A 288,358-nucleotide genomic window follows, 5' to 3' on the forward strand; every position below is an offset into this window, starting at 1 on the left:
TCTCCGTAGCTTTTGGTTCCTGTCCTGAAACTAGCTCTTGTAGACCAGGCTGGCCTCGAACTCACAGAGATCCATCCGCCTGCCTCTGCCTCCCGAGTGCTGGGATTAAAGGTGTGCGCCACCACCGCCTGGCTAGGACAAGATTTTATCCTTGTGTTATCCTAGGGTGACCCCAGCCAAAGCCTAACTAGAGATCAACTCAGAAGAAAATCTCCTTAGTTTGATGCAAAGTCTTTGTAAAACTACTTCTAGAGATTTCCAGCAGCTTCTTCAGGCTCCTGGCTGCTTGCCATGCCCTCTGACTGGCATTTTTCCATACCCTGAAGCCAACTGAGCCAAGACATGAGATTCTACAAAGGGTGCTAGGTCAGCCTGGGGGTCTCTTGTCCCAGTAGCTGCAGGGCCTTATCACAACATGTCCAGGCCTTTCAGAGTCCTCAAGCTTCTGATGGCACACAGCCAACCCCACGGGATTTGCCAGGCATTGACCCAGAATGCTAGGGCCAGTACTGGTATTCTCTGCAAACCACCGCACTCTTTGTGGGTCTGGCGCCTGGTATAGCTTTGGGCACTGCCTGCAGCTGGCTTGAAAACCACACAAAGGTGGGAACAATGGTCTCTGTAGTCAAGTTCTGGCTTAGGAGCTTAGAGAGAAGGGGATGACAGTCACAAGACGATCACAGAAAAGGGTTTAGAACTTGATAAGGTTTGGGGTCCTTAACTGACCATCTCAAAGAACTGTTGACATGGGGTGAGGGTGATCCAGGTCTCCTTCCAGAAATTCTGTAGCTAAATGACCAGGAGTTGACTGCCCAAGGGTTGATCATGTGAAGATTCTGTTTTGTGTCTTCTCGCATGGTCAGGGCCTGGGAGGGCAGCCAGTGAGGACCAGCATTCTCGATCGGTTATCTTCTTGTGCCCCATACTGCTGAAGGTGAGGGTGCCGAAAAGGCTAGAAGACAGAACCTAGGTGCCATAGTCAGTCCTCCAGCAGGAAGTTCTCAGGGAACTGCCAGGCTTCGGCTTCGGGGCTTGCTGCCTCCTTTGCCATCACTGAGCAGGTCAAGTCTCAGCAGCACCTGAGGAGGGAGTTCACTATGCTAGGTACTGGGGCAGGGCGGAAGGAGGTTCCCAGTATAACTTGCTTATTCTTTGATGACACGCATGGACCCTTGCTAATTCTTCTTTTCATCTAACACAAAATATATAAAACCAAATATACACAAAATCGAGTAAAGTCAAAACACAGACTGTTGCATCTTAAATTATGAAATTCCTAATTGGAAACCATGTCTCAATAAAACTAAAAAATATAATTCAAAGGGGGGAAAATAATAATAAGGTAAAATACACAAACCAGTGGAATACACGCATGTCTTGGTCAGTCGAGTGTATATTTTAAAGGTGTTTGTTGTTCGCAAAACCGTTATTACGGAAGATAGCCCCAGGGCAGACAATTGGTACGGTTGGTGTTCGAGATCTGAAATTCAGAAAATATGCATTATGAGGTTTCCTATGCTCCTGCCACCTTGCTCTAGCAGTGTGCTGCTGTTGGTTGCCTCGGGGCTGACAAAGAAGCCTTGGACAGAAAGCATTTACTGCAGAGTAAAACAAGGGGTGGACCCCAAGACAACTAATGCTGAAGCTGAGCACCCAGAAGGCAGGCAAAATATAGTCTCCTTCTCTCTCTGCTTCACAGAGACCATTCATAGTACCCTGCTAAGAACTGTGTGTGTGTGTGTGTGTGTGTGTGTGTGTGTGTGTGTGTGTGTGTGTGTGTTAGGGGTTCATGTGCATGTGGAGGCATTTGTAAAGGCACACAACAAAATTCTATCAAAATGTTAACGAGGGGTCTTCTTCCATCACTTTTCTACCTTACTCTTAGAGACAAGAATCTCTCACTGAACCTTGAGCTCGCTGGTTGTGCTAGACTGGATGGCCAGGAAGATTTAGGGGTCTTTCTCTGTCTCTCCATCCACAGCGCTGGTACTCATCACTGTGGCCAGCTTCTTATGTGGGTGCTGAGAATATGCACTTGGGTCCTCCTGCTTACATAGCCAATTCTTCACTGACAGACACAACAGAAATCAGGAGCTGAGATCAGACTGGGCACCAAAGCATTCCCTCTCTTACAGAAACTTTTTTTTTATTGGGCAATATCTATTTCCCCATTTATACTGATAAGTTGCCAAAGTCAGAGGAGGCAGACTCTGTAAATTACTTTTCTCTTGGCTATAACAAGATAAATGAGAACAGCTACGGAGGGAAGAAGAGTTTGTGTTAGTTCATGGTTTCAATAAGGGAAAGAAAAGGGAAGGCGTGGTGGAGGGGATGTGAGTGGACTAGACATTGAATCTCCAGTCAGGAACTAGAGAGTAGAGAGTGCTAAATTTCTCTCTCCCTTTTAAAGAACTCTGTGCGTGTGTGTGTGTGTCTGTGTGTGTGTGTGTGTCTGTGTGTGTGTGTCTGTGTGTGTGTGTCTGTGTGTGTGTCTGTGTGTGCGTGTGTCTGTGTCTGTGTGTGTGTCTGTGTGTGTGTGTCTGTGTGTGTGTCTGTGTGTGTGTCTGTGTGTGTGTGTGTCTGTGTGTGTGTGTCTGTGTGTGTGTCTGTGTGTGTGTGTGTCTGTGTGTGTGTGTGTCTGTGTGTGTGTGTCTGTGTGTGTGTCTGTGTGTGTGTCTGTGTGTGTGTCTGTGTGTGTGTCTGTGTGCGTGTGTGTGTGTGTCTGTGTGTGTGTGTCTGTGTGTGTCTGTGTGTGTCTGTGTGTGTCTGTTGTGTGTCTGTGTGTGTGTCTGTGTGTGTGTCTGTGTGTGTGTCTGTGTGTGTGTCTGTGTGCGTGTGTGTGTGTGTGTCTGTGTGTGTGTGTCTGTGTGTGTCTGTGTGTGTGTCTGTGTGTGTGTGTCTGTGTGTGTCTGTGTGTGTGTCTGTGTGTGTTGGGGTGTGGTGTATGTATGTGTGTGTAAAGGTACACCTCTAAGTTCTATACCAAGTGTCTTCCTCCATCACTCTCAGCTTTAATTTTAGAGACAGAGCTCAACTATTGAGCTAGACGAACTGGCCAGAAATTTGTAGGGGTCTTTCTGTGTCTCTACTTCCACAGTGCTGGGATAGGGCACTCATCACTGTGGCCAACTTTTTACATGAGTGCTTTGTATCCTGTGGTCCCAATCCACAGGACAGAATCCCCCACATTCAAGGACGGTGTTCCCTGCTCAGCTAAACATCTTCAGAAGTGCATTCACACATACACGGAGGAGGAGGTGTACTTCCTGGGTGACTCTAAAGTCAGTCAAGTTGTTGAGAAACTCAAAACATAGAGCAAAATTTTATTTCTTTCCCACTACTATAAATTGTTATTATTTGTTGCAAAAGAATTCATGAAACTATCACACTTCTGTGTAAGAAAAATTAAAACACAATGCCAGCAAACATATGTGTTAAAATAATGTTTTTCGTGTACATAGATAGAATATAACTAAAGAGTTATATTTCACACAACTTTGGTGCTCAAACTGACCTTTAGAAATCAATTTGTTTCTCCAACACAACATTGGGAACAACATATACTATTACAGCTAGAACTTAACTTTCTATTTTCATGAGCGTTAAAATATTACACAGAAAGAAGAGGAGGGAAAGGGAAGAAAGGCAGGGCGGGTGGAAAGAAGAAAGAGGGAAAGCCAATTTTTGAACCACATAAAACTCCAAGAGGGGAGAAGGGGAGAGAGTAGAAAAAGACAAGGTAGGAAATAGAAAGTTCTAGACGTGATCAGTCTCCCCCACTAAGAACTCTCACTATTAAAGAATTTCATATGACAACAAATATGTAAATGTCTAGAATGAGCAATAAATGAAAACCTCTCAGATTATCCAAACACCCAGACTCCTCTTACCACTCTAAGTGCACACCAGCAGAAGCTCTGTAATACAGAAAGGATGCTCCCCTTGCTAGTTACATTAGCTTGTTCTGTTTCTGAAGACCCAGGCTACAGAATTGTCATTAAGAGGCTTATCAGGTACAAGGATGGTCTTGTTATTGTGCCTAGACCCGACACAAAGTACGATACTGAAATGATACCCTAAAATAGGTAAGATTTTCCCAGCATGGCAGGACTACAGCCTGCAGAATCTCTCACGCTGGGTGTATCCATGAGGCATGATCACTACTCTTCAGTTTGTGCACAAGGTGTTTGGAGAAACTGGGAGACAGAGCAGGACTATGGGGTGTGCTTTGAAAACCCACCACTGCATCACATCTACCCACACATGCTGAAGCCTAAGCCTACGCATTGTGCATATCTTCCTAAGTGCCTAATTCACTGTTGAGGACCATCTTGGCATCTAGAAGTAATTTGCTCTGATCAACAGAGGACAATCCTCACAGCCAAGATACTATATCATTTGAGGCTAGACTTCACAATCTCAGAGTCATTTCTTGACAATTTATCATTTTTCTGGAACTTGATAGAAGATAAGCATAAAAACAAATGATTTTTTTCCATCCAACATTCTAAATACTTCATTTGGATACAGAAAGATATTTTAATATCCCTGCACTGGCATAGATAGTCTTGTCTTAAATCACTTTTTAGTCTCTATGCCTCATCATCTGATTGGCACAGTGTCCAAATTGTCACATCTTATCATAAATACATCAGTTACAGGCAAGCTTCTGCGCATACACATGAATTATATATATTTAGTATTCACTCTATTCTAACTTATTTAAAGCTTGAATTTTTTTTAAGTTTGGAGATCTCTCATTCAGAAAGGAAAAAATGTATGACTTTTAGTGAATACTGTTGCATTTTTTGCCAGGATGTATATGGAAAATGTCAAGTGAATTTTCCAAAGGTACAAAACTGTTTGATTTATAAATAAATTCAGCAGAATTTCACAAGATCAACTGAAGTTCAGAGAGCCAATGTTTATGTTATTGCTATTCAGCAAAGACATTAAAACTTTTCATTATATATTAGAGCCCTCATATTTATGAGACAACAAATGTTAGAAATTGCTAAATTTTAGAGAACAATATCCAAGAAATTATTTGGCATCCAGAATTGAAATAAAATATATATTACTTATAACAGCTACCTGTAAACTTGCCAAGCTATACAAAAATCACAAAATGTGATTAATTATCTGGGAAAAAAAACATGCTTAAATTTTAGAAGCAAAATGGAGGTAGATATCTTTTCAACAAAGACAAAGATGGCATTGAAGTGTTTGTCCTATGTATTATATTGTTATATGAAAAAATTAATGGCCTTTATCCTTCAGACAGACCAACAGATACATACATACACACACACACACACACACACACACACACACTATATTTTAAAGGAATCCAAAGATCTATAAGTTTTCTCTCTGTTAAAATAGACAATCTGTCTTCTTTCCCTCTACTTTCATTTACATGAATAAACCCAGTGTTTTCATTGATCACACTTTCAGCATAACAAAAAAGTTGGTTTATTGAGCACTTTGTGTAATGGAGCCATCGTTAACTGTACCTGGAGAGGATAAATAGATTACCAGTCCCTGTTGTTGTCTAGATTTGAGAAAACTGTGCTTTTCAAAACCATCATTATTCACGGCAAATTTAATCATTAAAAATATTGGTGTGGCATAGTATTCTTGTGTTAGGAAGAAAGAAAAGGCATGCTCTTTCTTCAAAGCGATGCTACCCTGACCGAGATAATGTCTGAGTTTCTAGGGAAGGAAGTTTAGCTTTGTTCTTGATAATTGTTCCTAGCATACAATAATAGTTCTATCCAAGAGCTGCTGTTAGATGCAATAAAATGGCCAACTCTCGTTCACTCCAGAGGACAAATCATTAATTCTCAAACTCCAAATGACTTAAAAGGCTTTCAAGTAATTTTCTATGCTTTGTAAGTGAAGATAGTCTTAGGCAAAGGCCTATATCCTCAGTAGAGACTTGGTTCTACCGGGTCATGTTTGTGTGTCCATTGTTGTACGAGGGGTAGGAGGAGAAAAGTCTCATCTCTAAGTCAGTCACATGCAACAGAAAACAGACAATTCAATAGGCAAAATATTAATGAATTGCTCATGGTTTGGACATTTTTTACAAGTACATTAATAAATATGGAACTACAATCAAATATGTGTTTGCGGTAGGATAACTGATAAGGGAGAAATTGCCACGCACCGCGCCCCTGTGTCTGCGCTCTGTGCGCTGGCACCCAGTTCAAGAGCTTCGGACAAGGGGGCTGGAGGTTAAAATACACACAGACAGAGAGACAGCGACACGGGTCATCCTTGAATTCCCCAAGAATGCCCCCTTTATTGTGTTCAGGGGCAGATTATATAGAGATAGCAACACCCCAGCCAAACCCACCAGAAACCACTCTCCTGCCATCAGGAACTCCTGAAGGTTTCCTGCTCAGAGCAGCTGTAGGCACTCAGATCAGGGGATTACAGGAAATTCAGGATCTGGGGTCTCACTGCTCCCAACAGAAATTGAAAACTAAGAGAGTGATTTTGATGCAGGGTTGAGACCCGGACCACTCAGCATGATCAAGGGCAAACTGAGAGACGGCTTGGAGAGAACAGTCCTTTCAGAGCAGCCACAAAAGCAAAAGCGTTCTATAGGAACTTTTCATGGGAAAGAACACAGAAAAACTACATCCTAGTTAGTAGTTGCAGGGAGGAGTAGTAAATCAAGTAAGCAACTTAACCGAAGCCAAAACCACACAGATAGCTGGGGCACTTGGATTCTGAATTCTTAGAACAAGGTTAGGTAATTTCACACAAGACTTAAGCGGGGATAGGTATCGGTTTTCAAGTTAAACCAAAATGGCTTCAGCTGAGACAAAATAGAGGAACCTTTGCCCGGTCACAGTTTCAACCAAACAAACAGCCAATTTATTTAGAGTTCTACACAATTCATGAGTCTGGCTATAGCATAGCTATTGCCTAAAGAATTTGTCCTAAAGAGCACAGGTGATGAAAAATATGAATGTCACTTATTGTTGTGGCATATATATGTGTGTGTGTGTGTGTGTGTATGTGTATGTGTGTGTGTGTGTGCATATATATATATATATATATATATATATATACACACACATACATATACATACACCCTTTAGACCCTTTAGACTTTCTCCTACAACAGTAACTGGTCAAGGGATCAATTCATTGATGCTATCATAATGTGACAATATTATTAAACATTAAAAACAGGAGGTTGTTCTTAATTGTTGGACTTAGGTCACTGGGGTTGTGTTTATGTGTAAATCTTGTGCCTATCCTCTCTGTATGTTGTTCTGAGACCTAACTACCACGAAGTGGGTTTCCTTTGCCCACACCTCTTTACTATGATCTTTCTGCATTACTATATGCTTTTGTTAGCGCCCTTTGGAGGTTATTGTTGGGTTCGTTTATACAGTAGAGTCTGGATATCTCTGTGGATTTCCATCAACAGAAAGGCCCAAATTAGGTAGCTGTTCAGTCTATAAGGCTGGCCACACAAGAAGCCTGGATGATTCCTGGGAAGTTGTTGCTTTTTACCCAGTGTTGGAAGCCCTAAGAAACTGTTTACTAGACTGGCAAAAGGATGCTGCAGTGGCAACCACAGGGTAGATGAAACTGCCAATAAGAATAAAGGCAAGCAAGGAAAAGCAGGCTGCCACTGAAAGGCGGCACACACATCTTGGGTGGGTATTTCCATATTAAATATTCTTAATAGGAATATTCTAAACAGGCATGCCCACTTTCCTGACTTCGAGATCCAGTAACATTCATGGAAAATCATCATAGAATAGGAGTCAGCCATGAGCCAAAATAAATCTTTCTTCCCTCTCGTAGACATTGATCTTAGAAATTGTATTACAGAGACAACAGACTAACAAACAAATATTGCCTTTTTTTCCAAAGTCCAAGTTATTCGGAAAACTATATTTGAAGATTGCGTAGACAATGGCCAACTGAGAAGCAGCATCTACTTTGCCGTGAATGTCACTCCCTGATGATTGTAAGAAATAAAAGCATTTGATTGGATGCTTTCATATCCTTGTGACCAAAAATGCCTGATGAAAACAGCTTGCTGAAACAGGGAATTATTTTGGCTCACCATCTCTAAGACATGTCATGATACCAAGATAAAGCATGGTGGAATGGCTCCATTTTTGAGAATATGAGCCATTTGCTTCATTGAAGACCAGGAACCAGAGAGCCAGACCCAGGGCCAAATCTTCAACAGTCGGTTCTGATGACCTGTTTTCACCAGACTGTTCCTGCTATCTAATGGCTTCACAGCCTCTCAAAACATAGCCGCCCACTGGTGAATGCGCATTCAAAACATGTGCCTATAGACAACATTGCAAACCCAAGCCATAACCAGGCATTCATATAGAAAGAGACAAAATGGAACAAAGATGAATGCTTGCTGGCTTCCTCAGCAGCCAGCTCCCTGAAGTCTGAAGCCTATGAGACTCACTTACTTAATAAAGTAAACTCAATCAATCTTGTACTGAAAATCAGCCAACCAGATTTGCAATCCATCTATCAGACTAGAAGGGCAAGAATCATACTTCATCCCTTGAGAAACCGTTCAGTGTTGGGAAAGTCAACTCTTTTTTTTTTTAACCTTGTACATAAACTATTCTGCTCAAAAAGTTTGACATGTTCCCACCACAGCCCTCCCACATACCTTCTCCACACAAATAACAGGGAAGTCAGGGAGATCCAATCACTTGAGGATGATTTCCAATAAAGAAATTCCATGGGAACTACAGTTGCAATCCATTATTTTAAAAACAAAGTTCTACTAAAGAAAAGCAATTCCAACATTATTTCTTATTGCTTCCTATTGGACTACATATTCTCAAAGAGAAGATCCATTCTTACTGATAGCTGTATGTCTACTAACAAACACTTGATGAATAAATCAAGCAGTCAGAGTTGATAAACAATTAATTTTCTCAGCAAGGACCATGACAGGGATAGGCGTTTGAAGAAAGTTTCACTACTAAACTTGTTAAGTATAATAATTTTTCATCCTGATTTCTAAACTGAAATATAATGGCATGATATATTTGCATATTTTACTAATTATACATACATGGCTGTTATTCAGCTCAATATCACAAAGTAATATGAAAAAATGCAAAAGAGGAGCATCCATCAAGTAGAATGCCAAGGGATTCTGGATATTAATACGATTTTTTCACTGTTCAAGCCAAAGGATGTATCCAAATAATTAAGCGAATAATTTTAAGAGAAGCCATCATGACAGCCACATTAAACACAGATGGTACAGATATTTATTATGTTCTTCAATGAAATGTAGAATACAATGTTCTAGGCATTGCCCCAGACATAAAGCATTTCATAATAAATAAAACATGACTCTTATTTTTATATAGATCCCATTTTAACCAGGTATATAAGCATAAGAAGGAACAGCACACAAAGACATGATAAAAAATAAGTTTTGATTGTTCTTGTGCATTTTGATGGAGAAGGATTTTGTAAATGTTGAAGAGGATTTCTTCAATGGGAACTCTATGTAGGAATGTAGACATGGTAGGAAAAATGGTGCTATCATATTAATGTTGATATTCATTCAGTATTCATGCATCATATTAAATGTAGGATATTTGAGAAGCAGCAGAGTCATGAATGCTTCATTTGTGAGTGTCAAAAGAAGGAAGAGTTTAGTTGCTAAGGAGTGAATTGTGAATAGTTCTCTATGTTGATTGACATATTAAATCACATAATAATTTTCTACTGGGCATAAACTCTCCCACAGTGCACCTGATGTTAATAGGCTTAGTGGAAGAGAGAGGCAATGTGGTTTTGCCTGTACATTACCCCTCCTCACAGGAGCCACCCTTTCTTCAGGAATTCTCTGAAATTTTGTTCTCTAGTAAACCTGAACTCCACTTCCTTTCATGAAATACATTCTGGACCCATCAGAGATCTTTTCCCTGAACATTGTCATATTAGGATAGTTACAGAATTTAAGCATGGATAATTATTTTCCTTGGAGGATTTTGTTTGAAAGATGAGGAAAGTTGCAGTTTTGTCTAATTATGTATAGTCTTATATCTTAAATTGTTTTTACAAAGAAAAAGATAATGACATATTTACAGGTACAGTCTGGAGAATCTTTGCAAAAACCACATTTTACTGTGATACTCATCACAAGGCATTTGAACAGATCTATCAGATCATTAGCACACATAAGAAAACTAATGGACTGAGGTTGTATCTCAGTGGTAGAATCCTTCCCTAGCATAGGGTGCAGGATACCCTAGGTTCAATTCCTAGGATTGAGCTTCAAAAGGAAATAAACAATGGAAGAAAGAATAGATAAAAGGAAGGAAGGAGGAAGGGAGGGAAGGAAGTATTTAAATAAAATACTAGTATACTCATATACTATTCTTATCATCTGTTTAAAGATGAAAAATTTACCCCAATTTTTTGGGGGTAGCCTTTTGTCATCACTGTAACAGTTAAAGATATGGATAAGAACTACTGTGTTGGTGAGTTTAGGGCAATAGCCATCATTATACATACCATCTTTTGTGATGTGATTAATACATGAGTAAAGAACTTAAAGGAAAAATACACGAGGCTAAAATAAACTGTATTTTGGAGCAATATTGAATTACTTGAACTTACATTGTCTGTAGAGGCTTTATGTGAAGGTAAGGCAATGTCACAAGATAGCCAAAATACAAAGAAAGAAAGTAGTTCCAGAGAAAGGACCAACAGAGAGAGCTAGAACGAAAAGACAACAATCATCTAATAGGTTATAGTGAGGAGCTACAGTTTGACCCATTTGTTGGATATAAAAGGCAAAATTACTGAAAGATCTGATCAGGGACCAAATGTAACATGATCTTCTTAAAGCTAATAGAAGAACTTTATTAGCTTAAAAAAATAAAAATTTGTGCAGGAATCATAAAACTTTTGCCATTTGATGGTGATGGTTAAGTAGGATATTAAGATTGCAGTAAAGATGAAAAGTGTACCCATATTAGATTATGTCTTAGCTATAGAATCAACAACTCTTAATTATAATCACCACATAAGGCCATAAGGTTAAGATATTAAGCAAAGATTGCTTCTACATATTAGTCTTAAGAAACTAGATGAACAGAAAGAGCAATAGATGAATGGGGGATAAAGGAACAATAAGAGTTTTCTTTTTGAACAAATAAATTTTAAGGTATCTACGGGAAAGATAAGTGACATTTGCCAGGTAGGTAGGCAGCCAAGTGGATCTGCCGAGAGTTAAGATGTAGGTGTGCATTATAAGTAGAGCTTTTCTGTGTCTTGGCAGCCACTCCCAAATAGTCATCTAGAGGCATTATTATTTATAAATACTTGGCCAATAGCTTAGGCTTGTTATTACCTAGTTCTTACATTTTAAATTAATCCATTTTTATTTCTTTACTTACTATCACATGGCTCATGACTTTTTGCCTCATTTTATAAACATCCTGCTTCCTTTGCTTCTCACTCATAACTCAGAGACTTCTCCCCCTTCTTAGTCTGGATTCTCTTAGTCTGTTCTCCTTCCTAACTTTATCCTGCCTAGCTATAGGTCAGTCAAATTCTTTAGTAAACCAATCAAAGTAATATATATTCACAGATTATTCCACAGCAGTAGTATCTAGAGTACTTAAGCAATAGGCACTGTTTAAATTTCAGCAAAGGGTCAAGCGTGGTCGCACATGCCTTTAACCCCAGCACTCTAGGGGCAGAGGCAAAGGAATCTCTGTGCATTTTAGGCCAGTCTGATCTACCTAGTGAGTTCCAGGACACCCAACATTATGAAGAGAGGCCCTGTCTCAACACCCTCACCGAAAAGAGGAGAAAATCTCAGCAGAATATGTGTTACTCCACAGAGTTTGGGTATTGAGAGTCCCGGGACTTGGACTTATTCTTGAGAGCTAAATATCAAGGCACACAAAAATAGTAGTCAACCATTTAGACTTGTAAAGATGCAGGGATACATGAAGGAAACGAAAAGCATGAAACTGGCCTAATGCAAAAGAGAACTTTTTGAAGGGAGTTAATGCCAAACACGTTTGGCAACAGACAAGATGATGAAGTGACCAATACAAAATTCTTCAGGATCTTTGATGCATTTCGTGACACATACAGTTTCAGGGTTATAGTCGACATGGAAGTCAAAGAAAAGGATTTTATAAATGAAAGAAAACCTCTAGTAATTGGTCATGGTGAATGGGGTAGAAACCATAAGAAGTTATGTTCAATATGTTCATGGTATGTATCTCCTAATCCATGAATTACCAGAGTGAGCTAGTGAGAATCATTTAGAAGACAAGGGCAAGTGGGAGCATGAAAAAGAAGCATCGGTTGTTTAGTAAAAGTCTTAAGGAGAGGAGAAGGGATTGCTTTTAATCAGGGGTCTTCAGCTACTATCACAGAAGGAAGGGGAAGCATGAGGGGACAGAAGTATTTAGGCAGATACTTAAACCATCTGAAATGCTTGAGATGAAAAGGCATAAAGACAATTCAAAAAGCAACAAATACTTTATAGATAAAGGTGTTACAGTTGTAGATGCTCAGACTGAGTTCTGGTGAGTTTCAAGCAGCATTCAGGCAAACAGCATTCTGTTATTCTCCATACTCTTTCATCCTTACATACCCAAGTTTCGACAATTGTGTGTCTTTCATATAAAATCAATATTGAGGGGTTAGAGAGATGGTACAGGGGTTACAAGTCTATACTGTACTTTCAGAGGATGCAAGTTCAGTTCATAGCACCAACATTGGGAAGTTCACAGCTACCTGTAACTCTAGTTCTAGGGGTTTCAATGCCCTCTTTAGGCCTCTGTAGGAACCAGCATTAATGTATATATCCCTACTATGCTCATACATGAAGACATAATTTAAAATAAAAGAATAAAGCCAGGCAGAGGTGGCACACACCTTTAATACCAGCACTTGGGAAGCAGAAGGAGGTGGATCTCTGTGTGTTTGTGGCCAGCCTGTCTACAAGCACTAGTTCCAGGACAGGCTCCAAAGCTACAGAGAAACCTGTCTTAAAAAAACAAGAACAAAAAAATAGTAATTAAAATTTTATTGTAAAGCAGTTGCAATAAAAAACATTCTGCAGTGATATTTGACAGACCCAAAAATCTACTCCCCCCAGTAAACATCTGTGTATTTATAATAGCCAGTGGGAAGCTGCAGAATTTACACTTTTTGAATCAATTATATTAAGAATATTGACTACCAATAGCAAAGGAGTTCAGAATTTCTTATATAAGACTTTGTGTGTCAATGCTCTGGCTTCTTTGCATGAAAACATACCTCTGTTGAAATGGAATCTACAACTCTCTTATACTCATTAATTTCTTACAGGCCCAGAGCCTTGTTCAGAGATGATCAGCAAATGATGCCTAAAAAGTACTATCAAGATCAGGAGCAAGAGAAATGCTAAGAACTTTAGAGTTGTATATATCATTCTCTCTCTCTCTCTCTCTCTCTCTCTCTCTCTCTCTCTCTCTCTCCCTCTCTCATTCTCTCTCTCTCTCTCTCTCTATATATATATATATATATATATATATATATATATATATATATATATCCTTATGATACTTCTGTGAAATCTATCCTTTAAGGAATTTTATTTTTGAAGCCTGAGATAAACTCACTTGGATATAATGCAATGGACCACAATTACAATCCAACCCATAGCAATACTGGTACAAACATACTACCAGTTATTCAAATGCCTATTGTGAGCTTTGGAAGCACATCTTTGAGAATGATTTCTCTGACTGTCATTGCTCTCTACGTGAATCACTGCGGTTTAGCTGGACTATACACAATAATATGTGCACATGTGAAGAGAATTGGACAAATTTTCCAAAGCATATAATTTAATCAAAATAGGAGTTATTTGTGAGGAATAACAGCTGTTTCATAAACTTCAACTCAGGCTTCAGTTTGACTGCTTATCACATTCATTGGGTGTAAATTCTGTGATTTACTTTGCTTTCTAAAGGGAGAACTAATTTGTGTATGAATGACATTTTTCCCAGTGGCCTATGATTTGGGATTCCCCTCTATATGCTGTGAATACCATTGGTTAATAAAGAAACTGGCTTGGCCTGATAGAGTAGAACAGATCTAGGCAGGAAAAACTAAACTGAATTCTGGGAGAAGGGAAGTGGAGTCAGAGCGAAGCTATGGAGCTGCCACCATAGACAGACATGCCAGAACCTTGCTGGTAGGTCATGAGCCTCATGGTAAAATATAAAATAGTGGAAATGGATTAAATTAAGATGTAAAAGTTAGCCAACAAAAATTTAGAACTAATAGGCAAGCAGTGATTTAATTAATTCAGTATCTGTGTGGTTACTTAAGGAGTCTGGGCAGCTATGGAAATGAAAATGTGGCCTTCTACTATAAATTGGCACTCCAACATGGTCAGCTATATCCACTTAAAACCTGAGAGGGCTTGGAAAGGAATTCTAGACACTAAAAAAAAAGTTTAGCTGTATTGTTTTCTGAATGGGCTTTGCTTACTGGCAGCATATTGTGACTTCTTTAAGAGAGGTCTTACTGATCCAGTGATATGAGAAAAAAAGCCATGCCACTTAAAATGGTGGCATCCTGGGTCATGCTTTCAAGACAAAATCTAACGAGGTCTGGCTATGGAGCATTTAAACAGACTTTGTGAGCAGAGTGCTGCAACTTGCTTAATGTCAACACAGACCCTCTGTGTGCCTGAAAACAGGGAAATGTGCATGGTTCTCAGAGGTAGCAAACATGTCTCTACCATGTTGGACTGCATGGAGCAAGCAGGCAGGACTGTGGAGTTGGTCTTCGCCATGCCCATTTAGCATTAAAAAAGTGCTCCTCATCAAAAGATAATTAAAGATACACAATAAAGATAAATTCAGACATAAAAGACATCTAAATGGGTCACAGTGTCTTTTAAAAATGTATGTTAGCTTGAGAGAGAGAAGATAAAGAGTATAGAGAGTAATAAAAGGAAGTAAGAAGTAAAGATAATAAAATCAATACTAAAAAGTAATAGAGTAAAAACATAATAAGCCACATAAAAATGGAAAAGGCACAGAGTCTGGATTATGAATATTATTGTGTTTTCTTTGAATTTTTTGGCTGTGACTGAGCTAAGTACAGAGAGACATTTTATTATATGGGCTGCTATGCTAAACCAGTATAGATATTTTAAAGGTTTCTTGACTTCAAAATATGGGTCTAAATATATTGCATTGGAAAAGAGGTTCTTCTTTTGTTTCTACAGAGATGAGAACCTGTGGAATCCTTCCAGACTAAAGTAGTTTGATGGATCAAGACCTCCTGAAAGTTTACCTTGAACACCCCCAAAAAGAAAATACTTCACCCAACAAAAAGTAGGAAGCAGTTTGAAGAGAACTATGCCCACATTCTCAAACATTGTCTATAAATGTTTGTTTACATTTAAAGGGGGATATGCTATAGAGATTTGCATTGGTATGGATCTTGGTTTATTGATACAAACTTAAGGTCAACTTTGTTGTATTTCTGCTCTTAATTAAGGTATTGTGTTTGTGCAGCTCATTTAAAAATGTATAATTGAGAAATATAGATTAATAGATCTATTATAGTCAAGCTTATAGTCATGTTAGTTAGATTTTCTAGATATACAGAGATATATTTCAGATGGATAGGCATTCTTCAAACTTTTCAAAGACTACAGAATATGATATTTAAAATGTTTAAGAATTTAGGACTTTTATGACAGTGAGACACATCTGCTCCTGGCAGCACCAATCTACTTTAAGAGGATCAAAGAGGCTCCTTATGGAGTTTGCTAGCCATTTAGGCAAGAAACTGCTGTTGCCTGGACAACATGAAGTGGACGTGCAGGACCCACAGGGAAATGACTGCTGAACTTGACGAAAGGTGAGTCAATTCTTTAGGGCTCCGGCTTCATGAAAGAGTTTGACAGATATTCTGCAGGACACAAAATAAAGTGACTGACAAATATATAGGTGGAACTGTCTCTGAAATTTCCTGCTTTAATGCAGGTACGGCAGCCAGGCTCAAAAGCCATAGGCCACACGTGAAGTGGTCACGTAATCTTCCAGATAGGCTGTCGCTAACCTAGCAAAAGATCAGGATGTTGTTTGGCTCCTTTCTTTGTAATTTGGAAGATATCTGAGTAGAGGTGCTAATTCAAGCCTACATGACTGAGCTAGAATACTGACCAGGAAGATGTGAGAGTAAGCACAGGTAAGATGTGGTAGTGACTAAAAGTCATTCAGCTGGTTACCTAGGAAACCGAATGCTAATGTATTTCCCCCTCAGTTTATGTTTTGGTATAAAGACAGTTTGGAGGATAAACAGAGGAATTTTCTTCAGGATGTGAGCTCAGGATTTCAAGAGGGATCACTGAGAATCTCCCTCCCAATGAAGCCATGTGAGTTGTTTCTTTATTCCCACAACTCAGTGCTAGTCCAGAGAGAGATAGTTTATGTTACAGTCTGGTCCAGAGAAATAATTTATGGTCTGAGCTAGCACCGGACCCCAACACTTTATGGAAAAGTCTGCCAGATATAAGGACCAATAGACTGAAGCTGAATGTCCCAATGTTACAGAAAAACTTTGGGTGACTGTTCAGGCAGTGAGATATCACTGTCAATTCTAAAGTTCTAGAAGTAGCTTACAATGCACTTCCTGTTTTCTTAGGTAATATTATATCCTTCTGTAGTCTTTGATGGAGTTGAAAATTTATAGTTATAGTTTTCTTTAGTTATGATAAGAGATAAAGTAGATAAAAATATTGTAACTGTAGTTCTTGCTAGATACATGTTTTGTTATATGAAATTTTACTATGTTAAATTTAAAACCTTCCTTTTTATTTAAACAGAAAAGGGGAGGTGATGTGGGATTCTCCTCTGTATATTGTTAATAAAGAAACTGGGTTAGCCTGATAGGGCAGAACAGAGCTAGGCAGGAAAAACTAAACTGAATGCTGGGAGAAGGGAGGTAGAGTCAGAGAGAAGTCAGGGAGCTGCTGCCAGAGACAGACACACTGGAACATTGCCAGTAGGTCACAAGCCTCATGGTAAAATATAAAATCATGGAAATGGATTAAATTATGATATAAAAATGTAAAATTTAGCCAATAAGAAGTTAGAGCTAATAATTAATACAGTATCTGTATGGATATTTTGGGAGTCTGGGCAGCCGGGAAACAAACAAGTAGCCTCCGACTACAGGTCTGTAAGAAAACCAGAGATCTAGAATTAGGAGCCTGTCTTTAATGTCCAAATCTATATGATTTATTTAATGCACATATTTTAAGTTTTGTTTTTTTTCTAAATTATCATTTTCTCATTGATTAAAACATTCTGACTCAATTTGGAATAGGCTATAAAACATATTGAACTTTAGAAAGAAAACAATTGTTATTAGTGAATGACTAACACTTAAGAAGATTTTCAGTCATTATCGTTATTTTACACGTTTGATACTGTCAAAAACTTTCTTATATATTGACTCCTTGAAGGAAGATGGAGGGTTTTTGCTTTATTAATACCCTACTTTTGTACCAACTTGGTAAACGTAAACAAGAGTCACATTGAATGACAACTCTGCCCCTTCTTTATTGTGCAATTATTATTTTTTCAGTATTTAGCTTCTCTATTACAGTCCCTTTATTTGGAATGTGAGATACTATTGGTAGTATCCCAAAGTACTACTGTAAACAAACTCATATCTACTAGGGCCCCAAACCCACATGGCTATGGTAAACATTTAACAAGTACAGGCCAACTGAATCATGATTATTAAGTCCTTCTGTATCCTCATGCCGAGTTCATCACACTCCTGGCACAGAGGCAGGGTCCTGGAAGGATGTGAAAATGTCTTCCTGGAGATCTAAATCGTAAGGTGGGAGTGGAGTTTGCTCAGTGTAGACGTGAGGCACGGCTGACTTTCAATCATACTTGGAAGCCACAGAGGATAAATTCAGCTGGAAGACACCTTTCCCTTCAGTACATTGCAGTTATCTGTCTGTATGTTTGAACAGACTGTTTCTAATGGCTTTTCAGTTCTAAGGTTTATTATTCTTTTGTAACTGTAAATCTCCAAGTAATAAAAAAATTAAGAGAATGACTAAAAAGGTAATTTCCTTCTCAATTTTCAGTAAAGTCTTACTTAAAGTCTACTGTCATGAGATAGCTTCATTTTAATCCTCTTTTATATGATTAACATTTCCAAAAAAATTCAGTAGAATTAGATGATGCCATCCCCGGTTTGAGGGATAAAGGGAAAGATAGTCAATGATTTATTCAGTTTTTCTATAAACGATGCAAGGAAGACCGGAAATTAAATAAGATCACATATTCTAGGTTTTATGTCAGGACAAGGTTATGATATTACCTATTTTATGTGTAATATATATAAAATGTGTGTGTGTGTGTGTGTGTGTGTGTGTGTGTGTGTGTGTGTGTGTGTTTGTGTGTGTGTGTATGTATCCCTAAAGATACCAAGATACCAAGAACACTTTCTGGATTACAAACTCCTAACGCAATTTTTGTCATATGAACTGCAAAATACATTCAAATCAGCTAGTAGTGAGAGAAAATTGATTTCACACTAGACTCTATGAGGGCTCAAAGGATAACGATAACCATGACCACTGCAGGAGTCACTTACATATGGTGGCTCCAGCCTCTGCTACTGTAATTCATCATCGTGTAGATAACCATTGAAAAGGCTGAGAACACTTGTCTTCAGATAAGAATGCAGATCTGTTTCTTTACTTTCTCCTTTTAAGCTCAATTGGCATTGAAGGAACAGATGTTTAGAAACAGCTGATCAGCGCACAGGTTTTAATAAATCTTTTATATAATCTCAGTATTTATGAAATAGATGCATGCTGTATTTTGACCATCTATACTACATTTTTACAACTGAAGGAGAACCTTAGCCTTCAATCATTTATTTTCGGTCATTAAAGAAGGAACAAGAAAAAGAGATAAACTCTTATATATGAGATAAGAGCATCCTGGAAACTATACTTCATAATAATATGCTTCCCATTTAAAATTTGCTGAGACTAGATCTTCAGTAGCCTACTCACACACAAAAATAACTTGACTGTGGGTGGTAGTGAAGATATTCATTAGCTTAAATGGGGTAATCACAATGTATGCTTATCAAAATATAACACTGTACACCTTAAATACATATTTTTCAATCATACCTCAATAAAAATAGAAAGGATTATATAGCAGAGACTCTTTTAAACAATCAAGAAGAGTTATATATAAATATGTGTCTTTTGAATTGACCTTATTTTTAATTTATGAGGACTACAGTGAAGAGGTGGATACCATCAATAACTAGTCTTCATGAGCACTGCTGTCATGTATGGAAATGAGGGTATTGATCATAGTGAAGTTTATCATTACCATTTTCTAGTTTGGGGCTTGGTGACTGTCTTTTTACTACCAGGAGAAAAAGCTTGATCCTCCACCTGCATGTGTCCCTCCTGTGACAGGGGTCATAAATCACAGGTAACTTACAGAGCATGGTACTTGGCTTGATGACCACTCAGTCCCAGTGGGCTGATTATTTCTCTTTTGGAAAACCACATCAAACAAAAGAAACAAAGTTAAATCATGCTTTCTCATTCTTCAACCAGAATGTATCAAAAGGACACTTTTTTTTTCAGAAGATAAAAGTCATCAATAGGCATATGTATTCTGCAGTGCATGAATCACAAGACAATGGAGTCCAACAGTTTTCTACCACCTCCCAATGCTCTGCAAGGGATATTTGTCACTGTCACAGTTGTAAGGCTCCTTTTAAAAAGCCACATCATGGGATCCTCTAAGAAAAAGACTTCAGTTGCTCTCTGGGCAATTTATGCATCCAGCACAGTGAGCCATCAGCTCACTGGAAGGTGCCAATGGAAGGAGGCTTACTGGATGCTTTTACACCCTAACATTTGGCTCTCAGTTTGTCTTACCCACCAATGGATAATCTTGACATCTTCTTCCTGTTTCCATTTCACTCTATTCCTCTGTTCTTGACTTAAATCTTGGGGGTTCCTCTTTCCTCTATATTTATTTTCTACCTTTCACCTCACTTCAAAAGACAAGAGAATATAATTTAGAATTAATGAGTGTAACTGGCTTGGTGGTGGCACATGCCTTTGACTCCATCACTCAGGAGGCAGAGGCAGGCAGATGTCTGAGTTTGACGCCAGCCTGGTCTACAGAGTGGGTTCCTGGAGAGCCAGGGCTACATATAGAAACCCTGTTTGAAAACAAAAAGAAAGAGGGGGAAGGAGGAAGGCAGAGAGAAAGTTTGTGTGTGTGTGTGTAATTAGCAGCATTCGTCCATGGTTCTGTCCTAAGCTCGGGCCACAAGTTCCTGCCTCACTCCCTCAATGGTGGACTGCAGCAAGAAAGATGGGATACCCTCTTTCATCCCTAAAGCTGTTTTGTCATGGTGTCCTCACAGCAACAGAAAGCAAACTAGAACACCCACCTCCCTCGCAACATGTATCCCATCCATATTCATATGTTCTTGAAAAAATAACCAACGACATCCAATTAGTGCTACTCAGCTGCACACGGCTGCAGGGCATCCACTGGAGTTTACCAGTGGTAACAAACACTCCCCCCAAACTTTATTCTGCCTCCCTCAGAAGCCACCAACTACCAATAGCTTCTCAGTGCTTCAATCCACGCTGGTATTTTGGCTGGCTTGATCTTCTGCAGATAGCCACATTGCTGTGAGTTATGAGTGTGAAAGCCAATCTTACCTTCTTAGAAATCTATGTTATTAAAAGTTTATAGGTTTTCAACATCCCTCTTTTACAAAGCATAATTCCTGGCTCCAAAATCATTTCTGCAGTAAATACTATGGCTCTTGACAGACCAAACAAAATGTTCTAACTTAACAACTGCCACATCAAAGGCCAATATTAAGAGAGAAAAAAATTATATAATCTATACCCACTAAAGCAAACGAAGATGGTAGACAATGAATATAAATATTAATTCATCCTTGCTACTTACAAGTTATAAGCACCTCAATAGGTTTCTTAATTATGTCCTAGTATATTTTTCTTATTTAAATAACTTATGTAATTATAATCAACTCACTACAATTCCTGTGTGTTTAAAACCCAGGAATATATTCCACAACGAGTAAAGTGATGTTGGTGTTATCATCTTTATTATCAGTTCGCCAGTGCAGATATTTAACCGAAATGGCCAGTCGTTATCTCAATTGATAGGATACACTATGCAGACAACTTTACACTTAAAGTTTTTCTTTTTTACTGAAAATGATCATTGATATTGATATAAAGGAAAGCATCTGACTTCAAAGAATCTGCAAACACCACTCTCCAGAGGAAAAGGCGTGCAACCTCAGCACCTTAATCTTTCTAGCCAAAGCAGACATAAGAACACTACTGGGCATCCTGAGGACTTCAGAACCAAAACTAAATCTGAATCTCCCTGCCTACTTCATCCAGGAGTCAGAGAAAGTCACCTTAAGAAGTTTGCTTTCTCCTTGCAAGGACCATCCCCTTATGTCCTTTCTAGAAAATTCAGGGGACAACACCAGAGTTGGTGCCCAGAAGGGCTCTCGGCAGATTCATTAGCTGTTTAATATTGATTCCTTTTTTTTTTACATTTTTCCAATATAAACATGTGTGAATCATCTTGCAAGCTCATAAATACCACACTTCACAAGTGAGATAAAAATACACAGTGAAAATAACCTATTATGTCTAGGAATAGGTCTACTTAGCAAGAGATTCTTTGATAATTAGGGAGGAAATTAAAATTCCATATTTAGCAAACATGCATTAATGGAAAATAAAGTATTGAGCCACCCCTAGCAAGTGTTGTCTTCTTTGATTTCCTACTCAAATTAATTACTACGGACAGCAGAGCTTTGTTGTTATTCTATGTTAGTGATAAGGAGCCCTACTGAAATGATTAAATCGCCCAGATCAGTTTCTGAGAAAGTACCATTTCAAAATAACATATAACACCACTGAGATGTAGAGGGCAAAGGAGCCATTCTACTCTACAGCTGCGCTGGATTTTCTTTATCTGGGGTAATCCTTCACAAAATGATGTGTGTTTGTCCTTACATGCGAGGCAATAGCAGAATGGCCGGCACCTTGGTATGAGACCTGTGTCCTCACCTTACACTATCAAGTAAGCTAAGGAAGTTGGATGGTAACTCAAAATCACATTTGGACTACAGTTTTTAAATTTGCTCTTATATTTTGGTGACTTCTTAAAAAAATCAGAGTACCATAATTATCGTTGCATAAGATTATGTTAGGTCACCAAGCAAAGAAGCAACCAGGACTTTATTAGCATAGCCACATACACTGTATTTTCTTTCTCCCTTTGTTGGGAGGGGAGGGTTTGATCTAAGTTCTCACAGGAGTCCCAGCTGGCCTAGAACTCACTTTGGAGCCAGGCTGGTCTCCAACTCATAGTAATCCTGATGCTTGGGTTTTCTAAGCACTAGGATTACTGGGTTGTGCCACAAACACACCTTTGTATTTCTAGGCAATGATGGTCATGGTGGCTGAGTCCATGCCTGACAGTCAGCTGAGTCTATTAAAGTGACTGCAGGATGTCATCAGCGCTCCTCATATTGTTTGATTTTACGTGAAAAGACATCGTTATCCTAACAGGTCAAAAATGCTTAAATAAAGAAGTCACAACTAGAAGCTGGATTTACACAAAACAAACATTATTGTAGAATCCTGAACTCTCTAATGCCCGTAACAGGATTATACTGAGAAAATATTATCCATGTCTGTTCTAACATTCTCAAAGGAAGCTTCAGATTCCATCTTATATCTCACAGTCCAAGCTGATATGAAAAGATCGACAAATGTTTCTCCCATAATCCCCACACTTTCATGGTCCCTTTGGCTAGAGAGGGAGAAAGGCAGTGTAGAAAATGAGGCTTTGATGGGAGGTGGTGATGCACACCTCTAATCCCAGCACTCGGGAGGCAGTGGAAGGTGAATCTCTGTAAGTTCGAGGCTAGGCTGGTCTACAGAGTGAGTTCCAGGACAGGCCCCAAAGCTACACAGAGAAACCCTGCCTTGAATCACACCCCCTCCAAAAAAAGTAGCTTTACTTTGCTGGTCAGATAAACAGGGAGTTTGTTCTGGATATGTCAGGAGAGCATAGAGCAAAAATGCTCAAAAGAAAGATATGGCCAGAAAAAAAAATTATAGAAACAAATCAAGCAAGTTTAAAAATGAGAAAAGCTGTTCACAATTTTTTTTATTAATTTTAATGTATTTAGGGTGTGTGTGTGTGTGTGTGTGTGTGTGTGTGTGTGTGTGTGTGTGTGTGTATGTGTGTGTGTGGTGTGGTGTGTTGGTATGCTGGAGTCAGGGCATGTATCTGGAAGTCAACAGACAATTTGGCAGAGTAGAATTTGGAGATCAAACTCAGGCCAGACTCGGCATGAGGTGTCTCAACCCTGAGTCATCCCACCAGCCGCACAAAATCACTTTTAAATAAAAAAAAAATATTTTGTAGTTATTAGTAGGTTATGGGATGAGGATCCCTGTTTTAAAGTTATTTGGGTTTGAAGAAAGGAAATCTGTTGTGAAGGAGCTCAGTTGTCCCTTGGTATCTGCAAAGAGTTATTTCTGAGACCTATTTAGGTACAAAACTGCATGAATGTATGCCTTATATGAAGTGGAAATATATCTGAATACATCCTATACACATGGCTCTATACCTGTGCTCTGCTTAGGCCATTTTTATTATAATAACTAGTTCAATGTAAATGCCATGTAAACATTTGTCATACTGTGTTGTTTAGAGAATAGTGACAACAAGAAGGCTTGCCCATGTTTGTTACAGATGTAAGATGTCTCTCGGTATTTATGATCCATGGGTAGTTGAATTCAAAGCTGTGGAATCTTGCCAATGATTAAAGGGCATATGCTATTCATTTTTGAATACATCGTACAATTGTTTCTCAGTGAGACGCTGCAAGAAGAACCCTTCCCAAGAAGCAAAATGACAGAGACTCCATAGCTTTGAAACTTGGCTACACAAACAAGTTCAACATTCTTGTCCTTCCTCCACTTTATAAAACTACTTCCAATATGACACTTTTTTCCAGACCCACAGACAAATGTAAAATTTAAATATTGTGCTGAATTTTAGGGGGAAAAAAGTCCCTGGGATTTGATATTACTTGCTGCCTTATTTTGTTTTTGTTTTATGATGCTTTATTCAGAATGGAACAAAAATACCAGATTATTGCATTTGGTTAGTGTAATTATTCAGCCACAGATGAGGCTGCACTTCCGAGTTCTAAAAGCTGGCATGTGCAGACGGGCCCTTGGGCACAATGGGCCCGCATAACCCATGTGTGCGCATGTGTTGTTACATCCATGTATGACTCAGCTAAAACCCTTGCGTGCAAGCATGAGCTGCCCATCTGTGTCATCAGTGTATAACATAGTCACGCCAACCCGCTGTGCGCATGTGCTAGACAGGTTTTTAAAGGTGGACATGCTCTCTCTCTCTCTCTCTCTCTCTTTCTCTCTCTCTCTCTCCCTCTCTCTCTCCTTCTCTCCTCCCTCCCTCCCTCCCTCTCTCCTTCTCTCTCTCCCTCTGTACACCGATCCCCAGGCCTGTAAGCACCGCCTCTAATAAACTCCTAAGCAGATTTGTTTGTGTTCCCTTTTTCCTTCTCACTTGTACCAGGTAATTTCAGTTAGGACCCTGGAGGCTGAGCTCTCCTATTCTCAAGAAGACTATACCTAGGATATATTCACCCTTACATACACCTTTACTTTCTCAATTTTACTCTCAGGTCAATCTTGTCTATCAGAATAGTGGATGTTTTCACTGTTTTTGTAGCCTCATAAAAAAATACAAGTAAAACTTTACCTTCCTGTATTGAGTGGACTCCTATGCACCACTATTTATTCTTGGGATTGCATGGCAACTCTAGTCCATCACTTTAACAAGGTTAATTAGAAAACACATCTCCGCGTGCCAAAAGGAAGAAGAGCTAGGATTCTCCTACCTGAGATGCAAATTACTGCCACCTTTCAGCACAGTGTCTTCAAAGTGGTGGTGTCTGCTTTTGCTCCATGTTGAGTCAGTAACAGGATTTGGACTTCCTTCTAGCAACTGTGATATCAAGCATGCAGTGCCAATATAAACTTGATGTTCTATCAGTAGATGTTTGATGTTAATTTCATGCCTGACTATGTTAATTATCTTCTGCATCACAAATTACTCAAACATTAAGGCTTTAAAGCAACAAGCATTTATTGTCTCACACTTTCTCTTTGGTTTCCATCTTGCTGGCTACATCTAGACAGAGTACTCTCAAGGTCCCCGTCACATGGTGAATGTTTGTATGCTAATGTGAAGGATGAACAAAGAGAAAATCCTCTTCCCAGCTCACGCCTGTTGTAGTTGAATGGCCTTGCTATCTCAAAGGATGCTGGACTGAAGTCTCCTGTCTCTAACTGTTGGTCAGCCTTTCCCAGTCCTCTGCCAGACAGACCTTTTCCTAGGGTAAACCATTATCAGGCATACTGAGGACGCAAATGGGAAAGCAAGAGAGTGAGCAGGAAGTCTTTTTTATAACTTGACTTGCAATGTCATTGTAGCACTTTTGGTATGTTCTATACATTGACAGTAAGCCCCTGGACCTTGCTTATCTGAAATGGGAGTTCATTACTAAGGCATGTGTACCATGATTATTAAAACCTACATTAGAGGCTATCTTAACTTCCTTACGTGTTTTTCCTCTTTATCAGAGTCTTCTATTAGTTTTCTTCTTTGCCTTATACAAATGTGGAATGTAAAAATACTTAGCATGTGCGTGTAAGTCCTATAACAGACACTGTGTATCCAATCAAGATCTGTGTTAGTTTACTGATCTTTGTCTTCATCAACTCTGTTCATTCATAGACTGTGAAATAGTGCTTCTTTGAGTACTAGAGATTTTTACAAGGAAGGGAGGGAGGGATGGGAGTGGAGGGGAGGGAGGAGGGGAAAGAAAGGAAAGGAGGAAGGAAGGAAGGAAGGAAGGAAGGAAGGAAGGAAGGAAGGAAGGAAGGAAGGAAGGAAGGGAAGAGTGGAGAGAGGGAGGGAGGGGGAAAGGAAGGAAGGAGGAAAGAAGGAGTGAAGGAAGGTAAGAGGGAGGGAGAGAGGCAGGAGAGGAGAATGTTCCATTCTCCATAGTGGGTAAGGGAAGCTAACAGAGGTTGTTGGTACTGAGGGGCACCCATTATCCTTCAGAATTCATTTATTCCATGTGTATATAGCTTGTTAGAAACTCTCACAGCCATAGGTATTTTGAGGCTGAGACATAGTCTCAGGAGATTGGCATTCAGATTCCAGGTGAAGTCAAAGATGAACGAAATTTTTTATTGGACACAGGCAAAGATGGTATTTTTAAATGAATAAGTCGAAGGTGTGTTATGCTATTATTCAGTTAGTAGGAATGTCAACACATACTACTACCCCTTATAAAAATCAGCATCTAAATTGCAGTGGCTCCCTACTGAGACAGGCTCTGGCCAAAGTGCTGTACTCTCCAGGGCTATGCCTTTCTGCTTCTGGTGGCCTCAGGATGATGATGTGGGGCAGGGGTTCCATTGTTGGCATTGAATTTTGTTAGAAAATTGATGCTAAGCCTTTATCAAAATCATAAAAGACTTTTTATTTGGTAAATTTATTAAACTACGCCAAACACAAAACCAACTATAAATCACAAATAAAGCAATGTGTTTCTTTCACTTAGAGCAGCAGAGTGAGCTCAACCTGTGTGTCATGACCCCTTTGAGACCACATGTCAGGTATTTACATGATGATTCATAACAGTAACAAAATTACAGTTATGAGGTAGCAACAAGAGGATTTTATGATTGAGGTCATCGCAACATGAGGAATTGTATTAAATGGTTACAGCATGAGGAAGGTGAAGAACCACTGGCTTAGAGCAAATCAAATCTGAAAGAGATTATATTAGAAACTCTGCATTGTTGCAAAAGAATGCAGAGAGGAGAAGTTTTATTTACTTTATGAGTTCAATGGGTCTCATCTATCGTGTGTGGCGGGAAAGGCGTGGCAATAGGAGAGTGCGGTGGAGGCACACACAGTACCAGACTAGGAAGCAGAAAGGATGAACAGTCAGTAGCTGAGCTATATCCTTCCAAGTCCCCACTAGCAATCAATTCCTCCTTTACACAGCTTACACAGTCTCCCTAATTAGCCTCCCCAGCTGATGAACACTCAAATGTGAAGCTATCGGGGCTATTTTAGATTCAAACAAAAAAAGAATTAATGATGATATGATCCAACTTTATTTAATTAGAAAGTTATGATAGATTTATGTCTAAAGGTCATTTGTGTTATTAACAGCAGCATAAGAGCAAGATACACACCCCATGACACCTGCCTTAGAGCCACATCCAACACATCATGTCATATTGTTCCAAAGGAGTGTTCAATGTGTGGATTGTATCTTGAGAGACTATTAGACATGCCATTGCTTTTATTTAGGAGTATTTAATATCAAGTTTGTTTAAGTTAAACAAATTAACATTCTCTCTCTCTCTCTGTGTGTGTGTGTGTGTGTGTGTGTGTGTGTGTGTGTGTGTGTTTCTCTGTATAACAGTCCTAGCTTACTTGGAACTAGCTTTGTAGAGCAAGCTGGCCTCAAACTCACAAAGATCTGTCTGTCTCTGCCTCCCAAGTGCTGGGGTTAGAGGTGTGCACCACCATTCCTAGCACAAAATAACATTTTTATTCACTTTTAAACTTTGTATAAAAACAATGTGATTCACTATAACATTTTATACATGTCATTTTTCTCATATTCATATCCGTCCCTCTTCAGCCCCCACACCCTTCCTGCTGCTTAATTTCCCCAAATGGTCCTGTTATATTTTAATGTATTTCTGTATATCAACATTTCTCTGTGTGTTTATTTAGATAATACTCACTGTTGTTTTACTTTCCATTCAAAAAAGTAATTACTATAAATTACATTTGATTTTTGATGTTAAGTCACCTTGGGTGCCTGGAATGAGCTCAGTTGAGTCTTGGTGGATGTTGAATTGGACTTGATAAGTTTTCTTTTGCCTTTCTTTCTTTCTTTCTTTCTTTCTTTCTTTCATTTTTTAAAATATTTGCATGGGTAGAAATGACTTCTGATTTTCTCTTTTGTAACTGTTTCTGCCTTTTTATGCTATAACCACGCTTCCTTTCAGAATGAGCTGAATATTCCTTTTCTAATGGACAAAAGCTTGTGACAAAGCAAATGGGACTTGGCATTCTGAACATTTAGCTCCCTATAAAATGGTCTGACTCCACCACTTCATTTGAAGAGAGATTTGAGCTACTAATTGAATTTCTTACAGGGTTACAAGGCATTTGGAGGTTTTTGTTCCTCTTTAAACGGTCCCTGCCAGTTGTATTTTGTCAGAAACAGTTGCTATGGTGTTGTTATTATCCTTTTTTGATCTTTATGTATGACACAGTCCTTTTTACCTATAAGACTACATGTTTGCATCTCTTCTCCAAATCAAGATGGTCAGAGATTCACCTATTTTCTGCAATATTTACTTTTATGTATTTTTATTGGGGGGGGGTGATTCTGGAGTCTTGAAATTAACTTTTGCCTCTCAACCAGACATTATCATTTTTTTTTTATTTCAGGGACATTCCTTCTTCTAGATTGTGAGGTCTGGTAACCTGCATGTTCCTCAGCCCCTTATTCTCTCTGGACTTTGATCTCCTTCGTTTTCTTAGATGAACCACTTCCCACTATTATAGTATTGTACCCTACATATAACACCAATCTCCTCTTTCATATAAAAGAATCTGCATAGTATATGTTTAAACAGAGCAAAATCTATAGTTTATCCCATTCTTCTCTTAAGTCAACCTTGTCTCAGTTAAAACAACCTAGATGCCCTTCAACGGAAGAATGGATGAAGAAAGTATGGAATATATACATATTAGAGTATTATTCAGCAGTAAAAAACAAGGACTTCTTGAATTTTGCATACAAATGGATGGAAATAGAAAACACTATCCTGAGTGAGGTAAGCCAGACCCAAAAAGAGGATGGGATGTACTCACTCATATTTGGTTTCTAGCCATAAATAAAGGCCAATGAGCTTATAATGCATGTTCCTAGAGAAGCTAAGTAAGAAGGTGAACCCAAAGACAAACACATAGTCATCCTCATGAATATTAACCTTCATCAGGTGATGAAAGGAGACAGAGACAGAGGAGCACGGGACAGAAATCTCAAGGTCCAAATCAGGAGCAGAAGGAGACGGAGCACGAGCAAGGACCTCAGGACCGCGAGGGGTGCACCCATACACTGAGACAATGGGGATGTTCTATCGGGAACTCACCAAGGCCAGCTGGCCTGGGTCTGAAAAAGCATGGGATAAATCCGGACTAGCTGAACATAGAGGACAATGAGGAATACTGAGAACTCAGGAACAATCGCAGTGGGTTTTTTTTTTTTTTTTTTTTTTTTTTTTTTTTTTTTTATTATTTATTTTTATTTATTTATTAAGGATTTCTGCCTCCTCCCCGCAACCGCCTCCCATTTCCCTCCCCCTCCCCCGATCAAGTCACCCTCCCTAATCTGCTCGAAGAGCAATCAGTGGGTTTTTGATCCTACTGCACGTACTGGCTTTGGGGGAGCCCAGGCAGTTTGGATGCTCACCTTTGGAGACCTGGATAGAGGTGGGCGGTCCTTGGGCTTCCCACTGGTCAGGGAACCCTGATTGCTCTTTGAGCAGATGAGGGAGGGTGACTTGATCGGGGGAGGGAAATGGGAGGCGGATGAGGGGGGGAGGCAGAAATCCTTAATAAATAAATAAATAAATAAATAAATAAATAAATAAAAATTAAAAAAAAAAGAAAAAAAAATGTCCACACAGAATGGAAGAAATTATAGGTCACTCGTGGGAGCTAATTGCTTATCTCCTACTCAATTCCTAAGGATCTTAGTCCTTTCCATGCAGCAGGAGGTTCAAAGGCTGTGAGATGTCACCACTGGTACTTGATTACAATAGTTTTGTCTCAGTGTGCATCAATGTTCCATTTGGTGAAAAAAAAAATGGTCACTGCCCAATAGACCTATTGGGATATTGGAACCTTTAAGAAGTGGGACTTCCTTGTGAATCTCTTACTTATATGAATACACATCATTGCAAGGGATCTTAAGTCTCCAGGCTCTCAGGAACAATTTCCTCGCCATGGACTCCCGTTGTGATGTGCTACCTCAACACTGGCACAAAGTCCTCAAAAATCAACTGAGCAAGGACTGAAACCATCAAGTCTTGGAGCCACATTAAGCCTTTCTCCCTTTTATATTGATTATCACAGGTATTTTCTAATAGCGACACAGTTACTTAGCAAACTGTCTAACATTCAGAGCCTTCGGTCTTCTTCCATGTTCTTTATATACTCAACCAGTATACAATTACAGCCATGTCTGGTGGTGTCCTCCTAGAATATTATGCCCTCAGCTTCCTCTATTTTGCTTTCTCACATTTGAGACATCAAGAATTATAAGACACTGAGACAGAGAAACGACAGGTGAAAACAGAACAAGAAATAATCATTGCTGAGTGTAAATGGTAGGGAAGCATTCCAACTAAAAATAAAAGTCCCATGGTGAGAGTAAGCTGGAGGCAGCAAACTAAGCAGGAGCAGGACTGAGCCAGTAACCTAGGCCAGAGCAGGCCTGAGGCAGCAAACTCCATAGAAAAAGGACTGAGCCAGCAACCAGGGCTGGAGCAGGCATGGGAATGAACACCATGGTAGCAGGAGTGGATCCAGACCAGGGACATTTGTGGAGGTAGGACTGAGCCAGCAACCTGGGTCAGAGCAGATCTGAGACAGCTAACTCCACAGGAAGGTACAGGGGAACAACTGCTGAGTGAGTGAGCCAGAGCCAGAGACCTCTGTGGGTCTGGGCATGAATCTGGGACCTTTGAGGGAGTAGACCTGAGCCAGGACCCCTGCGGGTCCCAGCGTGAGTCTGGGACCTCTGAGGAACTAGGCCTGAGCCAGGACCTCTGCAGGTCTGGGCATGAGTCTAGGACCTCAAAGGGAGTAGGCAGGAACCAGAAACCTCTGAGGGTCAAGGCATGAGTCTGGGACCTCTGAGGGAGTAGGCCTGAGCCAAGTCTTCTGAGGGTCCGGGCATACCCAAGTCTGGCACCTCTGAGGGAGTAGATGGGAGCCAGAGACCTTTGCAGGACCAAACCCAAGTCAGGTACCTCGTTAGAAACAGGTCTGAGCTGGAAACCTAGGACAGAGCAGACCTGAAACAGTGAACGCTCAGTAGCAGAGCAAACCCCAGAAGTACTGAGCGACCTTCAGGAATACAGAGTGACCAATGGGGTAACTGGAACTGTGGCACTGGCTGCACCACAAGGAGCAACTGGATCCACTGGCACCTAGAAGTTTAATCACCAGAGTCATAGCCAGCCCCCAACTACACAAATTAGACAAGGTAAGAACACATGAAACACCACAAAGAGCAACACAACACCAGTAAAATCTAGTGACCTAACAACACCTAGACTTGAACAATCAAATATAGATGAAGCAAAAAAAAAAAAGACCTAAAAAATAACTTCAGGAGAATGTTTGAGACACTTAAAGAGAAAATAAGAAATTGCCTCAAAGAAATGGAGGAAAAGACAAACAAAAAAAATGGAAGGCATCAAAAAAATCCTTTAAAGAAAACCAAGAAAATACAATCAAATATATGAAAGAAACTATTCAAGACTTGAAAACTGAAATGAAGACAATAAAGAAAACACAAGCCCATATCTATCATCATGCACAAAACGCAAGTCCAAATAAATCAAATACCTCAACATAAAGCCAGCCACACTGAACCTCATAGAAGAGAAAGTGGGAAGTACACTTGAACGCACTGAGCACAGACACTGAGAGAAACAATTAATAAATGCGACCTCCTTAAACTGAAAAGCTTCTGTAATGCAAAGGACATGGTTAACAAGACTGCCTACAGAATGGGAAAGAATCTTTAACAACCCTACATCAGACAGAGGTCTGATCTTCAAAATATAGAAAGAACTCAAGAAATCAAAAGAACAAATAATCCAATTTAAAAAAATGGAGTACAGACTTAAACAGAGAATTCTCAACAGAGGAATCTAAAATGTCTGAAAGACACTTAAGGAAATGTTCAACATCCTTAATCATCAGAGAGACGCAAATCAAAACAATTCTGAGATTCCATCTTACACCTGTAAAAATGGCCTAGATCAAAAACACTGATGACATCTTATGTCAGAAAAGATGTGGGCAAAAGGAACACTCCTGCATTGCTGGTGGGAATGTAAGCTGGTACAGCCCCTTTGGATATCGGTGTGGCGATTTCTCAAAAAATTAGAAAACAACCTTCCTCAAGACCCAGTAATACCACTTTTGGGTATATATCCAAAGGTTGTTCAACTGTGCCACAAGGACATGTGCTCAACTATGTTCATAGCAGCATTGTTTGTCACAGCCAGAATCTGGAAACAACTTAAATGCCCCTCGACTGAAGAATGGATAAGGAAAATGTGGTACATTTATACAATGGAGAACTACACAGCAGAAAAAAATAATGACATCTTAACATTTACAGGCAAATGGATGGAACTAGAAAACATCATTTTGAGTGAGGTAACCCAGACCCAGAAAGACAATTATCATACATACTCACTCATAGGTGGTTTTTAAACATAAAGCAAAGAAAACCAGGCCACAAATTGATGTGGGAGTGTCATATATCAATCTGTTGATTTCATTGGTTAAGCAATAAAGAAACTGTTTGGCCCTGTGGGTGGAGTAAACAGAACAGAATGCCGGGAGGAAGAGGAAGTGAGGTCAGACTCCACAGCTCTGCTCTCTGGAGCAGACGCAGGAGAGACGCCATGCTACCTGCTCCAGGGAAGACGCACGCTATGAAGCTCCGACCCAGGATGGACTTAGGCTAGAATCTTCCCGGTAAGCGCACTTAGGGGTGCTACACAGACGACTAGAAATGGGCTAAATTAATATGTGAGAATTAGCCTAGAAGAGGCTAGATAGGAATGGGCCAAAGCAGTGTTTAAATGAATACAGTGTCTGTGTAATTATTTTGGGGCATAAGCTAGCCGGGCAGGCGGCTGGGGGCGTTGGGGGACGCAGCCCCGCCGCCGCGCCCCATATTACTACAACAAATCACAATCCCAGAGAACTTAGACAACAATGAGGACTTAAGAAAGACATACATGAATCTAATCTACATGGGAAGTAGAAAAAGACAAGATCTCCTGAGTACATTGGGAGCATGGGTAACAAGTGAGAGGGTTGAAGAGGAGGGGAGAGGCAGGGAGACAAGCAGAAAAAAATTAAGAATTCAATAAAAATCAATAAGTAAATAGATTAATAAAATAGGAAGTTTGACATTAAAAAGTCCCATGGAATGTCTTTGGGATTAATCGTACTTTACTCCTAGTGTCAATTGCTCTTTCAAAATATTAGCACCTATCTTATATATCTGATGACAAGTGTGAATAATCTGGATACAAAACTGGTGATCTGCTAAACAGTCATTTGAACGTTTCAAACTATGGAAGATGGTTTTCTTTTGGCCTCAGGTTTCCTCTCTAATCTGTTCCATGTCACTCCCTCTCCCTTTAAGAACGTGTGATACTTGAGCGCACATCTAGTGAGTGGATAATTGGTCCATGTTTCTGTTTGCCCTCGATTCCTCTACGATTTTCTAAGACCGACATTTCATCATGCTACGGCTTGGTACCTGTGTAACAGCAAGAATCAGCTTGTTTGTCCCCTGGCCCTTGGTGCTATTTTGTCAAATGTTTGTAGCAGACCTGAAAACAAAATAATAATTCGTTCTATAATTTTTCCTTTTTTTCTCCTTTCATTACTCAAGCAACATTCCCATCTGTCAAATTCTCAGAAAGATAATTCTCTAATTCTTTTAAGCTGGTTAGCGATGGCTCTGTCACTCTTAAAACTACACACAGAGATCAATGCCAAAAAGAAGAAACAGATAGGAAACAGATATCAAACAAATCACCAAACATCATCTTTGGTTTGGTATCAATCATTTGTCTAATTATCTTCATCTTCATTGCCCTTAGAAATTTTCTCACACAGTGCCACAATGTCAGAGAACAAAAACGTCTTCCTTTTTGCCCTAAATTAAAGGCCTTTATGCACCCCGTCCCTGCCTCTCTCTCCCTCATTTGTTACATCTAACAATCTGAAGGCAAATGTGCTTAATGGCTTTGTCTGTGAAGAGCTGCACTTCTGTCCTGTGAAGGAAGCAGTAGCCTTGAATTGTCTCTCCAAGCCCTCCACCTTTTCACAGCACTGTGCCCTTATTTATGAAAGACATTTAATTAATGCTCGTGGATAAACTGTTAACCTTTGATATGGTTTCCGGATGCATGGAGGCCCTTCTCTCACATGCCAGGAATTGATTTTGGAAATGCCCCTGCCTACTCATGACTATGATTCAGAGAGAATGAGGCCATGCAAAGTGGAGCATGCAGAAGGGGCTGTCAAGTGTGCTGATGAAGGGTTTGGATATGGGCCCTGGGGATAAAGATCATGGGTATTGTGTGGAACTGATTTAAAAACAATAAAGATATTAGAAAGGAGTTATGGTCCCATATTACTGAAAAAGAGCCATAGCACTGAAAACAGTAGGTCATTTCCAAATCAACTAAGGCTAGGCTCTTAGACTCTAGTCAGGAGATAGAGATAGATAGAAAACTGGCCTAGAGGTTGGATGCACAGGAAAGAGAATAGAGACCCTCGCCTAGTAATAACTTCATAGACGTCCCAGCATGGCTTCAAAAGCCTTTCACAAAGAAATGATGTCAACACGCTGCTCTTCACAGTGCTGGATCTTATTAATGCAGGCATTGTTCAAAGTAAAGTTGAGTACTCGACAGGTGTTCTTTAATTAAATACAATTTTAGAAAAGTGATTTTTCTCAAAGCAGCATATATGTTTCAGAGATTTTCTCAGGTTTGAATTTGCTTCTTCTAGTAATAACTGTTGGTAGAATTAAGTTATTGTGGCCCCTAATCATTTCCTACATTAGAGTGGTCAAGGGGACCCCCTATGACTTGTGTCCCTCAGAAGAAGATCATATTGGTGCGTTTGCACAGAATTTGGAGGAAATATCACCTGCCATGAAGAAAAGGCAAGAAAAGTTATATTCTCAGTTGTATCGTTAATACTTTGCTTGTTATGTATTTACTTAACATTTACTTGTCTTTTGTATTGGGGGTATGTATATATTACTTATTGAATTAAGAATAACCAGAGAATAAGGTCTGGGGAGCATAAAATTTTGGAGCATACTGGACTATACAAAATAGTTTCATTCTTCTCAATCAAAATTAGAGTGTTAAGCCGTCTGTTGCCTACTGAAAAGTATCATGGCATTTCCTGAAGCATCCTTTGGATATCTATCTGTGCTGTGGGCATGCCTGAGGCAATGTCATCTAACCTCGAGTTTTTAGCCATCAAGACACAGTTGTTTCAAAACTAATCAGGAACCACAACAGACACATCCTGGTGGACAGTTTTCCAAAGGAGAACTTCCACCCTCTAACCCAGCACACCCTTCTAGGTCAAGTCTATTCGAATGAGTGGACCCAAAATGAGTGTATAGCTTTGGCAGAGCAAAAGAAAGAGAAAAAGACAAGTCTACTAGTCATGGTATTCTATAAAATGAGAAGGATAGAGAATGGCACAGCTATTAGATGCTCTGTGCTGTTGGGCAGCAGAACGAACATAGTTTCCAGGGGCAACTTTTCAGCTTAAGGTTCTTTATGTATTTGATTACTGTTGTTCAGAATTAGAATGTCAATGTAATCCAATATCAAATAGCACTAAAAGAAATAGCACAGTCTCGTTAGGGTTCTGACTTTTGGGACCAGTGAGCTGGCCTGTGTAAACAAGTCCGGTGGTCTGTGTTTGGCCCCTGAGTCTACACAATAGAAGGAAAGAATTGACTCTCTCAGATTGTCCTCTGACCTTTTACATGTATGCTATGGTTCATATGTGTCCCTCAGCACATGCAGATATACCAAATAAAAAATAAAAAAATGAGAAAATGTTTAAAGAGTCTTCAAATTTCTGCTCTCCAGGTTTACAAAGGGAGATGTTACATCACTATATAACAAAACATAAAAATCATAATCGTAGTTTTATTCAACTGATGATAGAGGATAGGGATGGCAAGGTTTGCCTCTACTTATGCCAAGCACTCAAGAAAGACTCAGTAAGAATCCTTGCTACTTCCAGGAGGAGATGGGTAGGAAGAGAGACAACAGTATCCTCTCCATTGAAAAACTTACCATATGACTAGAATTAACTGCATGAGACTGAATTCAACACCTACTTTCATTCACTTTCCTAATTTTTTAGAAATAGATAAGCATCATGTTCTATCACTTCTAAGGTTGCATAATACTCTGATCTTCTAGAACTGTACCGAATAATCCAAGTCAGTCATAGCCATTGGAAGGCAAACAATAATTCCAGGCATCATAATCAAATAAATTTTTAAGAACTTGAATAAACAACTAATGCATATTATGATCCAGTCTCCATGTATTTTGGTTTGTTTCCATGTACTATACTACACAGATAGATAGATACATAGATGATAGATAGATAGATGATTGATAGATAGATAGATAGATAGATAGATAGATAGATAGATAGATAGATAGAAGACAGACAAATAGATGATAGATATAGCTGACAGATGATAGATAGATGATAGAGAGATAGATAGATATAATAGGTATGTACATATGTACCTAAACACATACACACACACACACATATATATACATACTTAGAAAGCTTAAAATTATGTTTTCAGACTTAACTGATAACACTCTAGGCAGTAGTTATGGAACTTTAGAAAGTATTAGACTGCTAATCTCTACCCCCAGAGTTTCTAGTTCAGTTGCCCCTCAAGGGTACTTTTTAAGGATTTGCATAACCTACAGTTTCTCAATTGGTGTTGATGCTATCAGTCACGAATTGGGGTTGGAGAGGTAACCATGTTAAAGAAACGTCACAAGTTATGGGAAAATATTAAAAATTGATTTTTAAAATGTGTTTTCTTAAATCAAACTGGTAGCTCTATCCAAAGCAAAATGACTACATATGGTTATAGTGACAAAAATATTTTATTTGTGTAATTCAAATACAGTATGATGAGAATAGATTTTGTATTTTCACATCTTAAAATACAGCATGCTTATGCATGATAAATAGACTAATAATAATATCTACTGTGTGGGATCAGTATATTAATTTATGTTCATCTAGCAAATCATCAATTTCATCCATCTTACACAAAATTGAACCAAAAATATCACAATATTTGTTTCACTTTCTCTCTGTCTTATTTTTTACCATCATCAACACATATATTTCCCTATTTTTTTAATTGTAGATTTTGTATGTTTTTATTATGTTCCAAAAAGCAGTTTATATTATTTATACTTATGGGAGGTATTGAAGTTTCCTTGTGCTCCATCGCATGGCAAAATTTTGTACTATTTTATATCTACTTAAAAGTCATATAATTTTATAAAATGTACATATGTCTTAGAAGTAATATGTTCATTGAACTGTGAAATTCCTTATGTAATTACAAATTTTATTTAATTCAAAATGATAATCTGTAATACATTGAGAACTATAGTAAACATTCCGTTACAACAAAATGACAAATGATAAGTAAACAAATTATGGTTATTGTTAAAAATTATTCTTCCACATTTCTCTGATGTCAAACTCATTTAAATGAAAATAATGAGATAGAAAATTTCTGAATACTTAAAAGCAGTGGGAAAAGAAAATAGCAGATGGGAAACTTGATAGCTTGGAAGACAGAACACAGATGAAGAATTAAGAAATAAATAAAGGAGACACATAATTACATCCTATTTACGTGGAATGTGAATAAAATGAACAGTGAGTTACAGTGACTCATGGAACTCCAAAATCCCCAGAATCTGTGTAGCCTATCCATGGCCAGAGGCAGCATTTAGGTACATGTCTTTATCAAAGGACTTTTTGGCTTGTCTGTGTTTACAGTGACCAACTCCTTTTACATCCACCAGTAATATCAGTAGCTTCCTCCAAAACATGCCTGCTTCTCCAGAGACTGCAGTCTTACCACTTAGAGAATAAAGAGCATGATAGAGACCTGTATGAGCAATGGCCAAAAAGTAGGAAATTAATTGGAATGTTCTCATGTCCTTTCTCTTGTCTTAGATCAGAATGTTATCTGTCAAGGAGGGACTTGTTGGTGCCTTCCTTGGCACCAAGGCAGAAGAGCAGGAGACATTTAGATATGGATATAGGGAGGTCTCCACAACAAAGGATACACTGAGCCCAATCATGCTCTAAAATTCTGCAAAACGACCTATGCCCTTGCCATAATGAAACTCTTAAACAGGATTCCATGCCTTTCTTTGATTTGGTATGCCCTTCTGTATATGTATTGCTCTTATTTTATGTGAAGCTGTTTTGGCCAATGGCTTAGCAGGGTAAAGCCAGGCAGGAAATCTGAATAGAGATAGAGAGAGTAGGCAGAGTCAATTAGATGCATGTAACCACTGAAGGAGAAAGATGTAAGAACATTACCTGTAAACCATAGCCTCGTGTCGATACATGGATTAATAGAAACGGGTTAATTTAAAATGTAAGAGCTAGTTAGAAATACACCTGAATCATTGGCCAAATGATGTTGTAATTAATATCATTTCTGTGTGATTATTGAGGTCTGAGCGGCTGAGACCTGGAAGTGTAGCCTCAGACTACGTTTCTCAAAGAAACTAAGTCTTGAGACAAGAAAAGAAGACATGGTATATGAAAGAGAAAAGAAAATGAAACACAAAAGCAAAAATACCATATATATGTATGTATATGTGTATATATGAATACACAGACACATATACAGAGAAGAAATGAACCTCACAGCCAATGGTTCAGTGCGTTTCGAGAAGATCCTGCTTCTAACAGTACAGAAGTACATTCCCTTGTGACATAATTGGAGTTCAAGGAATAATACATAAAAATGGGGACATAAAAATTGACATGAAGAAAAGCTTATGAGTAAAAGGTACATAGTATCTTTCCAATAATACACAAATAAGAATGCAAAGTAATTAAAAATATGAAGAAAAGCTGTAAAACTGAAAAAAAATAACCTAAAAAGAGTCATCTTTGAGACAAAAAAAAAAACAGAATATGCAGAGGAAAATTATACATTAGAAAATACAAGGATGTTTTCCTAAAACAAGCAATCAGTTTTGGTGATATCTCCAAAATTATGAAATAGCTACATTCATATTGCTTATAAAAGGATAAAAATGATGTCGCACATTAAAAGGCTAAGTAATGGAGTGGTGATCCTATTATATGGTAATAATGAAGTTTAGCACAAAGAGAGCCAGCTGAAGAATGTATTGTTTCTTTCTGTTCAAAAATCCAAGACAGGGGAAGGAGCACAGAGAGGCAGACATTTCTGGTTATGGGTAACTAGGGCTTATTATTGAAGTTTCTATGATATAAAAGGATTACTTGAATGGAAATTAATTTACAAAGGAAAATAGAGAGGCCCAGGAGACAGTGGGTAAAGTACTTAATATTAAAGTATGAGGATCAAAACTGGAGCTCTGGTCCCTAGACCCAAACAGAAATTCTGGTAAGTACTGGGGCAACCTATAATTCCAGCCTCAGGGGACTGATCAGAATCCTCAGAGAGTGCTGGCAAGCAGGTGAGGCAACTCAGAGAGCTCTGGTTTTGACTGAGAAACCCTGCATCAATGAATACGATGAAACAGTGATCAAGGGTGATACCTCACACCCACCTTGACTCCAGTATGCATGTATGTGGGTGTGTGCACACACGCATCCACACATTCATGTTCACTGGGGAAATATTTTAGAGTAAAGAGAAAAATAATAAAAATTAACTTACTTTTTAGGAAATATAAAAAAGAACAGCTGCCAACATTTAATAAGCTGTAATTAGAAAGTAATAACAGAACATTTTGACACCCGTATTTTTCCCACAGAACTGGTGGCTGATGGATGTGTCTCTACCTTCTTTCTACACTTAGTAAATTTTAGAGAATGCAGTGATCACGTGGATGATATCAAAAATCCAATCTATGAAACAATTTCAGCCCTAAATATAAATAGCTGTCTGAGAGGCATTTAGCAAATATTGAATCCTGTTACTTTCCTAATGAAGAAAGAATATTTTGGAGCTCATCACATCCAGGTTTGAATCATTGTTACCAAATGCCTGTGACTGAACCTCGGAAATGCTTTTTCTGTCATTCAGTTATCTGTGGTAACAAGACTCACATGACAGGGTTGTTGATAACCTTCCAGCAAAGAATACACATGAATATTGAGTTTAGTCCTTGACTCTATGTAGGAAATAGCAATGTTGAAATCGTGGCATTAACATCAATAACCACAGTTAATATTCATTATTATTAAAGAAAGAAGATGAGTTTTTTAAAAAAGGAAAAAAACAAGTAGGTTAGTAAGAATGAAGAACATGTATAAGTGAAATAGTACCCAAATCTAGCTCTTGCCTACTTAAAAATCTATGACTAATAATGAAAATTGATTTATTGTTAGTATCTTTATTTTGGGATATACATTCTCTCTTAGGTGGGAGATAAGAATAACAAAATGACCAGATTTCTTATCTTTTTAGGATTCCATACAATGTATTTTGATGACATTTCTGTTCCTCTGTTCTTTATATATCCTCTCCACATAGCTACCCAACAAAAATTATGTTTCTTTTGTCTCTTTCTTTAAAAGAAACAACCAAGAAAAGAAAAGAAAGCAAGAAACACATACACAGACAGACAAAGCAGATGTCCACAAAAACAAAAATCAAAATAAGCAAAGGATAAATAAGACCAAAACAAAACAAAACGAAAAACCTGTCGAACAAAGCAAAATGAGACAAAAAGCCAGCAAAAGTATCATTGAGATCATGAGCACGGGGCCTGCCCTAAGGTACGGTTAATGTACCCAGCGAGACTCCACTGGAGAAAACTGATTTTTCCTTTGCCAGTGGGTATCAACTGCAGATATTTTCTTGGATGGTAGATGTAATTAATCAGGAGTCCATGCGTATCACATTCTACACAGAGTAGCTAAGGAAAGCATGGTCTCCTGGCACACGTAATCCATGAAGACTAAGACTACAGTGAAAAAGAGAAAACAGTGTCTTCTCTGTTTTTGCTTGTTACATAGTCATGTTCTAGAAGGCTGACATTATGAATAAAATGTTTGACTCCCCGACAAAAAAAGATTTCATATTTATTTCTTAAACATCCCAAGTTAAATCTTCACTGGAAATTAAAGCATGGATGCTTTGATGGGTAAACTGAAACTAGGGATTTCATCAATCCAGGCTAAGGCAGCAAATCCAAGGCCTCCAGACCTGCAGGCGACAGTGTAAAGCAATGCAAAGCTGAACGGACAAGAAAGAGGGCTGTCCCACAGGCTCTCTGCCTGGGAAGGGAATTTTTCACTGTGCGTGTTCACTTCAGTATGAATGGGCTTCATTCTGTAGGAATTGAAAATAGATGACTTTACAAGGCGCTGGGGCTACAACTATTATTATTTTTTAACTGACAAGTGAGATGAAGCAATGAAACATGGAGCACACCACACAAGGCCCACGGTGAGGGATAGAAAGTTCACAAGTTCAGGACCTGAGGTCCCTGCCAGCATTCTCCCTCACATCCATAGTCCTGCTTCCTTGTCTGATCTCCACGACGCAGTTCGTTTTTCTCTTCCGAGAAGGTATTTCTACCAAGACAAAAGAATCTATGAGTCCTCAGAGGATATTCTCCTTCAAAAGTCATAATTTAATAATGAGGGAAGCTACCATCAAAGGTTAAAATCAAATAAAAGACAATTCATTAAGCATGTAAATCAACCAAAGAAATGAATGGCGATGTTTTAATGGTAATTGAGTGAAAGAAAAAAAGAAGCACAGAAAGGGAAGGTATGATTGGAGGAGAAGTTTTGTTATAGATAGAAAGGGAAGGTATGATTGGAGGAGAAGTTTTGTTATAGATAAAAAGGGAGAACATATCCAGAGGTGGGGACATCTGAAAGAGTCCAGAGTGGCCATGACCAGACTGAACTGTGCTGTGTGAGGAGAGGGAAGAAGGGAGAGGAGAGCCTGGATCAAGACGGGAAGCCTGGATCAAGAGACTGGCCAAGAGAGTAAACCAAAAGATCAGGTAACCAAAATGGCTGGGTTATATAGGTATGGACAGCCCAGCCCCTGGGCTGAAAAAGTTTAGGTTAAGGGATAGAATATAGCAGCCAGAAGAGCCCTGCAACAGGTCTGGACTGAGGGATGCTAGGAGAACCTGGTGGCCAGCATCCACTTTGGTTTGTGAAATAGGCACCTCAGCTGTGGGTCCTAAATTTGAGACCTAACAGTGATAACCATCCAAGCCAATTGGTGGATTTGTGAAATTTCTCCATTTCCCAGAATTACAAATGAACCAGCAAGAACAAACACGTGGGTGTATTTGGTCATGCAGTTCTAAATGTGGTGATTTTTTGATTGTACTATAACAAAGTTTGCTGAAGATCAGAGTGTGGAGCGAGCTGCTAGTTAGCCACAGAGGTCAGGCAGTGGTGGCACACACCTTTAATCTAAGCACTGGGGTGGCAGAGGCAGACAGATCTCTGAGAGTTCAAGGTCACCCTGGGCTACACTAAATTTTTCCAGTCTCAAAGAGTTACAGAGCCAGGCAGCCATGGCTCACACCTTTAATCCCAGTTCTTTGAAGCTACATGTCTTTAACCACAACACTAAGGAGGTAGAAACAGGATGGGATGTGGCTGGAAAGAGAGAGGAATATCAGGCAGCAGGAGACAGGAGCTCACCACATTCAGTCTGAGGATTCACTAGAGGTAAGGACTAATGGCTGGCTGTTCTGCCTTCTCATGTTTCAGCATTTACCCCAATATCTGACTCTGGGTTTTTATTATTAAGACTAATTAGAATTCATGGTATATCTAAATACATTAGTACATCTCTTAAAATTTTACCTAGCATCTTGTACTTTCAGGAGGTCAAAAATTATTTTAAAGAGCAACACAGATATGGAAATGAATATTTCTCTATGAAAAATCATGTTTGTGTATCCCAGAGATCGCTCCAGATAGACTCATTAAAACATTTTCAGATAAGTGTGTGTGTGTGTGTGTGTGTGTGTGTGTGTGTGTGTGTGTGTAATTAGTGGTGGAAAGGGATCTCTATGAAATTGTTCATTTTAAATATAAATAGTGTATTTTTCAGAGACAGGAATTCATTTGAAAGATAGTCTACTTTTTATACATTTCAATAAAATTCTACTAGCAGAATTTGCCTGGAATACTAAACTTGCCAACATATTAAGATCCACAGTTTAACTCTACAGTAAATTCTACATTTGTATCGTATGGTTCATTGACTGTATACTGTGCAGAGTGAGGGACTACAGGCAAACGGCTTAAAGAAAATATCTGATGCCAGATGAGAAGAGGTACTGAATTGATGACACACATTGGGTAAACCTGTTAGGAACTAATGTGGATTAAGATGTTGATTAACAAGCTATTAGGAAGGAGCTCATAAAGAAGCTTCAGAAAGGACTGACAAAGAGAAACAAGAGGCATCATGTTGTCTTCTGTCCCCAGGAGAATGAGAATATTGGCAGAGATCCATAGACAAGTTAGAGGTGACCCAGAAACCTCTGAACAGGGCTAGTGTCTCTCTCTCTCTCTCTCTCTCTCTCTCTCTCTCTCTCTCTCTCTCTCTCTCTCTCTCTCTCTCTCTCTGTCTCTCTCTCTCCCTCTCTTCCTCTCCCCCCTTCTCCCCCTCTCTCTCCACCTCTCTCCCTTTCCCTCCCTCCTTCCTTCTCTCTAACTCTCCCTCCTTCCCTGCTCCATTTCTTCTTATCTTTCCCTCCCTCTTTTGCTCTCAAACTATAGCGCATCCCCCAAAATATTGCTTTTCTACATAAGATAGTTTAACAATCACTTTTAAAAACCACAAAGCTCCCGTAAATGAATTTTAAAAATAACCTTTAAGTGCAGTTTCTGAAGAGACAAGAATTCCACTTCCTTGTGCCTGGGCTCTTACTTATTCTGTGAGTCTTCTGCCTCCTTACATACTGCTTCCTTCTCTGCACACACCCCCATCTACCATCTCTCTCCCAAAGACTCACAATTCCCTCTCTGATTCCCTGATGCTGTCTTATTTATGGGATGAAGGCAAAGTGGAAGGGAAGAAAAGACCTGACAGGATATGGCAAAACAACCATACCTAACCAAAGATGCTCACCTGTGTACACAACCGACCCTTTCTATGTGATGTGAGCTGGTGTTCAGTGTGGCTAAGAAAACATTATACTGTCCCCCAAAACCTGAGAGTAATAGAATTTCCAATTACTGTGAGTGCAACCGATCCACAGCCTCCTAAACTTACTTATGAAACTAATAATATGGATGATTTGTAGGGAGAGCCTTGATCTTTAAAGTGAAATCAAGTTCCATCAATATTTTCTATTCTTAAACCTCCTGGTCCCATAGCAAATAAGTTTCTATTTTCCTGAATTAAGCTTTGCATGTAGGAGTTTCCTTCTGTGCATAAATATCCGCTGTGGGGCAGAGAGGCAAACACTCTTCCTATAGAAGACATGCTTTATGTCTATGACCCTTGGGATTCTCACTGTAAGTGAGAATCAGAGGGAAGTGTGTATGAACACACACTTACATATCAGCCTTTACTAGTGCAGTGTCTCCCAAAATTGACTGCTGCACAACCGTTGAACTATAAAAGAAGGCTGGGAGGCAGGGTGGTTTGTTGGAAGCAAAGATTTATTGTTTTATTTATTTTAGCTCTGTATGTATCTTTAATGTGAAAATGGTATAATTTATGATTTCAAAAACTAACAAGTGGTAAATAATATATTAGAGGCATTTGAGAAATTAAAAATATTCAAGTAGATAATAATTCTTTAGGAGTTCAATTTAATGCCTCTAGAACGTTTATCGTTGGACTAAACAGACAGTTTTAATCGGTATTTTAAGATATGTTGTTTATTGCCACATATTTCTTGAGGATTAACGTCTATGCTTCACAGTCTGCACATACGACATCAGCACTTACAATCCTCCTGATGCCACACCGTTATTTTTATGCTCTGTCCTCCCTATACCTTAGTCTCGGGTCATAGTGCTTGTTCTGTGACTAATAAAAACTCAGCAGCAACTAGGAGCTAAGGGGAAATAGGTAACCACCTACCTGCACCTTCACTAAGGCTCTTACCAGTTTTACTGAGATAGCAAGTACACATACTGGGAAACGTAAAAGAGCGAATTGCAAACTTACATAGATCACTCCTCAGGATAGATGATTAGCCAATAGAAACAAGCACTATGCCTAGCCCTGGACCATAGTAAGAAAGCACGAATATTCTTGTTGAGCTTACACAAATTATAATCAATGGTTATTTATCAATATTCTTAGACATAAAAAGTTCAGTATATTGTAAGTATTGTTTAACCAAATTGAGTATTAATGATAAATAAATTATATTAACTTAAACATTGGTGAAATTATACCCATCAGAACTAAAATTTGAGGGACTGGCGAGCTATCTCTGTTGTTTAAGTGCTTGCCAAATAAATGTAAGTTCAGATACTCAGCATCTATATAAAATGCCAGGCAAAGAAAGAAGCACATGACAATATTCCCAGCACTAAGAATCAAAGACCAAAGGATTTCTGTTTGGGAGTATCAGGCCATCTAGTATTGCCAACCTGGTGAACTCCAGGTCTGGTGCAAAATAATGTCTCAAAAATTATAGGGAAATTGATATTAAAGGACATTGAACATGGTCCTCTGATCACCACACATATGTACCTGGATACATATGTGTAAATACATACAAATATGTAAATTCATATACACCAATCATATAAAAGTATTATGTATTGAGTATTAATTTCAAGTGATAGCCTAAATTACATGATTATAATCTTTGAAAAAAAACTTGAAAATAGAGACTTGGCTACGGTTGTAATATTAAGAGTAGAAGAGAAGGCATTTTTTTGAACTACTGTAATTTAAAATTGTATATGTGGATAAATTTATTATCATTAATATGTGCCATCCTGTCTACATCAGGCTGACTTGTTCGTGAAGTGCGTTTGGGTGTTGTGTGAGATTCTCTTTTCTGGATGCTATCAGCTGTAGCACTTTGCCACTGAGCAGTGCCTTGCCTTGATTTCCATCTCCATTTAGTTTCTATGGAACTCATGTCACCAGCCTGTTCCCACAATGGTTCTTTTGCCTAAAGGAAAACTTACTGAGCAAGATTCATTTGAAAATGAGTAGTTATCGCTGCCTCCAGTGTTCACCCGTCCATCGGCTTGCACTAAAAGCATGCATTTTCTCCCATAACAGAAAACTCTTCTACACAAGTCATTTAGCTTTCCCAAGCATGACGGTGGCACACATCCCTTGAGGCCCGTGCAAGCTTGCCAAGTCTTCCATGAAAGCATGTCAATAGCTCTGGATGAAGAGGGCATGACTCTTTAAAAAGAATCTGGCTCTTAGTGCCCTGGACACAATGATAGTTTCTTTAAAAAAAAAAAAAAGAAAAAGAAAAAGGAAAAGGAAACTACTTTGCAATCCTGCTCCAATATTTTTACTTGCTTTTGTTCTTGGTGGAAGTATTTTGGAAAGATAATCAAATATCACACCAACCACAGTTGTCTGAAAAATCTACAAGGAATCATATTATTAGCTATTATTTAAAACACCAATTTTTATTATTAACATGTGATTAGCTATTCTTTTGCATTGTTAATAAGGACTGAATAAGAGATTCACAAAGCATACAGACTATTGTTGTTGCTCTTGTTTCCCTCACACAGGAAAAGGGAAGTTTTTACTGCTGAAGACACTGTGCACTTTAGAAACAGGGCCAGAGACATCTGAGCAGGAAATGAGCTGAATTCTCCCTTCCCGAGTCATGGTGACCAGAAGTCACCATGGAAGCTTCCAAAGAGGAGAGGCAAACAGCTGTCTTGCCCATCTAAGAGGAACCACAATAATGACTAGGCACCATAACCTTATGGGTACTCCAGTGGCATATGTAATTTGGTGGTAACCAACAACTCTCTAATTGATCTTAAGACACACTCATCAAAAGCAATACCATACATGGTCCTTAAAACCTAGTTAACTACTCAGTGCTATTGGAGGAGAATCTAAAACCCCTAATTTACTAAACCAGCATAATCCCTAACAACAATTAATAAGCATTTGTGCTTGAATTCAGACACAAGTGTAACCCTTATCTCTCATCAAGGAAACTTTTATTTACAATAGATATCACTATAGAAAACCACAACCAAACAAAATACAGAGTAGAATTTTGGATCCCAATCCCAATGGATATATCTGCGAAACACCCCCACAAAAAGAACATTGTGGAACTGGAGCACAAAGGTCATAAGAACTAGAGGATTGGGAACTTTGCTGTGACATTGTGTGTCCTAGAAACATCAGAAGCTATACCCATAAAATTCCACAACCATGACCACCCAAATATGAGCCGAACAAGGATGACAACAGTAAATTCATCAACCTGGAAGGAGAAAAGCCCACATGACCTCAGCCCTAAACAAGGAACCACAGGCAGCTAAGGAAAGCTCGGAGTGAGAGAAGTGCTCCTCCCCAGCGAAAGGCACATCAATGGGTTGTCCAGTCTTTAACAATCAGCCCTGAGAACACACATACAGGTAACAACTCAACAGGTTGTATTTAACAATATATATGTATAGATAACTCAATATATGCATGCAATAACAACTGGTGTAAAAAGAGGCCATGGGTTTCGAGGAGAGCAGAGAAGGGTATGTGGGAAGGTTTGAGGGAGGAAAAAGAAAGGAGAAATGTAACTAAATTACAATTTCAGAAACAAACAAACAAAAAAGATTTTTTTTAAAGTCATTTTACCCATTCCCAAATAAAAAGATCATTTTATTGGTCTGTGCCAAGTTCTTTGATGTCTGTTATCAACTCTTTTTGGGTTATCAAAGCTAAAATATCTAGCTTTCTAAACAGTTATCTGTGCATGGAAGTACATCAGTAATGTAACCCCCATGCCAGTTCTGAGTCGTTCACAGTGCCTGGGAATATGAACAAAGATACAAGGAGGTTTCGTGTGACATTGTCCTTGTTAATCAGTGGTTCAGGCCAAGAGAGCAGGAGTAGCACTTGGCTTCACTTCCCATGCTAAACAAGACCTATGAGGGCAAATTCTATGTTTTGCTTTATTCCATAACCTAGACTCAAGAAATAGTTAAACAAATATGGGCAAGAGAAGTATGTATAAGTAAATGAGTCGCCACACACATAGATAATTGAATTATACTTATATATCATCTAACTAGTTAAAATATTGTTTATTTCTCAACATAGGATAATTTTTTTAAACTAACTTTTCAAAAGTCATATTTATAGGGATAATTTATAAAATGCGTAAGGCAATGCAATTCCTTGAGGGTTGTTTATTGGTTCCTGGGTTTTTTCCCTCTGGTTTTTTTGAGGCATGACCTCACTAACTAGCCCATGCTGTTTTCAGCCTCATGGTGATCCTGTTGCTTAAGCCTTCCAAGTGCTGGAATTAGAGTGAGCTGCCGTGCCCAGCTTCCCTGAAGTACTTCTACAATGCAAACTGGAAATCAAGTGCTGATTTCGACATTCCTTGCCAAGGACTTGCATAAACAAAGCTATTTCTAACCAGGTTGTTATACAAATACGACTTTAAACAAAGCAAATCTCAGTTTCTGTATATTTAAGAATATTAGTTAAATGCTTAGTAAAAGAAAAGGACAGATAGGGTTATGTATGTTAATAACTTTATGGCCCTGGGTCCATATTATTTGGTAGAAATTTATAATTGCTCGTCTTCCATTTTATGGCCTTAAATTAATAATGGGAAAGATGATCGTATTGAGTAATTGATGATTCAGACTTGAAGATAACATTGAGAATGTTATGTTCATGTAAATGAACATAGGGCTTCATTGTAAGGAACGTAGTAGTATGAAAGATGAGTTTTAATAAACGTAATAAAAGCATCCATTGATCATTGCTTCAGGAGAAGCAGCACAAGTCTTACATGGATAATATAAGGAAAGCTCAGAAAGTAGGTGCAGACAATAAACTTTTGGATAGAGAGAGTGTGTCCAAAGAAGGCAACAATCAACTTTTCAATGGTTTTCTAAGCATAGACAGATACCTTTTTTAAAAAAAACCAAGAAGCTAGTTAGCATAATAAGATCCTGGTAGCAACGGCTTGAGCTCAGGCAAAGTTATTTCATCCCTCTGAGGTTTTATTTTCAAATACATAATAAGAATTTTAACTTTCATAATTGCTAAAGAATTTTATGAAAGTAAATATTTTAAAGAAAAACGACTCATGAAGCCCCTTTGCAATACAATACATGTGCAGGAAAACGTGTGTGCTTGACTCTACTGAATTATGCATTCCTGTGTGTGGGCAAATGGAATGAAGTCTACCATCCACTAATGGCGAAATTCACCAATAACTGTAAACCTATGCATCATTTATAAGGCAAGGAGTTCAGGGGATTTGACTGACAGGACAAACGTGCCTATTACTGCCCTAGGAGCTCTTCTTTCAGGAGTTCTTAGTAGTATCATTTGTGTGGGAAAAAAAAAGACTCTATTTTAATAATGGGAGTTGTACAATAACACTGAACTTGGCAGACATATACACTCAGCGATGCTAATTTTTTTCTGCGTAGCAAACTTTGCCGCCATCGTATTCTTGACTACTAAGCAAGGAATGTAAAGATATAAGTACAGTGTCCATGATGATTTCAAGAAGGTGAATGTGACGATTGGGGGTGGTCCATGAAATGTTCATGGGAAATAATTTTAAAGGTAACCCCTAAAGCTAGGAGAAGAAACTCAGCTGTCAGTATGGATATTTCCTTAAACAAAGCTAATCAGATGAAATAGGCATTCTCTACTTGGCGTTTCACTACTTAGGTATACAGGGAACGGTATCGAACAGGATACAAATAGCAACACAGCGTCTACTCCAGCGTCTACTCCAGCGTCTAGGGTGCTCTGCTAATGATGTGCCAGACACTGGATACTGAATGAAAAGTAGACAGATACCTTGATTCTTAAATCTTGCAATCTATCGGAATCTGGGTCCCGATGCTAAGTCTAGCCGCCATGATTCTTTATCTAAAAAGTTAGCCTAACCAAATACCTGGATAGATCCTGTCTGGAAATACACCCTAGGGCTATCAGAAGATAGAACTTAATTGGCTTCTCTTCTCCCCCAAACCAGTATTCACACTCCTGTGGCGATTTAGAATGAGAGAAGAGCTCATCAAATTCCATCCTATTGACTGTTTTGTTCCTTTGTATTCCTGAGAGAACTCAATATTGATGCTGCTGGGGCTGGAGTCCCACTCTGAAATTTAGCCCATTTGGTTGTTCTCTAAACCCACAACATTCTCCAACTTTCCTCCTTCAGTAGACGGACACAGCCCATTAGCTCTCAGACGACCTTCTGGGGTCTGCCTGATAGAAGCCCCTTTACTTCCCTGAAATTGATATGACACCGTTCTCTAACAGCGTTTCCACTCCACTGCCTTTCTACTTCGACGTCCCAGTCAACAGCTTCCACCCTGTGATACCAGCCCTGCCAGAAAATGCATCAAGGTCTCTGGGGAGACCACTGCTCCCTGGTTATTCTTCAAAATGCTAGCATACACGTACTGGCTTTGTGGGAGCCTAGGCTGTTTAGATGTTCACCTTACTAGACCTGGAAGGAAGTGGGAAGTCCTTGGACTCCCCACAGGGCAGGGAACCCTGACTGCTCTTCCAGCTGATGAGAGAGGGGGAGTTGATTGGGGGAGGGGGAGGGAAATGGGAGGCGGTGGCAGGGAGGAGACAGAAATCTTTAATAAATAAATAAATAATAAAAAACGTGAAAAAAAATGCTAGCATACCCTGGTGGCATGGTTAGTGTTCATTTTAATTCCAGATTCATTGACAGAATCTAAAATCACCTGGTATACAGGCTTCTGCACACACCTGCAGTGGATGATCTTGATTGTTAATGGAGGTAAAACACACACACACACACACACACACATGCATGCATGCACTCACACACACACGCACTCACACACACATACTGTGCATGTGCCATTCTTTCAGTGACATCCTGGGCTGCAAGCAGCCAACAGTGCTTAGTCTTGGCTTCCTGGCTGAGATACAATGTGACCAGCTCCCTCCAGCACCTAAAGCCTTAACTCTCCAGCCATGCTGGGATTGTCAGTCAAGATAAGCTTTTGTTTCTTCACAGTGCATTTGTCAAGGTGTTCCATCAGAGCTACAGAAAAGACTCCAAGACACCCTGTGAAGAGCCATGGCTGCAGTGAATCCAATTCCTTCCACTCTACAGATCATTTCCTCCGCTTCTTTAGGGCCCTAACATGACTCACAAGCAAAAAAAAGAAAATAGATCATTTCTGCACATCAAATAATTGGAAAGGAAAGTAAGCATATAATAAATAATCAATAAAATATAATTAAAGGTTAATCCATATGCTAAAAGCTTGTATGCTTTCCAATAGGATACCAAGAGGAATACATTAAATATAAGTGAATAATTACATAACTCGTTACTAATCTGTTCAAGGTTTTTGGCTGAGATAGTGCACAATTATTTCTCCTTTTGACACATAAAATAATACTGCTTTAATCACAAAATTAGCTGCATTCCCATTTAAATAATTCAAATTCTACAAAGTATTTACATTTTAATTCCTCCTCTCAAAATACGAAATTCTTTCTATTAAGCCTCATGGTTAATATAGTAAATTTTATTTGAAGAAAATCCTAAAAGTGGCGTTATTTAGTTGTTTGTGAGACATACTTCTGTAAGGCTCATTTAATGTCTCTGCTGACTGATTGAGATGAATGGATACAGAGAACCAAGTGAGCGGACAGATTTGAGGCTATTATTCCACTGAGTACCATCTCCCAGAAGGCCAGATTAGCAGAGCACAGGCTGTTAGATTTTGCTTTGAAGGTTGAATCTTCACAGTGAAAAGAAACAAACACCAAAGGAATAAGAAGCAAGGCTGGTTCAGGTTAATACAGAAGCCTCAAGATTATGCTAGCTTTTTGCTAAAATCCTTACTTTCCCAGTGCATCGTCTGCCAACTAATACAACTTTTTATAAGGGTACTTTCCGTGGTCACAATTTTCTCAAAAAAAAAAAAAACACCTTTGTCTAACTAATCATCCTTTGTTTCTCATGAATTTGGGAAGAAAATATTTATATTCTCCTAAACCCCAAATGAAAGGACAACTTAGAGAAGCCTTGCCCAGAATCATCTATCTGACTTAATTTGTTAGCTACAGTGACAAAATGCTTAACACAGCCAGCTTGAAGAAGGAAGGTACTTTGGCTCAGTCTAAGAGTATCTAGCCATGGATTCCATCACCAACCCATCAAGACTGGAAAGGCAAGGGGCAGGAGCTTGAGATGGCTGGTCATGTGACATCCACAGTCGGGAAGCAAAGAGAGAGGAATGCTACCATTGAATTATTTTCTCCACTTCATCCAGTCTGGGATTCCAGTCCATAGAATGGGGCTACCCTCATTCCGAGTGAGTCTTCGTTCTTCTGTCAAACATTTCTGGAAACATCCAGAGGCATGTTTCTAAGGTGAACCTAAATGTCTGTCTCCAAGTTGATAATGAAGAGGGACAATGTCTCATCCTTCTTGCTGTTAGGGGATTCATCTTGTATTGTTTTATTTTTCAGAATGGGATGTCACTCTGCAGCCTAGGCTGATCTTGAACTGATGACCTCCCTGTCTTAGACCTTCTCAAATGCTGGGGCTACATGTGTGCACCACCATGGCCAGTTTATTCATTTTATTATAAAACATCATTCTAATGAATTGAGTTGTTTTTATTTCTTTTAATATATGTGTGTAATATATATTAAAATATATGTGTGTTTAAATATAAAAATATTTTAAAGTTCAATTTGCAGCAGAGATTGTATTGTTATGAAAGTCTTCAAATCAGTGGTTAGGCGTGACATCTATCACCAACTGCAGACACAGCGAAGGACAGATCAGAGGAGTTAATGATGTCGGCTACACATGTAAGCAGTTCAGCAAAGTTGCAATTTGACTTTTCACTCATAATTATACGCAAACATATTTGGGTTCTCTGAACACTTTATTTCGAGTAAAAATTGAAAAATTAGGTGGGAAAAAATAAGCATAATGTGCAAAGCAAGATTATGAAAGGATACACAGAGGCAGTCATATAGAAAGTTATCGTTTTCATTGCTCTTTGGCCATTTCACATGTGCAGATATGAGTTTGGGGCATTTTTCCATTCTCTTCCATTATCCTATCTCATGCCATCTTCACTCTCGATGCAATGATCCTTCCGAACAATTTTCCTCCTACTTTTCCGCATTTTCTTTCTCATTGATTTTAAAGTTTTCAGCATGCACGTGAGTAGGAGATATTAACTAGAATAACAGCTCATTAGTGGCTATGCCTCTAAGGAAAATGGTAGCTCGCCCCCATGCATCCTTTAACTGGTAAGGAGTGGCGAGCCATGAGCCCCTCCACCATCCCTGATGAAATCGTATCAGGTTCAATCTTGTGTAGGTAACCTATGCCCAGTGAGTTCATGCAATGACTATATCATATCCAGAAGACACTATTACATGCTTCCTCCATGATCTCCGATTCTTACATTCTTTCTACTTCTCTTCAACAAGCCTTGAGCAGGGAGAATCAAATGTTCTGTTTAGGGATAAGAACTCCATAATCTCTTGTTCTCAGCACTTTGAGCATCTGCCATTCTCTGTTACCAACTTACGCACATTGCAAGAGGAATAAAATATTTAATTTTTGTGCTTTATCTCTGTTGTTTTCCTTGTGACCAACCCTGTAAGGATAACCATTCAGTGCTTCAGAATAAGACCCTCCCTCTCCTCCTCCGGTTAGTGCTGGGAGAGGCTGAGGAACTGGGCTTGGTCATTTGGAGGTGTGTGACTTGGGTCACTTTGTAGAATTTTTAGCTTTTGTCCCACATAGAGATGTTATTTTGAGCCTCAAACATATAAAACTAGATAACGCTGCATTTCATTGAACCCATCTTTTATAATTATCTGCAATAAAATTGCTTTGTATCTTTCAGATAGTCTACTAACCCATAGCGCTTTTCAAATTGGAAAAGTTTCAAATCTTCAGAAAAAATTATAAAAATTGAAACAAAATACCCATATACAACTTTTATCAAACATACCCCCCCCTCTCTTTTTCTCTCTTTCAAACACACACACTTTCTGAATTATTTGGGAGTACAAGAACATGACCCCCCAACCTTCTGCATATCTCCTAACAACAAAAATATCCTAAATTGCCACAATGCCATGATTGCATTCAGTAAACTTTCCATTTACACAACGCTACCTTAACAGCGCTCTTTCTGGGAGCATTTTCCCTGATTCAGAATCTCATCCAAAGCTTTGCCTGATGCTTAGTTCTACCACAATAATGGGGTGACTTTGTTTAGCTGCATTTATTTTTAGTCACTCCTCCTGTATCAGGCTAGATTATAAATCTTTGATGACATATGTTGTCTTAACCAGCTATCTAGGTAATTAAAATCAGTGCTTTTGCTAAAAGCACTGTCTCGGCAGATCAAAGGGTCTCAGTAACTATTCCTTGAAAGACTAGTTGGAATTTATTGTGAGTTTCTTATAATTAACAAGTGCCAACCATGAATTTTGGCACAGTAATATTTATATTTTTCAAAAATGGACTCAGAAATACTGTTTTCTTTACATTTGTACTGGTTAGATGAAGCAAGCTTGTGCCTACGGTGTGAAGTAGACCAGGTACCCCACTCTGAGCTTCATGCTCTCTGATGACCCAACTGACTCTTCAAGCATCCTCACAACCTCCTTATCCATTCTACACAAGTAAAATATAGTTACCTTGCCGGCATCTTGATTTGGAGAACTTGAGCAATGAAAAGAACAACTAAGTTAAAATCTCGCCCTGCCCTTTCTTCGTTTGAGCCATTCACTTCTAGAAAACATCAGGGCACACAGGGTCAAACTTTCCAAGTTGAGGTGCTTTTGCAACGCCACACACAGCAAGTTATTTTCCTTCCTCATGTGGTCCATTGTGCAGTGTTTAACTGGACTGTCAGAACATGAATATCATAATCAATTTAACAATTAGCATTTTCCCAGACAATAGACACATTATTGGTGGGAACAGTGGTCAAGCCGTTAGACAGAGAACCATTGAGCCACTCCTGGGTGGCTCCCTTAGTACTTTCGTCTACGTAGGCTTAATAAACAAGGATGACCAGTATGGAAAAAAAATTAAGTATTTTATTCAAATATCATGAATTTCCATATCTTTTCGAAAACAACCCAGAATGAGAACTATATGGCTTTTAAAGATAAATTCCCCGCAGTAATGTTCACTGTATACTTATAAACTCTCTACAATTAATATAACTGTTATATTTTATACTATAAATATGATAGTTAATATAATTATGTTATATTAACTAATTATTTAAACTAATACATCTATTATTTTATTAACTTACAAAAGCAATTTATGCCTTTAAGAGCTCAATGTGTGTTGTATTTAATTATTTTGCATCAATATAATTGCCTATTTCATCCATAAATTGCTAAATAAGAATTTTCCCTGTAATGGGAAAAGGAGAACAGGGTTTCTTTGAGATTTAGTAATCAAAGCAACAGCTTTATTTTTAGTCACTAGGCAGATGAAGTGTTCAGGGAACTGCTCAGTTGAATACAGCATTTTCTTCCCCTGATAAAAATTTACAGCTATCAATGAAAAGGGGCATATGTCACCTGGTCTATAAAAGAATCAAATAAGGAGAAAGAATGAGTTGGGGCCAGGGAGTAACACTTGATTAAGAGGCTAATTTAATTGTCACCATCAGAGGGGCAGAGGTTGAATACTAAACTGAGGACAAACAATGTAGGGGAAGCTATTTTTTTGTTTTGTTGTCTGTGTTCTTTTCTGTTACTGTGAGTTGGATAATTTTTTGTTTCCCCAAAGACTGTGGACATAGGAAGTGCCTAAGAAATAGTTGTAACTCGGAAGGAGAATAGAGGGGAGGACAGACAGGAGAGAGAGGAAGGAGAGGCGAGGTAGGTACCTGCTAAACCAAGGAACCGCCTGAAGAAATACTGGAACCTGCCTTCTGCTGTTTCATAAGTTTCTTCAAAAAAATTTTGTTTGTATCATTTCTGTTTTTTTCACTCCTTTATCCCCTGCTTCACACCACATGGGATTCATTGTCAAGCACACACACCAGAAAGCTGTGAAAGGATTTCCTGCCCTTGCCTAACCATGAAATATATTATTTTGATTGGGAGCTGAAACTCTGGAATACTTGATATCAAACGAATCTTAAGGAAGTTTCTTCTGATTCTCTCAGTTTGAGGTGGAGAAATAGGATACACTGTGCTTTGTAATCTTGAAACGATTCGGCCATCCCATCTTAGTGGTGAGGGCCTGTGACCCAACACTTACAGTCCAGAAGCAGGAGGATTTGAGTTCAAATGAAATCTTATCTCAAGGAACAAACAAACAGAAATAGGCAGCTCATATCGCAAAACAAACAATAGCTTTTCACATCCCCGGTGTTGTCTTTCTTTCTTTTTTTGAAACAATTTCAAAATTTCAGAACCTGTTTTACTCTTCCACACTCCATTATCTGTTTACATATTTCAGATTGTATTTTCTACAGATCATCAATACAATAATTAAAAATACTAAATGTATTATTTGTATGTATATTTATATAACACACATGCATTTGCCTTCTAATACACACTTACCATTCCATGCAAGGTTCACTGTGAACAACAATTTGAGGCAAAAGACATAAATAAGTCACTTTGGCAGGGGTCATTCAAATTTATTTGGTGCTTTTGCACTTTTCCCCGTCAGCTCCTGATCAAGTCTGTGTCTATCAGCATCTGTTACTATAGTGTTCCTTGTGAAAACTATGGGCTGGCTCTTCTTTCTGTTTTCTTTTCATCTTTTCTTTTCTTCCCTGATCCTTCTCCTCCCTTTCTCTTCCTTTCCCCATGTTCCATTATTGAGTATCAACTTCAGGTCATCGAACAAGCTAGGCAAACTTTCCGGCAAACACAGAAAGGTGGTTTTCTTTCCTCTATTTTTTCCTTGACTGAATAATGATAATGATAATAGTCATAGTCACTATTATTATTATCCCTTCAAATAATTTTCCTAAGAAAATTCCATAGAAAAGACTTACTACCCTTTGTGTTGATGTTAAAATTGTCTGTTGGCCATGTCATGTTAAACCCTTTTAAATATTCCCATTTTTAATTGAACATTTTTGTTTACTTTTTCATCATAACATGCCTAATTTTTATTTAAGGATAACCCCATCCTTTCCCTGAAGTTAGAAGTTCTGCTGTCGCAGCATGGATTTTCGCTAAGGACTCCCGGTTCTTACCACGGTGTGGATTTTGTATGATTGTACCTGAATGTTGGTGGAATACTTGGTACTGGGTGTCATTGCTCTTGAGCACTCCCACCTGGTAGACCTGGTGACTGCCTGCTAGTCCACACAGGTTCACACAGGTATAGGTGCACAACAAATTGTTAGTACATACTAATCCATCTATAACATATTAAAACCTTGTGTTTAAACCAATACCTATATTTCTTATCAAACACCATAGAGCTCATTGACATTTTCTTCCTTACTTTCTCCTGTAGTGGTATTTCACTTGTATTTTAATATATAAAGCTTGCCTGAAGATCAAAGAGTAAAAGAGTCACAGTGGTCAGCCTTACAGATCAGGCAGCAATAGCACACACCTTTAACCTCAGTAGCCACACGAGTTTGCCACTGAAGCTGGATGGTGGTAGAGAACGTCTTTAATCCCAGCACTAGAGAGGAATATAAAATGGGAGGAGACAGGTCTCAGCGCAGTCTCTTTCGGAGGATTTGTGGAGGCAGGATCGCCATTTCTGTCTGAGGGAGAGGTAAGCAGTGGCTGGCTGCTTTGCTTTTCTGATCTTCAGGCTGAACCCAAAAATCTGTGATTTCGAGAGCCTGCTGCTCTTGTAGAGGACCAGAATTCAGTTCTCAGCAGAACCGCTAATAATTCAACGTCCAAAACCCTCATCTAGCTTCTGTGGGCACAGACACTCACACACTCACATGTGCCCTTGTAGACACACACACACACACCACAAACACACACCCTACAGATAAAAACCTTTTTAAAACTTTGCAGTAATATCTAGGACAGGCCACCTCCCTCCTCACTGGGTGGTAAATACTCCTTTCAAATGGGCACAAGCACACAGGGTATAATGATGGTTCTTCTGGGACAGTCGGCAAGTAGTAATTGGTGGAAAAACCTATGGAATTGCATTGCCACATACATAGCAACTCAGGTGCAATTGAATTGCACATATAATTTTAGGACAGCTATATATTCTTTATTGTGATTTATAACTAATGAATTGGGTACATATTAAGGGAGTAGGTGAATAAATTTAATCTAAGTATATTCTAGTAATTATTCACTCTACTTTTTTGTATTCTAGCCTTAAGCATGAAAGAAAATTCTTTCTCTTCATAATTTTTAATGAAAAATCCATACTGAATAATGTTTTCTTTTGAACTAAATCATTGCAATAGGCAAGAACGACACAACTGTGGCCGAAATCTGTGCCTTCAAATTGACAATAAAATGTCTATTTTTTTTTGTAAATGATTTGATTTGCAACAGCTATAATGTTCTATTATAACACTGGCCACTTAAAGTGGCTCTCTCCTTATGCCTTAGCGTTTGCAAAACTGAAAGAAAATCCATTTTTACAACAAGCTCCTATTGGAGGGATAAACATTTAAAAGAGCTAGTGTCAAAGAAGTCAGTAACAGCAGCACAGTTTTTACTTAATTTATAATTGAATATCCCCTAAAAAACCTTTGGAAGTTAACAGTGAAGTGTGTGGTATATTCTGTTGGCTTGATGGCTGTCTAAATATTATTAAAGTCCCATAAATAAGTGCATGGTATATACACATTGCAAACGACAGAGACAAATTTCCTGTTTTACCAGTAAGCCCTTCAGGTGATTGGAAATTTTACAAAGCAAGAAATGGCAGAAGCTGAACACTAACGGACAATCAATGGACAGTTTCCATCCAGATCAGGAGCTAAAAGTAATTCTGCCCTGAAACCAAGTCACTGAGCCCCGGGGAGGATATATATGATCATTTAAAGACATGGCTTGAACTGTATTGAATTTAATCAAGATTTCTCTCCATACATACTGATGTGCCTTTTTCTAAATATCTCAGAAAACACTTTCGTTGCGTCAGGAGAAAGAAACCCAGACAGACGTCTTCGGGTTTTTCTACTCTGTACACTGTGAGTTGGAAACTCCTGAACATCTGGGACCCCGCCGGCTAAAGCCCTGCTCAGCTAGAAGAAACACTAAAGTTAGATTTAGATCCCTGCGCTGTGGGTGGTCATGCAGTTTGAAATCCTCCCTCTTAGATGGCGTTTATCAATTTCGCCATGACCCGTAACTCTGAAGCAATTTATCACACATAATCCCACCCCCATTGCACCACCCCATGAACAATCTGGCAGTCCAGCGGCAGCTGCGGGTGTGAGTCCTGTCTGTGAATCCTCTGCTTTCAAACAGGTCCCTGTGGCTGCCTTGCCTTAGGCTGGTGATTCTGTGTTATCAAGAACCACCCCCCCAACAACGCATATTGTGATTCGAATCAGATTAGCATACTTTAATCGCTTTATTTCTGTGGCTTATTTCACTCTAATTAAAGCGAGTAAATTTTTCACTGGTAATTTAATTAACAAAGCAACCCTTCCTTGTTGGGCATCTCTTTCTTATTTTCAATCTAAACAAAACCTGGTGCCTGTGGGTCAGTCACATAATGCGTCCATCTGAAAACCCTTCACTTCCTCAGAAATGTCTTTAGATGACAGCAGCCGCAACAACCATCTCTAAAAGACTCGGTTCTCTTTCAGTCCCTGAATGATTTGGACTTCTGAAACTTACATTTGTCAAACCCAATTCTGTATCTGTGCCCCCAACATAATACACCAAAATAATAGTCACATCAATTAATAAACCCGTGAGATCTAGGGGGGGAAATAAAAAGCTGCATTGCACTGATTGAGTTAATCACTTAGTTTAGCTAGGATGTTTGCTATAGTTTTCACAGAAACCTAAATTCTAAAATAACTAAAAGGTCCGAATGGATTTATAAATCCAAAAGTTATTTCTTCCAATATATGTACCTGGAAGCGGGCTTTCCCCAGTTGTCTCAAAGAGCAAGTTTGACGGGTGTATATTGGTCCTAAACTTACTCCCTGAATTACTACATCTCAGAAGTAAGTCCATGCTTCTTCCAGGACTGAAGCAGAACACATCTGGGTCTTCATTTAATTCCAAGATTATCCCTTTTCTAAACTATTCATTTCGGGTTTTTTAATTTCTATTTTTTAGACAGGTTTTCATGTAGCCCAGGTTGGCCTCAAACTCTTATGATCAATATGACCTGGAGCTACTGATCATCCTGCCTCCATCTCCCAAGTGCTAAGAGTAGGAAGTTGCTCCATCACTCACTGTTACATTCGGCTGGGAATCAAACCCAGGGTGCCAGGTAAACGAGGCAAGTGTTCTACGAACTTAGTCCCAGTCCCTGCCTCTCTGAGTGTTTTCATAATGAAATTTTAAAAATGCTTGAGTAGTTAAATGATTCATATATGATGAGCGGTTCTTAATGTCGGGATGCCCTGGTAACCAGACTTAGTCATGTAAAAAGAATGTTAGTGTGGCTAATGTACAACTTCTGTGTTTGCTCTGGATGAGCAGAACCCCCAAGAATACCCCTTTAAAGGCTGACCATGTTCAGCTAGAAAGAGAATGAGTTAGGAGTACTTTATATTGTTTTTTAATTCCGAATGTACTTCAGTTCTTTTCATTTCTGAAGGATAATGATAGGCCATAGTTTTGGTTTTTTTTTTCCCATCACTTTAGTGACTAGGACATTCAGAGGATACATGGATGACTATAATTTACTCACCTCTCGCTTACCAATCACCTAAAACTGTTGCTTTGAAATAGCTAAATTGTGAAAGTTTGGTTTGACTTCAGCAGCCATGAAGATTATGAGACACTGTAGTAGACTCATCCCAGCAATGACTTCAATTAGCTCCTCTGTGTCCTTGCTTTCTCCCAAGCTGATGCTAATGTTGGCCTTGTCGTTTACAGTGAACAAGAGGACATCAACAAAGGAGATACCAGCAGAGACTGGAAAAGCTTTCCCTCTTGCTGATCTTACTACCCTCTTGTCATGGGAATGAGCTCAGGCTAGCTTGATAGATGATAAACACCTGGCTCGGTTCTCTCCATTGCCCCCGCCAACACCCAGTCAAGCCCTGAAAGCAGAGCTGCCAGGGAGACTGACAGCTGATTAGGGACACATGACTAAGACCAAGAGAACAATTGCTCAGCGAAGCACATTCCAAATCGCTGACACATACAGTTGTCAAAGAAGGAAGTGGCTGCTCTTTTACATTGCGAGTATTGTGTGGGCTGGGTCCCTAGAAAAGACTAGCCCGTGTGAGAGGCAATAAGAACTGCACATCCACAGAGGGATACAGGTAAAGATGAGCACCTCATTATAGAGTTCATAATTAAACTCTGTCTACAGAGGAAGAAACCATGAGATAATGATTGAGAGCCTCTTAAATGGGCACAAGAAGTAGGAGAACTCTCACAGCCCAACTTCAAAACTTGCTAGATGGCAAAAGTGGTGAAGGAACTAGGGCTGACACAAGACAGACCTACAGATCGCTGGAAATGAATACAGAGATCCAGAAGTCCACCTCTACACTCGTGTTAATTCGTTTTTAGCAGTCAGAAGAACTCAGTGGAGAGCAGGGTTTTTTTTTTTTGCTGTTGTTATTCAATAAATGGGACCATTACAATTACATACTTATATGGAATAACAAAAATGATTATGACCTAAGATCCTTATCCCATACCATCTCACATGAAAAAAAAATCAACTCAAGTGGGTCAGAGATCCAAATATGAGAGCTGAAGCAATAATTCTAGTGACAACACAAAATAAAATATTATTGACACTGATGTAGGCAAGGATTTCTTAAATAGGATCCTAAATTGGTAATTAATTAGAGAAAAATTGGAGACTCAGGATTTATCAAAATTAAAATTTTCTCCTTTCGAAAATACATTATTAATATTAAAAGACAGACTACAAATTGAAAGCACTTTAAAATATATATTTATATCAAATATATTAAGAACTTCATAATCCAATTAACAAAACATACCATCAAAAAATGAGAAATAAGTTATAAAAACCATTCTACATAGATGATAGGTAAGTAACCCATAAACGTGGGGTTGGGGGAAGGTCTGTGGCAGACTGGAGAGACAGTAAGGTGTTTGTGTTGCAAATGCAAGGACCCAAGTTCCATTCGCCCAAAACCCAAACTTGAAAAATAATAATTTAAAAAAGGTATGGTGGCAAACGTACTGGAAAGATGGTTCAGTGGTTAAGAGCCCTTGTAGAGAGTGCAATCCTGTTCCCAGCACTGATATTTGCCAGCTCATAATGGCCTGTGAGTCCAGTTCCCCGGGATTCAATGCCTTCCTCTGGCCTCTACAGGCACCATACACAGAACCATATATACCAAACAGAGAAATAGAAACAAATCATTTTTAAAAAGAAAAGAAAAGATCTGTGGCAAGATCAATACCCCTTCATGAACAGTATCGATATCCCTTGACCAGAGCAATAAGATAAAAGAGAAATGCAGAAAGACAAGTAAGAAAGGAAGACACTAAAGTATCCCTGTTTGCAGATGACCAGCTTTTTTACTTAAGAGACCTAAGTGACTTCAGCAGAAAACTTACAGAAGTGATAAACACTTTCAGCAAAAACAGCAGGATATAAAATTAACAAACAAAATCCAGCAGCTACTGAATAAACCAATAAGGAACTTGTCAAGAAAAAGAATTCTATTTATAATGGCTTCAACAAACAAAAATATATACAGGGATAAACTTAAGCCAAGGGACAAAGGTCCTCTTTAATAAGAAGTTTTAGATACTGAAGAAAGGAATTGTAGAAAACATTACAAGATGAAAATGCTTCCCTTGTTTCATGAGTTGGCAGAATAAGTAAAGACGGCTGAGAGCAATCTACAGATTCAATGCAATGCCCAGCAAAATATCAACGACATTCACAGAACCTGAAAGAAACCTTAGAATTAATGTAAAACACACAATACCATAGACAGTTAAAACACTAAGTAGAAAGCAATGAGGAACTATCAGAGTACCTGATATCAGACTATACTACAGAGTCATAGTAACAAAAACAACATGATATGGGCACAAAAACACATAGAGACCAGTGGGATAAAATAGAGGACCCAGAAATAGGCCTGCAATCCTATGGCACCAGATCTTTGATGAAAGAGTACAAAACATATGTTGGAAAAACAAAAACATCCAGTCAGTCAATGAATAAATGGGCTAATAAACTGAAAAGAGAATTCTGTTCTGAGACTACTAAATTAAAAATACAAATTAATGATATTTGAATAAAATTCTCAAAATCTTTAGCTATCACGTCAACTAGATTTCATCTTATCCTAGTCAAAATGCCTGCCATTAAAGGGGAAAAAATCAACAATGAATGCTGCCAAGAATATGGGGGCTGTGGGGGGCAGAGACATCTAGAAGAAGGAACAATAAAGAAACAAGAGAAGGCAATAAAAATATATAACAAGAAATTATAGTGCGGTAGATTATTTAGGGAAAAGAGGGGACCCATCATGAAGTGTAGAGGGGGATAGAGGATTGGCAGGTCAACACAGATAGTGTTGTATGTAGGAGATCAGTATCACAATTAAATCCATTCTTTGTATGTTAACCAAAACAAGAATAAAAATGATTGAAATGTTATATAGATAGTCATGTTGGACATGTTGGAAAGAGCAAAGACATGTGGATAAGAGCTGGAGACATAGCTCAGTTCATAAGTACTTGTCTCAAATGCACAAAACCCTGAGTTCAGTTCCAGCACCACATAAAACCTGGTGGGTTGCAATAGGTTTGCAATCCCAGCACTCTAGAGGTAGGGGAAGAAGGACTGAGGTTCAAGATCATTCTCAGCTATAAAGGAAGTTTCAGCCCAACCTGGGATGCAAAAGACCCTCTCTCAAAAACAAAAAAGAGAGGGATGAAAAAGTGGGAAGGAGGGAGGGAGGGAGGGAGGGAGGGAGGGAAGGAGGAAGGGAGGGAGGGAGAGGTAGTGAAAGGGAAAAGGGAAAAGAGAGGAGAGGAAAGAAGAGAAGAGGAGAGGAGAGATGAGAGAAAAGGAGAGAAGAGAGAAGAATCCTTAGATGACTGTGAATCAAACCCACCATGAATGATCCTTTCTAGGACACAAATAGTCCAAATTCATGAAATAATATTTGAAGGAATGGAGAAATTGGAACATACCAATCTTGTTGACGAAAACAAAATTATACAGTCCTTTCAGAAGATAATTTCTGTTTTACATATGCGTGGCTCCACATTAGTTTCTGTTCTCAAATGAAAATTTAAGCACAAGTTTAAGGTGGACCACAGTATGGACTAAAGAGAAATGGAAACCTATATTTACCAAAAACCGGCTAGTGAGAGCTCACAGCAGGGTGTACATAGTGCAAAAAAAAACTAGACATGAGCCAGATGGTAGCTAACGCAAAAGGACTGTTCTAAAGTGCATTGGAGCCATGCTATGAAACATTATTTGCTGACAATAAGGCACAAGTTACTGACCATACCACAACAGAGATGAACCTCAAAAATATCAAGCTAAGTAAAACACTCGTTTGAAAGAGTTCGTGTGATTTTGAGTAATGTAGGTTTATAGAGGAAAAGGGTGGTGTTTGCTGAGGACTGGGGATGGGGTAGAGATTGGCTGCCCACGGACATAGGAGACCTAGAGTGACCACAGTGATGGCAACACAATTTAGCAAAAAAAAAAAAAGCCTAAAACCATCAGTTGGCACAAAATGGATGGATTTTCAAACAAATAATGTCTCCATAAACCCTAACTACTAAAAATCAAACAAACTTTGGAGTCTTTCTTGGAGAAATGGGAATTTTTAAAAGCCCAAGTAACTATGGTTTTTAATCTGACTTTAGCTGAAAGTTGAGAGTACACACACACACAGACATACACACACATATACTCACATACATACATTAATACATACATACAAGGAAGGGTAAAAGCACAGAGCCCATGCCCACATCAGTGATGAATGGCCTTGGCTGTAGCACTTCTGTGTAAAATGAAAACGATGACAGAGAACAGACAAGAGGTAATCGTATAACATGGGCTGTAGTGGCCTGTGGTGTGAGGAGACCAATGGTGGGTGCCTGACAGCTGATACGGGTTACAGACATATGTGTAAAGTACCCCTTCCCCAGACCATCCCATCTGCCATCTGCCTTGGTGGCCAGCTCTAGGTTCACATCAGGAACACTGGGTGGTCCTGCGCAGGACGTGGTTCAGCTTTGCTGACTTGGTCCAGGTTTTTTTTTTTTTTAAGACCCTGTTAAAATAGAGTACTATTATCCCATTTCAATACCTTTCCTGGAAATTTGAGGAAGGGCCAATATCAGATGTGTTCTTGGTTAGATTTTATATTGAGGGTGAGAAAATTAAGTGTTTTATTGCTTTACAATGGACAAGAAGATTGCAACTGAGTTTTGGTTTGCTACATCCATAAAAACATTGTTGTGACAAATTAAATCTAGCAAGGAGAAGGAGAAATATTTCCATTTAAGTGATTGCGGGGCTTAAAGCCACATCAATGGGTTAGCGAAACCATCTATCTGCCCCAAACAGGCCATACTTGAGCTGCTCCCAGACAAGTGAACACGGATTCTGTTTTTACAATTTCCACAGAAGAGGATACAGGAGTTGTTGCCCCTTAAGACATGTACTGCGTCTGTGAAATCCATTTTATATAGTAATGTGATAGAAATAATGGGAACGTTATTGTCTTCTTTTTACCAGATCCAAGAAATTTTATTCTGAAATAGAAAAGACAAAGTGGAAGACAAAATTCATGCACTGCCAGGCATCCCTGACTAATGGACGGCGCCCTCTGTTTCATAAGGATAAGCAAGCCCAGCCTAGAAGCTCAGCTTCTGCATTTTAATTTGGGGAATTTTAACAATAACAAAGGTGCTAAAACATAAGGAAGCTAAAGCCAAGAACTCTTTCCCCTGGAATCCTCTATCCTTTCTCCCAGCTGCCACACTTAATGCACTGTGGCTTAGCTAGTGGGAGATAGCCTCCGAAAGGTAAGGTATTCACCGAGTATTTTTCATTATTATTCTGAGATAGAGGACATCGCTCAGCAAAATGAAAAGGCCAGCTTCACATGTGGTTTAAAATGAGAAAGACCAAGCTAATACATATTTACATATATGTGTACATATATATATATATACACAGAGAGACATACGTGTGTGTGTGTGTGTGTGTGTGTGTGTGTGTGAGAGAGAGAGAGAGAGAGAGAGAGAGAGAGAGAGAGAGAGAGAGAGAGAGAGAGAAATATAAATAAGCTTCTGGGTATATTATAATTTAAAAGAAATCAAAATTTCTCTAAAACAATTTTAATCGCTCAAATTTCCATCATCCTGAGAAACCAAATCTCATTGTTCTTTTTTCTAATTGAACATGATCATTAGCTTAAACTATCTTCCTCTCAGTGGGTAATGGGCACAAACTGACTTTACAAACAGAATTCACTTAATAAAAATGAATATTTCTCTCACACTTTAGATTGTAATTTTTAAAAAATCCTTTAATGTAAAATTGAGAGAGGGGGATAGAAATGGATCTGGCTTGAATTCTCTCAGGCAGTGGGAGATAAACATTAGTCTTTGAATATCTAAGGAGTTCAACTGAAGGCTCCCAAGCTGCCCAGCTTAGCCCCAACCCAGGCCTTGAGATTCCCTAAGAACGGCTCTCTTGGTTCTTGGTGCCACCCCCTCCTCCTTGCCTTCCCTCCCACCTTGGCCTGGAAACAAAGGAACTAAATTATGAAACAGGCAAAACCGAGATCAGAGCTAAATATTTAGGCTTCATTTTCTCCATATTTGCCACTCCACTCGAAAGATATTAGCATAAATATTGCTTATTTTACTTCTTTACTTTACATGATATGTACTGTACCTTTAAACCGGAGCATGCCGGGAATGGGATACACCAGCTTGTCTACAGTGCCAATGTATCTGGGACACCAAGGAGAACAGAACGAGCCTTTGAGGAGATGTCATTGTCTGTTGTTTCCTAGCACTCTAAAGCAGAAAGCAACCCAGACCTAACAACCCAGAGGAAATTTTCTCTGAAGGAAAAGTGGGGACAACTTGGGAATGTGGTCCTCAAGGGGAAAGAGGTCACTGACCGCAGTTAACCCATAACCAAGAGCAGAGAGAACAAATTGCTGCCCCCTCGTGTTCGGGCCTTTATCATCTGCAGGTGACCTGGGAAGAGGCTGTGCAAACATAACTAACTATCTTGAGGTTCTACATTATGTCTTGATGTAGAACTGTATCCCTCTGACCGTACCAGATCTGCTCTGGTATCTGAAACTAAGCAGAGCTGGGCTTCCCCTGGAGAGAAGAAGGAAAATGCTGTGAATAATCTTAGGGTGTTACAAAAAAAAAGCAGAGTTCTGAGAAAATTGCTGGAAAAAAAAAGCTAGCTTGGATATCCCTGGTCACCTTCCGTCTGCACAACAGGCAGGGTAGGGTCAGAGAGAGACAAGGGCTGGCTTTGGTACAGCTGGAATGCTGTGTTCTTCCAGAATTTCTATGTGGGGAGTTGAACTTGAAGGTAATAGAACTAAAAGGTAGGGCACCTGGGAGGTTAAGTAGGTCGAGAGATTATGATCTGCCCAGATGGGATTAATGTTTGCACAAAAGGCCTCAAAGGAAGGGAGTTGATATTTCTGCACTCTAGCACAGACAGCTTCCCACCTTACCACCTCATGGGGCCTTTTCTTAAAAGTAGATGGCAGCCTTCAGCAGATACCGAATCTGTTGGCACCTTAATCTGGGTCTTCCCTACCTGTCATTGCATTTCTGTTGTCTGCTATTTGTAATTTAGTGTGTGGCAATTTGTTACAGCCTGTGGTGGTTTGAATAGGAATGGCCCCCATAGACTCATGTGTTTGAGTGATTGGCCCCTAGGAAGTCTAGGAGGTCTAGCCTAGCTGGAGGAAGTATGTCACTGTAGGGGCGGTCTTTGAGGTCTCATATGCTCAAGCTACACCCAGTGTGGCACACAGTCTCCCTCTGCAGCCTGAGGATCTAGACGTACAACTATCAGCTTCTTCTTCAGCACCATATCAGCCTGCATAACACGATGCTTCTCGCTATGATAATGGACTAAACCCCTGAAACTCTAAGACAGCCCCCATGAAATGTTTTCCTTAAGAGTCATGTATCTCTTCACAGCAATAGAAAACTTAATTAAGACCCACCTATAAACTGAAGCTCCCTCATCCTTCACCACAAAACATTTCAATAGGTTTAACGTGACCCAGAGACTGAAATGGAAATGTCTTCGGCAGTTGGGGAATTCACTAGGGATGTCCTTCTTCATAACTCTAGTCTAGATAAAATGCCCAGTGAGTTAGAAGAGCACATGGATAGCAGTACATGACAAAGGGACAGAAACTATCGGGAAATTTGAGGTGCACTGAACAAAAAAGTTTTCTGTAGTAACAACTGTTTAAATTTAGCTACTTCGAGGTAGGAATTGTCGGATGTATCTCATAACCAAGATCATTTAACTAAGATTAATTTACGAAGTTATTCCTCACGAAGGAAGTCTTCAGCTGTTTGTCTCCTGCAAACGACGGCTTAGGACCTTCATATACCTTACGTGTACCCTCCTGCATGCTTTTCATGTTGTGTGTGGTAATATACAGAAGGCACAGCGCATGTGTAGAGGTCAGAGCACAACTTTGGGTAGTCAGTTCTCCTCTTCCTCTACATGAGTTTCAGGGATTGAATTCAGGTCATCAGCCTTGGTGATAAGTGTCCCCACCCTTCAAGCCATCTCACCAAGCACTTCTTACATACTGCACATAGTCTTTCACTTTCTCATAGACTTTGGTAGGGTCACTGAGGATGTGGGATATAGGGTACCTGTGTGTCCTGCATAAGTCTCTTGTACTCAGGTGCCACCACCCTCTGCGTTTTCCTTCCTAACTTAAATAATTTGGCCACGGTACTTAAAATAAAGCAGGACGTTCAAAAATGGTGCAAATTATTTCTAGAGTACTTACATTCTCTAGTGCAGCATTAATGTTATGCTAGCTGTTTGCCATGTTGTTTAGGGAGTTCACAGAAGAGTAATGCTTGTACATGTTCAATACAGACAAAATGGTTGGTTTGTGTATTGTTTTATTGAGATAGCATCTTGCCATGTTACCCACGCTCATCTCAAACTTACAATCATTCCTCCTCAGACTCTGGAGTGTTCAGGATTACAGGGCTACATTACCATAGCCTTCTTACAATTTTAAAAAGATATTTTTAACTAAAATAGCAACTGTAAGCTACTTGCAGGTGTAGAGGACTGGTTTTATACTCTTAATTTTAAAATCCTTTGCGTTCTTATGTCAGGCATTGTATTATACAATTCACATAAATTTTCTATTATAAACGTCATAAGAGTTATTAAACTCTTGTGGTTAAATAATAGCTGGACTCATTTAAGTCATAATTATAAAGTAAATGACTTAGTATCATTAACTTTATAATTTCAAAAGCAAGTTTAAAATCCTATTTCTTTAAAGATCTTTGGGTTTTGGGTTTTGGTTTCTGTTTTTCTTCTTGGATTCCTGAAATCTGGATTTCTACAAAGGTTTTCCAGACATCAGTGGAGGAAGTTCCCTGTGGTCATGACTAGATGATTTTGCCCTATAGAAAGCTTAAGCTACAGCTCATATCAGAGTCCTGTTTTTCAAAGCTTGAATACTCTGGACCCCCAACCAAGCAAATACAGCAGACATAATTGTCAAGGGTCTCAAAAGTACCACCTTCATTCCCTTTCTTCTTCCACTAAATCTATTTTGAAGTCCAGGTGTTCAAGAAGATTCACATTGCTACCAGCTTGCGGCGAGTTTCTCTGAGAAACAGATCTAAGAGAGATTTGCTCAAGGAATTATATTGGGAAGCTCATTTCTGAAGAACTGATGGACGATACTGGATGCCTGGAATATGTGGACTGTGACAAAGCCCCAGCATAGACTTAGTAACAACAATTTGCCTCTCAACGGTCCTTCTAGAAGCTATAAGAATAAGTGCCTCCTTCCTCAAGAGTAGCTAGTGCTACCTCACAGATTCCAGAACACTCTGCCTTCTTTGGATTTGCTTAAACCACCTTGACTCAGCCAAGTAGAGATGGGCTCACGGAGTGAGCTGGAGACTCTCTGGGTCGCCATCTTACACCAGCAGCCAATGGTAATCCTTACTTTCTTTGACTCTTCAAGAAGCAATGTCCCACCCATGAAATGGCATTGCTTAAAGATGCTGAGTTGGAAGCAAGAACTTCCAACTCCAAATGTAACTCCAAATGTCTGCACTGCATACATCAGGGACATGGTGGGCTTGATGCTCCATGCTCAAATAGGTACTCTGCAGGGTGAAGCATGATGTCTAGCCCTCTCTGGAATAATACGCTTACCACAGGGCCTCAAAAAACATCTATAAAGGAGAAGAGGGTCAGGGACAATTCTAGGTGATTCAACGCCTGGTTGTCCCAGGTCACCACACTCAGACAAGCACTGCTAGGGTTACTTGTTTTTATTGAAATGAAGTGGTAGTCTGAGTTCAATCCACATTGACATTTCATCTTAGCTCACTCAACACTACACTACTGAAGAATGCTGGTTACTACACATCACGGTTTCCCAAAAGATCCAGTGTTAAATCTTATTAAGCTACAAGTTTTTGTCTCCTAAGTGATTGTTGCAGCTGGGATATCTCTTACCCATTCATTCACGCACACATAATGAAATAACATTACTTAAAGATGTTGAGTTGGAAACAAGAACTACTTAAATATATGTGTGTGTATGTGTGTGTGTGTGTGTGTGTGTATTCAACATTATTCTAGTCATTGGGGACAGAAAATTTTTGCTGAAATAGTGTTTCCTGTTATCAAAAGTTATTTGTATTGAATACATATAAACAGCTAGTTATAGCCCAATCTGATGAGTTCTGCAATAGCGATATGTGGAAATTGCCATGAGAGCTCAAAGGAAGAAGTAATCAGAGGGACAAGCCAATAACAAGATTCAAAATAAAGGCAGGTGTGGAACTGAACACAGGGAGAAATTTGAACTCTGAAGACTCTATAGTCCAGCAGCGTTGTCTGCTTATTCATTTAAGCTAACATCAGCACTGTTTCTGCTGCCACGCTCACAGGGACTCACGCGGAACTCTGGGGTATTGGCAGGAGAAGAAACAGAGGGAAAGACATATTCCAGTAAAGCAGGTCTTCTGAAATGATTTATCCCCAAACCCAAACAGAACTTGACATTTTCCTTCAAAGAATGCAGATGAGAAACAGAACATGAGCACAATTAAAGCAGCCAGGCCTCACATCTTTTCCCCAGCCTCTCTGACGCACATAAATCTTGTCATCAAAGATCACTCACCTTGATTTCAAAAGCCACAATCGAAAGGTTTCCCAAGCTATCTCCTCAATATGCGCGACCCCAAAACCCGATTCCTTTTAAAACAGAATTGCTTCTTGTTTAGGCTTTCCTTCCTGTACCCGTGGACTCGTGTGTGTGTGTGTGTCTGTGTGTGTCTGTGTGTGTGTGTGTGTGTGTGTGTGTGTGTGTGTGTGTGTGTGTGTGTGTGTCAGGGGTGTTCTCATGGCTGCACATGTGAAGGTCACACTGACAGCCTCTAGTGTCTGCCCTCTGATGATTTTCAACAATTGTCACTAGCCCAGAATTGTGACAGATAGAGCAGGCTAGCTCACCCACGAACTTTCAGGAATTCATGTCTCTGCCTTCCACCTCATTGCACAGTGGGGTGATTGTAGGCATACACTAGGCCATCCGACGTAGTTATTCTAGGCAGCAACATCAACATGCAGGCAGACACTGCCCTACTTTCAGAAGTGAACCCTCTCTTTCTTGCTGACTGCTACTTAGAAAAAACCCATCCAAGAAGTGGGGTGATGGCCCAGTTAGTAAGTGTAAGGACTTGAGTTCAGGTCCTCTGAGCCCACATAGAAAGTCTAGTGTCTGTTGCTCACACCTCCCCAGCTCCGTCTCACTCTTTGGCAAAACATTCCTTTCCAGAGGAGACAAGTTGAAGAAGGAGTCTGATGTCTGAGGTTAGCTATAGTGAACCCCTTCCTCTCTTCCACGCAGACCTCCCTATCAGCAGCAGCTTAGAAGCAGGAGTGTGCCATCACCCATTTCCCCTGGGGAGAAGGACAAATCGGGGGGGGGGGCATTACATCAAAAAAATCTCTAGAGAAAGTGGCATCACAGAGAAAAAAGTAAATACGAATCTAATACTATGCATGGGGTTCAGCACCTAACAGCTGAAGACAAGATTCTACAAAAGCTCTAAATGAATTGCTAAGGTCAGAATCCAAAGAGTGACAATTATATAAGAAAACATTATTTTTATCCTGTGTTGTTGCATTATTTGATTCTTATAAAACAAGTTGTCGGAGAGTGAAAATCTGCCAAGAGAATGATTAATAGAAATATATGAAAATACCCTCATGTGGAGTAGCCTTCACGCAGAGGAACATCTGTCCTGAGCTGCCGATCCCACAGCAGTTCTGCCCTGTGTTTTCAATCAGTATTGGACAGCCCTCCTGCCATCCTGAAGCCACAGTGGTCTTGGCTACAGCATGAAGTCAAAAAATAGGGCAAACCATGAACAGAAATGGAATTGGAGGAAACAGAATTCCAGAGCTATCGAGCAGGGGCAGAAAAATGTCTCACTGTCCTGTCTGCCACAACATAGCACTAACCCTATCTATCTCCTGCTGACCAAACCACCCACAAGGCTGTCTTAATTATGGGCACGCATTGCAGTAGCTTGGCCCCAGTCCAAAAGCAAACAGTCCTTTTGATGCAAGTGGATAGGGCCAGAGAGAAAATAACTGTTGGTAAATATACTGAGTAGAATCCTGTAAAAAAAAATAATAATCGTAACATTCTTTTCATTGGCTGGGATTCTAAAACATGCAAAACACTATCTGGAAAATAGGAAACCCTCTCCTTAGAAAACTGGTTGGTGAGAAGTTGGATTAGGGATTTTATTTATTGCTCTAGCAAAACACCTGATGAAAGCAACTTAAGACAGAAGGGTTTGCCTTGCTTGATGATGTAATGGATATGGTCCATCATGGTAGGGGAAGGGGTGGCAGCAGGAACATGAGTCAGATAGTTATATTTCATTAGTAGTCAGAGAGCACAGAGAGAGAAATGCTGATAACTTGCTTTCCTCCTTGGTCCTTTTTCTCCAGTTTGAGATCTCAGTCCACAATACTTTGGCCATCATGTTCACGGTAGCTCTTTTCTCTTCCATGAAACCTCTGCAGAAGTGCCCTTGCTGGCTTTTATGTAGATTTCGGTCCTAAAGTTAATTCCAAATCCAGTAAAGTTGGCAATGAAGAACTGAACATCACAGAGGTTAAATGACGGCTTCATGCTTACATCACTACCACAATCTAGAAATTATGTGCCAGTCTGACGCATCTAAGTTTTCTCAAATTGCTGTGGATTCTGTAAACATTAATATTCTCAGGCATTATTTATTAAAGACATATATATATATATGTATATATATATATATCTTCATATTAGTTAATGCTGTTTCCACTTCACAAATTCCATGGGAAGTCAAAGTGTTTACTAGCGAATGTAAGGCCTTTGAGTACCTGTGTTTCAGCAGGCATGTTAGCTACTAATTATGTTCAGGACACACATGAGATTTTATGGTGTCTACATCTCAATAGTTCTACCAGGTCCTCCAGAAATTTTAACTAGCACTGGGTTCCTTATGCATTTTATATAGTGATACGACTAAAAATCACTATATTTTTCACCCATAGGAAATAAAACTACATTCACTCCATAAAGATTGAGAATTATTCAAATGTTGTTATCCAAGGCAGGGATGAAATCCATGCATGGCTATTAACTGTTTAACATCTACCCACTTCTCTGGATACCATGTCAGGTTTTCTAACCTGCCATTTGATAAGAATAATGTTCCTCTTTATAGAAACCTAATAAAATGATGTCCAGAAAACACTTAAAATACTGTCTTCTATCTAATCACTTGTCATTGTTATTTTCGTATGACAAGCAATGATTTTATAGCTTGTACCAATTGGGATTCTCTGTTGTGAAATCCCAGAGCAGCCATGATAGAACATTTGTAGTGTTTTTTATGGCTTCGACACAGAGATAAAGAGATAGCCATCACTTCAAATGGTTCAAATCGTCTTCAAAATGATTTCCCTTCTCAAATTCCCCACTAAGGTCATCTGTATCTCCAGCCAGCACCTTGGGCATCGAGGACCTAAGGGACAAGGAGATGTGCATCTCTTATTACTGAGCTAGCTTCTCTTAAGACACCTGTCCAAAAGGCTTGTGCCGTGGTCTGCTTCCATCTTATCAATCATGTCTTAGTTATGTTACCACAGAAGGCCAAGTGAGAAAACTGAAAAGCATGCTTTGTAGCTCTAGGAAAAACATATGTCCAGCTAAAAACATCAGGATTTATTTGTACGGAGGATTGAGGGGCGGATGGGTATTGGAAAGGGCAAGTAGTATTCCTGCCATGCCGAGTAAGAGTAATGTCTTCCTGACCACGGCTTGTCAGGGCTGACAGAGTACAAGTGATCGTTTATTCCCATCATTTCATTTTGAAGGGTATTAAATGGTCATCCAGGGAGGCAGTTGGATGCACGCACTGGGACGTGCTAGTCAACAGCAGTGCCTCAGCAGCCCTCAGACCACGTGACTTCCAAGTGTTCTGATGTACTTCTCATTGAATTCACTGTCTCGTTAACAAGTGATGTTAATAAATAAAAATAAACTCCCTTTTGCGATAAGAAGTAGGTGTTTCTTATAAGTCCTTTGTTTCTTGTTTTGCACACACTAGTTACCAGTCGAGCACTATCTAATAAAGAATGCATTTGCCATTCTATACACTAATAACCATGTTACCAAAGGCAGGCAAGCAATTCTGTCTGTGTTGTGCAGGAACTATTTCCCAGGCCTTTCATTACCTCAGAACCCCACCAAGTCCTTATGCTCTTTCAGCTTAAAATTCATCCTATAAAGAGGTATTTTCCCTTCCTGGGTCTAGACACAGACACATTACAGTCTTTAATATGTAAGCTTATGTGTTTCTTAAATCTAATTTATATGATTCTATCGCATTTAAATCCGACTATTCCAGATACTGGAATATAATTTACTGCCTATGTGCTTCTTGGGAGCGTTTAAAATAGGATTAGAAAGTGCCCTTCATTTTTAGAAATAGGAAAATCAATGTGGTGAAAGACTTTGGGATACACAGACAAAACAGTGAGGGGTTAGAATTGTAAGACGGTGAGTTTAAATGAAGTCAAAGAACTTTGTAGCTCCTAATTAAAGAGGTTTGATCTTAGCTGGTGAAGATAAAGTATAGACCATGTAAGATAAGAAAGAATTCATATGAATCAGATGGGATGAAGCTCTTTGGAGAAAGTCCATGCAGTTAGATTAATTCACCACACCTTCAAGCTACAGACTCAAATTGGAGACTGCTTTATTTCTCTTCTCTAGAAATCAGAATTTTAAATCACATATTGCTTTAAAACTTCAGATAATGAATGGGGAATCTATGAAGCCTGTTTTTCTCTTTTGTCCATATCAACTAAATGTATAATATTTTCTAAAACAGAAAAATAGAAATTTATACTTTCATTTTTAACCATGTCTGCATGATGAACTAGCTTTCAGAGAAACAAAATAGTCTAATTTCTAGCTGTAAGTTTTCATAAATGAACCAAATCCATCCAATGTTAATTTTATGTTGCATGTTTAGAAAATTTTATACTTGGAGAAGTTATGACTCCATTTATCAAAAAAAAATTGACCCTTCTAAGATAGAAGACCTTTTATATTTCTACTCTTAAAGATTTTCAAAGAAAAATCATTTTTCCTACGAATCAATTCCACATGTTCCATTATTTTTGATATAGCATACTGGGGAGTCAATGAAACACAAAAAAGCAAAATTTCGATATGCATGTGTTAGCATTTCAAATGAATTCATACTTTGTAATATTGGGGAAAGTAGTACAGATGCATGGCACAGCATCCTTTAAATCTACAAAGAGTGACAGTGCTCGTGATGTATCGATTAACCACTGTTGAGGATTCCAAAACCTCAAGGTTCTAAGATCCATGTGTTGGGTACATCTGGGGTGCTTGACATCATTCAGGCTACAACCTGACTTATCTGTACTTTAACTAATACAAAAGAACATTTCCCAGAAGCCAGTTGTGTCTTTATATCTTCATCCTCTTTCTCACATACTTTCTCTCACCTGACCATCCTCCTGTCAAGGAGCAGGAGACAGTGGCAAGAGATAAAATCTCAACTAGAGACAAAGAACAGGGGGGTGTCTTCAGCAGTACATATCAAAGAGAATGATAATCATGTGGTTCAAAGCCTTCCTCCAAGATAGTTCGTTGAAACTTACACTCCTGAGCTACTTTCATCACAGATTAAGCCTAGCATCCACAGCAGGCAAATCTTACTGAATTTTCACACAATTCTATGTCATACCATGCATGTAGAAGGAATCTACATTGCTCATGATTGTGCTGTCTGTGTTCATTTCTGGATCTCACACATTTCTTATCAAAGCTGATGAGTCAAAACCAGATCCCTGTGCAATTCTATATCCATTGTGCTACGAATCTTGGAAAATAATTCATCGTTGTAGGGTTTAAACAAACACTTGGCTTCTAGTAAGTGAAGGCCAGTGTGACGAGCAGTAAGCAATAATCCAGAAATAAAGGCCCTATACTTGAAACATAAACTTTGTGTTATAAAGACCAATTTATTGGGTCATAAGCCTCCACAGAAAAAGTCAGAGTCAATGGCTCTGCCACTGATACTATTGCACCTATTCATGACCATCCAGTTTTCCACTGAGCAGCTGGTTCGTGGTCAGCATTCTCCCATCAGTCTGGACTTTTGAAAAAAACAAAGGCTGCCACAAAATATAAATCAAGCATAGTTTTCTAAATTTCAAATGTTAGCCTTTCTGTTCTCTTTACTGTGTTGTCCAGCATGGTATGGACCTGGAAATTCAACGGGAGCAACCAGAGATTGAAGGAAGAACAAACACGCAGACAAGCCTACGGAAAAGCTGGGATCAAGTGGGCTCTGCTTGCTCTGATGGATGCTGCCAACTATACAACAACCTAGCTAAGGAGAGCTTAGCTGGTCTCAGCAGGAGGTCTACAGGGAGCTATATTAGGTTGCACTCATCTGGGAGAAAGAATAGGCAGTTGCTAATTTCTTTTTTCTCACAAACCAGAGAAAGGTTTTGCTAATTTTCTGAGCCTCCCTCAAGGCAGGCTTTGCCAATTCCCAGCAGTCCTTATCAATAATATGCATTCATTCAAGATTTTTTCTACTCTTTACAGATTTTTTTTCAAGGCTTCTTTTTCATCCCAAGCTTTACTTCTTTTCAAGAAAATGGATCTGAAGGACTCATTCTTAAATAATAATTTCATACAACCCTAGGAAAGTTCTGGGAGTTACCATCATGGACATCTAGATCCTGTAGACAAAATAATCTCAGGAATTTCTCCAATTTGTGGATATTTCATTCAAGAATATAGTTTGCATTCTTGGATTAACTATACACCTTCTTGTACCTACCCATTTATCAGAGAGTATGGGGAGTCCAGGTGTCACAAGCTCATGTGGGAAGTCATTCTGTATACATGTTGCTTTTATTAGTTAATAAGTAAAGAAACTGCCTTGGCCAGTGATAGGCAGAACTAGGCAGGGAAAACTAAACTAAATGCTGTGAGAAAGAAGGCTGAGTTAGGGAGAAGCAATGTAGCCACACCAGAGACAGATGACAGTCAGGAGCTTGCCAGTAAACCACAGCCATGTGGCAATACACAGATCAATAGAAATGAGTTAAATTAAGATGTAAGAGCTAGCCAATAAGAAGCTAGAACTAATAGACCAAGCAATTATTTAATTAATAGTTTTTGTGTGGTTATTTCTGGGCTGAGCAGCCGGGTACAAACAAGTGAGCTCCTATAACAACAAGCCAACCTAAGCAATCCTGCCAGGTGTGGGACATGGACCACTGTAGTCAAAGAGGGTTGACCTATCTGATTCTCACAGACACAATCCATTTCACGGCTTTCCAACTTCTAATGACCACATACACTCCAAGTATCACATAGCTCTGCCATCACATTGTCTCTGAATTCTATAGTCAGATATCTTCCTTCTGTTTCCTACAGATGCATGTAATTAGATTTAGGGACCACCTGAACAGTTCGGGTGCTGTGGTTTGGGTCCTAAATTTTCTTTGGGGCTCATATCCACAGATTCAGTGTTGAACATGTCATGTTATTAGAAGGTGTAAAATCTTTAGTGACAAAAGGAAGTAGGATGTTGGAGGGATGCAGTGAACGAGAACACTGGGGACCCTGACTCTTCCTCTCTCTATTTCACAACCACTACTGTGAATAGACAGTTCTCCCACATTGTGCTTCTGCTGTGATATACTCTCTTGCCACAGAGTCAAGGCAACAAGCTGACCAACTATGGAATAAAACCCCTTAAGCCACATACAAGATTAAACATTTCTCCTGTTTTAAGCTGAATTTTCACAAGTATTTTGTCACATTACCAAAAAGTAAAGTCACACAGCAGATGATATCGCCATTCAGAGATTCCTAACTTTAAAATTCCTATAAATCCCTTCTGCCATGTAAAGAAACATTCGCACATTCTTAGGATGATAATGCAGACATCTCTGGGGAGACCATTATTCAGCCCAGCACAACCATAAAATAATTATGTCTTTGGTGGAAAACATTGCATATTCTGTAGACATTCCGTATTCTTTAAGTATACATGGTATGATTCTCAAACTGCAAAAAAGGCAAAAATACCATTACTGTTGTGGATAGAAAATAGAAAAATCCTTTAATTCCCACTTAAATTTCCATGTGAATCACAGTGTCTATGTAAATGAATAATACTGTGGAATGCAATTCCAAACATTTAAAGTATTACAGAGGAACCAAATGAATCCAATACGCCCACCTTTTACTGGTCTGCCATGAAAGGTAGATCTGCTCCACCCTACCTACAGCAGATTAGTTCTGAATTATTAAAATCCAAATGAACCCATGCCCATTGACTTGGGCTATGCAAAAATCTATAATTCATGAGACACCTGCTTCTGGAGTGGAAGGGTGACTGTAGTCATTAGACACACAAAGCCAGACAGACAAGGAAAAGCATCGAGGAATGTGGATCACACCACCCAAATCAGCTTTGTTGGTTAAAATATGATAATAAAGAGATGAAAAACTAGAGTGTGTTAATGCATCTTTGTCAATGGAGACTATAATCCAATAGCATAGACCCTACCTAACCATCATTTACGTAATTGGGAGGTTTTTATTGCATTCTAAAAACCAAAGTGTATTAGCATTTTAAAAATTGATAAAGGCCTTACAAATATGATAACTCTTAAAGCCAAACTTATGATAACTATTATTTGTAGTGAAATACACACACACACACATATATATATATATATATATATATATATATATATATATATATATATTTAAAAAACAAATTACAAGAGTGGGATGTAGTAAAGGCATGTATATGTGTAGGTATATATATGTATATGCACATATTTATGTACTAATTGTACATATTTTGTTTATTAAGGTGAATAAAATTTTATGTTTTTTTCAAATCTTTTTAAGCGTGTTTCTGCCCATCTGTCTGTCTGTATATATGTATGTGTATGTGTGTATGTATGAAAGTATATATGCTCACATAAGAAGGCCAAAAGAGTGCATTTGGTCACCCAGAGCTGGAAGTAGAGTTGACCCATTTATCCAATCTCTGCTTTTCAGAGTTCTTAAAGCCATGAAGAAAAATAGCCACAGAGAATATCTCTGAAGTCGCCATGTTGCTGGAGGTACTGTCAGCACTTCATCTTCTGAAGAAACACCAGCTTCTGCAAATAGCATTAGATTCTGGAACAAAACGACTTGATGCCCAAATGGACAAGACAAAGCACAGCTAACTAAAGGATTTCCTCTAGTGGAAAGTGCTTTTTAAAAAAGCTATGTTCATGCTTACATAATGGAGAAGTCAAATGCCAACGAAAGCTAGGAAATAGCAATTTAGATGATCAAACCCTATCATATCTCTTTCCCACCATGGGTTTTCCTCTGCTCTTTCCCATCAATAGGACTTTGTTCAATTGATAGTCAGTTGATTTTCCACTTACAAATAATACATTATTAATACATTAGGTAGATATAGGTAAGACTGATAAAATATTATATATATATATATATATTTACACAATCTTATCTCTAATCATGCTTTAATATTTGTGCCAATTAATGTTTATGTTTAATAATAATGTAATAGATCAAAAGCAGAATCAGGAGAAAGCTGATGTTTATTCAGGCTTGTTTGAAATCTAGTAAGGGGTTGTAATAAGTTTAAAGAAATACCCTTGCCTGGTATAGTGACACACATCTTTAACCCTAGCACTTGGGAGGGAGAAGTACATGGATCTCTGGGTTTGAGATATCCTGGTCTATATAACTAATTTAGGTTCAGCCAGAGCAACCTAACAAGACCTTGTCTGGAAAAAAAAAAGTAAATATTCTTAACAAAATGAAAGATATTTTAGTCCTAGAAAGAAAATCCTAATCAAGAAACTGACTTTAAGGAATGGTGCATATATATATATATATATATATATATATATATATATATATATATATGCATTTAATTACCACCTACTTTGTGATGGGTATTTTCCATTAATTATAAATATATGTGTCCAAGGATACCTTTATATTCTAACATAGTCTAATTAGCTACCAGCTAATTGATCATCCACAAGCTGTGGTAGGATATACCTAAAATCCCAGCACTAGGGATCCTAAGAAGCCATAATCAGACCCGAAATCAATCAATCTATCAATCAACTAGTATATCCTGGGAAGACAACTCAGTGCATGACATGTTTATGAAAAAAGCCTGAGGACCAGAGTTTGGGCCCCCCCTCACCCACATAAAACCTAACACCTGAAACTCCATGCATAAGAGGCAAAGACAAAGGGTCCCTGGAGCAAGGTAGCTGGCTAGACAAGTCAGAACCAACAGTCTCTAGGTTCAGCAAGAAACTCAACCTGAAAAATATATAAAGAAGGGCACCTGAGGAAGATATCCAATGTCAATCTCAGGCTCTCTCTCTCTCTCTCTCTCTCTCTCTCTCTCTCTCTCTCTCTCTCTCTCTCCCTCCCTCCCTCCCTCCCTCCCTCCCTCCCTCCCTCCCTCCCTCCCTCCCTCTCTCTCTCTCTCTCTCTCTCTCTCTCTCTCTCTCTCTCTCTTACACATACACATGCAGAAATGTGTACTCATATACATGTCAACACTTGACCATAAATATAACACAGGGTTATACACACAAATAACACAGAAGATACATATTACAAAGAGAGTGTGTGTGTGTGTGTGTGTGTGTGCAAACTGAAACGCAACTTTAAAGAACCCAGAGAAGGGGTAGCTAACACACCCTACAAATGACAAGAGTAGACAGGCCTGGTTCAAGGATGAAATTAGGCTCAAGAGAAGGAAAGAGAATCAGTGAGGTGGGAACTATTGAAAGTCACAGGGAAATCGAAATAAGAGCAAATTCAAGAACCAGAAAACAGTAAGCAGAAGACAGTGTATTTAAGAGAAAACGATTATGAAGCTAAAAAGGAAGAGAGCGCATTCTTGATTCTCGCTGGCCACAGTGCTCTGAACACTCTAAATACAAACACAACCTTGGGAGTCTGGTTAAAACAAGATGTACACATCATATAACTAGAAAATAGTTTTCGCTCATAGAAGTACATAGGTTTTTAAATGATGGGTTGCTAGAATGTGTAGTTATTGTGGTGAGGGAAACGGATCAGTCTGAACTGATCGTGTGAGTCAACACTGGGACAAAGTTTGGGAGAACCACTTGAACGCTTCCCCATGGGAGTACTTCCCATCTCTTGTCTTCATATGCAAAATCTACTTCTAGAAACTAGACGTGATATAATCATTTGGGTATGGTAAAATGTCTCTTAAGACAAAGAGTTTAATATGATTCTAGTACATAAATATTCATCAAAGAATCACTACAAAAAGAAAAAAGAAACTACCTAAATATGCTATCATAGAGAACTAGGTCAATAATTGATGATGCTTACATTAATTCAGACTAATATTAAACATATGACAGAAAATAGTAGATAACAGCACAAACTATTTAATTTTAGGCTTTATAAATAAACATACTTCATTATACAAATAAATAAGACATGCATGCATATATTTACCTACTTGTATTTGTAACGATATTGACCTATTTGTTTTTGTATTTGTAGCAAAACAGTAGCAAATTTTCAAAACTGAAAATTATTTTCAATTATGCCTTTATTTCTTCTTTCATCATTTTAGCTTTTACAACAAACATTTGCTAATTTTATAAACATAAAAATCTTCTCTAAAATTGAAATAGAGATCATAATAAATAAATAAATATTTAGTATACTAAAAACAAATTCCACCTCACATTCTCTGTTAGTCAATGCTTTTACTGCAGACAGGGTTCTGTAGATTGCACAAGGTCATTACCCGCATGCCATTCATCAACATGAATGTTTAAAATATCTTTCTATTTAATATAGTCTCAAAGGAATTTGGCAAAATGCCTGCTTGAATGCATTATTAAGTATATTCAAGGGGAAACTCTTTTGATTTTTTTATAAGTCAACTTCAGAAGACAATGAAAATGGATACCATAGCATTCTGAAGTAATTTATAACCAGTTTGTTTCTAGTCAATGGTAAGTTGATGGCCCTTACATAAACCATGCCAGGACAGTCATTCCCGAGGGGCTACATCCTTAGAACTTGGCTCGTGGGAATAACATAGTCTAAATATTTTCAATTCATATGACCACTTTATTTGTTTAGATAAGAGATCTTTCATTCCCTGTGGAAAGAGTTCTGACCATCAAGGGTAATCAATGACCACAGCGTTTTTTATCATCGTTTGAGATGGTTTAACTAATTAGCAAAGGAATCACTGGGCTAGCTTCAGGCTGGTGATACCTGGAGAATAATAAACTGTAACTCCACATTGGGCGGTACAAAATTCAGGCAATTTATTAGACACACTTCCTCCCCAAGATGAACTCACATGTAAATATTTATGTCAGGCCCAAGGGAAACTTAGATGCAACAGATGGCTCTTAGGAAGGGTAAAGAGTTAGAGGTTCCTTGGAGAGTCATGAAGATTCAAAGCAGATTTAATGAAACAACAGGGGAAAAGGCCATCAACTGACTAGGAAATGAAACCGAACATCCTGATAGAATTTTCAAAAACTCAAATATTGTTTCACATTATCCATGGAGATATAAAGTAAACTTTTGTATCTTTGATTCATTCTTTCTTGGCCTTTCAATGTATTTCCTTTTTTTTTTTAGTTTGCAACCAATTTTATCAGTGCTCTAGGAATCCTAGTATTTTAAGAACTGCTCCATCTACCTAATCTTATTTTATTGCAAAATATTCCCTTGTGGTGAAGGTATTTTTGTTGAATTCTTTATTAAAATGTGAATTACGTTTTAGGATGTTTCAATAATTTCATGACTAGAATCTAAAATGCACCTGGGATTGTTGCGTATCCAGGATGAAAGTGGCCCCAGATCCACCAATGTGATGGTTAAATGGAATAGATGTGCTGCCCTGATAAAGTGTCTTTGGAAGCCACAGCACCTTATTTGATTGTATGTTTTCATTTTATAGAAGAATATCGTGAGCCTCTAAATTGGGAATAGGATGACAAATTGTTCCATGACTACTTTTATCTACAAGATCTGGGAGTTGAACAAAATCATTTCTAAATTCCCTTCCATTTTTAAAATACTCTGATTCCACCCTTCTCGGCACTACATGACATTAATGGTCACCCTAAGCTATACCAATATTTCCAGAATGTTTTTTTAATGACCATCGATTACCACCTGTTATTTTCCATGTCACTGGCCTAGAAAAAATAAATATTGTTTATGGAAAAGTGAGGTATATGAAACACCAACTGAAGGGATATTCATCTGTGTTTCAGAGTTGAACTTTTAGTTAATAACATTTCTTAATAGGGATTCAATATTTTGACCAAACCATACCATATCTTTGCAAACAGAACTGATTGATTGGAGCAGGGATAATCAATTTTCTCCTGCCAACTTTCAGAAAGTAAAATACATCTCAAAATATTCCTAAGTGGTTCTCCTGCCTGGACCAAGAGTATGAATGTTTTTCAGATACACCAGGTGAATAATTCTCTCCTCTTATGTAAGGTATCCAATTGCCCTAGAAAGAGGTGGAACTTCTGGGGAATACGAAAGAGTAAATTTTTTTTAATAATACAAAAAGTGAAAGGGGTTGGAATTATGGGTCATCAGTTAAGAGTACTTAATGCCATTCTAAAGGACTAGAGTTTATTTCCTAGTGCCCACATTAGGTGGCCAAACATTCTCGTCTGACCTCCGTGAGTACCCATACAGACATAGAGAAAAACAAAAGTAACAAAAATAAAATTTTTTTTTATGGAAGAGAGTTGGACAGAATCTGTATGCTGCGTCTTCAGGACTCAGTAAGTATATAGACATGTGAAGTTGAGCAGCAGGGGCCCTGTGCTGAGTACCAGGGAGTCACACAGCCACACCGCTTCTCCCCTAGATACAGCAGAAACACCTCAGAGCAGCAGCTGATGTCTCAGCCAATTAGACCCCCTAGAAGAACCTGGAATAAAGAACAATCTAGCTGTGAGCTATGTCCATAGTGATATTTTGTTTGTGAACTAATAAATAAAGCTTGCCTAAATATCAGAATGCACCCACATATCTGACTTTGGGTTTTATTATTAAAACCAATTACAATTCACACTACATATGTCCCAAGTCATGACCACAGTGTAGAGTCCTGAGAACATTTGGAAAAGAATCCATCCAATTTTCCTCCTGGAGCATCATCTGGAGATCTATATGTCACCGACTAAGATTACACTGCCATTGACGTAAATGGTCCAGCTTTTTACAAGAGCAGACATGGAATTTGAAAAACAACTTGGATTAACCCATAATGATGCTGTCAATGAAGCTCTCCGTGCCAAATAAAGATTAAATCTGTAGCCAAACTAAAACTTTATTTCAGGGCAAATTAAATTTCAATGTGAAATTTTGAAATGGATCTGTACCAAGATTGTCACTTTGGTGTTAATTAGCTATTATAATTTGAAATAGGACCCACGGAACCCCGAATCACAAAGAGGCAGCACCCTCTTCCACAAACCATGCCTTGCCACAACAGTGACCACCAGACCCACCAGCCCCACCTTCATCTGGAGGTACAGTACCACCAGAGTCACAAGCCCCAACTGCACCCAGAGGAAGAGGCCCCAATAGAACTGAAGGAAGAGGAGCTACAGACCCACCTGTATTGACTGGAGAAAAGGAAGGGTAGACAGCAGTGTAAAATACATTTAACAACATAAAGAGGAATATGACGGTATCAGAAACTAGTGGTTCTACAACAGCAAGACCTGAACATTCCAACACAGTGAAATAGAAAAAAAAAAAAAACGGCCTTAAAAACAACTTTATGAAGATGATAGAGGCCCTTAAGGATGAAATAAAACTTGTCCTTAAAGAAATGTAAGTAGGTCCATATCTATCCCCATGTACAACACTTAAGTTTAAGTGGATCCAAGATCTCAACATGAATTCATTTACACTGAACCTGATAGAAGATAAAGTGTGAAGTAGCCTTGAATGAACTGACACAGGAGACCACTTCCTAAATATAACATTGAATAAAACCAAACAACAGCCTGCAGAATGGGAATAGGTCTTGACCAATACCACATCTGATAGGGAGCTGATCTCCAATATATATATATATATATATATATATATAAAGAACACAATAAACTAGACACCGAAATACAAAAAAAAAGATCCAATTTAAAAAACGGGGTACCGATCCAAACAGAGAATTTTCAACAGAAGAAACTCAAATGACTAAAAGACATTTAAGGAATTGCTCAACATACTTAGCCATAGGGAAATACAAATCAAAACGACTCTGAGATAACATCCTAACACCTATCAGAATACAAAAAGACTAATGACAGCTTGTGCTGAAAAGGATGTGGGGTAAGACGAACACTCCTCCATTGCCTGTGGGAGTGCAAACTTGTACAACTACTTAGGAAATCAGCATAACAATTTTTCAGAAAATTGAGACTCAATCTACCTCAAGACCCAGCAATATACCCAAAGGATGCAAAATCACACCACAAAGACATTTGCTCAGCTATGTTCATAGCAGCATTATTTGTAATAGCCAGAACTTGGAAAGAATCTGGATGCCCCTCAACTGAAGAATGGATGAGGAAAATGTGGTACATTTACACAATAGAGTAATACTCAGTGGCAAAAAAAACCCAAAAAACTAATAATGACATCTTGAAATTTGCAGGCAACAAAGAAGTGGCTTCCTCCAACAATATACTCGGAAAGCAGAGGCAGGCAGATCTCTGTGAGTTAGATGCCAGCCTGGTCTACAAGAGCTAGTTCTAGGACAGGCTTCAAAGCTACACAGAGAAGCCCTGTATTGAAAAAACAAAACTAAAAAAAAAAAATCAAAATCCTTATCTATAGGCATTTTAGTAGTATAAATTAATCTTCTAATTTTAGTCTTAAATTTTAATTATTGCTTCTACATATACCTGTAAAAATATGAGATTTTTTTTGAGACAGGGTCTCACTATATGGTCCTGGCTGGCTGTGAGCCTAGCCCAGGTTGGTCTCGAACTTGCCGTTATCCATCCTATTTCTGGCCCCCAAGTCATGAACAGTCATGAACCACTATACCTTGCTATAAGAACATTTCTTTAACCTAGTAAAAGAACTTTCTAACTTTAATCTATAATAAAATTCTTTGGTCATCCTTTGTACCATCATCCAAATTAAGATGAAACAAAAGTTTCACTTTCTCTATATAGTCTGCCTGCCAGTTTGAAAAGAAACAAGGAATCCAAACATAGGCCTCCTCCAGATGTGGCCAGTTTCTGAGTGAACATAGATGGTCTTTTCTTTTTCTACTTAGTTACTGATTTGATACAATCTGCAATCACTGCAATGGAGTTATTGTTCCCAGCCTTGGCCGGTTTACTCAGGTAACAATCAACATACTGAGTGGCGTTGAAAATGAGATCTTCATTTGTTTCACTAATGGAGCCTGGTGTATTTCTTTTGAGCTCCGGCTTTGATTATTTCCTTGTGACAAGGGAAAGTGGCCATAAAGCATTTTTACTGATGGTACCTTAGTGATATTTGTCACACCTGCTATAAAGTAATTAGTTATTCAACTATAATAGCTTCTTATTAAAATGAAATGCAATAAATATCATAAAAATCTGTAAGTCAATGTAGCTACTTAGGAAAGTTATGGCCCGTTAAGCTGCCACGAGCAAAGACCTGTGTTTGTGATCTCTCTGGCTACTTTTTTAATTCATTGTGATACACTACCCCCAGGTCAGTTGTTAGCAAGCTGGTGTCTTCATTATACATAAAGCATAAACAGTCACAAACAATTCCCCCTGACAGCAGAGAAACAAAACCTTCAATTCTCACAGAGAATCACTCCATCATAGAGATGTTCTCTCCCCTCGAGACTGCATGGAGAAGGCTCTTTTTTTTTTTTCTGTGTTTGAAACCTGCATGGAGAACAGACCCTACTTAAGCATGAAAGGCAGATTGTGTTTAAAACAAATAATTCCAAGGTTCACATGAGAAACACTCTCTGATTGCCTTTGCCAACAGAGTTCAGTGACCAGGGAAAAGATGATGGCAGTGTTCCCTCCAGCTCAAGCTGAGAGCACCACAGATCTTAGTAATCAAACAGTAGAAAAGATACTTTATCTCTGTAGCTTCTAAAAAGAAAAGAAAAAAGTTACTTACGAACTATCTTGGGCCATTTTAAAGACAACTCTGTAATCATAAGAGAACATATGGAAGGGCTTCGAGAAAGCTGAGATTTATGACCCCAACTGTCCGGCTCACCCTTTGGTCCCATAGTTTCTATTTACTTTCTACTTATAATGGTAATTTTGCGTCACAAGGTGACCAGCTTGACTAGAACCTTAAGACTTTGATGAAAGACCTTGATGACCTTGAAGGAAAAAGAATTGCACACATACACATTATCTTACTGCTTGACAATCCATCCTTTTAGCTTAGCACTTACCAGTATTCCAAAAAAATCTACACATTTGTCGATGACCAGCTGTTGATACGTAGACAGCTCATTAGATGCAGATATTATAGTCCACTTCTTCCTTAGTAAACACCTGAGGATGGTTCTTATAACTTGTGTGTATGGAAAATGTTACATGGAAACATCTGTGTAGTGAGGCTCTGGGAATTCCTGCCTGGAACTCCTTATGAAAATGCCCATGGATAAACTCTTTAGGTTTTTGTTTTATGTTCTTTGTTAATGCAACCTTCTCCCTACATTCTCTAGAACGAGAGCAATTTGAAGAGCCTAACTTGACTCGCTTTGTCCAGGGGTCAGAGATTAGCTCTGTTCATCACTTGAGAGCTCACAACAGAATTCACTTTAAGGTATATAATGGCAATGAATATAATTATTCTGACTAAAATGATATATTTTAATCATATTATTTCCCTCCCCCAACTCCTCCAAGATCCTTTAAAAATGGCTAAAAAATACCTAAGTTCATAACTTTTCCCTTTATTTTGCTATCATGGGGAATTGAAGTTTCTTGACCCTCATACTTTAATAATTAGCTGCCCTCTCTTAACTAGCTTGGGCAGGTGTTCCTCGACTCCTGTGTCTCTGATTGAAAGAGGTAGAACTCTGGAGAGAATAAAGCCGGCTCATCAAACACTGACATGGCAGGCGGAGGCTTATTTTCCCACTTTCAGAGGTATAGCAGTTCTAATCCATAAATGACAGAACCAATTCTAGTGTTCTCATGTAGGAAAAGACTTTACTAGAACATAGGGTAGCCTACTGAACTTGCTGTAAAACTGTCATATACTCAGGACTTCTGTATTTACCAGTTGTAAAACTGTGAGATTCTAGGAATCCAAAACATTAGCAAAGAGCAAAGGTGCTGCTTAAAGCAGCCTCCCATGCTAGCAGACAGAGCATGCCTCCATCGCCAGAAACACAGCTGTTGCTGGCCTGCCATACCAATGTCGGCCTGACCAGAACACTGCCAAGTTAGGTAGCTCTCAATTCAAAACTCCCAGGACTAAGTAGGATGGTTGGACTGGTCAAGCATAGGTTACTCAACAGAAGACGATGAGAAGTTTAATCTTGGGGTGGGGGACACATACTGTGCATGATATATTGGAGAGGGGTACATGCCATAGCATGCATGCATGGTCGGAGGACAGCTTTGTGGAGTTTGCCCTTCATTATGTGTGTTCCAAAGGTTTGAACTAAGGTTACAGGCCAGCACACCATAAGCTCTTTTGCCCACTGGGTAATCTTGTTGGCAATATATAAGAAAAATATCTATATGTACATTTATATAATTAATAAAATAATAACTTCATATGCATCCTTTTAAAAGAATAACACATTTTTTAGTCATATTCTTACCAGTGTTGTTTGCTTGGATAAGAACTGTTATTATACAGAATCACAGATCTTTACCTGTAGAAGGAACCTGAACAACAACAGACTCGGCTCATATACTCTCTCTCTGCTCAGAAAAATCAATACAAGGACTGGAACAGAAGGATGTAGAAAAGGGATGCTTGTTTCTTCTTAAAGCTTCCCAATGTCACTTCTGGGCTTCCTGATGAAGGAAAAGTAGTCATACGGAAGTATTTTCATCATTTTCACACTCATGTGTGAGCACACACACAAAGGGCTTCTAATGTCAATTGTGGGTGTGATGATTTAGCTCAGTGGTGGAGTGATGGTGTAGCACAAACAACACTGTGGGTTTCAGTGCTGGGCCCCACAAAGGCAATTTAAAAGCTAAAATAGATCAGATCTGTTTGTTGTTTCTTGGCTACAAACGCCTTCCTCTTAGAACCTCCTTTTGAGGGAAGAGATGATGAACTATAAAGGTTTTGTGCATACTCGTACTCGCTAGAGAGACTATACCCCCAACCAGGCTGGATGATCTTTGCCCTTTTAACTTATGTGTATATGTGTGAGCCTCTGTGAGTGTATGTGCACCAGATGCATGCATGTTCCCCTGAAACCAGTATAGAGGTGATTATAAGTCACCATGTGAGTGATGGCAACCAAACCCGGGCCTTCTGCAAAACCAGAAAGTCCTTTAAAGTGCTAAGTCATCCCTACAGCCTTCTGGATTTTGTACAAACACAGATAACACTCTAACACTAACTGTATCACTCACAAGCAATGTTCAAGAAAACAATTGTCTCCAGGCACAGATAGGTCTACTATGGGGTATTCTATTCTAAACCCCAGGTTTGAGTTATTAACTAATTACCAAGAAAATTCATTAACGTGTTTTTGCTTCATTTCTGTGGACTTAACCCAAGGCCCTGGGCATGCAGGCAGATTCCTGATCAGTAACTTGATAGAACTTCTTTCCTTTGCTTTTCTTCCTCTTTCTTTCCTTTTTACTTCTTCACTTAATGAATTTGATTTTACCTGTGAGTCTTGGTTTGAAGTGGCTTTGGAGTGAGGTAGTAGGGTAGAGGTATTGCAGGAAGACCCGAGTGTTTTAAGAAGACAGATCTTCTTGCAATCGGCAGCCTTGTAGTGGGAAGGAGGCAGAGCTATAAGCTCCAAAGGTCTATAATTTCTTTAGTCTTTCAGTAGTGTTGCAACATCAGAGAAAACCAGTCAGCAGGTTTTCTTCCAGAACTGGTTTAGTGCTCACAACAGAAGATTAAGGGATAATGGAGCCAATGCTCTTGGTGAGAATTATACTAAACACTATAGAGGCAAAAGCTGGAAGAAAAGCTTTAAATAACCTGTTAAGCTGAAAGCAATAGGAAAGAACAAGATTCTTGAAGAGACAGGGTGTCCACACAAGACAGGTTGGACATTGGAGGGTTTGGCTAAATGTCAGCTGTTGATGGCTCAGATGCTGAACTGGCTGAAATCACCGAATGCTATTGCAACTACACGCGCATTGTCCCAGGGCTCTGGGATCCTCCAGCAATATTTCTGAGCTGTATGGAAAACAACAATGCCCAGCCATTTGCTGTGACCTCCTTTGCACTCTGTAAGACCAGGAACCAATTGTCAACCAACTCTGAAAGCTGCTCTCCCCAATGCTGGGTCACCGACAGCCTTGGAAGAACGTACACTACAAACGCCAGAGAGTCCAAACCTTCAAATGCCTTTCAACCAAAGGTTTAGCCTCCAAGGGTATAAGGTTAACTGAAAGCCAGCTTTTGCAAAATCATAAAAGAGAAGAAATAAAGTGAAAAGCATGAACATAGCATTTGCTAGAAAAAGAGATCGTGTTCTCAATCATCTACAGTCTGAATATAGAGCAGAAAGACTTGACCCCTCCAGCCCCCGCTTTTAAGAAGAGTTTTCCCATATTATTTCAAATGCATAGCATGCTTTATCTTTAAAGAGCACCACCAGATAATCCATGGGAAGGGAATTCTAAATTTAGTCAGGCGCTTCCTCTTATATTTTATTGGTGACTGACTGAAACACTAGTAAAAGGCATGAGGAAAATATAAGCTTGCTTTGAGGCAAGTGTATTAAAAAAAAAAAAACCTGGGATTTTAGTGCCATAAGGTTGTGGTCCTGGTTCTGAGTGTTGAAATCTTGTAAATACACAGATTTCAGTAAGGCTGTATGGAAAGTGATGGAGGGACATGAAATAGCATTTTAATACCATCCCTAAGTCCCATCTGTAAGTGATGATGATGAATTTTTGGAAGAAAGGAGAGGAGAGAAAAGAGAAGGAGTGGGGGAAAAAGAGAGAGGAAGAGAAGAGTTGGGGAGGGAGCAGGAGAGGGGAGACAAGAGAAGGGGAAGGGAGGAAGAGGTTTGGAGAGGGAAGGAGTTCAATTCACCAAGGATCTATTTGGAGTTTACTGAAACAGTCCTTAGCATTAAGCCTAATAGCATTAAAGAGAACTAAAGCTTTGTACCAAGGCGCAGTCAAGCGCTACTGAGACCAATACCCAAGCCCGTTCAATTAACTTAATATTTCTTTTCATTGCACCAACACTCTTAGAAGGGATCCATTTTATGGCCTGTGCAATGATAAAAAAGATTATTATTTTGCCCATATCTGTAATGTTGACTGAGGAATTGTGACACTTAAGACCCTCACACACGCAGTTCGCAAACTCAAGAAGCAGCTCTATCCTCTTTCACCATCCAGCTAACCCTCAGGCTCTCACCCAGCAGGAACTTACACAGAAGAGAAATCAGCCCTGGCAAGGAAGGCTGCACGAACTCTGGAACACCCTTCGGAAGTGGACACTGCAAAGGTGTGCATGCAGCGTCAGGAGCACAGATCTAAGTTTACCTGCTTCAGCAACCATGTAGTAGACTCACGGGTGTGGGTAGGTGTGCTTTTACTTCCTGAGTAAGCATATACATCCACACATACATGCATTTGTGCACACACATGTACACATGAACACAGTTGTTTCTTTGCTTTTCTTCCTAATATATAAAGGCAGAAGGTTCAAATGTGAACTTGGGGAGAAATATGGAAGACCATACACACGAGCTTAAAAGAAAAAAGCCAAAAAAAACTGGCTAAGCACTGTGGGGTTTAATGGAAAACAGAATGGATTCTACAGGAGGAAGGAAGTTGTATGGGAGTCAGTTGGGTTGTGAGTTTTGTTTGATTTTCTTTTCTCCTTAACTCGTTTAACAACTATTTACTGATTCTTAATGAACATTGATTTGTCTGTGACTATCGCCACAAACATAATCCATTCCCACACCAGTTTGCATTCTACTTCATTAGAATTGCTGGGTTCTTATTGTCAAAGTTGTTTTCAGGGGCTGGGGTAATGGCTCCCTCCTCTGTAGGCACAGTGTTTGCCACTCAAGCATAAGAACTTAAATTTAGTTCTGCAACACCCACATAAAACACAGGTGCAGCGGCATGTGTGTTAACCCGGTGCTAGTGAAGCAGAGACAGGGGGATCCCTGAGAACTGCTGGTCAGCTGCTATAACTGAATCGGTGAGCTCCGGGATCAGCAAGAAACCCTGTCTCAAAATAGCAGACTAGAGAGCAACTGAGGAGGGCACCCAATATCTGCCTCTCCCCTCCACAGCGTGTGCACAGACACACACGTGCACACTCAAAACTTATTCCTACAAGCCCCCTCCTCAAATAAGTGAATAGCTGGAAGGTGATGAATAGGCCAACACTACTGGCTGCTATGTATTTTCCAAGAAGTCTGCTAATGATGAAAGACAAGGTTCAGTCCTGTTAGTGGAGCTAGAACGGGAACTAGATAACAAACTGTATGGTGACACAAGTCACTACAGACATTTGCAGCACATACAATGCCAAAGGCAGGATTCTATGGGCAGGAACATCAAGCCCTCCATGTCAGACATGCTGGAACTGGTTATGTGATAGGGAAGGGTGCTAGGGATTCCACACTAGGGAAGATGACGCCTTCTGCACTGGAGCAGAAGGAGCCCATATCCAATATATACTTAGGATGATTACATGAAGGTGGGCACATAAGGAACTACAGGCACTGTAGCGAAGCATCGGTATTTTAGCACTAGACAGAATATCAGTTCCCATCTTGACACATAGCAGAAGAACACCATTTTCTTTCTATTCCTTAAAAATAAAATGCACCTGAAATTGATCCAAAATGGAGGATAGGGGAATTTAAATTCCCATTCGCTGACTAAGAAGCAATATTGCTATAGATACAGAGGCAGGTGGATGAATTGCCTTTCATCGGTAATCTACAAAGTATAAGGACAACTAGACTAAGGTATGTTCTTATCCATTTGATTCAGAAGAAGAAACGTGTATATATATGATCCATATCTTCAATCTTTATATGTTCTTATCATTAAGTAAAAAAACTCAATTTAAAGGTCTCAGAGGTCATTCATGTTGCAAACCAAACAACCTAATATAACATTTTATGTTTATATCAAGTCTGCTGATGGGGATTGCTTTTGTTTGTCACTCCGACACAAGCTACAGTAATCTGGAAAGAGCGAACCTCAATTGAGAAAATGCCCCCCTAAGGTTACCCTGTAGAAATATCTATGGGGGCATTTTTCTCCATTAGTAATGGATTTGGGAGGGCCAAGCCCATTGTGGGCTGTGGTACCCCTGGGCAGATGAGTTGTATAAGAAAGTGAGCGGAGCACACCATAAAGAGCAAGCCAGTATGCAGTAAGCTATATTTCCCCATGGCTTCTGGTTCACTTCCTGCCACCAGGTTCTTGGACTACTTGAATTCCTGCCTTGTCTTCTGTGCCCTGGGGATGTAAACCAAATAAGTTCTTTTCTCCTTGAGCTGCTTTGTGTCATGGAGTCTTAGTCACTGCTCTATTGCTGCAAAGAGACCCCATGAAAAACGCAACTTATAAAACAAGTAAACAAAAACACTTAATTGAGGACTTGCTTGCAAATTTAGAGGGTTGGTTTGTTTTCATAATGACGGGAAGCATGGCACCAGGCAAGAAGGCATGGTATTGAAGAAGTAGGTGAGAGTTTACATTTGATCCAGAAGCATGAGGTAGAGAAAGAGGGAGATTGAAACATCAAAGCCCACCCCCAGTGCCATACCACACCTCCTCCAACAAGGCCACGCTTCTGAATCCTTCCCAAAACAGTTCCACCAACTAGTAACCAAGCATTTGAATAGATAAATCGATTTTGAGCCATTCTCATTCAAACCACCACACATGATCTTTATCAGGGCAGTAAAAATGAAACTAAAACATCAAGTCTAATTCAGTATATACTTGATGTGGGATTCCCCTCTGTATGCTGTGAATACCATTGGTTAATAAAGAAACTGTCTTAGGCCTGTGATAGGGTAGAGTAGAGCTAGGTGGGAAAAACTAAACTGAATGCTGGAAGAAAGGAGGCAGAGTCAGGGAGAAGCCGTGAAGCCACCACAAAAGACAGACATACTGGAACCTTGTTGGTAGGCAACAAACCTTGTGGTAAAATATAAAATAATGGAGATGGGTTAAGTCTAGATATAAGAGACAGCTAACAATATGCTTAAGTAATTGACCAAGTAGTGCTTTAATTAATACAGTTCCTGTGAGGTTATTTTGGGAGTCTAGGTGACTGGGAAATGAACAAGTAGCCTCCTACTACATATACTATTATTTTCCAAGTAGTCAAAAGACTTCAAAATTCTTGAAATATGTCTTAGATGTTTAACTATAGCCTTCCTCTTCAATTTTTAACAGACCAGTGAATAAATGAATACTCATCCATGATAAATATATATATTTACATTTGGGGGAGATATTAATTTCTTCAGAGTGATCCACCAGCCTCTTTAATTGAAGCTGTTTTCTATAACTATTGACATTTCCTCAGCTCAACTGAACTATGAAATATAGAATATAATTGAGGCATTTGTTAGTAAACAGTACATCCAACCTTATGTGACTATTATTTCTCTGGGAAATCCTAACTGAGTTTACAAAACCCTGAATAAATCACACTCTTGCACAGTAAGTGTTTGTTTTTCCTCCCCTTGCCCACAGAGGGGCTGATTACCTGGCAAGGCATTGCAGCAGTGGCTGGAAGTTCAAGGATGCATAACAAATTCCATCCACTCCTTGGCCACATAACAGGGGATGTCTGATTAAAGACGTTATCAGATACACAGTGGGAAATGATAAGATAGAGGAACCATTCACAAAGAAAAGGTGGGGTTTTAGGAAACTGGGGCGAGCAGAGCAGTATTTTGGAGATGAGAAGAGCAGGTTCAATTAGCATTTCTGCATCTATCGGGATGCAGATAGGAGGGTGCAGTCACCAGAGTGGGGAGAGGAAAAGGTGGGGAAGACATAAACTTCATGCAGGCATGCATCCAGATTAATTATTTCCTGAGATTCCCAGTGGCTCCCTCTACTGGTTGGGCCATGCAAAAAGCCTAAAGACAAGAGACATATTGGTAAGGAATGGCCTGATCAATCCCAGAGAATAGAATAAGGGAGAGAAGGTGAAGTTTGTCCTGGAGAAAGAAAAGGAAGGTTCCCTTTGTGACTACAGAGCTGCAAGTTAGGACTTGGAGTTTTACCCTTACACTGAATACACCAGTCATTAGTAGACTTTGTGCTTCAAATTTTCAGGCTGATATCTGGTCTGATCATGTGTTCATCGTCTTCTAGTGTTCATTCTTTCGTTCATTCATACAATTTTAAAATAATGTTCTATGAATGTAGATAAATGGTAAGGAAAATAAGCCTGGTACAGTTAATTGAACACATGGTGAAGCGAACATGGTTCTAGGACTATATATTTCCATGTTCTGCTCTTTCAGAAAAAAAATGTTAAATTCATTGGCCAAGCAAAGAACCTCGCATCTGGTCTGTAATCCTAGAACTAGAGAGGCTGAAAATGGAGAGCCAAAAGCCCAAGGGCAGTTAAAACTACAAACTGAGTTCAAAGCTAGCCTAGACCTTATACAGAATGAGACCCTGCCTCCAGCATCTCCCCCCAAAATAACATCACCACCCCCGTTGTGCACACTATTCTTAGTCATTAACCTGCCATTGCCGAAGTTTCTGAAGCTGCTGAGCTTAAAAACATGTGCTTGTGAACTTAGTTTGAACATTTGAATTCACAGCCATAGTTAATGCGTTGGATTCCTCGCAGCTCTTTGAGCTTCAGTTGAATCTTGAAAAATGTCTTAATTAGAATTACTTTCACTTTGTAGTTCTGTGCCCCCTCATTTGCATGTACCATAAGCTAATTTGTAACATCATTAGCTACCTGTATTTATCTCTACCTCTTCTAAGTGTGTTTTTGTATTCTCCAGTAGTCCCGCAAGAAGCCTTGCATCTCGCAGCAACTCATGAAATTACTTTGTCAATTCAATCAGCATCTTTACCATGATTATTTGACTACAGTTATCTCTCATTTTCCAAAGTGCCTGTAATCTTAAAAATTATTTCTAAAGTATTTCTATAAAATAGCACTTTTCAGCATTGAAAAAGTCAAATCTTTCTCTGAGATAAAAATCTAAAATTGATTTTGATAAAAATCTTCAGACACATCAACCCATGGCATCCGGAGTATATATTTTAAATATTTCTCCAAAGACAGTTTCAAGATATGTGGCGAGAACAGTGCTATATCATCTAAAGGAAGCTTTTCCCTGTTCCCTTTGCTCTAAAAACTTCCATCATGTAAAATAAGAAGGCTGGCATAATAATTTAGAAGATTGTTTCATGCTTAACTATGTTTCAATGTCCATGTAGCTATTTTTCTGGCTGCGAAATAATAGCTTTCTATGGAAGGGCTAATATTCTAGAGCAGTAGTTCTCAATTCTCCTAATGATGTGACCCTTTAATACCATCCCTCATGTTGTGGTGACCCCAACCAAAACAATTATCTTTATTGCTAGTTCATTACTGTAATTTTGCCACTGTTACAAATCATATTGTAAATATCTGTGTTTTCCAATAATCCCAGGAGACCCCCGTGAAAGGGTCAGGCAGCCCTCCCACCCCCGGCAAAGGGGTCTTTACCCACAGGTTGAGAACCAGTGTCTTAGAGTTTTTCACGAATTATATCTATATCAAGATAAATTCTAAGTAAATGAAACATTGGTCATTACTTACTACATGATATATTGGTTCCATCGAGATGGTCTTTTCTACTTTTGTCTACTACACCAAAAATAAATATTAAAGATCCATATTTGAGTAGTGAGTGCTGCTGCTAGAATCCGTGAATCCCTGTTCTTCAGCGTCTCCATCCAGTAAGAGATGCAGCTTCAACTCAATGACGCCTGCCAAGTGCCCTTGTTGCCTGCAGGCCTGTGTTGAGCGAGGTTGTAAAGCTACACCAAAACTCAGCAGGAAAACCACCCGAAGCAATCTGAAACATCTGCTGAGAGAGGCAGACCTCTAGAGAGGGGGGTGGTCCAGCTTGGGCCATTCACAGCACGGGCAGGAGACCCCAGCGCACCGTGGCAGGGTCTACCTACAGCATCTGATGTACAACTCAGACATTTTCAGGTACTATAGCATCTGATAAGTAAACGCACAGGTTTTTAAGTCCAAAGCCAGAGTCAGACATATAGGAAAATCTCTCTGGGTTTAGAAGAGTCAAATTTTTAATTTTAGGCAAATGAAACCATGGTGCTAATTTGATCCTTTTCAATATATGAGTGCCAAGTCCATGTGTAAAACACATGAAGAGGCAAATTTTCTCAACACTGAAACTGAAAAGCTGCTTAGAGGTAAATCGGGATTTTTTTAATATTTGGTTTACCTCAAGTCAGAGAATCAAGTTCACCAACGACTGAGTCCGAGAGATACACTAACTTAAGAATACCCTGATATCTAGTTTGGTGAGGCCAAGCTCAAAGGAGTAAATCATGACTAAAGTATGTGTTTTGTATGCAGTCGTAATCCTTACATTAATGTTTTACTTCAGCATCTAGGGACTACTCTTCTGTGAGCTCTACAGGTAGATGCTAAAAAGGAAATTAAAAATAATAATAAATAGTTGTCTTATTGTACTGAAAATTTAAAACTGTTTATTTTTGTATTCGTTATATTTCTAAATTTGATTTTTACCAATAGGTATTCCTTTTGTAATAATAAAATAGTAAAAACATCATTTAAAAACCTTAAGATATGCTAGCTTTGTATTCTTTGAGTGCACTGGAAATCTCAAGAGAGGAAATAGTTCTAAGAATAATGACGATGAGGATCTTAAAAGAACAATGCTCAGGCATCCCTGAACAGTCCATGTTCCCCACAGAAATGACACTGTGAAGACCCCCACCATCACCCTCTGGTATCCAAGGAACAAAAGTTCCCCACAGATATCTAAATCCAGCCTTGTCAAGAACCTTAGAAAGCGTTACATAAACCCAGACGCATCCTCCTTTATACATTCAGATTTTAACAGTTTCATGATTCCATATTGTTGCTATTTTCTTAGTTTTAGTTATTAAATGTTCAGTTCTCTAATGGAATTGAGCATCAATATTTCTGTCATCTCTTTTCCACCCTTACCTCTTACTTCCTTGTCCCAATATAAAGACATACTAGCTAATTTTAGTTAGACCATTATCAGTATCCACAACTCTCTATATTAGAACAATACAAACACTATTGCTCCCTGACCCATATAACATACATACTTTCCTAACCCCAGTCATAATTACCTCTCTCAAAGGACACACTCCTTATTCCCATCACACTAGGGATTGGGATTTCAGCATAGGAATTTGGGGAGATGGCCATATTTTGCTTATATTATGAAGCTCCTTTGCTTCTGGTGAGGGAAGGACTAAGATAAGACTTTTATTTGTAGGGCAGTCTGCCAGAGTCTCCATGAAAATAGACAAAGGTAGCAGTGTGTAATTTACAAGAACTGCACTAACCCAAAACAGCCTTTGCTCGTCTTCCGGTAGCTTTGAGATGACTTCCCACCAGTCCCACTGTGCCTCCCCACCTTGGCTCCCAACCTCCAATATACTCAAATTGCTCAAAGTGTGACCCAGACATAAGCCTTCACAGAAAAAGAAATAGCAAAATACATATGGCCATCTAAATCTAGATTATAGATACATACAGATTCTCTCCAGGAGGAAGAACCTATGGGGCAAGTCTTTAGCAGGAAGAGGCAAAGGAATGCGGCTCTGCATAATAGAGTTTGAAACCATCCATTCAAGAACAGAATTTCAGGACATAAAATAGCTTTGAAGAACAAAGGACAATATTTCTGAGAACAGATTTCTCCTCATGAGAATTACTCACACACAGGTATACTGTTAATCATATTTTATCACACACACACACACACACACACACACCTTATTGGTTCTGCTTCTATTGAGTATTCTAACATGCTCTTCATAACAAAACAAAAAAAAATTTATTGTAATTTTATTTTACATGTTTCCACTGTCTTTCTACAACTTGGGTTGAAATAATTGCTGAAACAAAATAATTTCTGAGTTCAGACCAAGCCAAGGTTATTTTTTCATATTTGACTAAAGAGCTGACAATGACAAATAACGTTTCAATAAGTAACCATGTTGTGAAACCTCAGATTGGAAAGCATAAAGTTATTCATTAAAAGGTTTGGAGATAAAGAAAAAGAATGGGTCAAAAAAAGTCATCATAGAATCTTTGTGAGTAGTTTCGGCCACCCGTCTGAAGCCTCCCACAGAGAACATAGCTGTGTTTTCATACTGATCCTTTATCAAAACGTCTGTATACTAAATAAAGAGTAATGCTGAACAAATAATATGGTGGATAATATTTGATAAGTATTGCTTCATAACAATTTCTCATTGTGAAATGAGACGGAAATGCACAAGAAAGGGATTAATAGCCCAATTTGAAATGTGGCATCTTGAGAAATGGCCGATGAGCATACACAGTGTGACTGTTATTCTTTATATGCCACTTCCCATAGACAACACTTGAAGTTCATTATCATCGACGATAACTTAATGGCTCTTGCAGTGGTGTGTTATTTGTATTTTGATAAATAAGTCTTGCCTGGAGACCAGAGGCAATGCTAAAACCACTAGAGGTCAGACAATGGTGGGACACACCTTTAATCCCAGAATTTGGGAGTCGGAATCAAAGGGATGGATCTCTGGGCGTTCAAGGCCACCATGGGCAACACAAAATCAAGACAGAAACTGCAGGTGGTAGTGGCTCACACCTTTAATGCCAGTCCTAGGAAGTCACACACCTTTAATCCCAGCACTAAAGGGAATAGAAGAGGGAGGAAAGGCTTAGCCTGCAGTGACCCAGCCTTGGTGCAGGTAAGACTTCTCTTGCCCAGCCTCAGTGCAGGTAAGACTTCTCCAGTGGCTTGACTGCTTTGTTTTTCTGGTTTTCAGGTTGAACCCCAATTTCTGTCTCTGTGTTTTATTATTCATGCTACAGGCACTCATTTCTTTTGTTTTTTGTATTTTTGCTTTTGATGTCATTAATATCTTGTTACCAGACATTATATATCGTAGGAACTACTTAGGAATCTCATGCGGGAGCAATACTATGATGTCAAACGTAACTACAAAACATTTATGAGCGCACTCTTTCTCAAAGGTACCGAGGTAATAAACTAAGTAGTCTTACTAGACTGGTGTAAATGATTACACCTTCGTTCACAGTCCTTAAGGGACTAGTTTCTCTTGGCCTGTGAAAATATATCACAGGACGATAGTGAAAGCAAAATTGGGTATTGCGCTTTGGGTAGATAGGGTCATGCCTGGCATGTGCTATGAGCTTGGCAAAGACTATCTGTGATTATAATTACCTGCGCAGCAAAGGGCTCTGTCAGTGGTAATAGCTGAAGGACCTTGCAGTCTGCTCAGTGTGGGAAAGATCACTCCTGTCCTCGATGTTAGGTTTACATTTAGTTCTGCGAATGCCCATTCGTCTGTGCTGGTGTCAGATAGATGTTTGATCATACTACTTAGCACAGTTTGTCATGCTCAATTTACTTCTCACTCGTCTATATTCCAACAACCGTTGCCTTCCTACTAAGAATCAAACGTTTTTCCCTTCCATTATCATTTGCAGCATGGTCATAAGATACTCAACTGAATATCCTGTATCTTCGGTATTTTCCAGCCAAGTCTGCTCTGCCTTTGCGCCCAAATGAATGCTGCCGCCTCTGCCATGAAGTCCCCTTCTTTATTTTGCACTCCATCTTCTTTAAAATCTTTGCAAGATGATTTTGTCTCAGTTTGCTCGTTACCTGTCTTTGTTAAAACTTAGTACTGTCAAAGTTCGAAAACTCCTTGGAAAAAGGAATTTTGTTTTACAGATCTCGTATTCCCCTCTATCATGTCATGATAATTTGTGCAAAGTGCGCAAATACTGGTTGAATCGAAAGGCAAACTCCAGAAGTAAAACAATATCAAAATATATTCTGTACCAGCGCTGGTATTGTTTGCATTCTCCTCTTGGATTCTAACTGCAGCATTTGGTAAACATAGATGATTATTAGTGTTAAGTGAGGATAAAAACTATCTCTAAGCCAGGCTTCTCCTTACCTAGAAGGCTGGTAACTGTTCTTAAAATATTTTATTTAGGACCTGACAATCTTTATATTTTTTTTCTCCTTAACAAAATTTATTTGTTTTAAGCTATATATTTTAAAGCCAGATTTTTACAGTGTTATCACTACACCTTGGCTATGTTCAATCACACTCAGTTGAGATTTACTTTACATTTAATGAATACCCTTTGCCACTGTCATAAAATTAATTGATTTTTATCATTGGAAAATTCAGCAAGAATGACAGGAGCAGGGCTGAAAGAACTTGAACAAGACATCGTCATGTTTGACTCAGCTTTAGCAAAGGATTTCACTGTAATTATCACCCTTAATCGTGGAAAATCAGACTCTAGAAGGTCCAAAATTTCACGCAGCCTGAGTCATTCAGCTCACAAACTTCTGTCTCTTCCAGTTGAGCCTTTGACAGAACAATGGTGCTAATAGTCAGAGCGTTTCTTCCGATTTCTCTATAGAGACGCAGTGCATTCTTTTCCAGGGTGTGTGCATAAAAGGATGATCAGCCCAGAGTTTCCCCTTTTATTCCTTCATGATTCTTCCCATTGCTTCTGAATTCTCTGAAAATCCACCTCACTTTCACATGCAGGCCTTTTCAACAAACTCACTAACATGAGCTGAGCTTTGACTCACAGGAGCAGAATTTTAAGGAAAAGAGTCTACACACAAAGAATTCAGTAGGGCTGCTTTATTTTTACTGGCCATATTTTATTACAGTATCTCATAGTCACAGTTAAGTTGCTGTGAAGAAACATCATGACCACAGTCACTCCTATAAAAGAAAGCATTTAACTAGGGCTTGCTTATAGTTCAGACATTTAGCCCATGATCATCATGGCGGAAAACATGGTTGCAAGTAGGCAGACTGCTATAGCTGAGAGTTCTACATCTAGATCCACAGACAGCAGGAAGAGAGAGACATTGGGCTTGACTTGGGCTTTGGAATCATGGACATCAACACAGATCCTGGCTGCAGTAGAGCCATGGATACAGACGTGACCCTCAACCTCAGTTCAAGTCCAAATGTCACCATAGCCCTGGGTGGCAGCACAGGCCTCTCAGCTCTGTATGGGCCCAGTGGCAGCTCAGATGACAGTCCTCTGCACAGTCCTCAGTGGCAACAGGAGCCACAGACATCAACACAGAGCCCAGCCTCAACAGGACCACAGACATCAACACAGAGACCAGCCTCAACAGGACCACAGACATCAACACAGAGCCCAGGCGCAACAGGACCACAGACATCAACACAGAGCCCAGGCTCAACAGGACCACAGACATCAACACAGAGACCAGCCTCAACAGGACCACAGACATCAACACAGAGCCCAGGCGCAACAGGACCACAGACATCAACACAGAGCCCAGGCGCAACAGGACCACAGACATCAACACAGAGCCCAGGCGCAACAGGACCACAGACATCAACACAGAGCCCAGGCGCAACAGGACCACAGACATCAACACAGAGCCCAGGCGCAACAGGACCACAGACATCAACACAGAGTCCAGCCTCAACAGGACCACAGACATCAACACAGAGTCCAGCCTCAACAGGACCACAGACATCAACACAGAGTCCAGCCGCAACAGGACCACAGACATCAACACAGAGTCCAGCCTCAACAGGACCACAGACATCAATACAGAGCCCAGCCTCAACAGGACCACAGACATCAACACAGAGCCCAGCCACAACAGGACCACAGACATCAACACAGAGCCCAGCCGCAACAGGACCACAGACATCAACACAGAGCCCAGCTGCAACAGGACCACAGACCCAAACACGGCCTTTGGCAGCAATCCAGCCTGGATGACACTATGGTCCCAGGTGGCAATGTAGGCCTTTTAGAGTGGCATGGCCCCTGTGGGGGAACATCCTTTGGACATAGTCACAGGTGGTAGCCCAGGCCCTGGGCATCTGCAGGGCCCTTGGTGGTAACAAGGAGCCACAGACATCAATGGACACAGGCCACCAGGACTGCATCAGGGCCACAGATGCAGGCACGGCCTTTGGCCGCAGCCTAGGTCAGGACATCATCAAGGCCCCAGGGAGCAAACATGGTACTCAAGCCGTCCTGTTCCTCACCACCTTCTCTTCATTCTGGCCCGTCTCACCAGCACAGGATCCCTTCTGCCTCTCTCTATTCCTTTACCCATCTCACTCATCATGACTACCTTACCGCACAGAGCAAGGTGGCCTGGGACCTGGCTGTCTTCCTCTCACCCAGGCCTAATATTGCTGGGCCCAGAGCTATATAACTCATTCATGTCAAGTCAATCTTTTCTCAGCAAGGAAATTATAAAACACTGCCTAATTTAGCCAAAAATTCTCATGTTAGTTCCATTATTTTGTGGACATTTCCGTTCTATGCATTAGAGTATGACATCCTTCAGAGTAGAGACCATGTCTTATAAGTAGAAATGCTTGAGCTTGTGGTCTGCATTTTCAGGTACTGGGACTCCTGTGACATTTATAATTATCCAGACAAGAAAATAACAGACACACATACACACAGACACAGAGACGTATATACACAAACATACACAAAGACACAGAAACGTACATACACAAACGCACACACAGAGACATATATACACAGAGAGAGACATACATATACACACAGAGACATACACACACAGAGAGACATACATACACACACAGAGACATACACAGACACACACACACACACTCCCCAAATGCTAGTGCTCCACTCAGTGATCGCTTCCTCTAAGGCACAATATGAGAGACTGAGAACAGAGTTGTGGAAAGACACACACCGTGCGATCCTGAACCCTGACAAATCATTGAGAGGCCGGAAAGTAATTAGTAGTTACACGGAGCAGCCAGTGAGAAAATTGACATGTGTGTAAGTGACAGTTGTAGCTCTTGGTGTTACAATTTCTAGAATGGTTTTCAACTTTTGAACACAGAAAGGAACATAATTCCCAGTTTAATCCATTTCGTTACTGAAGGATTATTTATTCGATAAATACTCACTGAACACTTGTACATGCGCTGGAAACTCAAATCAATTATATGAATTCTGCCTATAAGCTGCTTAAAGTCTAAGGAGTAATATATGTTATTGCTAGGTAACTGAGAAATGAATGCTCAGAAGACCTTTAGAATTGTTTTAATAACAGGCTGTCATATGGAGGATCAAGTGAGTCAAGCCTTTGCTACAAATGCCTTATCTGGAAAAAGCTCATATGATTCACCAAGAAGTTATGTATAAACATCTTCTGAAAGGTCTGCCCATAACCCAAGTACTATGCAAATGCAGGGTGCTTGTGACCTACATTTACAAGCAGACAAAAAAAGTACAAAATAAGAGTACACACAATATTTTGTATGGTGTACTTGTTTCAAGAGTTAATAAAATTACCAACTCTCTGTCTCTGAAGGTTGGTCTGTGACGATCTGTCTCTTTAATGCTGACAGGATCCATCTAAACATTAGCATCATTTCCTCTAAAAATGAATGAATATTCAATTCAGGATTCTCAAAGCTCTTCATCACCATCACTCGACAACTTATTAGACATTACTTTTAATCTGTCTTCCTGAACACCCTTTCTGATCTACACCTTCTGGAACTAATATATTCATGATGCTGATGGTAATATTTGTATATAGGAGATTTATATTGTGAGCCATGAAGCATGGCTTTCTATTTTTAAGTCTAGTTTGATGAATATCTGAACTACCAATACCTTCCCTCCCCTGCGTGTGTATTGTGTGTGGGTGCATGCAAGTGTGTGCTAGAGGAAATCTTAACTATATATAATTTCTGAAAAGTTGATTACTTTTTAACAATGACTTGATAAAAGGCATGAGTCTGATAAAAAATAAAACTATAATTTGAAAACCATCTTTTCTTCCTAATTAAAATTTCCCGTTAAGATTAACTAAGATGGTGTAAATGAAAAGAAATGAGGAATAAGGCATAGAACATAGAACACCAACCCATATCTCAATTGTGTTTCTATTAATTTAGATAATTTCCTTAATTTCTCTACACATTTTAAAGGTATACAGTATGCTTGGTATAAGTTTTTCATGCATCTTGAAATAATAAAAGAAAATGCCCTTATTCCCCTCTCTCATATTTCTGAATAAGCAACTTTGAAAGTGTCACTAGTCACTGGGTAGGATAGATTTTACACTTACACATTTTCATTATTACTGCATTCATGAGAACTGCACCTGGATTTTGTGACTTTAAGTTTCCTTCCAGTTCTTAATAATATTTAAAACTAAAATTGCATGGATGTCTTCATTGGTAATACTCTGAAACATTTAAAGACAAGTTAACACATTATCAAACTTCTTCCACACAAAAAGAGAAAGCTACCTCAGAAATCATTGTATGTTGTCAGAATTAGGCCGATGTCAAAGTCCAACAAAATGCCTAACACATAAGAAAAAAAACTACAGAGGAACGTTCCCATCTGAAGATGCCAAGTAGCCACAACAAAATAATACATGAAACCACTAATATGTTAGCAAAATTATTCAACATGCCCAAATGGTAATTATCTTAGAAATACAAAGGAGGCTTGATGAACAACAATTGACTGATATAGTATACCCCATTATTATAACATGCGGAACACAGGTTTGACTCAACTCATACAAAAACAGCATCTGAAGAAAAGCAAAGCTTTCTCGTGATTGAAATCACTAAATGAACTAGGAAACAACAGAGAAGTTTCTGGACATAACAAAGAATGACTATAAAGAAAACCTACAGCCAGTGTCATAGCCAAAAGACTCAAGGATTTGCTCCCAGGATCAGCAGGCTAAGGATGCTGCTTTCAGGACTGCTGTTCAGCTTGCATTGCAAACTGACCAGGGACTCAGGTGAGAAAATGAACTAGCAGGCATGCAAATCGGAAAGGAAGTCATGCATGTCATCACTGTTTGCATACAAGAGCAATATGTATATGTCAAAAACATTAAAGAATCCACACCCCAAAAAAAAAAATCTTTGAATTTTAACAGCAAATTTAGTAAGGTTGTAGAGTTGAAGATCAAAAAAGAAATCAGTTGTATATCCACAAACTAGTAATTAATGAACACAACTAAAATTAAGCAGGCAATACCATTTGTAAGAGCATGAAGAAAAGCAATAAAATATAAGGGACAAATTTATGCAAGCAGGGATATATTCTGGTTCAAAATACAGGAAATTAGCAAAAGAAATCAAAGACAAAAAGAAATGGAGGTATAATATGTGTTCATGGATTGGAAAATGTAACATCAAGATGGCAATGATTTCAAAAAAAAATCTATACATTCAATACAACCTCTGTAAAACTCATAATGGTCTTTTTGGCAGAAATAGAAAAGCTGATTTGTAATTGGAGGTTTCTCTCCTGCCCATCAGTTGCCAAATAACCACTTCGAGGTTTAGTAGTGCTTATAAATGTTTGGTCAAAAGCTCAGGCTTATTACTAACTAGCTCTTATATCTTAAATTAACCCATTTCTATTAATTTGGTATCGCCATGTGTGTGGCTGAGTGGTGCTCTGGCATCTTGCTCCTTTGGTGGCTACTGGAATCTCTCTAGTCTACACCCTTCTAATCCTGTATCTCTGTGCTTGGATTTCCCACCTAAATGTATCCTACCTTGACATAAGCCAAAGCAGCTTTATTTATCAACAAATGAGAGCAATATATTCACAGCATACAGAAAGACATCCTATATTGCTGTGAAATTTCTAGGGATCCTAAATAATCAAAGTATTACAAAAACAGGGCAACATGATTGAACATAGACATGCTGATTACAAAGTGCACAGATTTGGAGTATTCAACCCAATATGGTTCACACAAAAGGATAGAAGCATAGAACAACAGAACAAAATAAAGATCCTACAGATAAACCCCTGTATATAGAGTGAAATGGTTCTGATGGGGACATTGGAATGCTTTAATGAGAAGGCATAACTGTAAATAGTGGTACAAAGGCAGTCTGACATCTACAAAATAACGAAATTAAAGCTTTACCTCATGACAGATGTAAAAAACTAAGTCATTGTGGATCAAAGACCTAAACATAAAAGTTAAAAATCTAAATCACTTTGAATAATATGTAGGAATAAATATTGATGACATTAGATTTGGCCATAGAGTTTAAAGATTAGTATCAAAGAAAACAATAACAAGACAGGGGGAAGAAAGCAAAAAAAAAAAACCAGAATATGAAATAAGAGAAAGTACCTATAAATTATGTATTTAATGAGGTCTAATATTCACTACAGATATATTTTTTTAAAAAAAAATCACAACTCAACAATCAAAAGACAATCCAGCATAAGAAAAAGAACTGGAGTAGATATTTTTTTCAAAAAAAAAAAAGACACACAAATGCTCAATAAGCACAAGAAAAAATACCCCAAATTATGAGTTAGTGGGGAAATACTAATTTAAAAAGCACCATGATATACCATGTCATACCTACAGCATGGCTGTAACAACAAATAAAAGCTAAATATGGTGAAGTTGCCTATAAGAAGACTGAGAAAAGAAGAGAGAGTTCTGTGAATTCCAAACCAAGATTCTTACGCAAAAATCAAACAAAATACCTTCATCTTGAAATACCAGAAAAACTGTTGAGAAATTGGGAAATTATATACTATTTGTATATTGTTCATGCAAATGGTATAGCAATCATAGAAAATACTTGATTTTATCCAGAATTTAATACAGAATGGGCATATTATCTGTAGTCTCACTCCTATGCTATACTCACTCCCCAATTTATTTTTTAATGGTCTGTTTAAAAATTCAATTCACTTTAATTACATGACCAAAAAGTTTAAATTTGTAGACATACATGGCAGTGGAGACAATGGAGAGAAAGAACTTGCCCTCAGGGTTTGCATGCTGTTCTTTTTCCTCTTTTTATTTAACTATTGAGATGCAATGGGAAGGGAATGGAGCCAACTCAAACTCAGATCAAAGCACAAACTCCACTGACAATTACTCATCGAATAATTCTCATTTTACCTGTTAAACCTGACTTCATGTCAATAAAACCTCAGAATCCATGACTTCTCAACTTCTTTTATTTACCCTATGCTGGAAATCAAGTAAATATTGTTAAAAATCATCTTTGATTGATAACATCATTTTCCTCTATTTTGAATATAACTTCAAAGGGGATCTTTTACCTCAATGGAAATGACTTTAAATTGTTAAAGTGTTTTTCAGAAAACTCAGTAAAATAGGTATGTCTATGTCATGTGAGTTAGCCAGAATTCTTGCCCAAACAATGGAAATGTGTTAGATCACTTCTTATGCATGGTATTTTGAAAGAAAAATTGCTGACATGAATATATAAAAAAAAAAAAATCCCACTCCTCCAGAAACGCCAGAAATCACTTAGGCAAAACTAGAGGAAGGTATTAGGCAATCAGTTCCTTTATTCACACACACACACACACACACACGTGCGCACGCACACACACATGCACACACACACAAACCCTTCTTAATTCTTCAGTGAGTCTTTGAAACACTAAACTTGACAGTTTTTGAAATGTTGCCTTGTTTCAACAAAAAAACTATGAGAACACCCAGACTGCTGCAGTTACCTTTCAAAAGAAGGAATGCAGGGGAATTTTTTTCCTGTTTAAACAAATGCTATTGTTTTATTGCCAATTTTTCTCTTAAAAGTACCATTAATGAATCCAGCAACCTTATTAGGTATTTTAAATCAGTTAACTACGCTGTCAGAACTTGCTCTAAATTCTCATGCAGCATATAAAAGTGCCTTCTTCTCTAGTCCTCTTTGAACTTGTAACTACACAGTTGGCCATTTACTTCCAGAATGTTGCTTTTATGTTGCCCATGTCATTAAATTATGATAGGATTTCCTTAAAATTCCGTGGGATGGGAGAGGGGAGTTTCTTCAACTTCATTTCACAAAGTTGATGACTAATTCATACTATATTAGCTCAGTGTTTTCTCAGCTCCTAGTCTCTGTACTTGTACTGTGTACATGCTACGTGGCACCCTAAGCTGTAACTAGAATCATCAGCAGCTATCTCCTCCAGCTTGCACAGAATAGTCTTCAGTGACACGTAGTACCACATGTCTATAATCCCAGCACTTAGGCAGTATGGGTAAAAGGATCATGAGTCCTAGGCCAGCCAAGGCAACATAGATAAATCTCTTGTTAATTGATATTGTTGTCGTCATCACTTCTTTATTTTTTTTTATTTTTTAATTTATTTATTTATTAAGGATTTCTGCCTCCTCCCCGCAACCGCCTCCCATTTCCCTCCCCCTCCCCCGATCAAGTCCCCCTCCCTCATCTGCTCGAAGAGCAATCAGGGTTCCCTGACCTGTGGGAAGCCCAAGGACTGCCCACCTCTATCCAGGTCTAGTAAGGTGAGCATCCAAACTGCCTAGGCTCCCCCAAAGCCAGTATGTGCAGTAGGATCAAAAACCCACTGCGATTGTTCTTGAGTTCTCAGTAGTCCTTGTAGTAATAGGGGGCGGCGGGGCTGCGTCCCCAACACCCCAGCAGCCTGTTTGGCTAGCTAATGCCTGAAATAATTACACAGGCACTGTATTCATTTAATCACTGCTTGGCTCATTTCTACCTCGCCTCTTCTAGGCTAACTCTCGCACCTGGACTAGCCCATTTCTTATCATCTGTATAGCACCGGTCTTACCGGGAAGATTCTAGCCTAAGTCCATCCTGGGTCGGAGCTTCATAGCATGCATCTTCTCTGGAGCGGGGAGCATGGCGTCTATCTGAGGCGTCTGCTCCGGAGAGGAGAGCTGTCGAGTCTGACCTCACTTCCACTTCCTCCCAGTGTTTTGTTCTGTTTACTCCTCCCACCTATCTCCTAACCAATGAGATCCAAGCAGTTTCTTTTTATTTAACCAATGACCTTCCTCCATCAAGTCCTCATTGTCTGCTATGTTCAGCTAGTCCAGATTTATCTCATGCTTTTTCAGACCCACGCCAGCTGGCCTTGATGAGTTCCCGATAGAACATCCCCATTGTCTCAGTGTGTGGGTGCACCCCTCGCAGTCCTGAGTTCCTTGCTCGTGCTCCGTCTCCTTCTGCTCCTGATTTGGACCTTGAGATTTCTGTCCAGTGCGCCAATGTGGGTCTCTGTCTCTGTCTCCTTTCATCGCCTGATGAAGGTTAATATTCATGAGGATGCCTATGTGTTTGTCTTTGGATTCACCTTCTTATTTAGCTTCTCTAGGAACATGAATTATAAGCTCAATGTCCTTTATTTATGGCTAGAAACCAAATATGAGTGAGTACATCCCGTGTTCCTCTTTTTGGAAACTGGATGTCAATCTGTAGAAGAATGAAAATAGATCCATATCTATCACCATGCACAAAACTCAAGTCCAAATGGATTAAAGACCTCAATATCAGTCCGAACACACTGAACCTGATAGAAGAGAAAGTGGGAAGTACTCTACAACACATGAGCACAGGAGACCACTTCCTACGTATAACCCCAGCAGCACAGACACTAAAGGCATCATTGAATAAATGGGACCTCCTGAGACTGAGAAGCTTCTGTAAAGCAAAGGACACTGTCACTAAGACAAAAAGGCAACCCACTTACTGGGAGAAGATTTTCACCAACCCCACAACTGACAAAGGTCTGATCTCCAAAATATATAAAGAAATCAAGAAACTAGACCGTAAAAGGCTAATCAACCCAATTATAAAATGGGTCACTTCTTTATTTTAAAAAAAGTTCAGAGACTGACACACAGGGAGGAAGAAAAGGAAACCAGGAGGGAAAGTATCTTAGTCAGGGTTCTATTGCTGTAAAGAGACACCATGACCATGACAGCTCTTGTAAAGGAAAGCATTTATTTAACTGGGGCTTGCTTGCAGGTTCAGAGGTTTTTAGTCCATTGTCATCACGGTGAAGAGTGTGGCGGTAGGCAGGCAGACATCATGGGCCTGGGGAAGTTGAGAGTTCTACATACCCATCTGCAGGCAGCAGAAAGAGAGATAGCCTGGGCCTGGCTTAAACTCTGAATCCCCAAAGCCAACCCACAATGACATGCATCCTCTAACAAGGCCACACATATGCCAACAAGGCCACACCTATGCCAACAAGGCCACACTCCCTTTCCCTCTCAAGCAATGCCATTCCCTAATGACCAAGCATTAAATTATATGAGCCTATGGAGCCATTCCTATTAAAACCACCACCACAGAGGGAGGTTGGGATATAAATGTAAGTATATAAATTGTTTTTAAAGTATGTTATGCAAGAGATTTTTTATATTTTAAATACTCCATTAATTTGATACTGTAAAAATCATAAAACTCCACCATGACTCAAATGTCAACCACAATGAAATTCAAAATCACTGTGTGTGAAGAGTGGGATTTAGAGAAATGACATTCTCCTGTACACACCCCAACAAGAGTCTGTGTCTCCACATCTCTGGACGTGTTTTCTAATTTTCTCAGCTTTTATTTTTAACCTTCTAAACATCAAAATCATATAAAGTTAAATTCAACAGTTTAAAAACACTTTTGAAGTGAGATTTTGGAAATTTTACTTCTTCAAAAGTTGGAAAGTGAGATTGACAAATTGGAATTTCAGTTAATGGCTACAATTTCCTTGTTTGGGCCTGCTACCATGCAATCCACACTGTATTGGCTTCTCTAGGGTATATAAATGAAATTGAAATTGCATTCTCTTCCAGTGCAGTAAAAACATCACCCTTTAGAACAGTGGTTCTCAACCTTCCTAATGCTGTGACCCTATAATACAGTTCCTCATGTTGTGCTGACCACCAAGCATAAAATTATTTTTGTTGCTATTTAATGGCTATAATTTTTGCTACTGTTATGAATCATAATGTAAATGTCTATGTTTTCTAATGGTCTTCAGCAAGCCCTGTGAAAAAGTTTTTGGATCTCAGGAGGGGTGAGTACTCACAGGTTGAGAACCACTACCTTAGAAACACTGGATCCAAGCTGATGCTATCAAAGGAGATTCACGACCAAGAAACAAAAAAGAGGCTCATAGTTGCCAAATACAAGTTTTGAATGGGTGTACTTCAGCCAGGTCACCATTTGATACCAAACACCTCAGTTTCTCCACCCCAAAAAAAATTAATTGTAATTTAAAATATAGGAAATTTTACTAATTTAATCATTAAAAAAGATATAAAATCTTTTTCTGAGTTGATCTTGGCATGTTTTTTAAAAGACAGAGTTTCACTGTGTAACCCTATCTTGCTTTGAACTCACCACATAGACCAGATTGGCCTTGAACTGATGGAGACCTGCCTGCCCACCTGTGATAGGATTAAAAGTCTGGGCTACTGTGCCTGGCTGGGATCAACCATCTGCAGTATCTACTTGCCCCTTCTCCTTTGACAAGCTGTTAAGTCTCCCTAGGAGAAGGAAACTTCCACCCTGCACAGTACTTATTATGTTCTACCTTGAATGTTAAAAACTAGCCATCTTTCAGTGCCAGGTAAATAACATGCCATCAGTCAACACTAGTGATGAAATTCAAGCATGAAAAGGCACTAAGACATGCTGCATTTATAAACTGAGCAACCACCCATCATCGGTCATTGACAAACATAGCAGCTAGTAGCAATGAAGGCAAATTGAGGGGTTTACGGGGAGAGGAGAAGAAGAAGGAGGAGGAAGAAGAGGAGGAAAGAAAGAAAGAAAGAAAAGAGAAAGAAAGAAAGAAAAGAAAGATTGCAAAAATAAGCGATATCAAAACCAATAGAATCCACAAAAGAAACCAGCGTCCATAAAATGAGGAACGATAGTCATACTTTGATTTAAATCAGTGAATCTTTTAAATAGTTGAGGGCTACTTTTACTAGAGATTATTAAAGTTAGAATATTATACCAGGTACGAAAGCATAGCCTCCATCTAAGATGTGCACTTGGTGACACCAAGTTTACCTATAATGGCCATTTTTTGTTACGGGAACTTACTAGATTAAACAATTTTTAACTTAATCAAGGATATATACTATCTACATCTTCCAATTCAATTTAATCAATGTTTCCTATAGTCAAATGCTGCTAGAAAGACGGGAGTTTTTCTAATCTCAATTACTGTATTAGTTACTCTTCGGATACTCTGATGAATATGAAGACCAAGGTAACTTATAGAGAAAAGAGTTTGTCTTGGCTTACGGTTCTAGAAGAATAAGAATCCATTATGGCAGCAAGGACAAGTTTGGCAACTGGAGAGGGAAGCTGAGGTTTCACATGCTAAACATCAAGCACTAAGCAAGGAAAGAATGAGAAGAGGATGCAGCACTACACACTCAGAACCAGACTTAGTCACGTTCTTCTTGGAGCAAAGTGACCCTTCCCCACAACCTCTCCAAACAGTAACACCAATGGGCATCAAGTGATCAAATGCTTAAATATGGGGAGCTTTTTCTCACTCAAACCACTGTAGAAACCTTTTCTTAACTCTAGTAACACATATCATCACACAAACCAAGCATCAGAGTATGGTATAGGTCAACCTAAGGTTAGCAAGTACATATTTTAAATAATATAAGAATTTAAGTTGCTTGTCATCAACTTTTATTAATTATAAGTTAGACATAGAAAGTTTGTTTCTACCTAGAGATTAACAGTGTAGCATTATGTTAGCAACAATGTAATTTGCAAATCTACTTTGTTTTTTAAAATGAAATTTCAAATTCATTAAAAGAATATAACTTGAATTTTTAAAAATTTCTACAGTGGACAAAAGAAAGGTGAGCACTATTCAATTCACACGAAGCATATTTCCCTTCAAAATACCTAGAACGCATGCACATTTATCCATAACATCAACCCTTATAGGAAGTGGTGAACTGTACTCTAGGGAATTTGAAGATGGGTTTCTTCAGATACAGAAGCCAAGGAATCCAATGGTCCACCTCCACTACTACTGAGTATCTTGGCTTGGGGCCAGAGACTGAGAGCGCCTACCTGCAACAACAGGACACACTGCAGAAGGAAATGCAATGGTGATGCTTGAACCTGAGCCAGGAGAGATAACTGAGCCAGGAAACAAAGGACAGCTTCACAGCCAAAGGGCCCAGTGCCAATTCATCATCTACTATACAAGCCAGGCAGCTCATACATAAACACTTTCCTGAGCAAAACAAGCCAACAGGAGTTTTTACTCTCAGAGTTAAGGGCAGAATGGATGGAGTAAAGACAGAGAAGTAGAGGGAATTTATAAAGAAGAAAAAGAAATTTCTAGCCTTTCCAGGAATCTGGCAATGTCTGGAGTTGTGGCAGGAAGGAGTTAGAAGCAAAAACCAATAGCAATGTAAGTGCTTGTTGAAGCCCCATTAACACTTACAGGAGCTAAAGGCTACGGTTTCAGAGAGGTTAATATGTTAGTCTGAAATGAATTTTTCACAGTCAAAGCCAAAGGAGGGTCTAAGTCATTAACTGATTTGTATTAATTCAATATTCTTTGAAGAGTAAGTGCATCCTGGCATTTCAAAATACTCAACTTTTTACTTAGATTAGATCAGAAAGGTCTTTGATTCAGTTGCTTCACAAACTGCGCGTAAGCTCAACCATTAGTGGCTAAAAGAAACAAATATGGCAAGTGCTAAGAACTGGCCCCTCACACACCGGGAACACAAAGGACTGTAGCTGCCTTCACGTCTCTTCAGTGCTCTGCCTTCAATGAAAACATAAGGAGGTGAGTCAAATACATGGCTAATGTCTTCGCTCTAGTCAGTTCATCGAAACTCCTTTGACACACGCCAGACCTCTCAAACTAACACAAACAGAAGTCAACTTACATTGTTCTTGCCAGAGTCCAGGGAAAATAATGAAATTGATTATGCTCCACCTTGAGGTGCTCCCCAAGCAACAAAATGTGCCAAGAAAGAGAAATATGTCTATCTTCCCTTAAGAAGGACAAATATTGCAACCATTCACATATATCTTGAGTTTTTGTATGAAGGACAAAATCCATTAATTAACACCGCATTGGGAAGAATTTTACAATGAGATTTCTGAGGCTCATTAGCACTAGTGAATTTGTTAGGTAGATAATTCCTTGAGTTGGGGAATTGTTCTATCTGTTGTAGACTACATAGCAATTTCCAAGGCCTCTCTCCATTACAGTCAATATGATTTTCTCTACATCTGTGACAGTAAAAACTTACCAAATGTCCCCTAGGGCAACTGGGAACCACTATTCTGATGAAATGAGTTTCCTTATTTTCTTTATTCTTTAGTCAACATATCCATCATCTTAGACATTTATTATTCCTTTTTGTTGAGAACATTCAAAATCCTCTACAGGATCATCACGAAAGTGGTTCACCTTTAGCCAAAAATATAGTTAGGCAAAACAGTTGTACATAAACAAAAGAGATGTGTATGTATGCCTATGTTCCTGCATTTATGGTCCTGACTATTCCTCACAACAATTCAGTGGTTTTCTAGGGTCTTGGAAGATTTCCCATAAAACTGGCATACCCACAATCCACAGGAACAAGCCATTGTGGAGAGGACCAACAGAGCTCTTAAGAAGCTGTTGGCCAGGACTCTCTCACGAGAGGCTAGGAGAGATCCTCATCTGACCTTAACAGAGGTCCTGTTTCATATATGTTTCCTGATTGTGCCTAGCTAATGAGTTTTATTGGTTTACCCACAGGAATATAGTTGAGAGATTACTTAGAGGAACAGAAGTGAATCAAAGACAGCTACATCACCAAAGCCCACCACAGTATAGCTCATAAACTGGGAACCTAGAGCACACTGCACAGCCTACGGGCAGCACCACAGCTGGAAAGTGTCCCTTGAAGATGGCTCAGTCTACATTTCTTCCAGGCATCTTGATTGACTTCTGCTTCTTCCAGGGTACTTGGCTGATCCTTGCTGCTGTTTTGCAGTTTGGACCATCTGAGAGTGACTTCCAGCTGTACTTGTGGGAAGGGAGGAGTCTAGTGAATCCGATCAGTTTTAGGAAATTCCTAAAACTATTTCGAGTTGCTTACTTTTTGTCTGAAGGAAGTGCCCTTCGGGGTGGAACATTTCAATACCATAACAAACTGCTAAACAACAGGTATGAAACATAATATTGGAAGAGAGAAAATGGTGAGTTGGAGATGCTGGCATTAGGAATTATGATGCAAAGCTCTTAAATGAGTATCTTTTTTTAAAAAAATATTCATTTATGTATTACGTGTACAATATTCTGTCTGTGTGTATGTCTGCAGGTCGGAAGAGGGCACCAGACCTCATTACAGATGGTTGTGAGCCACCATGTGGTTGCCGGGAGTTGAACTCAGGACCTTTGGAAGAGCAGGCAATGCTCTTAACCACTGAGCCATCTCTCCAGTCCCTTAAATGAGTATCTTGAATATTTAGGTAACAAATAAAATTACTCTGTGGTCACCTCCTATTCACCTATTCTAATAAAAAAGGAATTGGAATATTTGCTGTAGTCTAGTTGGCACACATTTTTTAGTAGGAAGGACCCATTATTAGCTGAGATTTGAGTGAATCCTAAGAAACTCCAGTATGGAAAAGTCATTTTCTATCCTTATAGTCAAGCACAAGATACAATACAGCTATCCAGAGACAGAAAGAGTACTATAGAAATTTACTTACATCACATTTAGGAAGAATTAATCCCCCCAAAGACTACATGATATTCCATCCATTGCCAAAACAATCTTTTTGGAGACTTTCACTAAGTCTCTACTCTACATGAAGTCAGGTTATCTTTCTCATATTGAAGGTTCTTTCCCTTGAAACTCTGTGTATTCCTATCTAACTCAGTATGAAGCATTGCTATGCCTCAGCATGTCTTTGAGTTTATTTCTAAGGCAAACCCATGCACTGTATAGTGTTTGAACTCTCTTCATTGCATAAGGGAAAAAATATTTGTAGACTCTCAGGTGATTCTCTAGCAGCATTTGCGACATTCATGATGTGGATTACATTATAGAGTGATTCTGCAGACAGCATGTGGGGGGAAATTATTGTCATGCCAAGTAATATGACCCACAAATTTGCAATCAATAAATCCTTTGAAATATTAAACTGAAGGATGAAAAATTGCAATATGGTTCTCAGTTCCCTTCTAATTGTATACTAAAAAGTATAACCTGCAAAGAAAATAGTTAGCGTATTTCAAATAGACACTAGGGGTTATGATTACTTGGTATACCAATGCACAGTTCCAAATAACCTTTTGCCACCTAAGCAACTTATTAAAAAGTAAGAGTAAATTTTCTTTAATGATATTAAGGAAATGTTATTAAAGAGCACTAGGGCTGCTATCCTCATGACTCCCATATTTATATGACTTATAAACCCACAGGACACTGATAGTAACTTTAAGAAAATAATTTAGCCTTCCAGCTTCTCTGGAAAAAGTGGGTGTGCTTACTTAGAGCTAGTTGGTTAGTTAGCTAGGTGTTTTGAGACAGGGTCTCATATAGCCTAGGCTAACCTCAAACATATATATATATATAGATAAGGATGACCTAGCAGGCTTGACCCCCTTATTTCTCAAGTGGTTGGATGGCAGAAATTCATAATCAGACCCAGGTACAAAATGGCAATTCTACATCATTTTAAATAAAAATTAAATTTTCACAAGTAGTTATCTATTTCATTTAAGAAACAACTTTTGAAATTAGAAATATTTCTTGTTTCTTCATGACCATTTTCAAATGCAAATGAACTATAGCTGTTTTGTTTCTTCCTTATAGGATAATGCAAAAAAAATTTATAGAACTTTGTATATATTCATCTTTTTAAACACACACACAACATTAAGCAGAGTTTCACATTTTGCTTATGCTCAACAGCAGTTGTATAAAACTTCAGCGTAAGCTCTGTAATTTATCTGCTTTAATATTGTGCATCTTGGTGATCTCACCATGGAAATAAATCTTTATCCTAACACCATTTTGTCAACTATTTTCTAAGACTCTCACGTTGAAATTGTTTCAGTGAAACTATCACACATTTGTAGACACCTGATCGCAATCCTCCCTTGAATACCCTTCAGAAAGAAGGTCTACGCTTTGTTCTTGAAAATCTACTGCTCTCCTGGGAGAGAGTGATTTCTATATTGCTAATTACCTGGGAATATAGTCTAAAGAAAATAACCTCTACTAAGTGAAGTATGAGGCTACTTAGCAGTTAAAGAAATAGAATACTCTTTTGTGAAAAATCTTAATCATTTTCATTACATTTCCTTTGACCTGTTATAGCTTGGGAAGGTGGATAAAATAGTATTTCTTCGTGTAGATCAATATTTCCATAGTTCTCTCTTCTCACAAGAAAGAAATGCAAAATGATGACCAGTCTCTGTTTTCCATATTATCAAAGTCTAATAAATGAGATAATTTTAGCATTTACTAAACAACATGACACCCAGCAGTAAATTGGGTTTGACCCACGAGGTTATTTATTTCAACTTAACAATTTCAAACTGAAATGTGATGAAATTTCAATCAGTCTCTGCTTTATTGAGATCATTTTATCTTCTTACTAATTCATGACCCCAAGAGTTTCCTTTAAAGGTAGTGAATTCTAGATGAATTATTCCCATCCAGAGGTCTGTTGAAGTGAACTCTCGAAAATAGCACATGCTCTAAGCAGGTACATTCATTGCTCTTTCACAGTTTGGTACTCTAATTCATCCAGGATGGTAAGTAGAATGAAACAGGCCAAAAAGCAATATTCAGGAACACGGAGACAGAAAAACAAGTTTGACCTAAACAGTATAATTAAATTACAATACCATTTAATGATCAGAATTGAAACATTGTCTCAAGAAAATTTAAAGACTAGGAAAGGAAAAGCTCTGGACAAATGACGACTGAATGACAAGTCACATGGGACACCTCTTCATGATAAAAGTCCAAAGAACGCCTGTTGCATCAGATGCCTTCCAAGGACACATCCACGTCACTGTTGCAGAAATCTCGACAAATGAGGAACCCGATTCACTAATCTAGTGTCTGCTCATTGTGAATCTTGCTGTGTATTGTGTGGTTTAAACTACCCAGACCCGCCCTGGAGCAGCTAACTCTGATTCTCCTTGTGTGTTTGGGTATTCATCTTCCTTCCTTAGGTAATCATCAGTGGCTAAGCACAGTTCCTGTTACATATTTTTGGAGGAAAGCTTTTCCTAATGACATGAAAAATTCCCTGAGCAATGTTAACAGACTGAATGGTTCCTTTCAGGAGTGTTTTATTCCTATTGCTGTTTGTGCCATCTTAAAGCTTATTCTGTTCCTCCACTCAAGATTTACCAACAACCACATCCGTACCTTCACTCTTACCTTGGAGGCATCAGTTAGAGTTGAAAGTAACAAGTCACCAATTTCTTACTGTCCTAGTATTTCTGGTTCCATTTTTAAAGCAAATCTATTTTTGTTTCAGTGTCAGATCTATTTTTTTTAATAACAGAATGTGAAATACACACACACACACACACACACACACACACACCATGCTACTAAATGAGAAAATTAGCTCTACAGAGAAAAACCATGAAAGTTTTACATATATTTAGAGGGGGGTGAAAGATAGAAATAGGAAAATGTGCATAGATTTGGGTTGACAAGTTTTTATAATATAAATTCAATTCTCCCATTTAATTCATAAATTCCATGTAATCTTTAGCTTCAAACAGGGTTTTTCTGAACAGACTGATAAATTAGCACAATAAAAGAATGATGAAGTTCTCAGTGAGTGAGAAATTAATTATATCAAAGTAAAATAGAAATTAAGTAATAGATAAGCAGATCAATAACTCTCAAGAGAGACAATGACAATCAATACAGATTCATTTTTTGCTTTAGATTATAAGAAAGATAATAAATGAATAAGGAAAAGTCTATTTATGAATTATATCTTTCCATTTGAAAAACATATTAATACTGTCATTAACTTATAACATATTTTTAAAAACTAAGTATTTTAAAATTGTAATTTTATGCAGAAAAATATTTGCCTTAATTATTTGTCTATTCTTGTAAAGAGACACATGACCAAGGCAACTTATAGAAAGTGTTTATTTACGGGTACAGTATAGAAGATCAGCCTATGGCCATCATAGTGAAGTACATGGGAGCAGGCAGAGAAGCATAGTGCTGGAGAAGTAGCTGAGAGCTTATGGGAGATCTAGGGTCTGCAAGCACAAGGCAAAGTGGAAGGAAGAGAGAAAGAGAAGAGAGAGGAGTGGAGGGAATGGGAAAGACAGAGAGCTCTAACTAGGAATGGCATGAGCTGCTGAAATCTCAAAACCCACTCCCACTGACATACCTCCTCAATAGGCCACACATCCTAATGCTTCCCAAACAGATCCACCACCTGGGAATCAAACATTAAGACATACAAGCCTCTGGGGGCCATTCTCATTCAAATCACCGTAAACAGGAACACAAAACATAAAGAAACATCTGCATTCTTGAGATGGAGGTGACCTTCAGAGCTAGAAATCATAGCTATGAAAAATACATGATTAAAATTTCCAATGAAAGATAAAAGATTATCCATTAGTGTACTATTAACCAAGTATGATGTATTCATATGTGTACAATAAAGCTACTTTCATTATTTATCCACTCCTTTATTTGGCGCGTGTATGCATGTATGCAGGCATATGCATGCCAGGGCACATATGTGGAGATCAGAGAACCACTTTTTACCACCTGGTTCTCTCTGTCTACCTTGCTTCAAGGCAGGATATTTCACTGTTTCTTCCTCTGCACTGTATACTAGCCTGTAAGTCACAACAGTTAGCTTTTTATATGAGTCCGGGGATCAATATTAAGTCATCAGGCATGCAAAGCATGCCATTTTTGCCTTCTGAATCATCTTCTCCCACCCCAAGCCCCTTTAGAAGACAGTTTTTTTATTTGTGTGATGCTGTGAATTGAGCCCAGAGCCTTGTTAATCATAGGCAAACTCTTTCCTGGTGCGTCACACCAGTACCCAGCCTTAGCAAGTTCTTGTAACGTGTGAAAACATGAACCCGAACAAGTAATAAAACAAACGAGCTGAAGGACAAGTAGTCTGTTTGACTTAGATGGAGCCTAAAGAAGGTGAACTCTTCCACATAGAGAATACAACAGCTGTTGCCAGGGCTGGGAAGGTGCAAAGTCATGGTGAGCCTTCAAAATTTGTTTAGAGACCAACTAGTGTTAAGTTGCCCTTACCACACAAAAAAAGAAGAAGAGAGAAAAAGAGAGAGAGAGAGAAGTAATTAAAAATAATAACACATATGGAGACTCAATATATTCTGAAGGTATGGGGCATGTCTGTCCACCTTGGTGGTGGTGATGGAACCAAGGTTGTTTTCAAATATTTAGGTTTATCAATAGTCCACATTAAATAAGTATATTTCTTTATATATCAATTATATCATACTACATATTAATAAAAATTAAATTATACATGAAAATGACATTATATAACAATATTAAATAGCAGACTACCAGAACGTCTTTGGAGACAAATATAAATATTAAAATAATAAAACTTTGTCTGGCAAGCTTAAAAGTAAAAATGCATGCTATCAAACCTGGGAACAATCCCTGGGACTCACATAGTAGAAGAAAAAAACTAATTCCTTCAAGTTGTACTTTGATCACTACACATATACTATATGGCATAATTGGGCATGCACACATACAAATTAATAAAATTTAGTTTAAAAGTAATGAATATAGTTAGAAATTATCCTGATTTCATAAAGTATTTGTCCTTATACTCATAGATAAATGTAATCCTCACCACACACCAAGGAAATGTCTCCTTGCAACAAAGACAATTACAGAAAACTTTAACCAATCCAAGCGTAGAGTTGTGAAACTTATTCACAATGGACACATTTACAATACAAGTTCTCCACCTAACACTTAGAAATTATTGCAGAGGAAGAGGTAGAAAGATTGTAAGAGCCAGAAGATAGGGGATTTGTTATGAGACTGTGTTTCGAATAATGTCAGAAGCTACACCCGTAAAGTCTCACCAACATGACTGGCTAAACATGAGCTGAACAAGGAGGACAACAAGTCCAGGAGATCTCAACCTTACACACAAAAAACCACAGGCAACACACACAAGCTGAAGTCAACCCACCTGCTTCTTCTTCAACAGCTTCCCAGCAGTCTGTAATAATTTTTTTGGCAAGGTCACATATCATTCATTCATTCTTCATTCAACAAGGCTAAGATTGTCAATCATTACATGGCAGATATTGTGACTTCTCTAGTAACCAGAACCAGTCAGAACTGGTAAGAGAAACAGAATCAAACAACAATATAATAAATGAAGCCATTCATACTGGCAAAGGAAACACTGTCTTCTGCCAGATAAGAGATACCTAATGATCACTTTTTGTTGCTGTTGTTCCTGGAATTAAACTTTTAGGTATTGAGGGGATGTGGAGATTCTGTTTGCTTGTTTTTGCTTTTGTTTTCTGGCTTGTGGTATTTGTTGGCTTTATTAATTTAATTATTTATTTGGCAGGGAGAACAGAAAAGTTGCAGTTAAAAGAATGATAATAAAAATTCTTCACATAAAATAAAAGGTAGCCACACAAGCATGAAAGCTAGATAAATAATAATATGGTCAGAAATGATAATTTTGTTGTATGGCACTTGACAGGATTTCTAGATCCATGGTAATGATCATGGTAATGGTAACTGAGCTTTGCAAGCAGATATTATATAGTCCTTATACAGTAAGTATACAAACATTGTAATCATATATAAATATTTATATAGTAAGTACACAAGATATCCAAAATCCAAAGAAGATATATAGATATATCAATTCTAGAGATAGATAGAACTGCTATCTATAAAATATAGGAAATCTAGAGAATATATATGTATACACATACCAATTATGCAGAACATACAATGCCAGAGAATATAGATCATTTCAATTCTAAAGAACTTTGAAAAACTTCAGTTCTTGAAAACATACATTTATACCATTTCCACAAAATATGGATGCCTTTTAATTCTAGAGACCATACCTACACAGCAATCTAGCATAACATACAGAAATATCACTTCTAGGCTGAACACATTCTTGGAATTACCCCAGATTTCATAATCAATTAAATTTACACCCAACTGAAGTAATATATATATATATATATATATATATAATCGCCACGATGAGTTAAAAATGAGCAATACCCTAACAAATATTTAGGGAAAGCATATTATACACAAAGACTTATTTTTGACAAGCATTTGTGAAAAACAGTTAGGGACCAGACATAGAATCCTAGAACTGGACTGAAGCTATCCATGTCCTTTGGAGTCAGAGAATGAGGTTGAATTTATGTTTATCCATTTGCCGTCTCTTCTCCATAGATGGCTTCAGAAAAGATGCCCACGCATGATACATTTGTTTCTATTTGCCAGGTAGGAATTACTCTGTGTCACGTACACCTGGACCAGATGAGGGACAACGTGGACCTTACCCACTCCCTTCTAAAGCCTATGTGACAACAACGAAAACAGACAGGACAAAGGACAGGTGGGACTAACTACATGTCTACCGAGCCTGATTAGAAGAATCTTGGGTTTAATTAAATCCAGATTCCCTGCAACACTCAACAGTACCAACGCAAATAGTGATTGCATCAGTGCTAGGCTGTATTTATATATTTAGGTGCACACACACAACAATAATTCAAGAATAGAGGTTATACATTTGAGAAAGAACAAGGTTGGATGCATGAGAAGACTGGAGGAGGAAGGAAGAGGAAGCGGCAAAGTAATTATATTTTAACTTAAAAAGAAATTAGTTTTTATGTGTTTCTTTTTTTTTAAATATTTATTTATTTATTATGTATACAATACTCTGTTGGCGTGTATGCTTGAAGGCCAGAAGTGGGCACCAGACCTCATTACAGATGGTTGTGAGCCACCATGTGGTTGCTGGGAATTGAACTCAGGACCTTTGGAAGAGCAGGCAACGCTCTTAACCGCTGAGCCATTTTCTCTCATATATTACATCCTGAATGCAGTTTCCCCTCCCTCCACTCCTCTAGTCTCTTCCCTCAAACTCCTCTCTCCCCCTGATCCACAACCCCTCCGTCTCACCTCAGAACAAAGCAGACCTCCCGGGGACATCAAGCAAACGCAGCCATGTGTTACAATAAGGCCAGGCACAGACACTCATATCAAGGCTGGATAAGGCAGCTCAGTAGGAGGAAAAGGGCCCCACACGTAAGCAAAAGAGTCAGAAACCACCCTACCCCCACTATCAGGAATCCCATAAGATCACCGAGCTGTTCTGCCATAACAACAGGCAAAGGACCTAGGTCAGACCTGTCTGTGATGGCTCCCCCATCTCAGTGAGTGCTGGGCAGCTGATTCTGCTGATTCTGTGGGCTGCCGTGGTGTCCCTGACTCCTCTGGTCCCCCACCCCATCCTTCCTTGCTCTAATCTGAAGGACTCCCCGAGTTCCACCTAATGTTTGGGAACTACATCGCTCCCATCAGCTGCTGGATAAAGTCTCTTTGTTCGCCTTGATGATGATTCTGCTAGGCTCTGGTCCTAGCACACTCTGCAGAAAGGACAAATTGTAGGTTGAAGGTTTTGTGGCTGGGTTGATATCCCAACCTCTCCACTTGAGGCCTTGCCTGGTTACAGAGGATGATCTCAGCTCAGGCTCAGTGTCCTCCATTAGTAGGGAAAAAAAAAGATTATTTTTTAAAAGGCTATTCTGGCCTCAGTTTCCTTCTGCATCTTAGCATATTCCATAAAAAAATGCTCAAGGGGGAATTTTTTTTTTTTTTGTCTATCCTTTAGGCTTTCCGTTATGCGAATGTAGTTCTGAAATTTCCTGGAATTCCGTTTTGACCACCTACTTCTGAAAACACCTGGCCTAGACTAATAAAAGTTCAAATCTCACCAGAAGTCTTCCAAGCCATGTGGCCCCCAGGGTTCTTAAAAAAACAGGTGAATACCAGATGACAGTTGCAAAAGTTATAACCAGTCAGAACACTGTGAGCATTTGGATATATGCCTGATAAGAATTAGAAAAATAAATCAAAATTCAACTGAAAGGGTTGCAGAACATTGGGAGGGAAGGAAGCTAAAGTCACAACTAATTCACTGAAAATATTAAATTGTATATAGAGCCAAACAAAGGGATTGGTATAGGTGTGCACAGTTTCCAAACCATTTAACTGTACACTTTACAGGGAGGTCTGCGTGCTCACCCACATAAGATACATAAAGACTCCTTCAACTGAATTACCAGAGACAAGATAGAGGAGAAATATTCGTGCTTATTTCTTCTTCCTAGATAGCTACCATACTCAGGGGCAACACACAAGCGAGTAGTCAGATTTTCTTTGGGACCGCCAGTTCACAAATAAAGACATAGAGACTTAATATAAATTTGAAAGCTTGACCTTTAGCTTAGGCTCCTTCCCAACTCGCTCTTTTTTCCCCCAGAGGTAGGGTTTTTCTGTGTTGCATTGGAACCTGTCTTGGAACTAGCTCTTGTAGACCAGGCTGGCCTCAAACTCACAGAGATCCGCCTGCCTCTGCCTCCCAAGTGCTGGGATTAAAGGCGTGCATCACCACTGCCTGGGCCAACTATCTCTTATAACTTAAATTAATAAGTTTCTATTAATCTACAACATGGTTGTTTGCCTCTCTTCCATTCTATACATCCAACTTCCTTCCTCTTGTCTTGCCAGTGTCTCTGCCTCTCTTCTTTCCAAAGTTCCTCGCTCTTCGCGGAAATCCTACCTGGTCTCTCCTGCCTAGCTATTGGCCATCCAGCTCTTTATTAAACAAATCAGAAGGCGCCTTAGACAGAGACACATATTTACAGTGTACAAAAATATTTTCCCACAACACATGTCATAAGTAAAATATATCTTTTTGTTATGTTCACGTCACATGCTAGACTCTCAGACATCCTCTGAGTAGTCCTTATTCTCTCAATCAGTTTCCATGACGTCTTTCCAATTTCGTTTTCTCTGGTTTTTATGCCATCCCTGACTTGACATAAAACATTCAGAGACATGGAAATAAATTTAGAACATATGCTACATTGTTCTGTTCTCTTTTTCTATCCCTTTAAAATTTAACATGATCTATAATTCAAGGTGGTCACGTAGCAATGCCAGTGACTTTGACTGGACCAAGAGAGCAGAGACTTATGTCAGAAGAGAGCACTGCTTCAGAATTCACGGTAGCTGTTTTCCTTTGATGGGACAGCGGGACCAGAGGTGGTGACCAGCATCCGTGCTCCTACAGCATCCAGGACAAATGCTGGCCTCCATCACTCTGACAAGAGAAGCATCTCTGCCCCACTGCCCCACATGGACCTTGGCTGAGGTCGCCATGCTCCACCTCCCACCGCTCCTGTTCTTGTTCTGCATCGCCTTCTCCAGCCTTCCTGGAAACTCGGTGAATTTCCCAACATCCTTCCAGTAAAATCCCTTCCCAAGTGGGTTTCTATTTCCAGAGTTGCTTGCTATAACTGGCCACAACATACCCCGAGTAAAACAGGCAGATTCGTCAGACTTTCGGGTCATTAGTGTACTATTTCCTGGGTACTGCTGAATGGTGCCCTAAATTTATCTATCACCTGGTTCTTAGGAACGGGAACTACGAGGTAAAGTATAGCCAGACTCATTACTCCCTGCACACTGCCTATCCTTGCACCAGCTCTCAGGCTGTCACAGAAATTCCATTTAATGAGTCTGAAAAAACTCCTGAAGTTAAACACTGCCATAAGAGAGGCTTTTTTGGACTCTTACATACCTGGGTGAGTTTGAAACTTACTGAAATTAGGTACAATTTAGTTCAGAATCACACAACCTTCCACAAGTAAAACAACAATGAAAGAAGATTTAGGTCTTTGGTGTTTTTTGACTAATTTTTCATAGTTTCTTTTTTCTTCCCCCCTTCCCCCGCTTAAGTGCCTGATAAAGCAAACCTAGGTCCTAGAATCAACAGCCAATGAAATTCTCCTAATTTTACTTGTTATTAGGTGAGATAACCGGACAAAAATTTTCCCTCTGCCAATTTAAATTAAATTTATATGCCATAGCAAATTTAAATAGATAAGCAGGAGGTTATCTCACTGGCTTCACATAAAAATATTTCTATCTGGGAATAGCAAGACACTTTAAGACGGATGTTTAAAATCTAAGCGGCAGCTAGGCAGTGGTGGCACACGTCTTTAATTCCAGCACTTGGGAGACAGAGGCAGGCAGATTTCTGTGAGTTTGAGTCCAGCCTGATCTACAGAGCTAGTTCCAGGACAGGCTTCAATACAACACAGAGAAACTATGTCTTGATAACAAAAAAAAAAAAGAAAAAGAAAAAAGAAAAGAAGGAAGGAAGGAAGGAAGGAAGGAAGGAAGGAAGGAAGAAAGAAAGAAAGAAAGAAAGAAAGAAAGAAAGAAAGAAAGAAAGAAAGAAAGAAAGAAAGAAAGAAAATCTAAGGAGTTTACCTGATACAATAGAGAAAACTTTCATCTAGTCCTGATATTTGGTTAGTCCTTGCTTTATCAAAGCCACCCCAATCCAAAGAGCCTTGCAAATCTTCTGTATTTCCATTCTCAGGTGTCGTGCGTCCCATCACCCCCCATCCCCCTATCTGTCCCAGTGTGTTACATCTCATCCTTGTCTCTCCCTCTCCACCCCCCACCCCCGCTTCTGGGGTCCTTGGTACAAACTAACACTTTCTGTTACAGTTTGAATCTAGAGTCTCTCTAAAGTATCAGAAATTGAGCCTTCCCCATAGCCCCCATCACCATGATGTTCCATCACCATAGGACCTGAAGCCATGCAGCCAAGAGACCATGGACTGAAGCCTCACCATCCTCCACTCAAAATAAATCTTTTCTCTCTTTTTTAGATTTTCTTAGATCTTGCTTTTGTCATAGCTACAAAAAGGTGACTCGTGCAAGGAAGTTTCCAGATCCAAGGCACAGGAGATGTGGAATGGGGATGGGACAATTCGAAGTGAACCGTTATGTGCTATTGTGGTACATGACATAAACACTTTTTATTTTGTTTAAGCGACTCCAGTGGTTCCAAAATCTCAGTAAACTTGTGGCCAGACTTTTTTGTTTATTGTTGTTAGTATCAGGCCACAAACAAGCTAAGACAACCCTGGTTCTCATCTTGAGGCAGGCAGACAGACAGCGTTCCTCCTCTATGGTTAATGGTTTATTTTAGAAGATTCTATCTATCAGCTGTCTTTGCTAGCCATAAGCGAATTAAAAATTTAGAAGCTCAAACGAGTAAACATTACCTTCGTGTGTTGGAAATTCTGGAGTGGCTGGACTTGGAGGCTTTTGCTTCATTCTCATCCAAAGGTTCCACCCAGGAGGGCACGGTCATAAAAGCACGCCCCCAACTGTTGGCAGGATTGGGGATCACACAGACTGTTTGCCTCATTTTCTTGGCCTGTGGCCTCTCACAGTTGCAGCTCATACCAGGCAACTGGGCGCCCTTGGGAGGGAGAGGAAAGGGGGACATTAAAACAAGAAAGAAAAAGAAAAGAAGGAAGAGAGGGAGCAGAAGAGAGACGGAAAGGCACACTTCAGGGACCCATGAATCAGAGACATTGTCCTATTCCTATCGTTTTGCTGAATGCTACCCAAGAGAAGACAGATGGATACAAGATCCAACCTGCCCTCAGCAGGAGAGAATTCGCTTAGGTGTGCATAGCTGGAGGAGAAGAACTCCCATGGGGAACTTGTAGCAGTGTCTGTAAAATCTGACGACAGTTCGGCTCTGCTCTGGTCGTCAATCTGGAATCTAGCTGTCAATCATATGTACTGAGAACAATTTGAAATTAGACTGGAAAACTGACCTAAGAAAGGAATTTTTGAATCCTAAATGCAGTCACAGTTTACTTAAGTAATTCTTTGCAAAGCTACTAACTAGATTCGCCCCAGTCCCTACTCCAGTCTCAGAACCACAGAGGGGACAGGATTCTTTGTCATTATAACTCCAGGGTGGTTTTAGAAAAGTTGTTATTGTAAATAATGCTTTGTTTTTCACTATGTGTTTAAGTTTGTCATTTAAAAGGCTATTGATTTCAGATACCTCTTTGGCCTTGAACAGCTGTGCTCAATTTTACCCTGGCTACACAGCTGTGATGATTCTGCCAGATTTTCCCTTCAAGAGACCTATTATCTGCAAACAAATGTAGGTATTGCTACCTTCCTGATTCTGATGCATATTTCTCTGCCCAATCATTTTTATACTAACCATGATCTTCAATATCAGGTAAAACATTTTCAGAAATGGGCAACTTCCCCCATTTTTTAAAAGATACACAACTGTGGCTTTTCTAGTCAGTATGATTACTCCTCTAATATAATATCTGATATCTAATATTAAAATATCAAATTCTTTGGGAAGATACACATTTTATCATTGTGTGTTTTTAGATATTATTAGACTTAGTTAAACTTGGGTGACTTATCTTACATAGAGTTTATTTGTTTATGAAATTTGGGACAAATCACATTTCTAGATATGAACTGATAGGATAGTGTTGGCCAGTAGTACAGCACTGGATCAGCACACATAAATACCTGTGTTCAAACCACGGCCCTGGAGAAATAAATACGGCTGTGTGGAGTGTGGGGCGCAGCTCGGTGGCTCAAGCTTGCCTGGTATGCATGAGGCTCTGGATTTGAGTCTTGGGACCTAAAGCGAAAACACAGACAGATCATATATGAACACACTGAAGATGATGAGGTCCTCTTAGGATGAGAGTCCTTGATTACATTTTGATTCTCCCTGATATCTATCTTAGTTTAATTTTTTCTTAATCTCTCAGTAACTTTAGTATTATATATTTTTCAGAAATTATTTAGTTTTGTCCAAATTTTCAAATTTCAGTCAGTTTCTTTTTCACAAGATGCTATGGACACATTTTGATCGCTATATTATGGGGGAAAATCTAAAATTATCTTTCTGGTACTGATTTTAATATTTATTATCTCAGTTTTGCAGAACATTTGCTGTTTGTTTCATTTTATATGTGAGAGGGTGTTTTGTGTATATGGGTATCTGTGTCCCAGAGCATGGATGGTACCCATGGAACCCAAAGATGGCATCAAAACATCTAGGACTGGAGTTACAAATAGTTCTCAGTTGTCATGTGGGAACAGACACTGGGTATTTTGGAAGGGCAGGTAGCACTTTTAACTGCTGAGTCATCTTTCCAGCCCTTTGTTTTATAGTATTTAGGAGTTATAAATAATTATTTGCTCTAAGAATTATTAATTAGAGGAGCTGAAGGGATGGGCCAGTGGGTAAGAATGTTCTTAGAGAGGATAGTTCAATTCCTAGCACCCAACTTGTAACTCCAGCCCCAGAATACCCAACATCTGTGGATTCAGAAGTACCTGAACTCATGTGCAAATGCCTACATAGTGGCAAACACATATACACATAATTTTAAAATAGTATAAATAAATCAAAAATGAAAATAACAAAATAATGTAACATATATATATATATATATATATGTATATATATATATATATAATAAGCAAAATGTGCATGCAATGTTTGGAGAAGTAACTCTGTGGACATCTATTGATTTGAGCTTATCACGTAGAAGTTTGTTTGCTTTGTAGCCATCTAAATTCCTTAGTGGGAGTCTTTCTTTTCAAGTACAAAAGGTAATGTTAGATAGATAGATAGATAGATAGATAGATAGATAGATAGATAGATAGATAGATAGATAGATAGATTTTCTTTGATGATATCATACATGTTTAGAATGCATTCTGTTTGTTGTCTCTCTTTCTCCCAGTCCTGCCAACCTAATGCTCTTGAGAATATTCATGTTTTTCTGCTCTGCTCTGTCTTCTGACACACTGACTTGAACCTGGGCTTTCTGTATAACCACAGGATTCAAGCTGTCTTTTACAGCCTGGTGACCTCACCTGTGGATACAGAAGTGAAGACAACCACTGTCTCTCCCCTAGAACCCAGCAGCAGCCAGTAGTTCAGCAGTGTGGGCTATAGGCTTCTGACTGCTTCCCTGAGCCATGTTTGACTGATGACAAGCCCCTGCCTTGTGCAGGCCGGGTGCAGGCAAGTGTAAGTATTGTTCCATTGGGATAGAAACAGCTGTATCTTATTCAAAATGTAACCATTTGCAGTCCTTCTCTTTACTTACAGTTTTTTGGGTTTGTGTGTGTGTGTGTGTGTGTGTGTGTGTGTGTGTGTGTGTGTGTGTGTGTGTGTGTGTTTTCCTGCAGAGCGTTACAGGTGTCTGGTGTCCTGATCAGTCTGCCTTCATGAGGGTATGTCAATCACTCCAGTTGCATTTGATTCGCTTACTTTTTCTTTAGCATTCACCTTCTCCAGCAGAGGTATGGATATACTCCTGATTAATTTCTTTTGATCTCTTTCTTTGCATACATGATACTTGTCACTTCTGCAAGTGCAGTTTAGCAGCTTAGCTTGCATTTTCTGCTACTAAAATTAACATTGAAAAACTAACGATGCTTTTATGTATTATGTATTTTATGTATAGCTAGCTCTTTTATCCTTATTTCTTTTTGTTTTAAATGTCTAGTAGACAGCATATTACAGCATCTTATTTCCTTGAGTCTCTGTGATTTGATGTATATGTTTAGTCGATTTACACTTAATTACTGCCATTATAATTTATTCCTGATATCCCCTTTCATATTTGCTACAAACCCTTCTTCTGGTTTATTTTTTATCTCTTCTTGGGTTGTGCTGTTTGTGCCATTTTGACACCATCGTTCTTGCTTACAAAGGAAAATTCAATGTCAGTTTTGCTCAGTTTCTCTCTGTCCATGTGTTAAGTCTCTTACTTTGTGGCAGGTCACCTGATTTATTTCTTTTGATTAATACAAAGACTTCCACGTGGGGTCAAAAATCTTGACCTCTGCCCCTTCCCTGCCTTTCACAAAATTGATATGTTCTATAAAATTATACCTGGAACATTACAGAGTTACAACTACATAAGGCTGTTTAAAATGTCTCTTAAGTTCAATAAAATGTTAAACCCTGGTCCTTATTTTGTATTTTAATATCTGTATACTTCTATTATATTAAAAGCACAAATATCTTATTTTCACCAAGGCAAGAAGTTTTACTCTACTACAAAGCACTGTTATAATGCACCAGCTTCTTTTTACACTCTTTCTCCTTCCCATTGTTTATTGGTATGCCGTAAACTGTGGTTTGAAATCATTTGTTTCCTCTGTGTAAGCTCCCACAATGTGTTTTCTGTTAAATTTTATTACTAAAATTTGGATTGCCTTTATTTTATTTAACCTCAAGTTTATCTCCGTGTAAAATTCTGTATTTGAGGTGATATTCATTCATTTAAAAATATTTTAAGTAGCCGGGCAATGGTGGCACATGCCTTTAATAGCAGCACTCCGGAGGCAGAGGCTGGTGGATCTCCGTGAGTTCGAGGTAGCCTGGACTACAAGAGCTAGTTCCAGGATAGCTAGGACTGTTACACAGAGAAACCCTGTCTTGAAAAGAAAACAAACAAAAATATATTTTAAGTATTTTTAATATTATCAAAACTATTATTTTAACATGCGAGTATTACTACTGAAAATTTTGGTGGCGATTATTCTTAATTTATAAAGAAATAATGTTTTGTTGCTGTTTTGTTTTTCAAGACAGACTTTCTCTATGTAACAGCTCTGGCTGTCCTGGAACTCACTCGGTAGACCAGGCCTTCCTTGAACTCACAGAGATCCACCTGCTTCTGCCTCCCGAGAGCTAGGACTAAAGGCATGTGCCACCATGCCTGGCTGAAATAATGTTTTTAACTGGACGTTTTTAGAATTTTGTCTTCAGTGTCTTTAAATTAAATATAACACACCAAGATTTGGGGGTTCCTATCAGTATTGTCTGTGGCTCCTTTGATTCTACTCTTCCAACTTGCTTTCAGGCTCAACCGTAACTCCAGCAAAAACAAAAATGGTCTACCTCATTTAGCCTTGAGAGATCAAAGTTGACCTTTCTCAGTAATTTTAGATCTTTTTAGATAGCTTCCCCCTTTCATCCCGTTCTTATGCCTTCAGGGAGCTTTCCCTAACCAGATCCTCTATCTCCGTGTAATTACATGTTTTATTCCTGTCTCCATTCAGTTCCTCCTCGCTGCTTGTTACCACCTCATCTCTGCAACATCCTCTCCTCCAGAAGACATTTGTCATCTTCATAGCAAATTCATGTTCCATAAGGGCCATTAATTCAGGCCCCTCTGGTAAGATCCTTCGGGTCTGTTTTTAAGAGGCCACTGCTCCCCTTAGAAATTTACTCTGTCGTTTCCTGGAGGTTGCAAGTCCACTAAAACTCTAGCTACCGCCGGAGACAGGATGTATTTAGCAGTGGGTATGAAAGCTCAGTCCAAGCCTGCGCCTCCCGCTAGTCCATCTAGGGGATGGGAAAAGGCTTAGTCGGAGGCTCCTCTGGCACTGCCGATCTCGAATCCTCTTATTCTGCCTTGACTCTCATTCAGGATCCAGGCACTCATTCAACTTCATTTCTTCTACCCAGAACCTGCTTTTCCTTACGTTCCATTTACTCTTCTGACATTTATCACAGAAGAGGGAGCCACCCTCCTCATTCTCAATCCCATTGTCTGACTCATCCATGCTAGCCTGGGGATGCTGCATGCCCCTTCCCACAGGGCATTGGAAAAGCAGAAACTCATAGAAGTTCATGCAGGATGCAGATAAAGTGGCAGTTAGAATACTCCCTCCAAGAGCTTGCTCAACGTCACAGTTTACTCACAGGACTTGTTCACCTCTCTGAAAGGGGCCCTGCCTCCCTGTGTGATCACAGGAGCGTCTGCACTTCCTGGCTGCTCTTGTACCTTGCCCTAGCTGAGGTTAAGGAAAGGGCTCCCACTTTCCTGCCGGTTTTTCTGCTATGTGGTCCAGAAAGCTCACTGTGTGAGTCAAGGATTACTCTGACATGATCCACACTTGACTGTAGGCTCAAGTCAATAAAGAATAAGATGCTTAATGAGAAGAGGGGTTAGGAAATAAAGCTCTCCACAACTTGGAGAGAAGAATCACATATATCTGTATCTATTGAAAAGAGGACCATGGGAAAGCCCCATTAGAAAAAAAAGCTTAAGATGATCTTAGATTCTTAACATCCATCATTCCAGAATTTGAAATCAAAAGGCAATGTTAGCGATGTGGTCAACTTTTCTTACCAGTGTCAACTGGCATGCAATTGCCTGTCACTTCTAAGGAGGTCATCTCATGTGCCTTTGGCAATCACTTGGAGGAGCATCCTCTAAGGAAAGCTAAAAGCAACTGTGACTTCTCCAAGGTCACCTAGGTAGTAAATGGTCACGAGGTTAAAAATCCAGATGGGGTTGCTTGCATGCTCCCTTCTCTGCATTATGTTGTTCGGATAACTTTACAACACAACTAAAGCTAAGTTTAATTACTCAGGAAATATGTACGTTTGTCAGAAAGCTACCTTGCATGCACACCTGGAATCCATGTGCTCTGGCCTAATATTATATCATTTTTCCCCTTAATGTTTTTCTTAACCTGCAAATTATTTCAGAAACATACTGCTCCCTCTCCAGGGGTAAACATGCGGTGGTTTGAGGATGAAGTCATCCGGGAGAGCACCTGGGCTCTGTAGCTTCTCTCATGTGGGCCTTTAGTTAAAGAATAAGTACATTTCCCCATATACTTTAGGGCCTGGAAAAGGGAGCAGAATGAATCAATGAGTAGTATTTTAAAGAAAATTTTAATTAAAATTTAAGCGAACATGAACTTCAAAACAATGTTCTTTTTTTAAACCAGTTTCCAAATATTTCCAGATCACTTTCAGGATATCCAGATTGCAATCAAACAGGAAATGGGTTAGAAGCAGGGGTTCTCAACCATTCTAATGCTGTGACTCTTTAATACAGTTCCTCATGTTGTGGGGACTCCCAACCATAAAATTATTTTGTTTCTACTTCATAACTGTCATTTTGCCACTGCATGAATTGTAATGCAAATATTTGTTATGCAGGATGCTCTTAGGTAACCCCTATGAAGGGGTCGTGGGATCCCCAAAAGGGGTCATGGGATCCCCAAAAGGGGTTGTGACCCACAAATGAGAACTACTGGCTTAGAAAGAGGGAAAGGGGAAGCCCCATGACAATGACTACAACAAAAGACACAAGTATGCAGACACTCCGTATGCTCAGATCTTAGACCGAGAATTTTTCTCCTAAAACTGTACAACAGAAAGGATAAAATTCCTCATATTTATTCTTACAGAATCAAAGATGCTGTCTTTATTACCTTATTGTGGACAACAAATTATGATTTATTAAAAACAAATTCTACGTTAATGACCCAGTTCACACTGCTTATAGAAGTTATCCTTCAGAATTTTCTTTTAAAGGATTTGAACAGATTAAATCACCATTACTAGAAATAAATGACCTCAAAATTACAAACAACAACTATAAATATACAAATATAAGTATATATATATATACATATATATATATATATATATATATATATATATATATATGAAAGGAGAGCAGAAAAGTAAATCTTTGAGTTGTGTGAATGGGCGCTTAGGGTCTAGTAAAAATTCCTATGACAACATATTGGATAATTTAAAGTCACCATCTCTGAAAACACGCAAAATGTGACAGGAGTGAGTCCACGGAAGAGCCCAAGCCGGGCACGGTGGCGCGTCCTGCAGGTCCAGCCTTCCGGGGCTGATGTAGGAAACTGGGGGATTGTGGATAAGAATGCTCAAAAAAAAATACTCAATTTGAAAAACAAAACAAAATTATAGATCTAGTGCCAATGAAGATTGCTATCTAAAGATGATGAGCTAAAACTTCTTTACAAGCATAGAAAGGGAAAACCAAATTCTGTTCAATTGGCATATTATTTTAAACATGAGAGTTTTAAGTATATACATGTAGCTAAACTTTTTCAATACATTTAGTTTAACTGCAAATACTATCTGTATATTCCATGTGGCACAAAAAAATAATCCAGGCTATTAGCATTGTGTGTACCATAAATTCAAGGTAAACTAATATTTGGGCATCTGCACTAAATTCTCTGCCATCCTCAGGTAAGGATTGCAGACTAGCGAGATGAACCCGCATACCATCTGCCCCAGAAACAACGATTACCCCGGGGCCATAAGGAAGAAAGATGTGTGTCAGTCAAGTGTGGAACATTCTGCAAGTTACAAACCAAAATCTGTTTTCTTCTTTATTTACTTTACTGAGCAAACATGTTCACATTATTAATAATGCAGTTACATGTGGAAATTATTTAATTAAATTTTAATAAGCGAACGGAAGCTATTCATGCAATGTGAAATATGTGGCTGCTTCTCACTCAGTAGGCAATTTCCTCTGAGGCAAAATATGATCATTAGACAGAGAGATCCGTCCCACCCACCAAAGCCAAGAGTCCTAGATTAGAAGACAGGTAGGAAATCCTTCACTTCTACCTCAAAGACTGCAACTGACAAGGAAGGGATCCAGGTGTGTGATCTGCTACATTTCACAAGAAGACTAACAATGAGGGCTCTAGGAATCTGAGTGCCAAAAGCATCTCACAGACTCTACTGAAAAGCCGGCAGAAAATGCTTAAAGCAAAACTCACAGAATCGTAACCACCAACACAGCTTGCGCCAATGCCATTCAACCCTTCCAACTTTTCTCGGCAAAAACAATCGATCTTCACTGAAACCACAGTTGCTACTTAAACTGTATGCTGCTGGCATTTTGAGACCAATTTTTCTTAGGTCTCTTGTAAATTATGGGACACACACTTGCTGTATTAGCTTCTACTTACTACATGGTGCTAACACTGTCCTCCGCTATAGTGGCAACCAAAACTAGTCAGAGATATTGCCAGATGTCCCCTGAGAGGTAAAAATCATCCCCTGTGGAGAAATGACCTACACAGCATATGTCCAATATTAAAAGGCCAGTAATGACTTTTACTAAGTTTTCTGGAAAATCATTTCTAAACAAGAAGAGTGAAGGCTTAAGGAAGGAGGTGACCAGTGATGAATTTGGAGGTGGGAATTAAAGGCGGAAAAAGCAACGTCTGTGTACTTCTCCTTCTCCCTGAGAATTCAACAAGAGCTCATGAGCTATCTTTAGTTCTGGGCTCCTGAGCTTTGTATACACCTGGATACTGGCAAGGCCCCTGCTTCTGGCTTCATGGTCTTTCTAGGTGGCTGCATTCTAAATGTTAATGGGGAGTACTGGAGCTGACTGTGGACGCAGGGCGGGAGCTGCCCTTTGGTCCATCTGTTCCTCTAACCATGAGGCCGGGCTCCCTCTCTCTCAGGTGTCCTGTCAAACATCCCTAAGTCGAAAATATCACTGCCTCATCTGCCCTTTCTTCAGACATACGCCAAAAATGACTAAACACTCCTTCTCTGAATCTATGCTTCTCAAATACTCCCAACATGTTCCTAGCAATGAGAACACATACCTCCTCGGCCAAGGGAATTGCAACACAGGTCCCTCCTTCCTTAGACCTAACAGACGTGATCTTGTTTATCTAGGTGCTGAGGAAACAGATTCAATGTCACATGGACTTTATCACTTCGGCTTGCTTTTTCTTTTCCAAGTTCACAAAAAAAAAAAAAAAAATGAAAGCCAGTTAATTAAAATCAAGTGGTCTGAGCTAACCTCCTACTTCCCTCTCCATCTGTGGAGTATTTGCTTCCAGATATACTCAGCCGGTTCCATTTGTTTCCTCCTGGGCTGACACTGGTCCAGTTCAAACCCACTGCACTGCCAAACGTACAGAAGCAAGCAACACTTGCCCAAAGATAGCCATCTCTTTGATGTGAGAGGCTTCGCTTTTCTACATTTGGAAAATGGCTTTCTGGGCTGCACCTTCTCAGTTTTCCTTGCCAAAATTCACCAGGAGAAGAGCCTGTGTCTTTGTCCTTGCTGCCTATCTTTTACTGGAATACACTGATGTTAAACTTGCAAGCTATAATTTTGTAAGCAAAACAGAGTGGGGAAGGAGTTTGATTTGACAAGGCCTTTCAAGGAAAGGTTCTTGTCTAGCTTCACATTTCTAGAGGTAAATATCATGTCTTCCTTCTTTGCTGTCTCCTCTGCAATGTTTGCTTCACTGCTGAAAGTATGACAGAAAGCAATCGGAATTTTTAGGTGGAACTAAATTTTTTTTTGTGAAAGAAAAAAGGTAGCTTCTATCGTGTGTGTGTGTGTGTGTGTGTGTGTGTGTGTGTGTGTGTAGGTTTCTTGCTGGCCAGGACCACACCTATTTGGCTAGGATGGATAACCTGCAAGCCCCAGGGATGCTTCTGTCTCCTCCACAGAACTAGAAATATGGGCAGACACTACTGAACCTGGCTCTTCCCTGGGTTCCAGGAATTGAACTCACATTCCCGTTCTTGCATAGCCAAGCACTTTACTGACTGAGCCTCTTGCAGATACTTTCTGCAATTAACCTAGAATGTCAATGTTCAGTCTCTGATGAGCTTGGCCATGAGGTCTACCAAGGAGGCTGGTGGCTCTCTTGAGGGGACAATGGTAATCAACACAAAATGTAGCAGGCATTGAGATGCCGATTCCTTTGGAAAATTGGAGAGGGAAAGGACCCACAACACACACACCCCCCTTTGGACAGCTTACTATCCTAAGGTTATTGGGGGAATTTTCCACAACCTTTGATAGTCCCTTGAAGGCTTAGCCTTCCCAAGGAGCAAACGCAGTATCATTTTTCAGATGCTTAGAAAGTGACAGGAACAGCAAGAGCTGCCTGCACGGTGACCTATATTTGCGCCCTATGGAGATCGACTGAGGGTCCGCACCTGCTAAACGAGGCGACCACAGCTGCTGTGCATCCTGGCTCACCCTAAGTAATGACACAGCTCAAATTCTTCTGTACTGAAACACGGTCAACAGTTTTTTGTTGTTGTTTTTTTGGTTTTTTTGGGGGGGGTTGCATTTAAGACTTCTCCCACTAACTCAGCCTCTGAGTATCTCCATACTTTTGTTCTGATGTGCCAACGTCGTTATTTATGATTATTTATTATTTTATCTTTATTTTATTATTATTTATTATGCTTTTCAGCCATTAAGCCCATTATTAGAAACCCCTACGAACGTCCTAGGTGATAGATTGGAATCTTGCCTTTTTCAGAGCAGACAGAACGCAAATAAGGTTTGGGCAGACTTTAAAGACAAATAAAGTTGAAAGAGAACTCCTGCGTTATAATTTTATAACTTGGTGGGTATGACTATATTAAGAAACTTCTAAGTTCCAGCATTCTGCAAGGCATTTTGTTATTAAAAGGAGATAGATAACCCAGTCATTCTCTGAAGATTCCTGGTGCAGACGTTGGGCAGATTCCATAATGTTCCATTTATTTAGCTACTCCAGGACGTCACAGGAGATTGATCCCTTCACTACCAAGTAGGAACAAACCGCTGCATGAGTGTATAATGGCGGGGTGTGTATACTGTTGTTGAGCATATGGATTAATCCAAATTTGCTTAGGAAACAATTTTGGAGTGTCTAATAAATTTGAAAATCATATACAACAGGGGACTTAAACCTCGACTCCTGGGAATGTTTCCAGGAGAAAGTTTCCCTCGTGCAAGGGACTTAAAACTCAACTCCTGGCTTTGTTTCCAGGAGAAAGTTTCCCATGTGCACGGGTGCAAAGTGTTCATGGCAGCAGCATTGTTTTTAAAGCAAAAACACAACAACAACAGCAACAAAACATGACTAGGGGATTGGAAAATTTGGACCTTTAAAGTAACCTCGGCCCGGTTCTGAATAAATGAAGCTAACTGTTCCGCATCTTCATCAACTGATAAGAGTCACCCCAGACCCCACAGAGGTTTTTCGGGGGAACAGTCCTGTCTACCCACAGCCATGTGCACAGATCCTAGATTCACAGCTTGTGCACAGTTGGCTACTTGATAAATGGCTGCCGAGTAAAAGCGTGGAGAAGAAACGAAGGCGCGGGTGGTCACAGGGCACTTCACTACCCAGGTCTTCCAATCTGAGCAGTCTGGCAACCTGGATCATGAGTGCCTGAGATTTGCTTAGCCGTGTACTTCTGGTCTTACCACAGACCCAGAGTTAGAACTGCTAAAGGTGGAACCGGGGAAGCTGCATTTTACCCCACGTGTCGGCGGCTCTTCGGTGTATACAGAAACCACTCTTCAGACACACATAGAGAATAGAAAACAAATGGAGCGAGCATGACAACCCCAGCCATGGATATAATTACTAACAACTATTCGTACGACATGCCAAATGCCTGTTCTGCGTCAGGTCTCATAGCGCACCGCACTTTCAAAAAACAAACAAAAAAGGAGCTGAACAAGGAATTTAATTACATTTCTGTGCCATGTTTGAGGGTTTAGACGTTGAGGTCTAGAGATGTTAAACAGCTACTCAGAGATGTGGAGTTACTGAGAACTGACAAGATCTTCCTAAGAAGTTACCAGCCCGGCACCGCAAGGTAGCTGTTAGAGGCAAAGCTAGGCTATCTTTACAGCTGTACATGTCCTATGGCGCCACAAGGCACCGCTAACACATGTAAAGCCAAGGGCCCGCGGGCTCCTTCCCTTCCCGCAGCGATTCTCCCCAGAGCTATAATAATTGAGCAGGCCACATTCTTATTTTCTGTAGAACTCTACCTACAGGAAACTGAGAGGAAATAAACGCAGAATTTATATAAAAATAGACAATGTCATTTCATCATAGCCCTCCCCCAGCTGTCCCCCAAATGACTTCAAATAGAGTTTCCGATTGTCTTGATTTAGCAAGCAGGCGTTGCCTTCCACTTCGAGAACTCACTGGACATCTATCGGCCCAGCAGGTGCTTCAGCATTGGATTTCCAACTCATTCCGAAGCCAGAATGAGCCTTGTTTCTGTCACAAATGCAATCTGCCTGCCTGGTAAGTCTGTGAAGGGGAAGAGAGTATCAACCCGGCAGACTCCCTTGCAGACCACTGACGCAGCAGGAGCTGCCATTGTGACCACCCCATCATCTCCCGCTGACTCCACTGCCAGCTTGAGACCTGAAAGGGACAGGCAGAGAGATGAGAGCAAGCCCCGGAGGCCGGAGGTGATCCTCACTCCCATCAACACACTGCCCTGCCCCTTTCTCTAGCTCCAAATACAGTTACACAGAAAAGGACAGCGTTAGTTTGGAGGGGGAAAACTACAGAAATGAAGTCACACGCCCTCTGAGCACCACGGACCTTAAAATAATTTCTAAGACGGGCATTTCCCATTCTAAAATACACAAGACGTGTGAGAAATTCCAGGGATTAAATGGGAGACAGGAAAAGGCGCGAGCAGATGCTGAGCCCTTCCGAAGGCTCCCATCGTCCTCTTGATTAACACTAATTCCTGCAGCTGCCTGCAGGAATTTCTCCCTGGCCTCTCCTCATCTCCCTCTCACTGGGTTCCCTCAGCCAGGCATTTTAGGAGCTAATGAAGTTCCTGATCTGATTTATACACAAATGGAGCCCTAACTTTGCCAGGAGAAAAGAGCCTGCTTCCTTGGCCACCGCAGCTGCAGCGAGCAGAGCACACATCGTTGTTACTGAGCCTTTAGTGTACAAACATGTTTTTATCTTCTGTAAGTGTTCCCAAAATAAGTAGCTCTGGAGACCGCCAGGGCGTCTGATGTCTCCTTCCAGTCCCTGAGGTACTTTTTGAAATAGTCTTATCACAGAAAGCAAATCACGGGGCTCTCGTTTTTCCCATGCTTGTGATGTCTTTTTGGTGACTTCACATTCTATGAGCTATTTTTAATGGCTAAACGCTGGCGCCTGTAGAGTCAGGTTCCCTCTGTCTGTTTGCAGACTGTGAGTAAAAGACTCTCAATATATTGACAAGTGTTCAGCTCTAGTTTATTGATCTTACCTGGCCAGAAATCACCTATTTCATCAAAAATGGAAGAAAGATTCCTGGCCTCTTGAAATGTACGTATAACAGAAGTTCTGCAAAGGCTAACTTTATGAAAAGAGACATAAATACCTGTTAACTTTTTAAACATGTCTAAACACTTCTAAACTGGAAGTGATTGGGCTCAGTATTCAAAGTGCATTATTTAAATATTAAAATGAAATTTTTCCAAGGCCAACGTAAGTGATGGTCCAGTTGGATGAAGGGAAGAATGAAGTATACGATGGTGTTTGGTATGAAATCAGTGTGTCAGTGGAAACATACTTAAAGCTTTTGTAGGCTTGATACCATAAATATCCTCCATAATATTTCTAATCTCTGACAGAAGAGTAAATTCCCAAGACATAAAAAATATTGTTTTTCTTAATGCAGTAAGTACTGGGGCTTGTTATGACAGGAAGAATAAAACTTCTGCTTTAGAAAACATTCAGACAGAATTATTTGTTGGCAAATTATATGATATGATGATTGTACATATATAATTTGCCATAATTATAAATAAATAGAATAAAAGAGTCTCAGTATATTGACAAAGTGTCATATCTAAGACTTCCTTCCCATAGTCAGCTCCTGCAACACTAGTTTGGACTGCTAATCCCTAAGCAAGCCCTTCAAAGCCATGTCATACTATAGCTTTCTCGGGGGCTGCTGCAAACTGTTCAGATTCCTTCCATTGCAGGCTCCCATCAATAGCAAAATACAGTTTTGGCCCATTGTTTCCAAGGAAAGCTTCCCAGGGCTCGAGGATGAACCTGGATCCTCCTATTTAATTTCTATTTTATCTCGGGGGGGGGGGGGAACGGCACAGAAGCAAACGGAATATGTTTTCTGTGAAAGGGCCCCTTTATCGGCGATTAGGCATCATGAACTTTGATGAATGAGGGCCAGCGGGCTGTGCTCTCGGAACGCAGCCAAGCGGCGAGGTGGAGGCAGCAGCTGCAGGGAAGGTGTGGGAAACTGGCCCTGCTGAAGTCCAAAACGGAGACACTAGAGTAAGGGGCAGCTTCAGCTTCATTCAGGTCTGGTTTAGGCAATGTCAGGGTCGTGGAACTTTTATCAGATAGCAAGAGGCAAGACACGCAGACAGCGACAATCTTAAAGTCTGCAGAGAGAATACTAAGGACATATACTAAGGAAAAATGTATAGAATACTATTTACACACGTATGAAGGACAAAAAATATATGCTAACATATACTAAGGACAAACCCCAAGAAATGGAAGTGTCATAGGAATACAGGATGCTCTTCAGCAGGCATGCTGTACCCAGGCTCACACATAACACACTGAACCCTAAACCCAGAACCGCAAACACTGCCAACACATCACCTGGGTGTGGCCAGCATGTCTCCTAGCTAGGTCTGCAGATTTTTGATACCACTGACTTCAGCCGGGAAGGCCAATAAACATTACACAAAATGACTTATTTGCATTCATGACTCTATGCAATCCTGTAAATGACCTTACTTAGCCATTCAATTATTTTGGTTAGACAGTAATTGTGTTCTCTCATTAGCGAAGTGGGAGGTTTCGTAAGACTGGAAAAAATGCTGTTCTTAAATGTACTTAGCTAGGTCATTAAAATGCAGGGTAAAAGAGGTGCACAAAATCCGCAGGCTTGAAAGTTTGAGCACCGCTTCAAAAGCCCTTCAAAGCCTTCCCTAAATGCCACAGGTAAGGGCCTAGGCTCACCCCACAGGTGGCATTTGCCTGTGCCTCTCAAATCTGTCTTTTGTCCAGCCTGCTTCAGCAGGCCTTGGGCTGTAATCTACTATGGCTCCTGAGGCATCGAAATCCAAAACTTACATTGGTTGGCTTCACTGCGCTTTCTGACCCTTTCTTAAATATACATACAAACACACACATGTGGGTCTTCTATTCCCTGCTCTGACCTGTGTTCTCCTAGCTCCCCCTCTACCTCTTAGTCTTTCACTTGCTCTTTTCCTATTTATTTTTCTGCATTTCTATTACTTATTGTTGCATGCAATCTTTTATACCCATGGTTTTAACTACCATCTCTCTGGAAAAAAAAAACCTGAGCCTACAGCCCAACACCAGCAACTGACTTATTCCTCAGTGTCTCAGACTCCAATTTCTTTATAATTTCACCTGAACATCTATCTTTGTACAGTTGGTTTTGCCATAAGTACTACTTTGCTATTCACCTAAGCTATTCATCATCATCCTTCTATCTTTATCCCCAATTCATTCATTCCCTGGGTCCTTTTGTTTGGTTGATTCCCGAAATATCTCTTTGGTCAATGTTCTCGTTCCCAATACTTTTTCCTTATTTTGGGAATTCGTGTCCCTATTCAGAGTCTTTCTGTGGCTCCCAATATTATCTTGATTTGTTCCCTTGTGGGACCATTGCTGAAGTATAATGGACTTACTTGGAAGTAACTGGTGAGAAGAACCACAAAGACTAAGAAGAGGAGTGGAGCTAACAAATCCTTCTCCTTCTCTTCAGAGCCAGCTCCTCACTGTGCACTGGCAAGCATATGCCCTCTTTGGAGGGTGGACACTTCTAATGCATGGTCATTGTTCTTTGAAGGTTTCTGGAAACGAGCTGGCTTGGCGTAGACTAGTAGGTAGGAAAAGCCATTTGGATGGATTACTGTGCACACTGGGAAATAACATCACAGGCTTTCCCATACAAGGGATGAAAAACCCAGACGAGCTGCACAATCCATGGTTGAACTTCCCGAGCTATGGAAAGAAATAGAGGCTTTTGTAGAAATGGCCTTTCAAATCTCTAGAGGGTGGTGATGACAGGCTACAGGAGGAGAAGAATATGAACAAGGAAGTGTGGGTAGTCATTAGGGTGACCCCTCGGAGCAGCCCTCAGAAGAACAAATGGAAAGTGTGTCTAGGAGCAATAGCAGAGGCCTGGGCATCTATTAATGTTTCCTCTCCAGTAGTTCATCTTTCCTGGTTAATGTATTTTGCTGAGAATTTGCATTCCTTCTAGGAAGGGGGTCTCAGAAAAGACCCCTCCTTCCTCTCAAGGAGAAAAGGATTTGGATGCTGGGAAAAGTCAGAGTGAAGAGGGGAACCTTGAAGTTACTCCTTGAAGTTGAGCCTTGCAGCTCAAAGTTGTTCAGAGTTGGAGGTTTGGGGTACCACCTTCATTGAGCATGGCCCTATCAGAAGTAAACGTCTACCCAGTGGATACATCACGATCTGGAAGTCTGGCTCTCCCTGCATCTGTTACCCCCACCCTCTCAGCTCTGGTCAGTCTAATACACTCTTTAATCCTTCTTTGTCTCCCCCATTGCTTTCTGCAAGAATTTGTCCCTCTGCATGGAATATGACTTTTTAGCTAAAGATGAAATCACTTTTTTCCCCCTGTGACCTGCACTGCTGTTTGTCCCTGGGACATTTGTCTTGCAGCCTGTGACATCCTGAAGCACAGGCTTTGACTTCAGAGCTCAGGAATTCTCCAGTTCCTAGTAGATCTGCATCAGTCTATAGAAGGTTGGGGACTAAATTCTCCTCAGGAGACACTGTATCTCCACATCCCAGCATTAAGCCTGGCTGATAGCAATCCACCAAATGATATCTGCTGTTTTTATCACAATCTGCCCAGTTTCATGCAGACATTCAGGCTATCTCCCTTCAACTTGCTCACCCAGCCATGGCTAACTACCACATGACTGTGTTTCTCCGTGGCCTAGGCATCCACCGAGTATATGCATTCACAGAAAGATAAATGTATGACCCAAAGTCCATTCAACCAAAGAGAAAGGGAGCAGCGATAAGCACTTGAAATAGATACATCAGGCCACCAACACCCGGAAGGTCCTCTTGGTTCAAAAACCACATTTGAGCTTTACACTCCCGGGATGGTCTCTTTTGATAGCGATTTCCCTGAAGCTCCATCTGCAATGGCAAAACCTGAATAGCCTTTTCTCTTTCCTGATGCTGTCCCTCTATTTTAGCTCCCTCTGCTGACACTGCCGCCTATCCCTGCAGGAGAAGAAGCTCAGCAGAAAGCACCAAAGAAAGCAGGAATCTGATACACGCCAATATTACTGGATGCAAAGCAGCCTTAGCAAGGGATCTCTATGCACCCTTACAAAGGTCAGCAATGCAGATTAAGGAACCCAATGCTTGCCAAGGTTTCTTTGTCTGACTCCGTTTAGACTATGGCTACAACAAAAATCTTGTGAAATGAGTGTCTTTCGAACAACATGTATTTATGTCTCACTGTTCTTGAGGCTGGGAAGTTTAACGTCAAGTTACCACTACCTGCAGGTCATCTCTTCATTTGTTGCATATGGAAAAAAGGGGTAAAGAATCGCCCAGACAAGCAACGTTCATGCCTGTGCTACCAGGCTGAGGAAACTACCCTTAAAGACCCCACGCCCCAACACTATCATCTTGGACGTTCATCTTTCATCCTGGGAAAGGAAGACCAGCCAATAGCAGTCTTGTTTCCCACTTTCGTGTCTCCATCTTTTTGTTTTGTTTTGTTTTGTTTGTCTGTTTGTTTAGTTTGGTTTTGCTTTTTCATAGGATGAGGTAGCTTTGGGTCTGAGAACTGTCATTCTTTTTGATGAAAACTTGACAAACCTATGCTGGACATTATATTCAGTCTGGAAAATTCACAGCAAAATCCACAAAGTAATCTACACAGTTTAAAAAAAAAATCTGGAAATCAGGAACTGGATAGCTCAGTGGTTAAGAACACTGGCTGGTCTTGCAGAGGATCTGGGTTCGATTCCGAGCACCTACACAATGACTCACAGCTGTCTGTAACTCCAGTTCCAGAGGAACTGATGCCCTCTTCTGACCTCCACAGGAACCAGGCACACACATGACAAGCAGACACCCAGAAAAATAAACATGAAAACAATAAAAGTCAAAAGTTAACAACAACAACAAAAAAAAATCAGTTAATCAAAATCTTCTAAACACAAAATATGTATCCCTTTCCAGAACTACTATTTTACTAATCCATTTCTCCAAAGTTGTTTGTTTCCAGTGGTCACTCTATAAAAGGTCAGGAACTAAATTCACCTCAGGTGACACTGTATCTCCACATCTTGGCATTAAGCCTGGCTGATAGTGGTCCACCAAAAGATAGCTGCAGTTTGTACCACCACCTGTCCAGTTTCATGCAGACATTTCAGGCTTTCAAATGGTTTTGAATGGTCAATCTCTGCCTCTCTGGAACAAAAGCAAACAAACAAACAAAAACTCTAAAAACTTCTACTGCTAAGAGTTAGTTTTCAGAAAACAAATGAAAGGAGAGGTGTTGGCGTAGGCTTTTTGTTTGTTCCCAACTGCTCAGACCCAAAATAATCACACAGAAATTATATTATTTGCAATACTGTTTGGCCAATAGCTTAAGTGTATTTTCTAGCTAGCTCTTATATCCTGAACTAACCCATCTCCATTAATCTGTGCATCACCACGAGGTTGTGGCCTACCAGCAAAGTTTCAGCAAGCTCCTGCAGGGGCATCTGTCTCCTGCAGAGGCTACATGTCTCCTCAACTCTACCTACTTTCTCCCAACATTCAGTTTTGTTTTCCCACCTAGCTCTATTCTACCTTGCGCAGGCCCAAAACAGCTTCTTCATTAACCAATGTAATAAAACATATTCACAGTATACGGAGGAAAATACCACATCATAAAGGGGAGGGAATAAGAAAGCAATAGGTTTTAGAATAGCAATGAGAAGAACTGACAATCAGGTAAACATTTAAAGAAGTACTAGTTTGAATATCGGATATGCTCACTAAGGTCCCTGGTAGTGTTTTAGTGGCATGGAGCTGTAGAACATGGGATATAATGAGATGCCTAAGGTCTCTTTTAAAGACATTAAGGAAGTTTTTGAGTGAGAATTGTTAATAAAAGCTGAGTCTGGCTCCCTCCAGCTTCCTAGATTCATGTCTGAAATATGGTCTCTTGCTCCGTAAGAGTTCCCTCTGTTCACTATGTTGTGACACAGGCAGGAGAAGCCTCATCAGAAATACACTTATGTAGGCACCAAGACCTTGAATAGTCAGAGCTGTGAGTTAAATAAACCTCTTTATTTATAAAGCTAGCCATACAAAGTGTTTCATTGTAGTAATAAAAATAATACCTGATAAAGTAACATAAAACTAAGAGTGCATTTACTCAGCTTGTATTTAGGAGAAGGCTATATAAAAAAAAGCACTAAGATAATTCTGAATGCTGAGAAAGAGGTGGACATCAATATATATAATTTTCTACTGATTTCTTGCCTTATTCTTCTTGGCTGTTTTGACTGAAGTTGTATTCCGCACCACTTCAGTAGGTCACCAGGTTACTAGACACTTCTGGGACACTCAGAATCTAAGTGATTGATTCACTGTTTACCTTTAAAATGAGACTATGTTTCAAACTGAACTGAACCAAAGAAAAGAAGCACAAGCAATATGTGTTAGAGACAAGAAGAAAGCAAGAAATGTAATTACCCACATTCTCAGACTGATGTAGGAAAATGAATTCTGATTTGAGCCCTGCCTTCCAAGCTCAGTGTCTCATTGTGGTGGTGTGAAGGAAAATGACCCCCATAGGGAGTGCCACTAATATGAAATGTAGCCTTCTTGGAGGAAGTGTGTCACTGTGGGGCTGAGTTGTGAGATCTCCTATGCTCAAGCTATACCCAGTGAGACAGTTCACTTCCTGTTGCCTTCTGATCAAGATGTAGCCAGCATCATATCTGCCTTCATGCTGCCATACTCCCAGCTGCCCATTCTTCTTGCCATGATGAAAATGGACCACACCTCTGAAACGGTAAGTCACCCTTACAGTCGCCTGGTTATGACGTCTCTTCAATCAACAGAAACCCTAGCCAAGACGTACATCTTCATGTGCACAGTTATTTACCCAGGACAGAGACTTGACAAGCCTCCTCATAGCTGAGAAGAATTAAATTTAAAATAAGACATGTGCCTCTCCGTTTATGGTTGGAGAATATTTGGTGTGATGATTAGAAAAATTGTACTCTGATTCCACCAGTAAGGAAAACAGTGCATGAACACTTGAGATTTATTCCTTCCTACTTTTTTCCATCACACTTGAGGCTTAATCAAACCCATATTATCCCACGTTCATTGCAAAACACTTCATGTCTCACCTCCATTCTACCCCATATCCTGAATTGCAAACCATTCCCTGGAACAATTGTAGGTTTAATATGTCCCCGAGAACAATTGGCTCTGGCTGTCCCACCAGAGGTGATGGGAGAGACCCTGAAGTATATTGAGGGAGAAAAGAGCACTTGCACGGAAACCTCCCACAAAGATATTGGTTGCTGCCACTCAGTGGGCTCACTAATGCCCTGCTGACTCACTTTCCAGTTACTGAGCACTAAAATCAATAATTAAAGTTACTTATCACTTCTTTTGCATTCTTCCTTTCTCTGACTGCATGGAAAAATTGATTAAAAAGTTTATAAACTTGGGTACTGTTGAAAATAAAGAACATAGAAGTACTCAGATACTATACTTGGAATGAAATATTGATTGAAATTGGTTTAGACTTTATTTTAGCCATGTCTTGCACAGTAAAATGATATTTCAAATTTGATTATTGGAAGACAATTCTTTGGGGGTCAATTATATTTCAGCACATCTTGTAAACAGGAACTCTCTGTTTGCTTGACTCTGTCTTTCTGCAGATGCTTGGTACAGCAAACAGTGTTTTGAGACATGGTCTGATTCTTATGGAGAAAAGGATAGGTTTTGCTATCCTTTGTTTCTTGAGTCTATCTGTCAGCAGATGCTTGGTAGAGCAAACTGTATTGGTTTGAGGCATGGTCTCCTTATGGAGAAAAGGATAGGCTTTGCTTCTGGTCTTGGAAGGAAAAAATAATGGCCCTCTATACATTAGATAATCTTGTATACCACATAGTATAATTAAAATAAAGCCAAACAAACAAACCAAAAGTATCTCTCAAAACAAAGAACTATACTATGTTCCCATTATAAAAGGTTCCCAGCACTCTTCCAGGATTTTGTCCTAAAACTGAGCCCATTAAATAATTAAGTGAATACTAGGCTCAGAGAAGCAGCTCCAAATTACTAAAGATACATATTCTAAATGCTAATATTGTTGTAAACAATAAAATTTCCATGTCTTCTTCCAGTATTTATAGCATTCTTTTTAATTTCTCATTTTTAAAATTCATTTTTTTAATTATTTTTGAGTCAGGGTCTTTTGTGTACCAAGCTGGCCTTGAATACCCTCAGAGGCCAAGGATGATCAGGAACCTCTGATCTTCCTGCTTCTAAATGTCTGGCTTATGTGGTGGTGGCAACCGAATTCATGGCTTCAAGCATGCTAGGCAAGCATTTTACCAACTGAGCTATGTGCCCCAGTACAGTAGCTATAGCTTTCTAATATGTCAGCTTGAATTTCCAGTAAAATATGTTTTTCTCAAAGCCTATGACACAGGTAGATACCAATGACATCTTCATTTCAAAACCATTTTTCCCAGAAATGGAAATTTCTTTGAAAATCAATGTCTTAGCAGTAACAACTTTGGAACTTTATGGTCGCTTTATTTTCTAGGTTATGTTGTCTGTTATTTATTTCTCGTTTATTTTTTGAATGGCACCCTAGTTATGTATATTCTTCATGATAATAGTTTTGAAAGAAACTTCTAGCTACAATTATTAACTCTTCAACCAGAATTTCCTTTAGTTCTTCTCTGTAGAAATAGTCTAAAAAATAATGCCAATCCCAGCTCCTTTCTTTTGTCTTACAAGTCTGAGATATATTGTTACAAACCATCCCTATGTGTTAAAATTCTCTGCGCCTTTAGACTCTACTTCTTCTCAGAATCTCAGTTATGCTGAGTCCTATATTGTCTCCTGTGTTAACAAGACATGAAGAATCAGTCAGAATGAACGTCATCTGAATCTACCTTCCCTGAGCCATCATTACGAACAAACTAGATCTTTCTGTTGCAACAACCAAATGGGACAAAATCCTTGCCAGATAAAAGACAAGCTTTCATTGCTCAGCCATTCACACCATGATTGAGAAGTGGGCGAGACCATCTTCATCTCCTGGGCTGGGCTGTATGAGGAACCCTTTCCATAAGCTCAGCATGAACACAGAGGGAGGCATCTCAGCAGAGCTCAGTTTAGCCAATGGCCAGTCATGAAGTTTGAGATGATTTGTTATACAGCAGCACATAACCGAAGCACACTCGAGCCTCTTCCCTCTTTCCCAGACTCACTTGTGATCTACTGAGAGCTCTCTATGCTTATGTATTGAGCCGGAAACAGAGAATCAGCATCCACTCAGCCAGCCACTCAATCGACTACACAATAAAGAGTTTTCTTCCGTCTCCCTGTCCAGTAGTTGAAACTGTGCCTTCAGCCTCAGGACTATTCTGCCCTCCTGAATGATCCCCAGTACCGCACAGTCTACAGGCAATTCTCCATGCCTCCGAACACTTCTCACTTAATGTAACTTCCCCTACTGATCTAGGTTTTCGTGGATACTGCCTCCACTTTGTTCTTTGTACAAATATATGACCCATGGGTCTCAGCTCCTCAGGCCATATATAGTATGGTCTGTACAGTATTGAACACTGGAAGTCCTCATTGTTGTTCTATTGGACTGATTAAGTAGACTCAGATTGTCCACAGCAGTTAGTGATGCTAGCTCTTACTTATTTTTTTTTAAATGTTGTCTTTAAAATGACTTCAGAAAGTAAGAAATTTCCACATCAAATAACATGGAAGATCTTCCCTCAGAGAAGCAGGCGTTTTGTTCTCCTAACTTTAATCATAACTAAACATGCAACATTTATGTCTGGGTGTTCAGAAAGGACTCTACATGAAGATCTTAAAATGCCACAGCCTAGTGTTCAGCAACTAGAAATGGAGTGGAGATGGGATTCATATTTTACCGAATTAAAATTTATCTTATGAATTAAAATTTCCAGTTTGAATCATGATGTGTCGTAATAGCAGACTCAGTGGAAAACCTGCTAAACTTTGAACCGTGTCTCCACTTGTGGGCACACTTGCTATCACATACAGGGTGTGCTCTGTACACCCAGGTTAGCCAAAGTCCACGTTTCTCCTTCTGTTTGCTTATAAATAGAACCACCGTTGCTAGGGATGTGTCACCAAAATAAGCTACCAGGAAGCAGAAGGACAACCATTACACACTAAAACTTAGTTTTTAAAAAAAAAATGAGCATCTCTATTCTTGACGTATGTAATCATGTTTAAAAGAAGATTTCCTCCAGCAATGGAGAATGATCTTCAGTTAAATTACAAGATATTTAAGAGAAGAGAGGGGAAAGAAAAAGAAAACAAGGCTTTGGAGGGTTCCGGGCCCTTCCAATTGGATTCTGTTGGAGAAGACTGTCGCAGACATGAGACTGTATTGGTATTTCAAATTAACGTGATCAAACTATAGGGGAGTTTTTCAGTACATCCCAAAGGGGAAGGAAGGGGAGAGACTGTCGGCTTCTGAGGCTCCAGTGTACACAGATGTGGGAAAGGCTTGTGGAATCCCTGACATGAACCTTCTTTTCTGCCTCAGAAACGCTGGGACATTGTTTTCCTCACTTTAAAGCTCAACAAAATATGCTATGTGTGTGCCTGGGTGTTCAGAGGGACCCTTACTTGGGGATCTTTAAATGTCACAGTCTAGCACCCAGCAACTAGAAACAGAGTGGAAGCTGAGCTCAATTAACACTAAAGGGAAATAAAACACGTGCTATGTCATTTTGCTCCCAAAGCGGAATTAGAAATCTGAGTTAGCATCAAGCGAGGGAAGGGCATCTCTCCCTTCTGATGGAGGAAACCCAGAATGTCCACTGACAATAGCCACAGCAGCAACACTCTGATTCTACACACAAACATCGAACCCCCAATGTAATAAGTTAAGCATATGTATGATGTTTTATTACTTCCCTTACGGCCTCAAATACTCAGAGTCTAATTATAATGACAGCCAGCCTCAATTTCATATTTCTCCCTTCTAGTTGTCATTTGACCTGTTTCTCTTTGTTAGTTGTTTTGCTGGGAAGGGTTGACTGCTGGAGTATAGCGGACCCAATAAACCAGTTAGCTGTTACTCTGAATTGTTGCTTTTTGTTAGGAAACATCTTAGGTTCCAGGAGGAAAAATAGGGACTGACTTTTACACGGTTTTTCTCCAGCGTCCGGGATAGGCTCTGACACCCAGTAAATATGCCATAGATGCTTCTAGAATTAAGAGGGAAATGAATCAGATTAGATGTGGGCATTTATATGTTATCTAATATAGCCTTGTCTTCCATTTACATGAGCAAAAACTGAAAGCAGGATTAGTAGAATCCCCGTGACACATGAGCCTGTGCCAAGCCATGATCTAGTTTAGCTCTTTGTTATTACAGAGTGGCTGGGCTTTCTTGATCAACATGCAAGCTGGAGGTTATGTCACAGTTTCTAAGACAGCAGCTTTCAAATTACTTTACTGCAATGCAGAACAAGAAATAAATTTTACATCAATACCCATCACACGAAACCACTCCTCTCTGCTCACATACACACGTGTGCACACACACATACGAAAGAGCGGGGAGGGGATAGGGAGAGATGTTTATTCTAAAAACAAAAAGAAACATTTTATTGAATAGTCTGTAACCTTGCCTTAAAAATATGCTGCTGTATTTTGTTCTTTATCATTTCTACAAGCGTTAGATCACTTTCATAACCAGGTAATAAGAAGTGACCTGCAGAATTAAAAATCAGCCCTTGGGACGTCCATGACAAAGTGCGAATGTTGTGATTACAGCACAGAGGGACTGGCCTAGATCTCAGGTGACATCCCTGAGCAGGAAGAGAAACGACAGCAGTGATCCATGACATTCTTCAGCAGCTGACTGGGAGGTAGGTAGACAGACAGAGAGACAGACAGGTGGGTGAGCAAGTGGGTGGGAATGTGGGTGGGTGGATAGACAGAGAGACAGATGGACAGACAGACAGACAGATAGGCAGATAGGGTTTGGAATTCATGTCAACCCAGGTTAGAAACTGCAGTTCCTCATAGCCAACCAACTGCTGAGTCTTACAGACCAAGTACTCACAGCAGCACTCACAGCTCACAGGAAATTTGGAGTTGAAGACTATGCAGGACTCCTCAACACTCCTAAGTGAGAGAGGAAAATATGACAATGGCAACAGCGAAGCTGGAAGAAGAAGATGCTTTTGACAGTGGCATTTAAAAGGGCTAATGTGAAGCCCAAGGCAAGAATTTTTTCCAAGAGAGGGAAATTACCCTAAGGGACTAAAGCAAATACCTGGATGAGCACATAGAACACTGGCCCGTTTGCCTTAGCTGGATAGTGTATGTCGTCTGATGGGGCATATCCACTCACCAGTGTGTGTGTCCTCTGTGCCACATACTGACCTATAAGGAAAACCACCTGGCCAGGTAGAGCTGCTTTGAACCCAAGCTATAATTTTAAACACATAATACGAGAGATATATTATGCACTGTTTTTCCACAGAACATGATGGCATATCATTCATAGATGAAGGCCAAGTTCATGCCAGTGAACTATTTCCAGGACACTCAATTCTGCTGGGAGTGGTCTTGTGAGACTAATATTCAAAGACATAAAATACAGTTTCTCCCTTTCAGTTCTTTCAAAGGAAGAGGAATAAATGCTCAATGGCTTTCTACTGGCAAGATGAGGGTTGTAGCAAAGGAGGGGCATCAAATGAAATCCTAAGAGGAGGTACCAACCAGCAGCTAGAGTTCCTTAGAAGCCTTTATAGAGAATGAGCATGAGAAATTCAAGAGAATTCTTCAATGTTGAAGAGAAGCAAAGAGATCAAAAACAGGGGGAATACAATATTCAAACTTGTAAGCACAGGAGGGAAAAATTTGAAGATGGGAAGAAAACAGCCTAGCAAAGAAAGCAAAGAAAGGCCATGGTGGGTTTCTGACCTTATTCTAGGAGAAGCAAGGGAAAAGGACATTCATCTGTGAGAGAACAATAAAAAAGAGTCACCTAATGTCATGGAACTGGATGAGAAAGCCTGGGAAGACTGAAGAACACAAGGTACTCACAAGTCCCTTCTGGAGTTGACTCATATCTAAATGACGGCTACCTTATCACAACTGTCAGTTCTTCCCGATAGCCACAACAGCATCCTCGTTAAGACAGCTGATGTTTATCAAGGCACAACCAGGGGCTTGACACGTATCATCCCGTTCAGTCTTTACAACAGGCTAGTGATGGGATCTATCATTAGTGCCATTTTCTCAAGATCATAGGTCCATTGATGGCCAGGGGGACTGAGTCAGGCTTTGGACAGTGTGATCCAGTGCCAGAAGGCCTGGGCCTTTACGTCATGTGCTATCCTGGTCTATTTACCTTCACAAAGATGAGCACACCACGTGCTCCAGACTCCCTGATCTAGGTGGTAAATATTGGACACGGAGTACAGAGTTATACCATCCATGGCCTTTCAAGGAACCTCTGCCCATCATTGCTCCTTACTGACACCCTTGTTTCTACAATACTTCTTACTGCCCCTTTCTGGACTTCCTTGGAGACTATTAGTCAAAGCTTTTAACCTAGATCAGCTGCTACTCTCTGGCACAACCATGGTTGCACAACTTGCAGGTTGTTGAATGAAGACGTAGCAGGAGAATTTCAAAGCTTGGTCAGCTCTGGACTGAATCACTTCAAATGCATTAGGCAGTGAGAAGCACCGTAACGTGTTTGAGCTATCAATTTCCTGGGAAATAGAGGCTGGTTTATACTTACAACAACTGCGGAGTATAAATCAAATGAGTACTTCTGAAGCCAGATGCTTCATCCTTTATTTTAATGTGCATTTTATTTTTCCAAAGCATTGCAGGATCTGTGTTATCTTCTGTCCTCAGAGCTGAACGTCAGTACTAATCTCTTTGTCTTTGTGGCTGGAAGCCTTCAGGATCAATCAGCATTCCCTTGTCCCGTGAACTTGAACTCTGTGTGATTTTATTAGTGACTGGGTTTTTAAAGTTTTTAACTAGCCAGCTTCGTGAGAGTGACAATTTAAACAGCTCTCACAGAAGCCTCTCTCTCTCACACACACACAGAAATGCTAGCTAGGCTGAATGGGTAATAAAGTAGTCCCTTTAAAGTTAAGTGAGTCATAATTTAGCATGAAGTAGATTGATTAGAAAAACACTTGAGAGTTGGCAGTTGGTTAGGACCCTTGAGTTGTCTGGGTAATTACGACTTCATTATGATGGCTATGGCAGTCAGACACAGCAAGGATGGGTCATGTCAGGAGTCCATTCAAGCACTCATCATTTCGGAGATTCAAAACCCAAGTTGAACCTTTTGGTGTTTGAGTTTGTTAACTGTTGGCTAACTGCCACTTCCTGTTCCGAAGAAAAGAGGCCTGAAAAAGTCTCATAAAAAATGACTTAAAAGGCTTCCCTGACTTCAAAGCGCTCTTACAAAACAACATTTTGATGAGTTAAGTGTAAAGGAATCAGAAACATACGGATTAAATTTCCCTTAATAGAGTCATGTGTCTAAAAATGGAGAGGGAGGAAGGCAAGTTTATGTTGCTCAACATGCTTCAAAATATGTCATAGAATCATTATTGATCACCAAAGCAATCAGACTTGCCCATTCCCATGAAATGCTGGCATCTCCCAGAGCATATCAAAGGGCCTAGCAGAATAAAGACAGAAATGTTACGTAGGTCAAGTTATAGCAGGTCACTGCCTCTGTGGGCCAGGATATCAGCCTCCACATTAAAGGAGACCTCAGAGAGTCACAGAACACAGCCAAGAACAAAGAGAATTTCTAAAAACTAGACCTTCACTAGATCTGGACAATACCACCAATGTGCCACACTGATGCGTTTCGGGCTGATTTCAGATTTGAATGGCAATACAAATGAGTATTTATTGCCCAAGAAGTTCATGCAAAAGGCAGCATTAAAGCTGAGTGGTGGGGGTGCATGCCTTTAATCCCAGCACTCCGGAGGCAGAGGCAGGTGGATCTCTGTGAGTTGGAGGCCAGCCCGATCTACAAGAGCTAGTTCCAGGACAGGCTCCAAAGCTACAGAGAAATCCTATCTCGACACCCCCCCCATAAAAAAGAAAAAAGAAAGAAAGAAAAAAAGGGTCAGCATTATCTTATTTTCATATCACCCTTAATTAAATAATGCTAATTTTATAGATTTCTGAACTTTAAAAATAAACAAATTTATGACTATTTCCCATAGTGGGAAAAAGGACAAGAATATAATTGTATAAAACAAAACAATAAAGAAAATGATCAAAAATGGTTTGCTTTGCTGAACAACTGCAAATTCTAGCAAGCATTACGCTTCTCTGCCTTGCCACTAATTTAACTGATGAACAGCTAACTCATGGCTGATTAATTCTATAGCTGAATGTCGTATAAAGAACAAAGAAGTTAGCCTTGAGGGCACATGGAAGCAGGACCATACATGTTTCAAAGCAAAGCATTAGCTATTAATGAATATAAGTTTTGTTAACTATTAAATATTCAATGATAACCCAATTTAATGTTTTGTGTTCAGCCAAATAAGATGGCATGGGTTTTTTTTACAGCAGCGTTTCACACAATAATCCCTGTGCTTAGGGTCACACAATAAAAGAAAAATTTCTCAGTTCAGGCATTTCCTCCTTTAATTGTCTTGTGACACGAAGTGCCAGAGCAACATCGAAATGAGCCGCCTCCTTAAAATGTTATGAGAGGAAAGGTTCTAATTAGTCGAAGCCCTAAGTGCCCTCTAGAAATAGTACAGTTTTGTTTATGTGAATATATACCTTGGAAATCAAAATGAGCAAGAATTTCAACCACTGACTAGTTTCTATATATAATTCCAATGAGTGTATAATGATAAGTGAATTAAGAAAAGTAAATAAATATAGTATTTTCAATATTTTTCTTTCCATATCATCAATTGAGAGAATCATGTGCTATTTTGGAGATTGTCATGTGACTTTAGAAAAACTGCAGATATGTGTTTCTTTATATACCAAAAAGTCAACACATCTATGCATGTCCTGTGACCCAAAGACTCCAGAAGGATCAATCTGCATTACTTGCTTTTCTTGTTACTATGACCAGATACCCAGCAAACCACTACTTAAGATAAAAAGGCATTATTTTGGCTGACAGTTCAAAGAAGGAGCAGTATATCATGGCCGCCAGAGCAGGAGGGTGGCTGGTCACAACGCATTTGCAGTAAAGAAGCAGAGAGTAAAAAGATGTTGGGCCAACCTCTGAAGTCTCAAAGCCCACACACAGTGGCTCAAAATACCACAACCAACAACAGCCAGCAACCAAACACAGGAGCAAGTCACATCAAGAAGACTTCCAGAAGATTCTGCCAGTTGCTTCATTTAGTCTTCATTTTAGTAACTAAAGCAGAATAATGAAAGTTCTTCAGGAGGAGAGTTTCTAGACAGCCATGGAAGAAGATGGTAACGAAGAAGGTCATCTCAAGAGAATACCTCCTAGCACTACAGAGGCATTCATAGAGGTGGATTTGCACAATAGTTACTGAACCCCTGAGAAGGAGCATTTGCCTGAACAGATTCTGATTTCCAATGGACTGGATATACCATTCTGCAAGGAGAGATGTTAGGTATCCGGCCCTCACTCCAAGTTCCAACAAATACCATTTCTTCAGGAAAGATGTGTTGCAATTTCCTACTTCCCACTCTTCTTTTAACCTAAAGATTATCTACTCAATTCCTTCCAAAGTTCTGAACAATTTTCCGAGGTGTCTGCACACACATTAAATAGGCATGCTCTAATATGATATAATTGCAGATGAGGAATCCTTTAATCCAGCACATACCTCTCCTTCCTGGAATGCAGTCCTTCAAATTTCTGCTAAGAAAAAAAAACCAAAAAACAAAAAAGGAAGGAAGGAAGAAAAGAAACACTCACTTAGGCTCACTTAGGTTAAATATGGTCCCCTGAGGTTCTTTTTACCAAATTTATGCCCTTCCAGAATGGCTAGTAATTAAGACACTGGCATGTCTGTGTTAACTAAGCTGTCAAGGACTCTGTGGTTTATTCACATAGTTTCTGTGAGCATGTGATGAAGAAGAAAGAACATGAGAAGCAGCGGCAAGGCAGTTCAAAGACATGTTTTATGGAGTATGTAATTCATCTGAAGCTATTCCCATCACACACGCTCCAGATTTTGACCTTCGAGCACTAAAAGTACATTTTTCTTCCGTATTTCCTTTTAACAATTTAGCAGGTGTAGGTTACCTAGCCATCAAACTTAAATCATGTCATGTCATATAAAAATCTCTTGAAAATGCAAACAGCAATCACATCTCTTCCCGGATTAACATTCCTCTTGTAACAGTCTAGAGGCAAACATGTTAGGCCGAATGCATATCTATCCTGGAACCCACGAGGCCCTCAGCCTCAGGCTGAATGTGCCTGGCTCTAAGTTGATTGTGACTGCGACGTTTCTTTTACAGAATAGCTGTATTTTGTTTGATTTTACCCATGATGTAGAATACTTTACTAGAGTCCCCAGTACCCTACCACTGAACTATACCCCAACCACTGAAAGACTTTCAAGTCATCACTGGCAAGAGAACGGGTAGTGAGGAGGGTGAGTCAAGGGAGTAGTTGCGAGTTGATTTGGGTGATGTTAGAGATCTTGTGAAAATATTACCCTAGTTTTATTTTCTGTTGTGATCAAACACTTACTGAAACTAATTCAGGGACAGGGCGGTGGTAGGGCACATCTTTAATCCCAACACTCAGGAGGGAGCCAGAGGCAGGCAAATCTCTGAGTTTTGAGTTCGAGGCCAGCCTGGTCTACAGGGCTAGTTACAGGACAGCATGGGCTACACAGAGAAACCCTGTCTATAAAAACAAATAAACAAAAGAAACACTAATTCAGGGAAGAAAGTGTTTATCTGGCTTACAGATTACAGTCCGTCATTGAAGGAAGCCAGGGCAGGCGTTCAAAGTAGGATCCTGGAGGTAGGAGCTGAAGCAGAGGCCGAGGGAAAAAGTTGCTCACACTACGTGCCCAGCCTCCTTTCCTACACAGCCCAGGACCATCTACCCAGGGGTAGCACACACAACCCACAGTGGGCTGAGTGCTCGCTATCAATCATTTTTTAAGAAAATGCCCCCCACAGTGGCCCATAGGCCAATCTGATGGCGGCAATTCCTCAACTGACATTCCTTCTCCCCAGGTAACTAGAGTTTGCATCAAGTTAACAAAAACTTAACAGGCACAACATATATATATATATATATATATATATATATATATATATATATATATATGCAAAGCAAAAATGCTGTTTAGACCCTTTCCAAGGATCTTCCATCTAGAGGCAGTGAAATATTGTTTTTCTCAACAAGGGAGCTCATCTCCACATTTAGAAAGCCGGAAATTTCTGGTGCTACCTACCCACCATCTAGCACAGTAGGAGGTGCATAGCATATTCTTTGATAAATTTCTTTAGTTCCAATGTTGGCAGTAAGACATAAACTTTATCTTTTCTCTTACACTAGATCTTGTGTAGAAATTTGAATCACTACCGTGATCATAACTAAATAAAAAGTATGTACTAATATGGATAAAAACTAATAAGGACAATGAAAAAATGAATAAATTTGATTAGTTAAGAGTGTAGACTACTGAGAGATATTTTCAAGCTATAATTATTACAATCTCATTTGTGGATTAGTTTTCTTTTATGTCACGAATGATTTTAGCATGGCAATTGCTTATTTTAAGCCTTATCATCTTGGAAAGACAGCTAAAATGCTGATCTGGTCCACCAGGAGGTAACACAGCCAGTTTCAACAGTTTCAGTCCTGAACTGGGCCAAAGCACACACAATATCTATCCAGCATTTTGGGGTTACCATCTCACCTTCAAAACTAGGGTCTAAAGCAAAAGCAGGCGAGATGGAGGCTCAGTCCATCGCCTCAGAAACCAAAGCAAAACTTAGGCAAGGAGCAAGAAACTTTCTGATGTTAACACAGATGCCGCTACCCCAAGGAAATCACAAGTAGGAAAAAAATTTATTTGGAATCAGCAGTAAAACTAGTTTGCAACTAATACATTTTTGACAAATGCAAAGTGAATTACTTCAATTCTGAGAAATAGATTGCCACCAAAGACTACGTGGGCTATGCCTTCCAGTCCATATAGGAAGGCATTAGATTATTCCAGCCTGAAAACAGGAGTGGCTATAATAGACAAAACAGATGTCTCCAGCCACTCATCTCAATTCTTCCTCCCTCCTCCTCCTCTTGTCCTTGCTTCTCCTTTTCCTCCTTCAGGGCTTCACTCACTTCCCCCTAGATGTGATATGTAATTCCTCCTACCTAATGCACTACAAATACACACACACACACGAATCCTAAACCAAACAACAACAAAATCACCTCATCTCAAAGGCCTAAAGCCACTTCCACTGTTGTGGAAAGCAACTCCACATCTTTTATCCCTTGTCCATATTCTGTACCCCAGGTATCATACTCATGCTAATGTTCTAGAAAACACGATTTACCTTCTTCACAACAGGGGTACATATTATAAGTACTATTGGGAATGAGTAATTACATAACTAGTTTATATGGAAGTCCATTCCAATAAAACAAAACAAAGAAAGCAAAAACACTTCAATCTGCTGTCCATATAAGTACGTTCTCTTACCTCAGGATAGTCCAGAAACATAGTGCAATTCCTGGCAGGAAGGTTGTGTAGCGAACAACCTTGCAGATCCATGGACAGCTTTCCCAGGGCCACCTGGCTGTCTCGCATGTCATTCTCACCTTTGGCAAACTCTGAACTTTCATTCCGACCACCCTTCCACCTCACCCTCCTGTTTTATTTGACCTGCTTCAGATGGTTCTGGCCTCTGACCTTGCCTTAGACCTGTCTTTCCCTTTCCCTCAGACTTGTGTGCTGGTTCAAACCTTTGTTTCACTCCTCAGCCATGATTCTGTTTCTCACTGTCAAGTTATGGCAAAGAAATAATGATATAATCTATCCACACCCACTCCAGTGCTCAGGACACTGCACGGCGGCAGCAGAGAATAGCAACTCTTACAGGCAAAACCCAAAGGAATATTATTTATGGGACAGCCTACTCTACCAGATACAGTCTGATTCATCTCCAAAAGTAATTAACTCAAAGCATCTCCAGGGATGGGAGTGTGAGAAATAAAGTGAAAATTCGGAATCGGCTGGACACGGTGGAATCCCATGTAATCCCAACCCCCCAAGAGGCTGAAACAGCAGGATCTCATGAGCAAGGCCAGGCTGGGCTTTATATGTCCAAAGATGGTCTGGGCTACAAGGCATGGCCTTTTTTCCAAACAAGAAAACCAAACCAGAATGAGGTTAAATTTTCACTACTTTCATTGGTAGTCAGTTATTACAGTAATGAATTACATTTAAAGACTCTTGTTTATTCTTGGTTTATTTGTTATTATATTGCCACTAAATAATAATATTTAAACTGAAGAAATTGGGGGTGGACTATTTATTAGTCTTACTTAATTTTCCAACACCACTTTGCTCTTTCATTCATTCAATAAATAGGTAATAATTTCTTATACAGAATTAAGAGGGAAATTCAACGAACTCAACAGTTTACTGACAGAAGTCACTCACTTTTAATGTACTAAAATATGACCAAATAGGATCTCTTCTTTTAACTAAATTATGTACGGAGAAAGTAAGCTGTAACTTGTTTTATTATTTTACATATGGTTTTTCTCTGGCATTAAAATTTTGTTTTGGTGATTTTTTTCCAAAGCACTGAGAAAGAACAGAAACTTATTATGCTTTTCTAAACGCATGCAATTCATAAACACAGGAGTTAGTGCACACTGGAACAGACTAACGAAGACAAAATTCCATTCTTACGCAAAAGTTAATGGATTTCTGCTGACTGTATTCCATTTCAGTCTTTAACAGTGAATGTGATGATGACACGAAATGATTCCATCTTCTTCAGTATATAATAATAATCATAAGAAAGAATCATGCATTATCTTTCTATAGGAAGGGATTAAATCTATTATTTAGTGGGTTTTCCTGTACGAGTTTTGGAAGTGTATAAAAAGAAAGGAAGAGAGACATGTTGGTGGTCTCTCCCCCTCAAACACGCACACACACACACACACACACACACACACACACATATACACATACACCACACAGATTCTTCAATAATAGGTCAGTAAAGGCCAATTTTATTTTTTTGTTTTAATGAAGGGCAGCAAAGTTGTATAATTCAAATTAAGCTTGTTTTCCAAAGTGAAAAATCACATTTAAATCATCTCATGAAAAATCTGCACCAAATTTTAACATTCTTTTCAATCTCTCTATTACTTTTAAAAAAAAAATGTTTCTAACTTTGGCATTTTATTTGCTGTTATCAGCCATTTCATCAAAATGAAATAGGGGCTGAAGAGATGGCTCAGTGGTTAAGGGCACTGCCTGCTTTCCCAGAGGACCTAGGTTTGGTTCTCATCACCTATGGCAGCGCCCAACCTTCTGTCACTCAAGTTCTAGGGAATCTGGTGACCTCTATGACATCAGACACACACATGGTTTGCAGACAGGTAAGTATGCAAAGCAAAACACTCATGTACAGAAATAAATTATTTCCATGTTTAATAAAAGTAATAAATAAATAAAAGTTAATGGCCATGTATTTTTTACGAACTAATGAAATATAATTAAATTGAAAAAGTTGATTCTATTGTTTGTTCTACCCAAAAGTAATGGATCCATGACAAATAAAGACGGACCAGCAACAACCAAATGAGAGAGTCCCCTATTCGTAAGACACTTTCAGCATTTTGCAGATTTGTCAAATAAGGTGCAGGCATATATAGAAAAATTATCTAATTGGATTTATAATTGCCCGTCATTAACACAGAGCAGAAATGACTACCGGAAGTAAGTGCTTTCAATTGATAAGCAGCATAAGCAGCTGAAAAGGAAGCAAGTGCAAACTCCATTTTTTTTTTGTATCTACAGGAACAAAGGAAAGTTTCCTTTGTATTCACTCAGAGTTTGTTGCAATGAAAGGCAGACAAATATGAGAAGAGGGGGAAACTGAGGAACACAGAGAGTTTTATAGAGGGAAATGAGAGTAGGGGAAGCTTAAAAGGAGGCAGAAAACAGGTGTTGGAGGAAAGGAATATGCCCTGGCCTGGGGAAAGCTCCAGGGTTTCCGAGGAAGGAACAGTAAGTCTGGGAGGGTGAGGCCAAGGTGCAGGTGAACTAAGGTTGCTGGGGCAGATAAAATCCTTCAGCCATGTCTCAGAGCTGCCCCAAGAGAAACAGGCCTGTATCTGCGTCTGGCAGTTGGTGTCTTACACTGTCTGGTGACAGACCCTCGGTGGTTGTATGGTGAGTTGTCTGGAAAAGGGCTTCATCAGTGACTATATTCCCTCAGAATTACACAACGAAAACTACACTAGGTACCAGGTCCCCAAAATGATCAAGAGTCAGAAAGATACCCGTTCTCAGATTGCCACTCTAGCTCAGCGTATCAATGCGCCACACTCAAGGCTGTCGAGTTTTCTAGCCCGCAAGCAAGCAGGTTGCCTTCTTAAATATGATTAAAATAAATTGGCATAAATGATATGTTAAATAAAATGAGTTTCTGGATATTTGTGATCTGTAAGAAAATATTAATTCGTGGTCAGCTAGTTAAGTGAATTGACAATTTAAAGTCAATAATGGAAATAACATCTAAGGGGGAGAATTTTGATGAAAATACCCACAGAGTAAAGTTATTTTATGATTGGATTTTAGGATTAGTACTATCAGTTTTCTTCTTTGCCCTCTGTTTATCTCTTCTGTCTCTGGCAACATGAGCAACAGTCCTTCCTAACGAGAATGAAAAGGGCAATTTTGGTAAGAATAACCTTCATTATAAAATTTCAGTAAATTGTCTACATTTGGTATGTATTCTTCATATACTTCAGTGTGGCATTCATGATTGAAAAGAACCACACTATCTACATACACTGTATGTTAGCACTACTAAAATTATAAATAAATATTATCCATTGCACAACCTCTAGTCTGTGAACATTTCTAGAGGACTTTAAGTTTTTATTTTTGTTTCCCAGACAAAAATCTCCCTAGGCAGCTAAGGCTGGCCTTGGACTCACCTTCCTATCGTCTTCTTGACTGCACTACACAAATGCTACGGAGACAAGCAGGTGCCGGCATGCCTGCTAAGTTTCCACATTCATGAGGGCAAAATTTTGTCTCCAAATAAGTTGTTTCTTTGATCCTAAATGGAAAACTAGGTGAAATAAAGAATTATGAGACTGTATTACATTGTATCACTGAATCTAGAAACACAATATGGAGAAAATTGTTGTTGTTGTTGTTGTTGTTACTGATTTGTTTTGTTTTGCTCTTTTGGTTTTTTAAGACAGGGTCTCTCTATGTAGCTCTGGATGTCCTGGAACTCATTTTGTAGACCAGGCTGTCCTTGAACTCACAGAGATCCACCTATTTCTTCCTCCCTAGTGCTGGGATTAAAGACATACACACCACACATAGAAGGAGTTGATCTTTTTAAATGCTTTTTAATTATGAAGTTGAGCGTCCCACTAGCAAGTATCATCGATAGGTTGTCACTTCAGATATGTGATGTCTTTTACTAGGGACTTGAGACTTCAGATAATAAATAGAATTCTGTGGTTTTTTTCTCCATTGAATCATATGCCTATATTTAACTGTTGGCCAGAAGCTGAAAATCCCACAGGAGTTTCTTCTTCAAGTATATTAAAATACACACTGGGGAGTTTAAAATGTTTCCCATTGCTGCTTGGATCAGTGAATGAAGACCAAAATTAGTGATGACTATAGTAAATGAGAAAGGGCTGGTGCTGTGGGACAATGATCTTGTACCCTATAAAGATTTGTCACTTGTATTGGTTTAATAAAATGCTGATTGGCCAGTAGCCAGGCAGGAAGTATAGGCAGGGCAATGAGAATCGGAGAATTCTGGGAAGAGGAAAAGTTCAGACTACAGTCATCACCCAGATGCAGAGGAAGCAAGATGAGAATACTTCACTGATAAAAGATACCAAGCCATGTGGCTAACACAGACAAGAATTATGGGTTAATGTAAGTTGTAAGAGTTAATTAATAATAAGCCGGAGCTAATAGGCTGAGCAGTTTATAATTAATTTAGGCCTCTTTGTGTTTCTTTTGAACTGAATGACTGTAGAACTGGGCAGGACAGAAACCTCTGTCAACAATTGGCACTAATATGGCCTACTAAATTCACTTAAAACTTGAGCGTTTATAAATGTTTGTTTACATTTAAAGGGAGATATGCTATAGAGATGAATACTTTACACTGATATTAATCTTGGCTTATTGATACAAATTTAAGGTCAGTTTTGTTATATATATTTTTCTGCTCTTAAGGTATGTGGTTTGTGCAGCTCATTTTAAAATGTAATGTATAATTAAGAAATACAGGTTAACAGTTATCAATAATAGTCAAGCTTATAGTCATGTTACTTAGGTTTTCTAGATGTACAGAGATATATTTCAGACAGATAGTTATTCTTTAAAACTTTCAAAGACTAACATAATATGACATTTAAAATGTTTAAGAACTTAGGACTTTTCATGACAATGAGATACATCTGCTCCTGGCAGCACCAATCTACTTCAAGAGGATGATGGGCATTGGAAAGGCTCCTTATGGAGTTTGCTAGCCATTTGGGCAAGAAACTGCTCTTGCCTGAACTGCCTGAAGTTATGCTATGTGAACTGGACATACGGAACCCATAGAAAAATGACTGCTAAACTTGCCTAAAGGTGAGACAGTCTTTTGGGGTTGCTGCTTCATGAAAGACTCTGTCAAACATTCTGCAGATGCAGGAGAAAGTGACAAAAAACTGCCATTATAGGTGGAACTGTCATTGAAATTTCCTGCTTCATGGAAAAGTCTGCTGGATACTATGGGCTTTTAGGCTGAAGATGGATTCTCCAATGTTACAAAAGAACTTCGGATAATTGTCCAGGTAGCGAGCTATCTCTGTCAATTCTAGAGTTTTGGAAATTGTTTACAATGCACTTCCTGTTTTCTTAGGTAATATTATATCCTTCTGGAATCTTTGATGGAGTTGAAAAACAGAAAGTTGTAGTTATACTTTTCCTTAGTTATGATACAAGATAAAAATAGACATAAATATTGTAATGATAATTCTTGCTTGATAACTTTCATTATATGTAATTTCACTGTGTTAAAGTTAAAACCTTCCTTTTTCTTTAGACAGAAAAGAGGAGATGATATGGTAGGTCCTTCTGTCTATGTGTTGCTTTTATTTGTTAATGAATAAAACTGTTTCAGCCACTTGCTTAGCAGAATAGGGCAAGATGGGAATTCTAAGCAGATAGAGGAGTAAGTGGGAGGAGTCAAAGAGAAGCCATGGAGCTGCTGCAGGAGACAACGCAAGAGACAGATGCCTTATGGAAACTTACTGGTAAGCCACAACCACGTGTGATACACAGATAAGTAGAAATTGGTTAATTTAAGATATAAGACCTAGCTAACAATATGCTTAAGCTATTGGCCAAACACTATTGTAGATAATATAGTTTCTGTGTGGTTATTTCAAATGTGGATGGCCAGAAAATGAACTAGTGGCCTCCAAGTACAGACTGGGGCTGTAGCTTAATGCAAGTGCTTGTTTAGCCTGCCTAAGGCCCTGCATTCAACCCCTGGCACTGCAAATAATGCATGCTGTGTGTATGAATGGCTGATGAATGAATGAAAGAATGAATGAATGAATGACAAATAATGTGAAGAGATAAGCATCTTCATTGTCTTTTATTTCCAATCCGCTGTTTCACCTTCAGTCTTTGCATAGAGTGCCATTTACCTCAAAGCAAGGAGTAAATGATTATTTTCTTCTGTCTTTTTCTTTTTTCTTTTCTTTCTTTTTTCTTTCCTTCTCTTTTCTTTCTTTCTTTCTTTCTTTTTTTTGCTAAGTTATGTCTTTTTGGTAGAAAACAGAAAGAAAAGAATTCAATCATCATGTACTTTGTACATACTAGTAGTTAGACCAGGAAGAATTACAATGCTTGGTGAGGTTATGCAAAGGCTGTGGAGGGAACTGATGGTTTCATCTGAGCCCAAAACTTGTTTTCCTGGACAGTTTTGAAACATATTTGAAAACTACACTTCCTGAAAAAAATAAAAGCTAAGCTAGTAATCATTGAATCTTGTCTCCAAGTTAAACAAGTACGCAGAAAACTAGTTTGTAGAAATAAGGACAAATTAATAATGTGATTTGCAATCATAATAGGACTAAAGCAGAAACAAAACCACGGGGAAAGTTCCTGCTGCCCCCAAACTCCCAGGATATCCTATTAATGTTGTCTTCCAAGAAGCACTGACAGAAAAATCAAAATTTTGTTTGCACGCATATAAAATCTGATATAATATGATAAATAGTTCATTCTAATGGTCAATCTTGATTTCCTATAAATATATCTTGAGAGCAAATTATGCATATTGTTTTATGAATTTAAAAGGAAGAAAAATAACCCTGCTATAGGGGAGAGAAATGATGTCATTTTCTTACCCTTGTCTTATTGGGGGTTGGCAGACTAACAGGAGAAAAGCATAATGAATTGATTTGCTATGACAGGGAAGGGCTGGGAAAATATACCAGTGACTCTGGAAACAAAGTATTTCTGTGTTTCTGTTTGGTGGAAAGAGAGTCCTGTAGAAGTATGACTGGATAAATAGGGGATACAATCTAACCCTAAGTACCTGGAGGAACTTAGCCCGGCTAGTTAGTTCAGTCTGTTTTCCAGTTTCAGGAAGAGGGTGGTATACCTGGGAACTGAGTAGGTATTGCAACCCATTTCCAAGTGAAGTACATGACTGAACCTTTTGCATGTTTTCAGGAGAGAAAGTTAGAAGGCTGGAGGAAGCTCTCCTGGGCAATGACAATTTCTCCATTTCCTTCCATTGAAAACAGCCAGTCTATTAATGTGCCATACTCTATCATTATGAAATAATGACAATTATGCTAAGTTGTCATCCAAAAGCACTTACTCTTTCAGATCCTCAAACATGCCTTTTGCTGGCAATATTAAGAATGCATATCATTTTTTATAACCGAAGATAAATATCATGAGTCTTTTGATGCATCTGAATCCTCATGATTGCAGACAAGTTCACATGTGGCAGTTTCTTCTAGGGTAGGAAATCCATGCCAGGAAAGTTCCATGGAACCCTCATGATATTCTCAGTAGCTAGACAATGGCTTACCTTTCTGGCCACTGTTCTTATACATAAAGGTAGATTCTCCTAACCAAAAACACAGACAGATTAGCCTTTTAAAACCGGCTTAACAGTAATGTGGATGGTTTCAAGGGTGCCATCTTATCTGAGTTCATCAAAATCAATGGCTTATGCAGCACATCTGGCTGCCTTTTCTGAGAGTTTGCTGAAGTCCCTGGTGAATCACACAGCAGCAGGTAACAACAGAGCAATTGCTGCATTAATTGATATTGCAATATAGTGACTTTTATGAAGGTAAGATACACTGAATAATATATTTTTAGTGTGTGTATTCAGGAATATATCGTTTTGCTGATTTCCTTAAAAAAAAAAACACATCTCCACATAAAAAGTAGATAATCCCTAGGAGAGCTCTGTGAAATGAAGTAGGTTAACACAACCCTAACCATAACCTAATCTGAGGTGGTTGTACTATCAACTTTCTATTATATGTCAGAAGAAAAGCACAATATCTCTCAGTGTTCTGAAACCTTTCATTGACTATCCGTGTGATAATATATTCCACAGGACAGTAAGGTATGTCTTTTACTTTGCAGTCTACTGTGAAGAACAGCCACATAATGCCAATAGCCAACATTAGGTCCAAATGAAACCCGGACCAGATTTAGGATCTCACGATATTTCTTGATATATAAGCCACAGAATAAAATGTCTATGCCTTATCATGCTTTCTAAGTGTGTGCGTTGCAGCCAGATCACTCAGTCATATTAGACGACAGTGCTTACTCACCCTCCCAGAGATGGAGATTAGAGTGACATCGCTGTTGGTGATGTTTTGAGTTTCCAGATTTGAATCTCTTCTATGGTTAGAGATTCTCATTATTTTAACTACAACCGTGGGTTAGGTCACTTCCAACGTAGTGCTTAATCAGAGTTAGGCTTTCGAATGAAGTCAAAGAATGTGTTCTAAGAAAATAAACTTACTGAACTAAAGAAGGGGAGACATTAAGTATATTCTGTTTCAGAATGGGATAGGCAATAGGAAAGGAATTCGCCTCTCTCAAATGTCTATTTTCTTTATCTGTCCTGTACTTGTTCAGTGCCCAAAGAGTAACAAATAGAAGCCATGTGGCCATAAATCTATTATCTATGGTATATTTGTATTCTGATAACTCCTTACCATAACTGAAATGTCAGTCTAGTAAAATTGGGCTTGACTTTGTATACACAGAGTACAATTTATACTAAGCTTTTAAACATTTTTGAGGATTTTAAAAGCAAATTTATTAGAATGTTCGTGGTTATAGTATTCTCTTCAGACCCAAAGAAATAAGAACTCTTTCAAACGTGCCAAAGAATAGCATCCTAAAGGACCCTATACATTTTCCTCTCAGCTGGGTCTCTCTGCTCCCTGCTTTGTTTAAGCTTGATCTGTGATGAAAAGTGATTTTAACATTTGACATCTGGGTGTGTTTCCTCTATAAATAGCAAAAATCTTGTAAATTATTCTGTTTAACTTTTCAGATTGGACCACCAGGAATCTGAGGAAAGATGGCAATTCATCTTCAGTTTAATGTTTAAGACGGCACAGGGTGCATATCCGTACCGCTGCTTTGTGTAGACAGCATAGCCGTCCTCCTGTGCTCCCCGTGTGACCTGAAATTTCTCTTTTAGGACTGCAAATGCCTCTTTTCCTCCTCCCGGTTGTCTGCCATAAACCCTTGCCAAATGTTCAAGAGTCTACTCCAACTTCCATCTATGGTTTCATTTTTGCTATTCATCTCTAATTTGTCTCTGCTCCCATTCTTTACCTTGCCCTCATTCTCCTGTGAACCACACATAGACTATGTTTGCTAACAACTGGTCCTTGCTTGCATTATAAATGTTTGGGACTCTAAAACTGTATAGAATTTTCCTATCCAGGCTTCATTTGTACACTAGACTACACTGGCCTCTAACCCCACCAAACCTGTCTCTCGGGGTATGTGATGCTAGCCTTCCTGAACAAAATGAGATACTAAACTTTCTGCCTATATGTATAAGAAATATTCTTACAACTCAGGAGAGATACTATCAAGTCTGCCTTCTTTGCTCTAGACCCAGGGTTCCAGGTTCCCTTTAGCAGAGAACAACCCACTCTCCTCTGGTTCATTTTTGGCAGCTCCCAGCATCCAAAAAGTCCTAGATGTGATTCTCCTAGTATTCCATAAAATATACCACTCCTAGACATGGAGTTGAGAAGCTATATTCTTATTAATATATAGTGCTTTAGCAAGACAAAAGTGAGTAAGAGATGGGCAGGAAGGAGAAGAGCAATGAAATCAAGCAAGATTGGAAGAATAACTGCCTACATGTGGACTTCTGTGTGCATCCCCTCCCCACCCAAAGAATCCTCATTACGTGGCATAATGACTGTCACTCCCAGTGATGACTTGAATGTGAAATCCACTCATTGGTGCATGTCTTTAGACTGGTCCATGGTGCTCACCAGCAGCAACCTTGGAAGACTATGAGGTCCTGGTAGTGGGCATAGGGCAGAACTAGAGGATACGGGAGGCTGACTCTGCCCACTCTCTGCTTCTTAGTCTGCTGAGATGATAGCAAGCTCCAAGACACCCCCAACACACACAGAGGTGTCAACCTGCTGCCAGTCCCTCTGTGACACAAAACTGAGCCTGAACAAGCTCATCTTCCCTTAAGTTGCACGATGTTGAATACTTGGTTGTGATGAGAACATAGCAAACAGAACTTCCACCCAAAGCAGTCTTCCACTGAGTAGATATAACCATAAAAGCCTGATGCTTTTATGCCTTTCAGACCATTACCATAAGACAGAGCAGCCTTGTCAGACCACTTTATAACTACGTTAGCTGACTTTCCTTGGGCCAGTATCTGCAAATTTATGTAGGCAGCAAGTCTATGGCTATGATGCATTTGCACCCATCTTGATTTGTTTCCTCCCACCGTCTTCATAGCTACACGAATTCCAACTGGAGACAGTGTAGAGCAAATTAATTAGGCTCATGAGTCAGAGGGGAGGGTGTGGTGATTAAGTCCTTGGGGTTCTGGGATGACACACGCTGAGGTCAAATGCTGCATCAGTGATTTAACTATAAATACACAACCTCAGGCAAATTTCCTCATCTCCCCCATTCTCCATGGACCTTTCGTAAGGTAGACACAATAATCAAGCCTATTTAATGAGTGAGAATCCAGTGAGTTAATAAAGAAGTCATTTAGCACAGTACTAGCTACGTAGCATGTGCTCAATAAATCCCAGTCATTACCCCCAATTCAGTGATGAAGACCAAGCTCCGGAAGAATAGCTCGGAGGTTGAGCACTTTCCTACCACTTGGCTGGGTTTGATTTTAAACAGGCGGAAAATACAGCAACAAACAAAATGAGGGGCCTATTGTTATAGTTTCTTCTCCATTCTGTCACTGGTTGGTTTTGCTTTATCCGGATTCTTCCTATTTACATTAATTCCTTTAGCTAATATTATTAAATTACATTTTGTTCTTTTCTTCCTTCTTGGTCTCATCTCTTTTTCCTATAGGGTAAAAGGACAAAATGTATCACATTGACTTTCCTGCATATATCATAGGCATGAAAAACTCCACATTTGTGGACAAACCATGGCCTCCATTTGGATGGAATCAGCACACACACACACACACGCACGCACACACATACACGCTTTTGTTCTTATTTACTTGTCTCTTGATTTGTTTCCTAGCTCCCAACTTTCACTAATGACTGTGTCCAATGTAGCGCAATCTGTGGCACTAAACCTTGCCTCTTTTCCCAGGACACACTGACTGAATTATAGTTGGTTGGTCTGTAATAGCATAATCACATCTGAAGTGCCACGTAATGGGTTTTGATTTTGCTTTTTGTTGTCTTTTGTTGGGTGAGGCAGTTGCTGTTTAAGACAGTTTTGCTAAGTAGCCCCAACCTAGTCTCAAGCAGATCATCCTGCTGCTTCATGCAAGGGACCTCTCTGTGTGGCTGTCCTCTGATACACCGGATTCACGGGACCTGTCTGTGCGGCTGTCGTCTGATACACCGAATTCACTCAAGACAGAAGCTCCACACCATTCATTCTTTCCCTGATGAATGTGGATGCTTGAACATGGAAATGTCACATATGGGATGCTATCTATCACATAATAGATACAATCTGACTTCATGGGAGTCTTTATGTTGCTACAGAAAGAGCCAAATTATTCATGAGTTCATGAGATGTGACGTTAAAAGACTTCAAGATACAGGGAAACCCTGGAGCAGAAATAAGAAAGGCAAGTAAACGGTTCAGTAAAGTGTCCTACACACAGGAATGGTTTCATTTCTTCTGTGTTAGTTGATTTGTTTTGACAAAAAAAAAGAAAAAGCTGGAATCCAATTTCCCTAAAAGTCTTCTTTTGGGCCTTCACCATGCTTTACCAACAAGCACAGCTTGTTGTGACGTCATGTCGATCATCCCCAGACCACTCTTCCCAACCACGTAGACTCTAATCAGGAGCAGCACGTAGCGTGTAAAAATAAATCTAACATCAACTTTTTGCCCAAACCCATCATGAATAACTAAGAAGATTCTCAGTTTTTTTGAATCAATGAAGCTATCAACAGCATTAAGAAATTCTACCATGATACAAAATAAAAGATCAATTTTATTGAAAATATCTCTTGGTTCATAGGTACGGATGTGTTGAATGTAAACTATAAAGGCTTGAAGTGATTGTCAATGACTACTAGACACAGTTTTACTAGTAACCTAAAACCTGCCATGTAAATAATTACATTAAAATTGTTACCCAGTATACACGGGGGTAACTACACAATATAAGGATGAAATTAGAGAAAGTACTACTGAGAGCCAGTTTGCTAGTAACGACTAAGTCATAAGCTGATCTAATCTTAGCTTTGCCAGCGGCAGGTTATTATGCTCTGATAGGAAGTCACAGGTGGGCATCTCAACCACTGGCTATTTCAGGAGGTGAAAGGGTCTTTCGCAACGCAACATGTGAGTTACTGCGAAGCTCACAGTTGTTAGGAAATAGGCCTTAGTCTGAGGTCTGATGTCTAATTTAGCCTCAGATGTCTGAGTTTGAGCTTCTAAATCCCTTCTCCAAAGCTATACAAGGCACTCCCTCATTGTTTCACCATTTAACCGTCGTTATTTTAAGAAAGTTGTTCAATGTTTCCCAGAGAAATGATTCTGCGCCACAAAATTAAAACCAGCAAGGCGGGGGGGGTGGGGGGGGAGTAGTTCCCAAAGCTCCACTGCGTTAGGAACAGAATTGGGTAAAGGACAGAGGGAACCTTTAAAATAACCAATGGGCCAAGGAGTTCTTTACGTGCATAAATAGCATGCCAGAATCTTTTAAAGAAAAAGATTAACTGAACTTGTTTTTAAAGCCCACTACTCGGGAGGCAGCAGCAAGAGGTGGATCTCAAGGCTAACATGTTCTGCAAAGAAAATTTTAGGCCAGCCAGGGCTACATGGTGAGACCTTTCCTAAAAAAAGAAAAAGACAAGAAAAGGAAAAAGAAAAAAGAAAGGAACAAAGGAAAGAAAAGAAAGAAGGAGGAAAATTACTTAAATTGGTGTAACATGTGATCCTAATGCAATTATTATTGATCAAGAAAATAAAACTGCAATTCGTTTTCCTTTTTTGAAGATGTTGGAGAAAATTTCTAATTTTAGGGTGAACTTTACTACTGTGAAACTACAGGAAAAGAATAAATATTAGGCATTTTTACTAATATTGGTCTTGTTGAGGTGTCTTACCATTGCTCACACTTTCTTCACCTTGCAGTAATTTGTCTGCTAATGTGGTTGTGTTCACGTACTAGTACAACAATTTGGCTTTCTTTTGGTATAATAGCGTCTTTTACACATTAGTTCATACTACATATGTTCTTATTAACCTATTAGGAATTAAAGAACATCCAACTGCCAATTGTAGCTCCGAAAAAGAAGTTACTTTTGACTGCAAAAAGAATTCCACATGAGTGCATGCTAGGCCTGTGTGGAGGCTATTATTGTATCCTGTAGCAAAAGACCCCCGGATGTCTTTTCCAGCACAATGAAAGTTAGATGTTCAAATTTTAGGTACCAGTATGATTGTAGACAAACCCATAGCATAAGTGGAATTCAGAATAAAATGACTGTGGAGATTGGAGGAATCATTTTCTGTGACTTTTTGGGTTATTTTGTTTAAAAAGCTATTTTTAAGTGCCTTCACAGAACCCAAATCCCAAAGAACATCTCTTATGAAGATCTAAAAATTGCATTTTGAAAACTACTCAACTTAGTGGTTTTAATGAATTTTCTCTGATTTCTCAAAATCCACAAAAATCCAGTCCATGGACACCTTCAAAGGCAAGTCGGGAACTGTCAATAAGGTCCTATCACAAGTGCATGCGCTGAATGACACCATGTGGCAGATCAAAGTCACCTTCAATAACGGGCCACGCCATAATGCATTTCAAGTGACGTTTGCTGGCGACGAGCAGAGATGAGCCAAAGAAGCGGAAACCCTTTTGTTCCTGCCTGCCAGGGTCCACAATAGACTTACATCGCCAACCGTTCAGAAATTAGAGAAAACTGCTGTTTTCACCTCACATTTGAAGTCTGGACATGGAAAATCTCTGACAGCTGGGTTTATCATCAGCGGGGAAAAAATCTGGTAACCTGGTCTACCTACAAACAGACCTCTCATCTACGATGACATGAACATAATTGGTAACAAAATTCATCTCTAGCTCTCCCCAAATGGGACGTGCTTTGTGAATGACCTACGTACCCCCAATGTCATAGGAACCTGCCAGTAGACGTCATCTTGTTAATTTGGGGAGCTTCGCGTGCTTAGAAATATTTATTTGTATAATAACTGTCATTTAGACAGTCCAAACCAGCAGCTGCTTTATTAAATGTTCATGTCTGGCATCTCATTAATTTCCCCCAGTGATGCCATGAGGTCAGCGTCGTAATCCCAGCTGCTGGATAAATAAATGGAGACTTAATAAGGTAAAGTCACGCCGTCAGTTTCCACAATAGTCGCGAGTGGATCTTGAACTAGAGCGTGAACTACACGTTGTGTATCACAGTGCACAGCACACTCTCTCTTACAGACTGGATGCGAGCCTAATCTATACCCATGAAGTGGATTTTTAAGCCCGATTTTTAGCCGATCCCTTCCCCCGTGCCATAGCCTTTCCCACGTGACAGATGAGGTACCACCTTCCTGTTGCCCACTTCCTGCTTAGCCTTAGTCCACCATAGCCTCCTGCCTTCCTTCACTCACAGGAGGCAACAAACGTACTTTGCCCCTCTGGTTACGCAAACATAATCAGGATGCATATTAGGGAGGAAATAACCTAACAGGGAAATTTTAGTCAGGGAGCTCACCAGCACGTTTACAAAAGGCGAAAATGGGCTTCTGGGGGTGGGGACTGATAATGCAGTCCTGTGCCTTGTCACTGCTGAAAGTGTCACCTGCTAAAAGTGATGTCCGAGAACAAAGAGAGGAGGAGCAGGATGGGACACTGGTTTTGTGACTGCCAGATGCACTTCATTTCATGTCAAGTGGCCAGTCCTTCCCCTTCCGCATGTAGGAGACCCTGTGTAGGAGACCCGGACTTAATATCCAATGGTATTTTCTAGGCTGTTTCTTAGAAAGAGAAGCTATTTCGTTTATGAATATTTCTGGCAAACGAGTTGGAGAGGCACTGTGGGTGAAGCATTCACCTTTCGTGCCTGAGAACCTGACTTCATCTCCAGAGCCCACATAATAAAGCCAGGCTTGATGCCATGTGCTGGGAATCCCAGCAGAGACAGCAGGATCCTTAGAGTTCTCTGGTCAACCAGTCTAGCCTGTTGGGTTGGCACCAAGGTAGTGAGAGACAGCTGTGGAATCATATCTGAGGCTGACCTCCGACCTCCATAGGAATGGGCACACACACGTATGTGCACCTCTGCATCACACAGATACACATACATACTGTACACAACACCAGTGAATATTTCTGGAGAGAAAAGGTGTTTTTGTTTTGTGGTGCTGAGGATAGAACCCAGAACCCCCTGCATGCTTGCTCAGTACTCTAGTATTAAACAACATCCTAACCCCCAAAGTAGTTTTGAGGTCTCGAATCTGCAATATAATTTTCTCATTCTTCTTCTACAGACAAGCACATGTCTTCATGTAGCTATGTCAAATTTAGAAGAAAAGCTCCAATAAGTAATCTAGTGATATTCTGACTTGGGGACTACGGTCAAATCTAGCAGACAGATCCCTAATTCTGTACGCACCAAGAACGTGTAGTGCAGAGGATCCTTTAGTTTGAATTGGTTCATATCCTATCTTCGGTCATCTTAATCTTTCAGCAAGGGCTCTGCAGTCCCTTCCTACCCTGGCTCTGCTTAGGCCTCCATTAGATACTTGTTTCCTAAGTCATCCGCCACTGAAGACACAGCCCTGGGAGATCAGAAAGTACGACACGCCTTTCTCGGGATTGGACACCGTATAGACAATCACTTGCTTGTAAACCTCCTTCACAACATTAATTATTAATTGTAACATTAACTATGCTGCAAACTGTCCAGAAGAACGAGTGGTAAAACACAGAAGTCACCCTTCTCGTCATTTCTCTTAACTAAGAGGGGAAGCCTGTAATGTTGCAATTCCTGTTCTGAGTGTATTTCTTCCCGGCAACCCTCACCCTGATGTAGAAGTTCTCAGTTCCTGGCTACAGCAATTCAGTTGTTAAGAACACAGCCCAGACAGTCAGGGAAAACCTTTGCCTGTTCTTAGCACAGTGTTTTTACAACTTTGTACATTTCCCTTTTAACTCGCCAATCACCATAATCTTGCCAATAAAAGCTTTCGGCATCAAGAGAAAAGCAGAGAACTTCTGGCATTACTTCCCTGTCTTTCTCCCTCCCAGAGTTTAGTAGCCAGGGTTACCACCCATCTAAATGAGTCACTTGGTTGGGGACACATATTTTATCATTTATCTCAGGATATGTTTATCTTAAACCAGACATTAGCTTTTTAGAAAAATACCAACTCTGATCCACGGTCAAACTAAACTAACACAGAATAAAAGAAATAGATTAGCAGTAACTTCGTTCAAAAAAAAAAAAGAAGAAGAAGACTGTGAACTAGTCGGGGTAAGACTGGAGATATGGCTAAGTAGTTAAAAGCTCTTGCTGCTCTTACAAGGTACCAGGCAGGGTTCAGGTCCTAGCACCCAGTACCTACATCAGTCAGTTCACAACCACTTGTAGCTTGAGTTCTAGGGGATCTAACACCCTCTTTGAGCTTTCATGCTTACCCTTGTACACATACAGTTCACATAAACTAATGCAAACACACATAGACATAAATTTGAACAATAATCTATTCTGTGTATTTATAGTGCTGGCTTGAGCAAAACAGAAAATTAACATGGCTTCATTCTTTTCAATAGAATCTTAATCAACATCTAATGAATAAATAAATGAGTAAAGATCTCATATTGCTTAAGTTAAAAAAAAATGTGTTTGGCTAATTATTTGATATTCCTTCAAAACCAGTGCTCCATTCTTCCTAGAGAGCATGGTATAGGGCCATATATGCTATAAAACGGAGAAAGAAAATATGCAATCAGATTGTCACAAAATAGGCCTGATTTGGTATGTAAGTGGAAAGAGATGCAACCCGTGACAGTTCAGACGGGAGGCACTGGAACATTCCTTCTAGGAGGTCAGCCTTTGAAATGCAGGCTGTTGGCACGGTGAGGTCAGGAAGGGAGAGGTTGGCTGGATAGAGGAGTGTCGCAGAAGAAAAGAGGAGGAAGGGAGAGGAGCGGAGAGATGAGAGAACGCCACTCTGGGGCTATATGGCTGTAAAACAGTAAAAGAAAGCATATCGTCACTCCTTCTCTCCTCTCAGTGACGACAGCGTCTTATGGGTCCCTGGAGACGGCACGATCTACAAAACATACGCATACACACATACATCCCTTTACAGCTGCAATCTTCCTCGCTTCCTAATTGATGAGCGGTCGGTTAGATGTATTACCTTCTAAAGATGAGTTCAACCTTTAAAAGATGTGAAGTTATTGTCCTAAGAATGAAAATGTCTGATGCTGACAGGGCTGTTAAGTCTAAATTCTTTAATTCTTTTGCTGATGTATCTACAAGATGAGCAATCCATCAAAATAACCTTGGGGAAAAAAATGTGCCTGGTGTCCGAATAATTTTATACTCTAGTAATGCTCCCAGCCTTTTCCTACAGTCATTGCTTGATGGGTAGAGAATTAGAAATAACCTAAGCAGGCTTCACTTCTTAATAGTGAAGCCATATTGCCAATACAATTAATTGTGCTATAAGTTATATCTAGATCATGTTGATTTTACTATGTATATGGGGATAGAAAAAATTTTTAATGTTTGTATTACTCAATAACTACTAACGGTCAGTGACAATACTATCAGATTAATATTTTATCTCAAGGAAAGCTAGTATGTTTTATATGCAAGAGATTACATCAAGTTTTAATGTGATTAGTCCTTCCAAAAGTTTTACCAAAAATTGCAAATTAATTTATAATGAAAATAAAAAGAAACATTTCATAAACTTTTAACGCTACTTGTCCAACATTTGAAAGCTTCCTGGGTCAGCTGCCGGTATTTTACTTGTAGCGTTTGCTGGCTGGGTGTAAATCAGGTGTGTGCTACGACCAGGCAGTGCATTGCCTTATATCTTTTCCTTCCTCTACACTGACACCTTAATGTCTTTCTGGAGCCCTCTCTTTGTGGCTTGTAGCCAGGGCCTGATGCCAGGGCACACAAATTTCTCTGTGGGACAATTTGCAAGGTAAGCCCCAGAGTCATTCTCAAGCCTTTGATTTGTCACAATTGCTATCATAACACCATAGACATCTGGATTAAGGTTCCTTGGGGAGATCACACATTAAAACTGCCTCCCACCACCACACAGGAGGCATGAGCAGTGGGGTATCTGTCGTGCTGAATACGACAAGAGGCTACTAAAACTTAATTTATCTTGTTTCTATCTTATCCAAAAGTGAGCAACCACTGGCTCATCACAAAGTAAAAGAAAACTATAAGTATTCACTCATTCAACAAAATGACAAAGGATTTTACTCTAATAAATTTAGCATTTCCTTGTGTGAACTACTGCTTTTATTTAAACACATTGGAAAAGAATATTTTTACCTCTGAAGGAGAGGCAACTATTTCTTTCGTGTGAGTTCTTTGCTACTATTTCGGTTTCTGTGCATGCGTTTCCCACATGCCAAGCCCCCACAGCTGTGGACAATAAGAGACTCATAATAGCCATGCAAAGTTTCTTAAGAGAAATTCTCTCCTCACAAATATTGTAGCTGTGCTTCTTTATGCTCACTGAATGACTCCAAGCGCACAGGTTCCTGATCCTTGCTAGCCCACCTTAATTACTGTCACTCTCTTAGCTTATCTATAAGAAAGTTAACCTTTAAACACTAACCTCGCCTCCTTTTCTGCTGTGCTCCGAGTCCCTGTTTCTTACTGACCTCAATTTTAGATCCTTCAGCTAATATTCTACCAAATACAGAATAAGGGAGTGTAGCAATTCTGAGGTAAAGCATTCTTTCTTACAGGTGAGTTTCTTCAGACAGAGAATCTTCCTAAAGGAGATGAAATATATTATGTCCTGAAGGGAAGAAAACAACTCAGACACTTCAGAAAGTACCCAAAACTGACCAGATGCACAAGCCCCCCACCTCGAGCACGTGTAAGCAACACAACACCACTTAGACACATTCTCAGACAAACTGAGTAACCTAGAAGAGGTTCAGAACAACCCAAGTATCTAGAAAAGATGTTCTCCAAGTGCTGTGGGACAATGGTCTTGCACCCTGTCACTTGTATTGTTTTTAATAAAATGCTAATTAGCCAGTAGCCAGGCTAGAAATATAGGCAGGGCAACCAGAACAGGAGAATTCTGGGAAGAGGAAAGGCTGAGTCTGCAGTCATCACCCAGAGATGACGTCAGAGGAAGCAAGATGAGAGGGCCTCACTGATAAAACGTACCAAGCCTTGTGGCTAACACAGACAAGAATTATGGGTTAATGTAGGATGTAAGAGGTAATAAGAAGCCTGAGCTAATAGGCCAACCAGTTTACGATTAATGTAGACCTAGGACTGAATGGCTGTGGGACCAGGCAGGACAGAAATCTCAGTCAACATCCATGCTGTTGAACTCTCTGAAGGTTGAGTAGTATGCTGCCTCCAGGTCTCAGCTCTCATGAGCTGTCACCCATGAAGGAATGGGATTTCAGTGCTGAAGCTTTCATTGAGTCATTTCTGCACATGTAAGTAACCATGATAAAACTCAATAGTTCACCAAGTTAGACGTTGGTGGCATCCATATTTTTTGTCTGACATTGGTTCCATTTCTGGGGTGAATAGGTATTGGTTTATGTTCACATCTTCCCAGAAACAATGTCATACAACAAAGGGCTCTTCAAATCCCATGCCTGGGAGCTATTTACAGTTGATGACTACTAAGGTAGTAAAAGCTAGTTCACTTAGGATTCAGCACCTGATAGACTGCCCATGTTCCAGTGGATAGACCTATCAATACCCACAAACATTCTGGCAGCACTAAGTGAACTCAGTGGGTTTGAAAAAAGAAACAGATCAAGTACGGAGGGAATAAGAGTAGGTAGAATGAGAAGATTTAAAGAAAAGGAGTGGGGAATGGGTTTAATCAAAACACATATTTATGTATGGAATTCTCAAGCAATAGCCTTTTTAGCCAGGCTTATTTTTTATATTAAAACTGACACTTTCATCTTTTCTTATTAACTTCTGCTTATTGGATTATGATTAAACAATACAAGACTTATACTGGTAAAAATATTTAATATTTACTCAGAGGTAAGTACATAATTAGAGTTTATTTTTAAAATCCTAAGTTTATGTACAAACATAGATCTTTATATTCCAGGTTTCTTTTTATTGTATCACTGCATTAGTTTTTGATCCTAACTTTTTTCTTCGTGCTTTGATTCTTGTTAAATTTACCACATTCTGAAATACTAAAGATGTGTTAACTGAAAAAAAATGAATAATCAGGATATAGCAGGAGTCCATTTACACTACATGTGTACATGTGCATATTGTGTGTAAAGACACAAAACAATAGTTACCGAACTAAATGGTACATTTCTCTAGGGAACAAGACACATTATTGATCTTTCTTAGGATAAATGTTTTCACTGAGTTAAATGAATGAACACTGCATGCTGTGTGACTTAAGCAGGGGATCATGGGACTTGCTAAGATGAGGAATCTGCTTATGCTTTCCCTGGTGAGCTACCAACCTTTGTAAAGTCAGGTTTTTAACCCTTACAGAAATTTCTTAAGGGTCTGTGATAGTTTGAATGTAACTGGCCCCCATAATCTCCTAGGGTGTGGCATTAGAAGGAGGTGTGACTTGTTAGATGAAGTGTGTCACTGTGGGGGCAGGTTTTGAGTTTTCTTATGTACAGGATACCACCCAGTGTCTCAGTCGACTTCCTGTTGCCTGCAAGATGTAAGACTCTCAACTATTTCTCTAGCAACAAGTTTTCCTGCACACTGCCATGTTCCCCACCATGATGATAATGCACTGAACCTCTAAAACTGTAAGCGAGTCACCCCAATTAAATGTTTTCATTTATAAGAATTTTCATGGTCATGGTGTCTCTTCACAGCGATAAAAACCAAACTAAGACAGGAACAATATGTTAATATCTAAAAATAATTTACATGCCTATCTTGCATTTATTTTAAGAGTGTGTGTGTGTATATATATTTTTTTTCTTAAAGAATACTTATGAAATGCTTAATTCTGGTAAAAATTAAGGGCAAGTGGAATGAGAAGAAATAGCAGTTGGATCACTTTTATGTTTTATAAGGTCACATAACTTTGTTAGAAAAGACCTAGTTCAGTAAAAAAAAATGCAGAGATGTTTACAAGTTGTGTATTATTAAGTTGCTCATAAATAGCCAACACTAAAATGGCTACTGTGCCCATTAAACATCTTTAAGCTGTCATTAAAGAAATAAAAGGTATAGCTGACTTCTGGGAGTGTGCAACTTTGTTCAAGAGACCAAGTTAATAAGTAAGATATTTTATTTAAAAAAAATAAATAAAACTAAGCCTACTTATTACAAAGACTAAGTTGACAATCATTAAATGCATATGGCCAAGATGTAAAAGTGATTATGTGATTGTTTGAAAGAAAAAAATCAATATTTGAGCAGTAGTAAAACAGCAACTCAGGATCAGATGTACTAAAAAAAAAGAGAGTAGAGAATTTTTGAGGAAGAAACTAGTTCTGTTTTGAATATAAAAAACACTTATAAACAAGAGATGGTGAGATTTTGGGAGGGTGTAGAAATGTTAGAAGGTGGGGCCTAGCAGGAAGAACAAAGCTATTGGTGGTCTATCTTTGGAGACTTTTCTTGCGCCATTCTCTTCCTGTATTTCCCCTCTAACTATTTCCTGGCTGCCATGATATGAAGGTCTGTGTTCCTCTATGCCCCTCCTACCACAAAGGGCAGAAACTTCTCATGCTGTAAGCTAAAATAAACCATGCCTCCCTTACAGTTTTTCTGTAAGGCTCCTTGTCCCAGCAATGAGAAAATTACATATCAGAGGACACTGAACCGAAATATGGATATGAAAGTAACCTAGTGTGCAAATATTGAAGGGTCATTGATGAAAAATGACAAGACCTTGAGAGAACAAAACATGGCTTTTTAGGAATGGCTTCTGAAATGTCCAGGAAAGACTTTACCTTACAAAATATCTCAGAGACTAAATACTTGCTTTAAGAGTATTCACAATTTCTGTTGAACATTGTTCATGATAAGAATGTTTAATTATAAAATATAACAGCACCATTCAGTCAGTTTGGAGAAATCTAGACATGTTTTGGCTAGGAAGAATGGTATAAAGATAAAATTTTCCAAAACTTGTAAGAATATCCAATTGCTCTTAAAAAAATAAAGTAAGCCTAGCAAGATTTACCATGTCCCAATGGGAAGCTGTGAGTTGAATAGTGGGCCTCCAAAGACATATGTCCATGTCCTTGTCCCTAGAACCTGTGTGTGCGACCTTACTTGCCTAAAGATTTTCTTATATATCATTAACTTAACAAGTGTTTATTCTGGACTGTTTGGGTGGTTCCTAAACCCATTGGCGATTTCTTATAAAGAAATACAAGAGGCAGTATAAAGACAAAAAAAGGTATTGAAGTAATTCGGTTGAAACCAAGAAAGTCAGAAAGCACCAGAAACCAGAAGCAAGGAATGAGCTATTTCCTGGAGTCTTTACAGGGAGTCTATCCCTATGGAATGCCACACTTTCTAGCCTCCAGTTCCCAGAACTATGAAATAATCTGGCTCTGGGTCTGTCATCTATATGCCTCTCTCTTAGCCTGTTATTTCTTATATCTCTACTATGTAGCTCCTACTAATGACTTAAATGTTAATCATTTGAAGTTTTGCAAGTCCTGTTTACAGAATGATTGATACACTCTTGAAACTCCACCTCACTTAGATTCCCACTCTCTCCCTCCCTCTCTTTCTCTGATACAAAAGGTTGAATCAACCAACATGAAAATATCAACTGTTCCGACTATGCAGCTGCCATTTGTCCTGCTCCTTGGGAATATTTGCTGAGAAAATAAATGGAATTTGGCTGCCACATTTATTACTAAATCCCTGGAAATCCCCTTACTAAACTTTGAGTCATCCTGAGACATACTTATTTCCCTGATTTTGTCATAAATCAAGGTTCACCTCTATGTCCTTGTAACTCATGTCTCATTTGCATAAATAAATATTGAGAAAGGGGAGGTAATTTCTTTTCAGTTTCAATAAGAAATTTAAGTATGAGAGTGGTGCCTTTTCAGTTTTCAAGATTCCAAGTCCATTTCTTTTAATCTAATTAGATTTTCTGTTCTTCCATTCTTCCCCCTCAAAGTAAAAGTAGATGATTGCATAGAACCCTTTGGAGAATTTTCTAGACACATTTTTTTTTACATATCTAATGCAAGTACTTGCTGTGGAATAATCCTTCTGTACACTGTGAAAATGTATTACACTCATAGGTTAATAAAGGAGCTGACTGGCCTATCACAAGGCAGGATGAAGTGAGACAGAGTGATCAAACTGAGGATACCAGGATGAAGAAGGGTAGAGTCAGGGGGATGCCAGCAAGCTGCTGAGGAAGCAGCAAGTATGGAAAATGAGGTAACAAGCCATGAGCCACATGGTAAAGCATAGATAAGAAATATTGGTTAATTTAAATGTAAGGGTTAGCTAGTAACAAGTCTGAGCTATCGGCCGAGCATTTATAAATAATATTAGGCCTCTGTGTTGGTTATTTGGGAGCAGGCTGTCAGGACAGGAAAACTCCATCTCTAGGTACTTTTTTATATACATACATACATACATATATATATATACATACATATATATATATTATATACTCTAGAACCAGCTGAGCATTATATATTATGGAGCATTTGAGCTTTACCAACATATACATATTCTAATTACTACATTATATAAATTATATATAATATATATAATGAATTATAATTCCAAAGCAAGGTTATGTGAGACAACTTTGCCTTATTGTAGTCTACCCAACTCCTAATCTCAATTCCATAGCTTCTCCATTATCATTTCGCATTACTCTTTTCTTCATGCTGCACCAGGAGCTCCCAGTATTAAGAAAAGGGCAGGAATCTACACCAGCAATTGTGGTATCCCACAGTGATGAAAGCAAAGTGGCTAAGACGGTAGATTCTGTAGGCAAACAGGAGCGGGGAGTTCCATGTTGAAAGATGAAGGAAGTCCCTCTGGAAAGTACTTTAAGAATGAGCAAGACATCCAACAAATAATACTCAAGGAACATAGACTTGCTATGAGTCAGAGCCGACGGTGAGATTTCTCCCACAAGGCTCATGGATTAACACCTGGGCTTCCAGCTGGTAGTACTGCTTTGGAAGGAGGTGGGAATATTGGGAGTTGAAACCTGGTCCTTTGAAGTGAGTCACTGGGGACATGACCTTTTGGGGGACGGGGTACTTTATCCACATCTCCCTTCAGTCACATCAACTGCTTGCTTCCTTCTTCCTGAGTTTAGAAGCTCCCCTGTCATACATCTCTGCAACCCTGATGATTGACCCAGGGACTGAGCCCTCTGAAATCAAGATAAGTATCAGCCCCCCCCCCGACGCCCCCCCCCCCCCGCGCGCACGCACACGCACACGCACACACACACACACACACCTAAGTAGCTTATACCAGGTATTTGAAAACAGTGAGGCAAAGTCTGGGCAAATGGTATGTGGAGCAAAAGTTTAAGGTATCAGGGCAACAAGAGCTGGGATTCCAGCCTGGATCAGATTGGGACTTGAATTTACAATAAAATGAGAATAAAAATTGCTTTGAGTACAGAAAAGCTATGCTGTCTCAAAAAAACACAAATAATGTGGATGTAAAGTTAATTGGTTGTATTCCAGTGGTGTGTTCCTTTGGCCAGCATGTCTGGGAAATGATATTCTGGAGTGGGGGATGAGAACATGGAAGGAAAAGGAAAACGAGACAGTAGCATTTCCTTGAACTTAGAGACGAGGCAGGAGAGTAGCAGAGACGGCCACCACAATGGCCTGAGGGTCTGCCCTATTTCAGAATTCCAGATATTTTCTTTTCTTCCCAGAAGATTAATATACTGCTTGTTCTGATACAATGAAATTAGGAAAAAATGCAATGATAGATTTTTAATTGCATCACAAAATTTGAAATGCCATTAAATAGAATCCAAGTGGCTCGGAACAAAACTCAAAAACCAAAGGACAGCTTTGTTGCCTCTCTGTGTGTGGCTTGCGAGCAGGAGAAGCGAACTTTCTGCCATCTGGTGTTTTCCTAGCTCACTAAAGCAAACTGCAGAACTTACCCACCTTGGCAATCACTTAGAGCTTTATCAATTTTTAGCCCAAAGAATAAAACCTCTACAATGTGCGTGTGTGGCTTAGTGCATATGTGGGGGGGGGGGGGAACAGTGGTTAATACGAGGTTTCAGCTCCTCAGTTCCCAGCACGCGTTCTCCCAGCCTGCCCTCCCTATTGTCTTCTGTGTGTTGTCCTTGACCATGCCAGCCTGGAATGCCTTCTATCCTAGGCTGGATCCCCATCTCACTACTTTGCCTTCCACACATGCATGCATGCACCTCTCTTCGTTTTCTCACAAGGAGGCTTCTAAAGCCTCTACGGAGAGATGAATGTGAAACTGGCTATAAATGGCGACCTTATTTCCTGCTCACCACGCCAGGTTCTTAAGTGTTCAGGGGAGGTGTTATTTAGTCTGGTTTCCTCTTAAAGCTAAAACTTTTATCTTGCTTGTGTTCGTATTAGAAAAAGAGAGGAGGGAAGTTAGTTCCTTGGAAGTTCTGGATGATGTCTCTCTAGAGCAATGCGCCAACCCCTCTTGGGCCTTCAGAATTATAGCTATATCCTCTGTCCTGTGATAGCAGAGCCTTACGAGCCTGGAGTTCAGTTAATTGGCAGGAAGGACCAATTGGATAATTCTTAAGCTTTACTCCGGCAACTAGAGCTGTATAATTCTTTGAGAATGGAGTGGTCCCTTCTTTTAAGGCTTCCTCAGATTCTGGTCAGGCCATGTATGTGCCTGTAATCTCAGCAAGTATGGGGCTGAGAAAGCAGGCTAGCAAGATCAAGGTCAGCCTGGGCAACTTAGTTAAACCATGTCTCATAATCAGTGAAGATGCGGGTCAGCAAGACAACTCAGCATGCATAAACAAGTGTGGGCCTTGAGATCTCAAGAACCCTTAGAAAAGGGGAAGGAGAGAACCAGCTCCACAAAGATGTCTCTTGACCTCCATATGTGTACCAAGGAACACTTACCCTCCCAAGTGTACATCATGCACATACATACACACAATAGTTACAAATAATTTTAATTCAGATATTAAGAGGAATAATGAAAAACCACCAAGCCACTTCTCTAACTCTGACTCGCAAGCCTGTAGGATGAGGCTCTAGTGTGGAGACACAATTCTCAGGACCTTACAACAACCATTTAAGTTCCTGGGAGCCTTTTGGAACTAGGTGAGACAAGACAATTCCAAGTACAGAATGATGTTGCGGTCCTTAGAGTTGCTTGGACCTGAGAATCACACTGAGGGCTCTCCTATGGACAGCCACCAAGCCAATGGGAGCATGCATCCCAGAATATATATAAGCGTGACTAAACACTTTTGTAGATGGACAACATCTTGCTGCAAAATCAAAAGGCCAGACACCCCTGCAAGCTGAATAAGTGCTTTCTGAGAGTCAACCAGTAAAGAGTGCATGGACTAGAAGCTGTCCCCACAGCTAGGGACCTGAGAGTTTCTATGTTTACTTTGCTGCTAACTAGCTACATCACTCAGGGAAAGTCAAGAGCTTTGATCTCCTGAGTGTTGTTGATTGATTCCCTTGAAAAATGAAAGCTACACTGATTTAACACTTCTTGGCTTAGAAGGGAAGACAAGAGTAGAAAAATAGTAAGTTAAGAAATAAAAAGAACTGGAAGGAGTTTTGTGTGCATATGTAAACACCCAAGTGCATGCACACGTGCACACACACACAGATACACATGTGCTTATACCTCATACCATACACAGTGCCTGTCACAGGGCTTCAGGAGGGAGGATGATGAAGAGACAGCAGCAGATTTACTAAAAGGTTTCTGATGTGGCATTGAACATCTCATCCTCACGGTCATCCCTACCATTTTCTAAAAGATGGCCTTCACGTTATATCAAACCACCTGAAGAGAGAGAGAGAGAGAGAGAGAGAGAGAGAGAGAGAGAGAGAGAACAGCAAGGGTGTCATGAGTCATGATTAGGACTCATCGGGTTGCTAAATTACAAAAACATATCTAATGACTTGTTTTCAAGACCAGGTTACCTTCACCTAAAGAAATATAATTAGGGAAATTACAGGTCTCCATGTGAGATGCTTGAAGATTGAGGTAAAGTAAGGGAGGGACCCCATGAGAAAACAAAGTTTGTGATTTTAAAAGGGAATCCAGTGGCTTGTGGATAAGCACAAGGATTATAGAGAGAATTCATGACAGCCTGTGAGTGGTGCCAATTTGTATGTTTTTAGTAGTCCCCGTTTTTAAGTGTGTGACATTACGACAGACTTTGTCTTATTGTTTTACTGTGTAATTTGGCAACAGAATGCTCACACCAACACAAACAGCTCTGCATGAAAGAGCTTTAATGGCACTGGGGCAGTTTCCCTTTGCAAACATGTAATCAACGACATTAGCTTTGCGGATGACGTAACGTCCCGCCCCACTTAACACTCGCACTTTGCCTCCGCTCCAATCAGTTTCTGGAAATCACTAGAAGAACCCCAGAAAGACAACTTGGAATAATCCTGTGTGAGGATCCATTTGTATTTCATACACTGCCTCTCATGTTCAAGCAACAAACTTTGCTTCACGCCATAAAAGAATTGTAAAGTAAAAATGGGCTGCCCTAGAAAATAGAACATTCTTATAAAAAGCAAAGGAGTAAAACATTCCTTCAGTAAACATTGAGAGCCTATATTATGGCAGGTACTGGATTCAGCTTTAGAAATACCCAAATCAAATGACATGGAGCCTTGAGAGGGAAGACGCATGTGCTTCTGCAGAAGAGGTAGTCAAGTAAATCACCATCTCCGGGGAAGGAAGCTGTCTTCAGAGGGCAATGTGGAGGCACCTAGGGGCAGTCTGTATAAAGTCAAGAAGTAGGTGAGGAAGACCGTCCCAAATATATCTCTGAAATAACTTTTGAACGATGTGCAAAAATCAACAAGATACCCAGCAGATGGGAGAGAAAAGAGAATAAGAAGTTTTAATGGGAAAAATCAACAGATGCCATATTTTCATTGTAAAGACAGGTAGACCAGTAGGATAATGGAAAGGAGCTGGGGAGAGGCCAGGTGTCTCTCAGATGCCTGAAACTCTTGGGTCTCAGGCTAAGGACTCAGGACTTGCTTGAGCATAAAGGGATGGTAGCAGATTGTTTCAAGGAGCGAATAATATGACTGGGCAAACACTTAGCGTCAGTCATTCTGCCGGGAGTCTGATTCGTAGCCTCAAAGGAAGGTGTGGCTGAAAACAAGGATTTGAATGAGGTGACTAATGCAGTAGCTCAAGAAAAAGTGTGAGATCTTGGCAAGAAATAAAAAACGAAGCTCCAAGAGAGGAGAGATGGGAACGCTGAATTTGAGAACTTCAAGAGGTGAGATGTAAAAGCCCTCATGACTAGGCAAATGTGAGCATTGCAATACAGGACAAAACAAGGGTGTCAGCCAGCGTTCTCACTTCGTCGGTTGTTGAGTAGTGGTACTAAATAAGAGTCATCAATATTCAGGAACTTAAGCCTGACAGCATATCTCACCCACTAATATATGCAATTATTATTTGCCCATTGTAAATAAAATGTATACAAGACACACTAGAGCTAAAGTTGGAGGCGATAGCTGCAACGGAATAGAAGAGCGCTGAATCAAACATCAATAAAGGAATAGCCTTGGGATAGAAAATAATTTAATTAAAATAGAAAATGGAAACAAAGTTTAAACAGATACATTTGCTCTAAGTTCTATTCAGACTCTATTTTAACTAGTAAGATGATTAACATGTGCATAAAAGTATAACAATCCAAAAGAAGGGAAGAGCATCAGAGCAGCTGAGAAACTGGAAACTCGGTGAGCAATGGAAGAAGTCACAGAAGAGAACTGCCAGAAGCCTGACAGCCTTGGGGTGCTCCTCTGGGCAGCAGTCAGGAAAAGCCTCGGAAACCTGGTCGGCTTGCAAAGTTCAAAGATTAATACTGGAGATTCTCCGAGAACATAGCTGCCAACTCAGCCTACGGTGAAGATCACTATCAGTAAAACCTGGCCAGAAGCACAGAAGGTCCCATAGAGAAGAACACCGAAAGAAATCTTGAAATTCAATATGTGGTTCTGACGAGATGACTCAGCAAGTAAAGGCACTTGCCAGCAAGCCGGATGACTTGAGTTCAACCCCCAGAACTCACACGGTGGAAGAAGACAACCAACTCCTGCAAATCCTTTCACGTTCACACATGTACTGTGGCAAGTACATACACACACACACACACACACACACACAATATAATAGTAGAAATAATGAAAATCTCAGTATATCGAGTAGGTGATGAAGTGAAGACATGTAGAAGGCTAAATATACACTAAGAAAAGAGGGATGCAAATGAAGTTAGAAAGCTATTGGAGAGTGCCAGTGTCTTTACAAGAGTTCCAGAACAAAACACATTGGAAAATGGATTGGGGAAAATCATTAGATGACTAAGAAAATTTCCCCAGAGCTAAATAGGAAAACTCAGCAAGTGCCAAGCCCAGCGAAAGAAAACAGAAGCACACACGTGCATCTCACTGGTCAGTTTAAGAAGGGGGAAAAGGTTTCCTCTCCATGGCACAAAGAAAAAGCAGGTCGTTCATGAAGGATCAGGGGTCTAAATGGTTCTCGGTTTCCCAACAGTGGTGCTGAGCACTAAGAGACATGAAGAAAACATCTTCAAAACTCTAAGGAAAAATAATTTCCGACCAGTGATTCTAAACCTGGCCGGACTATCAAGTAAATAGAAGACTAACATGTTCAAGTACGCAGAATTTCTCAGAAAGTGACAGCTAAAAGGCAGGCACAGGGAACAACCAAGCCAGAAGGGAGCCGCCCTAAGAGAAACCTTCCCAAGGAAGAGGAAATGAACAATGAAGGTACTGAAGGGATAGAAAGATTTCTACACCCTAGTAAGCTCACAGGAAACCAAATGCATTAGCAGTCCCAGGGATTAGGAACGTGGAGATGTTGCCATCACCTCCAGGTATGTTTGGCCGTGTCTCCCAGGAGTTCATGTCCTGCAAACTCAGCACCTATGCTCAAGCAGCTAGCAGAAGCAGATGAGACCTCAGACAGGTAATCAGGGTTAGAGAAGACAATGAGGTTGGGACCCGTGTAACAGCAATGCTAGCAAGAAGAAAAGAGACCTGAATGCGTGTGTCCCTCTACTGCCACACGGTTCCTTCTGCTACAGCACAGTGCAGCCAAAGGAGCCTCACCAGCCTCCAAACTGGCGACGAATCTCTTCATAGAATACTCGGCTGGGATGTATTGTTGTGGCCAAAGAAAATAGGATAAGCCCTCTCCTACCCCTCTCTTCGGTGCAGGAGGAACGAGTTCCCAGCACCAATAATAGGAGAGAAGTTCAATTAGTGTAATTATAACAAGTAGTCATAGCCCAAGAAAGCACAGTGCACACCACGCAGCCTCACAGGAGAAGCAGCCTGGAGCAGAGGGACCGGCAGGAGCCGTGGGAGGCAGGCTTTGTGGCACCGCAAACGGGCAGTGATCCTTGATCCCCAGGGAGAGTGTGATGTGCTCGTTTGTACAGCTCGCACAGATTGGAAACAAACTGAAATCCTTATTCAGACAAGAAAGGCAGCTGGTTCTCTTGTTAGGAGCTGTCCTTTGACTAGGAGACCTTATCCATGGGGCCAGGGATTGAAAGGAACTCATAATTAGGCTGTCGGTGGCCTTCCTGGTTTCACCAGTTCTCACCCAAAATGTAACTGTGGGCCTAATTTTAAATCTTACAATACAGCTTTCAGGAAGAAAATTAATTACACTTTACCTGTGGCTTTGCCATGAGTAGCATTTGCCTTTCATGCTACATCAGGGTTATTTAGCCTGCAGGAGGGTAGGAAGTAACAGACACGACAGCCTGGCGCAGAGGAAATGAGTATTGCTACATGTTATGTACAGGACCAAGTCCTCATGCTGACTGGAGAAACCCAGTTGGAACTGGATGAAGGAGACAATTTGGAAAATAACAGCATCAGCAAGATATTTAGAAATTCAAATGCAAGAGCCCGAAAGCTCAGCTAAACCCTGGGGTTTAAAGAAGAGAAGGCTGAGAGCTGTGATTTTTCATATCTACGTGGGCCCTTTGCCCTAATTTTACAGAATTAACGAACCCAAACGTGTGGTTTATAGGAGAGGACACTGAGACTTACTTTCTGGTATTTGAAAGGCCAGCTCTGGAAGTTAGCCCACAAAGCAGCAGTGGTCCCTAGCCTCTAGTTTGAACCTAGACCCCTCTAGCCTAAGCAGCATCAGGTCCGAAGAGGGAGGTGGCAAGTATAGGGTTTATCCCATGACCCTTCCGTGAGAGGTAAATAATGTGTAAATAAAAGCCTTAGCACAAATTGAGCAATCAGCTGAAATTGGGGAATCGACAGCCTTGCTTTTCTCAGTGGAGAAGTGTTAATCAGCTTTCTGTTGCAGAAAAAAAAAATGCCTGGAACAACCAATATAAAAGAAGAAAAGGCCGTTCCGGCTTGTGGTTTCAGGGTTTCCATTCATGGACACTTGGCCCCATTGCTCTGAGGCAGTAATGAGGCAACGCGCCGCGAAACATTTCAAGACAGAAAGATAAGCGGTTTCACTTCATGTCAGCTAGGAAGCAAAACGAGAGAGAGAGAGAGAGAGAGAGAGAGAGAGAGAGAGAGAGAGAGAGAGAGAGAGAGAGAGAGAGAGAGAGAGAGAGAGAGAGAGAGAGAAGGTCAGGGGTCATGCTTCTCCTCCAAAGGCCGTACACACCTTCAGTGACCTAACTTCCTTCCTCTCTAAAGGTCCCACCAACTCCCAGTAATTTCAGCTAGAAACCAAGGCTTCGCAAGCATCAGCCTTTGGGGAAACACTACAGCGCCCAGCACTAAAAAGCAAGTTTTACAGCAAGGGAGAGAGAGAACTGAGGAATGAGAGAATCCGCCGGAAGAGTTCGGAGGGGCCTGGAATAGAAACTTACACAGTCGCTGTTGTCAGACAGAAGGTACAGCTGAGATGAGGCCAGAAAGCACCTGAGGTCTGGATGCTGGATCCCGGAGCGCGTCTGCATCTCTGGCTGCAGCGCTCCCTTGGTCCTTGATCCATGGTTTGGATCCATAGGGTCTGGAGTGTTGCTGAGCAAAGACTGGTTAACTGTGCCAAAAACTAGCGGCAAAGGGGACTGAAGTGATAGACCGGAGACTTCAGGCTCGGTTTGAGCCTGCTCAAAGCGGAAGCGGAAGTGGGTTTATGGGTTAGGAGTTTTCCTGCGCAGAGACTAGCTGGGAATTAAGTGGCAGCATAGCCAGAGAGAACAAAACAGGCCAGTACAGGAAGCAGAACAGAAAGGGGCAAGAGGGATTTTCTTGATTTCATCACTCCAAAATGAGGAGAAATTCATACCATAAAGAATAAACTGTTTTCATCAATCCTCTCAGTTTAGCGATACGAGAAGGGAAAGAAAACCTGACATCTGATTGATATTTAGTGTTTATCTGGATTGGGATGTGTCTGTTGCATATTAATTTCATTTACTGTCCTCCAGCAACGTTACACGGCGGAAGTTATCTTCATTGCATTTATTTAGTTATGACCCTGGGCCTTATGAGAAGGTCAAGCCAGCCTTGCACATGTGATCCGCTTGCCATAGCTTCCAAGTACAGGGATTGTAGGTGCATGCTATTGTACCCAACTGAAAACAACCCTATTCTCTAAAGAGTGAATTGTGGCTCAGCTGACAGGCTCTAAAGTGAGTTCCATAAGGTCAGCTGAAGGTGAACTCACAGGGTAGCTGGTTCCATGGCCACTAGATGTGGGCACTTGAGGAAGAATTGCATTTTCTGAGACGTCATCTCCTAGAGCATGAATGGGCTGGAATAATTCCTTAAGATGCGTTCAAAATGACTGTGCCGTATTTCAAATAGCAATGTCTGTGGACATCATTTTTCTGATTTGTCAGTGGAGATGACAGCATCTACTCATCTGCATTATATCCTTGGAGAATTATTGTGAAGAATGGAAAAGATAATGCATATAAATGTGGTTTATAAATTGAGGCAACTTGAATGATTGGAAGACCAAAATATTTTTTTTTTAAGTGCTGGGTAAGAAGAGAATTAAAATCATAGGGTATGGGACTCGGAAGCTAAGGAAACAGGAAGACAGGTAGAAGGAGAGGTGACAGGGAGGTGAAGGGTGAGTGACAGGCAAGAGGCATCCCTTTTCCACTGTCCACCACGATTCTGCAAACACATGCATCCTATTCTCTAATCACAGTCAAGCCCACCACGGTCCTCAGCAGGGCAGGTCCTGTTTGCCCCTTCCTGGAAACCTGTGTTCTCCTATGAGATGACAGCGTCCATCCGCTGCCAGCGTGGTTACCTCCAGAGCTGCCAGCGTGGTTAGGTAAAGTGTGATGGTGAGAAAAGCAGGCTGAAACATAGAAGAGAATCGAGAGCAGCCACAGAAGATCACTGTGAAAGTCATAACTTGGGTCTTAAGTGTGTAAGTGAATGAAATTTGAACTTGATACACTCATAAATGGTTGTACATTTTGAAAGAATTATATGCTACTAGAGCAATAATCCTGTTTTGGAAATCTATTTTTACACATAGTTTGGTTTATTTGAAAATATATATATCCTTTAAATTGGGTTAAAAGTATTTTCCTATCTTTAAGATCATTTTAGTTGTGACAGAGGAAATCCTCTCAATGTGTAAAGTGAGTGGCTTCGCCTGGATCCCCAGCAGTGAGCATCATGAATGCTAGTCTGTTGGGTGCTTGCTGTGTACGGAAGTCTCAGGGTATCTGTTCTGTTGATGAGTTCTTTAGTTGCTAAAATCTTATTTTGAATCCGATGAGCTCTGTGTTTGCTGCCCTATTTGTCTGTACAATCTTTTTCCTCTTAATTCTTTCCCAAAGAAAATGCAGGCTATTTCTATCAGAAGCTCAACAAGAAATGATTTTAAGATAAGAAATCCAATGAACAGTCCATCTAGTGAAAGCCAAGCTGGGCTTTATTAATGCCATGGCACCATATGCAAGGAGGCCCCCACATACATCACGACCTCCAAGATGCATGGAATGCTCATTGAAGGCTTTGTAATTGTGTTCTAACAACTGTGTCTAGTTTCAGAGATTCATTTTCTAACACTCACATCCTTGATCATTATAATTGCATTTCGGATCCCCAAGACAGCCAGATTCATAATAAAAGTAGCGGAAGTGTGTCTAGAGACTCAAAAAAAGAAAAAAAAAACAATGGAAGAAAGCCCAGAAACAACGTGCCTTGAGGGATGTCTCCAAAGCCTGCTGTGCGATCAGGGCCACGAGCAGCCCACAAGAGAACTTGAAAAATCTACTTGACGTGAGAAAGGCCAGTAGGGAAGGCTTGTCAAATGGGGTGTTCCTTTGTCATCTGAGAATGCTCATCGCTTTCCCTTGTTGGGATGCCATCAGGGTCTCTGCTCTTCTCCACACCTGCACGCTCCATGTGGAGGGAAATTGCTTCACCCTTTCGAACATCAGCTTTTGGGTTTTAAATCACAGTGACTGAAGAGCAGGCCTCGTCCTCTCTGCATGCCCGGACTAGATTTTATCAGGAAATATTTCATCACATTCTTTTCCTGTCATTAGAGTCAATTATCAAGTATATTTATGCATTCCTTTGTATGAAAGTGCAGTTTGGACCTGAAAAGGGTCTGAGCAAAAGGGCATTTTTAATTAGACAGCTTATGTGCCTCCTGACTCAGAAGTGGCTACATCAAATTACATAGATCTGTTCAGTTCACAAAAGCCCATCTCTGGTACTCGGCAAGACTAGGATAAAAGGGTTGAGGAGTCAACGGCATTCCATGCGACCTCACACGCAACCAGCTAAATAGCCAGCTGAGCTGGGCTCCCACAGATTATTATCGGTAATGATGGTTAAGGCAAAAAATGGTTTGGGCACAGCACCCTGAGCTTCCATTTTGGCAGTTAGAGTAATCTTGTTGTGACTTGTAAACTTTGCACTCTGTGTGCAGAGTGGGTTTTTTTTTTGCATAAATTATATGCAGAGCTGAATGTCATGTTGTAAATCTAATGGCACCATGGGTGTTGGCTAGAAGTTTGAACTGAACCTTCCAAAAAAAGAAAAAGGAAAAAGGAATGAGCATTCCTAAATTTCCAGGTAAAAGAAAAGGAAAATATATCTCTTCACTAAACCAAAGGAAGAACTTTTTGGTAGCTTTCACATTCTGTACAGTGTGCTGAGGACTGTTTTTTACTCCTTCAGCTACAACATCTGGACTGTCTTCTTTGAAGGTGTGTCTACCCTTTGAGACAAAGCTCCCTACCACCGTTGAAGTTGAAAAGGACTCTGAAAAAAACCTCAGCTCTCGTCACACTTCCTAGCAGTTAGGAAGCGTGAACACAACAGCTCCTCCTGTGGAATGGTACACTCCCTGACTTTGAACCAGTGACTGAAGGGGAAAGACGGTGGGAAGTAAAGGGCTACTTACTCCTAAGCGTCTGGCCTCAGATGCAGCCTTTTCATTCAGTATCCATGTTGGGAACATTAGCAATGCAAACTACAGTATGTGTTGGTTGCAAAACATTTTCCCTGCCTGGAGACCTGGGACAAGGAGGAAGGAGCTACATTTGTGAGCTCTCCTAACACTTGATTTTTACCAGATAAAGGCAAATCTCCAGAAGCTGTGTCTGCATCTTCAATAGCTCAAACATTTCCGCTTTAAAGAAATTGTGCTTGAATTGGGTATGGAGTTGTTTTCTTTGTCACCAGGCCTCTCTTGCAGTAATAGAGTCTTAGCTCACTTTTCTATAAACTCTGGATATATACATACATTTAATACACATTATTCCATTGCCTTTAGTAGCATGTATCTATGAAGACAGTGACTTCATTTAAAGCCCAACTGAAAAAAAATTATAATTTAGTCTAGAAGCATTTCAATTATAATGAGAACCAAAACAAGAGTGGTAATGGCTCCTATTTGTATTAAGCTGTAGGAAGTAAAACAACATCCTCTCTTCCCTCTCAAGGGTCCAATAATTGAGTCTATAAGACTAGGCTGGCAACAGGTTGGTCAACAAGAGAAAGACACACAAGTGTATCATAGCACATTACAGAAAACTGAGCGTCCCATAACCCAGTGAGATTTGGACGTTTATAGACCTTCTTTTTAGGGACCAGGAAGTAATGGCTGTAGGAAATTGTAAAAGAGGAGTAGATCCAATTCTAAAGGAAGGTAAAGGGGCCAAAGTAGAAGAGAATAATCTGGGATAAAGTTCAGTGGGACTCTGTGTATTAGGCCAACCCCAATCTTCTTCCAGTATGTCCTTTGTATGCAGGAACCTCCAGGAAATCCTCCCTGCCTCTCCTCCCCTAAGTGCTCTCAGCCTCAAACCCAAAGTAGCTTATTTGGAAGTATTATTTCTGAGCCCCCAAACTGCAAGTTCTAAATGATGTCCAACTATTTCAAATGAAAAATGAATAAATCATTGCAATAATCAGAAATAAAGGGGCAAAGCATCCACTGCCATAGGCAAATGCTACTATATGTATATAAACCCCAATTAAACTGTTTTCAAAATAATAAAAATCAGAAGTTACTAGAGACAATATCAGAATTTTAAAAGTGAAGAGGATTTTTATGTAACAATCAGAGGTCACAGAAAAATATTTCAAAGTAAGTTATCAGAAACAATTTTAGTAAAAAATTGTAATTAGTACTAAATTAGTAAAAATTTACTAAAACATATAAGACCTTTATAGGAAAACTCTAAACATTGTAAATGGTATAAAAGAAAACCAAACAAATGAAAAACTAGACCACACTTATTGGTGTTAAGATTCAAGTTTGTATATGACTCAATTCAGTGAGGTTTTCTGGAAATGAAATGGAATTACAACCAAAAATTCCCACTGTAATCATTATGCATGTATATTATTTAGACACTATATAAAATACATCTTCCTTTCCCTGATTACCAGTGGAGTCAAGGTCACCGTGCACATTTTGTTATCTAACTCATGGCTTCTCTTCTGTGATGAGCAGAAAAACGAGCATACCAAAGAAATATTTGAAGAGTAAGGTAGAAATTATGCCCTGTAAGATGATGTTGCTTATTACATGTTATTAAGGTGTACCATACTAGGGAAAAGATGAACAAAAGAGAAATAAAATAATTAAAAATCCGAAAGCAGAATTATGTGTACAGCAGTGCTAAGAAGTGCTTTCTAATGGTGGTATATTCGGTACCTTATACACACAATTACTTACATGGCAATAACAAGGAAATGAAACAATACAAAGAAATACTGCATTTCTCTCATCAGACTGGCAACACTTAAAATTCGTGCTGTAAACTATTAATAAGCACATCCATCGAGAAGAGCCAAATTGGTAGAAGTACTCTGATAGTGTCTAATAAAGCAGACGATGCCGAAGCTCCACAACTCAACGAATCTGCTTCTAAGCACATTACCTGAAGAAAACTTTTCCAGACATATACAAGGAGGAAGATCAAAGGTATCCATTGCAGCAACTTTTTTAATAATAAAAACTGAAAAATTACCTGTTCCACAAATGTAAATCAATATTAATATCTTACAGATGTAATATTATATATTAATAACAGAATAAACTAGAGCCATATACACATATAAACTAGAACATGGCTATATCTCAAAAATAATAATTTTAAGAAACAAACTGGCAGACACAGTGTGATACTATAAACATACAACATTTAAGCAATATGCAAAAGAACACTATATGTTGTTTCTAATCCATGTACACATAATAAAAGTTGGAAGCATCGAACTGATAAACATCAGCTTCTTCACAGTTTGGAAAGAAAGTTGTAGTTGGTTTGTTGGTTTGTTTGTTTGTTTGTTTTACTCTTTGGAGGCCTGCCATCCAGTTCCCAGCTAAATACATGGAGACTTATTCTTACTTATGAATTCTCAGCCTTAGCTTGGCTTGTTTCTATCCAGCTTTTCTAACTTAAATTATTCCATTTCTCTTTAACTATATTTTACCTCTGGGCTTTTTAGCTTTATTTTACATTTCTTTCTTTCCTTCTTACTCCATGACTGGCTGTGTGACTGACTGTGTGACTGACTAGGTAGCTGGCCCCTGACACCCTCCTCTCCTCCTTTTCTTACTCCTCCCTTTTCTAGAGCCTAGATTTCTCCTCCTATTTATTCTTTCTTCCTGGAAGCCTGCCTATCTGTTTCTCCTGTCTAGCTATTGGCCATTCTGCTCTTTATTAGACCAATCAGGTGTTTTAGACAGGCGAGTAACACAACTTTACAGAATTAAACAAATGCAGCATAAAAGAATACAACACAGCCAGGCAGTGGCGGTGCACGCCTTTAATCCCAGTACTTGGGAGGCAGGGGCAGGTGGATCTCTGTGAGTTTGAGCCAACCTGGTGTGCAGAGTGAGTTCCAAGATAGTCGGGATTATTTCATAGAGAAACTGTCTTGAAAAACATAAACGACAAAAAAGAAAAAGAAAAGAAGGAAGGAAGGAAGGCAAGCAGCATATCTTTGCATCATTAAACAAATATTCCACAGCATAAACAGATGTAACATATCTTAAACTAATATTCCACATCAGAAAAGGTACACAAGTACATGACCCTATTAGTCACACACCAATACGTTAAATTAAAAAATTATTGCATGCAAAAATGAAACAAAACTTTTGTTATTGCTTTCTAAGACCAGAATCTCTATTAGCCTTGAACCCGCAATCTTCTGGGTCCAGACATCCACATGCTGGAATTACAAGCATCTTCCAAAAAGCATGACTAAAATCAACCTTCTTTTTTTTTTCGATTTTCCGAGACAGGATTTCTCTGTAGCTTTGGAGCCTTTCAAGGGGGAAAAAAATCCAAAAACAAGAGAGGAGGAGGACAGTATGAGCTTGTCACTTCTGTGAGTCAACCAAGAGAGTTATATTTTTGCTATCAGTCATCTAAGTACCTATGGAATTTTTCAGAACTTTTCAAATTCTTGAAAATTGTGAACTTGGCTTTCTAAGAATTCTTTAACTTGATTTTTAACTGCCTTTTTAACAAGTGTTTCTTTGGTTTACCTGGATTCTGGCTGCTCCCAAAAAGATTGGCAGGGAAAATTTCATAGTCTTAAGGGTTACAGTATTTTGAGTCAAAGATGTCTTAAGACTCTTACTCATTCCTCATTAAAAGGAGAAAAAAAAACTTTAGAAAATGCTTTTGAAGTTGCTCCGTTCTACTCCTTACGCACAGGCTACATTTAAGCAAGGATGCAATTAGAAGGCTGGTAGCTGCTTTCAGATCCTAACTCTGCTGGTCCTGAGAGCAGCTCCTGTCACATAAAAACCGTCCCAGTCATTCTTTGCACAGCCATTCAGAGCGGAGCGCAGGCCACCTTCAACTACACACATGCATTTAGCAAATGTTGCAGAATCCTTGCCTTCTTACAAAGTCAACGTGATACCAAGACGTGGGAATCTTAGCAGGAGAACGGCATTTGGGCTTTGTCACTAACTGCCTCTCTAAATTCTTCTGTTTAACGACAAGCTCTCATATTTTCCACTGAAAACAAATGCAGCAATGCTAATAATAACTCAGTATATCCAACAGGATTCTCACAGCCGACTTGCAACTAAGCCTCCAACACAAGCTCTCCATGTCACCTAAAACTAACAAGGAGAGTCAAACTCACTTCTAAGTCCCCCAGATTTGAATGTATTTCATTAATATTATCCACAGTTCCCAAGATAAAATAGGAAGACAAAATAACCATTAATGAGTTCCTAGTCAGAGGCCACATTCAGTCCTCAGTACTGAGATCAGATTCTTGGGCTTCAATTATCTGGGTTCTGGAAAGTAAGAAAAACAGATGAAAGAACGTTTTCTAAGCAATTCTGGAGAGCTAGGCTGACACTAGGGCAGGAAATTAAGTACATCCCCATGCATCATCCATGAGTAGAGTCTTGAGATGCAAAAGAATTGTAGCAGAAGAACCAACAGGCTGCGGAATAATAAGGCAGGTTGAGGGGAAACAACATCAAATGATCCATGGTGAGAAAATCGTAAACAGTAGCTGGTTATTCAAATAGCAAACCAATGTAGCAGAGGAGTAGCCTCTCAAGGGTCTGTATGCATATCTTTGGTGTTTTCGCCACATGCTACGAAGAACATAGTCATTTTAGATTTAAAACTTTCATTTGAATGTTTTTCTTCCAACTGAAATATGAGTTTTTCCCCTGAAGAAATGCGAATGTGAAAGAAAAGGAGGATGAAGATTTGGGACTACTGAGAACAGAGCGAGCTTCCTCGGAGGGAATGTCTGATGGCATAGTTTGCATTTGGGGTAATCAGCAGGAGCAAGAATCATCACGTAAGAGGGAGGTCTTTAGGGTAACATTTTTGAGGTCACAGTAAGTACCTGAAAGTCACCAAAAGGCATGCTCACGAAAGCAACTTCCCTCATCCCCACCCACCTCTCCAATCGCCTTCCTTAATTTCCTCATATGCATCAAACTCTCTCCCCAAGTAGGGCCCTGTACTTCCTGTTCCCTTCACCTACAGTTATCTCCACATAAAGTTTTAAGTGGCTGGCCCCTCATACTCAGGGTTCAGCACACAATGTTGCTGCTGCAGTGAACTCCTTCATAAATATCGCTGCTACTAAAATAACTCATTAAAGGACTCTTTGTCTTCTCTGTAACATGCACTGTTCTATGAAAGTGTCTAACTTACACATTTTGTTCACTAAGAATTGCTAAAAACTTAGGAGTTCTGTTGGCCTTTTCCATGAAGGTGTCCAAAAGTATTCTTAGCACATTATAAGCTCCATGTGCATAAATTAACAATTTATGCAACAAAATAATAATTTAATGTGAATAAATTAATAAGTGAAGGGGTGAGAAACTCTGTGTGATAATTCCCCAACGTAATTTTAGAAAGAGCACTGTCTAACATGGAATGAGTAGTTCACATGATGGGGGAGACTTGTACCACGGATGCAGCTGCCTTTAATTGCCTTCTACCCAGAGACCTCGGAAAGATGTACAGTCAGTATGAATTTACAAAGAATAGCAATGGATACAATGATGACTGTATTAAAGTCCAGAAATCGTCATAGATACATTAAGCCAAGAGGCATGTGAAACCGAGATATTAATTGCCTCAAACTCATCAAAATGACTAAAGGAATGGGCTCTATACTGAGCTTCCAGCAATGGTGTGTATGTTACTAATTGAACATTTTAGAAGAAGTATTATTTTTCAGTTTCTAGAAAGGAAACTCTTAGGACACTGACAGTACTGTCTGTGGGTTTAAGAACACATCAGAATCCGGGGATCAAGAAGCCATCAAAATCTCAGCCATTACAGCATGCTGCGGGTCCTAACTATCAACATAACTAACGATCAACATAACATAACCGAGAATCACCTAAAAGGAGTCTCAACTGAGTAATCGCTTTATCAGGTTTCTCTGTGGGTAATCTGTGTGGGATTATATTGATTGTAGCCAGATGCAGGCGGCCCCAAACCACTGCAGAAAATGCTGTTTCATGGGTAGGCAGCCCTGAGCTATATAGCAAAGCTCACCAAACATGAGCCAGGGAGAGCGCCAGCAGGCAGTCCTTCCTAATGATGACTGCTTCAAACTCCTGTTTGAGTTCCTCCACAGTGGCCTGTCACCTGAAAGTGTAAGCCACATCAACCCTTTCCCCCTTTCCCCCTCTGAGCTTCTTTTGGCCAAAGCGCCTTACTCAGAAACCGAAACTGGAGCACTAGAACTCTGACCTGTCAAGTTCAGTCACCTCTGATGCAAGTGCCTCTCCACAGTCACAGATTTCGAAAATCAAGCATCATCGTTTCTAGTTTCCGTTTCCATAGTAATGGTGCACAACCAACAAAACACATGGCTCCCAACAATAATCATGCTATTTTGTTTACTCTGTGGGTCTGCTGTATGACTCCACTCTTTGCCGGTTGGGGACTAGCTGACCTATGGAAGTTGAGATGGTGTATGTGTGTTTCTCGTGGCCAGTGCAGGCAGGGTTCCAAAAGCAAAAACAAACTTAAAAATGTGGAAGATTTTTTGAGGTCTAGGCATGGACCAGACGCACCATCATCCCACAGCATTCTGTGAACTGAAACAAGTCCCACAGACAGGCCACATTATAGAGTGGAAAACAGACCCCTAGCTCCTGATGGGAACAACTGGAAAATCACATTGAAAATGGAGCCATCATTAGAGCCATCAAACGATGTGGGATTCCCCTCTGTATGTTGTGAATGCCATTGGTTAATAAAGAAACTGCTTTGAGCCTATAGCAGAGCAGAACAGAGCTAGGTGGGGAAAACTAAACTGAATGCTGGGAGTAAAGCAGAGTCAGTAAGAAGCCATGTAGCCCTGCAGGAGACAGATGCCAGAACTTTACCCAGTAAGCCATAGCCTTGTGGCAATACACAGATTAATGGAAATGGGTTAATTTAAGATATAAGTTAGCCAGAAATACCCTTAAGCTATTGGCCAAACACTATTGCAAATAATATGGTTTCTGTTATATTATTTCGGGGCTGAGTATCCGGGAACAAAGAAGCAGCTCTCCTACTACAATCAACTGGCCAGGCCACCACAGACACCAGAGTCTACCCACTGCAGTAAAGAGCTCAGAAGTAACCACACACAATGAGAATGTGTTTAGATATTTTATTGTATTCTGCATGATTTTACCCCTCCAAATACTGCATGACTGTTGCTATGTCACATAAACCTAATTTGTATTCAGAACAATAGGTATCAGATACCTTACAAAATGCAGTTTTTATCTTTCAATTTTCCATAGCACACCATAGAAGATTCTCTAGAAGAAGGCAGAAGACCATTAAGCCAAAACTGATCATACTCAACATAGCATTCAATAGGCATTTCAAAACCTACTAAGCTACTTACACTCCTGGTCACCTTACAACAAAAATCTTCTTCTCTTCTCCCATGTAAATCCTGCCTTGACTCCCAGGAAGAACTACAGCTTTACTCTCCATCGCTGCATATTTCTGACCCTTGCTCATTATTCCAGAAAGCTCCAGTCTTTAAAATATTGGAAACAGTGCTGAAGTCAGGACCCACAAGATCTGCACTGTCTTGCAGACATTCTCTTTCCACTGCCTGTAGTTTGAAATGCATCCACGAGCATCCCTTCAGGCCATTAGAGAAATTTACCTTCCTGAGCATCCAGGGGAAGATGGAATTAGTCTGATTGTGTCTGATCTGTCATGCTATCCGTTTGTTGACCAAATCAGCGCACTGCCTGGAATTCCAGCAGCAACTGGAAATGCGCATCTAACATGAATTGGCTTGAGCCGAGTTAACTTCTTGGGAGCATGCCTGGAATTGTTGGAGCCTTGATATTTGCCTTTTTTGTTGAAAGCAGATGTTCCCCCACAGCACCCTCTCACAGTGAGCTGACAAACCGGCTTGCCTGACAATTCTATAGCATGATTTTTGTGGTTTCACTCTCTCGGCATATTAATTCTGGCTCTATAACAAATAGCTTTCCCTGTGTTCTCATTATTACTCCTTTGTCTCCTCCTGGGAAGTGCATTTATCTTTTTTTTTTAAGCAGGACATATTATTTTCCCATATCCCCTTTCTTAAGTCTTACAGCTATATAATTGATTATAACAATGATTGTAGGGCTAATTTTTACTCAAAAAATAATTTTGGATTTCCTGGCCTCTCTACCATGAGTTTAGACTTATTTCCTATGGGGGGAAACGATGTTCTTTGATGTGTCCTTTGGTTTATATTTGAATACCCCCCAAAAAATACCTAATAAACTTGAAAAATCAAAATGCCCAGTTTCTGGATGAAATATTTCAGCTACATAAATTGTAACTCCACACAAGTATTCAAGTAGCTTCTTTAATCAAGACTTCACAAAACAGTGGTTGGAGCTGGGTCCTAGAAATTCCCTCAATAATTACTTTCTGGTTATGCTCTCACAAGTACAAAGACTTGTGTGAGAGAAACTCAGAGGACAGCATGGTGAGAATGGAATTATAAAGGCCAAGGTCAGACCCGCTACTGCCTCAGGACATGCAAGTAAATGTGCAGGCGTGCATGTGCTCTCTCTCTCATGTGTGTGTGTGTGTGTGTGTGTGTGTGTGTGTGTGTGTGTGTGTGTGTGTGTATTTATACTTACATAGACTCACACACTCCTCAAGCAGGCCATGTTTGCCTTTGCTGCGATATCTCAATAGCATCCATCTGAGTGGTTAGATGCTGCTGTGTTCCCTAGCTGCTCCGGGAAGATAAAGACACCCTAAATGAGTTAAACAGCTAACCCCAGGCACGAGGTCCTGTCAAGTAACTTGTCTGCTCTGGTCATTTTTTTCTTTCATACATTCTCAGTTAAACATTACACAATTTTAAAGCATTTTTTGCTTCTTGGTTCTATACTTCATTTTGGTATTCAACTACCATGTGTGGTACTTAATTTGTAGTTGTCCTTTCCAAGGTTGGTTTATGTTCAGGATGAACCCAGAGAGATCTGTTACCGTCCCACATGCTCCCTACATGTGAGGCCATCAATGTAGGCTCCACTAAACGTAACATAAATAAAGCGCCCAGAGTTGATCTCTCTCACTAGGACAGCAGTGTGTTTCTCTCCTCTTCGATACCAACTAAAGAACTGCAAAAATACAGAACCCAACAGAAATGATATGCAAAAATAGCAGGGTGTCGAAATAGATGCCATGGTTCTTTAACCAGTGTATCAGCTTTATCCCCACGCCTAACAAAATCCATTTAATAGCCCTAAGTCTTACCTCCTTTTACATCAGTCTCCTCCTTCATCATCAAAGCAAGCGCCATCACCTCCAACTCAGAGAACTCCCGAGAGTACTGTTCTAAAGCATTAGGGGGAGGAGAATTGATGTCTTCCATGATCTCTCTGGGAGAAAAGGCAAGAATATCTCTGTTATGGCAAGGGGAGATCATTTGTTGGAGGACTCACATAAAATAAGGGAAAATACAGGAGAAATGGGGCATGCAGTCATGGGCACAGTCAGATGGTAGAAATCCTAAAGATAGAGCCAAGTTAGTCTTGTGTGTGTGTGGGAGGCTGAGCCTTGGACTTATGAAAGCTGAACTCCAGGCTGATAAAATCATGAAAGGCAAGAAGATTCTAGATAATATTTAACAAAAAGAGAATAAAAATGACTTTGTGTCTCCTGGCGATGCATTTTTTTTAGAAAAGGCAGAAAGCACATGGCCTGGAACTTTTGGCCACAATGCATGAAGCTTCTCTAGACAAATGCGATCGATCATCATATGAGACTGCTTCCTTGATTGTAGATCAGTTTGTGTGAGTTTAAAATTAAATATCAACAGACATGCTGGGCAGTGGTGGCACACACCTTTAATCCCAGCACTCAGGAGGCAGAGACAGGTGGGTCTCTGTGAGTTCAAGACTGGCCTGATCTACAGAGCGAATTCCAGGACAGCCAGGGCTACACATCCTAGAGAAGCTAAATAAGAAGGAGAACCCAAAGACAAACACATAGGCATCCTCCTGAATATTAACCTTCATCAGGTGATGAAAGGAGACAGAGACAGAGACCCACATTGGAGCACCGGACAGAAATCTCAAGGTCCAAATCAGGAGCAGAAGGAGAGAGAGCACGAGCAAAGAACTCAGGACAGCGAGGGGTGCACCCACACACTGAAACAATGGGGATGTTCTATTGGGAACTCACCAAGGCCAGCTGGCCTGGGTCTGAAAAAGCATGGGATAAAACCGGACTCACTGAACATAGCAGACAATGAGGACTACTGAGAACTCAAGAACAATGGCAATAGGTTTTTGATCCTACTGCACGTACTGGCTTTGTGGGAGCCTAGGCAGTTTGGATGCTCACCTTACTAGACCTGGATGGAGGTGGGTGGTCCTTGGACTTCCCACAGGGCAGGGAACCCTGATTGCTCTTTGGGTTGACGAGGGAGGGGGACTTGATTGGGGGAGGAAGAGGGAAATGGGAGGCGGTGGCGGGGAAGAGACAGAAATCATAAATAAATAAATAGATAGATAGATAGATATATAGATAGATAGATAGATAAATAGATAGATAGATGCCTGTCTTGACAGCCAAAATAAATAAATAAACATAAAAATAGAAAAGCCACATGAAAAAATTACCTTGATACACAAAGAAACCCTGTCTTAAAATACTAAATAAATAAATATAAAAATATAAAAAAGCCACATGAAACATTACCTTGAAATCAGCAGACAATGAAAATTTGGACTTTGAAGCTCTTTGGGTATTGAATTATTAGAAGCAAATTTCTTAGAAATTGTTTTGTGTCATAAGAAGCTGGGCAAAGTGATGTGTACCAATTGCCCCAGCTACTCTAGAGGCATGACAGGAGAATCACTTAACCTGAGAGTTAAAGACTCAACATAGTAATACCTTGTCTGGAAGCAAAAAAAGGAGTGGGGTGTAGGGATGAGAAGGAGCACAGGAAGAAAGGAGAGGAAGTGAGGAAAGCCAAATTTCTGGAGGTATGTTTTGGAAATAAAAATAAATAATCTGTTAAAACCACAGGAAAAAATGTAAAATGTTTGGACACAAACTATTTTTCAAAAGCCAGATTGAAAAATACACAATCCTAAATATGTTGAGATCGGTGCACTGAGGGGTGCAAAAGTTCTTATGAATTAGTAAGAATGCAGAAAAGTTATTTAATAGAGATAGAGGATTGGAAAAGAGGTTTAAACAAAGGAAGGATAGAACCAAATCATCTGAACAAGCCCAGTTAGAGGAAATGAACAAAACACTAAAGATAATATTGCTTAAGGAAAGTAGCAAAGAAATCTTTGATTCAAAAAAAAAATAGCAATTTTCTAGTAAAACGAACTAGAGAGAAGCTGATCCTTAGAACCTGTGAAATATTAATAATAATAAAAATAAAGGATGACCTTACAGACAGAATGAGAAGCCTGGAGGTGAAGTTCAGGGCAGAGCAACTGCCTACGATGCAGCAACTCCTGCATTCCATTTCCAGTGAGAGAGAGAGAGAGAGAGAGAGAGAGAGAGAGAGAGAGAGAGAGAGAGAGAGAGAGGAGATTAGGACTGACCACCAGCATAAGAATAATAACAATAGAAACCTTACAACTAACATCTCAACAAGAAATAAATAAAAGCCCAAATTCAATGCCTTCAGATAATCAGTATGGAAAAATATTTCAATCTAGAATTGAATTATCTCCCACAAATACTTCTATTAACAACGTAATTCTTTGTGATTATATTAACCAGTAATAAAAATAGCCCAGTGAAAATAAGAAAAATCTATGGATGGGAACCTTACATAAGAGAATATCCAAATAATCAATAAGAGCGCGTGAGATGTTAAGAGCCCTTAGGCAGCAGAGTACGAATAAATGCCGCGTGGAGTCCTTCTGCATCCCTATCAGACTGGCCAAACCTAACAAAGCAGACAATGCCAAGTGTTGGCAAGAGTGAGAATGCAATTTAAAGTCTTGTTTATTTCATCTATGAATGTAAATTCCTGTAGCGAATTTGGAATGCCGTTTGGCTGCATCTACTACAACTAGACATGTATATATGCCTCCTGTGAACCAGTAACTTCACGCCTACCAATATACCCCACAGAATACAAGGCTTATGTTCTCCAAAAGAAATACACAAAGGAGTTCTTAGCAGCTTTATCCATAAAGCCCAAAACTATGAGCAATCCTAAATTCATAAACAACATAGAAATAAATAATGGCAGATCATACAATACAACACTGTGGAACAATGGAAACAGACTGAGCTACGGCAAGAACCTTACAGAAGTTGAACAAAAGAGGCTGTAGGAGGTTCTCCCTGATCCTCAGGGGTAAGTTCCAGGACATTCCACAGATGCCAGAAACAGGAATAATACCAAGCCTTCTCCTTTCTTCTGTGCCTATACAACTGTAATAAACTTACAATTATAAATTAAGGACAATAAGATGTTTTTGACAACAACTAATAAATACAGGACAATCACAGCTATACATTGTAGTAAAAGCCCTGTGAATATGATCTGTGCGTCTCTCACAGTTCCTCTCTCCCTCCCTCTCAACATCCTAGGTTTTGCTGTTTTATATTTTAAAACACAGTTGACTCCAGCTAACCAGAACCACCACCGACAGTGAAACACTACTGTCCAAAAAGTTCTGTCTATAGAGGTCAAGATTTCATTGCTGTGAAGGTGACTAAGTAATCTTTAGACACAGAGGTCAAAACAGTACTTTGGGGAGGAAAACCCTGGGAAAAGAAAGAAGTCTGAAGAGGTGTTTGACATTTTTATACTTTAATGTAGGTGGTGGTTAAAGGTGTCTGACCTTTTTTATATGTGTCTGTGCTTACATACATAAAATTTATTCTGCTGAGTATTTAAGATATTTACTATTTTGAGTTTTATATTAATAACCATATTGTTTGAAACAATACAGATGAAGCCATTTTCAGATTTTTCTTATTCAATAATCATTTTTTAAGAATTTCAGACATAAATATCCTGTATTTGTATTACTTACACCACTCCGGTTCCTCCTGTGATCCCCACTACCTCTCCTACCACAAAAGTCTCCAAGATTCATATCTTCTTTCATAATTTTATATACATACATACATGTATACACACATACATGCATATAATCTACTGAGTCCAAATAATGCTGCTTGTACATATATCATCTTCATGATCTTAGGACTTTCCCCTTAGGCTTGGATGGTCAATGAGAGGCCTCATTCCTAAAGAAAAACTGATCCAGCAGCAGCAGCCACAGTTTGGACGTAGCTCTTGTTAGGGGTGGGGCCTTGTGAACCTTTCCTCTGGCCATGTTAGAATGTTGATTGATGGATGTGATGCAAGAATTGTACAGAAAACCACATTGTTGAGAGTTCAAGATTGTAAAATCCCCTGTTGTGTTGAGAAGACAGCATCACAAACCAGTCCTTCTGGCTCTAACAATTTTCTGCACTTTCTTCCCTATCGTTTCCTGAGGTTTGAGGAAAGGGACTACGTTATAGATGTCCCATTTGGGGCTGAGCATTCCACAGTCATTTGTTGTGGGATATTTGTACACTGTGGGAAGATGCCTTGCTGTGATTGGTTCAATAAAGAGCTGAACAGTCAATAGAGAGTCAGGAGGTATAGGCAGGATTTCCAGGCAGAGAGAGAGGTAAAGGAGGAGGAATGGAGAGGCAGGAGAAGCAAGGAGACACAGAGAGAAATAAGGAGATTCAAGATGAAAGAGAGTAATGCCATTGAATATAATATAGATTAATATAAATGTTAATTTAAGTTATAAGAACTAGTTAGAAACAAGCCTAAGTTATAGGCTAAGTTTCCATAATCAATACGAAGTCTCAGTGTCATTATTTGGGAGCTGACTGGTGGAACAGAAAAAGACTCGTTATAGTCATTTATTCTCTATACTTTGGCCAGTTATGATTCTCTGTAATTGTTTTTCCTTTGGCAAGAAAAAGTTTATGTGATGAGAAGAGAGAGCTGCCTTTGTCTACAGGTAATGATAAGTATTTAAAGACTATATTAATATGTTCTTCTTTAGGGCCTATTTCCTTTCTATCCATGTCTTCTTGGCTAGGTTTGCAGTACTAGGCGTGTGTTTCCTTCAACTGACTAGACTTTGAGTCCACCACACAGCGAGCTGTTGGTTACACCTAATATATTAGTGCCATTGTGGCACCAGGCACATCTTGCCAGGGCATTCATTACTGCATCCCACAGAATTTACAGGTGGGTAGGACTAATAACTTTTCTCCCTGGCAGCTTGCACTGCACCTCTGACACAGTGAGAGCCAGGCTTTATTTCAGGAAGGAGGCGTCCAGATTGGTAACAGCTTGATTTCTCCAAGCCCTGTGCCTGAAATGCCTGATGTTGCAATAATAGAGTCCTATCTCCGAGTTCCGGAAGCCAACCAACAGCAATAATATTTTTAAATGTCTAAGGAGAAACTACTACATATTTATGTGAAAATGCAATAATTTAAGAAAAGCAAAAACAAGCTTGTAAGAATGAATCAAAGAGTCATTGATTAAAGACAAAATTGGAAGCAAAGATTGCAAACTATGTAAATAAATACTATTTCCATAAAACTGTTCCAAATGTGTAAGCTTTTGAAATTAGGTAAAATTTTAATAAAATGGTACAAAATTTGTCATGGGGTGATCTGAATTAAATTTTTTTTGTAATCCTAATAATGTCTTACAAAGGGATTAATTTATTATGCATAATAAATGAATTAATTTTGATTAAATGATAATCACAAGGCTAACAGAAATAAAGAACCTAATTATCAAACAAAACTCAATTGATGTTGGTTAAGTAAGCAGAATTATAAAAGATGAAGGAGATTTTGAAAGGCTACAGGAAACTAGAAACGAGTCCAAAAATACCAGGAACGGAAACAAATGCAAATACATTTAATGTGGCAGCTATATCAACTGGAAAACAAATCAGGAATCTAATAACTTGCAAATCTGCAAATACTAGAAAAAAATACATATCATTAAAATACTAAAGTAAAGAAAGTTTAAGTCAATGACAGAAAAATAAACATAAAGTACTTTATTGAGATTGCTTCTTGACCTTTTAGCTAAGGTCAAATATAAAAGACTTTCTTGAGAAAGAAAGATCATTACAATATACTGTATATTTCTATTTATATATTATTTCTGTAGCATGTATCCTACAACAACGAGAATATATGTATATAATGCAATATATGTGTTAAATAAATATAATACATGTATTAATATATTTACTATAATCTAATATACATTTAATACATATTTATATGTGTATATGATACATATAACAATATATAATATACAAATATATTACAAAGACTAAAAATGTTAGAACTTTGGATTGTTCTTTCTGAACAATGGCAGTACCCTCAATCCCTGGTAACTAAAACATTTCAATATGGTCTCAGAAATTAAGCAGTACTTGCTGTTTTCAGCGTAAAGTGAGAAGTACAACCTAGCCATATTTGACAGCTAAGCTTCCAGTTTATGACCCCAAAAAAGTCTTGTGGGCTATCTGTATGTGTTGGGGCTGGAGGTTGTTTGTTTTTCATGAAAGAGGTAAGCTGCACAGCTTGCAAACCTGATTGGGAGGAAATGGGAGTGAGCAAATTTGCTTTCATTCCTGGAGCCTGGGAGGGCAGCTACAGATCCACGCCTAGAAGAAAAGCTAAGTGAGAAATTTGGAAGACGTTTAATCTCCTGTTATATGAGTCCCCTGATAAGAAAGTTTCCAAAACTGCTAAGTTCTCAAAGACACATGTTTTCTGCAGCACCATCAAGAGGAAGTCTACGGAGAGGAGAAAACAGTGTCTGCTTCATGGTCAATCAGTGCAGAAGTCAACAGGGAAAGGTGTCAGCTTGCATTGAAGAAGTGATGCTGAATGTCTGACGTCTGAGGAGAGATGAAGAGGGCACGTAACACTCTAGCGCAGCTAAGTATCTCCCCAAACAACAGACACAGGGACAGCCCTCAACGTGTCTAGACGTTAGCCTAGTTGTCAAAATTTAACAGATTCACTTGTGCAATCGTGATTTATTATACAATAAGTAACACTGTCTATGAAAATTAAATTTTTATTGTCTATACTCATAAGGTGATGATATATCGACTTACTATTAGCAGAGGAAGCACAGCTAATCACTAAAGAGTGTGTCACTGTAAAAACTGGATATACTTGTATGTCCCGGTCTCTGGCCTCTGGCCCTGTCCCTGTGCCGACCCAACCTTGACCCCTACCCAGAGAAGGGACAAGATAGCCCACCAAAACTTTGACCACTCCCCCAGTGTGGTAATAGGAGCGGCGGGGCTGTGTTCGCAGCACCCCGGCCGCCTGCTAGCTTATGCCCCGAAATAACAACACACAAATTGTATTCATTTAAACACTGCTTGGCCCATTTCTATCTAGCCTCTTCTCGACTAACTCTCGCACCTGGACTAGCCCATTTCTAGTGTAGCCCACAAGGTGGCTTACCAAGGAGATTCTAGCCTACATCCATCCTGGGTGGGAGCTTCATCGCGTGTGTCTGCCCGGGAGCGGGCACCATGGTGTCTCTGCTGAGGCATCTGCTCCTGAGAGGAGAGCTGTCGAGTCTGAGCTCACTTTCTCTTCCTCCCAGCATTCTGTTCTGTTTACTCCACCCACCTATGTTCTAAGCTATGAGCCCAAGCAGTTTGTTTATTACTTAGCCAATGAAATCAACAGATTGATATATGACACTCCCACATCACCCCAGTCTATTTAAACTGCTCCCCAGAAAATCTCGTCACTCATAGTCCTGTTAGTAACAATAAAACTCATTGGTTCATCAAGTTGGACTTCCTTGGTATCTGTACTTTGGTCTATCACGGGCTCCCTACTTGAGGTGAATAGATGTGTATGTTACATCTCACCAAGAAAAGTCTTGTCCCATAGTAGCAAGGTAGAGCTGTGACAAAAGCTACATGAGGAAGGGGGTGAGAATTAGAGAGTTAGATTTTGGCCACAAGAGCTTTGCAAGATAAGCTCCTCCTCCAACCTCAGACCCTTTCCTGTAAGGAGTAGGGATCTATCAGAGGCAGCTAAATATCAAACTTTGTCTTAGATTTACATTGTGGGGAAATCTCTCTGACAAAGAATAGCAAATAGTCTGCCTCAGGACCAGTGTGAGAGATTTCTGCAGTGGTCTTGGCAGGGACCAATGAGGACTTAAAAGAGAAATGCAAGGTGGGACGAAAGAGAAGATGGATAGGAATGATATTGAAAGGGAAAATCGCTGCTCTTGACAGCTTATTTCGTTTCTAGGGGTAGAAGGGTAGGCATTCTGGGTAACTCACCAAATTCTGATTTGAGGTTCCTTGTCCAACAACTGGAGCATCTTAGGCATGGGAGTGAAAAATGAAGAAGATGCTCTCCACTAGGGATATGTTCACTGTGAGGACCACACAGAAGCAACACGCCAGACAATGAAACAAAATGTTGTCCACAAATATATTCAAAACATGCTGTATTTAAGACTCAGATGTTTGCCTCCACAGGTAGCAGGTGGCAGCAGCCTACATGGGAACAAAAAAGAAACAAAAGAGGCAAGCAAGGGACCAGGAAGATAACAGCACTTCAAGGACCCACAAAGAGAGAAAAACAAGGAGCAATGTCACAGAACCTAAGAACAAAAGAAGAATAGGCCAAGAAGAAAGGCACAAATTGTTTAGAGAGTGGTCCTGCTGCTTTGTTAATTAGACCCCAGCAGTTCTGGGGGCAGGTACTAAAGCACTGTGGAGAAGCTAGGGACAAAGAATGAGGAGGGGAGAAGGAGCGGAGACGGAGCCATCCTCCCAGCAGAACTCTTTGTAAAAGCTTGGCTGGGAAGTCAGGGGAAGACAGTCGGTAGAAGGGCTCTGAGGATGGGGGAGGAGTTCCTTGGCCTTGTTTCTGTACAGAGGTCACCTGTTCACAAGGTAAGTGCTCAGTTACACAAGGCGAGCAAGATGGATTCGTTTTCCTTCGAGGCATCTGTTCGGCTCTGGGCAATGGGATATACTTGATTACAGTAGATGCTCTAACTTCCTTCGGGCATAAATTATCTCTTTGAGTGAGGATTCTCTTGAAGTGTGTGCCCTGTTTCTCGCCAGTGACAACTCATATTAATGAGACCATTGGGGGGTTAATGTGTGCGGGCACCTTTTCAAGCATCCGACAAAGATTATCTTAAACTGTCATAATAACCCTATCGTTTCTTTAGACGTGGGGAAAATGAGTAACTCGACCCAGGTCAAGCAGCTAATGCGTGGCAGATCCAGGAGGCGAAGCAGGCAGCCTGTGCTCCGAGCTACCAGCCAGAAGCTGCCAGAGAAAAATGAGTGTCCTTGACGTGGTCCGATGTTTCCATCTGCTTTCTAGACGGCAGATACTGAGAGGAGCGAGGCCTACTTAGTCACCTGACACAGAGTGTTATTTGGTACATTATCAGATTCTATCCTTCTAAACATCATGTTTGGAAATCAAAATCTCCCCACAGTGTGCCCAGTGTTCCCCTCCATAAGCTCTCTCAGAGTCGCTTTATGCCTCCCCAGGGGTCGGGGTGAGGAACTGTGAAGACCGTTCACGCTCCTCCGCGGGCAGGAGGTCAGAAGCTGTACCTTTGCCCACGATTTCTTCAGTTGCCCCGCCCTGTTTTCCCCACAGCGTTCTAAACATGGCCACCAGCTGTACTCTTCTCCCTAAGTCTCCTCGTTTTACTTCTGCAGGCCAAACAGACCGTCTGTCTACCTGTGTTCCTTCCTTCCTGTCTGCCTGCCTGTCTCCAACCCCTGAGTTCCAACTCCACTTTGCATATAGTAATTAATCAAAATCTTATATTATTGGGAAGAGAAGAAATTTGGAAGCCGGGAGTGATAACTCAGATCTGGAATCCCCAGCACCTGTGAGATCCCAGTCCCTGGGAGGCTGAGGCAGGAAGATTGCTGTAGGTTTGAGGGCCACCTGGACTCCCTGGGGCAACAAAGGGAGATGCTGTTTCAAAAGCAAAGCAAGCAGCTACAACAACAACATAAATAAATAAATAAATAAAATTTAAAAAAGCAAAGCAAAAGACAGGGTATTTAGAAGCTTCATTTCCTTCTTCCTAAAACATGGCTTCAAAGATCAAAGATGCTGTGTTGTCTCATGTGCCAAGAATTAAGTTTTGTGAGTTAAAACTACTAAAATCTTGGTTCTAGGCAAACTGGTCCTCTCACCCCTGGAGCAAGAGCTCTCAAAGCTTAACCATAGGGAGGAAGTTGGAAGAGAACCTGGTATCACAGAGGAAAGGACACTGACTTAGTGTCCTGAACGTTGCCCATAGATCTACCTGTAACTTTCCTTGGGAATATAAACAAAGAGCTTTTGGAGATCCTGTCTCACCAAGCTGTTCTTTCTTTGAGCCCAGAACCCAGCCTGTGCTTGGTCACGGATTTTCATGCTATTATTTTATTATAACCTTTTTTTAATTTTTGCAACCAGAGGAGACTTGAACTTGTCAACATCTTTCATCATGGGGGAAAAAAGAGATTATTGTAATGGGGTACTTTTATTCAGGAGCAGAGCTAAATGGCTTGTCTGCTTTCATGAGTCGCACGCAAATGAGAAATTTAAGACTGCATAAGCAAATATTTTCATTACATGAAGAAGACGTATCTTCCTTGCAGGAGTTCAGCTTACAGATTTAAAGAGTCATAAAAGAGCTACTGGTATTATTTACATCACTAACATGCATATTCCCATTTTAAAAGGTGGCATTCATAATTATTAGGAGGCTGACTTCCCTATCTGCTTTAATGAATCACATAATACTCGCATGATTTATGTGTGTCTGTGCACAGCATGCCAGGGACTCATGTATCTCATGACTGCTTCTCTTAGTGTAAATCAGGAAATCATCCTCCAGCTCACACAAATTACTGGGCGAAGCAATGAGACTCTAGTAGATTAGCAAAGAAGGAATGCCAACAGGCATCTCACACAAGAGATAAACAACTAGCAAATATAAGAGAAAACAGCTTCTTTTGTACTGAAGAAGAGAAAACAAAAAGACCCACAGTGCAGGCTACTAATGGTCATTCAGAAACACTTGAAATGACAAAGCCCATTTATAATAAAGTTAAATGATGATATAATATATGTATATAGTTGGTAACATTATAAATCAGTGTAATAACTTTACAAAACAAATTGTAAAAATACTTGAAAACCACATGAGATTCATACATCTGGGCCAAGCAATGCCAACCTTGGGAATGTGTCTTAAGGAAATTAGCTGAAATTAATTAGGGTACTAAGACACTAATTTAGAGTTGGCAAAGGTTTGCTTGAAAGGGCCAGATAGTAAATATTTTAAGCTATCTGTCACATCTATTCAAGTATGGTGTAAAAACAATAAATAATGCATAAATAAGTGTGTGTGGTTATAGCGCATTGATTTAAATAGCGCATATATATATAATCCTTCGTGGAAATGGGCTTTCACCATGTAGCCGGCTTCCCTCAAATTCACAATCTTACCTCAGCTTTCAGAATGTTAATATTATAGCCATGAACTATCATGTTTAAATCAATTTTTATTTATACAGCACTTGTTGAATGGGTCAGACCCCACTACATAAGATTGTTTATTAGTGACAAATAAGTAAAAAAAAAGGCAAATATGAAAGATTCAAAATTAGAAAAAAAGTAGTTTCATAAATTATGATAATCAGTGCAATGGTTTGTTGAGTAGTTATTAGGAAAGGAATAATTACAAAAATGACAGAAGGGTGGGACTTAGACAAACAAAACAAGATCCAAACTTTATATACGAAATGAGATTATAAATACATAAAAGCTCTGTTCCTGAAGAAGAGAAAAAAAAAGCTAAGGGGAATAAACAAAACATGTAAAGTGATGTTTTGCCATAAAGGGAAATATTTTGAGGTTCTTATTTTCATTGCTATTCAAAATGGCTTGCGCGTAACATAGTCTTTAAGTGCTGATAAATACATTGTGTTGCTATGCTCACACAGCATCTGATTTTGGTTAGAAAAAGTGGAGGGGAAGCGAGGGAGGGGATCCAGTAACTTCTGTAGTTATAAGGTGAACACACGTAGCTTCAGATCACTGGTGAGCGACCAGCCTTCATCCATCATCTTGCAATGTAAATTGGCCAAAGATAATAAGATGAAAAAAATATTTGCATGATTTAAACAAGTCAATACTCACTGCCATCCACCTAACTCAAAGGTCTGTGGAATTAATGGCAAATTAACCTTGTCACCACACACAAAGGTGGTTTAGATAGTGTGCATTAAGTCCTTGCTAGAAGCCTTTTGTAAAACAAAATTGATATTGATCAGGAATGGTGCCCATTCCTAAAATCATATTCATGAATATTTATGCTACCATATACCACTTATACTACCCCTTCATCCTCTGGAAACACATCTCCTAAAACCACAATAGTACTGAAGCTGGCAGATAGTTTGACCCTGTACTGTACAAACATATCTGTGATATCATTTAATTTATGAATTAAACACAGCAATCCACAAAAATAACAATAAAAGAGAACAACAGTTGACTCATTCACCAACATAAATATTAAGGGAATATATGAGTCAGGGTTCTCTAGGGGAGCAGAACCAGCAGAATGAATTAATTCTACAAAGAGCAGCTATTAGACTGGCTCACACCGTAGAGTCTTAGATAGTCGAACCATGGCCAGGCGCATGCTGCAGGGGCTGAGAAACCTGTTACCTGCTTAATCCACTTCAGCAGTTCTAATCTGACATTTAACAATAGGGGGTGTTCTTGAAGAACCACTGATCTTCTGCGCATGTTGGAAGGCCAAAGAGGAAGACTTCTGACGGGAGAAAAGGCCAGCTGCAGCAGCCGCAGGCTAGACAAAGACAATCTCCAGGTGAAAGTGAAGGTGAACAGGCATGACCCACATTTTTCCCTCCAGACCGTTTTAAATCTAACTAGACAGCAGTTAGAAGGTACTGTCCACTCTAGGGCAGAATGATTCATCCTAGGCTAATCCTTTCTAGAGATGACACCACAGACATGACGAGATGATTCCTGATCCAAACCAAACTGACAAGCAATATTAACCATATTAATCATAGTGGCTAACAGGTGATTAAATAAAAGCAGGTGATTAATAAATGCTGAACAAGTGGAGAATTTGCATCCTGGGGGAAATAAAACAGGATGCCACAACTCAGGGTATTTGAGTAGACTAGTTTGAATGAGAATGGTCCCCACAGGCTCATATATTTAGTTGGTGGTCTGTTTAGGAAGGATTAGGAGGTGTGACTTAGTTCAAGGAGATGTGTCCCTGAGGGTGGGCTTTGAGGTTTTAAAGGCTCATGCCAGGCCCATCCTAGCTTTTTCTCTCCCTCCTGCCTATGGATCAGTGTGTAAACTCTAGCTACTGATTCAGCACCACGTGTGCCTGCCTGATGCCATGCTCCCTGGCATGATGGTCATGGACGTACCCTCTGAAACTTTAAGCAAACTCCTAATTACATGATTTCTTTAAAAAGTCACCCTACAGCTCATGTTGGAGAAGATGTGGAGCATGAGGAACACTCCTCCATTGCTGGTGGGAGAGCAAACTTAAACAGCCACTTTGGAAGTCAGTGTGGTTGGTTTCTCAGAAAACTGGGAATCAACCTATCACAAGACCCCGCTATAGCACTCTTGGGCATATATCCAAAGGACACACAGTCACACTACAAGGACATTTGCTCAACTATGTTCATAGCAGCTTTGTTTGTAATAACCAGAACCTGGAAACAATAGATGTCCCTCAACCAAGACACAGATAAAGAAAATGTGGTACATTTACACAATAAAGTATTACTTAGCTGTTAAAAACAAGGACACAGGAAAATACAAAGGCAAATGGATGGAACTAGAGAAAAAAGTCATCCTGAGTAAAGTATCCCAAACTGAGAAAGACAAACATGGTATGTACTCACTCATATGTAAATATTAACTGTAAAATAAAGGATAACTATGCTACAATCCACAGACCCAGAGAGACTAACTAGGTAATAAGGAGAGTTCATGGAGCAGTGGGGGGCGGGGAGCTAGATCTCCCTGGGAAACAGAAGATATTTTGTGAGTGGACTGAGGGCAGTTGGAAATGGGAAGATGAGAGATCAGGTTGAGGTGGGGAAGATGGAGGGGGAAAAGTACTGAAAGAGACCACTAAAAAGGGGGGAGCATTTTGGGGTCAGATAAAAACTTGGCACGAGGGAATCTTCCAGGAATGTATAAGGATGGCTCCAGCTAAGACTACTAGCTATAATGAATATGTACCCTGAACCAGATATCTCCCATGACCAGATAGGTGCTTAACCCAATTGTCATCAGAGAGACTTCATCTAGAAACTGATGGAAACAGATGTAGACCCACGACTAAACATTAGGCAGAGTTCAAGGAATCCTACAAAAAAGGAGGAGAAAGGAGTATAGGAGCCAAATGGTTTAAGGACACCGTAAGAAAACTCAAAGAATCAATTAACCTGGGTTCATCAGGACTCACAAAGGCTGTACAGACCATCAGGGGAGCCTGAGCCTACATGGGACTTACATAGACTCTCTACATATACGTTACAGTTTTGGTGTAGGAAGTCCTTCTTATATGTGTTGTTTTTATTGGTTAATGAATAAAGAAGCAGGCTTGACCTATGATATGGCAGAGTAGAGATAGGCATGAGGGAAAACTAAACTGAATGCTGGGAGAAAGAAGGCGAAGTTGAAAGAAGCCATGTAGCCGCCACCTGGGAAAGATGCACAGGAACCTTGCTGGTAAGCCACAGACACATGGCAATACACAGATGAATAGAAATTGGTTAATTTAAGATGTAAGAGCTAGCTAGAAATATGCGTAAGTGATTGGCCAAGCAGTGATTTAATTAATACAGTTTCTGTGTGGTTATTTCGAGTCTGGGCAGCCGGAATGAACAAGCAGTCCCTGCCAACACAGTTGTGTAGCTTGGTCCTCTTGAGGGACTTCTAACAATGGGAACAGGGGCAATCTACAACTTTTTTCCTGGCTTTTGGGACCCTATTCCTCATACTGGATCACCTTACCCAGTTTAAGTACATGTTGATACTCATAAGAAATCTGCCCTTTCCTAAACAGAAAAAAAGGAGGAGTGGATTGGGGAGTGAGTACAGGGGAGATGGAGGAGTAAGATGGGAGGAGAGAAGAGAGGAAAAACTCCAGTTAGGATGTAAGGTAGATAGATAGATAGATAGATAGATAGATAGATAGATAGATAGATAGATAGATAGACAGGTAGATAATAAATTCATAACAAATAAAAAAAATAAGTTGCTCTGACCATGGTGTCTCTTCACAGCAATCATAACCAAGACAATGAGCTACTTAAAATGATGACTTATTTATAGAATATTCCACTTAAGGAGACTTTTACACTGCAGTTGACCATGGATAACAAACTTTAGAAAGAGAAACCCAAGCCAAGGGGCTCCCTGTTTGTGACACACCTTTGTCCTATAGAACTCACTGCAAGAGGCTATGGGAGGCCATATTATAATGCTTGACTTGCTGTCACATATTAAAATCTATATAACCAGCCCTGTTTAATGATTAAGACTGCATATCTGGGTTTAGACAAGCTATGATCAAATTCCAGCATTTACTTACCAAGTAGATGAACTTTGGCAAAAGTATAAACTTCTGGAAGTCTGCTTCCTCCTTTGTCTGATAGATATACCAGCAAAACTTATCTTTTAGACTTGTAGTAAAGGTTAAATGAGTTGCAGCACGTACATGGTTGAAAATGTGGTTTAATGTGCCCTATGGCACAAGGACTCTACCATGTTTGCAAACATTCAGTCATCTGTTATTATATTCTACTGTGGCTGGCTGGGATTTTGTTCCAATCACCACGGCACACAGAATTTTACCAAATTCCTCTGTTTATATCAGTTTTTCCTCAGGTACCACATTAAAAATTTATTCAACTTCCTAAGCAGGAAATAATGATTCAGCCTCATATCTCACAAATTCCACAGCATTATAAGAAACTCAGTAGGAAAACATCAGGTTTGCTGCGGTAATAATCTCAGTTTCGTGATCTTCCACAATGGTCTTTACTATTTCAAAGCACTATGGACCCTTAGTCCATCCAGTCTCTGAGAAACGCTGCTAATTAGATAGCAAAAGCCACCTTACGTTTTCAGGCACACTACAGGTGACTCTCCAGGTCACCTTTAAGGTTTGCAAGTAGAAAAGTTGTCTTAGAATGTATGCTGTCTGACTTATGCTGTGAAAATAAAAATTTTAGCAAGCAACACAATGGAAGCCCCATTTCCTGTTATAAGCTGCAGTCAGCTTTAGTGTGATTTTTTCAATAGCTATTGTCAACACCTACGTTTACTACCCAAGTGTTGTAAATTGAGCAAACTCTTAATATATCAATCATAGTCCAAAGACAATTGAGAAGTCGTGACAGGTAAATAATACAGATAAGAGGGTAATAGCATGCTTTATTTGATGCCATTTGTCATAGTAAACATGTTTATAATTTTCTTGCCTATCCTAACCAGCATTTTACACTTGCTGATATATTCCTGTAGCATATAAAATGGAAGTATTTTGCAATTGTGTCCATCAGTCTTCTGAAGATTGTGTGTGTGTATGTGTGAGAGAGACAGACAGACAGACTTGTAATTCTCCTGCCTCAGCTTCCTGAGGGCAAGGATCACAGATGTGTTCCACCACCCCCAGCTTCTGTAGGTTTTCCTGCAGGCACGTTCACATGGTGATGTCAGAAAGGCCTCAGGATCTTCCTCACAAGATGATCAGATTAGTTCAGCAGTAAGTCTCATTTGGAATGTCAACCAGAGAAGAATTTTGCAAAGACATTTCCAAATATAGACTCAGAGATGGACACAGTAAGAAGTTTTGAAATATGAATCAAATACCAATGATTCTCCAGCAATAATCAAAAGGTTGTGGATATGTTCATTGGTGGATTGATTGCCAGGAAAGCTCACTTCTGAAATTGTGTTTGAGATAGCAGGGATGCATGAAGACTCTTTTTCCCGGTGTAACAATTGGTTAAAACCTGCCTGCCCTCATGAGGAGCCTCTGTGTAAGACTCTAATCCATACTGAGGAAACAAGACTGAGAAGAGAGAGTTCCAGGACTCGGAACAGAACCTAATCCCTGGATAAATCTCTCTTTTTACTCAGAATGTCAGTGTTACAATCTCCAAATTCCTGTTCTTACTTCCTTGAGTCTGTTTTCTTTATGTGTAACCCAAAGCACTTAAACTGACACAGCTGCAAAGTAAGAATATTTCATAGAAATCCTATCGTTTGATGTCTTCTAAAAAAGAAAAAGAGGAGCAATGATCTGTAACATTTTTTAACTTAAATAATTAGATTGATTTAAATGACACCAAAACATCTGGAAAATGGTGTGGACACAAATTCAGTAGAGAGCCATATTTCTTGTTAACTGGTTGAGAAATTAATCACTGGCAAGTCTTTGGCAAATGTCTTTGGAATAGCGTTTAATTTGCATGAGCGTTAAAAGAGAGAAAATGGTGAGTGATTTACTAGTATGTCCCGTGATGCACTTAGGACAGCCTGATTCTTGAATTCTGGTATGTCTTAACCAAAGGGAGACTCTAACCATGACCTGGAAAAAAACGAGAAGATCGGGACAGATACTGCCCATCTGAACTGTGTGAGAAACGGAGCTCAACATTAATGATGCCCTCTTTAAGGAAAAGAGTTATCAAAGAGATCTTCCAAGAAGAATAAGATTTTTTTTCCTTTCTGATTTTAATATATGTCTTTTTGGTTCAACTCATCTAAATTTAAAATCTCTTATGACATGTTCAGGAGGAACTGGAGAGATGGCTCAGTTGTTAAGAGCACACACTTGTTGTGGGATATTTGATCACACTGTGAACCCTGAGTTTGCAATTATGTTAATTAAATGCAATCAACCTTGGGTCAGGAGGCGGAGCCAGCAACTAGCTGGCAGGAAGTAATCAGAGAGCATCAGAGTGAGTCTGGAAGATGGATAGAGAGATGTACAGGTAGTGGTGGTGCATGCCTTTGATCCCAGCAATCAGGAGGCAGAGGCAGGTGGATCTCTGTGAGTTTGAGGCTAGCCTGGTCTACAAAGCGAGTTTTAGGCAGACTCCAAAGATAAAAAGAGAAACCCTGTCTTGAAAAAAAAACCCAAGAAAGAGAGATAGAGAGAAAGAGAGAGAGACAGAGACAGAGAGAGAGAGAGAGGTAGCAGTAGGGAGGGACTTTGAGTGTGGTAGTCTTTTTGGTTTGGTGTAGCAGAAGGATGCTCTCTTTCAGAGATGCCAGCCAAGAGGGAAGGCCGGCCTCTCTGAGCTAGCAGGTTTTCACCCCAGCCTCTGCCTCCCATGTCTTATACAGCAATAGAGATTTATTTAAAACTACATTTGGTGGCAGAAAGCAGATCCAGTGGGATGTAAAATTCCTACTGGGATGCTACCAGAGAAGCAAGCCAGTAGCTGTGGAGCCACAATTACTGGCTGAAACAGCAGTAGATTCAGGCTCACCCACTGTGCTAGAGATAAGAGACCAAACAACATATACTGCTTTCACAAAAGACCTGAGTTCATATCCCAGCACCCATGTCAGACAGTTCACCATTGACTACAACTACTCCAGGGGAATCTGAAATTTTCGGCCTCCATCCATGTACACACATCTACAAGGATGTGTATGCATATGATTTCAAATAAAATACATCTTCTAGTGAAGGGAGGTAACATTTAGAAGCAAGCTTAGTACATTCTTATTTTTTAGATTGTAAACCATATTGAGTAGATTTAATCTATGTTCTTAGAAAATATCTCAGTGTATTAAAGATAATAATCATGGTTCCACACAGGTAAATTAATATACGATTCTGTATTCTGTGATCTATTCTGATCAATCCCTTAGAATTCATCAGAATGGCAAGCACCCAGACTTAGAATCATCAATTTGAAAAAAAAAAAATCTATTCAATGAAATGAAGAGACAGAGTCAGGCACACAGCTAGATCTTATAAAAGCTTACATTTTTCACCTCCGTAAATCATAATTTTAGAGTTTGCAGCATTTTGAGTGCAGACACCATAGGCAGTAATAACTAGCTTAAACGCCTTTACGGTACACTTGTTTGCAACAATACCTTCATTCATAAGCCTCAGAAAATGAAATGACAGCTACAAGTGCCTTGAAAGAATGAGTGCTCCTCTTTACATTGTCCCACAGGTTAACTCCCAGGGCGCTCTCAACTCCACAACAGTAACAGAGATGAAAGCCTTATGTTGAACGTGATTACATACGGCCCAGGGAACCACAGACACTACCGTGTTTTTGCATCAGGAAACCCACGTTTGAAAGGCACTGTGAAATCACTCCTTGTCTTCCATTGAGTTTGTCATATTAGTTTAAATTTTTTTAATGTCTATTTGCCTACTGGTCAGACTAAAGGAGAATAAAAATGATGGAAAACAAACATGCACACCAGAATAAGGTCCATTTCTGTTAGGAAAATCTGCAGTGGGGAAGGACCTGAGTTAAGATGCTTTCTGGTTTCACTTATCAGGAAACCGACTCAAACTGGCTTACAGGTAGATTGGATGTTACGACTGTGCAATTGGGAAGTCCAAAGGTGGATATGGCCTTAAAGGTGCATAAATCCAGGAGGAAATAATGTACTCAGAACTCAACTCTCCTTTTTCTTTCAGCTCTACCTATCCCCACTTGTAATATTACAGGCAGGCTCGGCCTATGTGTTTGTTGTCTCATAAAATGACCTCACAAATCCCCATTTGCCTTGCCAAATAATCACAGTGGAATTTGATATCTCTATCCCCATGAGAAGTCAGAACCAATCTCTAAGGAAAGGCAATGACTTCAGATTCTTGATTCATGTGCACATCCTTGAATCGATACTTGGCAGTACTATAGCTAGACTTGCTTATGTGTCCACTCATGAGGGCTGTGGGCATAGCTCAGTCAGTGATACTGCACTGTCCTATCATGTGTGAAGTCCCAAGTTACTCAGTTTCTAACACAGACACACACACACACACATGATGTTGATACTTCATACTCCCCCATGTATTTGGGGATAGGTCACTCTGACTGACATCTGAAAAAGTAAAAACGGATCCTTTAGACAAAAATATCTGATTATGAGAACATCTATATGGTTATTTAAGAACTTATTTTAACTTTATTAAATTTATTTAACTTTATTAAGAACTTATTATAAAATTATGCCTACTGGTATTTCTTTCTCTTTCATATTCTAACATCTGGACCACTCAGAAGGAAAAGGTAGAAGGAGGAGGATGGGAAAGGATGCTATAAGAAGTAAACTATAGCTCCACTGATCATTATGGACCACTTTGTACAATCTCCAGGAAACATAGACCCTGAAGTAAAGATCATCTAAACAAAAAGGATGAACCCTCCAGGCTGCTAATACGTTTTGATTCGTGGAAACTAAGCACATCATTCGTCATTGAAAGATCACTCCCTGGAGGAAGGCATGGGTAGTGATTTGTATGCCATGCTTCCCATGTGGACTGATAACTTCGGACTTTCTGAAAATGCTAAGATCGTGGACATAATAAAGTTATGAGCTTGGGGAGTGTAATGTTTAAGTAGAAGATAACTTAGGTGATTCACCTCCTATTCCAAGCTTAAGAAGAAAAATTGCTTAAATTTGTTAATGTAGAACAAAAAGTCCCCTCCCGGGAGATTTTATCATTGCAATGTAAATTCTGAGTAAGGTTTTCTTTGATGTTTTACTGGCACAATTTAAAAATAATGGATCTTACAAACAATGGCATTTCAATATCAATGTTGCTCCATACCTCCTCCCTTCAAAGAGGAACTTTAGCGTGCTTAGACTTGTAAGCTGGACCATTCCTGTCTTTGCAAGTGGTCGATTATTCTTTTCTGTAATGGAGTTTCAGACAGGATTTCACTGTGTAGCCAAGTCTATCGTGAGGTCATAAGTTTCCTGCCTCTTTCTCCCATGTTCTGGGGTTACAGGCAGGCATCACCAGACCCAACGGATTGTTCTAGTCACATACAAATCTCCTTTGGATGAAGAAGTATTTCTTGACACATGGTTTCCAAATTTACGCAAAAATAGCCTATGGGAAAACACTGTGATATTATTGGAATTAACCCAGTTCCAACTAACCAAAAAGGAGAAAGGAAAGGGCTATTCTTGAAGCTCTTTCTATAAATCTTAACAAAATTACAGATTCAGAATTTACTCACAGGCTTAAATATTCACACTAAACAGAGCTCTTTTGACTGACAAAACAGGACTTCTTATTTTTGACAAGTTGGGGGTGAAGAGGAGAAGAAAATCCGGAAAGTAAAAATAGTCATTCTTCTTGCCAAACAAAGGTCGGAATCTGTGTATTCTGCCTACTGTGTGGCTTCACGTCATTGTGGAGAAATTATTCAGAAGGGAAAAATGAGTTAAAGACTAAAATATAACTATAGAAACCATTAAAAACAAAACATAATTTTGTCTATATATTTAAAATTCCATTATCACACATGCCACATGATAGAGAAAACACGGGCTAAAAATTAGGATGGAAAATATATCTTAAGCAGAAGGAGGGAGAACATGAGCAAGGAAGTCAGGATCTCGAGGGGTGTGTTCACACACGGAGACGGTGAGACTGATCTAATGGCCAGCTGGACTGGGACTGATGGAGCATGTGATCAAACCAGACTCTCTGAATGTGGCTGACAATGAGGCCTGACTGAGAAGCCAAGGACAATGGCACTGGGTTTTGATTCTACTGCATGGACTGGCTTTGTGGGATCCTAGTCTGTTTGAATACTCACCTTCCTAGACCTGGATGGAGCAGGGAGGACCTTGGACTTCCCACAGGGCAGGGAACCCTGACTACAATTCGGACTGGAGAGGGAGGGGAAGAAGATGTGGGGGGAGGGGCAGGGAAATAGGAGGAGGGGAGGAGGTGGAAATTTTTAATAAAAATAAAGAAAAGAAAATATATCTTAATTTTACAGAAGGTGAAAGTCTCAGAAATGGGTTAGAATTTTTGCTACCTTCAGAACATGACCAGAATCACCAATCGCATTTCTTCAGAGAGGGTCCTGGCCAATAAGATACGATTTATTTCACAGTCTTTTCAATCCACTTCGTGAGGTCTTCACAGTACTTTCTATTATTTCTAAGAAATAACAGAGAACTCTCAGAGTGTTCACTCTGTCTTCACTAGACAGGATAAGAAGGTCCACACAATTGCTTTCAACACTTTGTTTCTGCCTCCACACCCCTACTGAAATTACAGGGCAGTCATTTCTCTTTGGATTGAAGCTTATTCTCCCACCCATAAACCCCTTCTTGGTGCCCAGTATTATCAATTCACTGAACCTATTTTGCAATAAAAATTTCCCTTCTCTTTAACTCTCCCATGTATAGAAACTTTAAATGTGTTTTAGCACAGTTTTAAAAGTTTGACTTACATGACATTGCTTTGCAAACACATTTTTAATAAACAGTGTCATGTTTTTATGTAAGCAGGAACATAAATCCAGTATTCTGTTTTGGCTGGAATGTGAAATGTGCCCCACAGGATCAAGAAGTCAGTGCTTGATCTAGTGACATTTAGGGAAACTGTAGTCTTTAGGAAGCAAAGACCTACTAAAGCAAATAGGTCACTAGGGGAATATTTTTGAAGGCCGTACATGGTCCCTACTCTCCCCCTTCCCCTTGCACGTTATCTCTACCATGAAGTGAGAAGTCCTACAACAGTTTCCACTGCCATGCTGTTCTGCTTCACCAGAGAACTCTATTCAATGGAACAAAGACTATGGACGGCAGTCTGGGAAGCCATGAGCAAAAATGAATCATCCCTCCTTTTATTGCTGGCGTTCTGACAGAGGAACAAGAAGAGGGCCTGGTTTGGTTTCTGTTTCTGTGACCGAAAGAGTTTATTTGGTTTACGTGTCCTGATCACAGATAGAGAAAAGCCTAAACAGGAACTCAAGCAAGAGCAGAAGCAGGAAGCATGGAGGAAAGCTACTTACTAGATTGCTCAGCTACTTTTCCTAGACAGTCCAAGAGCAAGGCAGCACCCACAGTAGGACAGTCTCCCTCTACATCAGTTAGCAATGAGGAAAACAATCCACAGACGCAACCACAGGCCAATCTGACAGAGGTGATTCTTCATTTGAATTTTCTGTCTCTTACCCGGTAACTCTATCTTATGTCAACTTGATGAAAACTAACCAACACAGATTCCATCTGCCACTGAACCTATTCAAATCTAAAAACTATCTCCTCATCAAGTTTTATTTAAAACTCAAATTTTTAGTTATATTACTTAACTTCCTTACTCTTCATGACGTTTTCTAATCAAGAAATCCATATACTCTTATATGCTAGTTAAGCAAACCCAAATATAGCTAGAGCAGGATATAAAACATTAATAATAGTTCAACAAGGCGTTCGCAACAAAGCACTCTGATCTTTGATTTCAACTTATCTGGAGATGTACTTTCAGGATTGGAACATATAATAAAATGGGTGTAAAAGATGCCGTGACTCAGTTTTACTACAGGGTTGTAGACCAGTTCCACCAAGGTCATTTAGAAGCTAATCCTGTGCTACCTGGGTGATAAATTATCTTCCATCTGGAGTATAAGAGTGTCCAGTTGGTCTGGACACATCTAAGAAACTGTAAAATCTGAGCACCAGATTCCCAAGAACCTTGGGAAAACTACCTCACTTTGAAGTCTGTCTTACTCTTAAAACACGAAATGGAGAGAGTAATTTGTCTTCCTGCATCTTTACCCTCAAGTACCACGCAGGCTAGCAATCTAAGGACATTGGTTGTGAAGGGTAGTGGAGCAGCTGCCTAGAATTGTGGGGGCACCCGAAGAAGAGGCGTGAGACTGATCCCTGCTGGACTAGCTGCTGAGAAAAATTCCAGACTGGCGTCAAGGCCAAAAATTGTTGCATTTCTCCAAAGCTACCAAGAGTCATTTTTCTTCTGGCCCCTGTGACCATGTAATTGATTAGATTTCCCTCTTCTTGTTGGCTGTGAGGAGGACTAGAGTCCACTTCTGTTTCTGGCACTCTTATAGACCTGGTATATGGGAAAAACTCTGCCAATAAAAAAATAACCCAAGTGTTGAATTCAGGGGAAAGGTAGACCTTCCGTTGCATTTCTGAGCTTTTACGAAGGAAAGAAATTGTCAGAGGCCAAAACTGAAGAGAAAACAGAAATCCAGAGTGACGTCACTGGTATGCCAGATCCCAAAGGGCTTGTGTTAAGCTCTAAAGAGTGCGAGTACCCCAGGCCGAGTGCCCTCAAGGACAGCTGCCATGGATCTGGGTGACAGGACATAAATCCATGACCAAGGGAGGATAGAAAATGGGAGGCTTTCTCACATGGTGTTGGGATATCAAAGATCTACAAACCTTCAGCCTAAAGAAAAACAAAAACTAAGCCAATCTTACAGAAATAGTACCACAGAAAGTCCCTTAAAACTTTGAAAGCGAAAAATAGTGAGAAATTATACCACTGAAGTTTAAATCCATCCACCTGTGTAATTCAAAAAATTTAAAGCAGAGATTATTTTTATTGGTTTTTATTGAGCTCTACATTTTTTTTCTGCTCCCCTTCTTGTCTCTCCCCTCCCCTGCAACCCTCTCCCAAGGTCCTCATGCTCCCAATTTACTCAGAAGATCTTGTCTTCTTCTACTTCCCATGTAGATTAGATCTATGTAAGTCTCTCTTAGGGTCCTCATTGTTGTCTAGGTTCTCTGGGATTGTAATTTGTATGCTGGTTTTCTTTACTTTTTGTTTAAAAACCATTTGTGAGTACATATGATAATTGTCTTTCTGGGTCTGGGTTACCTTACTCAAAATGATGTTTTCTAGCTCCATCCATTTGCCTGCAAATTTCAAGATGTCATTTTTTTTCTGCTGTGTAGTACACCATTGTATAAATGTACCACACTTTCTATATCCATTCTTCAGTCAAGGGGCATTTAGGTTGTTTCCAGGTTCAGGTTATGACAAATAATGCTGCTATGAACATAGTTGAGCACATGTCCTTGTGGCATGGTTAAGCATCCTTGGGATATATACCCAAAAGGGGTATTGCTAAGTCTTGAGGAAGGTTGTTTCCTAATTTTCTGAGAAATAGTCACACTGACATCCAAAGGGACTGCACCACCTTGCACTCCCACCAGCAATGCAGAAGTGTTCCCTTTATCCCACAACTTCTCCAAAATAAGTTGTCATTGGTGTTTTTGATCTTGGGCATTCTTACAGGTGTAAGATGGAATCTCAGAGTTGTTTTGATTTGCATTTCTCTGATGACTAAGGATGTTGAGCATTTCCTTAAGTATCTTTCAGCCATTTTATATTCCTCCATTGAGAGTTCTCTGTTTAGGTTTGTACTCATTTTTTTTATTGGATTATTTGTCCTTTTGTTGTCTTATTGCTCTAGCTAGGACTTCAAGAACTATATTGAATAGATATGGAGAGAGTGGACAACCTTGTCTTGCTCCTGATTTTAGTGAGATCGCTGGGAGTTTCTCTTCATTTAGTTTGATTTTGGTTTTTTTCTTGCTCTATGTTGCCTTTATTATGTTTAGGTATGTTCCTTATATCCCTGCTCTCTCCAAGACCTTTATCAATAAGAAAGGTTGTATTTTATCAAAAGCTTTTTTAGCATCTAATGAGATGATCATGTGGTTTTTATTTTTCAGTTTGTTTATATGGTGGATTACATTGACAAATTTTCATATGTTGAACCATCCCTGCATCTCTGGAATGAAGCTGACTTGATCATGGTGGATGATGGTTCTGATGTATTCTTGGATTCGATTTGCCAGTATTTTATTTAGTAGTTTTGCATCAATGTTCATGAGTGAGATTGGTCTGTAATTCTCTTTCTTAGTAATGTCTTTCTATGGTTTAAGAATCAGGGTAATTGTAGCTTCATAAAAAGAGTTTGGCAATGTTCCTTCTGTTTCTTTCTGGGGAACAATTTGAGGGTATTGGTATCAGTTTTTTTCGAAAATATTGTAGAATTCTGAGTTGAAACCATCTGGCCCTAGGCTTTTTTTGGTTGGAAGACATTTGATGACTGTTTCTATTTCTTCAGCAGTTATAGGTCTGCTGAATTTGATTATCTGGTCTTGACTTAACTTTGGTAAGTGATATTTTTCCAGAAAGTTGTCCATTTCCTTTAAGTTTTCCAATTTTGTGGAGTACAGGTTTTCGAAATATGACCTGATGATTCTCTGTATTTCCTCCATGTCTGTTGTTGAGTCCCCCTTTTCATTTCTATTTTGTTAATTTGTATATTCTCTCTCTACCTTTTGGTTAGTTTGGATAAAGGTTTGTCTATTTTGTTGATTTTCTCGAAGAACCAACTCTTTGTATCATTTATTCTTTGTATTATTTGTTTCTATTTGGTTGATTTCAGCCCTCAATTTTATTATTTCCTGCCATTTAGCTCTCTTGGGTGAGTTTGCTTCTTTTTGTTCTAGAGTTTTCAAATGTTCTGTTAATTCACTAGTGTGGGTTTTTTTTTCCAGCTTCTTTATGTAGGCATTGAGTGCTATGAACTTTCCTCTTAACGCAGTAAAGCAGTTATTTTTATTTCAAGTTGTCCGGCCACAGAGCTTGTTTGCTTAAAATGGTCAAGAGAAGCAAACACATACTACTTCATCTAGATGCTAATACAGTTCCATCAAAAAGAACATGACTTCACATTAACCACACAAAAAGGAGGAAAGCGAAAACACAAGACAGAATCAGCAAAGACAACAGAAGAGAACCAAAAGTCTATAGATATTGAAGTTCTTAAATACAGAACTAAACAGAACTCTATCTCTCACCTTAGCAAAGGAAGAAACTTGAAACTGGAGCCAAAATTATGAGAATCTTTTTTAAAATATTAAGTATTATTTTAAATAAAATTAAAGTTACCAACTCAGGACTGGAGAGATGGCTCAAGATTGAGATTGTTTCCTGTTACTCTACAAACTCCAACTTGGTTCCCAGCCCCAATGTCGGAAACAATCTCTTATAACTCCAACACCAGGGGTTCCAACACTGTCTTCTGGCCTCTGTGGGGACCTGCACATGTGTGACATGCATTTATGCCGACAATTACACATTTTAAAAAGAGATTACAAGCTCAGTGAATGGATTAAATAGAATATATATAGCTGAAAAGAAACTGATGAACTAGAACATAGTTCTAATGAAATAATCCTGAATTCAGTTAATAGAATAAAAGACAAAACTATAAAGAAGAATTTAAGTGACATGAAGAAATAAATAAGGTTTATCATATTTTTAGCCAGAGTTCCAAAAATATGAGTCTAGTCGAAGAGACATCATAAATGAGTGTCTTAGTTAGGGTTTCTATTGCTGTGACAAAACTCCATGACTAAGAAGCAAGTTGGAGAGGAAAGGGTTTATTTGACTGACATTTCAGCTTTGCTGTTCCTCACTGAAGGAAGTCAGGACAGGAGCTCAAACAGGGCAGGATCCTGGAGGCAGGAGTTGGTGCAGGGACCATGGAAGGGCACTGCTTACTGGCTTGCTAACAGTTTCAGAGGTTCAGTCCAGAAGGTAAGCATGGCAGTGTTCAGACAGGCATGGTGCGGGAGCCGACAGTACTTACACCTTGACTAAAAGGCAACAGGAAGTCAACTGACTGTCACACTGAGGAAAGCTTGAGGAAAAGACACCTCCTCCAAGCCTACCCCCACAGGGAGACACTTCCTCCAACAAGGCCACACCTCCTAATAGTACCACTCGCTTTGAGGGCCATTTTCTTTCAAACCACCAAGTAAGATAATAAAAGATAATGCTGTAAGTCTTAACAGCCATGTGCAGACTGGATTGTAAAATCTTAGTTTGTGGGTCCTTCAGGAAGCACCCCATGTTGAAGGTTTATCTCATTAACAATTGGGAAAGATGAGTCCCTCTTTTAGTTGGAAACACTGGTCTCAGAGACCTTCACAATAACAGCAATAGGATCGCAGGTATGGATGCCCTCAGGGAGAAGGGTTTAAGACTAGTCCCTTTAGCAATCAGACCTATGCCATGTACATGAGCCAAAAAACACTGGAGGAAGTCTGCTAAATCCTCATGAGAAAACTGAATATTTGAAAGTTTATTAGCAAAGGCTTAAAATCAGATTCCAGGTAGAGGAATTCAGAATCTTATTTATTTGTTTGTTTGTTTATCTACCCATTCATTCTTTCTTTCTGAACTTCATACATGTAACAGAGGGTTTTGGTCATAAACACTCTTTCCTGCCCTTTTCCTACTCCTTTCAGATCCCCTCTTCCCCACATCCTTCCCTCCAAACCTCATGTCTTCTGTTTTTGCTTTGTTTGTATAAAAAAAAGTCCTGCCCATATTTGCATGGGTGTAGGCTGTCCACAGCAGCAGGAGCAATTACTTTGGGCCACACCCCTGAAGAAAACGCACTCTGTTCCTGGAAACCATCCTGTGCCCAGCAGCTCCTCAGATAGGAGTGGGGCCTCCTGCACCTTTCTCCAGTCCACCATGAAAGACCGACAAGATTGATCACGTTCAAGCCATCATAATTATTGTGAATTCATGTACGGCAAACCATGTCCAGAAGATGCTATTTCTCAACATCCCTGCCTGTAATCTGGCTCTTACAATCTTTCCACTCTGACCAAACACTCTGAAACTGCTGGAAGAGAAGGTAGCTGCAAGCGACAACATATAGTCACAGTTGAAAACTTCCTGAATAGGACTCCATTCACTCAGGAATTAATAGCAACAACTGACAGATGAAAGGTCATGAAAATAAAGAGTGTGTGGACAACAAAGGAAACAGCCACCTGAATGACGAGGAAGCCCAAAGTGAGAGAAATCCTTCACCAGCTGTAGGTCTAGTAGATGATGAATATCTAGACTCTCTCCACACCTAAGTCAGAAAAGGACTAAGTAGAAAGACAGATATGCTCTTTCTTATTTATGTTTTGTTGTCCTGTGACCTTTTGAGTTTTCCCAACCTTTGTCCCATACCTAACATCCCTTCCATCTACTCCCAGAGCACCGCCCTTTCTTTACAGCGTTCTTCTACTAGGCTGAATGTTGAACAGTGGTCCCTCAACACCTGTAATGCATTCTTAGGAAAATAGGAACTTGCTAATCAGTTTCTGTGTCCTCGGAGTCTATTCCTGATAGAGAGTGGCAGCCACTGCCAGTCTTTAACATTAGTCTGTATTATCAAAGTTGTAATGACCCTCCTTTTTTGTTTTACTAGCATGCTTCTAGTCGACAGGGTAGATCAGCCTCATAGGATTTTTTTTTTTTTGCCAAATGGCATTTGGCATGCTTTTACCATCGGCATCCGAGTATCAGATTTGTAGCTATGATATGTAGCTATCCCTCAAGGTTAAACATTCCCCTTCTGGAGGCAGGGGAGGCATAATGAGACTTAGGAAGCCATTATGGAAGATTCAGGAAGTTCAGGAAGATATACAGGCCCCTTCGCGAGGTGACGTTAGCAATAAACAGTTACTAGGACAGGGGTAGACTCTTTGGTGTAGCCGCCCGTAAGTAGTGCGGGGAGCTATAGGAAGACAGCTTATATGAGTCATTCCTCGGGCTCAAGTGAACTTTTCAGGGATAAGTCATCCATGCTCCTGTAGGCTTACCACTTACCAGGCTTCTATAAGTGACCCAAATAAATGCGTAGATTCACCATACTGAACTTGGGCAGAACTCTTTCCTTGGGTTTTTACTAGTGCTTTGTCTGGGGTGAGCAGATATTTGACCACTGCACTGCAAGTTTTAAATCTCCTCTCTCTTGTTCCTTAGTTCCTGCTCTCACGTACACAAACACACAGTAGCATGCACACACATATACACACACACTTCTATTATTAAAAACCAATTGGCCCAAAACTTGGAACTTGGCTGTTTGTCATATACAAAACATGATGAAAGTGTATTTAACTGGATGTGACGGTCAGAGAGGCGAAAGACCAACACATAGTGGTAGAGTCAAGAGAAGTATGTTTTAACATTCACACTCCTTATACTTGCATTCCTATCTTGCTTTAAATAATTATTTCACTAAAAATGCATATTTGCTTTCAGAATGACTTGGAATGGTCACTCACCACTCCTTCTTTGGAGGGGGGATTTGCTATGTAGAATGTATATAGCTTCTACCTTTCTATCTCAGCTTCTCCGGGCGCTTCCTCACAGCTGGATGTCTTCTGCCTTCTTGGATTCACACCGTATTACTGTTCCCATCAGCTGGTGCGATCACTCACTCAACAGTTTTCCCCACCCCCGATATGAACAGCGTACCGGACTCCGCAAGAATTGACAGCAGACTCTAAGGAAGGCCACTGACGTTCTGACACATAACTCTGATTCCATGAGCAGTTAGAAAAAAATATATGACACAGGGATTATTCTGTTATACAACATGGATCCTACGTGACACCCTAAGAAAGGCAAGCCGTGCAACCAAACAAATCTGTATTTTGTTCCTTTCCTAATGAGTCTTTAGTTTGATAGAGCTGCAAGCTTTGAAAAAGTTGTAAAAATATTTTGAAACTTCATGTCTGCTCCACTACTCTTGTATATTGGGTGATGAGATCTGCTTCATGTTTGAGCACCCCCTCCAGGTAGATATCAAGTCATCTGAGATGCAACTGGAGTACTCATACTCCCCTGACTTTTAAGTACTTCCAGCCCGCGTCTCCCAAGGACAGAATATTATGTTGTATAACTGCAATGATTAAAAGATTAAAAACCGGAAGTGTGACGCAGATCTATTATCATTGATTATTCCTATTTAAAATTCACCAGTAGCCCCAGTAATGTTCATGGTAGCACGTCTTCAAGTCCAGAGTTTAATTAAGTCGAGGGAAAATATTGCATGTGATGAGGTGATGGAAGTCTCTATTTAGTCTTGTGCATTTAGGAATAGGTATTTGACCTTTCTTCGAGGGTCCTCGTGATTTTTATTTGTTTGTTTGTTTTTAGTAAAAGTGCGTTATTTTGTAGACTACCTCTCACCGTTTTTTCTGGCTTTTCATAAGTAGATTAAGGATATGCACAAAGGCAGATGTGTCCCAAAGGGATGCATATTGACTCAGGAGACAGCCAGTTTCAATTTGGAGCATGAACAGGTAGAGATGGATATATTTCATCATATCAGCACATCACGAGATGAATATGCACATAGATATTTATAAAAGCGTACAACACATGTGCCAAATCTGATAAACTCGTACCATGCAGGCAGACAGCAAACACTAACATGCGACGGTTAATATGTATTGCTAACCTGACAGGATCACCGAGGACCCAAATCTCTAGACACACCTGTAAAGGATTATCAGTATCAGATTAGCCTCAGAGCAGGCCTCTGAAGGTTTAACTAGATTAGGTTAAACAAGATAGGGAGAGTCACCCCGCTTGGGCAGTACCATTGCTCTGGGCTGGAATATTATACTAAATCAAAGAGAGACCGTGAGCGTGAGCTAAGTCTAAACTTGGCACTCCCTGACTGAAGAAACAGCGATGTGACCGTGTGCCTCAAACTACCACTGGCGGGACTTCCCTGCTGTGATGGGCCATACCCTCAAATGTGAGCCCTTTCTCTCTTGTTACTGTCGCCGGGGAATTTTGTCCCAGTACTGGAAAACTAACTGATACAAAACTATCAGGCCCTTTGACAAAAAGCAAGAAAACATACAACATGTTAAAACAGAATGAGAGGAAACTATTACAGGGAGCCTGAGAAATTTGGGACATGTTAATGGGGAGGAAAAACAAGTTCTGAAGAGTTTCAGGGAAAGAAAAATACATTGAAGTCATAAATCTTAATCATCTTACCTTTTCTTTCAGGACATCGCTGATAATTATGTTAATAAATCACAACTGTTCATGACAATAGAAAATTTGATCTGTCTCTGGCAAAATAGGAAAAGAACATCTGAGTGAGTTTCCTTTAACTCAACAGGTTTGAAAATTGAAAGGGTTCTCATGCCGTAGCCTCTCCAAACAAAACGAAAATCCATGCAGGTAGCGTGGGCAAGATGGCTGTGTGGAGGGCTTGCCACCCTGATCTCAGCTCCGTTCCCCGAAGCACAGTGGAAGAAGAGATCCAATTCCAACAAGTTGCCCTCTGACCTCTAAAGGTATTCTGGCTCCTGTGTGCAAACACCCACCGTACACGCAAACAGATAAACGTGAAAAGCAAAAAAAAAAAAAAAAAAAAAAAAAAAAATAACAAAAAGTTTCAAACACAAGCAAGAAAATCCATGAAAAGGCTGTGAGTAAATTTACCAATGCGTATGTGATTGACAGTTTAAATAGGCATAGATTAGCAGCCCATACATACAGCCTTTTTGCTTAAGGTATTTTTGCCTTCTTGGTCTTTTGCTTGTATAACATAATTTCCGGTTTTGTGTTTTTATGGTGTGTGTGTGTGTGTGTGTTTCTTCTACTTTCTCATTATTTTTTTATATGTATTTGTTTGCTTTTTTTTTTTTGTTTACCTGTTTGGATTCTAAGGAGGGGGAGGTGCACAGAGTTGGGTGAATGGGAAGGTGGTGAGGGTCTGGAGGAGTTGGGGGAAGAGGAACAGTGAGTGATCAGACTATACTGCCTGAAAAACACTTATTTTCAATTTAAAAAATAACATAAATAAAAGTCTACAGCTATATTCAAAGCAGAAAGCACATTGTTCATTTTCATGGTAAAGGTCACAGTCAGCAAAAAAACATTGCCTCAGCTCCCACCTGCACTTGGTGGCCTTCCCCATTGAAAATTTCCATGTTTAACGGGCAGCATTTGGGTTGAAGAACGCTACTCTGCAATCTCCTGCAGTAATTTTGCTCCATCCCTGCAATTGGATATAGCACAATGCTATTTACAGTGAAGAAGGGAAATTCAAGGCATTACAATGTGCAAACTATAATTTCAGCATCAATTTTCAGAAATTGTTCTGTTAGAAAAAAAAAGCTACTTCCCTAGAAGGTTTAGGGCTGTACTATTTTTACACCGCTCTCTAGCCATGTGAACTCCAGAGACTGAATCACACAGAGAATGAGTTTCTGTTTTGTTCCGTTGAGAGGTCAGTTTGCTTCACACTCAAGTGGAGAAGGATCTGCCACCCATGGCTCCCTCTCTGGGAACGGCGCTGTGACAGCAGGACACTGAGTTACACTTTGTGCCCTTTGTCCCTATCGTTCTTTGAAATTACTCAGGCTAACTCCTAAGAAAGGTGGCATTTTAAACTGTGCCAGCAAATTCTAAGATGGCATTTGTGTTGATGACTTGGTGTCTCAGTGAAGGGATGCCTGATAGAAGCAACTTAAAGAAAGAAAAACTAATCTTGACTGGCGGTTCCAAGAGCTAAGTCTATCATGCCAGAGAAGACAGCACAGAACAGCTCAGATCATGGATGCTGGAGCGCATAAGGGAGCCTGTTCATATCACTGTGGACTTGTAAGCAGAAACTGAGGCAGGAACCAAGGAGCCAAACACAACCTTCAAAGTTATATCCTTAGAAACCAGCTTCTACTGGTTAGGTCCCATGTCGTAAAAGATTGATGGGCTTCCAAAATATGAGCTGAGGACCAGGCACTCAAAGATGAGGCTGAAAGGAAGATTTTAGATTCAACCTGGAACACCCATCACCTCAGCTGATTCATAGCTCCTAGGAATTGCAAAATAAAGACGAATGGTTTTGTAGACCTATTGCTATAAAATATTACAGTATTCCCAAAGACTCAGTGGGAGAAGTCACTTAAAACACACTTGGAGAAACAGCACGGTAAATGTAGCAGAGATCTTAATATAAGATCCACTAGAAGGAAACCCAGGGGAAACATTGTTTATGGGGTAGAGGCTGGAGGAATTGCTCAGTGGTTAGAGGCATGTGGCCTCTCTTCTAGAGGACCTGGGTTCTATTCCCAGCGCCCAGAAGGTGAATGACAACCATCTACAAATCTAGTTCCTGGCGCTCTATGCCCTTTTCTGACATCTGAGAGCACTTAATGCACATAGAACACACATGCAGGCAAAACATCCCACATGGAAAGATAGTAAATAAATAAATAAAATGTTGAAACAATTGTTTAGAAGAGACAGTCACAGCCAGTAGCTTTCTGAATAGAATTCTAATATCTCTTAAGATGCCAGTAGGGGCTAATGAATAAGACATTATCAAATTAAAAGGTTTCTATACACCAAGGAAACAACGAATTGAAGAGATTTTTTGTTTTGTTTTGTTTTTCGAGACAGAGTTTCTCTGTGGTTTTGGAGCCTGTCCTGGAACTAGCTCTTGTAAACCAGGCTGGCCTCGAACTCACAGAGATCCGCCTGCCTCTGCCTCCCGAGTGCTGGGATTAAAGGCATGCGCCACCACCGCCCAGCCTTGAAGAGATTTTTAACAGAATTGAAATGTAAAATTGTCAGCTACCCATCTGACAGAGGATTAACATCAAAAACTACATAAATATGTAACTAAAAAGCTTCAGCACCAAAAAATAATAATCTAATCAATAAATGGGCAAAAGCCAACTTTACAAGGGAAAAATGTGTGCATTTGTTTATGCTCTCTTTGTTTAATTATGTAAACATTTAAAGATGTGTTGCATTCGTTTTTACCTTGCTTGCCTAAGGCACCTGATTGGTTTAAAAAGCTGAAAGGCCAATAGTTAGGCAGGAGAGGAATAGGCAGGGCCAGCGGAGAGAGAGATTTACTAGGAGGAAAAATCTAGGCTTGAGAGAGGTGGGGAGAATGAAGGAGAGCAAAAGGGATACATCTGGGACCAGAAACCAGGCTGCCAGACAGACACAAGAAGCAGGAAAGAAAGAAAGAAAGAAAGAAAGAAAGAAAGAAAGAAAGAAAGAAAGAAAGAAAGAAAGAAAGAAAGAAAGGAAGGAAGGAAGGAAGGAAGGAAGGAAGGAAGGAAGGAAGAAAGAAAGAAAACCATAGAGATTGCTCACCCATATTTATCATCATGTTCTAAGAGTCCAGAAAGGGGATGAATGCAAGAAGTAGAGTGTGGGTCAACTACAAAGAAAACGGGACTTTGGTCACTTGTGAGTCAATGCCGGGCGCTAGTGCTCACCGAGTAAAATGTGATAAGCCAGACTCAGAAGGACAAATGTACTACATTATTTCCTCATGTTAGGAATCCAGATTTATTTAGGAAAAAGAAAGACATGAAAGCAGGAGGATTTTGTAGAAGGCGGTCAGGGGGAAGTGTGAGGGAGGTGTCAAGAGAGGACAAGGCGGAGAGGATGAGATCAAATTAAATTTATGTGCGCCTTTGGAAAGGTCACTGTGAAGTCTACTGTTTTATACAAGTAATACACAAAAGTAAGAAATGCAGCGTGAAAACGGGGACCTTTCAGCGGCCGGCCGAAGAGGAAAGTTCTGTGTACATGTTCCTGGTTAAGACTCCTAGACTTAATTTTTAAAAATAAAAGGATTTTTAAAATAAAAAGTTCTTTCTTGGAAATCCTTGAACAGCCCTTCTAGCCTCAGGCTTCTGCCACTGGGTATAAAACAGAAAGTTTTTCAAGAGTGAGGAGGTTGCTCCTGAGAAGGAAGTTCCAGGCATTTGTCTGTTTTCCTACCCAGGATCCTATGCTCTGCTTTCTTCCAGTTAGGGTTCCTTCCCAACCTACACTCAGTCACTTTCCCTTTCCACCATCTCTCCCCAGCTGAGCCTTCCCGAGCTCCTTTGCTAAGGCTTCCAAGAGGAACAGTAAAACTGACTTGGCCATGGCCTTGGCTTTCTGGCTTCTGGCTGCTGAGAAGATAAGAAAACCTTGCCGCTTCTCCTTCATATCAAATAACTTTATCACATGGAGGAAGTGAGTGGATTCCTCAAAGGCACTTAGTAAATCATTGGCAGAGGAAGCAGTAACTGACTTTTGGACCCTGCCTGCCCTTCTTGTGTGGCCTTTCATTTCACATTCTTGAGAGAGCTAGCGTGGCATTCACAGTCAAACCATTCTCCAGGGAGGTAGCCAGTGCACGACCAGCTTGTCCCAATCCACAGCGACTTACCGGAGCCCCCACGGACATCTTAGTAAGGAACCTGCTTAGATAAGAAGGATCACAAGAAGGCTTTGATTTTTGCGTCTATGGGAAAATCAGGAAGTTGACAGTGTGGCAGTCCTGTTGCCATGGGGGAGACGCAGCTAAGGGTAAAGGCTCCAATAGCAACCGCAACGTCTTAAGAGAAGGGAAAATCGAAAGCGGTTTTGCTCTTGTCTTGTTTTGATTTCATGTTTTAATAAGGAAATGCTGGTGCTCCTGTTAGAGGAAACAGGTTAGAGGGGGAGGGAGGGAGGAAGGGAAGGAGGAAGAGAGAGAGAAAGAGAGAGAGAAAGAGAGAGAGAGAGAGAGAGAGAGAGAGAGAGAGAGAGAGAGAGAGAGAGAAAGATATTACTCAGGCTATGAACTTTGACCAGTTCTCATAAAGGAGCAGAGACTAATTTGAAAGAAAATTAAATTGCATGCTGCTCACAGTGAGATAAAATAGCTAAACCCTGTGGCTGGAGTAGTTCAAAGGTGGACCCTGAGTATAGCCTCAGGCCTGATCTCATGCCCACACTCCCAAACACACACCCAAACACTGGACACTCTGCATTAAAATCCATGATTCTGGAAGGTCAGCCTTGTCCGCTGTAAAACGATGATGAAATGCTCTCCCTGCAATAACCTGCCCTGCCAGGTTATGGAAATAATACTTAGCTTAAACACCCCGCGCGACTCTCACTGTTCAATTGCTAGCAAACTTTTGTGCCTGAATCTAAGGACACCTTAGAGCTGTTAGTTATACCAGTGGTTCTCAACTTGTGGGTTATGACCCCTTTGGGGCTCGAACAACTCTTTCACAGCCGTTACATGTCAGAATGCTGCATACCAGCATTTACATCACAATCCATAACAGTAGAAAATTGCAGTAATGATGTAGCAACTAAATATTTTTATGGCTGGGGATCACCACAACATGAGGAACTGTATTAAAGGACTGCAGTATTAGGAAGGTTGAGAACCCCTGTGCTGTATGATAAGAACAAATCCTAGCTTCTCCAATCAAAACGCGGGCCTATGAAATCAGTAAAAGGTATCAGCTGGTTGAACTTCTGGACTGAACTCCAAGGGAAAGAAGAAAAACCTGAGACAATGAAGGACGGCTTTGAAGTTCCTGTTTCATTATTAACCTAAGGGACAGCCTGGATCTCTGGCATATTTTAACTAATCCAGGTTCTTAAGAAGGTTTGGATGTGGTTCAGCCATGGCAAGCCCGCTAAGCTTAACATTTCCACAGCTGACAAGATTTGCTGCCTGGTGAGTCAGGCATTTGAAATGTCTACAGAATGGGGGAGGGTAGTGCTTTCCTTGTCCCAGCCTCATGGGTGACACAGGTCTTGGAGGACCCGATTTGTAAGAAAGCGGCTGATTAGGGTTTCATTGTGAATAGCATCCCAAAGCTGGGTTTCTAACGAAAATGAAGCAAGTAAAAATCACCAGGCAGAGGAAGCCTCCAGCCTTCTGTGGCGTTTCTCTTTCAGTAATTTTTTCCGTGGAGGTCAGGCTGTAACAAGACAAAGTTAAACATCGTGGAGTTTGGTAGGTGTGTTCTAGTATGATAAGCCAAGTAAAAATTATGCAGCAGACAAAAACTACATAAATCCTATGTGTCAACATGAAAAATAATCACGATATAGCATTAAGAGGAAAAGGGGTAAGCTCATATCAGTGAGCACAGAGGCCAACTGTGTGCAAATATTACCCTGTGTTGTGCGTGTATGCATGTGTGTATTGTGCAAAGCATCACACTCACTGCGCAGGAGTCTCCAGTAGAGATACTCACCCCATGTTGAGCTGGACAAGTCCTTGTAGATAGTATTCCCATGCATTGTGGGATGCTTTGCAGGGCTCTGGTATTCCATGAGGTACCAGTAGCAAGAGTTTCTACCCTCTCCCCCTAGCTGCCCCAGATGGGACTATCAAAATGTCCCTAGATATTAACTAATAGCATTCGAGAGGCAAGCTATTATCTAATATCTAGATATTATCTAATAGCTCTCTGAGACCCTTTGCTCCAAGTACTGAGGCTGGGGGAGAGGGGTGTTGTTTTCGTTTTCTTTCTCCTTTTTCTAGGGTATTTGATTTATTTTTTGTCTCCTTGTTTGAGTTCCCCATGAACATTCTTAGATTAAAAAAGAAAATTGTCTGTAGATGTTTTGGAGGGAAGAGGTTTACAAACCCACCCCATAACTCATTATGAAACCTGGAAAAACTGAACTGTGTGTCTGTTAAAAAAAAAATTCTAAGTAAAGTTGTGCTGCCTGCCATTTTGATTGATTTTGTGGCTACATGTAGTATATTTACTCCAAAGAACTTAAGGTTCTGTGGAGAAAAAAAAAATGGGATATGCATACTTTTTACAGCCCCATCAAAGTAATAGCAGCAGAAAATGTTGGGGATAGTGTGGGAAATGGCAGTCAAAATCAAGATATTTAGCTAGGGCAACTAGCATTCAAATCCAAAATTATGCTTCTTCCTTTTTTTTTTGTTTTTGTTTTGTTGGTTTGTTTGTTTGCTTTTGGCCCTGGGTGTGAGGTGCACCTGGAGTCCCCTTCTACCCCTGAGAACTGGGACATTTGATTGCTTACTCAGATGTGATGACAACGTTCAAAGAGACCGAATTCTTTGGTAAAGTAGAAGCATTGACAATTCCGATATAGATTAATTTGTGGCCTATGCATTTAAACTAGATAATTCAGATACAGGGACTTCTTGTGGGGCAGCAGTAGAGACCAATGTGTCTGGCTCCAGCTATACATGAAGACAAATGCCTGCAAGATTATCCCACTGAGGCAGCATCCTCTAAGTCCAAGGGCAAGGCCAGCCCTCCTGAACTGAAGAAATTATGAAACCCCAGGTGGCATCGGTGTTGTCTCACTGTGTGAGGAGAAACTCCCATGAACAGGAGAAGTTCTTCACAGTGAAAAGGGACAAACTGAGGATAAAACAAACAACACTGAGGAGGAATTAGAGATTGTAGGCAGATGAGAGAGGAAAGGAGGAGGGAAAGATAAAGGCAAGGCCGAGGCGGGGCAAGAAATACCCAAAGAGAACAGTGCCTGAAGATGTCCCTGACAGCTTTTGCCCAGCAGGGCAGCAGGAGCAATAATTTAGGGCACAGTGGAAAAGGGACTGGGGAAGAACAAAAAGGATGAGTGTTTTCCTTAAACACACAGTAGTGGTCAGTGGTGGGGACAGCTTCGCGAAAGATTGTTCCTCTGGCTCTGAGAGAGGGCTAAGTATTTCTGCTCTCTTTAAAGGTAGTCTTTGTCCTCCTCAGGCCACCATAGTTCAGTGTCACAGTGTTTACCCATGATTCAGCCTTAATGTCACTCGTTAAACAAGCCTCTGTTTCCTGTTTCTGCTCCGGGAGGGTCGGTCCCTAGTTAGGCAGGGCTTCGGCTCCCCTCCCTTTCTAAGAGAGTAAGTTCCCTTCCTGACTCCACGAAAGATAATGTCATAGACGCACTGTGTGTGGCCCTGGAGCCCCTCCAGCCAGATCATAACAGCAGAAGGCAGAAACAGAAGAGAAGAAAATAAAAGATAAACTTCAGGGTTGGTGTTAGGACCAGCGATGACGGCATCCTCCTGGGACAGGGAGGGAAGAATGAGCTAGGGGGCCCCAGAGGAACTGAGACACCATTTGCCCACACTGCTCGTCCTTGGGCCACAAGGCAGCTAAAGGGCTGACTTTCGAAAATGTTTCTCCTGCAACTGAAAAGAGCACCACGTTAAGAACTAACCATTAAAAAATAGATAAAAATTCCCCCTTTCTAATATTATGAGCAGCGATATTTAAGTGATTTCCCTAAGACTGAGATGTTCAACTTTATGAACTCGCAACCATCAGGGTTCCTTCAGCACAACCAATCAGAGCAGTGGCTCCTAACCGAGCACTGGCCTTCCGTGAGATGTTTTATCTCTTTCTATGTGTTGCATAGAAATGTGGTGTTCACTTCCAGTGAACTGCACGGGCTAATGGGAAGACCAAGCACCTCTGAATCTGCCTGCTGCTGTATGAATGCAATATGACATCACTAGTTAGCTCACGGATATTTATTGACATAAAGCGAGGAGGAGGGAGAAAGGAGAAAGAAAAGAACAGCTCTAGACTTGAATGCTTAACGGGCCTTACATTTCTCATCTGTAAGTTGGGCACACCCATGTTCCCATGAACACCAGGATAGTATACATAAACCCACAAGTTCTGAAGTGTCGAATAAGAAATGTTTCATGAGGGTCTACTATATCCCAGAAACAATTCTAGTTAATTTTTAAGGATTCATTTTTAATTTGCGAACATAATACATTTATGATCCCTGGTGCAGTGTGAGGTAGAGACGAGCTTACAAAGAATACTCAAGTACCCTGCATGCTTGAACAAGACTGCTCCCAGAAGACATGGGTTAGCAAATGAAAATGTCAGTGTCTGGCATCAGTTACCTCCATATGAGTGATGGGTCAGAGAGACCCCAGAGATCCCAAAACAACATAGGCTGTTACCAATGTGCCTGACTGCTTAGCAGAGCTAGGTGGCAATACTTCCTCCCTGCTGATTAGTTTTCAATGTTCTAAAAATTGCTATGCAGGCTATTGAGATGCAAAGATGCCTTCTCCTGTGCTCGACCCCAAGGCTGCAAAACCAGCCTGCCAGGTACAATAGTGGCATGGTGATTATAGGGGTAACCAGCTGCTTTGGAATTGGACTTGAGGACTGCTCCACAGGAGGGGGTTCATGTCTGATAGTGTTTAATCTGCTCAAAAGCTTGTGGCCGGGGAGGTCACGAGCCCTACCTTGTATCTACTACTGTTGTTTTGTGAAATACTCAAGCCGTCAAATCACCTTCTAAATACGTACGCCTTTACGCATACACCAGTGCAGTGCTCAGCTTCGAGAAGGGCGCTGTGACAGAGTGGCCACACGCATGAATACAAGCAGCACTTGATTTTTTATTTTCATGCAGTTCTGTGCCGTCAATGCAAATCTAATGTTATTCTGAAAGCGAGGTACACGTATATGCCTTCATATTCATCCACTATAGGACATAATTTTAGATTTGTAAGTGTGCTCCAAAATCTTTGGCTTGACCATTTCCCTGATTTGAACTCTTGATAATCTTTTCATTTGTTTATGTGCAACTATGCCCAAATGTATTTTATCAAGCATAATAAATGTTTTATGTTCTTCTGAGATTTAATCCATCTCAAATGACTATATGCATTACAAATAAGGAAGAAGAAAACAGCCCCCACATAATCTTTGCACACTATGGATTTTAGCACAAAAGTATACAAGCGCATGATAATTCTGTTCCTTAGCCTCAGAGATAGCCCTTACACATTTTCTTGGAAAAAGTTTTCTGAAAATAAAGTACTTGTAACTACAGCCAATTAGAATGCAATTAGCTGCAGCGCACAGCCATTTTCAATTGTCCAACAGCAAGTTATTCATTTTATGGATTAACAATATTCCTTGTTCTACCACTTTCTCATTTTATGCTTCCCTGCACCTCTTCCTTGAGCCTTGTACCTGCTCATTAACATGTGAAGATAAGAGACTCAAAGAATTGCATTTGAGATAGAATTCGAGGAGGCTCTTGGACTCTGAATTAACAGTCTTTATGGGACCTTATTCATAGAAAGCAGGAAGTTCAGTGGGTACAGGAAGTTCCACATATCAAAATGTAATATTGATTAATATGATATCCTTGCAGCTAGAAACATCCTCAGATACCACAAATTGCTGGGGCCATATGATGAAAACCCAGACAGGGTAAATGACTTGGTCAATGTCACTGAGTTGGAGGCCATCCAGTTAAGATAAGAGCCTGGACTCTGTGTCTTTCTGTGTCTCCAGTGTGCTTATCCACAAGCTCATGTCTTCCAAGGACATTGTTTGTTCTTTGGTTTTGAGAAACTGAGTGATTCCACTGAAAGCAAACATAGTTATAACTTCAATCAATCTGAATAACCCTTTGATGGCTTTTCACACTAGTAAGTGTTAGGGATCTCCCCTGGAGCTTGACTCTCCTGCCCTCAATGCACCAGATGAAAGATTTTTGTACCCCAATATTAAGTCTCTCCACTGATGCAATAAATCAGATCCGGCCAAATTAAAAGTCCAGGTTTAATGAGTAAAACACTTCCTGATGGTCTCCCAGCCCCCAGAGAGGAGACCACCTGGCCTTTCCTTCAGAGACCTTTTAAATACCCTGCAGGTGTGGCCCTGTCCTCTCCAGGAAAGTAGCCTCAGTTTTGTGGGCTTTCTGAGATTGGGCAGGGTGTGGAGTCGTGATGGTGGGGGGTGAAGCAGAACTCCACCCAAACAGTAAGAGCGGTGTCTATCTGTTGAATTTAAAGTCTTCCCAGGCTCTGTAACAAAAAGAAAAAACCTCATACAAAGAGATACCCAAGGATTATTTTTCCCAAAGGTGTTTAGCACAAAGGTAAATGACTTGAGGGACAGTTTAGAGGTGGAAAAAAGAAGGTAAAAAAGAAAAAATAAGCAAAAGTAGCAAGTAGATACTAATTTTATTATAAGGACTCAATTCATATTTCAAGGAATTAACATTTTAGAGATATGATTGAAATAATTTCATTCCAGCTTCTCTGTGATTTTCAGAAAACTCTACCAAATATAACCATGACTTTCTTGACTTCCTTTAAATTAAAAACATTCCTTAATAAATTACAGACTGATGCTCCAACTGATACATCTACAAACTATTATTTATATGAATCTTCAGCTTCACAACAAAATTAGCTTCCCAAGGCCAGTCATTGATTTATTTCTGCACTAGAGAGTGTATGTTAATAAAAAAAATTCCTGCAAAGTTCAAGAAAGATAAATGATTAAGATAATTTAATATATTTTATACTTAGAATTAGACAATCAAATATAGACAATCGTATATTATCTGCAGTTTAGTGTTGTTGTTTTTCTAGTGTATTTTCCTTCATTTGGCCTGGCCTTGACCTATTTGTTCCTTTTTAAAGCTTAGAAACTCAATCCACTAGGATCTTTAATTTTAGTAAATATTTTGCATGTTTTAATTTGTCTTCAGTTATCCATTTTAGCAACATTCATGCAAATATATGCCTTGAAGAATTAACAGCAGCTATCTCTTATTATACATATGAAAAATACCAATAAAAATGGAAAAACCATAGTTTCTTACAAAAAATGGTAAGTTCATTGTAGGCTCAGACAAGAATACCTAACGCATTTTAAAAAACATTTTCCTGATATTTTCTGTACATGTAATGTGAATATGCAAATGTTTCTTCTTTAAAGGATACAAATGTTGCTATGCAAATGCTTCCTTTTTCCTGATTTCTTAAGCTCCCTCAAATCCGCATAGAAACTAAATAAATGACCACTTTGAATAAAAAGAAACCTAAATGCAGAAACAATTAGGGGAACACTATGAGCGTTTATCTTTGTAAAAATACAATGCCTAAATATTAAATATTTAGTCTCTGCTCGCATAAGTTCAAAGTCTGGCATTTACATAGTTTAGCAAGTTATATTTGGCAAACATTTATGCCAAATATTCTATGGGGATTGTTTTCCCAGAGTTCATCTCTGATAACGCCCAAATGGAACAATATTTTGAAATAGTTAGAATAGGTGCTGGCCACATCCCAGCCACACTGGGCTCTCCTGCTCTGCTTGTTTATTCTCACGCTTCCATGAGATAACTCTTCTTACTTAACTTGTATCACCAAGGAAAACAGTGCCATTTGCAAGCTGACCCATTTTACCCGGAGCTAATACTTACTACATGACTGAACAGGGATATGGAGCAAGTTCTGGCTCTCAGCTAAGTGTAAACGCAAGGGGGATGAATAAATGCCCTGTGTGCTTTTTAAAGGTTCTGCTAAAGTGGACCCTGCAACAAACATATTAACAGGAGAAGAGGCAGACCAAGATATGACATGCACAGGGGATCACGAAGGTATGAATATCCAATCATCTGCAGAGACTTAGCAGATTGCATATGTTTCTTAGGGGACAAGGAATTGAACTGCTGGCAGCAAATTATGAAAAAAGTCAACAGTGCTTAGGTGAGAAATATTGGGTCAAAGAAGAAGTGGTAACTTGTGTCTGAGTCTAAGTCCCTAGTTCTCAACCTGTGGGTTAACCATCCTTCAAATCAGATATTTACATTAGTATTCATAACGGTAGAAAATGACAGTTATGAAGTAGCAACAAAAATAATTTTATGGCTGAGGATCACCACAATGAGAGGAACCGTATTAAAGGGTCGCAGCATTAGGAAGTTTAGAACCGCTGTTCAAAGTGGTTTCTAGGTGCAACATGGTTGTTTGCAGGGCTCATTCCTATGATATGAGGCAAACTTCACCATAGACAAGACAGCTGGGGACTGAGGAATTCCTGGAGGATGTGGCCTTCAGGTAGAAAGAAAGAGACCCTCCCCCTTCACGACACCACTGTGTTCCCATGTTTTCAGTTTGGACTAATCAGAATACAAAGGTCACATGCTTTACGGCACTCTTTCCTGAGTCCCACAAGAAGATGGTGAACTTTACCTTTTGACAGCAAATGCATAGGCTCCATCTAGAAGTAAGTGCATAACATCAATCTAAAGACCGAAATTTTTGAGGCTTTGTGTCCTAGAAATGGGAGGGGTTGTTTTCTAGAGAAGTGGCAGGCGTGGGGGGGGGGCGGACACGACTCTCACCTAAAATGGTAAGATTCTCAGATAAGAATTTCCATGTTAGTAATTTGGTTTTTATCTTTACCATGTAATCTTTGAAGTCAAGAATTCAGTCGGCTAACAGGATTTCATAAGCATGATACTAAGAAAAAAACTGATTAAGCTGATTAATTCAATGAGGTCATTCAAGCTTTTCAAATTAAGCAAGTTCAATATTTCAAATTAAATGGTCAGAGAAGAAGGAGAATCAATTATGTCAAATGCTGGATGTGGGTCAACCAAGATGAGGGCTAGACATTGAACGCTGGGACTTGGCGGCATGGAAGTCACGAGGCCTAGTTCCTGTGTTCCTGTGGGGAACAGAGATCAGACTGGCATTGCGGAGAGAGTGGAAAAGCAGTATACACACACACATACATACACAGAGAGACACGCACACACACACTCAGCTCTTTCAAGGAGTTTCAGTAGTCAAGGAAGTGAGGAAGAAAACAGTACTAGCAGAAGGAGAGTAAGGTCTAGAGAAATGTGGTAGTTTGTGCTCCACTTTGTCTCCTGAATGGATGGTCAAACACCATGTGTGAAGATGTTGGTTCTTGGGTGCCACTGTGAGAAGGTGGAGCATTTTTTAAAGGTGAGGTCCAATGGGAGGTCTTTGGATATCAGAACAGCATGCCCCCTGAGATTTGGAGGACTTAGTCTCTGCCATTCTTTTTTAGTTTCTGGCAAGTTTGTCGTTTTTCTCCACCTTGCCACTTTTAGCATATGTTCCCACCATGATCAAGTGCCTTGCCTAAGTTCCAAATCATGACTAGAAGCTCTAACACCGCCACAGGGTTTAAAGCCTTTTCACTTATGAGTTAATGACCTTAAGTATTGTGTTACAGACGTGGAAAGCTGGCTAACAGCTTAAAGTGTAAGAACTGGCCTTTATTTCATATGCTGATGAGAATGAGCCAAGGAAGAAGGAAGATTAACGATGAGGGGCGGCTGCTACTGGACAACACTGTGGGCATCAATACTCCATGGCTTCCTTGCAAATGACCACACGCTCACTGGCCCCACATAACACAGGTTGATGAGCTCAAGTTTTCTGTAAACCCATGATATTTCCAGAGATATTGCTATCTCTGGACTCTCAAGTCAACAAACCACCTCTAATCTCACCCAGGCTCTCGTGGATGCCCACTTCCACGCTGATGGACACCCAGGAGGCTCCCTCAGCTCCTCACCATGTTTCCCTTCATGTTAGCCAACAGTAGCACTTCATTCCCATCACCAAACCTTGCTTGTGCCTGCATAATCTCTCCTTTCCAACAGTTAAAATTCACAAGTTAAAATGATGAGATTAGTTAGACACACATGCGCAGTCCAAGACACTGTCCGTCTTAATGTCTGCAACATTAATTACACCTGTAAACCTCTTTTGCCATTTGCATATTTAAAAGCAGGGCATGGTATCCTAACAAGGGGCTCTCTGCCCACCATAAAAAATACTGTTTTTAGATTGAACTATCTGAAGCAACTGTGCTGGGTCTTGGACAGTGGGACAAATGGGCACAGTTGAAATGGTAAACGGAGCAACACAGGGTGGAAGCTAATGAGGTCTGGGCTGCTGCCTATTTTTTTAGTGGTGCCTTAGTCCATTCCAGTTATCCTAACACAATACTATAGTGAGTAGCTTTTACCCTGGAAATCTATGTCCCACAGTACTTGAGTGTGAGACGTCTGAGCCAGCAGAGCCACCGATGCATCGTCTTGTAAGAGGTGTTGTGATTCGATCGCAAAATGTTCCCCACAGGCTCATGAGCTTGGGTGTCCGGCCACCAGGTGGTGATTCTCTTATGGAAGGTTATGGAACCTTTAAAGGTAGGACCTGAGTGGAGGGAGTGGATCACTGGGGACCAAGCACTAAGGTCTATAACCCAGCCCTGCTTACAACCCTCTTCTTCCTGACTGTCCAGTTAACCAGTCACCTCACACCCCTACTGTCACAACTGGAAGCCACTCTGACCACCACAATTTCCCTGTTATAATAGGCGCCATCCCCTACACCTGAATCAAACAATATTTTCTTCCCTTGTGTTGCAAGCACAGTGCTTGTTTGCTCCTGGCTGCCCAGAATCAAAATAATCATACAGAAACTGTATCAATTACAACACTGCTTGGCCTATTTGCTTATGCATATTCTAGCTCACTCTTATCTCTTAAATTAACCCATTTCTATTATTTTATATTTTACCATGAGGCTTTTGGCCTACTGGCAAGGTTTTGGTTGGCAGCTTGAGTCTTTCTCCTCGGGCAGCTCCGTGGCATCTCATGACTCCGCCTACTTTCTCCCAGCATTCAGTTTAGTTTTCCCTGCCTAGCTCTACTCTGCCCTATAACAGGCCAAAGCAGCATCTTGATTCATTAACCAATAAAAGCAACACATATACAGAAGGACTTCCCACACCACCCTTAAGTTGCTTTCCAGGGTATCTTATCATAGCAACAAGTAAAGCAATTAACATAGCTTCATAGATGGCACCTGATTCTGCATCCTTACTTGCTAGCAGGTACAGAAAACCTCAGTGGGTCTCTTTAATAACATCCATCTGTTCCTGAGGTGCTCTTCTCAGGACCTAATGACTTTTGAAAGACTTTCCAATATTATTGCATTGGATATGAGGTTTCTGTCAGAGACCAGCCTCAAAAAAAAAATGCCTCTCACCATGGTAAGGGCATGGGGATTAGAAGTATAGTAAAGAGTATGAAGACATGAATAAAAATAACAAAATGGAGAAATATATAGGATAGTATTGAGAGGGAATTTCAGTGAGTACCTAAAATGCGCACGCATTTAATTTCCAAATGTTTAACATACCTCTGACCGCAGAAAGTAGGAGTAAGACAAAAGATTGCATTAACATGATACAAAGAGATGAACATACCAATTGAAAGTTGCAGGCTACATTCATAGTTAAACATTCTGTTGCTAGGACAAAGCAAGTTATGCCACCCTGGACCAAAATGTTCTGTAGGCAAACCACTCCCTGGGTGGACTCCCAAGTTATTTCCATAAAGGAAACTGGAACTTAGTTGTATCCTTAGACTTTTATTTGAGGTAGGAACAGATCTCTTTCTCTATTCCTGGAGCACAAGGGCTAGCTATTAGCCACACCTGTTGACAATAACCTTGAGCCAGCAGAACTCTCTGATTTACAGCTAGGTGAGAACTTGGTCTGAGGTAGAGCACAATAACCTTGAAGGAACTAGAAACAAGTTCCAAGTCTCTGACCTTTGGTCAACATGGAAATATACCTTTTGGGGCCTCGAGAGGTTTCAAATTATGGATGTGTGTTTATGTCACAAAGTCTCACAAAAGCATGTGGAAAACAAAGCCATTAGATATGAGCAAAACCTGGGGAAGGAATAGAAGGGGTTTGGGAAGGGAGAAGATATAAAACAAATGGGTTAGGAACGTTATTAGTTACAGTTCTTATCGTTCTGACAAGTGTCTAACAAAAACAAGGAAGGAGAGAAGCACGCTTTGGTTCACAGTTCAAGAGGACGAGGCCTGTCATTTTCAGGAAGGTGTGGCAACCAGAGCAGTGGGAACTCGCACTGGCTACATCACCAAGGCCAAACAGAAAGCAAAGTGAATTGGAGTCCTAAGTGGAACTGGGCTATACCCTCAAGGCCCACTGCTAATGATCGGTGTTCTGTAAGAATCATGTCCCAAAGGTGTCACACACTCTCAAAACAGCCACATGAGGACAGAGGGCTCATATACGTAAGCCTGTTGGGACAATTTAGCCTCTACATCACGGCAAGAAGTAAGTAAGTAAACGTATTGACACATCCATGCAGGATGAAGGCCTTACTTGATGCTCTATTCTAAGGAGAACTTGGGAGAGCTGGCTCTGGAGATAAGCGTTTGTTAGCAGATGGAAGGAGAAGGAGAGGGAGCAATAGGAAGGGGTATTGATAACTTAGCGAGGGAAGAAATGTATCAAGTGTGGTGAAGAAAGAAATCTAAGCTAGAACAAATATTTCCGAAAAATAAGGTACTTCTATTAATGAGGGTAGTGAAGGGAGAACGGATTCTGTAGAGTTTGGGCATAGCTATCAGGACAATTTGTAACAAGCTGTGTTTGGTAGAATGATGAGGTTGCCTGCCAGCAAAGAAGAGAGGTGAGCTGTGAAATCTAGGGAGGCTGAGACATGCAAACCAGGACATTTCTGAGTGATAATGAAAGAAAACAAATATTTTATCCCTCCTCTCACATGCTCGCATGCTACTATGGAATCTAACCCTAATCAAGCCAAACTGGCTGCAGTTCTCCCATTGCGAGAGGTGGCCGGTGTAGACGGATTGATTACGGTACATGTTCCTTTCCTCCTCTCAGATCTATCCCATATAGAACAAAAACTGGGGTCCTACATATCTAATTCTACCACTTTCATAAAGCAATTTCAATATATTACCCAGTCTTATAATCTCACCTTTCATGATATCTATATGATCCTATCTAATAACCTACTTCCTGAAGAGCACAGGCTAGTTTGGGAGCAGGCCAGACTACATGCAGACGAGATTCATCAAACACATGCAACACACCTTCTGGGGGCAGAAGTGGTCTCCAAGCAGGAATTTTACTAGGACTGTAACACGCTAGGTGGAATTTTAGCTAGGGACTGGTTTTTGACTTGTCTCTTGGCAGGTCTCCGTAAGGCTGCCCTCAAGTCAGTAAACTATGGTAAGTCCTCAGAGGTCATTCAAGATATGATGGAAAATCCTTCTTCATTTTTGGAATGCCTCACTAAAGCTCTATTACAATATCCTAACTTAGATCCAGAAACCATGGAAGACAGTTACTCATGACTCTTTTTTTTTCCTCAGTGCTACTCTGACATTAAGGCTAAACTTAGACATTTGGAGAAAGGCCCCTTGACCCGGCAGGCAGAAGTCTTAGAGTTGGCTTTTAAGGAGTAGCATGCGAGGAATGACAAAGCCCACAGTAATCACTGTCACATGCTAGCCACAGCCCTCCAGCAGGCCGAGGTGACAGACCACCCCATCCGTGCTGTCCATGGTGCGCCCTTGCCCCTCAGGGCTCAAGAACTGCCAGGCCCATGTTTCAAATGTGGTAGAGCTGGTCACTGGGCCCAAGCATGACCTAATCCTAATCTTGGTCCCACGAGACCTTGTCCAAGATGCCATAGGGAAGGACATTGGGCAGTCAATTGTCCTCGTGCACATTGTGGCATGGAGACATCAAACCCAGAAATTTCCCAAGTTGACCTTCTAGGTCTGGCCTGGGCTCCTTTGGCCTGACTGACCACAAGTGTCATCTGTAACAGGAAGCCACCGGTAAACATCATGGTATCAGGACAGCTCATCTCCTTTCTCCTTGTGACCAGAGCCACATACTCAGTACTGAGGGAATTCTGGGGGCCTACCTCTCCTTCTAGTTTCCCTATTGTTGGGGTAAAGGGACAGTCTTATCCACCTCAGCAGACCCCATCACTTAACTGTGTTTTTAGGGGTATTTATCTCACTCATTCATTTTTAGTCATGCTAATCTGCCTGGTACCTCTTATGGGAAGAGACCCTTTAGCAAAAGTAGGAGTTTCCATTTCCTTTTCTCCTTCCATTCACCTTACCCCATACTCGCCAACAGCTCCCCTCCTCCTTCTTCTAGCCTCCCAACCTCCCAGCTCCAATGTGTCTTTTCCTCTACCAGCCTCTCAGGTGAGCCCCCAAGTCTGGGACACCCAAACCCCCTGTATTGCTAAATACCACTCCCCCATCATTATCCAATTGCAATTTCCTACTAAAGCACATTACTCAAGCTCGGTACCCCACCCTCTCTCCAAAGCCTTAAGGGACTTAAGCCTATTATATCTGACCTTCTAAGAAAAAAGCTACTTCGCCCACCTCTTCTCCCTTTAACACCCCTATACTTGCTGTCAAAAAAACCTAAGTGAACCTATCGCCCGGTTCAAGACCTCCAGCTCATTAACTCCTCAGTGGTCCCTCTTCAAATGTTCTTGTTAAGATGTCACACGAGCTTCACCTCGACTGGGTAAAATGTTTGCCTCTGGCCCTTCTTAGGCTTAGGGCTCTCCCCAAAAGCCCCCTTTCCATCTCGCCGTTTGAACTCATGTACGGGTGGCCAGTTTTAACCCCCAGCCTCTCACCTAAAACCTTTCCCCTTCCTGATCAACTGCCTACTCCGCTGTTATTCCATCTTTGCTCCCTATTATGGGATTTTACTGACTACTCATTACGTCAACCATGTGCCAATTCATGCCTATCGCTGATTAAAATAGGAGATCAGGTGCTATTCTCTCCTCCAGACCTATTTCCCTAACCCCTTTCCCCTAAATGGCAGGGCTCCTTTAAAGTAATTTCTGTAACTCCCAGAGCTGTCAAGCTCGAGGGACTTCCTCATTGGATCCACCTGTCCCACCTAGCTCAAGATACCCACTCCTATACGGTAACTCAAACAGGGCCCTGCTCCCTTAATTTCCAGAGGACACCAAGATCAGCCACTCTTTCTCCAGTTCCAGAAAAATAAAAGTTTTATCACCGCACTCAACCCTCCTGTGCTATATACTTCCCCTCTTCCTCTTTTTCCTATCTGCTTTACCAACTTCCCTATATCTCCAATGTCATACTTAAATTTCCAGTTAACCATTCAGCTGTTACTACAGGGACCATCATCAAACAAAGAGCTGGAAGTACAGGGATTGCCAAAAGCCCAGGTGGTAAGAAACAATGAGTTTGGGGACATTCACAGCCCCAGACTCCAAAAACTCACAAAACAGACTTTAACGTAACAGGTTTATCACTGACTGCATCAGTGTCTTCTGGATGTTAAGGTAAAACCATGATGCTAAAGAGAACAAGTGCCTTAAGATTTGCTTCAGGTAAAACATTAAGGGATCTAATAATTTCCCTTTCCAATAATTCCCCTTTCTTTTCCTTCCTCCTCCCCAATATCTTCCATTCTAACACTATATCATCATAAGCTTTTAATATGTCTAAAAATTATTTCTTTTCAAACGTTTTTTCATAAGATCCAGGGAGCCAATTGGACCTATCTAAATGGACCAGACTCACCCAGAATAAGTATTATTTAATTCTTCCCTTATCGTTTCTAATCTCTGGAACCCCTTGGAAATTCCCTCCTCCACCCCACCCAAAAAAATCCCTCTATCTTCCATCTTGGGACTCTCCTCCCTTAATCACCAGGATCTAAAATTTTTTCCAGAAATAATTTTCTGCCTTTCCAGCATCTTGCAAGGTCCAAGCTGCCAGCCAGCCTGTTCCACAGAGCCCGGAAAAAACACAAAAGCCACCCCAGGACGTGGTCAAACATCTCCAATGCCCACAAAATCAGCAGGAAGCAGTCATGAGAGACTTTACGACATCCCATTCCCACCCATTAAAGACCACAAACTCCCCAAATTTTTATAATAAAAAAATGGAATGTTATTATTTCAGCCACAATAAGGCTGACACTTCTGGGTTCTAGGGCCATGCATGTGTGGACAACCCCTCAGGCAGAAGTGCCTAATGGCCCCAAGGCCCAGTGTGACCCACGTGCAGCATGGATTACATCATCTACAAAAGACTCAGCTAAGCCCTCACGCGTATACTTGAGCCCCATCATCTGCATATGATGTAGCCACATCAACCCCCTTGCACATGCGTTAGGCAGCTTTTAAGAGCTGGACGAGCCATCTTCCTCTCCTTTCTCTCTCTCTCTCTCTCTCTCTCTCTCTCTCTCTCTCTCTCTCTCTCTCTCTCTCTCTCTCTGCACATTGACTTCCCCAGACCTTTACACGCCCCCCCCCAATGAACTCCTAAGTGGGTTTGTCATGTGTTCCGCATTTCCTTCTCACTCGTACCAGGTAATTTAAAAACAAGTTATTAAGGTATATACCTACAAGTTATAAAGGAGTGAGGACAAATAGACACTATGAAATTTCTCTCTCACGCTGCCTTCCATAGTCTTAGAAATACTTTTCATTGTGCAAAAAACATCTGTCACAATCATTTTGCTGATATCTAAAAGTTCTGTTTTCACAAAACCAAAGAACTCTTTGAGTTCCAGGGAGCTGAACTGAAGGATCCACCTTAAACAGGTCAGATACACCCCCTCAATTCCCTGGTTCTAAATTTTTTTTCCCTAAACTTAACTTTGTCCTCTGTTCTGCCAATACCTTAAACAGGTATAAGAGACACCAGACATTTCCATACCACAAACACCAGACAGGAACAAAGAGACCAACTAACCCAGGATGTGACCAGCACTCAGCTTTCTTGGGTTCCCCCTACAAGATGACACCCACAAATAAGCAGAAAGCAGTCCTGAGAATCTCCTGCCCCAATTCCTTTAACCTGTTGTGCCTAACCTCCCGCCTTTTTATTGTAAAAAAAGAGATGGGAATGTAATGGTCTGTCCTGTCCCTTTAAGAGACAAGTCATGCCCACTCCCTCCCCCATCCACATCTCTCTCTCTCTCTCTCTCTCTCTCTCTCTCTCTCTCTCTCAGCTTCTTCTCTCTCTTTTTCCCCACGTCTCCCCTTTCCCCTGTCTGTTTCTTTGTTTTTCTCTCTCTCTGTTTCTCTCTCTCTCTCTGTTTCTCTCTCTCTCTCTCTCTCTCTCTGCCTCCCTCTCCTCTTCTCCCTTCTTCTCTTCTTCCCCTTTCCCCTGCCCTTCCATAACCCACTAAATAAATACCCACTTTCAATGCATGGCATGCCTATCCATCTCAGTCTCTCACCCGCCATGCAGCTTCCTGCCTGGACCCAGCTCCCTTCATGACCTGTCATGGTCTCAGGACCCACTGCCCACTGCCTGCTGCCCCGTGTACCTGCAGCATGATCTTATGGTTCGCTGCCCACTGCCGCCACTCAGGGACCTGCAGCATTTTATTTAAACCTTATAGTAGGGCATTGCCTGTTCAAGATATTATTGACAAATATCAAAGGGGCTAATTGAAATTCTGTATACTCAGTCAGTAATGAATAAAGCCACAGATGAACAAGTTGAAATACCCAACTTGTTCTACACCAGTTGTATTCTGTGTTCTGATTCTACATAGATTTTTATTTTTTATTTTTTTGACAAGGAAAGGAAAATGTCAAAATGACATAGTCAAGGCTTCCCACCCTGCACTCCACCAGATATTTTGTGTTCTCACAGCAACGTGCATCAGGCATAATAGTAAGCAATGAATTTGGCACTGAATGCATAAAAATTTTGCTTTCTGTGGTCCTAAGAAGTGTCACAGGCAGAAAAATGGTTTGTTTTGATTTCCTCGGGATGGGCACTAACTACTGAGCCATTACTCATAAAAAGCACAAAATTGGAACTGGGATCTTGCAAAGCCCATGCCAGCTGTGACATCAGAATTTCAAACCTTCTGAGCATAAGCAACTCTAACCAACTCCTCGCTGAATTCACCAGCTGGCTTTCATCATGAAACCAGCGCCCTCCTTCATGGTCGGCTGCCACTCCCAACCCCCACCCCAGCCCACACACTCTCCAGTCCATTTCTCCTTCGGTGGCAATGACTGCCAGCCCAAGGTTTTTCAAGAATCCCACCACTTTTCTCTGTGTTCATGTGCTCTGCCCCTACCCACCTCAGGGGCAGATGTTCATCTGTCACAATACCATTCATTTGAACACAGAGGTACTCTTTCAGCCTTGTTAATGTATGGGAAACCCATGGTGCTCAATGCATTTGCCAAACAGACAGAATGTTGACTACTTCGATGTGTGTGTGAGAGAGAGCTTCTAACCTACCGGCACTTGATAACTCACATGGTTGCCCTAAGTTCTTACAACAATCTTAAGAGTATTTTACTCCTCACCCACAGCATCTCCTAGGCCATGACTAAAACAGTTTTATCATGAACTTCTGACACGTGACAGACAGAGCCCTCTCCCAGCACTCAGATGCCAGTGTTGCCTCTGTACCATCTCCCTGTCTAAGACTCATGGATCTTGGTCACTCTTGGATACATGTTAGACATTTTCTATATCCCACCAAGCTGAGACTGTACACTGGCCCTGCAGGAGTCTATCGTTTGATTTTTGTCTATGGAGAAAGAAAAGCAGAAGGATGTGGTGATAATGCAGTCCATTGCCTAAATGACTAGCTTAATCTAAAAGTTATTATAAAACCTTACTCTTAAGACTTTTCCTAAGAGGGAGCTCATTCCCTAGATGTTGTGTTTGTATTCCATGACCGTAAACTGCTTTTCCAGTCGGGTAGCATTTTTGCCCTCTCCGAAGTCATGTAATCTAATTTCGAGAGAAAGCTAATACCATAGCAATTAAAAGGAAAACACAAATTAGAAGCCACAATACTCTACCAAGTGCGTGATTACAACATATTATTTATAGTGCCATGCAAAGCCCTAGTGTATATCACCATGCTTACAGTTTTGTTGCCATTCCGAGTAGGCTAATATTCACATTTTACAGCTGACAAACCAAAATGAATGAAGTTAAGAAAAGTGCCCAGCCTCGCATCCCAATGTTACATAAAGCTGTATTAACTAACAGTCGTCAACCATTTTTAACCTGTAGTTTCACAGGGCTCAGGTTGGTAAGTAATAGCCAGAATCCAGTCCTGAGTGTCTTCATCTTGTACCTCTATGTTTGGATTCTTAGTAAATGTGATTTTTTTTTAATGCTGCAATAAAAAATAAGAATTAGACGAGTGCTATAAAGCACTTAAAATAACATTGCTGGCAAGTCGTGACTTCAAATGAACTTCCAAATGAACTGCATCACAGGGCTGTGAGTTAAGCCTCCCATGTTCTCAAGGTAAGCAGAAACAGAAAAGGATGTAAAACAAAAATATCATAGCAGTATATAGGCTTCATAAAGCAGCCAAAATTCTGAGTTCAAGTAGGATGGAAGCAGCAAATTTCACAACTGGCTCTCTCATAGAAATAGCACCTCCATAATGAGATGTGGCTCCTAGAACCAAGAGTAGAGTGTTTGCATTGTGTGGGGAAGAAAGATAGTTATTGAGTTGCTTGAAAATTGAGTTTATTAGGTCTTTTTATGTTGCTCTTCTAGTATCTGCAATTTGCACCTTTAGTAGTAGAAAGTAGTAAACTAAAGGCTAGCTTTATTTCAATTCCTGAGATACACCATTGCTTAATGATGGTACTACTGTAGTTTCCGTTTATTGTAATTCACGCATCAACTTGCAAAAAAGGCACACACCCAGGAATGGTGTGTAAAACTTGTAAATGAGGTGCATAAATACAGCAATACACATGATGTATGCTACCAGCATGGCCTGGAATACAATGATACGGTTGAGTTCCAACTCAAAATATATCACCACTGTTTCTGGAAGACAATAACAGAAACTCTTCAACAGCAATGCAAAGTAACGGTTTTAAGTTGAATGCTAAATTGTTATAATAGATGAAGTCATTTCACATCAGTGAGACAGATGCAGCTACTAAGCAAGTGAAGGTAAATTTAATAATGAACAAAGAGGGTGAGATTTAAGGGAATCCTATGTTTATTTTTGATGATCACTGCTACTTTTAAAACTGAAGACAAAAAACTAGAAAACAACCAGTCTGGCCTCGTTCTCATTTTGTGCAAAGAGAGCACAGCTCCCCATCAGACACAAGCGAAGGGATTTCACTTTAACCTCAGGTGTGAAGTCTTCCCTTCCAGTTCCCTGCCTTAACCATTTCCATCATCAAAACGTATTCCGACTGAATAGGTAGTAATGACTCAAATTGAGTAGTTAGGACCCGTTTTTCTCTCTTTGCCCCACAGACACCAGGGAGAAAATGTCTGTGCATCACAGCGTTAGAGCAAAAGGTCTGAATGCAAGTCAATTCCAAAATGACTTCTGCAAATCATTAGGGAACACTGCAGATTAAATATCAGGGTCCCTCTTAAGAATGAGCAGCTGAGCTTGGAAGAGAGAACAAAGAAAATCCTCTAAGGTCAAAACAAGTTTAAAAGTAAGAGCCCCTGGGAGGTACAAAGGCAGCGAAAGAAGTGGTTGAACTGGCCTGTCCTCTAGTTGCAGGAGACCTTGAACTTTGACTTTGGGTCGAAATAGGGTCTGGTGTACAGGCAAACCACCGCAGCCTGGAAGACTACTGTAACAACAATAGCAGGATAAAAGAGATGGGTGGAGAGATAGGGTGTAGGCACAGACGAATTTATCTTCCACTAAAGTTATCCATGGAAGGAAAGGAGGGAACACAGTGCTGAGAGTTGGGGGCCAGAAAAATCAAGTTGCTCAGAGAATTTGTGTGAACTTGGAGCCCGAAGTATCATCGATTTTACATCCCCGAAGATCGCAAATCAATTTAATTTTTGATTAAACAATACACACAAGGAATAAAAGGACACAAAACAGTAGTGAGCTGGTTGATGATTCTTGCATACTGAGAAAATGAAAACAGAGAGCTAGCAGCAAGCTGTGAGCCTTTGGGGGGGGGGTAGCTCCTAACCTCCATACCCCTCAAAGGGATGTCATTATCTGTCAAAGAAAATAGTTTGTGAATTTATTTTTTTATTGTATATTCTTTGGCAATTTCATACATGTCTACAACATTTAGATGTGTACATGGATATAATATTTAGATAATATCTACCCCTTCCAGCTCTTCCCAGATCCTCACACCACCACTTCCTCTTCCTCTTTCTCTACCCTCTCTTTTGTTTTGCTCCCTTCTCCTTCTATGACCCGTGATATTAATTAGTACTATATACATGTATAGAGTCCCTAAGTGTATGGTTGTGCATTGGAGCCTAGACAAACTACCATGGGCCCTGCCCATAAGGATAAGGAATTCTCCTCTCCCTTTGAAGCCCTTACCTTTAAGAAGTTCTTCAGTTAGAGTTGGGACCTAAGGATCTGCTCCACAATCTACGGCAGGGTATTAGCTGGGTTGATGTATCAGATCTGACACAGGCAACCACAGTTGCTCTGAGTTTATTGGCAGAATGATCCTGTCGTGTTCAGCAGCCATGGTTACTTCTGAAACATGTTACCCATGAAAGTGTACAGTATTAAATCTCTTGAGCCAGGCTCTTTTCTCTTTATTTTCTTGACTCTGTTCAACCAAGTTGTTCATATCTGTTCTCATTGTGATATAGTTTTCCACTGAGTAAATACATCTATGATAATTTTTGTGATTATTATACTGTTGGTTTGGGTTAATTTCAAGTATGGATCATATGTCTATGCTTTGATGAGTGCATTCATGTTTATCTCTTCCATTCATGAAAGGGACAGATGGATCATGGGAAACAAAAATCTTTGTAAGTTAGTGCTAATACCAAATATACTCTCAGTCGGCAAGGTATAGGGGTTCTCCTCATTCTATGGCCTAGCTAAAGCCAAGTCCTTTTCACCTGTTCTATGTAAGTTGTTTAGATATATCACTATTTTCAATGTAAACTATAACCCTGCTTGATAGTATATCCACATGTCTGGAAGAAGCAAATCAAATGCTTCCTGGAAAAACATGTTCTCAACTCAAGCAAATAACCAGAAGAAACTAAAGGAATTATTTTTGTGCTAAAGTATCAACAGAGAAAAAAACTTATAAACAGTGAAGATTTATTAAATTGGAACTTTGAGGGGTAGAGACCAATCTTGGTTGTGGCATTTGCTGATTTCCATAGTGTAAGTATTAAAGTTTTCAAGCTACCAAGATGACTTCTCTGAACACAGATGTGAGAAGAGATGTCAGCTCTCAGGAACCCTGGGAGGTGGCTCTGGATTGCATGCGGCAATGTCAATGTTCAATGCGCTGAATAGCTTAGCCTTAAATCTAAGGCTGAAATCATCAAACTCACCCTTGGAGTGGGTGTGATGGCTAGCGTTCGTTGTGGATGGGCTGAAATGGGAGATGCCCAGGAGCTAGAAAAGCAGAGTTTTGGGTGTGTCTGTGAAAGTCTTTTCTGACACACTGGTGTAGAACAACTGGAAGGGGAACAGTACGAATGCACGTGGCACCTTCCAACAGACTGGGGTCTGGCCGAAGAAAAGTGCAAAGGAGAGAGCAAGCTCCTTCTTTCTGAGCGAGTGAATGCATGACTGAGTGCCTGATACTCTGGTGGCTTCAGACGTTTAAGGTGACGTCACACCAGCAACTCCCAGGAAGCTGTCAGGCCTTGAGCCTCATTTTGGTGGGATAGCCATGGTTTCCTCTGAGGCTTCTAACTTGTTGAACTGAGTAGGAACTGGGCGGTCTCTGAAGGGCCAAACATGTAAGCAGCCATTGTTGCACTAACTGGTCTCCTACTTTAGAAATGAGTCTAATGAATCCAGGTGTGCATGTATGTGTGTATGTACATGTGTGTGTGTGCATGCATGTGTGTATGTGTGGTGTGTGTGTGTGTGTGTGTGTGTGTGTGTGTGTGTGTATGTGTGTGTGTTCTGTTCCTCTAGAGAACCCCTGACCACGTGGATTCCTTCCCCTGGGAGCAGAGGACTAGCTCCCAGGTCAATCAGGCGCAGTTACAAAAGATTGGCCATAAAGACAAAATACAATGAATTGCCCTAACCCAAACTACATTTTCTCATCACAACTCAATACAGACAGGAACCAGTAACAACAGAAAGGAGCGGAATCACAGCCATTCGGAAATTGCGAAATTGATAGGATTTATCTGGAATGGTTGCTTCAGCTCTCCAAGAACAACGTTTACTAAATATCAGACCAGAACAAAAGGCAATGTGCTACTGAGGGTGTAACTAATTCTTCACTGGTGGGGGATGCTGAGGATCAAACTAGACTCATGTGTGCTAGATACTCACCACACACCATCCCCCTCATCTAAAATTCTATGGTTTTTGACCCCGTGGTGGCTTTCTTATGAGTGTACTGATAAGCCAGTATGTTTCATATAATCTGATGGTTCTTTAGATGATGATTCATACATTCAACACAAATATTTTTCAAAGCAAAATGTAAACTAATATTTTGAGCTGAAAGTCTTGGTATTGATTTTAGGAAAGAGAATAAAAGCAAAGCATCTAACACTGGGTAAAAGAAGCTGTTTTCTTAGGAGAGATCCTACCCCTGTTATTTTGCTAATGGACATGGTATCAAACCGCCCTCTGAAGGCTTATCTTTATACACATAGACTAGAGTAGCTCTCAACACTTATCAGATAAGCTTCTTTATGTTATGATGATGAATATATCAATCCTCTGGCCAAAGTGCAGAGGATAATAGACCGTGGGGGTGGTCAACCTTAAGTAGAATGTGCACATCACCGCTCCTCTCCTCCCAAGGCTCAAGGATCACCACAGTCAAGCACAGGAAGACGGCTGAGAATCCAAGGTTGTAGGGGACCATGTTTTCGGGACACAACAGTACCACTACACAGAACTCACAGCAGCCGTGGCTGCATGGACGCTATAGGCACAAGACAGCCACATTTCCAACATGTTTCAGGACTGTGGGAGGGCGACGTAGCCCACCCTTAGTTGATGAGCTATTGGCAGTTGATAGCTACTTAGGGAGGAAGAACTGATTTTCTTCAGGAAAGTGGCCACTGATAGAGTGCCCATGCTTCAGCAAATTGCCTTATACCCATACACCCAGGTACTAACAGCATTAAATGGACTCAGTGGGTTAAAAAGAAAGGCCATGAAGTTGGAAGAAAGAAGCAATGGGGGAGTATGGGAGGAACTGGAAGAGAGAGTGGAGTGCAGATATATTAGTAAACATATTGTTTACAAGTATGACATTCTCAAACAATAGAAAGAACTTTCCCTTAGCTCCTTTCTTCTCATTTCCACTTTTTATTACAGTTTTCCCCATGTTGTTAATAAAAGTTGTTCTGTTTTCTCAGATGCAAATTGTTTTGCTGCAATATACTTCTTTGAAAGATTAAACTGTAGAGTTAAGTTCACTACCCCCACCTAATCATGGGAAAACGGAAACAACAACTTCTCTAAACGTGTCACCTTTTTCAGTCCAAGTATTTCAGGCGACTCACTCCTCAAGGTCCATTATTTTCATTCATTTGTTCAGTTCATATTTAAATGATATGAACTCTGTGCTCAGTCAACCTGGTTGTTGAAGATGCAATAAGAAATATAAGGACTGGAGAGATGGCCCAGTCAATTTAGAGCCCCGGCTGCTCTTCTAGAGGACCAGGGTTTGATTCCCAGTACCCACAGGGTGGCTCACAACTGTCTAGAATTCCAATCACAGGGGTCTGTTGTCCTTTACTACACTCAGTTGGCACTGAATACACATTGTGCACATACAGAACATTCAAGCAAAATGCCTATAGAATAGAATAAGTAGACACATATTCTTTAAAAAAGAAAAATACTTAGTTCCAAATATCAGCTTACTTTGTAGTGAAGAAAACACATACATACATACACACATACATATGTAATGTGTTAAGTAAATATTTATCTAATTAACTAAACATACTACATATTCTACGGAACTCATTTCTTTTCGTGAAAGTATGCAATGTAGAAAAAACTGTACAAGCGTTCTATTAAAATTGGTCCCAAATCTGTATTTGCACAGAACTAACAAAGTGTCTTTGTATAAAACAACTGATCCCTTTAGCTTCAAAATATAACTTAGTCCAGAATAAAGCTGAAGCCTCCACTGCTTTAGAACAAGTGGAGAAAATTCTTCCTTTACAGAACATCCATTACAACAGCTTTTGAAATATGATCAGCTAACTTTATAACTAAAACCGAAGTGCCCAGAAAAACAAACGAGCCATTCTCCTCAGCAATGCGCTGTTCCTTTGCGACAGTTGTTAGGTGGTGGCATAATCCCTCTAGCAAAAAAGCCAAAAGGTTGCTCTTTCCCCCAAAAGAAAAAAAAATCAATTTGCGCACAGTGTTTAGTCGACTATGACCTATTTGTGTAGCATAATTCCCAAGATACTCAGCTCACAAATGGGACCACTTGCTGGATCTGCTGGCTGGAGCCAGTCTCTTAAAAGTTGAAGACGGAAGGCCTCTGGGGGCTTTATGTAAAAGGGAGAGACCGAATCCAATCCTTCATAGCATGCTGGCAGCCTGCCAAGGTGTGCTGGAGGAATTCAAAAACACAGATCCTGGAATGCAAGCCCATCTGGGGAGCTGGTCCGTGACAGAGGAGAAATCTCGGGGAGCTGCCGCTGCCACTGGGTATGCTGGCTCACACTGACACTGAACCGCCCAGCGGGGAGCAGAGACTGCGTCATCATTCTGACTTCAAGACATCCTTGTTTCAGCCACTTGGAGGGAGGGACGGGGATGAAAAATGATTTGTCTCTCGCATAGAAACATAAGCAAATGATTTATCTTAATTATTTTTAGATTGCAAGATGTTGCCTCGTGTGTCAAATGTACATTAAAGAGCAATTAGTTGAAATGTCAGCATTAAACGATTTGCTACTTAGCATTTCAAAAGCAGAAGCCAGAACTGATGAAAAAAATCAGTGTACCCCGGTACGAGGAGATGAAAGTTTCAGTAACTGTAGACACTTGCTTCTGCTCTGAGTTTGGAATGAAGATGTCTCAAATGAGGCGCAGTACCAAAACTGTGTGTGTGTGTGTGTCTGTGCGTGTGTGCGCGCGCACACGCATGCATATACTCACACATACACAGCACAATCCACTGCCGTCTCCCATGAGCCAAATCTGGCCCACCAATCTTTATACAGAAGTTTTATGGTTGCACAGCCATGCCCGTTCATTTCTGTATTGCCAATGTATTCCAGCTATCATGAGAGTCGGATAGTTGCCACAGAGTCCCCATGTTCCACACACTCTTAAACAATTTTCCTTTCCATAGAAAAAGAAGGAATGGGGAAAGTTTGCTTATAAAACAAAGCTTGGGAAAGTGAGTATCATCCTACCAGGTTCACTCTCGACCCAAATCCCACACTACACAAAAAGAGCTGTTCTGAGAGCCCTCGCCAGACTGGAGACTAGTGGTAAGGCTATTGAAGATGGGAGAGAAAAGCTATGGGAAGATGGCTAGGAATGGTTTCAAAACTTGCACAGAGTCCAAATGTGTTCGTGCGAGTCATGCTAGAAAAAGCATGAATCCAAGGCACTGGTGGACAGTGAGAAGGCTGTTGTCGGGGCAGGGAGTGGGGAGACAAAAGTCCAGTAAATAACAGGCAGCCTCTCAGAAGAAAAGAAGCACAAGTTCTATCATAAGTCCCCAAAATGATTTTTTTTCATCAAGTGAAAAAGTATTGAGTAATTTTTGGGCAATAATATACATTTCACTTAGTCCTTGGAAACAAGAGAAAAAAGAAAAACACCAAAAATGGGCAAATGATGGGTCAAATAATTTCATGTGTGACAAAGCACAGATTGTAAAGCTCGATAAACACGATACTTACGTTAATTTCTCTCTTAGTTAGGGTTCTTATTGCTGTGGAAAGACACCATGACCACAGCAGCTCTTACAAAGAACACATTTAGTTGGGGTGGCTTGCAATGTCAGAGGTGCGGTCCATTATGATCCTGAAGGGGAGCATGGCAGCAGGCAGGCAGATGTGGGGGTGCTGGAGCTGAGAGTCCTACAGACTCAGAGGCAACAAGAAGTTGACTGATGGTCACACTGAGGGACACTTGAGAAAAAGAGACTTCAAAGCCCTCTCCCAACAAGGCCACACCTCCTAATAGTGCCATTCATTTTGGGGACCATTTTCTTTCAAGCCACCACAATTGCCCTCATCATTTCTATTTGACATTGCATGAGAAGTGCCAGCTACTGCAGTAATGCAAAAATCAGAAATGAAAATGCACCTGAAGCCAGGCAGTGGTGGCGCACGCCTCTAATCCCAGCATTTGGGAGGCAGAGGCAGGTGAACCTGTGAGTTCAAAACCAGCCTAGTCTATGAGAGCTAGTTCCAGGACAGGCTCCAAAGCTACAGAGAAACCCTGTCTCAAAAAAAGAAAGGAAGGAAGGAAGGAAGGAAGGAAGGAAGGAAGGAAGGAAGGAAGGAAGGAAGGAGAGAGAAAGAAAGAGGAAGAAAGAAATAAGGAAATACCTCTAAACTAAAAAGCAGGAAAGAAAACTCTACTTAAGGATGACAAAATTGCCTATGTGAAAAAACTCAATAGAAATTACTTTATCAAAAAAAAAGCCATTGGAACTAATAAATGCTTTTATAGGAGTTTTAAGAAAAATACATGATCAGTATGCAAAAGCCAGTTATACTCCTATATGCTGATGATAAACAATTGGAAGCTGAAATCTAATATCAAAAGGTATGAAACACACCAGGATAAACACTTGCCCAGCAAATGACAGCTGAGGGAAATCTCCAGAGTTCTCAGATATTACCTTACGAAAGCAGGATGCTAATGGCATCAGGATAGATACGTAGACCCATGGAGCAGAGCAGAAAGCAAAAACAGACCCCCATGGACAAGCCATTTTAAGCACAAAATGTGAAGGCAACTTAGTGGAGGAAGGTATTTATAATAAGCAGTATTGGAACAAGTGGTAATGCATAAAATGCAATAAAAAAACTTTAATCAATACATTGTATCATATTAAAAATTAACGCAAACAATACGGATCTAAGTGGAAAACCAAAACCTATAAAACTTCTGGAAGAAGCGTCAGTTGGATAAATCTTTCTAACTTTAAACAAAAATTTGTTGTTTTTGTTGTTATTGTTATTTTGCTTTTTTTGTTTTGTTTTTGCTGTTTGTTTTTGAAGCAGAGTTTCTCTGTACAGTCTTGGCTATCCTGGAACTTGCTCTGTAGACCAGGTTGGTCTCAAACCAAGGCTGCGCTTAAACTCAGAGATCCGCTTGTCTCTGTCTCCTCAGTTCTGAAAATAAAGGTGTGAGCCACCATCATCTTCAGACAAAAAGTTCTTACACCAAAACCAGAAAACACATGCATAAACATATTGACCAATATGATCATACTGAAATAAAAACTTTGATCTTTTAAAAATAACACCAATATATTCTATACTTTCTTCATCCATTCTTCCATTGAAGGGCATCTAGGTTGTTTCCAGGTTCTGGCTATTACAAACAATGCTGCTATGAACATCGTAGAGCATATACTTTTGTTGTATGATAAGGCCTCTCTTGGGTATATTCCCAAGAGTGGTATTGCTGGGTCCAGGGGTAAGTTGATCCCGAATTTCCTGAGAAACCGCCACACTGCTTTCCAAAGTGGTTGCACAAGTTTGCATTCCCACCAGCAATGGATGAGTGTACCCCTTTCTCCACAACCTCTCCAACAAAGGCTATCATTGGTGTTTTTTATTTTAGCCATTCTGACAGGTGTAAGATGGTATCTTAAAGTTGTCTTGATTTGCATTTCCCTGATCGCTAAGGAAGTTGAGCATGACCTTCAATGGAAGAATGGATGAAGAAAGTATGGAATTTATACATATTAGAGTACTACTCAGCAGTAAAAAACAAGGGCTTCTTGAATTTTGCATGCAAATGGATGGAAATAGAAAACACTATCCTGAGTGAGGTAAGCCAGACCCAAAAAGAGGAACATGGGATGTACTCACTCATATTTGGTTTCTAGCCATAAACCAAGGACATTGAGCCTATAATTAGTGATCCTAGAGAAGCTAAATAAGGAGAACCCAAAGAAAAACATATAGGCATCCCCCTGAATATTAACCTTCAGCAGGCGATGAAAGGAGACAGAGACAGAGACCCACATTGGAGCACCGGACAGAAATCTCAAGGTCCAAATCAGGAGCAGAAGGAGAGAGAGCACGAGCAAGGAACTCAGGACCGCGAGGGGTGCACCCACACACTAAGACAATGGGGATGTTCTACTGGGTACTCACCAAGGCCAGCTGGCCTGCATCTGGAAAAGCCTGGGATAAAACCGGACTCTCTGAACATAGCAGACAATGAGGACTACTGAGAACTCAAGAACAATGGCAATGGGTTTCTGATCCTACTGCACGTACTGGCTTTGTGGGAGCCTAGGCAGTTTGGATGCTCAACTTGCTAGACCTGGATGGAGGTGGGGGTTCCTTGGACTTCTCACAGGACAGGGAACCCTGATTGCTTTTCGGGCTGAGGAGGGGGGGGAACTTAATTGGGGGAGGGGGAGGGAAATGGGAGGCGGTGGCGGGGAAGAGACAGAAATCTTTAATAAATAAATAAATTTTAAAAAACACCAATAATTAAATATAAAAACAAGCCTAAGAAGAGGAAAAATATTTGAAAGGTCAGTTTCAGAGAGAGGACTCATACCTGGATTATGTAAAGAATTGAAAAAAAACCAATAAGAAAGCAAACAGTTGAAAGATATTTCAGAAACTTTACACAAATAGTTTATCAGAAATGTATAGGTGACCTATAAGCCTATGAATAAAAACATTATTAGTAATTGGGAAACACTGCTATTTATCCATGAAAACTACATCAGCCATTTTTAGTCATAATATTCGAATCAGTGTCCAAAAGTACCTAATACACTCAGTAAGTGTTAACTTCACACTTTTTGTATTGAGGGAAAGGAGTTAAACAAAACAGAGTAAAATCCTGTCCATTGTAATTGCATAAAACTCCACAAAATGCTACGATACATTGAAATTCACAAATTAGTAGGTCCTCAGAAGAGAACAAGTCAAGGAGTAAAGGGGCGTTGCCAGGGAGGGGCTTGCGAAAGCCAAGAGGACCGTTTGTGGGCAGAGAGCATCTTCACACTTAATTGGTGGTGCCTCACGCATGGCACATGAATCAAGCTGGATAGTGTTCAGATGTGCATCTTAATGGCAGTGTGCACAGTGGAGTGGACATTGTACCTAAACAAGGCAGCTCTGATGGAGAATATTTAAAGATGTACATCACAAAAAGTCAATTTCATTTGGAGCCAAGTTGATTACAATATATATCAATATTTATTGATCCTCCAGGCAATTTTGCATATCTTACTAGAGTCAGCCATCATAACATATCATGGGTGACAGGAACTACGGGCTTCACCTGAGAGATAAGAAAACCAAGTTGAGTGTCCACTAACTCCCTGAGTTTCACACACCCTCAAGGAGCAACTTGCTTTTGAATTCTGAGCCCCAACCCACTCTCCAGCATGCTCTGCCTTGGCAATAATCATCTCATTTTAAGGAACAATTAGCAAGTAATACATTAACTTAATATCCATTCTAAATTGCCCTAATCTCTCAAGCCACCTAAAGTATACTTAATTACGAACATCTATAAATCTAACCTACTTCATACAAGTATTTATTATCATACAAAAGTCCCACCTATAGTGTATTAGGAAGGGAATGGCCTTAGTGTTTTTGTTCTAGAGTAAATACAACTGGATATTTATGTACAAGAGAATGAAGTCTGAACCCCGCCCTATGCCACATATAAAAATTAACTCGAAGTGAACCAAATCTGAATGAAAGAGCTATAAAACTATAAATCCCTTAGAAAACAAAAGAACTCATCTCCATGACTTTAAATTTGACAATGAACCCCTAGCGGTGACACCAACTTAAGGCTACTTTATAGGACAATTTCTCACAGCCTGACGTTCTTCGGTACAGGAAGGTGCTAGAACAAAATTTGTTGATACATATACTTACTTAGCAAAATAAATAGCTGTCTTATGAGCCAACAAGCTCTTGCCTTTAAAGGACAATCTTCTTTTAAAAAAGAAATTGATGAGCCATTCAGGATTGTATACGATAGTCGACAACCTTTGACTTATAGGAGGCCTTCAAAATATAAGGTCTGCACTGTCTCTTATGTTTCCATTCAGTCTGTCACATCAGTCACAGAAAAACAAACCGAAGTTCTGTGTCAGATGAGTTATTACTTCCAAATCACAGAAAGTCTGCAAAGTACACCATGTGTTCACACATTATTTTATTTAAATAAATGAGATCTCGTGAAAACTCCGTCGGCCTCACCACAGTGTTTAGGGTGATAAATTTCCAAGGATTTCAGTAGCTGACAATTTTGCAAAGGAACAGAAACTGATTTGTTTCTCTATTTTACAACAAAAGGGACCAGAATAGACACACATGGCTAAATTTTTCTGTGTGTGGTTTTTAACTTAAATATATCTAATGTCTCTCAACAGAATTCTTTGATACGCAGTTTGAAAGTTTTAGTCTCTTTCTAGAACACACCAACGTTTACTTCATCAAAACAACCTCCTGGGATACTAGTTCCGATCATTCTGAACAGAGTCCTAAACTCTAGACTATTCCAAAGAGATGCCCTCTTTGACTAGCAGATTAAGCCAGAGATACCAAACCCATTCTTCCAGTCCTTTCAATCTTAGTTATCAAAAAAAATTCACCTTTTACTTTTGACTGTACCACTTTGTGATTATGGTCTATGGCTACCCCCTCTATGGCACCTAAAACTCACATTATACAATAAATTCTAGTTGCATTCATATTAGACATGTGTATTTACATGGGTATCTCTATTCTTAGACACTGAAATAGACACAGAACTTGAGTTATACAGCTATAAATCTGGAACCCGGCATGGATTCAGATACAGACATGAACAGAGCTGCCTCTGCCAGCAGGAGTCTATAGACAAAGAGCAGGATTTATATTTCCTAAATTAGAAGGAAAAGCATAGCTGTCATGGCCAACCCCTCTTCAAGTGTAGGGTCTTCTCTTTGGTGTTCCTGACTTTGACTTGGAACGTCTATTCATAGCTCACAAGATCTTAAAAAAAAAAAACACATTGTACTTTCTTGAGCAACTCAAATTTATAGGCAGTTAATCATTGAAGCTGGGGTAAAAAATGTCTGCACCATGCAGTCTACCCACTGGCCTTAGATCAATCAAAATGTCTGTTTTTCTGTGGGAAAAGGAAAGAAGAGGCATACTAGTGGGGGAAAGAATTAAAAAAAAAACATGTGGTGTAGTGAAATGACAAGTGGGCAAACTAATTATTAATGGGTTATGAATTCATTTGAGAAGGTACTTGAAGAGACTAATGATGAGCTGGACATGTTTCATTAAGCCGGCTATTCAGGTTCTGGGCACAGGACCTCATCTGTAAGTAAAATGATTTGACTAGTCAAGGGTTACAAGATGGCATGGTTTCTAGAGACAGAAGCTCCTCACTGAACAGATGACAAGAGAGAACACTGGCGACAGGGTCAAACCTAAGAACCGTATGCTCACAGAAGACTTGAAAATAATCCCAGCGAGAGCCCCCCCCCCCCCAACAAATACACCCTCGGTCGCAATCTGGAGTTCAGGTTTATGGTTTCTTCCTTAGGCTAGACAGACTTTCAACATACCAGGCTTCTTCCATCCTAAACATCTCCAAGTTTGTGCTCAAGTGGCCCTTCACGTCGTTACTTTCTGGAAAGCCTGCTGCTTGCAGGTTTCCTGAACTTCAGTCTGTATTCCAAGACATGATGTTATTTCTACATTATATATTATTTTCAATTTTGTAAATTCATTGTTTCTAGCGTACTTCTTACAATCTGTTTCTCTCCCACAGGAATTTCATCGCCATCATTCTATAAGAAACTGGTATGTTTTTCTAGGAATATATAGTTCCCTCTATGAATCTCAAGGGGATCCCTCCTAAATCCAAGGTAGAAGCATAAGATGGCATTCCAGGAATGCCCCTTGACAATAAAATTCAGTCAGTTGGGGAAAACAAGATTAAAATCTTGTTCTGTTATGTGTATGACCTTCCAAGTTTTCAATATCCTTATATCACAATAAAAAAAAAAGATGAAAACAGACTGAGGAGATGGCTCAGTGAATAAAGCACTTGCCACAAAAGCATGAGGAGTTAAATTCAAATCCACAGAACTCACATAAAGCTGGAGATAGTAGTTCAGTGTGTCTGTCATGCCAGAGCATCTACTAGGAGATGGGAGGTAGAAACAGGAGAATCCCCACCTGACTATTGTTAACTGCCAACTTGACAGACTGTAGACTCACCAGGGAGATCAGGCTCTGGCTTATTTATGGGGGATTATCTTGAGTATGTTAATTGATTGATAGTGCTAACTGTGAGCGGCACCATTCCCCATTCAGGGGAGCTTGTGCTATATAAGAGTGGACAAAGTGAGCTGAAAATTCGCATGCATGGAGTCATTGCCCTCCTCTCACTAGGGACATTATGTGACCAGCTGCTTGTAGCTCCTGGTGGCTTGACTTTCCCACCGTGATGGACTGAACCTGGAATCACGAGGTGAAGTCAACCTTCCACGTTTAGGTGACATGCATTGAAATAGTTTATCACAGTAACGGGAAGGAAGACTAAAGCCCCCTAGAAGCTTTCAGACAAGCTAGCCTAGCACACACAGTTTATAACAGCAGACCCAGTGCATGTAGTAAAATATCTGCTGACAGGTAGCACACATACTGGTAGTTGTTCCCTGACCTCCACAATAGCGCTATAGTACATGCGTAGATGTTTTTTTATTCCTAAATATGTACACACGTAGACAAAGACATAGATCCCTACATTATACAGAAACATACCAGAAATACACCCTCGTTGGATTTATCTATCCTGCCAGCTCCCAAATCACTACATGGAGACTCGTTATTAAGTTAAGTATGAAAGCTCAGCTGAAAGCTTAGACCTGTCCTGCTAGCGCTTACAACTTAAATTAACCCATTTCTATTCATCTGTGTTTTGTCGTATAACTCATAGCATTTACCTATCCTCCTGCAAGTCTTGGCTTTCTCCCTGGGTGGCTAGTAACTCTGCCTTCTTCCCAGCATTCTCTCTGCCCCAAAGATCCTGGCTAGCTTTTGGCTGTTTAGCTTTTTATTAAACCAACCACACTTTATAAAGTGTGATGTGACGCCAGTAACACTGTCCTTTGGAAAACTGAATGACTCACAAGGTCATTCCCTGCCCCCGAGCAGATCAATCTTTGCGTAAAAGACAATTTGTTGTAACCTAGTTTTCCAATCTAATGCTTATTATTAAATCTGATGCTTATCATGCTTAATACATAGATTTGATGTGAGAACACACTGAGATTGTATTTACTTCATAAAATGTAAATAATTATATAATAGGAGATATAATTAAATTTATTGGCAATCTCAGATGCTGAGATGTAGTAGTTGTAAAAGGCCAGTGTTACTACTGCAAAAATAGAAAAAAATGAATTAAAAAATAATAATGTGTCCTTAAAGATAACAGAGACCTTTGAAAACAATAAAGGAGACAAAAACTAAAACTCCAGTTAATCAGAAAGCTTCTGAGGGAAACTGGTCATAAGCAGCCATTTTTGTTCCCTAGGGACATTTGCGGAGTCTAGACCAGTCACACACAGAGGTGGGTGCAATCTCAGATGCTATCGTGAAAAAGAAAAACCAGGAAAGCATTTAGCTACAGTAGGAAGACAGAGAACACAATAAAAACCTGGAGAGCCTTGTGCCCTAAAGTTCCACATCCTGAAATATTCGTGAGGTTTAGAGGGTCTGCATTAGGTTGTCCATCTAAGCCTGAAGCTCCTAAAAGTCAAGACAAGATCCTCTGCCAACTCCTAGCATTCAAGAAGTCCACTTGTCAAGAGAGAGTTCTGTCAATTTCATGAGCAAGACATTTGCCGGTTTCCTTTAAAATTCTGGTTAGTTCTTGAAGATGTCTGGAAAAGATGGCTGGAGAGAGAGCTCATCTGGGAACTTTCCAGACACAGTCTTTTAGGAATGAAAAGGATGATTGATGGACTTTCCATCAAACACCATGAACACTGCTGTTGTGCTTTGGCAAGGAAGTGTAGCCCAACGGGGCACGTGTGCTAACTGCTTGATTACTCACTGCTGACTCTGCTGAGAGGTGACTGGATCTCGAGGGCTGTACCTCATCTGTTGACGAGCCCATACTTACTCAGGTTGGAAGAAGTAAGTCCCCAGGGTATGTGTTTGGAGTGTCTATTTTGCCTTCATCCATTGCTCTCTGCTTCCTGGCTTTCTAGAGGTGAGAAGCATTCCCTGCCAAATGCTTCCTGTGCCATGACTTCCCAGACCTAGCTAGGAACGCACTTCTGAAACTTGGAGCTGAGACAAACGCTTCTTCACTCATGTTACCTCAGTGTCTTATCTGAGTGAAGAAAAGGTTGACTAACTTGATCACATTCAAAGATCAGCCAGTAAGGTGGAGAATGAATTGTGACAATATTACCTATCACTCAGGTACAACTGGTATCAATCTCTGACAATGTAAGCAATGATCACCATACACTGTATCCGTCTGTCTGGACATTAGTGGAGGACTAAGTCCTACAGAACTATGAACCATGCATACTAAAAGTCAAAACTTACTAGGTGTGATGGTCTATATTCGTCCATTTGACAGGTATCACCTAGGAGATGGCCCTTGGACATGCCTGGAAGACATTATGTTGAGTAGGTTCATTGATGGTGTAGACACATCTTAACTGTGAGAAGGACCATTCCCTGAGCAGGGATCTCGGACCCTGATATTATATAAAATAGAGAAAGCAAACTGGGGACAGTCATGCTCTCTGCTTTCAGATTGTGCATGTCACATGACCAGCTGCTCCAAACACCGACTGCCTTAGCTTTACTGTGAGCCAGGATAAACCCTTTATTCCTAAGTTGCTTTTACGAGGGCATTTTATCATAGTAACAGGAAAAGTAATTAAGACACTAGATATTAATAAATCAAAAAAACATGGCCATAATCAAGTAGGGAGACTATGACAGTGAAATAAGCCCCAAGGATAATTTCAATATGAGATTTAGAATGCATAACAAAAAATAAGGAAATATGCAAACAGAAACACAGAGATACACACATCAAAAAGCTTATGCTCCGTTGCAGAATTATCTATAACTACTAAACTGGAAACCAAGTGAATAAATGAACTGTGATAAATTCAAACAATAAACTGCATTTGGCAGTAATGCTGAACAATGTAAAGCGCCTCATAATGATGTGTATGAACCTAGTAAGTGAATTATCAAGTGAGAAGAAATCCAAGTTCAAAAATTCATACAAGATTTTTATAAAACCAGAGTGAGTTTGCCATTTAGGCTGGGAGTCTCGATAAGCGATAGAACACGAACCTAAAGGTGGGAAGATCTGGGACCACGAAAGGAAAACATGTCTATAGCTTAGAAATAAGGTAAATCGTTACAGTGTGGATGAGAGAAAAGCCTAGGATGAAGCAAGAGCAGAATGTGTCAGATGTTGGGAAAGCTGGGTAGTGGTGATGGTGTCTGTTTATTTTAAATTGTTTTCCTTGAGAATTCAAAACATGAGTAGTGCACTTCCATCATTTCCACCAACACCTGCTCCAACCCTTCCTGTGCCCATTCACTTCCTCCCAAACTCATGATCTCTTCTTCTATATTATCCATGTTACATATGGAAGTATAGTTGCTATCTTTCAATACAGCCTGCTGAATCCATTTAATGTTGCTCACATATTGATGTGTTTAGGACTGATCACTTAGGCTTGAATAACCTATCCGGGAGCTCATCCTAGGGAAACTGAGTCTCCATACTTTTATCTAGGAGTGCAGCCTTCTGAGATTTTATGCATTCGTAATGGTATGTCAATTGGCATTGGTATTGTGTGGGGATTTTGTTTTTAAGATAACAATAATGCTGAGATTTCACGGGTACAGTTTTCCTGTCATTGTCTAGAAAACACTATGTAGTCTTACCCTCTGACGCTTACACTCTCTCTGCCCTTCTTCTCTGGTGTTCTCTGTGCCTTGGGTAGAGGGCATCCATCGTACCAGCTGTGCATGGCACCCACTGCCAGCTGTTTTCTACATTTCAATCAGTTGTGGTTTTTTAGTCTCTGCTGAAAAAGAGAAAAAGAAGTGTTATTGATGCGAACTACTAAGTGCTACACTTATCTACAGGAATAGGGACAAGTACTTAGAATGCAATTAGAAATTCTATTGGTTTATAAAATGCCAGTACTAGAAAATTCTCTGGAGCCTACGATGTCTCCAGCCATTGGAAGTTGGGCAGTTACAATACCAGGGAGGGATTCCCGCCTTCAGAGTGAGCCTTAAGTTCAGTAGAGAGACATCGGTTGTCCCCCAAATGAAAGTGCCACAGGTCAGGGAACCCTGATTGCTCTTCGAGCTGATGAGGGAGGGGGGGTCTTGATCGGGGGAGGGGGAGGGAAATGGGAGGCGGTGGCGGGAAGGAGGCAGAAATCCTTAATAAATAAATAAATTTAAAAAAAACAAGTGCCACCATTGCAGCATTGTGCATATCTGTCAGACCAGTCATGATTGTCATTCACAGAACTTGACGACTCCTAGACTCCCAATGGCTTCACTTCTTCCTTGGTAGCATGCTTTGCACCTAATGTTACTGTAAGAGCGAAACCTCTAGAATGTACTTCCAAATCAGCCCCCCCCCCTTAATCCCTGCAAGTCCTTTGTGTGACGTATATGTCGTTCCATCTTGCTTTTCAAGTTCTGAGAAACAACGCAACTGTTTCTTGGTGATCTGGAGAGGGGCGGGAACACCACAGTAAAAACTAAACACTTGTTCTCTGCATATATTCAAAATAGATCTCTTTTTCCATAAAATTCAACGCATAGTTTTGTTGTTGTGTTTAACTAAAAAGTAAGCCATCTACTTGTCCACAGAAATCCTCAATCTAATTATATAAAGCACATAACGCCACAGCCTATGTGCTGATAATCTGAGAATATTCTAGGAGGAAGTCATCTGGTCCAGTTTTCTGGGGAGGGCATCAGAGATGTTATTCTACCACAGCCTGTCAGTCTCCCAATCACAGTCTTGCCTCCTCTTAGTTCTTTATTGTTTTTTTTTTTAATTCACCGATAATTCTTCCCTTCCTAGCAATTGATTCCATTCGCAAAGCATTCCTTTGCGCATAAGCTCCTTTAAAACACTCAAAAGATCGGGGTGGGGGGACCCCAACATACAGGCTCGTCTGTTTGGTAAGATCCAGAACATGGGCAGCAAGACCTGGGAGACTTGTTCTCCACAGTATTTCGACTGCCATTTTGTCTGGCAGATCGTCAACTGTAATCCTCAGCTAATAGCCTCCAACTGAAACTCAGTCACTCAGAACAACATGAAAGGATTCTGCTGCCCTGGTTACATTTGGCTTGCTCTGGATCTGTAAGGACTTGTTGATAGTACATCAGAAATCCCTTCTGTGGGACTCAGAAGGATTTTCAGGGTCAAAACTTCACTTAGTCACTCTTGCACGACAGCACGGATACAGAGGAAATGCTGGACCACTGTGACGGCCATTGAACTGTATACCTGGAGACGCCGCGCACGCGCATAAAAGAGATCCAGGCAGCTCGGCAAACTGGCCCACACCTGTAATTCCCCATACTTGGGAAGTAGAGGGAAGAGTAACTGGAGATCAAAGTCATCCTGGGTGACATAGCAAGACCCTGTCTCAGACAGAAGCAGTAGCAACATCAGATATTCAGTCAAAAACACCAGAATGACAGCTCCCTCCTAGTATTATTACGTTTGTATGTTTTTTCCAGAAAGCCCCATGCACTTCCAAAATCTGCATTGCATCATTAATTCAAAATATTAACACATGTGCTCCCATGACACAATACATGCTATGTTTACGGGCCATTTTTCTTTGTTAAGAGTGACCAGAACATCTTACTTATGTGTTGTAGAATCTGCATTTTATTAGCAGGGTCCTTGACAGGAAATTTTTAGAAAACCCCAGCTTTCTAAAAGAAGATCCTTTGTGGGCTCATGGATTTAAAAAACATCAAATCTAAGACCACGTCAATGAGTTGAGGGAGGTAGACATTTTTCCCAGAGCAAACAGAGCTGCAATGAGACCAGAATTTCACAAACGAGAAGGGATTCCAGGAACACATCCACAGCTATAACTTCCTTGCTAAAATAAAAACAGTTTTTAAAGTCAAATTCAATCCTGTGCTGTAGTTTAAAGAATCACACTTGTGAGAATGTCAGTATAATTAGCAAATGCACATTTGTTCGTGACTGAGAAATTTGGATTTTTTTTCTTCCATTACAAAAACACTGTAGTTTAGGCTCTAAATGCCAAAACCGCTGTACTTCCCTGTGGCTGCTTACAGGGACATGTCTGTGACAACAGTCGCTCCTTCATCTGTCACTTCCTCGGGAGGATGGTTGGCACATTTCATAAGCAACAGTTACAGGCTTGTTTACCAATTCCTCCTCTTCCTTCTGGATAAAAAGGGATCATTTAATCTGCATCGTCAATCTTACGGTTTCCAAATGTCAAGCTTAGGAAGTCAAGCCTCACTGGGGGGAAAGGCATAGTGTGAGAGTAGTGTAAGAGCTTCGCTTGTGTCTCACAAGCTTCACCACGAGCCAGAGCAAAATGGCTGTGGACTGCAGAAGGCTCTCTAGTGCTTGACATTTCATAGGCTTCGGGAAGACAGGAGGCCACCATTGGATGGTTTGTTGAACGTTTGCCAGTTACATTTGCAACATTAGAGAAAGAGTTTGGACAACATTCCTAGAAATGTCCTCTGGAAGCAAGTCTAAATTTAGAAGAAATCTTTTTGTTAACCCATAAACAATAGCTTTGTAATAATGAGCTGCATATAAATCTCCTGGTTTGGGTTAATCACAACTAATTATGAAAGAAAAATGCACCCTTCACACGTCCACCCACTGAATCCGCAGTGTGCACCATGGTGGATTTTTTTTTTAAATCCAATAAAAAGCCACTTAAATTTAGTTTCTCCCTGATTCTTCTGATGCCAACACTTCATCTTACCAAAACGTTAAATGCCTGGTTTGGGAAATTATCTCTTTGTAGCAGTCATTTGGATTTGTAAGTTATATTAAAAATGTGATATTAGAAAGATTTTTGCAACTGTGGTGTAATCTCTGTGAACGCTATTGTATGCAGTTGAGTCATCCATGTTCTAGCAAAAGTGAACGACAAACAAGTATGGGAGACACTGAGACCATTTTCAGCCTCAGTCGACAGACAGCTTAGGCAGCTGCTTCTGGGTGCAAAGTTTCACTGAACGCAAGGTTTGTGCTGTTATTGTTGCTTTCTGAAGCGAAGGGACGGCAAAGTCCATGTTTAATGTCACAATTAATGATTAATTTCTAAATGGCAAATTCTTCCTGCTCCCTCCTTTGTTCCCCTCCCCGCTCCAGTAGCTTCTTCAGCTTTGAAGTGGTCGATCTATAAAACCAAGGGGTGGGGGCAGAATAAGCACAAAGCCTCCTTCAAGGGCCAAACCTCCTTCTGGAAGGTTTCTTTTGTCCCACAGAGGACAATCCATCCTTACCCCTCATTAGTTCTAATAAACTCGGACAGGTGGCTGGCTTTCTCCAAAGACTGGCTTTAAGACGATAACAAAATTTATGTCTACACACATCAGATGAAGTGCAGAATTTAGCTACCTTCTGTTGAACTCAATTAGTATGGGCTGCCAGCTTCGATTATTTAGGGAAGAAGAAAAGAACAGGAAACCTTCCTTAATAGGCGGAAGCACTTGTCTTGAACTGCCCAGGTCAGCAAGGTGACTCACAGGCCGTCTATTCCACTGCCCTTATAAATAAAGTTTTATTGGAACTTTGCTATTTGTTTGCATATTTTCTAAGGATGCCTCCTGCTGCAATTGCAGCATGGGTAACTATGACACAGGACAAATGGCCCAGAAAGTGTAATATATTCACTGGGTGGACTTTTCCAGACGATTTGCCAACTCCTGAGGTGACATGCACCTCAACCCTCCTTATTTTCACTTCTGGGGAAGTGGCCAGTGATGTGGGAAAAAAGTCACGTGGAGCAGAGGACAGTGACACCTTGTTGAGGATGACATCTGCTTTCTAGTCCTCCTAATTTTAAAGCAGAAAAGGAGAATCATTTCATCCAGGACTTTAGAAAACCCAGCGGTACGCAAATTGACATGGTTTTAGTTTTGCTATGGCCTCAAAGGGCATTTAAAAATTCTCCCCGCTGAAAATCGCATCTTACTCAGTTAAGGAGATTTGTTGCTTTGATACGTGTGCTTTTCTCTTTAATTGCTGCAGGGATTTGAAATTGCAGGTGAAATCAAACGTTGAAATTCTGAGCCTCTTGCAAACTTGTCATTATGCATGCTATAGGCAAGTTAGTAATTTAGTTATGCCAATGATTGTGATAAGATACATCATTGCTGCATTATAATGCATAAACAGGTTTTATGTTCTTCTGCATAATATTAGAAACTCAAATTTATGGAGTCACAGGGCTGTTATCATCATCCAGTTTTTAAATAAGGTAGCAAGTGGTGATTTATGTCACATATAAAGAAGTTTCCTTGTCAAGGTGCTTGCTGATCCATGGCATATAACTTGGATAAATGATAGGAGCCTTTGATGGGGTCATTAGGGATTATTTGCATTCACGGTTTCTTAAAAAGTTGTTTGTTGCTGCTATTATTAATCTCAGGTGGCACTCATATATTCTTTCTCAATAAATTGTGGTTGTTTGGAATATCCAATCAAATAGTGTTGACATCAAGACTTTTAAAATTATAATATATCTATGATGACCTAGGCATTGTTTGTTTTGTGACAAAACAACACCCAGGAAGTCCCTAGTGCCCTGGGTAATGAAATCAACTTCACTTAGGAGGAAGTCTTGCTCAAAAGCAAAGTTCTTTTTCTGCAAAAGCCTGCATCCGTTCAGATCCAATCTAATCCCTAGGGTCCAACTACTAGCTTCCAGGAAACAAAAAGAGCAGAAGAACACACTAACTGCACCCAAGGGGGAGGCATCTCCTCAAGTCCACCTTGGTATTTCCGTACCAAATAAATGCCAAGAGCAGAAAATAAAGCTCATAGAGCTCATAAAGACATTGGGCAGTGACAATGTGTTTGCCTTATTTGGGTCCAAATTCAAATGAACAGTTAAAAATATATCCGTGACCTTTAAGAGATATTTAGGGACTTCAGCCTTTCCTGGATGCATGATGGAAGAACTGCTGTTAACGTTTGGATGCTATCAAGAAACTGTTGGTGTCAAGATACGGCTGTGGCTAAGCTGTCATTTCGAACAGTTCTTTGTCCTTAGAGCATCTGCTGAAGTCCTGAAGGTGTGTGCTGCTCAGGATTGGCTTCAATGTAAAGGGACCAAGTACAATGGTGCCTGATGACAGCCTCAACTGTTTTAGATGCTAAGGTACAAGGATCAAAAGATAAATAACAGCAGCTGGGCAGGGTGGCACTTGTCTATGATCCCAGCACCCAAGAAGCTGAGGCTCGGGGGTTGTGAGTTCAAAGCCAGCCTGGGCTTTGTCTCCAAAGAGTAAAGCAGCAAAGGAGATGAAGGCAAAACTGGGAGAAAAGGGGGGAGGATGGAGCATGGAGAAAAAGGAAAGGAAGGGATGTTGAAAAACTACCATGGAAAAGAAGGGGGTTGAGCAGGAGAAATGACTCTGCTGTGTGACAATGGTCTTTTATCCTGTCACTTGTAGTATTTTTAATAAAATGCTGATTGGCCAGTAGAAAGGAAGGAAGTAGAAGCAGGGCAATGA

This window comes from Microtus pennsylvanicus, chromosome 9 (assembly GCF_037038515.1).
Source record: "Microtus pennsylvanicus isolate mMicPen1 chromosome 9, mMicPen1.hap1, whole genome shotgun sequence".
Lineage (NCBI taxonomy): Eukaryota > Metazoa > Chordata > Mammalia > Rodentia > Cricetidae > Microtus > Microtus pennsylvanicus.